This window comes from Pogoniulus pusillus, chromosome 1 (assembly GCF_015220805.1).
Source record: "Pogoniulus pusillus isolate bPogPus1 chromosome 1, bPogPus1.pri, whole genome shotgun sequence".
In the NCBI taxonomy this organism is placed as follows: Eukaryota; Metazoa; Chordata; class Aves; order Piciformes; family Lybiidae; genus Pogoniulus; species Pogoniulus pusillus.
Genome location: NC_087264.1, coordinates 5484621 through 5752094, shown reverse-complemented (window position 1 = coordinate 5752094; position 267474 = coordinate 5484621). Strand labels below are relative to the sequence as shown.

General features: G+C 47.1%; 3 protein-coding genes and 1 long non-coding RNA gene across 10 annotated transcripts; all 4 read right to left on the bottom strand.

The window, feature by feature from the left end:
• Window positions 1-5774: 5774 nt before the first annotated feature.
• Window positions 5775-15621, bottom strand: LOC135182089 (uncharacterized). The gene is made up of 4 exons (XR_010305051.1): window positions 14750-15621; window positions 13306-13428; window positions 7452-7568; window positions 5775-6167 (listed from the first exon to the last, which is right to left on the bottom strand). It is a non-coding gene; the product is annotated as an uncharacterized LOC135182089 (long non-coding RNA).
• A 23353-nt stretch (window positions 15622-38974) lies between these two features.
• Window positions 38975-197849, bottom strand: SYT16 (synaptotagmin 16). Of its 5 annotated transcripts, none has more exons than XM_064155499.1 (7): window positions 197585-197849; window positions 106403-106445; window positions 105028-105645; window positions 69191-69444; window positions 60695-61138; window positions 59456-59645; window positions 38975-39884 (listed from the first exon to the last, which is right to left on the bottom strand). In XM_064155499.1, exons 3-7 carry the CDS (start codon window positions 105572-105574, stop codon window positions 39571-39573), a joined length of 1749 nt encoding a protein of 582 aa, XP_064011569.1. In that variant the 5' UTR covers window positions 105575-105645; window positions 106403-106445; window positions 197585-197849; the 3' UTR covers window positions 38975-39570. The 5 variants fall into 5 exon arrangements, with proteins under 5 accessions (XP_064011569.1, XP_064011656.1, XP_064011482.1 ...); XM_064155586.1 differs by lacking the exon at window positions 197585-197849 and adding an exon at window positions 145045-145346 and having other exon boundaries at window positions 105115-105645; XM_064155412.1 differs by lacking the exon at window positions 197585-197849 and adding an exon at window positions 145045-145345.
• Window positions 197850-205971: 8122 nt separating this feature from the next.
• SNAPC1 (small nuclear RNA activating complex polypeptide 1) lies at window positions 205972-218028 on the bottom strand. Of its 2 annotated transcripts, none has more exons than XM_064155288.1 (10): window positions 217818-218028; window positions 216728-216887; window positions 215753-215893; window positions 214901-215005; window positions 213065-213223; window positions 212177-212251; window positions 211139-211201; window positions 210066-210201; window positions 208602-208682; window positions 205972-206434 (listed from the first exon to the last, which is right to left on the bottom strand). In XM_064155288.1, exons 1-10 carry the CDS (start codon window positions 217943-217945, stop codon window positions 206400-206402), a joined length of 1083 nt encoding a protein of 360 aa, XP_064011358.1. In that variant the 5' UTR covers window positions 217946-218028; the 3' UTR covers window positions 205972-206399. The 2 variants fall into 2 exon arrangements, with proteins under 2 accessions (XP_064011358.1, XP_064011277.1); XM_064155207.1 differs by having other exon boundaries at window positions 208602-208685; window positions 217818-218024.
• A 3317-nt stretch (window positions 218029-221345) lies between these two features.
• HIF1A (hypoxia inducible factor 1 subunit alpha) lies at window positions 221346-265492 on the bottom strand. 2 transcript variants are annotated; one of them, XM_064155000.1, is made up of 15 exons: window positions 265114-265492; window positions 245650-245840; window positions 243546-243691; window positions 243362-243446; window positions 238298-238410; window positions 236837-237039; window positions 234643-234749; window positions 234318-234465; window positions 232415-232635; window positions 231965-232245; window positions 231058-231180; window positions 230441-230835; window positions 229499-229607; window positions 226696-226822; window positions 221346-226531 (listed from the first exon to the last, which is right to left on the bottom strand). In XM_064155000.1, exons 1-15 carry the CDS (start codon window positions 265146-265148, stop codon window positions 226380-226382), a joined length of 2436 nt encoding a protein of 811 aa, XP_064011070.1. In that variant the 5' UTR covers window positions 265149-265492; the 3' UTR covers window positions 221346-226379. The 2 variants fall into 2 exon arrangements, with proteins under 2 accessions (XP_064011070.1, XP_064011150.1); XM_064155080.1 differs by lacking the exon at window positions 265114-265492 and adding an exon at window positions 263984-264173.
• Between the last annotated feature and the right edge of the window lie 1982 nt (window positions 265493-267474).

The window sequence follows — 267474 nt, the reverse complement described above, 5'->3', positions numbered from 1 at the left end:
TTTATTAACACATGCACATCATATGTATATTTAAAATACATGTACATTTTTCTACTAGTCACTTTAGAAAACAACTTCATAAAAACTTTTAATCAGGTCCCAAGTCATTTTAAACATTAAAAAGCCATTTTCTTTTTAAATTATTATAGAACCAGTAGGTATTATCTCAATTAAGTGGTGCATAATCACCATGTATTTACCATAATGCAGGCTCATGCATTTCCATGGAAATAGGTGTTCCCTCTTCTGCTTTGTTAGTCATGTCAAATATCACAGGCTCACAGGATGTTAGAAGTTGGAAGGGACCCAAGGAGATCATTGAGTCCAAACCCCCCTGCCAGAGCAGGACAATACTGTCTAACACAGATCACAGAGGCACACATCCAGACAGGCCTTGAAAGTCTCCAGAGAAGGAGACTCCACAACCTCCCTAGGGAGCCTGTTCCAGTGCTTTTGGACTCCCACAGTAAAGAAGTTCCCCCTTGTGTCGAGGTGGAACCTCTTTTGCTGCAACTTACACCCATTGCTCCTTGTCCTGTCCCAGGGAGCAAGTGATAAGAGCCTGTCCATCCCCTCCCCTCCCCCATCCTGGCCAGCCATCAGATATTTATAAACACTTATCAAATCCCCTCTAAGTCTTCTCTTCTCCAGACTAATCAGCCCCAGGTCCTTCAGCCTCTCTTCATCAGCCATGCCCTCCAGTCCTCTAATCATCCTTGTAGCCCTTCGCTGGATCCAGCAGATCCCTGTCCCTTTTCAACTGGGGAGCCCAAAACTGAGTGCACAGTATTCAAGATGAGGTCTCAGCAGGGCAGAGTAGAAGGGAAGGAGAACCTCCCTTGATCTGCTGGACACACTCTTACTAATGCACCCCAGGGTCTGATTGGCCTTCTTGGCCACAAGGGCACATTGCTGTGCCATGGGGAACTTGTTAGCCACCAGCACCCCCAGGTCCCTCTCCACAGAACTGCTCTCCAGCAGGTCACCTCCCAGTCTCTACTGCTGCAGTTCATTATTCCTCCCCAGATGCAGGACTCTGAACTTGTCCTTGTTGCACTTCATCTGGCTCCTCTGTGCTCAGCTCTCCAGTCTGTCCAGGTCTCACTGGATGGCAGCACAGCCTTCAGCTGTCTCAGCCAAGCCTCCCAGCTTGGTGTCATCAGCAAACTTGCTGAGCAGACACTCTGTGCCCTCATCAATGTCACTGATGAAGATATTGAGCAGGACTGGCCCCAGCACTGATCCCTGGGGGACAGCACTGATCACAGCTCTCCAGCTGGACCTGGTACCAATACACAATGGTATACTTGACAACGCCTGCCCTGTCATTAGATGCAGTTGTGATTCCCTGCTGAGAGCAAGCTGTACAGATGGCCTTGAAAAGATGAAGGCAACTTTTTTGCACAACTTTCTGAGTTCCCCTGAGGGGTTGCCTGGCACAGTAGGGAACCCAGAACCCAGCCATGACAGAAACTGGAGATACAGAGCGGCACGAACAGTGAAGGGAAAAAAGCAATCTGAACAAGAAGAAAGAGGGAACAGCCACATCATCTCTGTGTTCATGGCAAACTGAGGTCAGGGGTCTTGTTTCCCAAAGCCCTGCCAAGTGCCAAACCGGGTCTGTATAGAGCACATGGAATTATCAGCTGCAGACAGTTTGCAGATTTACAGAACATATAGAAAGGCTCATATGAGGATGGGACTTTAAGGCACAATAGTCCATATACTCAACACATTCATTGAAAACAGAAGTTCCATTTACAGTGCAATAGAAATATAGTCAAGAACTCAAGTGGCAGCTGGATAATCACTTGTACTGATAATTAGGTGGCTGAAGGGTGCTCCTGCGGTGCACAGCAGCCCCTGCCCCACACATACCCACAGACATGTTGAGCATCGAGTACACAAGGAGCCTCTCTGGCTTTGGCAGGAGAATCTCTGCATGGAAACTTAGATGATAACTGAAGCATTTACAGGATCAGGGCCCTAATACCTTTGAGGCATCTGCACTAGGTCATGTAGACAGAGATGGTGCCCCACTGACCCAAGCTGCCTCTGGCGTGCGCACGCTTCAGCCCCAGCTCCAGAAGGTGACCCCATGCAGTTACCCACCCACACTGCACCTCCCACAGAGCCACCCCCTTTCTGCATCCAGGATCAGGCTCAGCATTTACAGCCCTAATTCAGGGAAGAGCAGCACCAAGAAGAGTTAACTCAATGAAATGCCAATTACAGTCGAGTGTGCTGCTATTCCCAGACAAAAATTAATTGTCCTAAGCTGGTCATCTAAAAAATGATCAGCTGTCATTACCAAGTCTGTCCTTGTCACCCAGCTCATCTCTGTTCTCTCTGGTGAACAGACTATCTCCAAGGCAACTGAGTCAAAGAGAAGGAAGGACTTTTCTTTACATCCAGTGCAAACATAGCCCATGTGTGGGAGTTTCTAATGCAGTCATAATAGAGTACATATATATATATATGTATGTATATATCACTGAAAGTTGACCACCCACAGACAGATTCACACATCAGAAGCCAGAAGAGCTGAATTGTAGCTACAAGACCCAAAAAAAGAAAAATCACTGTATGTAGCTGTACTAAAATGCTGGTACCTGGTAACTTGGTAACTCAAAGTTAAAATCAGTCTGTAATTCCAAATGTGCCAACTAGTTCAGGAGTAAGTTGCAGTGTTATTGCACCTTTATGCCTCTTTATCAGCCCGTAAAGCTTGGTTTTTAAGCACTGAAGTAGAATATTTCAGACCCACTTTTCAACAGCACAAATCAGCTGTGCAAATCAGAAGGCAGGAAAAACTCGAGCAGATCTAAAACCTTTAGAACTGTGGACTTTGGATTCCATTTTATATCAAAAAGTCAGCCATTAAACCAAAAAAATTTGCCTTCTCAAAAAAATTAATCCATTTTAGCAGATCCTAGAGCATGGAGAAGTGAGAGGGAGAAGGGGGAATCAGACAATGTGTTTTGTTCAAGAAAACAACACATGAGAAGAACGTGAGTAAAATATTGTCCTCTTTTAGTGGTAGCCCAAGGAGTTTTGTTAGCTGATATGGATTTCTGTCTGCTATATCTGTTCAGTTATCATAACATCTTATCAGAGAAACTGATAAAAAGAACACATCTGCCCCTTTCAGCAGGCAAAGATGAATCTGACAGGGGAAATATTTTTTTTTTGGTGGGGTTAAAGGCTTTAATCATCCTGAGCTTTCTCATTCCATTGAAACATTATTAACTCTATGTAAACAAAGCAGTTCTATTTATTCAGAACCATCCTATGAATATAATAAAGTAGATCATTGAGAGAGAGAGAAAAAAAACCCAAACAAACAAAACCCCAAATGTTTTGTCATTTCATGGAGCTGCTAGATCGTTATGCACTCAGGTGAAAATGGAGCCAAGGAAAATAATATGCATAAATCAGATCAATTCAGAGTGGAAAATTACATAGTTTGAAACAAATCAAAAGGCAGGAGGGATTTTCTTTTACCACCTGCCCCTGTCTGTGGTCCTACATCCACATGAAGCATGCAAGTTACAAGTCAAGGCCAAGAGCACTTGAGGGGATGACAGCAGCTCTTACAGCAGCCCACAGCTCATGCAGTAGATGGGGTTTGCTGCCAGTGTTTACTAGTGGCATTAGGGCGTTAATGTCACACCTGAGAATGAACTTGACCTTCATCAGCCAGTCCCTGTCAAGATGGACAGGGCCACTTTTAACTGGAGATTTCCCAAACACCACCAAATGTGAGCATAATCACTTACACAATTTGGGGCTGGTGCAAGCCCAGGGACAGCAGCAATACAACCACCAAGTCAAGCAGCTCTGACAACAACTTACACTGAGCAAAGGTTTAAAGTCACCCTTTTGCAAGAGACAAGTAAATATGTCTCATCTCAAAATGACAACAAAATCCTGAATATTCATCATGCCTAACAGCACCTCCCCAACAGCACTGCCCTGTTTTTCCAGCCTTCCCACAAGATCTGTGCTGTTTATATTCTCCAGTTTGCAGGTTATCCTTGTGTTGCATCAGACTGTTGCCTGCTTAGGTTTTGGTTGTTTTTTTTTTCTCTTCTCATGTAAAAAATATATGTGAATTTCACTGTTCTCTTCTGTTTCCTAAACCAGTACTACCTTCTAACTACTGTTATCAGAGTTAACATTGCTCTTCACAGCTCCTGCCTTTGCCTTTCTGTCTTTTCTCCTGTCTGAGAGCTGCGATGACAAGTGCAACACACACGACTAGGATGCTCTAAGCTGGGTTACAGAAGAAATCCCGCATGAAGCACGTCCCTGGCAAGCAATGGGTTTTGTTCATACTGTATAATGCTTCAGAAATAGCATCAGCCACATCTGCATGAGCAAAGCCTTCCAAAATAAGAAGTGAAGATCTCAGATACAGATCTGCCTCCAGCTGAGTGTGCGCTATTATTTACTTTGCTTTAAAGCTTTAAAGGGGAGGTGGCCAGTGAGGAGGCAGAGACTGTTTCTTCACAGTAAGCCAACAAACCTCTAGGACTTTGTCAGGCTTTGGATCATGTATTTGTTCAGCAATTTCTGGGATGCAAATCACCCAGAGTTGAACTGTGGGTGTACTGCTATTGGCCAGTTTTCAGGCTTGCTAATCACATTTCCCCAAGTTATAGTGCAACCTTTGCTTTTGGCCCCATTGCTGGAGCATCATCTTTTCCCTTATATTTACTCTTTGGTATTTTCATGGCATAGCTTTGGCACCTATAAAACTTGCCAATTATGGTCACCAGTTTGCTGAACATCTCTGTTGTCATAGCTTGTGAAGTATATATTTACATCTTCTATAGTCAGTTCTCAGATTGAAAGTAGGCATTTCACTTAACCTGGAACACTATTACTAATGCTGAGCAGTTTCATCAGGAGGACCTCTGAGGTTTTACTAGCATATGCCAGATACATTCATCCATTCTCTATCAACGAGTGATCATTGTTTTCTTGCCTTTCATATTCCACAGAAAAAGAAATTACTGTCTATTCTCAAAGTGAACCTCTGGTCAAACAGCAAATTAGCATGCAAAGAAGTATCAGAGAGACAGGTAGGGAGAGAATCAAATGAAGTTAAAGAAGCACTGAAGATGGGCTGAAAAAAAAGAAACAATCTTTCCTGTGAGTCATCCTGGTTTCTATTAAAACAGCAAAGTAGACATCAGCTAAGAGATCATATAAGCAAAAGGTGGATGTAATTATTCTTTCAATTAAACAAAAAACCAAACCCTTGCGAATCTCAGTATGGAGCATCTTGTAAGTAGCAAGCCAGTTAAGTCTCTGAAAATCCTAAGCAAAAGGTTGTTTCCTTTGGCACTAACTCCTTCATGCTCAAGGCATTTCTCAAATAAACCTTCTAGCTGTGCCTTTACAGTAAGTAACTTGCATTTCACTCCTCACTGATAGACAACTCTGCTATGTTGGGGCTCCCCTTCTACTGAGGATGGCATCATTTAACTGCAAAGTGATTGGGAACGTCTGTATCTACACACAGATAACTTAAAACAACGTTGCTCACAGTCTCTGTGGGTAAGGACCTCCATATTGCACCAGCTCTGTGTGTAAGCCAAGGTACTTCACAACTGGGATGGGGGTAAGAGCAGGGACTGCAGAGCATTATTCAAAGTACCTTCCACTCAGCTCTGAACGCATCCACCTTTGACCACAAGTATATCTGCACTTAGTGCCTCATCTTAACACCTCAGTAAGCAGTTCAAGCATTCAGAAACAAACATCAGTGGGTCTAACAGCTACTTTTAATTCATTTTATAAATAAGCAACTGAGAATTTTGCTCCAAGTGGCTGCTCGTGTAGCCCATTCCGTAAACGGCGTTCTCTGCAGAGTAAGGCACGATGCGATACGAATGCAGCTCTTCATAATAGAGCGACTGGGAACAGCACTCCTGCACCATAAACTTCAGCCGTTTTCGTGCGTCAGAGTAAGCAGTCCTATAGCACGGAGCCTCCTTAAAGTATTCATAGCTCTCCCTCTCTGTCTCTAGGTGAATCTTCCTCAACAGATTGTTAATTAATACAGACCTTCGGAGATAGGCTTCGGGGTCATCCAGGAAGCGGAGTTTCTGGAGAGAAAGTTTTAGAATACAGGTCCGGTCCTCGGGTAGTATCAGGTGCTGGGGAGTAAAAGGGAAGCAGATGGGTCTTTAGCATCGGCTGATGAAAGCAGGGGAGGATGGGGTATGGAATGAGAGAGAGCTGTTCTCTGTTATGGACACAAATTGGAACACAGGAAATTCCACCTCAACATAAATACCATTATTGATGATCTGGAACAGAGGATTGAGTCCTGCATCAGTAAGTTTGCAGGTGACACCAAGCTAGGAGCAGATGTGGATCTCTTGGAGGGTAGAAGAGCCCTACAGAGGGACTTCGACAGGCTGGATGGGTGAGCAGATGCCAATGGGATGAGATTGAACAAGGTCAAGTGCAGGGTTCTACACTTTGGCCACAACAACCTCAAGCGGCACTACAGGCTGGGGACAGAGTGGCTGAGAGAAGCCAGGCAGAAAGGGACCTGGGGGTACTGATAGATAGTAGCTGAACATGAGCCAGCAGTGTGCCCAGGTGGCCAAGAGAGCCAATGGCATCCTGGCCTGCATCAGGAACAGTATGGCCAGCAGGACAAGGGAGGTTATTCTGCCCCTGTGCTCAGCACTGGTCAGGCCACACCTTGAGTGCTGTGTCCAGTTCTGGGCTCCTCAATGCAAAAGAGGTGCTGAGATACTGGAAGGTGTCCAGAGAAGGGCAGCAAAGCTGGTGAAGGGCCTGGAGCACAGCCCTGTGAGGAGAGGCTGAGGGAGCTGGGGGTGTGCAGTCTGCAGAAGAGGAGGCTCAGGGGTGACCTCATTGCTGTCTACAACTACCTGAAGGGAGGCTGTAGCCAGGTGGGGGTTGGTCTCTTCTGCCAGGCAAGCAGCAAGAGAACAAAGGGGACACAGTCTCAAGTTGTGCCGGGGAAAGCATAGGCTGGATGTTAGGAGGAAGTTGTTGTCAGAGAGAGTGATTGGCATTGGAATGGGCTGCCCAGGGAGATGGTGGAGTCACCATCCCTGGAGGTGTTCATCAAAGCCTGGCTGAGGCACTTAGTGCCATGGTCTGGTTGATTGGCTAGGGCTGGGTGCTAGGTTGGTTTGGATGATCTTGGAGGTCTCTTCCAACCTGGTTGATTCTATGATTCTATGAAGAGAAGCTTCATTACTGTGAGGGTGACAGAGCACTGGAACAGGCTGCCCAGAGAGGCTGTACAATCTCCTCTTGAGACTTTCAAGACCTGTCTGGACACATTCCTGTGTGATCTGCCCTAGGTGGTCTTAATTTGGCAGACAGGTTGCCTCAATGATCTCCAGAAGTCCCTTCCAAGCCCTACCATCCTACAGTTCTATGATTCTGATACTCACTTTTGGACAATACTCATGGTAATCTTGATGTAAATGTTCTTCTTCTGCATATTTTCTCTTAAAGTAGGCTACTTTCGACGTCGTTAATGTCTTTGGTAGGCCCCAATCAGATCAGCTCTGCACAAAACAGGAAGAAAAAAGAAGCTCAGTAACACTCACTGCCACAATGGCTGTAAGACTATGGTTCAGGGTGTGTAGGAAAAGGAAGGGTCCAGAGGTGGGATGCATCCTGGATTGCAGTGAGCCTCAACATGCAGCTCTTCACCCACTGGGAAAGGAATAAAACGGAGAGGCTGGCAAATGTGAAGGCACTTCTGAGCCACTACTTTAAAGCTTGACAGTACAGCAAGCCCTGCTCCAGAGTGACCATCACAGCACTGGGTATATGCTGCCACTTCTGGGCAAGATCTCCAAGTCCTACAAACTGAGTGGTGTACACCTGGAGAGCCACAGCCTCACAGAACAGACAGAGATACCCAAGCCAGGAAGGTCTCCATGCACTGCAGGAAGGACTGGGATGGGGTCACCTACGCGCAGAACAGGGGTCCCTGTGCCATGCTGGGATGTGTGTGGAACGAGGGATGAGGGCTAATTTCCACACATAGGGCACAGAGCTGTGTAGCTTCACTGGAAGACCAATGCAGAGCATATTCACTAGATGGTAGTGTCGTCCCAGAGAAGCAGAAGAGCCCCAGTGTGGTTGGAAGGTAATAGAGCTGGTTTAGTCTCCGGATTGCTTCAGTTATTCAGGGCACAGAGAAGAGTCTTTGGGCTAAAGGAACAGACTAATGGGCTTTTGTCCTGCAACAGGAGCCCAGCGGAGGTCTGCTCGCCTGGAGGAGAACCTTGCAGGGGACCAGGGCTCTCTGTGCACCCCCAGCAGAGCCTGGCTGGCTACTCTGAGCTTGCTCATCTCTGTGGAAAGGTGACATGGTGTTAATTCAGCATCATAACAAGACTCATAACTTTGGTAGTATTGAGTCTGGTGAACATCAGGTACTTGCAAGAGCCAGGGCTGGCTTTCACTTTTCTGTTCACTAGACAATAGGAAGAGGCATGTGCCTGTGTAAATAGCATCATTTCCACCCAGACACTCTCTTTTGTATGACATTGCTGTGGCTTGCCTTTAAATCCACAATTAAAAAACAAACAAACAAAAAAATCCCAACCAAAACAAAGCAAAAAAACTATGCTGACATTTAAAGGCAGTCCAGAGGAAGCATCTGGAGACACAGTTTAGAATAAGACAAAATCAGGTCCTGTGAGACATATCTTCTTCCCTAAATTGAGATCTCCTTATGGTTTGAAACTTAGGTTTCTAAAGAAAAATGAAAAGACCTCGGTTCTAGACATCTTCTTTGCCACTGTAGAAAAGCCAGAAGGTATTGCACAGCCAAAACATGGACCTCATGTCATTGGAAGGGTAGGGCTTAAGGGAGCTCCTTGAGTCTTAGCTGCAGGTGGGCGCGAAGGTACCCACACAGCTATTTCAGGGACTGATACCATCTCTGTTTCACTGGTAGAAAGGAGTAATGTGCTCTCCCTTCCTCCCTCTACATCAAAACCCACAAGAAGGGGCTGAAGGAAAAAAAGTCCTTCACATAAGAGACACTTCTTGTGTTTTTTTCCCTGAATTTCAAGTGTATGACAATGGAGGTTTCCCATAAAGGATGTTACAAATCAGGGCAGGAAACTCTCGAGCGGTAGACTAAAGCCTCACTTGGAGCCAAGACCCCCCCAGCTCTGCTCCAGGATTCGATCCAACATGGATTGCACAGAATAGCAGCATTTCCAAGGAGAGGGACCATTGCTCTTGCAGTGGGACAACATTATGTTTAGTCAGCTGGGCCGCCACATCCACCAGAGATGCTCCTTGCACTGACATCAGCTCTCGAGGGTGAAGGCACAGGTGTGGTCTTCACCATTCTGTTAGCGCTGAGTAGCTGCAAACACTGGTTTAAATTGATACCCAGTAACCTTCACTGCCTTGCAGGTTTCATTCTAGTATCTGAACCCAAACAGCCTGGACATTGACTATGCTGATATTAGGTTCTACTAGGTGAAAACCCCATTGCTGTGTTCTTTGAGCACAATCATAAATGCACCATGGGATGGGAGAATGCTACAATTTTTCTCATACCACTCTGAGAAAGACAAAGGTACAGAAAGATAAAATGACATTCCTGTGGCCAGTGGGCTGTCAGGGCTGGGAAAGAAGCCAAACTCAGTGCACAGGTTAATAAGCCAACCATAAGCCCTTTCTTCTCCTTCAAATCCAGCTTCTGGATGCTAGAATTCAGCCTCTGGTGGGTTTTGGTGAAAAGGTTGCCTGTGCAGCATGAGCAGAAAGTCAGCGTGACTGTAGGGGCAAGACAAACAATCACAGTGTGTAGACCATCACAGCTCAGTCCCTTGGCTCTGCTGCTCCACACAAACCTCTCCTCTGATGCTCCAGGATGCAGACATCCCTCTCTCTGTCCCAGAGATGGAGGGTGTCATGAGGGCATTTAGCATCCCTTGAGCACGAGTGATCCTGGAGACACCAGCAAACAGCAGAGAGCCAGGATAAGGCAATGAGCTCTGGAGTGCTGGAGCCCTGACCCTGGAAAGGAGGAAAGCAGGGAGAGAGGGATGCTTTTTGGCACACGCTGAAGGCTGGGGGCTGCTGCTAGCTGGCAGAACCAGATGGAAAGAACTGTATTTTGCAGAAGAACGCATAAAACCACCCTGTCAGTGGGTTTTTTGAGCATCCAGCTGGCATCTCCTCTCTGAGGTTATGCTCAGCACCAACATGGAAGAAACCCCTTGAGTGCAAAGTAATTGGCTGTATTTAAATTCCTAAAACCCTTGTATCAGACAAAGTGGCACAATCATAGCAACCCACATCACCTGCTTTAGTAGAAGGAAGGGTGAGAGCCAGCAAATGATCACCAAGGGCACACACTGTTGGGGTTAAATGTCTTCCTGCTTGTTAGTGGAAGGCTACTTTGTAAGTATACAGTAGCCCAAGCAGATCAACATGCTCCAGCTCTTATCAAATCCTAATAAATCCAGATTTGCAGAACCCAGAGCACCCAGTTCCCCAGGCCAGCAGCTCTCACAGCTTGTCACAGGTGGTTCAACTTCTCCTCTCTCTCTCTGTGAGGAAAAGGGTGCTGCTTGCACACCTGCAGCAGCAGGAGGCACCGTCCCTTGAGGTCTTCAAGAAAAGACTGGATGGGGCACTCGGTGCCATGGTCTAGTTGACTGGGTAGGGCTGGGTGCTAGGTTGGACTGGATGATGTTGGAGATCTCTTCCAACCTGGTTGATTCTATGATTCTATGACTAGGTAATGAATCAAAGGCAAGCAAGTCCCATTTTAGGGCTGCTCCACCAGGAGCTCAAGTTCTGCACTTGTGTACAGTGTAGCTGCCATTTCACCATCACTCATCCCATCATCATCATCACTGTGATCTTTTATGTCTGTCCACATATCTCTCTACAGATGTAGGGAAGTGGGAACACGATCTGTGCCATTGCACTGTGCCCTCAGCACCAACACTAAAGCCTACAAGGGCACCTCTCTCCCTGCAGGAGGCTTGCAAGGACCAAGCTTTTCTTTACTACTCAGCCTGAAAGTCTGAGCAGACTGGGTCCATGCATGCCCAGGGGCTGCTTGGCTGGGGTTACAGGCACACAAGGCTGTAGTAATGCCGCAGTGAATCAGACCCTTCGTGGCTTGTTTAAATATAAACATACCGAATCAGTGCTTTTTGGGTAGAAGGCTATTCCCTGTGAGCCAAGTGTTTTGACAGCTACAGCAAGGTGGTATGAGTCACTGCCTCTGCCTCAGTCAAGCTCGGAGACAGATACATCTTAATCACATTACTTTTTTTTTCAGTGCTACACCACAAGTCAAGGCACAGGGCCAAATTTCCCCAGAGGGGCTAACCAGCATAGCCCTGAGTCCTGAGCACAAGCTTTGTCCTTCCAGCCCAGATGAGCCTCGGAAGAGCACATTTAGCATCCTGCCAGCGTTCAGCTGCAAGCCCTCTGCTACCCACCGAGGACTGGGTGAATTTGCCACAGCAGGCAGTGATGCCAGGGCTCGGGAAACACAGAGCAAGAGCTGCCTGCAAGCGATAGTCAGTGTTTACATCCCGCCAGTGCCGGTGCCTGCCTGCTCTGCATGCACAGCACATCGGAGCAGAGCAGCTGAAGCTGCCATCAATGCTAATGGAACTTTGAAACATAAATCCCACACGGGGCAGTGAGGGAATAGATGCTCTGTCTCAAGTCTGGATCTCTCAGAGGCAGCTTCACTAAGGCTTTAATTGTACTTTCAGAAGAGCAAAATGTGCTTGTTCCTATTTGTTTCCCCGGGAATAATTGCAGCGCTTTATGGTGTGGCACTCACAGAGTGATTAGGCAGGTTTGGACAGAAGGTTATCTTATCTAAATTGGATTGGAAATAGATTTATAACACGGCAACTTCACAGTTGAACTGCAAATTGCAAGAAATTCTCTTCGTGCGGCCCCTGCCCTTCCTCATCACCCCAGCAACAGGAGCCCCTCTTGGGCATGAATTAGTGCCGGGTGATGGCCACGGGGCTGCGAGCTAGCCCAGACAGGAGGCAACGCAGGGTTTAACAAACGATTGAACAGCCAGGAAAAGAAAGGAAGAAAGAAAGAGAGTAAATAAAGAAAAAGAAACAAACGACCGAGAACAAAGCTTGTGCTTTTCCACCTCAGCCAACAGAGAGCGATTTGCAAAGCCCGTGTTTGCACAGCAGCTCTGCCCCGGAGATCATGCGTGAGACCTTGGGAGCATTCCCACACCTGCCTGTTTCTCCACCTCTCCTACCTTTCCTCGGGATGAAAATCCATCCCTGCCTGCTCAGTGCTGCAGTGAAAGGGGTTGTACGAGCAGGTGCTATTGGCTTGTTGCTGCAGACGTCTGCAGGAGGTAAGCACGGAGGCTCTGGCCAAGGCGGACCTGCGAGGCTGGGCGCGGAAGGGGGTGAGTCGATGTGCTGGTGCCCCGCAGGGTTTCCTCTCGCAAGGTGAGGGAGGATAATCAATATGCAAGATAAAGCTGGCTGAGAAGGAGACCAATTCTGAGTGTCTCTTGCAAGCACAAGTAGAAAACCTGAGGCTTCCGAGCACGCAGAAACTGGCATTTATTATCAGCAGGAGACGTGACTTTGACGCGACAGGATATATCACCATGTCCTTGTGACTGCTGGCAAACTGCAGCGATAAATTCCCCTGCCTCTAACCTTAGCAGCACTCACAATTAGGGAGCTGAAGCCTTTCTCTGATTTCACATGCTACATTGCCGTATTTCCCCTCTTCAGGGACAGGAAAAGCAGCTGGTCCCACTGTGGGATTCCCGATTGATGCTGCAAAGCTACAGACAGATTAACATGTGGACGGAAAACACACGCCAGCCCCAGAAATCCACACAGACTGACGGCAGATCACCGTCCTTCCAGAGTATGGAGCCTTAGTCCTTTCTGAAACAGAGATCTCCCTTTAATTGACCCATGGAAAGGCAGAGACCCACAGCCCTGCTGTAGTACACTGGCTGCAGCTGCCTTTCTTTTAGCTTGCTAATTGCTTTGCACATCTCCCTAACTGCAGGTTCTCCCTGGGCTCACACGCTTGAGGCACAAGCATCTGAACATCTCTCCTGAGTGCATATAGACATGAGACTTAATGACTAAGTAGCTATTCCTGTCTCATGACCCATAGTCCCACTGCTTTCATCAATAGAATAAAATCTCATTTCCAGCTTCACCCCCTTTCGCCACTAATCCATGTCATTTCCCTCACTCAGCCCAGCCAGCTGAAGTCTGCAAACTTGTTACTTACCTGAGGATGCAGAGTCAATCTGCAAAGGGTCTCTCTGGGATGATCTCAGCAGCTCCAGTAAGATTTCCTCCTTGCACGGGCTCAGTGAGCATTTCTGGCAGCACAGCACTGCTGAAGGGTTACCTGTCAGGTGGATCAAGGAGAGACAGGCATGGTTCAGTTGGCAACGTCAGGACATACACCATAAGCAGCTGGACTGTGAGAGAGGAAAGTGCTATTTCAGCAGCCCCCACGGGGCTTAGTAACAGGAAAAACAAGAGTTCTGATGTCACATCCAATTCTCTAACTTCGACCTTGCTTTCTGGACTCCTTCTCAAACACCAGGAAAGTAAAAGTAAACATTAGGAGAAATCACTTTGGTCCCTCAGCAGCTGAGCCATAATCCTCCTGGAGCAAATGCTGCAAAAACCCAGCTCGCTCCTCAAAACAGCCGGAAGTTTCCTGAGCTAGAACAGGATTATTGCCCTGAACACCACTTCTTAAAATGGCACATTATTTTCTCCATTAAGTCTTGTCAGCCTCAGAGGAAAGCTAAAGGGCTACTATTAAACCCACACCGTTATTTTGAGTAGTAGCGTTAATTTCCTACCGTCACACGCGCACGTACGCGCCCACACTGCCTGAAGAGAAACACGGGGCTGGGGAAAGTCCAATTTCCATTTTCACTTAACAGAATTATTAAGTGTGCACGTTTCAGACATTGCCTCACGCACAGTACAGCTCCCAGGCTGCAAGTAGATTCAGCAGCACCCGGCTGATGCTTCCCTTCTGGGATACACACATACACACACAGAGGACTATGTGGCACACCGTAGTAAGAATATTTCCCACCCTGGAGGAAAAGCAATCACAGCTATAGCGTGTGCATAGCCCAGCTCTGCATTTTCACGTGTGTATGCAGAGACACTCACACTTTTTATGATGGTGAATGGAAATAAACAGGTCTAAATCCTGCAAGAGAGACGGCCAAAGGGGGCATGGATGTGTGCGTATTCATGTCTCGCAGCTCTATGGCATCTATATTTAGACAGTTGTCTCATCTCACAGGATGATACTTCACTAACAGGCAATGAAAGAGAAGCTGTGGTTACTTTTCAGAGTTCAGCTCTGAGTGTAAAAATATGAGTCCGGTTAAAATGATCTTTCAAAGGGCAGGACAGAGTCTGTCAGAGCAGCAGGAACTTCTGCCCGCAGCCCGTAGCACTGCAGGACCTTGGTGAGCTTCCCGCTCAGCTCCTTGCCCTCTTCCACCATGCAGCAAACCCAGAGCTCACAAACACATACAAAACTTATCCACGCCAACAGCCACCTGCTAAAGCCGTTTGGGCAGATCCCACTGGCCAAGCCCCATAGCAGCTCACTGCCATGGACAGCCCCCTGGCTAACCCACATGGCTAACCCCATGGCTCACCATCCCCAGCCACCACCAGCTCAAAGCACTCACCCAGCTAGCCCCGGCTCCAGAAGGAGGGCTGCTCCCGTCCTTCCCTCGATGCCTGCTTCTCCTGGAGGAGGTGGAGGAGGTGGTGGAGGAGGAGGCGGTGGAGGTGGCAGCTCGTGTGGGTCCCTGCAGCCACTGAGGAGCGCATCACCTCCCGGCCGCAGCCCGCGGAGGTGGGTGCCCAGATGTTCCCGGCGCGGATTGGTCCAGCGGGAGCAGATGTTGCCTGGTTGCCAGGAGCGTTGCTAGGCGCGTTGCTAGGAGCCGGTGACGCTCTCTCCATCACTTGCGCGACTCGAGGCCGCCGGGAGGGAAGGAGGGAAGAAAGGAAGAAGGAGGAGGAGGTCTCGCCAGCGGGATGCTCCTTGGCGGGACGGGACAGGATGGGCGGGCTGTCGGGCTGAACGAGAAGCAGGAGGATGGAGCAGAGGTCTGGAAAGGTGATGAAGAGCTGCCTGGGCCATCGCGGCAGGCATGGGGGTGTGAAATGCCCGATCTGGTGGTGGTGGGAGCATGAAAGCTCCTGTCAGGACAGGCTGGAGGCTGTGGAGCAGCAGCCGCAGGGAAAGAGCTGAAAGGTATCAAGTGCCTGTTTCAGGGGGAGACTGGGAAACATAAGCAACTTGATCGGGTGACTGAAAGAATTGGAGGAAGCAGTGAGTCCAGTTTGGAACCAGTGGCAGTAAAAGCTGAGAGCAGAGCTCTACTGCTCTCTCTGAGTCCAGATCATCTTCCTTTATGGCTTGTATGCTCCCTCCTTCACCCACACTGTTCTTCCCCTGAGCTTTTGGGATGCTCCACCAGAGTGCCCTGGAGCGTGCCTTGGTGTTTACACTCATGGCTCCAAAGAGGCAGCGCAGCACTCTGAAATCCTGTGGGTAGAATCAGGGACTGCTGCAGGAACAGAAGCAATACAGCAAAGCAGCCCAAACTTCCTCTTTTCCCAGACAAAACAGCAGGTCACTGAGCTCCTGCCCCCCAGACACACAAGAAGATTTTACTGCTGAGCACCCTCTTTAGGGCAATAGGTGAGGTGTCAGACTCAGCCTACCTTCATAACTCAGGGTCAAGCCAGAAAGGCTCTGAAAAAACACTTGAAAGGAGTAAGCAAACTCTCATCAGCATAAGGCAGTAAGCACAAAGAAGGGAAATACCTTTTCCTAACTCTATAGGTAGGTGTTAGCAGGTAGGAAGGTATAAAAAATGAAGAAGATTTTGGTTTAAACTCAGTTTCTCCAGACAGTTATGTGCAAGGGTCTTTCCTGGAAGAAGTCTGCCACTCCCAGACTTGAGAAAAGGGGTTGCACAAGATGAGATTTTTTGGAAAGCCAGTGGCTGCACTGAAGTTTGCAGCATGCCACCATCTTAGACTAGGCTCAACATGGAGCCTGGGCTTTGCTCATCACCTTTCCCCCAGAGAAATCCTCCTTTGACAATAAATTTTCTTCTGTGTCTCCCAGCTGTGTCTATGTCCACAAAAATAATATAGATAACACTGCTGCTCCTGGAAGTCTCATGGTCCTGCCACAGGTAGCCTCATCTGAGCAGTCCTCACTCCAGTCCATGCCCCATTCTACAAATGAATGTGACTCAAAGGCTCGGCCAGTACCAAAACCAAGTCAAGGTGCTATGGAAATATATGCATTTCGGCAGCACCTGAAGCTCCTGGGTTGTCTTATGATCTGAAAGATGAGTGTCCCATGCATACCATATCTGGGCATGCCACTGCTGGTAGGACAACCAGAGGCCCCCTTCAGGTGGCCAAGAGAGCCAATGCATCCTGGCCTGGATCAAGAACAGTGTGGCCAGCAGGACAAGGGAGGTTATTCTGCCCCTGCATTCAGCACTGCTCAGGCCACACCTGAAGTGCTGTGTCCAGTTCTGGGCTCCTCAATTCAAGAGAGATGTTGAGAGACTGGAACATGTCCAGAGAAGAGTTGTGAAGCTGGCAAGGGGTCTGGAGCACAGCCCTGTGAGGAGAGGCTGAGGGAGCTGGGGGTGTGCAGCCTGCAGAAGAGGAGGCTCAGGGCAGACCTCATTGCTGTCTACAACTACCTGAGGGGAGGCTGTAGTCAAATGGCAGTTGGTCACTTCTCCCAGGCATCCAGCAGTAGAACAAGAGGACACAGTCTCAAGTTGTGGTGGGAGAGGTCTAGGCTGGATGTTAGGAGGAAGCTGTTGGCAGAGAGAGTGATTGGCATTGCAAAGGGCTGCCCAGGGAGGTGGTGGAGTCATTGTCTCTGAAGGTGTTCAAGAGAAGACTGGATGAAGCACTTAGTGCCACGGTCTAGTTGACTGGCTAGGGCTGGGTGCTAGGTTGGACAGGGTGATCTTGGAGGTCTCTTCCAACCTTCTTGATTCTATCATTCTATGACTCTCCATCTGTTTGCTCCAGGGTCTCCATGAAGGTTTTGCAGAGCAGCATGCAGAGGCTCTCCTCTCAGCCAGCAGGAATGGAGGCATGGTTCATTTGGCATTCCTGACCTCATCCAAATTTTAACAAACTAAGTTTTGGCAGGCCCAAGTCCCAGCTAACATGCCTCAACCCAGTCACTCCATGGACTTTGAGTCTCTGTACTCGGTGTTCAGTGTGCACGGACAAGTACATGCACACAGGCAGCTTCTTTGGTCTTTGCAGCTTGAGAGAAGATCAGTCTTACTTCAAATTACCTCTGAAGCTCTGCTTCTTTTATTGAGAAGTCAAATGAACTCAAACTAATTTCAGATTTGAATTTTCTAGGACAAAAGGAAGGCACTGGAACTTAATTGATTTTGAGCACCTGCCTTATTATTATGCTGCCAGTAGAGATAGTTCAGGTTGGTGTAATTTTAAATTTGCTGTGAGATGACTCTGACATTTCTCTGCTGCTGAATAGAGGACTTGAGCAATTCTTTAGTTCTTCACAAAGATGTCATAATTAATTCAGTAATATCAGTTCTGTAAGCAGAGGTAGAAAAGGAAGACACAGAAGCACCTACTCTGAAGCTAAGAGATGAATGAATGACAGGCTCCCTTACTCCAGTCTTCCTGAAATTGACTGCCTCTTTTTTCTCTTCTAAACATTCAACACAGTTTCTGCTGCAAAGACACATCTTCCCCTCTCCTGTCAGCACTCAAGCAGGACAATAATTTACAGCCAAAAGGTCAGCTAATCTTTCCCCAGCTGGCTCCAAGAAGCCTTTCCATTCCCTGATCGGCCCAGAGCAAATTATTCTTGCAGTCCAAGTCTAACTGCTTTTCTTTGTCCCTTTTCTGAGGGGGCAGTGAGTTCAGGGAAACAAATCCCCTGCCAGTATAAAACAGCATTGCTATGCTGCCTGAAAGTGACCTCCATCAAGATAAACAGCAGATGCTCCAGGCCAGCCCATCTCATCTCATCTCATCCCATCCCCTTCCTCCTGCCACGAGGGTACGAGAGATCACATCAGTTCTTCTTCTGAAGAGGAGCTTTCCCCTTTAGCAGGAGCACCTGGTTGAGAATCACTGCCCAGCTGATGCTATAACACAATGGAAATTAAACAGAACTGTAGAATGGGACTAAAGTCTCTGTTGATAGTGGCTGGATATTAGGAAGAAGTTCTTCACAGAGAGAGTGATTTCCCATTGGAATGGGCTGCCCAGGGAGGTGGTGGAGGCACCGTCCCTGGGGGTATTCAAGAAAAGCCTGGCTGAGGCACTTAGTGCCATGGTCTAGTTGACTGGGTAGGGCTGGGTGCTAGGTTGGACTGGATGATCTTGGAGGTCTCTTCCAACCTGGTTGATTCTATGATTCTATGATTATTCAAGAAGATAAGACTTTAAATGTGTTCTGTACAAGATAAAACCTGGGCAGGCAGACAATAGAAGAACAGCTTTTTTTCTCTGGTTGTTGTTGGTTTGGGTTTTTTTTTTTTTTGGAGAAGGGGTTGGGGTTTTTTTGGGGGTCTTCTGAAAGCAAGATTGCCAAGAACAGTCAGTGCTATCATGAATACATACTTTTAAATTGCTTAGAGCAATTGGGAATATAACACCACTATACACCACCACCCCCCAAGAACATTAGCATCTACTCAGTGGGATGAGATTGAACAAGGCCAAGTGCAGAGTTCTGCACTTTGGCCACAACAACCCCAAGCAGCACTACAGGCTGGGGACAGAGTGGCTGGGGAGCAGCCAGGAAGAGACCTGGGGGTACTGGTGGATAGTAGGCTGAAGATGAGCCAGCAGTGTGCCCAGGTGGCCAGTAGGACAAGGGAGGTTATTCTGCCCCTGTACTCAGCACTGGTCAGGCCACACCTTGAGTGCTGTGTCCAGTTCTGAGCCCCTCAATTCAAGAGAGATGTTGAGGTGCTGGAAGGTGTCCAGAGAAGGGCAATGAAGCTGATGAGGGGCCTGGAACACAAACCCTATGAGGAGAGGCTGAGGGAGCTGGGGGTGTTTAGCCTGCAGAAGAGAAGGCTCAGGGCTGACCTCATTGCTGTCTACAATTCCCTGAAGGGAGGTTGTAGCCAGGTGGGGGTTGGTCTCTTCTGCCAGGCAAGCAGCAATAGAACAAGGGGACACAGTCTCAAGTTGTGTTGGGGGAGGTCTAGGCTGGATGTTAGGAGGAAGTTGTTGTCAGAGAGAGTGATTGGCATTGGAAGGGGCTGCCCAGGGAGGTGGTGGTGTCCTTGTCCCTGGAGGTGTTGAAGCAAAGCCACTTAGTGCCATGGTCTGGTTGACTGGCTAGGGCTGGGTGCTAGGTTGGCTTAGATGATCTTGGAGGTCTCTTCCAACCTGGTTGATTCTATGATTCTACTTTAACTGCCTCACAGAAGAGAAAAAAAATAATCAGTCCCTTCATTTCAAAGCTGTTATATCTTCTCAAACCCACTGTTAAAGAAAAAAAACCACACCAAATTGAATTCATGCACCCTTCTGAATTTAAGCACCAAACATGTAGAAGATGAGTATCAAAGCAAGCAGTCCTCCCAGGCACAACGTACCTGCACACGTGCTGCATTTCTGAACACAGCAGGCAGAAGATATTGTCAGAAGATAAAAGGTACTTGAAATGTTTAGCATTTGTACCTGAAACACTGAGCAGCTTCAGATGTGAGGAGTTATGTCCTGAGCACATCCAGAGAAGGGCCACAAGGATGAGCAGAGAGCTGGAGCACATCTCATTTGAGGAGAGACTGAGGGAGTTGGGGCTGTTCAGCCTGGAGAGAGGAAGAGTCCAAGGTGACCTTCTTGTGACCTGCCAGTATCTGAAGGGGACCTACAAAAATGCTGGGGAGGGACTTTTTAGGATGTCAGGTAGTGATAGGATTGGGGGAATGAAGCAAAGCTAGAAACAGGTAGATTCAGACTGGATGTTAAGAAAAAGTTCTTCCCCATGAGGCTGGTCAGAGCCTGGAATGGGCTGCCCAGGGAGGTGGTTGAGGCCCCATGGCTGGAGGTGTTTGAGGCCAGGCTGGATGAGGCTGTGGGCAGCCTGCTCTAGGGTAGGGTGTCCCTGGGCATGGCAGGGGAGCTGGAACGAGATGATCCTTGTGGTCCCTTCCAACCCTGGCTTATTCTATGACTTTTATCTCTGGTCTGGCTCACTCAACTGCCTCCAACAGACAAGAACCCTCAAAGACTTTCCCAGATGTTGGCCTGTCACAGCAAATGGAAAGGAGTAGCTCAAGTTTCTGAATCCAGTTCGTGCCTCAGCTGGGCAGCCTCAGAGGGACTGGGTAACTCGGGAGGCTAATCCTGCCTGCATCTGAACTGCAGCCTTTGCATTTCTTCCTAAAGGAGCAGCCCTTTCTGTTCTTCCAGTACTAGAGCTCTAATTTTCTACTCTATCTGTGAATTCCTTGTTCAAGAAGATTTGCCAGTGTTGTAAAATTTGGTGGTTTGTGGGTTTGGGTTTTGTTTTGTTTGGGGTTTTTACCCTTTTTCTTTTTTACATTTCAAAACCTTCCCAAAACATCTCAAACTACTTGGGAAGAGCAGAAGTAATGAAATTCATTTTCCTACATGTCTGTGATCTTTATTCCCTCTCAAGGAACTAGTGATAGCGAGTGAAAAAGTGCACTCAAGTTGTGCCAGGGGACGTTTAGGTTGGCTGATTCTATGATTCTATGATATTAGGAAATAAATATTTACTGAAAGAGTAGTCAGGCATTGGAACAGGCCACCCAGGGAAGTGGTAGAGTCACCATCCCTGGAATCATAGAATCACAGAATCAAGCAGGTTGGAAGAGACCTCCAACATCATCCAGTCCAACCTAGCGCCCAGCCCTATCCAGTCAACCAGACCATGGCACTAAGTGCCTCATCCAGGCTTTGCTTCAACACCTCCAGGGATGGTGACTCCACCACCTCCCTGGGCAGCCCATTCCAATGCCAATCACTCTCTCTGACAACAACTTCCTCCTAACAGCCAGCCTAGACCTTCCCCAACACAACTTGAGACTGTGTCCTCTTGTTCTGGTGCTGGTTGCCTGGCAGAAGAGACCAACCCCCACCTGGCTACAGCCTCCCTTCAGGTAGTTGTAGACAGCAATGAGGTCCCCCCTGAGCCTCCTCTTCTGCAGGCTGCACACCCCCTGCTCCCTCAGCCTCTCCTCATAGGGTTTGTGTTCCAGAAGGTGTTCAAAAGACATTTAGACATGGCCCTCCGGGATGTGATTCAGTGGATGTGGTGGTGATGGGTTGATAGTAGGACTTGATGATCTCAGGGGTCTTTATGACCCTATGATTTCATCCTCCTCCCAAGCATCATCAACTAAGTACTACAACATCCATTTGGACATCTCCAGCTCCACCAGACAGCATAACAGGCACCGCATGCTGTTGCCAGTCTGGAACTGCATGCCATCATGATGGACCAGCTGACCAGTCCTTGCTCATCAAATACTTCTTTCTACTTCTCTGTAAATGATCCTCTTCCAGATGACAACATTTGTAGAAGCATAAATGTCTTTGAGACAGTTACTCTTCTTTCAGATGTGATTGAAATTGGCTAACCCATTCAAAATTATGATGGTAGAAGAGAGACTGGCAAGAAAACAGATGGCAGACAGCTCAGCTTCTTTAGCCTCAGCTGAGCTGCTTGAGAAGTGGGAATGCTTTCACCCTCTCATGAAAAAATTATATCATCCTTCTGTTGAAATAGAAAACTTAGTTTCCTGGCATTAAAAATGTGACTTTTCCAACTGGTCAGGATTAGGATGACATCAGGGATGTCTTGGCAAAACAACACTTGGTGCTTTGCCAAGGAACGAAGCTGCTCTAAGCGTGGAATTAAAATGCAGCTGGAGGCAGAACAGGGTAATCAGAACAATAGAACAGAGTTGAGAGCCCCCAGGGAACGTGGTGAGGCCCACATGTGCTTGTGCTGAGCAGCAGGAGACACAGCAAGAGCAGCACAAGTGGATTGCTAAGCCTGCTGTCGTATCTGCACAGCAGTGCTCTGCTCCAAGCACAGAGAAAGTCCAAGTACTTTACCAGAGATTTTATGGGTGACTTAATTCAGGCCAAGCTGCTCAAACTTTGGCACCAAGACACATGGCTCATTTCCTGCTCTCCCTTAGCTCAACGCCAGCAGGTTCACCATGGCATGTGCTGAGCTTGCACAGGGACACAAGTCCCACCTGGTGGATGAAACGACCCCCATGCTGGTTAGCCCCACACTGGTGGTCAGTCTGAGAAAACTCACCTGCTCTGACAGTGCTGCCAGCTTCTCTGTCACCACTTAGTGGCTGAGGATATTCCCACAAAGGCATTGGGAAGCTGTAGACAGGATGAAGCAAGTGCGGTGTCCCCAGGAGTGCCCTTTGGTAGTTGCTGGTACACCTTGGTACTGAGTTGACGTGGCAGAAATGGGGTGCAGGTGGTAGCTCAGTTGATAGGCAGAGTGAATTTTCAGTGGTTTTCAGAAAAATGCATGGGATGAAACAGTGTTATGAGAAGTCAGGCCAGCAAAGTGTTGCACTTGTTCCAGCTCAAGCCCTGCCACTGCCTTGGCAGGAGAAGTTACCCAAGCTCCCAAATCTCAGAGCAATTTACAGATGGTGATGTGTTCTACATATCCCTCTTCATGTCCAGAAGAGCTGCATCTCACAGAAATCCCCTCAGATTCCTTCTGCAGGCAGCCCTGCTGCCAGGGTCTCAAAAAATGTACAACTACACCAATAACTTCCCACCCCTTTCATAGAATCAACCAGGATGGAAGACACCTCCAAGATCATCCAGTGCAACCTAGCACCCAGCCCTAGCCAGTCAACCACACCATGGCACTAAGTGCCTCAGCCAGTCTATACTGGAAGACCTCCAGGGATGGTGGCTCCATCACCTCCCTGGGCAGCCCATTCCAATGCCAATCACTCTCTCTGACAACAACTTCCTCCTAACATCCAGACTAGACCTCCCCCAGCACAACTTGAGACTGTGTCCCCTTGTTCTGTTGCTGCTTGCCTGGCAGAAGAGACCAACCCCACCTGGCTACAATGTCCCTTCAGGTAGTTGTAGACAGCAATGAGGTCACCTCTGAGCCTCCTCTTCTCCAGGCTGCACTCCCTCAGCCTCTCCTCACAGGGCTGTGCTCCAGGCCCCTCACCAGCTTTCTTGCCCTTCTCTGGACATGTTTCAGTATCTCAACATCTCTGTTGAACTGAGTAGCCCAGAACTGGACACAGCACTCAAGGTGTGACCTGACCAGTGCTGAGCACAGGGGCAGAATAACCTCCCTTGTCCTGCTGGCCACACTGTTCTTGATAAAGGCTAGGATGCCATTGGCTCTGCTGGTCACCTGGGCACGCTTCTGGCTTATACTCAGTCTACTATCTACCAGTACCCCCAGGTCCTTTTCTTCCTGGCTGCTCTCCAGCCACTCTTTCCCCAGCCTTTCCCCTGAGTCTGATCATCCCAGCAATGCTAGTCTTCAGCAAACCCCATTTTTCATCAGCAGTTTGCAGCTCTGTGCTTCTCTGAGCCTCCCAGTGTACCCTATATCCCCACTGTCTTTCGGATGAAGAGCTCTGGGCTGGGTTTTCCATCTACCCAGATGCAGCTCATACCAACCACCGTTGCTGAGGCTTCCAGGGACTGAAGCTACCAACTGTCACCAGAAAAAGAAACTCTATTTCTGGGCTGGTCCTGAAAAGCCAGTCCTGTGAATGCCAGCAGGGATTCGGTTTCTCCTGTCTCTCTCAAAGACAGCACTGCTATTCAGAGAAGAACAAACTACCCCCAGCTCCAAATCACTGATTTGCAAATTGATTTAGCTTCTGTCTTTCCCTGCCTTCGTGTTGGCATGGATTACATCAGCAACCTGCTAGAGATACACCACACACACAAAGATATCGTGGCCAAAGGGACATGGAAGTGTAAGTGGCTAGCAAAGAATGACAACACCACACACACAAAGATATCATGGCCAAAGGGACATGGAAGTGTAAGTGGCTAGCAAAGAATGACAACACCACACACACAAAGATATCATGGCCAAAGGGACATGGAAGTATAAGTGGCTACCAGATAATGACAACACCACACACACAAAGATATCATGGCCAAAGGGACATGGAAGTATAAGTGGCTACCAGATAATGACAACACCACACACACAAAGATATCATGGCCAAAGGGACATGGAAGTATAAATCGTTACCAGATAATGACAACACCACACACACAAAGATATCATGGCCAAAGGGACATGGAAGTATAAATGGCTACCAGATTATGACAACACCACACACACAAAGATATCATGATCAAAAGTACATGGAAGTAAAAATGGCTACCAAAGAGTGACAACACCATGCACACAAAGATATCATGGCCAAAGGGACATGGAAGCATAAGTGGCTACCAGATAATGACAACACCACACACACAAAGATATCATGGCCAAAGGGACATGGAAGTATAAATGGCTACCAGATAATGACAACATCACACACACAAAGATATCATGGCCAAAGGGACATGGAAGCATAAGTGGCTACCAGATAATGACAACACCACACACACAAAGATATCATGGCCAAAGGGACATGGAAGCATAAGTGGCTACCAGATAATGACAACACCACACACACAAAGATATCATGGCCAAAGGGACATGGAAGCATAAGTGGCTACCAGATAATGACAACATCACACACACAAAGATATCATGGCCAAAGGGACATGGAAGCATAAGTGGCTACCAGATAATGACAACACCACACACACAAAGATATCATGAGCAAAGGTACATGGAGGTATAAATGTCTACCAGATAATCACAGAATTTCTCAGATTGAAAAGACCTTCAAGCTCATCCAGTCCAGTCATTAGTTTCACACTGACAAGTCCTTGACTAAACCAAATCCCTCAGCACAACATCTAATCACTATGAATCGCATACCCCACAATGCTGTGGTTATGTGCCTGTCCTCATTTCAGCCCAATTTCAACTCTCCAGCCCAAGGCTTGAACACTCAGCTCTATTTCCAAAGCAAGACACATCTGCCCCAGGACCACCCAGCATGCACAGGAGGCATCTGTAGTGTATGTGGCATGGCCAGAATGCCAGCAAAACTACGTGCATCAACACCAGAGACATGTTGCTGTCATTGACCTCCAGGTACCCTGGAGCAGGTTTTCCACACATCATCCATGAGTGTGGATGAGAAACAATGGTTGGGGAATAACAGAGGGAGAGTGAAGGGCTGCTCCAACCCCAGCCAGGACATAGTACTCAGCACTGGTCAGGCCACACCTTGAGTGCTGTGTCCAGTTCTGGGCTCCTCAATTCAAGAGAGATGTTGAGATGCTGGAACGTGTCCAGAGAAGGGTGACAAGGCTGGTGAAGGACCTGGAACAGAGCCCTGTGAGGAGAGGCTGAGGGAGCTGGGCTTGTTTAGCCTGGAGAAGAGGAGGCTCAGGGCTGACCTCATTGCTGTCTACAACTCCCTGAAGGGAGGCTGTAGCCAGGTGGGGTTGGTCTCTTCTGCCAGGCAAGCAGCAATGGAACAAGGGGACACAGTCTCAAGTTGTGTTGGGGGAGGTCTAGGCTGGATGTTAGGAGGAAGTTCTTCACAGAGAGAGTGATTGGCATTGGAATGGGCTGCCCGGGGAGGAGGTGGTGTCCTTGTCCCTGGAGGTGTTGAAGCAAAGCCTGGCTGAGGCACTTAGTGCCATGGTCTAGTTGACTGGATAGGGCTGGGTGCTAGGTTGGACTGGATGATCTTGGAGGTCTCTTCCAACCTGGTTGATTCTATGATAGATGAGAGATTGGGAAACAGCGGACACCAAATGCACAACCAGTGTTTTTCCTTCCCCACGCAAAGCTGAATGAAAGGCAGTATCCAAGGGTAGGCAGAGACACAGCAAGGTACAGGAACCTCCTCAGTCCCCTAAAGCCCCCAGCATCCTCTTCCCACTACCGCAGGTGCCTTCTGTCCATGTGGATGGACAAGAAGAACAGGCAGGAGGATATTTCTCATTGCTCCTTTATTCATTATGCATAGGACACCTGCATCTATGTTCTGAACAAAACACATCCCCCTCTCCTAGATGCATATTCACTTGATTCTGCCACAACTAAAAGGAAGAAAGGTTGGGTTTGCATGTCTACATGAGCCATCTGCTTCTATTTTATTGATAAAAACCTGTAACAGCAGCGTTCACCCTCACCAAATCAGACTGTTTCTAAGGAGTGGATGGTTGCATATGTGTGTGGATAATTTCAGGCCAGAATTCTGCAGGAGCTGGGTTTAATACTCTTTTTCTTCAGTCAGATATCATCTAGACATTAGTATTCCTAACGCAGCATATAATTAGGGGCAGGCAATATATTGTATGATCACACACGTTAGCACTTAAGGAGAATAAAAAATGGTTCATTGTCAAGTACATGAAAAGCTAAGAATAAACCCAGACCACTCTTCCTGTTGAATACCCAAACATCTTTTCATTGTATTTTTCAGATATTTTTTTTTCTTTCATCACAGTTTTACCCTTCAGATACCTCTTTCAATAGATGCACAACAAGTGAAACGATGCTTGTACCATTCCAGTGGCCTCACGAGTCAATATCATATCACAGAATCATAGAATTAAGCAGGCTGGAAGAGATCTCCAAGGTCATCCTGTTCAACCAAGCACCCAGCCCTCACCAATCAACCAGACCATGGCACTAAGTGCCTCAGCCAGGCTTTGCTTCAACACCTCAAAGGATGGCGACTCCACCACCTCCCTGGGCAGCCCATTCCAATGCCAATCACTCTCTCTGCCAAAAACTTCCTCCTAACATCCAGCCCAAACCTCCCCCAGCACAACTTCAGACTGTATTTTGTAGCTCTTCTTGCCTCTGGCCTCAGAATTGCTGAAGTCATTACTGACTGCATTTGGCTGAATTTACCCATATCCTGTTGCTCACTTTCCTCCCCGAAGCAATGCAGCCAGGGTGCAGTGGCATCAAGCCTGAGCTGAAATCAAGTTTCTCTGCGTGATTCCTGAGCTATAGGTATGCTCAGGGCACAGTTTTGGGGTTATCATAGAATCATAAAATCATCCAGGTTGGAAGAGACCTCCAACATCATCCAGTCCAACCTAGCACCCAGCTCTAGCCAGTCAACCAGACCATGGCACTAAGTGCCTCAGCCAGGCTTTGCTTCAACACCTCCAGGGACGGTGACTCCACCACCTCCCTGGGCAGCCCATTCCAATGCCAATCACTCTCTCTGCCAACAACTTCCTCCTAACATCCAGCCTAGACCTCCTCCAACACAACTTGAGACTGTATCCCCTTGTTCTCTTGCTGCTTGCCTGGCAGAAGAGACCAACCCCATCTGGCTACAGCCTCCCTTCAGGGAGTTGTAGACAGCAATGAGGTCACCCCTGAGCCTCCTCTTCTGCAGGCTGCACACCCCCAGCTCCCTCAATCTCTCCTCATAGGGTTTGTGTTCCAGGCCTTTCACCAGCTTTGTCACCCTTCTCTGCACACTATGGAGGGGCAAATCAAGGCTCTTGAAAAACAAGTTAATGATTTAACTCCTTTCAGGGGTGACTTGCCCTTAAACTTTAAGGTCTAGACGTCTTATCGAAGGAGACCATTTGACTCTGAGAGTACCACAATCAGGGTTGGAAGGGACCACAAAGATCAGCCAGTTCCAACACCCCTGACATGGGTACAGACACTCTACCCTAGGTCAGGCTGGCCACTGCCTCATCCAGCCTGGCCTTAAACACCTCCAGCCATGGGGCCTCATCCACCTCCCTGGGCAACCCATTCCAGCCTCTCACCACTCTCATGCTCAACAACTTCCTCCTCACCTCCACTCTGAATCTCCCCACCTCCAGCTTTGCTCCACTACCCTAGTCCTGTCACTCCCTGACAGCCTCAAAAGTCCCTCCCCAGCTTTTTTGGAGGCCTCCTGCAGATCCTGGAAGGCCACAAGAAGGTCACCTCACATCCTCCTCTTCTCCAGACTGCACAGCCCCAACTCTTTCAGTCTGTCCTCCTAGCAGAGCTGCTGCAGCCCTCTCAGCATCCTCGTGGCCCTTCTCTGGACACACTCCAGCATCTCCACATCCCTTTTGGAATAGGGACTCCAGAACTGGATGCAGTACTCCAGGTGGGGTCTCATCAGAGTGAAGCAGAGGGGGAGAATCACCTCCCTTGACTTGCTGGCCACACTTCTCCTGATGCAGGGTACAGAGAGAGGCACAGGCACATCCCAGCCACTTCATCACCAGTATCCAGCTGTGAGACCACAAAAGTCTGTGCCTGCCAGAAATGGTTTATCCTGCCAATATAGAAAGAAGCAAACACACACTAAAAATAACTTACTATATAGAGTAGATTTAAATCAATATTCAAATATATGCTGAGATGTGCTGCATGCAAATGCCCAGGGGGTCTCTACCACAAAACCATACATAGAATCATAGAATCATAGAATCAACCAGGTTGGAAGAGACCTCCAAGAGCATCCAGGCCAACCTAGCACCCAGCCCTATCCAGTCAACTAGACCATGGCAGTAAGTGCCTCAGACAGGCTTTGCTTCAACACCTCCAGGGACGGTGCCTCCACCACCTCCCTGGGCAGCCCATTCCAATGGGAAATCACTCTCTCTGTGAAGAACTTCTTCCTTACATCCAGCCTATACCTACCCTGGCACAACTTGAGACTGTGTCCCCTTGTTCTATTGCTAGTTGCCTAGGAGAAGAGGTCACCCCCCACCTGGCTACAATGCCCCTTCAGGTAGTTGTAGACAGTAATAAGATCACCCCTGAGCCTCCTCTTCTCCAGGCTAAACAGGCACAGCTCCCTCAACCTCTCCTCATACACACACATATAAATGCCACCCAGTATTTAAAGGCTAAGTCTACCAAATGATTACTCCATTTACTCTTTTTGACAAACAAAACCCTCTGCTGGCAAAAAGTCAATGAAGCTTCAGCTGACAACACAGCTCAGCAAGACAAAAACCACAGCAGTGCCAGCAGAGGACTAAGGGAGAGATGTGGCACTGATTTAACTGGAAAACTTGTGTTTGAGGTGTCACATAATGACAGCAAGAGATTGGAGGGTAGGTTTTCTTCTAAGCACCATGAACATAAAATATTGCTACCAGGCATGGGTAGAGTAGACCTCTATATGCATTAATGAGAGTATGGGAGATGCAATGATGGACACAGCACGAAGAAAAAGCACCTGGAAAGTGTTAACAAGACACACCATGGATGAAGGAAACTAGCAAAATTAAATGATTTTGCCTTGCTGCTAATGAAGAGAGAAATTTGCAGTGTTCCCTGAGAAATGAAGTGAGAGGGATGTATTTGGCACAATCAAATGCCTTGCCTGGAGATTGAGGCTAATTAATTGTTGTGGGACTCGTGAAAGAATTCAGCTTTTGTCTGAATGCCAAGATCTGCTTTTTGTCTCTTGTTACTCAATGAGATCAAGCCACACTGGGTATGGTGTTACAGGCAACAGACACTCCCAGAGTACTTGGTATCTCTTCTGTGGTCATCCATTACAGACAGGAGGAAACTCAAAGAGCCAAGAGGTAATGTTCTCACTTCCTCACACCTGCAGCTCCCCAAGGGACTGAGCTATTTGTTAAACTACTTTTGTTAAGTAAAACCCAAAAATTTGCTTTCCAGTTTTTTATAGAGATGATCAACTAACAGTTCTGAATGGAGCTTCATAGCCCCCATCTGGCTTTTAGGTTGTCTCTTCATTTTCCCACCTCAGCTGCCTAATCCTCACTGGATGCAACAAGGTCACCCTACACTTTTCTGTTGTGCAATTTCATACAGACCACCACAGCTTACCTGCACCACTGCCAAGTACAACTACCTGAAGGGAGGCTGTAGCCAGGTGGGGGGGTGGCCTCTTGTCCCAGGCAACCAGCAGTAGAACAAGGGGACACAGTCTCAAGTTGTGCTGGGTTAGGTCTAGGCTGGATGTTAGGAGGAAGTTCTTCACAGAGAGAGTGATTGGCATTGGAATGGGCTGCCCAGGGAGGTGGTGGAGGCACCATCCCTGGAGGTCTTCCAATAAAAGCCTGGCTGAGGCACTTAGTGCCATGGTGTGGTTGACTGGCTAGGGCTGGGTGCTAGGTTGGCCTGGATGCTCTTGGAGGTCTTTTCCAACCTGGTTGATTCTATGATTCTATGACTTCCTTATGCCTCATGATGGCATCTCATAGGATTCAAATTTTTATGCCCCTGTGATGGGCAATATCCAAATCTCATGCAGACTCCCAATTTAGGAACAAAACGTGTCAACACTGGAATTTAATCTGCCTTCTACAAGTCTTGGGTTTTCCCTCCTCTGTTTAAAAAGACCTCTCTCCCAACAGAGCTGCTCTCAGGCTGTTTGGCTGCACAGCAAGATCTCAAAATTCATCCTAATATGACAAATTCAGGAGCAGAGGTAGGGGAGGAAAATCTCACCTTCAGTCTTATGTTTTAGAGGAGCAACACAGGGAGAGCCCAGATGCCATCCAGAGGGACCTGGACAGGCTGGAGAAGTGGGCACAACCCAACCGCATGAGGTTTGGCTGCACAGTAAGATCTCAAAATTCATCCTAATATGACAAATTCAGGAGCAGAGGTGAGGGAGGAAAAATCTCACCTTCAGTCTTATCTTTTAGGGAAGCAATAGAGGGAGAGCCCAGCCTAAAGCTCTTCTGTTATGCTCTCACTTCTACAGACGGCTTGCGTGGAGAAGGGAGGGATTGTAATGCCAGAGATGAATGGTATCTACCAAGTTCTTTATCCAGGCTACAGTATTGACCTATATCTGCTTCATAAAGGTGAAAGAAAACATGGATAGCTGTGTGGGTTGAGCGGGAACATCTTCCTGCTGCCAGCTGGCAAACAGCTTGGGGATTACAGCATGAGGATTAATAGCCTTTGTCATTTGTAAGTGCAGATGCTAACCTTACTCACATGAAAGACTGATCTTCTTTGGATTCTGTGCTTGTTTGCTGTTCCAGAAAGATGACCTTGGGCTGCTGTGAGAGACAAAATATTTACACATTCACTTCTTCAGGCCTACAGTGCAGGCTGCAGGAAGACAAGAACTCAGTATGCACAAAAGAAAGGAAGAAGAAGGGGGAAAAAAGCAGGAGGCAAAAGCAGGGGACACAGTCTCAAGTTGTGCCAGGGGAGGCATAGGCTGGATGTTAGGAGGAAGTTGTTGGCAGAGAGAGTGATTGGCATTGGAATGGGCTGCCCAGGGAGGTGATGGAGTTGCTGTCCCTGAAGGTGTTGAAGCAAAGACTGGATGAAGCACTTAGTGCCATGGTCTAGTTGACTGGCTAGGGATGGGTGCTAGGTTGGACTGGATGATCTTGGAGGTCTCTTCCAACCTAGTTGGTTCTATGATGCTATGATAACCTCAAAACTGTGCCTTGAGCAGAACTATAGCTCAGGAATCATGCAGAGAAATGGTTTCAGCTCAGTCTTGATGCCACTGCACCCTGGCTGCATTGCTTTGGGGAGAAAAGTGAGCGAACTTCCAGCTCTGCAACAGCACAAGCACACTGGGTGCCTGCCCTCCCCACCAGCTGCCAGGCCACTGCTTAAGGCTTTTAGTTCTTGCATGACAGCTTGTTAAATCTACACCAGATTCAAAAAACCCACAACCCACCCAAACCAGCTAGGCTGAATTACCCTGTACGTCTTTCCAAGCTTTAGGATCTGTCAGCTTCTGGCTGCTTTAACCACAGAAGCAGATCATCTGGGAGCCAGCATCACTGCCTGGGGTATGTGAATGTATTTGCTGGGGTAGCACATGCTGAAGAGAAAAACCTGCCTCATTCAAAGTGTGAGCTCTGCTACAAATCCTGGCTGCTTGCTTCTTGTTTTTTTCCCCTTCAAACCATAGCTGCAAACATCACACTTGGTACATTTGAAATGGAAAGCTGATGCTCCTGCATACTAATTCCTCCAGGCTCTGTTGTCTTTGTACAGAACATCACACTTATGAGAAAAAAAAACACCAGAAAGAAACAAATAGAGAGCAGTTTGTTTCCTCTGTCATTAGCTTGGCCAACACTGAGGTGAACAAGTGTCGCTATTTTGTGATTACTCAAGTGTCACAGCCCAACCACCAAGCTTCAAACCTCACAAGCAGGTTAGAGATCAGAGAGGCAAGGACTTAATAATGAGGATCATAACTTTGAGTTGACCCCTCCAGAAGTCAGCTTCCCTTGAGTCTGGGGGTCATGCAGTAGGGAAGGCTGTGTTCTTTGCTCAGCCTTTCTGTCCACCTTTTGTGCTGCAGGGCAGAAGGCAGCAGAGAGGCAGAGAGATGAAACACAGTGATCATACAGATTAAAGATGATGATAAATATGGGAATGGAAAGAAAGCTCTGCAGACACAGTAGCTCCAAGGTCACTGCCAGCTCTAACTGAAGGAGAAAATGAACTGCCACCAGAGGAAATGCCTGTTTCTCTGCCAAGCTGCCACCTTCAGCTTTCTGTTGGAGAAATGATCAATAGCAGCTGGCACACTTTGGTTTCATGCATCCAGGAACATCTGAAGACACTCATGACTGAAGATCAGTCGACAACATAAAGCACTAAATAACCTCTTGGGATCTTCAGCCACTAAAAATACATCCAAGTATTGTCCATGTGCCCTGGGAGCTGCACAGTCCACATTACCCTGCAAGGGAAATGCAGACAAGCCAGACCAAAAGAAGTAAGCCACAGCAGGGTCTAGGTAATTAAAGGCACTGGTAAAAAAAGGAAACTCAACCAAACCAAACCACATAGCAGATGATCCAGATAAAGCCTTCACAAACGTGCACCAGCAGGCTAAAAGAGGTATTCATTTCTGTGGGCATCAGTTGACAGTCACCATTAATACAGGGAATATAAACATGGTGAGGTAATGCTGTTCTGTTGTCCATACACATTAAAAACACAAAATAAAACAAAAGCAATGAGCCTAGCAGGACAAGGATGTGATGTCTGGAGAGAGCCCAAGGAAGGAAAAGACTGCAGCAAGCCCAACAGCACTCTGTGAGATACAGAGATGTATCCTGAGCACTTGCAAACAAGATGCTGGGCTTAGAATCATAGAATCAATCAGGGACCACAAGGATCATCTAGTTCCAACATCCCTGCCATGCCCAGGGACACCCTTCCCTAGAGCAGGCTGGCCACAGCCTCATCCAGCCTGGCCTTAAACACCTCCAGCCATGGGGCCTCAACTACCTCCCTTGGCAGCCCATTCCAGCCTCTCACCACTCTCATGCTCAACAACTCCTCATCTCCACTCTGAATCTCCCCATCTCCAGCTTTGCTCCATTCCCCCTTGTCCTGTCACTCCCTGACAGCCTCAAAAGTCCCTCCCCAGCTTTTTTTTTGTAAGTCCCCTTCAGATCCTGGAAGGCCACAAGAAGGTCACCTCACAGCCTCCTCTTCTCCAGCCTGCACAGCCCCAGCTCTTTCAGTCTGTGCTCAATCAGAGCTGCTGCAGCCCTCTGAGCCTCCCAGTGGCCCTTCTATGGACACACTCCAGCATCTCCACATCCCTCTTGTAATAGAGCCTCCAGCACTCGATGCAGTACTCCAGGTGGGGTCTCAGCAGAGTGGAGTAGAGGGGGAGAATCACCTCCCTTGACCTGCTGACCACACCTGTCCTGATGCAGCCCAGGCTCTGCTTGGCTTTCTGGGCTACAAGTGCACACTGCTGGCTCCTGTTGAGCTTCTCATCCACCAGCACCCCCAAGTCCCTCTCCTCAGGGCTGCTCTGCAGCCACTCACTGCCCAGCCTGGATTTGTGCTTGAAATTGCCTCGACTCAAATGCAGGACCTTGCACTGGGCTTATGCCAGTGCAGTGAGTTGCAGTGAGTTCCTTCTCACCAGACAGTGCTTTTGGGACTTTTTAAGCTTCTTTTTTTTCACTTCCTCCCCCCCCCCTCAAAATAAGAACATTCAAATAAGCTATATATGCTTTGTGTAGAAGAGGCCAAGGCTGCATTGCAGCCCCTCATTCCCAGGCTGGTGGAATTGTGCCAGTCAAACAACTCCAGCTCTTCTAGGTGCCCTCCACCTGCCCCATCCTCTGCTCTGTGAGGTCTTCCTGTGGGTGACACTGGTGGTCCTTCCTGTATTTGTCCACAGAGGGAACGGTGGTGTGGCACACAGGGGACACTTCTGCCCAGCCCACAGTATCTCTGGACCTCCATGAGAAGTGTTTCAGCATGGTGCACCCTAGGGGTATCCAACAGTGAGTCTGGGACACCTGATTGCCAGAGGAGCACTAGTTGGAGGATTAGGTCTCTGGAGCCAGACTCTGCATAGTGTCTCTGTAGTAACAGAGGTCACCTTTCCCTGCTTGCTACTGCAGGTTGGGCTTTCAGGAAGGGAGAATGTCAACTAACAAGTGACCAGCAACACTTGTTATCACATTGCAGGCTGCTTGGAAAGGCTGGTGGGTGCTGAAACCTCGGTGTAGTGGCTGTTATGGTTGGACTTGATGATCTTAAAGGTCTTTTCCAACCTTAATGATTCTGTGACTCTGATTCTGTGATTCTATAAAGAGATTCCAGTGCTGTCAAAAGGGAATGGATGATATTAAAAACACATGCATATATTAGGAAACCTCCACAGTTTGGATTTGCAAGTACCCAAGAATTCTCAGAACCAGGTCAGCCACTCATTCCTTTTCTGTTTGCTGAACCCTCCATGGCTCCCACAGCTCTTCTCACTACCTGGAGCCCAGAGAAGTGAAGATCAGGCTTGGGCATCAGCAACCATGCAGATGGAGGCAAGTGGAGCACAGGATACCAAGTCTACTGACCATCACCAACTGTGAGCCAAGTATGAGATAAGATTCCCAAGGAGTGGAAATCTTTCTGGACATTTAGTCTTACCATCCACTTTCAAGGGTTTAAAGCAGTGACTGAAAGGGCAGTGGTATTTACTTACAAAAGACCAAGAGCAGAGGCCCAGCCTGTATCAATATTAGCAGTGACTAATTCAGTCTGTCAACGGGAAGAGTTATGGGAGCTCTGGAACATAAGGGAGCTGCTGCAAAGCTTTCATTTCACAGGTGAGTACTGGAAAGAAAAACAAACCACTTAAGCCAACAAAAAAACCAAAATTCACCTAGCAAGCATGAGCACTCCCAGCATTGTGCCCATCTCAAGATTCCTAAATGTCTCCATTGCTTCAGCCAAAATTTCATGAACGTCACAAATGTATTGCTGAAGACATGGATGTGCCAACAGGTTTAGCAGCATCTCCAAAACCCCAGCCACAGAATCACAGAATCAAGCAGGTTGGAAGACACCTCCAAGATCATCCAGGCCAACCTAGCACCCAGTCCTAGCCAGTCAACTAGACCATGGCACTAAGTGCCTCAGCCAGGATTTGCTTCAACATCTCCAGAGGTGGTGACTCCACCACCTCCCTGGGCAGCCCATTCCAATGCCAATCACTCTCTCTGTGAAGAACTTCCTCCTAACATCCAGCCTAGACCTCCCTTGGCACAGTTTGAGACTGTGTCCCCTTGTTCTGTTGCTGGTTGCCTGGGAGAAGAGACCAACCCCACCTGGCTACAACCTCCCTTCAGGGAGTTGTAGACAGCAATGAGGTCAGCCCTGAGCCTCCTCTTCTGCAGGCTGCACACCCCCAGCTCCCTCAGCCTCTCCTCACAGGGCTGTGCTCCAGACCTCTCACCAGCTTTGTTGCCCTTCTCTGGACATGTTCCAGTCTCTCAACATCTCTCTTGAATTGAGGAGCCCAGAACTGGATACAGGACTCAAGGTGTGGCCTGACCAGTGCTGAGTACAGAGGCAAAATAACCTCCCTTGTCCTACTGGCCACACTTTTCCTGACCCAGACCAGGATGCCATTGGCTCTCTCGGCCACCTGGGCACACTGCTGCCTCATCTTCAGCTACTATCCACCAGCACTCCCAGGTCCCTCTCCTCCTGGCTGCTCTGCAGCCACTATCTAACACAGAAACACAGAATGGTTCTGTCATTTCTGTGATCTTTTCCTATTTTTTTTTTTTTGTTTTTCCTAATCACCCTGTTAAAATTTTGGGTTATGTCCAGTTTACTGCTAAAACATATTATCAAATGATCCTTTCCCTTAGGCAGTCATGAAGCATAAGCAACACTTCACAGGTGTAAGATGTTATGAGGAGAATTTCAGTGAGTTTATTACACATGCACACCCAGATAATTAAGTTAATTATAAGCATTTCATTCTATGCTGTTCAGGGGGAGGGGAAATAATCAAATATTGGGAAACACTGAAATCACCAAATACACCTTTTCTGCTTCTTTTCCTATTCTTCTGGTAACCACTCACATGCTCATTTTCTCTCACCCTGCTAACACAACAACATTAACAGTGCAGTTAAAAAAGTAGTTTGCTGTGGTGTACACGGGTTAGATCCTGCTTGGTGACACAAAGCCCCAGTAGTGCAAAGCAGATATTAAGCCAGTTTATCTAGGCAGTGGAGGACAATCCTCCTGCATAGGATACCCACCAGTCCCACTGGAAAAATGATGCTTAGACCTGTAAGTGATGACAGTGTATAAAGACAAGCCCCCTAGAATGATTTGCATCCCCTATACTGCAGGTCCTTCTGCATGCAAATTATTCTGCCTGCCTCATGAGGACAGGCAAAGCCTGTGTCTATGGCATCAAGTGACAGCCTGGTGTGGATCACACCACGGCCCCACAGGTTCTGGCTTTGCCTTGGATGTGATGTAAATCAGCACAGGGTCAAACAGGCAGTGCCAAGGTGTGCACAGCACAGCACTGTTGGAAGGAAGGAGATGGCTGTGAGGCAGTAAGAGGCAGAATTTGGTGCCAGGTCTCAGTAAATGACAAAACCAAAATATGAAGTGATTCAGTACAGACAAACCTTTTCAGCAAAACGTTTCCTGTGTCCTGCTGTCAGCAGCAGGAATGGAGAAATGCCAGCCTTCTCCTAGAGAGCACAGGGAGCAGGAGACTGGGCAGCTGTCAGGGTCTGAAGATCTCAGCACCCTACTGCTGACACATCATCACCACACTACAGGATGAATATCCTCATCTGTGTCACACAGCACCACAGCAGCTAACAAAACCCAAACTTTCAATAGTCATGTAGCAGACTGAGACATGTCCCTTTATCCATCATCTCCATGAGTTCGATCCACAGAGACAGGGGAAAAAGATTAATGTGGAAAATGGCAATATAGTCTAAAGAGTAACCACATTAAAGTGTCAGCACCTCACCCAGCAAGCCTGCTCCTTCTTTGTTTTCAGTGAGAGGCAGGAAGTGCAATGCTCTTCTCTGGTGTTAGTTCAGCAGAGCCAGCAGCCCCTTGTTGAGGATCCCCCAGATCCCACTCCTTGCCTGCAGGAGAGCTTGCCCTGAAGATGAGGTGACATGGTCTGGCATTTCATAGAATCACAGAATCAACCAGGTTGGAAGAGACCTCCAAGATCAGCCAGTCCAACCTAGCACCCAGCCCTAGCCAGTCAACCAGACCATGGCACTAAGTGCCTCAGCCAGGCTTTGCTTCAACACCTCCAGGCACAGAGACTCCACCACCTCCCTGGGCAGCCCATTCCAATGCCAATCACTCTCTCTGTGAAGAAATTCCTCCTAACATCCAGCCTAGACCTCCCCCGGCACAACTTGAGGTTGTGTCCCCTTGTTCTATTGCTGATTACCTGGGAGAAGAGGCCACCTCCCATCTGGCTACAATGTCCCTTCAGGGAGTTGTAGACAGTAACAAGATCACCCCTGAGCCTCCTCTTCTTGGGGATAAACACCCCCAGCTCCCTCAGCCTCTCCTCACAGGGTTTGTGCTCCAGGCCCCTCACCAGCTTTGTTGCCCTTCTCTGGACACCTTCCAGCACCTCAACATCTCTCTTGAATTGAGGAGCCCAGAACTGGACACAGCACTCAAGGTGTGGCCTGACCAATGTTGAGCACAGGGGCAGAATAACCTCCCTTGTCCTACTGGCCCCACTGTTCCTGATCCAGGCCAGGATGCCATTGGCTCTCTTGGCCACCTGGGCACACTGCTGGTTCATCTTCAGCTACTACCTACCAGTACCTCCAGGTCCCTTTCCTCCTGGCTGCTCTCCAGCCACTCAGTCCCCAGCCTGTAGTGCTGCTTGGTGTTGTTGTGGCCAAAGTGCAGAACCCTGCATTTGGCCTTGTTAAACCTCATCCCATTGGCCTCTGCCCACCCATCCAGCCTGTCCAGGTCCCTCTGCAGGGCTCTCCTATCTTCCAATGGATCAACACCTGCTCCTAGCTTGGTGTCATCTTCAAACTTACTGATGCTGGACTCAATTCCCTCGTCCAGGTCATCAGTAAAGATATTGAACAGGACTGGGCCCAGCACTGATCCTTTGGGAACACCACTAGTGACTGCTCAGTCTGTCACAACCTGTCCCCTTTCAGATCCCAAGGAGACAGCACATTTGAAGAAGAGCCCTCAGCAAACTGAGTGGTGTTTAACTGAATGTTAAATGAAAGCAGGGATCTGAAGCCTTCCTGTGTAATGCTCACAGAAATGGACTCACTTCAAAGAAAAAGTTACACATGAGCAAAATGACAATGCAGAAAAGAGTGATTCAGGCACAAAGGTGCAGCCTGTTCTGATCTTTTTTGGTGTTCATGATGACAGAAGCCCTGAACTTCCAGTAAGCACCTAAACATTCATTGTGTGCTTGCAACGTGAAACGGATGCTGGTTATCTCTCATGCAGGCTGCATGGGCAAGGCAGGATAGCAAGTGCAAAGGACACCTTTAATTAAAAACACCAGTAGTGTTTAGTCCCAACAGCAATTGTTAGTAGGAAAGAACAGCAGTAGTGTCTAGGCACTTAGAAGTTGACAGAGAATTCAAGGGTGCTTTCCCATGCTGCCTGAAAAATGTATCATCCAGTTTACAGTGGTATCAAAAGCTTACTTCTAGGACTCAGAAACAGGATAATAAGAGAGGGAGAATGCAATCTGCATGCAGGTTAACCTCCTTGTGTGTCAATAGAAATAAGAGGAGGGGGGTGAGACTTTACCCCAGAAGAAAACAGCATCAAAATCAGTCTGTGATTGATTAAACTTATGGAGAAAAGAGCAAGACAATGACCAAGGAAAGGATTTTGTAGATATTGCCATTGCTTCTCCCTAGGGTTCATGCAGGATGACCTGGAAAGCCAAGAATTGAGCATTCTTTCCAGGCCTTACCACCTTGACACTTGTAAAGTCAGGTTAAAGTGCATGTGACCTGTCAGAGCATGACACTTGCTATGGGATAGCTGATTTCTAACTGAGAACAAGGAAAGGCAGCCCATAGTGCCAGGACCTGCAGGCTGCCCTGGTAACCTCTAGGACTCCAGGAGCGTGTGCCACCTGCAGACCTGTGTCCCCTTTGATTCCTTCATTTCCTGCCAATGACTTTGCTCTTCCTCTCCGCTGCTGTTCTGACCCATAGAAATCCAACCGACCATCTCCTTGCGCTTCATGCTGCGTCTGTTGTATATGGAGATCATTAGTGTGACATCAGAGAGCTGGAAGAGGGCAACCTGGAAGATGAAAGTTTCCTTGTAGACAGGGTTGGGCTGTCCTCGACGGATGGAGGTCTTGCAGCGAGATATCTCTTGACCCCCAGAGTCGAGCAGGCAGAGCTTTCCATAGGTATCTAGAACAAAAAGGGGAATAATGTTTGGCATAAGTGACAGACTCAATGAAAGCCTCAAACATTCATAAAGCACCCCTAGAAACTCCAAGTACAGCCATCTTGTCTGCAACGATTAACAGGTGAGGACTGCACTGCTCTCCTCAGTGAAATCCACAGTATCACAGTATCATCAGGGTTGGAAGAGACCTCACAGATCATCAAGTCCAACCCTTTACCACAGAGCTCAAGGCCAGACCATGGCACCAAGTGCCACGTCCAGTCCTGCCTTGAACAGCTCCAGGGACAGCGACTCCACCACCTCCCCGGGCAGCCCATTCCAGTGTCCAATGACTCTCTCAGGGAAGAACTTTCTCCTCACCTCCAGCCTAAATCTCCCCTGGTGCAGCCTGAGGCTGTGTCCTCTCGTTCTGGTGCTGGCCACCTGAGAGAAGAGAGCAACCTCCTCCTGGCCACAACCTCCCCTCAGGTAGTTGTAGACAGCAATGAGGTCACCCCTGAGCCTCCTCTTCTCCAGGCTAACCAATCCCAGCTCCCTCAGCCTCTCCTCATAGGGCTGTGCTCAAGGCCTCTCCCCAGCCTCGTCGCCCTTCTCTGGACACGCTCAAGCATCTCAATGTCCCTCCTAAACTGGGGGGCCCAGAACTGAACACAGGACTCAAGGTGTGGTCTAACCAGTGCAGAGTACAGGGACAGAATGACCTCCCTGCTCCTGCTGGCCACACCATTCCTGATGCAGGCCAGGATGCCACTGGCTCTCTTGGCCACCTGGGCACACTGCTGGCTCATGTTCAGGTGAGTATCAATCAGCACCCCCAGATCCCTCTCTGTCTGGCTGCTCTCCAGCCACTCCAACCCCAGCCTGTATCTCTGCATGGGATGAGCAGCAGCAGGTGAAAACACCTCTTGGATTTCTTCATATTCATCTAAGGAGAAAAAAGAAGGAAGCAGATGTGTGTTTCAGCACTGCTCTCTTGGGAAGAGCAAGGAAATCTAGTTGCCAAGCCTAGCAAACCTGTCTATGACTAACCAAAACTATGAGCATCTCCATGCATTCTCCATATCAAAAGTGCATCTCCTACCTTCACTTCTCCCTCACAAGCTTCACTGGGGTTGTCTTACAAGAGTTTCCCTTGTCTGCATTACACCATCCTCATAGAATCATAGAATCAACCAGGTTGGAAGAGACCTCCAAGATTATCCAGTCCAACCTAGCACCCAGCTCTATCCAGTCATCCAGACCATGGCACTAAGTGCCTCATCCAGTCTTCCTTTAGAAGAATGCCTCTATGACCAGCTAAGTGAGAAAGAAAACAAAAGGTCCTGTAAAGAGGGAAAGGAACATGCAGAAAAGTTGAAATGGTTTGATCTGACATGATAGTTGCAAGGCTTTTTTCCAAATTCTCATCTTATCCTTTTGGTGAACTCAAGGTCAATTTTATTTGCACTATATGTCATAGAATCATAGAATCAACCAGGTTGGAAGAGACCTCCAAGGTCATCCAGTCCAACCTAGCCCCCAGCTCTTCCAGTCAACTAGACCATGGCACCAATACAAGGAGTAAAAATGCTCAGGAGATAGAAGGAAGGGATGGTCCATGTCAGTGTTCCTGTAAATCCACCCTTAAAATTCTTTCTGCCTCCTTTATTGCCTCACATCTGTTAGGCAGTTGCTAATATGAGGTCTCAGGAGGAGCCCTGTGAGTTCCAACGCTTTGCAGATCCAGATCAGCCTAAGTTTTCAGCTCACTCTGCAAGTAAGGGTAACAGTTCACTTGGCTGGAAAAGTCCCCTCCTAACCCCTTCATAATCTGTGCCTGAGTTTCTGCAAGTGAATATCATTTCAGGATATGCTGAAGATAGGAAGTAAATAACAAGCCTCCTCCTCTTGTCTACAGCATGTCTATCCTCTTCTGTTCCCATTTGATGTGCTACTTTACGCACTTCTCTACCGAGCAACACAAGGTGTGAAATTACACTTCAGGTGTGAAAACACTTGTGTGTGTCTCCAAAGCAGGGCTTTCCACTCCTCTCAAACTGTTCCTCTGGAAAAGCTGTCAGGAGACTGACAATTAAGGAGCAAATTGTGAGCCTGCACAGCTGTACAGATATTGAGTTACTGCAGGGAAAGTTCAGTCCCACCGTTAGCTGGGGGTGCCTGCTTGGCTCCTGCTCTAACACTGGAGATCACAGTATCAGAGTATCACCAAGGTTGGAAGAGACCTCATAGATCATCAAGTCCAACCCTTTACCACAGAGCTCAAGGCTAGACCATGGCACCAAGTACCACGTCCAGTCCTGCCTTGAACAGCCCCAGGGACAGCGACTCCACCACCTCCCCGGGCAGCCCATTCCAGTGTCCAATGACTCTCTCAGGGAAGAACTTTCTCCTCACCTCCAGCCTAAATTTCCCCTGGCCTAGCCTGAGGCTGTGTCCTCTTGTTCTGGTGCTGGCCACCTGAGAGAAGAGAGCAACCTCCTCCTGGCCACAACCACCCTTCAGGTAGCTGTAGACAGCAATGAGATCACCCCTGAGCCTCCTCCTCTCCAGGCTAAACAATGATGAATGATGAAGTAGATCTTTCCAACAGAGACCTACTCACTAGACAGAGCTTTGACATGAGATAGTCTCCCAATTGTATCTGAGAAAGAGAGATGATTAAGGGAATAGAACATCTCTCTTATGAGGAGAGACTGAGGGAGCTGCAGCTCTGCTGCTTGGAGAAGAGGAGACTGAGAGGTGACCTCATCAGTGTTTATAAGTATCTGAAGGGTGAGTGCTAGGAGGCTGCAGCCAGGCTCTGCTTGGTGATGCCTGATGACAAGGTAAGGGGCAATGGGTGGAAACTGAAACACAGGAAGTTTCATTTAAACATGAGGAGGATTTTTTTCCCTGTGAGGGTGACATAACACTGGAACAGGCTGCCCAGGGGGGTTGTGGAGTCTCCCTCTCTGGAGATATTCAAAACCCACCTGGATGTATTCCCGTGTGATCTGCTCTAGGTGATCCTGCTCTGGCAAGGGTGTTGGACTGCATGAGGTTTTGAGGTCACTTCCAGCCCCTGACATTCTGGGACTCTGTGATCTGCTTTATCAAGAGGTGGACTAATTCCCACAGTAATGTTTACTGTTGGTGATGCTGAAAGACTAATATCTTTAACAGCTTCAGATGCATTAGAAATGAAAAACCCAACCGTCCTCACTCTTTCTTCCAGCTGAACTCAAACCATGCAATATAACAACCACACACAATCTCTTACAGTAGAATCATAGAATCAACCAGGTTGGAAGAGACCTCCAACATCATCCAGTTCAACCTAGCACCCAGACCCAGACAATCAACTGCACCATGGCACTAAGTGCCTCAGCCAGGCTTTTCCTGAACACCTCCAGGGACGGTAACTCCACCACCTCCCTGGGCAGCCCATTCCAATGCCAATCACTCTCTCTGACAACAACTTCCTCTAACATCCATCCTAGACCTCTCCTGGCAAAACTTGAGACTGTGTCCCCTTGTTCTCTTGCTGGTTGCCTGGCAGAAGAGACCAAACCCACCTGGCTACAGCCTCCCTTCAGATAGCTGTAGACAGCAATGAGGTCAGCCCTGAGCCTCCTCTTCTCCAGGCTGCACAATCCCTGCTCCCCCAGCCTCTCCTCATAGGATTTGTGCTCCAGGCCCCTCACCAGCTTCTTTGCCCTTCTCTGGACACATTCCAGCACCTCAACATCTCTCTTGAATTGAGGAGCCCAGAACTGGACACAGCACTCAAGGGGTGGCCTGACCAGTGATGAGCACAGGGGCAGAATAACCTCCCTTGTCCTGCTGGCCACACTGTTCCTGATACAGGCCAGGATGCCATTGGCTCTCCTGGCCACCTGGGCACACTGCTGGCTTGTGTTCAGCCTACTATCCACCAGTACCTCCAGGTCCCTTTCTTCCTGGCTGCTTTCTAGCCACTCTGTTCCTAACTTGTAGTGCTGCTTGGGGTTGTTGTGGCCAAAGTGTAGAACCCTGCACTTGGCCTTGTTCAATCTCATCCCATTGGCCTCTGCCCACCCATCCAGCTATTCTAGATCCCTCTGCAGGACTCTTCTATCTTCCAAAGTAGTAGTTGTAGAGTTGTCACTTTACTGTGCACTGACAGACCATAAGAGGACACAGTCTCAAACTGTGCCAGGACAGGTTTAGGCTGGCTGTTAGGATCAAGTTCTACATGGAAAGAGTGATTGCACATTGGAATGGGCTGCCTGGAGAGGTGGTGGAGTCACTATCCCTGGAGGTGTTTGAAAGGAGGCTGGATGAGGCACTTAGAGAGAGTGATTTCCCATTGGAATGGGCTGCCCAGGGAGGTGGTGGAGGCACCGTCCCTGGAGGTCTTCAAGAAAAGACTGGATGAGGCACTTAGTGCCATGGTCTAGTTGAATGGATAGGGCTGGGTGCTAGGTTGGCCTGGATGATCTTGGAGGTCTCTTCTAACCTGGTTGATTCTATGATTCTATCGTTTAGTTAATTAGAAGGGTTAGGTGATAGGTTGGACTCAATGATCCTAGATGGGTTAGGTGATAGGTTGGGCTCAATGATCCTAGAGGTCTTTTCCAACCTGCTTAATTCTGTGATAACATGCACTGAACCATTCCTCACATTGAAGTCCTGACTGCTGGTTTCAGTCTGTAGGGAACTCCCTGGAAACAAGGAGGGAGTAGGAGCTTGATGGATTTTTTTTACTGTACTCACTCTTTTTTGTTTTGTTGTTTGTTTGTTTGTTTGTTTAAGCAAGGAGGAAATTTCAAAAACAATAAAAGCATTCAATCAGGCTGATTACTAAAGATAAACAAGCAGATAATTAGTACAATCCCCTGTTTGGATGTTACATTTTTCCTTTCCTTCCCATTAAAGCCTTACATTTCCCACACAATTTCAGTGCATTTCCCAAATCAATTATCTTTGCAGACGGAAGGCTGAAGGGGCTCATTTCTGCCTAGATACAAGAGAGGTGAGTGCTGACACCTAGGAATTCATGAAGATAAGACCTGTTTGCTCTATTTGTTCCTAATTTTTTCTCTACATGTGTGTTGTTGCATTGCTTTAAAATCAGAGTTAGGGTTGGAAGGGACCACAAGGATCAGCCAGTTCCAACCCCCTTGCCATGGGCAGGGACACCCTACCCTACATCAGGCTGGCCACAGCCTCAGCCAGACTGGCCTTAAGCACCTCCAGCCATGGGGCCTCAACCACCTCCCTGGGCAACCCATTCCAGCCTCTCACCACTCTCATGCTCAACAACTTCCTCCTCACGGCCAGGCTGAACCTACCCACCTCCAGCTTTGCTCCATTCCCCTTAGTCCTGTCACTCCCTGACAGCCTCAGAAGTCCCTCCCCAGCTTTTTTTTTTGTAAGCCCCCTTCAGATACTGGAAGGCTACAAGATAGTCACTTTGCAGCCTCCTCTTCTCCAGACCGAGCAGCTCCAACTCTTTCAGTCTGTGCTCACAGCAGAGCTGCTGCAGCCCTCTGAGCATGCTCATGGCCCTTCTCTGGACATGCACCTCCACATCTCTCTTGGAATAGAGGCTTCCTCAGTACCATCTGAGAGCTGCTTTGCTGAAGGCATTTTTTGGGATCACATCAGGGGCTGGGAATGGTCAACAAGGACAGAGCTGGGGCATGGATCAGCAACAGAAAAATCCTGCCCCTGGATCCCTTGGCAGTTCCTGGGAGTGTTTCTTCAGACACTAAGCCAGGTGATGGGCAGACTGGAGAAGCAGCATACAGCCAAGCCCTGCTGCAAATACCCTCACTACCATCTCACCTGGAGACGTCTCTCTGTGCAACAGAACTAAGAGCAGACAAAGCAGGTTTTTTTAGCTTATCTTCCCATGTTACTTGAAGGAAAGGTCACCCACACACGACTGTATCTCTTTCAAGAAGACAGAGAGGGGATTAAGTTCTAGATTTTCCTCTCAGTAAACCTTCCTATCATCCTTCCTTCTGACTGCTGCCAGTTTTGGTTGCTCATGGGATTCATCACACCGCCATACAGGCAAACTCAAGCAGTCTCCAAAGGAGTCAACTAATTTATTACTGTTGTTGCCAAAGAAGCACATGGCATAATTCAGCAGTGATCTAGTAGGCAATGCTACCATTAGAGATTAATTAGGTTTTAACACCAAAGTGAATGGCAAAGCAAAACCACCTCCAAGGATCATAGAACCAACCAGGTTGGAAGAGATTTCCAACATCATCCAGTCCAACCTAGCACCCAGCCCTAGACAATCAACTAGACCATGGCACTAAGTCCAGCCACAGAGACTCCACCACCTCCCTGGGCAGCCCATTCCAATGCCAATCACTCTCTCTGACAACAACTTCCTCCTAACATCCAGCCTAGACCTCCCCCAACACAACTTGAGACTGTGTCCCCTTGTTCTGTTGCTGGTTGCCTGGCAGAAGGGACCAACCCCACCTGGCTACAGCCTCCCTTCAGGTAGTTGTAGACAGCAATGAGGTCTGCCCTGAGCCTCCTCTTCTGCAGGCTGCACACCTCCCCCAGCTCCCTCAGCCTCTCCTCATAGGGCTGTGCTCCAGGCCCCTCACCAGCTTTGTTGCCCTTCTCTGGACACCTTCCAGCACCTCAACATCTCTCTTGGATTGAGGAGCCCAGAACTGGACACAGCACTCAAGGTGTGGCCTGAGCAGTGCTGAGTACAGGGGAAGAATAACCTCCCTTGTCCTGCTGGCCACACTGCTCCTGATCCAGGCCAGGATGCCATTGGCTCTCTTGGCCACCTGGGCACACTGCTGGCTCATCTTCAGCTACTGTCTACCAGCACCCCCAGGTCCCTTTCTGCCTGGCTGCTCTCAGCCACTCTGTCCCCAGCCTGTAGCACTGCTTGGGGTTGTTGTGGCCAAGGTGCAGAACCCTGCTCTTGGCCTTGTTAAATCTCATCCCCTTGGCCTCTGCCCACCCAGTCAGCCTGGCAAGGTCCCTCTGCAGGGCTCTCCTACCCTCTAACAGGTCCACACCTGCTCCTAGCTTGGTGTCATCTGCAAATTTACTGATGCTGGACTCAATCCCCTCATCCAGATCATCAACAATGATATTGATCAGAACTAGGCCCAACACTGATCCTTGGGGAACCCCACTAGTGACAGCTGCCAATTGGATGTGGCACCATTCACCACCGCTCTCTGGGCCCAGCCTTCCAGCCAGTTCTTGACCCATATCAGAGTGAATCTGTCCAAGCCATGAGCTTCCAGCTTGGCTAGGAGCTTGTTGTGGTGGATGGTGTCAAAGGCTTTGCTGAAGTCCAGGTAGACTACATCCACAGCCTTCCCCACATTCACCAGATAGGTAATCTGGTCATAAAAGGAGATCAGGTTGGTGAGACAGGATGATGTTTCAGGATGTCCCAGTTAATATTCCAGGCAATGAATGGATTGGCTTCTTGTAGACATAAACTCTAGGATGTCACATCCCTGAGTGAGGCATGTATCATATGGATCAAGCCTCCATGCAGGCTGGAAGGAGGCCACACTCAGAGCAAGGCTAATACCAGAAGCCCTGTTCATCCCCATGTAAACACAGGCACAAACCCAATGCAAGTCCCAACTAAATCAGGCTGCTAATTCTTCTCAAATTACTTCCACTGGCTGTATTTTACCAGCCAAAAGAATCGAGCTTGCCTGAACAGAAATAAAAGAGTAGGTGTGGAGAATATATTTAGCATCTGAATTTTGCTTTGCAGCTCTGATATGTATGAGGCTAGGCTGTTATTTTGCTTCACTAACTACACTTAAAGATTTGCCCTTACTGCATCGTGCTTCTTGCACATCTTTTCAAGTGTCTCATCAAGAAACACTTCCTAGTTCCTCTTGTGGTCCAGTCTGGTCCTTCAATATGTGAAGCTCTCCCCTCCAGCTGGCTTTGCCAATGAAAATCCATCCCTGGACAGACGGTGAAATTAGTGGGACCACAGCAAGGACGAACTTGAACATTTACTGAGGAATGTATGTGTGAGAGCATCTATTCATTGTGAAGCCAAACATTTTTCATCTAATTACATGCTCAGCTTCAGTAATGGCCTCATTACTGTGGTATCTCAGCACTCTGCGCCCTTCAGTGTATTTACTTTCACGCCACCTCTGTCAAGCACAAAGGCAGAAGCGAGACTAAGGCTTGAATTCTTTACAATGCCTAAGTGCTCACCTTCCATTTAGGCACCCATCTCACTGACATGAAGAGCAAGACTTAATATCTGGGAGTGTCTGAGACTGCATCTTGCCCATAGCTACAGAAAAGCCTGTGAAAAAAGGCAAGAACAAAGTCTAATTTTGCTCACACCATTTTTAGCACTGCATCCACCAGGACCTCTTTTCCACATAAGCTTTGGAATAAAAAAAAATCTGCATATCATTTTTACTCTAAACTCATCTTTCACCTCTGGTGTGAGTGATTGGAACCACATTCACGTACACGTAAGGTATCGACACCTCTGCATTTAATACCAGAGTGAAAAGCACTAAATCAAGGAACGCTGCAAGAAGCCAGACACATTTTGGGCTGGAGTTGCATAATCTTACACCAGAGGTTTGCCCTAACCTCTTCTCGTGCAGAGTGTTCTGCCTCCATCAGCACTGCCCCAACCATAAAACACCTCTTGAAAGCTCATCTGCAAAGGCAATCAGTTTATCTGCGATTCTGCTAATGACCCATTTCTGTCATCATCCTTCTAAGGGAGCTAACTGATAATGACAACCCAGGGGAATAATCAACTATAATTTATATACCTTCCTCTTTTTGGGGCAGGGACCACTGTGTGCACTCTGCTTTCATTTCCCCTAAGCTCCAACACTATTAATAAAGCTGACCCAGGGACTAAAGCAGTGCAAATACCAAAGTGTCTAACCCCCCTGCTTGTATTTATATCCAGAAAGGAAACAAACAACCAAAGACTCCTGAGCCTTTGGGTCTGCAGGCTGCAGGGTACAAGACAGTGCCGTGTGGACTTCCCCAGCACACTCCAGGCAAGCTAGCTCATTTCCAAAAGCAGCATAACTGTGTCAGCATGCTGCAATCCAGACTAATAACATCTGCAGTAAAATAAAGCCTTGGGCCTAGAGCTTAATTTCACCCAGCTGGCATGCCCACGCTACAAGCCTACATAATAAATGGCAGCATTTCATGGCGAGGCAGCCCCAAAACTTGACTCTGTGCAGTGCAGCTCAATGCGAGGTCTCAGTTTGAGACCCAGAAGGCTGTTGCTCCATTAGTCATGGTTTTACCTCCCCACTAAACCAGCAGTGGGGCAGAAATACTCCAACCCAAGCTTACTGCACCTGGATCAGGAAAAGAGCAGGAAGAAGAATCAGGCCCCTGAGGTTTTTTTTTTTTCTTTAACAGTATCATCAGGGTTGGAAGAGACCTCACAGATCATCAAGTCCAACCCTTTACCACAGAGCTCAAGGCCAGACCATGGCACCAAGTGCCACGTCCAATCCTGCCTTGAACAGCCCCAGGGACGGCGACTCCACCACCTCCCCGGGCAGCCCATTCCAGTGTCCAATGACTCTCTCAGTGAAGAACTTTCTCCTCACCTCCAGCCTAAATTTCCCCTGGCGCAGCCTGAGGCTGTGTCCTCTCGTTCTGGTGCTGGCCACCTGAGAGAAGAGAGCAACCTCCTCCTGGCCACAACCACCCCTCAGGTAGCTGTAGACAGCAATGAGGTCACCCCTGAGCCTCCTCTTCTCCAGGCTAACCAATCCCAGCTCCCTCAGCCTCTCCTCCTAGGGCTGTGCTCAAGGCCTCTCCCCAGCCTCGTCGCCCTTCTCTGGACACGCTCAAGCATCTCAATGTCCCTCCTAAACTGGGGGGCCCAGAACTGAACACAGCACTCAAGGTGTGGTCTAACCAGTGCAGAGTACAGGGGCAGAATGACCTCCCTGCTCCTGCTGACCACACCATTCCTGATGCAGGCCAGGATGCCACTGGCTCTCTTGGCCACCTGGGCACACTGCTGGCTCATGTTCAGGCAGGTATCAATCAGCACCCCCAGATCCCTCTCTGTCTGGCTGCTCTCCAGCCACTCCGACCCCAGCCTGTATCTCTGCATGGGGTTGTTGTGGCCAAAGTGCAGCACCCTGCACTTGGAGCTATTGAACCCCATCCCATTGGACTCTGCCCATCTGTCCAGGTGGTCAAGGTCCCGCTGCAGAGCCCTTCTGCCCTCCAACTCAGTCACATCTGCCCCCAGCTTAGTGTCATCTGCAAACTTGCTGATGACTGACTCGATGCCCTCATCCAGATCATCTATGAAGATGTTAAAGAGGATGGGGCCCAGCACTGATCCCTGAGGGACACCACTAGTGACTGGCCGCCAGCTGGATGTGGCACCATTCACCACCACTCTCTGGGTCCGGCCCTCCAGCCAGTTCCTAACCCAGCACAGAGTGTTGCCATCCAAGCCATGGGCTGACAGCTTAGCCAGCAGTTTGCTGTGGGGGACTGTGTCAAAGGCCTTGCTGAAGTCCAGATAGAGCACATCCACAGGCCTCCCCACATCCACCAAGCGGGTCACCTGATCATAGAAGGAGATCAGGTTAGAAAGGCAGGATCTGCCCTTCCTAAACCCATGCTGGCTGGACCTGAGCCCTTTGCCATCCCTCAGGTGCGCTCTTATCACCCCCAACTTCACATTATGAAAGTCTGAATTAGGCCAGAGAGCCAAGAGCTGACTACTAGGCTGCTGAGGAGCCAATATTTCTTCCTTAATTTCACCAAGTCTGTGCTCCTGGCCCCTCTGCCATGGCTGGCAGCAGTCACACAAGACAGCAGCTGAGATCTGGCAACCTTCATGATATGTGAGTCGTGGGAGCAAAGAGCAGTGATGCCTTTAATTTAAAATGCAGCAGAAAGGTGTGCACTGCTCCATCACATGGCCTGAGGAGAGGGACTTGCAAAGCAACAGGATGCAGAGGGGCAGAAACAAGTCAGGGCTATTTGGAATCATAGAATGAGTCAGGATTGGAAGGGATCTCAAGGATCATGTAGTTCCAAATCCCTCTACCAAAGGCAGAGACACCTTACCTAGGTCAGGCTGGAAGGTCTCTCTGACTCTCCTCCAAAGAACCTTTGAGCTCAGCTCCTTGGTGATCCTCCTCTGCTGCCACAACATCTCATGTCCTCTCCATTTTTAAATGCCATCTCTCACATGGGACACGTGTTGGGCTATGAAGCCAGCTTTCCATCTCACAGCACTCTCCAGAAGAGGTACAGCTTCTGGCCCTGAATGGAATGGGCTGCCCAGGGAGGTAGTGGAGTCACCACCCGTGGACGTGTTCAAGCAAAGACTGGATGAGGCACTTAGTGCCATGGTGCAGTTGACTGGCTAGGGCTGGGTGCTAGGTTGGACTGGATGATCTTGGAGGTCTCTTCCAACCTGGCTGATTCTATGATTCTACAGCTGAAGGCTGTGCTGCCATCCAGAGAGACCTGGACAGACTGGAGAGCTGGGCACAGAGGAACCAAATGAGGTTCAACAAGGACAAGTGCAGAGTCCTGCATCTGGGGAGGAATAACAAACTCCACCAGTACAGGCTAGGAGGTGACTGCTGGAGAGCAGCCCTGTGGAGAGGGACCTGGGGGTGCTGGTGGACAACAAGTTACCCATGACACAGCAATGTGCCCTTGTGGCCAAGAAGGCCAATGGGATCCTGGGGTGTATGAGGAAGAGTGTGTCCAGCAGATCAAGGGAGGTTCTCCTTCCCCTCTACTCTGCCCTGCTGAGACCTCATCTTGAATACTGTGTTCAGTTTTGGGCTCCCCAGTTGAAGAGGGACAGGGATCTACTGGAGAGGGTCCAGCAGAGGGTATGAGGATGATTAGAGGACTGGAGGGCATGGCTGATGAGGAGAGGCTGCAGGACCTGAGGATTTATAGTCTGGAGAAGAGAAGAGGAGATTTAATAAATGTTTATGAATATCTGAGGGCTGGCCAGGAGAGGGGAACAGGCTCTGCTTACTTGCTCCCTGGGCTAGGACAAGGAGCAATGGGTGTAAGTTGCAGCACAGGAGGTTCCACCTCAACACAAGGAGGAACTTCTTTCCTGTAAGGGTCACAGGAACAGGCTCCCCAGAGAGGTTGTGGAGTCTCCTTCTCTGCAGCCTTTCAAGGCTGGATGTGTTCCTCTGTGATCTGTGTTAGTATTGTCCTGCTCTGGCAGGGGGGTTTGGACTGGATGATCTCCTTGGGTCCCTTCCAACCCCTAACATCCTGTGAGCCTGTGAAACAGAGGGAAGCAGAACTGTTCTCACAGTTCACCACACTGGTGTCTATATATTTACATTCAAAGACATTTTTTTTCATTTGCCCTCTGTGTATTTCTGATGTTTAGTTTGTTGTTTTCACTACTTCTGCTGATGTTTGAGTGGATATTTTCCAGAGCTACTTCTTATAAGCCTAATCATTTACAACCAAGCAACTCGGAGTGCACCCACTTTAAGTCTGAATTCCAGTTCTGGCCCCATGCAATACCTGACATTAATCTACACTTGACCTTCCATCTCATTGCCCAGCTGCTCATTATGGAGATATCCTTCTGAGGCTCCTTGCATCTGGCCTCATCCTTACTACCCTGAATGAAACTTTCTCAGCTGGCATTGCTGTAAGTTTATTCCAGTTACATTCAAGAATGGGCAACAAAAAGATGCAGAAGGAGAGGTGGTCTTGTACAAGCTTACTCTGACTGACTGGCAAGTACTTAGCAGCAAGAAGCTGCCCAGCACCACTAATGTTCTGTTACCCAAACTGAATCAGCTCCAGCTAGCTCTGGTACAGGTCCCCCTTACATTACTGACGAGATGGAAGCATGAACTACAACATTTTAGGAGCTCAAGCAAGTTCCCCATTCAGAGCAAGATATGCAGGTTAAAAGTTAATTCTTTTATTCAGCTTCCTGATCTCACTGGGGGTAGTTAAAGAAATTAACCTGATCCTTAGTTCTCCAAGAATGAAACAAGGATAATAACTTTCCGTCCCTCACAAATAAGCTGGTAAAATAAAATCCACCAATGGCTTTCAATCAGTCTGATACCAGAGCAACAGATACCACATAAGGGTCTTAATTTTTCTGTGAGAGCATCTTCTGTACTTTCTGGCACCATCTGCAGCTCAGGTTTTCCAACAAGTCTTTACTCCAAGAATTTCTCCTGTTCCAAATAGAAATCCTGATATCACAGAATCATAGAGTCAGTCAGGGTTGGAAGGGACCACAAGGATCATCTAGTTCCAACCCCCCTGCCATGGGCAGGAACACCCTACCCTAGAGCAAGCTGCCCACAGCCTCATCCAGCCTGGTCTTAAACATCTTCAGCCATGGAATCTCAACCACCTCCCTGGCCAACCCATTCCAGCCTCTCACCACTCTCATGCTCAACAACTTCCTCCTCATGGCCAGGCTGAATCTCCCTAGTCCTCCAGTTTGCTCCATTCTCCCTAGTCCTGTCACTCCTTTATAGCCTCAAAAGTCCCTCCCCAGCTTTCTTGTAGGCCCCCTTTCAGTATCACAGTATCCTCAGGGTTGGAAGAGACCTCACAGATCATCAAGTCCAACCCTTTACCACAGAGCTCAAGGCCAGACCATGGCACCAAGTGCCACGTCCAATCCTGCCTTGAACAGCTCCAGGGACGGCGACTCCACCACCTCCCGGGCAGCCCATTCCAGTGTCCAATGACTCTCTCAGGGAAGAACTTTCTCCTCACCTCAAGCCTAAATCTCCCCTGGCCTAGCCTGAGGCTGTGTCCTCTTGGTCTGGTGCTGGCCACCTGAGAGAAGAGAGCAACCTCCTCCTGGCCACAACCTCCCCTCAGGTAGTTGTAGACAGCAATGAGGTCACCCCTGAGCCTCCTCTTCTCCAGGCTAACCAATCCCAGCTCCCTCAGCCTCTCCTTCAGATACTGGAAGGCCTCCTTGTTCTCTCCCTCCTGTCTCTCCCAACATTCATGCTATTGTATTTGTTTAATGGGGTTAATATGCTCCTGACATAATAACGATCTCGTACCGCTATAATTATTAAGAGTGATTAATTCTGCAGCAGCCAAAAAGCCTGGAGGACTCTCCATAAGCAAAGGAATATCTTTACAATAGTCCTTCTCAAATTGCACTACACAACGATGCAAACTCCAAAAGAAAGGCAGGAGTGGAAAGAGCTGAGGCTGGATTAGAGGAGAGAGAGCTGCACCCAGCAGAGCAGCTGATGAAGGTTAAACATCATGTGGCGAGAGATCATTTCTCTGCTGTGTTTATACACTGACTAGCACAAACGACTGCTGGTCCATCTCTACAATCCCAAGGTACTACTACCATGCACAGAGCATGTAACTGGTTATAAATTTTTAAAGATGTGTCTGCCAAGGGTGTAGGCTCCTCTTGTTACTTTTTTTATAGTAACCATCCTTTAAATGAACGCTCTGGGTTTTGTTCTAGGAAGATAAAATACCATAGACCAAAATATGAACCTCTAGCACAAGGTAATGATTTTCACAAGAAGCAACGAGTGCACAGTACACAAACCATTAGCACTAAAATACCCAGGGTGTCCACAGCTGACAAAAACAGAGATGCTTTTCTGCATGAGGCTTTTTGGCGCACACTTGTAATTTACAGCTCGACGCTGCAGCCATACTCTAGAGTGCTCTTAAGTGCTTTAAGTGATTATGGACATATTTGAGTGATCAAGGATGGTAAGATCAGGCCTATAACTCAACATGTTGCCCAGAATATTACCTAGACATTTTTTCCTGACCAAACCATCCTTAAATCCCATGTGTGACCTGAAGAGAAGACACTGTCTGCAAGAATTAAGTCTCTATAAGCAGTCCAGCTGTTTCCTAACCTATTTATTACCCATGGAAGCACGAAAGACTTTGATCTTTATCTGACTCAGTTTATCTGCATCTTATTTGGCGGGTTTAAGTGAAGGAGAATATGTGCCCATGAAAAACAAAGATATGCACAATTTCCTTTTCCTTAGAATCATAGAATCAACCAGGTTGGAAGAGACCTCCAAGATCATCCAGGCCAACCTAGCACCCAGCCCTAGCCAGTCAACCAGACCATGGCACTAAGTGCCTCAGCCAGGCTTTGCTTGAACATCTCCAGGGACAGCAACTCCACCACCTCCCTGGGCAGCCCATTCCAATGCCAATCACTCTCTCTGCCAACAACTTCCTCCTGACATCCAGCCTAGACCTCCCCCAACACATCTTGAGACTGTGTCCCCTTATTCTGTTGCTGGTTTCCTTCTCCAGAAGACCCTCCAATTTAGCCTCTGCAGTTCCTAACACCTAAAGTTACCAGTGCTCCAATCTAGTTCTTTCTTCTGCACACAGTGAAATCTGCACAAGGAGGGAGCACATACACTGCAGGAGATGCTGATCTCATCAATGTAGGACCCCAGGTGGCACAGAAGAAGGTCAAAGTGGGCAAAAAGCCCATCTGGAGAATTTGCTATTGTGCAAGACTCTCTTTCCATTCCCCATAGCTGCAGCTACCAGCAGCATTCAATATGAAAGCTATTGCGACAGGACCACATATGGGCACTGCAGAGGCTCTGCACATGCAGGGCTGGAAATGGAGATGGATTCTCCCCGTTGACTTCTCTCAGTTTTACCATAAATGGCTGCCCTCAATAGCATTTTGGACTTGGGATTTGAGCATCCCGAAGCGCTATTACATCTGAAATCCCTATGATGCTTTGAAGAAATAAATCACTCCCTCTGAGCTTCCAACAACAGAACCACAGCTAGGACATATTTGAGAAAACACAAGAGCTATTTGCTCACCCTCCAGAAAGGGAGGTAACAGTTTGAGTTTTCACCTGGTGAAAGACTTATCGAACATCTCACTCAGCCACCAGCATGTCTCGGGCGGTAACGATTGGACCTCACAGCACTCCTCTGCGGTGCCTGCAGGAGTTATCAGTGAAATGCTGCTCCAGCATCTGAGACAAGCACTGGGTTTATTCCTTCTTTTTAACTTGTTTTCATTTCTGCTTCACTGGATTTTCCATTTCTCACTACACTACTGGGAACTTTATAGGCGCAGAAGAACAATGCAGAAGAAACAGTCTGACTTGGAACAAAAGCAGCAGAGTGCAGAACAAAAGAAGCAGGTTCAGATTTGCCTATAATCATTTATGAATTTCTATGCTTCACCTAATAGCTGCTCTAACACTGGGAGATACTGGTCTGATATTGCTAAAGCTGATCTGGATACAGGAACAACGCAAAGAAACAACTCCAGACAGTCTTAACAGCAAAAACAAGAGAACAGTGAAGAAAGAAATGCCAGGACTATTAGTTCTGATATTGCTAAAACTGATCTGGATACAGAAACAATGCAAAGAAACAACTTAAGGTAGTCTTAGCAGCAAAAACAGGACAACAGTGAAGAAACAAACGTCAGGACTATTAGTTCAGATGGCAGAAAACGTTGGCTATCTTATCAAACCTATTTAACTCATTTTATCTGAAGCTCTACAAACACAGACATGGAAAATTTGGGCAGAATTTAAAATTGAAATTCCATAAAGAAATGTCTTTTTTTTTTTTTCTTATGTAAAATTCCTGTTCTTATCTCATCACCAAACACTAAATGCTTCTCAGGTTTAATCATAGAATCAGACAGGTTGGAAGAGACCTCCAAGATCATCCAGCCCAACCTAGCATCCAGCCCTAGACAATCAACTAGACCATGGCACTAAGTGCCTCATCCAGGCTTTGCTTGAACACCTGCAGGGACAGTGACTCCACCACCTCCCTGGGCAGCCCATTCCAATGCCAATCACTCTCTCTGGCAACAGCTTCCTCCTAACATCCAGCCTAGACCTGCCCTGGCACAACTTGAGACTGTGTCCCCTTATTCTGTTGCTGATTGTCTGGGAGACCAACCCCCACCTGTAATGTCAGTAGTTTGGTCATGATGTTGCTGGTAGTAAGTGGGAAGGTGATTACTTGAGTCCTATGTAATGAAGAGATTTCACTTATGGGCAAAGAGTGGGTGTTACAGATGCTTGACACAGTCAGATGCACAACAACTTGTGCATGGCCTGATTTAAGAAGAGAAGTGTTGTATAATCCATATCTTAGAGCAGCTAAGAGACAAAACTCTTAACATCACAAGTAGATACATGAAAACATGCAAGGAAACAAAATATCTATCAGCACTACGTTATCTTCATTTCTGAGAATGAAACTTTAGGATCTATCTAGATATTAAGATTTTTTACAGTAACTGTGGTGAGACACTGGAACAAGTTGCCCAGCAACATCATGGATGCTGCCATCCTGGAGGTATTCAAAGACAAGTTGTATGTGGCCTTGAACAACCTGGTCTAGTAGAAGGTGTCCCTGCTCATGCCAAGGAGGGTTGGAACTAGACGATCTTTAAGGTCCCTTCCAACCTGAACCATTCTATGAATCTGTACTGCAGCATATATACAGACACCAGGGAATTGCTTGCATGTGGTAAAACTCTCATCTCAGTCCACCTTTATTTTAAATTACTATAAGAGTCCCAACTTGAAACCTTCTAATAGAATCATAGAATCAGGCAGGGTTGGAAGGGACCACAAGGATCACCTAGTTTTAACCACTCTGACATGAGCAGGGACACCCTACCCTAGAGCAGGCTGGCCACAGCCTCATCGAGCCTGGCCTTAAACACCACCACCCATGGGGCCTCAAGCACCTCCCTGGGCAACCCATTCCAGCCTCTCACCACTCTCATGCTCAACAACTTCCTCTTCATCTCCAGCCTGAGCCTACATATCTCCATCCTTGCACCATTCTCCCTAGTCCTGTCTCTCCCTGACAGCCTCAAAAGTCCCTCCTCAGCTTTTATGTAGCCCCCCTTCAGATCCTGGAAGGCCACAAGAAGGTCACCTCACAGCCTCCTCTTCTCCAGACTGCACAGCCCCAACTCTTTCAGTCTGTCCTCACAGCAGAGCTGCTGCAGCCCTCTGAGCATCCCAGTGGTCCTTCTCTGGACACACTCCAGCATCTCCACATCCCTCTTGCAATAGGGACTCCAGAACTGGATGCAGTACTCCAGGTGGGGTCCCAGCAGAGCGCAGTAGAGGGGGAGAATCATTTCCCTTGCCTTGCTGGCCACATTTCTCCTGCTGCAGCCCAGGCTCTGCTTGGCTTTCTGGGCTGCAAGTGCACACTGCTGGTTCCCATTGAGCTTCTCATCCAGCAGCACCCCTAAGTCTCTCTCCTCAGTGCTGCTCTCCAGACACTCACTGCCCAACCTGGAGTTGTGCTTGGCATTGCCTCAACCCAGATGCATGACCTTGCACTTGGTAACAAAGCATGTACAAACAAGAACATGTCTTCAAGTAGCTTACATTGGAAACTTGGGCTGCTACAGCTAATGCAAAGCTAGCTGGGGTTACTGAAACCGGGTTTGTGTCCTTTGCTGTTTGGCGTTCAATAGCTCCAAGTGCAGGGTCCTGCACTTTGGCCACAACAACCCCAAGCAGAGATACAGGCTGGGGTCAGAGTGGCTGGAGAGCAGCCAGACAGAGAGGGATCTGGGGGTGCTGATTGATACCTGCCTGAACATGAGCCAGCAGTGTGCCCAGGTGGCCAAGAGAGCCAGTGGCATCCTGGCCTGCATCAGGAATGGTGTGGTCAGCAGGAGCAGGGAGGTCATTCTGCCCCTGTACTCTGCACTGGTTAGACCACACCTTGAGTACTGTGTTCAGTTCTGGGCCCCCCAGTTTAGGAGGGACATTGAGATGCTTGAGCGTGTCCAGAGAAGGGCGACGAGGCTGGGGAGAGGCCTTGAGCATAGCCCTATGAGGAGAGGCTGAGGGAGCTGGGATTGGTTAGCCTGGAGAAGAGGAGGCTCAGGGGTGACCTTATTGCTGTCTACAACTACCTGAGGGGTGGTTGTGGCCAGGAGGAGGTTGCTCTCTTCTCTCAGGTGGCCAGCACCAGAACGAGAGGACATAGCCTCAGGCTGCGCCAGGGGAGATTTAGGCTTGAGGTGAGGAGAAAGTTCTTCACTGAGAGAGTCATTGGACACTGGAATGGGCTGCCCGGGGAGGTGGTGGAGTCGCCGTCCCTGGAGCTGTTCAAGGCAGGATTGGACGTGGCACTTGGTGCCGTGGTCTGGCCTTGAGCTCTGTGGTAAAGGGTTGGACTTGATGATCTGTGAGGTCTCTTCCAACCTTGGTGATACTGTGATACAAATAACTCTTTCAGTCAGTCCTCACAGCAGAGCTGTTCCAGCCCTCTGCTCATCCTCATGGCCCTTCTCTGGACACACTCCAGCACATCCACATCCTCCTTGTGATGGGGACTCCAACCATCTTCCTACGACTGCTTCCAACGACACCATAAAAGTTCCCAGCACATCTATTTCAAATACTGCTTTGAATTTTCAGCCAGTAATGCCACATGGAAACCCAGCTCAGAAACGACATCATCAAATAACTTAAAGAAGAAGCAAACAAGCAAACAAAAAGCTAGTTTTGACTCAGTGGGCTTATTGAAAAGCAGTGGAAGTACTTACCAGGTGGCCTATTAACTGCGAGGTTTCGGAAATGGCTGCCTTTGATCATCTCCACTGCCAGCCGCCCTGTAGTGGCATTGTACAACAGTCCCACGAGCAGCTCTGGCACCCCTCCATGTGACAGGGACTGTGCCGAGGAAGCGCTATCGCTGTGAGAGATTGCTGACAGACTGAGCTGAGAGTCTGCACTCTGCAGGGAAAGAGCACTGAAAAGTTTCATCAGGATGTTCACCGCCACCCTCCCGTTAGTTTATACCTTCTAGCCTTGGTTAGTGAGATCTCCCTCAAGAAATGACAATGACTAAGGAGGAATTATGAAGGGGCACCAGAGGAAGCAGAGCATCACTTTCACAAAAACACATCTCTGAACTTTCTCTGTAAAGATGAGGAACTCTGCATAATGTGTTATCACCAGTGTAAATCAAAGCCTCTGAGATAAGCACACATCCTACTACATCAAAAACACTGTACATCTCCTTGACAATGACTTTTGGGTGGAATGCATTTTGCAGTTTGGGTTTTTTTGCCCACATGCTATCTATTTTCTTACTTTCTCTTCTTGCTACCATGATGCTCTCTCTACCCCCTCTTCACAAAGAGTATCATGTTTTATTCATTGCTTGTGCACAGCCTCTCACTGAGCTCTCTGTAGAGAAAGAATCATGACAGAGCTCAACTACACAATTTGATTGGCATAGTCAGAGCTGGATACAACTGCTATGTGCATGGAAAGCTATGAAAAAGTACAGCCAGCTCCTCCTCACATGATCCACCTCTCCACTTCCATCTGCCATGAAAAGCAGCATTACTAAGCACTTCTGGTAATACAGAAAATGCACAACACAGAGATCCATAAGCTAACAGCTAGTGCCAGATGACACAGCTCTTGCACTGGCAGTACCACAGGTCCACAAGAGCTACTGTCCTTGTTGAACTTAAGGTACAAATAGCCTTGATGGTTCCAGGATCAACCTCCTATTTCTGCATGGCACAGCATTCAATGACTTCTGTAGACGTAGTACATCTACATGATACTGTGCAAGCTTGTTAATTAGGCTCAACTTAGTGTATGGAAGACATGCCCCATGCTTCCCCTTACCGCTAACACTTTGAGTGGCAGCAGGATAGATCCACCAGTTGTATCCTAACAGCCCTGAATGAAAGACATCAGGTGCAGCTGGTTCCCATTCACCACATAAACAATTTTTATGGACTCCATATTTCTTTCATCAAACTTACACTCAAGTTACTTCTTGGCTCCAAGACCAGTGTCAACTTTGCTTCCTCTTCCTGGCTGAGGTTGTTTAGGTAGAAAAATTGCTCTCCCATCATCTTCTCTCCAATCATCTTATGCACTGCATAGAGGCGGAAGCGAATGGCATGGCTGCTGAACTCCTCTGGCTCCAGCTTGTTGAAGGTAATTTGATCTTTGAACATGGGGATGGGTCCTCTCTGAACACTTGTTTTACCCCTCTGTTTCTTGCTTGGCATCAGTACTGCATGCACTTGCCAGGTGTTCACGCCACTACGGTCTTTGTCTGGGATATCCCTGGCCTCCAAGACAGTAACTACTAGCTTTTGACTCGAGGCTTTGTAGTTGAAGATGACATCTAGATCACCACATTTGCAAATGGGCTCATGTGCACTATGATGAGCTGGTGTACTGTTCACTTCATTATGTTCCTGCAAAGACAAAGAAGCAAAACCTCCACTGAAGTTCAAATGACTCTGGAACTCCAACCCTCTTTCAAAAGAATTGTTCTCCCTTGTGCTTGTAAATGTAGGCAGCTAAACTGCAAAACAAGGATCCCACTGCTTCTTGAAAGGCCACTGATAGTTAACTGCCCAGTTTTGGATGATATTCAATACACAATCTAGTAAGCAACAGTACTTGTTGTAACATTGGCAACAAAAAGTCTCAACAGCATGTCCTGGCAGGCTAATAGGCCTATTAGATGTCCTGGCTTGCCGCACCCTTCTGCTGATGGGGGAAGCAAGGGCTTGGGCCATTATGTCCCCTCCCAAAGTGATAAACAGGTACCTACAGGTGTTTAGGTACCTGTTGGTGTCTTGCCCAAATAAGGGTGAGCAAGCCCTGGGTTCATCTAATATGGTCAGGTTTGCAGATGCCATTTTGCATGGTGACTCTCTGTGACCAAAGGAGCCTTTGCACTCAGGCAAAGAATATAAATTGAGCTAAGCTGCAAGCAGTTGTGCTGCTTCTGCTTTGCTGCCTCTGTCTCACTGCCCTTGGATAGTGTGTTCTGCTCTGCCTCATGCTTCAGACCAGCTTAGCCCTGACGTTTTGGGCTTCAACTACGTGGAAACTTAACTGCCTCAAGTTTCCCAGGAGAAGGCATTGAAGTGCCTCAAGATGTGGCAAGAAGTGCCACTGACACTGTGCTCTCTGCACATCTGCAAGAGATGCTGCCTGCACCTCTGCAAACCTCTGTGCCAAGAGGAACCAGCATCAGGTCAGAGATAATCTGCCTCTTTCCCAGCACCCTGGGAAGAATCTAGAAACCTTTGAATGGCCAAGCAGTTCCAACCCTGCAACAAAGAAGCCAGGGACTACCTTGACATTTCCACTCCACCACAGTGAGTAGCACAGGCTTTCCCTAGGGCTCCAGGCTACCTATTTGCAAGTGGGGCAAAGCCATTTTGTGGCCAAACCTTTTCCAATTTTCCTGATTTTTCTAAATTATTATATTGCCAATAAGCATCCTAGTGCTTAGGATGCCAATTCACATCCTAGTGTGAATTAGAACCCAAAATTTAACTAATCTGCATATAGCTGTGGGTGGGGCTTTCTGGAAGAGACCTTGACCGCCTGCACAGATGGGCAGAGTCCAATGGGATGGCATTCAATAGCTCCAAGTGCAAGGTGCTGCACTTTGGCCACAACAACCCCATGCAGAGATACAGGCTGGGGTCGGAGTGGCTGGAGAGCAGCCAGAGAGGGATCTGGGGGTGCTGATTGATACCCACCTGAACATGAGCCAGCAGTGTGCCCAGGTGGCCAAGAGAGCCAGTGGCATCCTGGCCTGCATCAGGAATGGTGTGGTCAGCAGGAGCAGGGAGGTCATTCTGCCCCTGCACTGGTTAGACCACACCTTGAGTGCTGTGTTCAGTTCTGGGCCCCCCAGTTTAGGAGGGACATTGAGATGCTTGAGCGTGTCCAGAGAAGGGCGACGAGGCTGGGGAGAGGCCTTGAGCACAGCCCTACGAGGAGAGGCTGAGGGAGCTGGGATTGGTTAGCCTGGAGAAGAGGAGGCTCAGGGGTGACCTTATTGCTGTCTACAACTACCTGAGGGGTGGTTGTGGCCAGGAGGAGGTTGCTCTCTTCTCTCAGGTGGCCAGCACCAGAACGAGAGGACACAGCCTCAGGCTGCGCCAGGGGAGATTTAGGCTCGAGGTGAGGAGAAAGTTCTTCACTGAGAGAGTCATTGGACACTGGAATGGGCTGCCCGGGGAGGTGGTGGAGTCGCCGTCCCTGGAGCTGTTCAAGGCAGGATTGGACGTGGCACTTGGTGCCATGGTCTGGCCTTGAGCTCTGTGGTAAAGGGTTGGACTTGATGATCTGTGAGGTCTCTTCCAACCCTGATGATACTATGAAATAAAATTAACTACCTATTTCGTAATCTTTACCTCATTAATTGCCACAACCAAATGACAGCATTTAAAAGATTTGTGGAAGACTGTTTAGTTGGCAAAAATTCTACACAGGGAAAAACTAACCAAGATGGGGGGGTTAGGGGTTAATTTAGTCCATGCCAATTTTGAGGCATTAATAAAACTATTTTTGTTTCATCTGGTTAAAAAATTAAAAGAAAACAACTAAACAACCTATTATCTTGAATCTACACCATTTTTTTTTCAAGAAGTATTTTCTTTTTTGCATTACCTAAATCAAAAAACTCAGTCAAGCCTGCTACGTTTTTGTTAGATATTTCATTCTACTTAAAATCCAAAAGTGCATCCAGTTCTGGAGCACAAGAGGGATGTGGAGATGCTGGAGTGTGTCCAGAGAAAGGCCACGAGGATGCTCAGAGGGCTGCAGCAGCTCTGCTGTGAGCACAGACTGAAAGAGTTGGGGCTGTGCAGTCTGTAGAAGAGGAGACTCCCAGGTGACCTTCTTGTGGCTTTCCAGGATCTGAAGGGGGCCTACAAAAAAGCTGGGCAGGGACTTTTTAGGCTCTCAGGGAGTGATAGGATTGGGGGGAATGGAGCAAAGCTGGAGGTGGGTAGGTTCACAGTGGACATGAGGAGGAAGTTCTTCAGTGTGAGAGTGGTGAGAGCCTGGAATGGGTTGCCCGGGTAAGTGGCAGAGGCCCCACTGCTGGAGGTGTTTAAGGCCAGGCTGGATGATGCTGTGGGCAGCCTGCTCTAGGGTAGGGTGTCCCTGCCCATGGCAGGGGTGCTGGAACTGAATGACCCTTGTGGTGCCTTCCAACCCTGCCTGATTCTATGATTCTAGATTAAGCACTGTGTTCAATTTCATGGAAAGAAAATGATCATGTCAGAATTCCTTTGCAGCATGTAAATGCCTTCTCTAGATGCTACCCTGTAATGCACTAGTTCTTCTTACAGCAAAAGCAATGAAAATCAAGAACAAAGTCTGATTAGATACACATTGATCCTTTAGGTCCTTTTAAAATATCCCAAGAGAAGCATCTGTTCCTTCTGCTCAGTTTGGATACCACCACATGCAGAATAAAACTTCAAAGTAAACAATCACAACATGTGCAGACCAACTCACACACAATCTTTCACCTACTTCTAATATCATCTTGTTGAAACAAGACATGGATGCTCACCTTGTCTTTTGATGAGTGGGTGTGTGCATTTCTGTTCTAAAGTGCTTTTTTATCTCAGAGCTCGAATGTGCTCTGTGTGACAAAGGGGTTGCTATAGTGATAAATGGTTTGTATTTAAACATGAGTATACACTGTACTAGGGAAAGATTTTCATTTAATAGCCAGAAGGTGAATTAAGGCCTGACACTAGTGGTCTGAGTCACTCTCCTCCTCAAACTTTTAGCTGCTTTCCCATTCCAAGTCACAATTCTTTTCAACATAGGTATCTTATTGTTTAGAGTGCATATAATAGGCCATTGGACTTCTGATGTAATTCCTTTGAGAAGTGTCTAGGGTGTTATGTGTCTCAAATAAGTATCACAGTTTCATCAGGGTTGGAAGAGACCTCACAGATCATCAAGTCCAACCCTTTACCACAGAGCTCAAGGCTAGACCATGGCACCAAGTGCCACGTCCAATCCTGCCTTGAACAGCTCCAGGGACGGCGACTCCTCCACCTCCCCGGGCAGCCCATTCCCAAGCCCAAGTGCTTGGATGAACCTCAGCATTCATATCTACTTCTCCTCAATCTATTTTTCAAGTGTTTAGATTCATCTGTGTCCAGTTCGGGGCTCCTCAATTCAAGAGAGATGTTGAGAGACTGGAACATGCCCAGAGAAGAGTGTCAAAGCTGGTGAGGGGTTTGGAGCACAGCCCTGTGAGGAGAGGCTGAGGGAGCTGGGGGTGTGCAGCCTGCAGAAGAGGAGGCTCAGAGGTGACCTCATTGCTGTCTACAACTACCTGAAGGGAGGCTGTAGCCAGGTGGGGTTGGGCTCTGCTGCCAGGCAAGCAGCAACAGAACAAGGGGATGCAGTCTAGCGTTGTGCTGAGAGAGGTATAAGCTGGATGTTAGGAGAGAGTGATTGCCATTGGAATGGGCTGCCCAGGGAGGTGGTGGAGTTACCATGCCTGGAGGTGTTGAAGCAAAGCCTGGCTGAGGCACTTAGTGCCATGGCCTAGCTGATTGGCTAGGGCTGGGTGACAGGTTAGACTGGATAAGCTTGGAATTCTCTTCCATCCTGGTTGATTCTATGATTCCATCTGCCACGACAAGTAAAGCTCCAGATTTATGTATTTTCAGAGGTATTTAAGATCTGTGCATGTGAATAGCACAGTCCATGTTTGCACACCAGTGCCCTGCTGCCATAGGCCTTGCAGAAGCCATGTCGAAGAGAAAAATTCCCCCTTGGGCAGCGCATGAAATTATCTGGTTGCCCAGAAAAATGCCTTCTGTAAGAGCAGCAGGCTGCAAAGAGAAAAATGCAAGGCAGGCCAGGTTGCCTGGAGAGAATGTGATGTTATGCAAATATTAAGTGCTGCTATATAGCTGTCAAGTTATTTTGGTCTGGTTGATGAAATAATGCTTAAGAAGGAAGCGCAATGGGATTGTGCTTGATTCTTGTTTCCCTCCACATGTTCATCCCATCCCACTTTCATCTGTGCATTTGCTTTGAGGAGATAGAATCAAGGCACATTTAAGAACTGTTCCTAAAGTGTGCAGACAACAGTGCTTGCAGCACAGCTATGCTTTCATCTACATGCCTGAGCTGACAAATGCAAACTCTTTGAATTGTAGAATTAATCAGGTTGGAAGAGACCTCCAAGATCAACCAGTAAACCTAGCACCCAGCCCTAGCCAGTCAACCAGACCATGGCACTAAGTGCTTCAGCCAGACTTTGCTTGAACATCTCCAGAGGTGGTGACTCCACCACCTTCCAGAGCAGCCCATTCCAAAGCCAATCACTCTCTGGGAAGAACTTCTTCCTAACATCCAGCCTAGACCTCCCCCAGCACAACTTGAGACTGTGTCCCCTTGTTCTGATGCTGCTTGCCTGGCAGAAGAGACCAACCCCACCTGGCTACAGCCTCCATTCAGGTAGTTGTAGACAGCAATGAGGCCACCCCTGAGCCTCCTCTTCTCCAGGATGAACACCCCCAGCTCCCTCAGCCTCTCCTCATAGGGCTGTGTTCCAGCCTTCTCACTGCCTTCATCTTGTGCATCATTATAAACCCAGAGGTACAAAGATCCAAGAGGCACTTTCCAGCCCCAGCAGGGCTGAATATCTCATCTTTTGGCAGTGTGTAGGGCAGACTGAAGGTGAGATATCTGTTTCTCTTCTCCCAGGCAACCAGCAACAGAACAAGGGGACAGAGTCTCAAGTTGTGCCAGGGGAAGTATAGGCTGGATGTTAGGAGGAAGTTCTTCACAGAGAGAGTGATTGGCATTGGAATGGGCTGCCCAGGGAGGTGGTGGATTCACCGTTGCTGGAGGTGTTAAAGAAAAGACTGGATAAGGCACTTAGTGCCATGGTCCAGTTGAATGGACAGGGCTGGGTGCTAGGTTGGAGATCTTGGAGGTCTCTTCCAACCTGATTGATTCTATGATTCTAAGACACCCTGATTTGAGGAAATCTCCAATTGTGCCACTACTGTACTTAAAGAAGAAAGGAGAAATGCCAAACTGTGCCAATGAACTTTCTGTGGGAAACCAAGTTTTAAAGAACTCATGGGCTGGCCATTTTAGAGAGCACAGTGCTGCCTAGGACTCATCCCTGTACAGGTTTTCAGACCATAGAGGTAACAGACACTACCACTTTTCTTCAGAAATCATTGCCAGAATTCCCCTCAGCTCTCAGAGTTCAGGTGAGGTGAAGGTATTGGTTATACAGACACTTAAGAGTGGAATCCAAGGAAAGATACTTCATCTGAATTTCTTTCTTTCCCTTTTCCCAGCACAGCTGTTGCAAGGTCAGGCTAAGTACACCGATTGATACCATATGTCTAACCTGGTCATTCAGGCCAGCCAATATCCACTTCACGAGGTCAAATAAGTCCATTTCTTTCAGAGAAACCTGAAAGAGTAGCCAATTATGGACAAGGCTTGAAATGGTACTTGTGGTTCCACTGCAGGGGCATAAAATTATCATTTTTGTCTCTAAAGAGAGGTCCTTTGATTGAAGCATAATAGCACTTGGACATTTTTGGCATGTCAGAACATTTAGTTCCTGCAATAAAGAGTCTTTTATTAATCCACACAATACCTTTGGATGAGAAGCTGCTTGTAAGTAGATAAGCTGGGACTTGGGCATGTCTGCCCCCCGATGCTATAACCATTCTTTGCGTTTTCAAAGTGTAGGTACCAGGAGCAAAATGAGAAATGTACTCTAAAGAAATACAGGAGGACACTGGAGACACTGCAGCACACATGAACCGTGGCAAATGTACCTCAGATATGGAAAGGGAGAAATGTGCTTCAGATGGGCAGACAAACTGCGTGGGCAGAGGCAGAGAGCAAAGAGAGGCCGCGGCTGCCACGGCGCAGAGTTCCCATGCGTGGTGTAGTATTTTGTGGGGCTGGATTGTGCAGCAAACCAAAATGTTGTTCAAAGCATCCCTTAAGACTGGAGCATGTGTACCAAGCAGCTGCTTTCCATCTCTTTAATTGGCTGCAGACAGCACACTCTGAGGAAAGGAAGCTTTTCCTCAAAGCTTTGTTGCTCAGAGTGCGATGGAGGTATTAATTTCCACAGCTGAAGAACAGCCTCTTTTAACTCAGGCAGAGGATGTGACCTTTGTGCTGATCTTTTAATGTCTGTTGCAGGCTGATTTTTTTTTTCAGAAATTTAATCTTGCAGTAAAAGAATAAAGAGAGAAAGGGAAGATGCTAACTCACCAGCTGTTTACAATGCCTTAAACATCTACAATGTATTCTTAAGGCTCCAAAATGAAAATACAGAGGGAAGGGGAAGCAAAGAAGCTTTCATAGAATCATAGAATCAGTCAGGTTGGAAGAGACCTCCAACATCATCCAGTCCAATCTAGCACCCAGCCCCATCCAGTCACCTAGACCATGGCACTAAGTGCCTCAGCCAGGCTTCTCTTGAACACCTCCAGGGACAGCGACTCCACCACCTCCCTGGGCAGCCCATTCCAATGCCAATCACTCTCCCTGACAACAACTTCCTTCTAACATCCAGACTAGACCTCCCCCAATACAACTTGAGACTGTGTCCCATTGTTCTGTTGCTGCTTGCCTGGCAGAAGAGACCAACCTTCACCTGGCTACAGCCTCCCCTCAAGTAGTTGTAGACAGCAGTGAGGTCTGTCCTGAGTTTCCACTTCTGCAGGCTGCACACCCCCAGCTCCCTCAGCCTCTCCTCACAGGGCTGTGCTCCAGGCCCCTCACCAGCTTTGTTGCCCTTCTCTGGACACCTTCCAGCACCTCAACATCTCTCTTGAATTGAGGAGCCCAGAACTGGACACAGTATTCAAGGTTGGCCTGACCAGTGTTGATTACAGGGGCAGAACAACCCTTTGTCCTACTGGCCACAATCTTACTGATCCAGGCCAGGATGCCATTGGGTCTCTTGGCCACCAGGCTCACTTCTTCCTGGAAGGATGCCTGGGATCAATTGGGATCAGCATGATGGCCACTTGGCCAAGTCATGGGCCACCCCCATCAGTTGCCTCCAGCTTTCCAGATGCTTCCCATTGTCTAAGCCATAGAAACCACCTGGAAAAAGAGGCACAGCTCCAACCTAGTGACCGCACACTATGGCCCTAGACACACATGCTGCACAGAGCCAGTAACAGTTCTGGGCCACCACAGAATGCCATTTGTTAAATGATAGCAAGTGCTGTCAGGCAGCAAATGGCCTCACTTTCCATTCAGAGACTGCAAAACAGTAAAACAGCTTCTTTGAGTGAGTGTTAACAGCAAGAGGTAAAATAGCAGGGCAACATAACCAGAGAGGCACATGCTCATGCACACAGGAGTACTGTTACCCTGTGTTGTGCTGATCCACCTTTCACTTCATTTCTCCTCAAACACTTTTTGGCCAGCTTGCATTGTATGTAATAAATGACAATTCACCATACCTCAGGGCTCCAAGCCGAGGAGCTGTCAGTGGCATCATTTAATTCAAATCCCTGGTTGGTAAATGCTGTCTCCTCTTCCAAATGGCCTTCTGCGGCTTGTCGGCTAATGCCATCAGCAGTGTCAGCCTCCATCCTTGCCCCTTTATGCTGCCCAGTGCCCCTACTCTCAGTTGTTCTTGAATCAACAGATACATGGTCATCTTCATGACAGGATGGGTTGTCTTGGTAACTCAGTTGGCTTAGTCCATCCAGATCTAACAGTTTTCAGTAAAAACAGAAAATCATTTCAGAGGTATTAGAATAAATTTCTCCCCCTCTGCCTCACAAAATGTGCCTTTCTCTCCCTTCTTTTATTTCCCCCTCCCCCCTACCCCTCATTCCCAGTGTATGCAAGAGATAATTTCTGAGTGCTGCAGCACTGAACTCACACAACAACAAATCCTATATAAAGCAGCATTTCAGAGAATCACAGGATCAGTCAGGGTTCGAAGGCACCACAAGGAGCATCTAGTTCCAACCCCCCAGCCATGGGCACAGACATCCTCCCCTAGACCAGGCTGCCCACAGCCTCAGCCAGACTGGCCTTAAACACCTCCAGCCATGGGGCCTCAACCACCTCCCTGGGCAACCCAGTCCAGCCTCTCACCACTCTCATGCTCAACAACTTCCTCCTCACATCCAATCTGAATCTCCCCACCTCCAGCTTTGCTCCATTCCCCCCAGTCCTGTCACTCCCTGATAGCCTCAAATGTCCCTCCCCAGCTTTTTTGTAGGCCCCCTTCAGATGCTGGAAGGCCACAAGAAGGTCACCTGGGAGCCTTCTCTTCTCCAGACTGAACAGCCCCAACTCTTTCAGGCTGTGCTCAGAGCAGAGGTATAGCATTTGATGGAGTGGACACAGCTCTTTCTGAACCAGGAAATCAGTTGCCTTTACTTGAACTTAACCAACAAATCCAGTCATCAGTGGAGTGTTTGGGACATTCAAGTGCCTTGGGGCTGCTCTGCAGCCTCAGAGCAATCACTTCCATGAAAACACAGGTCAGACAAATTACAGAAAAGCACTGCAGAGGCTTGATCAACAGCTACCAACATTTTCCTTCTGTGCAGGATGAGGAGGAAAGGACAGAAGTTAGCATTGCCCTCAAGAGGATGATGGTGAGGAAAGAAGTTTTATGGAGACAAGGAGAATGCCACCATGACCCTATCACCCATCTCTGGGAGCCTGGATGTGCATTGTCAGCCTCATACAACAGCTAGGAATATCCACATCTCATGTTTGGAATAATTACTACTCAAGATTGGTCAGGCCACAGCTGAACTATGTCCAGTTCTGGGCTCCTCAATTCAAGAGAGATGTTGAGATACTGGAACATGTCCAGAGAAGGGCAACAAAGCTGGTGAGGGGCCTGGAGCACAGCCCTGTGAGGAGAGGCTGAGGGAGCTGGGGGTGTGCAGCCTGCAGAAGAGGAGGCTCAGGGGTGACCTCATTACTGTCTACAACTCCCTGAAGGGAGGCTGTAGCCAGGTGGGTGTTGGTCTCTTCTCCCAGGCAACCAGCAACAGAACAAAGGGGACACAGTCTCAAGTTGTGTTGGGGAAGGTCTAGGCTGGATGATAGGAGGAAGTTCTTCCCATAGAGAATCATAGAATCAACCAGGTTGGAAGAGACCTCTAAGATCATCCAGTCCAACCTATCACTCAGCTCTGTCTCTAACAGCTCAGGGGTTATGAGAATAAATTCTTCCCCTTTCTTCAACTATGGATAGTCTCACACTTAGCCTCCAAAAACTTCTAAGCATCAGCACTTCAACAGAGACCTCTGAAAGCACCTCACAGCTTTGCAATTATGGTCCTCTTCTGAGATGTGGGAGATGGTCCTTCAGTGGAAAGGAGAGGATCCAAATCTAGATCTCTCAAATTCCAAGTGAGTGCTCTTCTCACTCCTTTCTGAAATGCTAAAACTCCCACTTCTCCTCCTCATCCACCCATCTGGCAGATCTAGCCCTGAAACCTCATTGTCTTGCCTCTGTTCTGAGCTGAAACTCTTGAGTGAGGGTAGAAAGTAATATGATATTTTGCCATTGCTCTCATTCTTCTTCACAAAGTCGAAAAAACAGAAAGTAGTGAAAATAAGAACATAAATATGAAATAAAAGACCAGAAATCCTACAAATTTACAGAGGCTGAATGGGCACAGGCACTCCTTAAGGCATTTAATTAGCAAGCCACCGTCTAATACACATTTTAAACAGTGGGTCATCCATCAAAGCACACAGCACACAGCAGGCTTTCAGAATAAAATGCTCCTGTACTAAGAAATGATCCTCATGCAATTGTCTTGTGGTTTTGACTCCTGCTGGGATAATATCTAGATCAATAACAGAGGAATTTTCCAAATCTACATTAAAGCCATAAAAGGCTATTCATAACAGGAGAACTCCAGAAAGATATTAATAGAGCAAGTCATCTCCTTGAGACTCATGCACAGAATTAATGTCTCAGGAAAGCAAATGTAGTATTCAGGGAACGGAAGGGAAAAAGGTGATTCACCCAAGCCATCCAGTGAAACAGCCTTCTTTAAATTTAAAGTGGTTTGGTAAAAGACAATCACTCAGAAACACCAGTTGTAGAAGATCATTTCAGATAACAGCCCAACTATACAGACTAGAACAACTGCCCAGGGAGTGGTGGAGTCACCGTCCCTGGAGGTGTTCAAGAAAAGCCTGGCTGAGGCACTTAGTGCCATGGTCTAGTTGACTGGCTAGGGCTGGGTGCTAGGTTGGACTGGATGATCTTGGAGGTCTCTTCCAACCTGGTTGATTCTATGATTCTATGAAGTACACCTCTCCAACTACATCCATTCTAACGTTATGCTCATGAAAAAAAAAAGTGGTGAAAATAGAAGTTCTTTGCGTAAAGGAAAAGGTCAGAGCAGTAAAATGCCTGTAATTTACCTGAGACATATTTAAGGAAGAAAATGTCAACTGTCTTGTGAATACCTGACATGAATAAGCATGCATCAGAGGTATCAATTAAGATGGCATTATTTAGCTATCTGAACTTTAATTAGCCCAAAGTCCCTGCAGAACAGTAGCAGCTAACTCCAAACTTAAGGGCAGCCAGTTCTGTACACTAACAGAGCATAGAATCAAACAGGTTGGAAGAGACCTCCAGGATCATCCAGTCCAACCTAGCACCCAGCCCTAGCCAGTCAACCAGACCATGGCACCGAGTGCCTCATCCAGTCTTTTCTTGAATACCTCCAGGGACAGTGACTCCACCACCTCCCTGGGCAGCCCATTCCAATGCCAATCACTCTCTCTGTGAAGAACTTCCTCCTAACATCCAGCCTAGACCTGCCCTGGCACAACTTGAGACTGTGTCCCATTGTTCTATTGCTGGTTGCCTGGCAGAAGAGGCCACCCCCCACCTGGCTACAATGTCCCTTCAGGTAGTTGTAGACAGCAATGAGGTCACCCCTGAGCCTCTTCTTCTCCAGGCTAAACAAGCCCAGCTCCCTCAGCCTCTCCTCATAGGGTTTGTGTTCCAGGCCCTTCCCCAGCTTTGTTGCCCTTCTCTGGACACATTCCAGCACCTCAACATCTCTCTTGAATTGAGCATGGTTGGGGGTTTTCTTCAGTCTTGTCCCCCAAACTTTCTCTGTTGTCTCACACATGTCCACAAGCCAGGGAAGAGGCAAGGACAATACTAGGTGTGGTAGTTTGGAAGTTTGACACACACGCAATTCACCAAACTAACTCAACCAGCTGGAAGCTAAGGAATGAAGCTATGTTTTGCAGAGTAGCATGAATTTACAAGCATATGTACACAATATAACAGGCCACACCTAGAGTGCAAGCTAGGGAGAGAAGTGAGGCAGCCAAAGCCAAAGAGCAACTCTCTTATTTATACTTACGTTCTTGTTTTTATGCATCTCAGCAAGCCTATGAGTGCAGCAGACATCACCACTGTTTCCTTTTCACAGTCTATAATCTAATTCCTCTCACTAAAATATCCCAGGTAGGCTCAAATCAGCACCATATAATCCAGAAGAAAACAGGATTTGATTATGGATCTAGGTACTTCTGCACTTGATAATGTTCTAGCTGTTAGCAGTGATTTTCTAAGTCCCCTTCCCGAAAGACAGTAACAGCATCAGAGCAGAGGGAAATAGGATTTGATTATGGATCTAGGTACTTCTGCACTTGATAATGTTCTACCTACTAGCAGTGATTTTCAAAGTCCCCTTCCTGAAAGGCTGTAACAGCATCAGACCAGAAGGAAATAGGATTTGATTATGGATCTAGGTACATCTGCACTTGATGATGTTCCACTGCTAGCAGTGATTTTCAAAGTCCCCTTCCTGAAAGACTGTAACAGCATCAGACCAGAAAGAAATAGGATTTGATTATGGATCTAGGTACTTCTGGACTTGATAATGTTCTACCTACTAGCAGTGATTTTCAAAGTCCCCTTCCTGAAAGGCTGTAACAGCATCAGACCAGAAGGAAATAGGATTTGGTTATGGATCTAGGTACATCTGCACTTGATGATGTTCCACTGCTAGCAGTGATTTTCAAAGTCCCCTTCCTGAAAGACTGTAACAGCATCAGACCAGAAAGAAATAGGATTTGATTATGGATCTAGGTACTTCTGGACTTGATAATGTTCTAGCTGTTAGCAGTGATTTTCAAAGTCTCCTTCCTGAAACAGCAGCAGAGAAACAAGTTAGTGAGACTTCATACAGCAGTGCTCCTCTTACCTGGCTCTCGCTATAGCCCCAGTTCCAAATCACTCTGCCAGTACTCCAGCACCATGTGCTCCCTTGCACTGAACAAACCAGATGCAGGGAGACTGAGAACTGTTCCTGCCTCTGGTTATTTTGAGATTAGCCATCAAAAACTGCTGAAAAACTTCCTAGAAGAGCCTTGAAGGAACAGAATCATTATCTAATTACAATAAATCTAAACAAAAATGCCTTGTAAATTTTGGGGGTTAAAGAGAAAGGGGATCTTAAATTTCAAGTGACATTATGCAATCAGGCCAAGATTGTTTAATTTACCACATGCTGGGTAATAGCCTGAGAAGCCTCCATGTTTCCAGAACTAAAATAGGCTCTTTATTAACAGGGTGATTTGTGGAGAGGCTGTGGGCAGAGCTGGCATTCAAGCCATTCAGCTCCCCAGAGCACCCTTCAAACATTTCTCTCCTGCAGTGTGCTCTTCTCTTTCCAATCACTATTCAGGTTACTATAAAGATTTTTAACAGGTGAAAAGTTGAAGTTAAATGAGTCTCAAGTGTAGACTGTCACAACATTTATAAGAGAAACAGAGGGTCAAGGAGGAGCTCATGTAAGAATATGATGTGAGAAGACTTTGCCATATGTCAAGGCTGAGAGGGAGAGAAGCTATTCAGGGCCCTCTGAGATGTTCCTCTTCACTGTATGTCTAAGTTTGTTGCAGATTTCTGTTCTTGTAAGAGAAGAAAACCACCAGCTATGAGTACAAGTTCTGTTAAGAGAACATAAGGAGGAAAGAATTCTCAGTATGAGCCTAAAGAAGGTCTGGAAGTGCCATGATTCCAATTTGGACTCAGCACTTTCAAAAAGGTCTTTCATCTCCTATACCCAGAAAGATTCACTGGATCTGTTCAGAGGACACAGTGTTTGATACATCCTCATAGCACAGTGATGGCTTCAGACCCACAAACCTTTCTGTGTTATGGCACCAGCTGGGGGCCATAATGGACACTTACACACATAATGTTCTCAGCTCAGCAACTGGTGGGAGAGGAGGTAAGAGGGTGTGGGATTATCAAGGATTTGCCTCAGCCACTCATTTTTTTCTCCCATTTAAATACCTCATACCAGTAGCTGCAGGTGTGTGCAGCTGTCACTGTAAGATCCACTCCACTTGCCTTGCCACCCTCTCTGCATTTGAAGAAGACCTGACATACACAAAGATAGGGTTCTGTGCCTTTGTTCATAAGGAAGGGTCTAATCTTTGTAAGCAATGAGGCAAAGAGCCTAATGCTTCATCTCATTTCTGAATGGCTACAAGTTGGCCAAAACAACCCCAAGCAGCGCTACAGATTGGGAACAGAGTGGCTGGAGAGCAGCCAGGAGAAAAGGGACCTGGGGGTACTGGTAGATAGTAGCTGAAGATGAGCCAGCAGTGTGCCCAGGTGGTCAAGAGAGCCAATGGCATCCTGGCCTGGATCAGGAACAGTGTAGCCAGTAGGACAAGGGAGGTTCTTCTGCCCATGTACTCAGCACTGATGAGGCCACACCTTGAGTGCTGTGTCCAGTTCTGGGCTCCTCAATTCAAGAGAGATGTTGAGATACTGGAACATGTCCAGAGAAGGGCAACAAAGCTGGTGAGGGTCCTGGAGCACAGCCCTGTGAGGAGAGGCTGAGGGAGCTGGGGGTGTTTTAGGCTGCAGAAGAGGAGGCAGACCTTATTACAACTACCTGAAGGGAGGCTGTAGCCAGGTGGGGGCTGGTCTCTTCTCCCAGGTAACCAGGAACAGAACAAGGGGACACAGTCTCAAGTTGTGCCGGGGGAGGTCTAGGCTGGATGTGAGGAGGAAGTTGTTGCCAGAGAGAGTGATTGGCATTGGAATGGGCTGCCCAGGGAGGTGGTAGAGTCATTGTCCCTGGAGATGTTCAAGAGAAGCCTGGCTGAGGCACTTGGTGCCATGGTCTACTTGATTGGCTAGATCTGGGGGATAGGTTGGCCTGGATGATCTTGGAAGTCTCGTCCAATTTGGTTGATTCTATGATTCTGTCATTCCAACCTGGCTGATTCTATGCTTCTACAATTCAAATCTGCTTGATTCTATGATTTAAACAATATTAATGTTACCTGAAGTTCTTCACAGAGTGATTTGCCTTTGGAATGGGCTGCCCAGGGAGGTGGTAGAGTCATTGTCCCTGGAGACGTTCAAGAAAAGCCTGGATGAGGCATTTAGTGCCATGGTCTAGTTGACTGGATAGGGCTGGGTGATAGGTTAGACTGGATGATCTTTGAGGTCTCTTCCAACCTGGTTAATTCTATGATTCTATGTCATACCAGAAGATGATGTCTATGGAAAGCTATATTTTGAAATGATCACTCTAAGGAAAAGGTGCATTCAAAGCAAGCAATTGTATTTCGGACTTAAAGCATTCCATGGAACTGAAAAAAAAGGCACTTTTACTGTCTACTGCTACCTGAAAGGGCATTGTAGCCAGGTGGGGGGTGGCCTCTTCTGCCAGGTAAACAGCAATAGAACAAGGGGACACAGTCTCAAGTTGTGCCAGGGTAGGTATAGGCTGGATGTTAGGAAGAAGTTCTTCACAGAGAGAGTGATTGGCATTGGAATGGGCTGCCCAGGGAGGTTGTGGAGGCACCGTCCCTGGGGGTCTTCAAGAAAAGCCTGGCTGAGGCACTTAGGGCCATGGTCTAGTTGATTGGTTAGGGCTGGGTGCTAGGTTGGACTGGATGATCTTGGAGGTCTCTTCCAACCTGGTTGATTCTATGATTTACAGATCTCCCCTCTAACGAACTTCTCTAGATTTTAGACTGTGTTCAGGCCAATCTTCTAAGTAGGTGCATTTTAAAACATGTTTCATCTGTTTGTACAAGAGAGCCATTACATTAGTCCATGGAAGATCATAAAATCCTTCCTTTCTGTGCCATCAGTTTTCAGTTTGTGTCATCGCCTGACATTTGGCGTACGCGCTGGCACACGCTGCAGCGGAACTCATTCACTCTCCGCCTTGTGTTGCAAAGCTGTTACAAAAGGAGACATTCAACCGCTGCTAAAAGGCTTGCTAAAGAAACTACTTCAGTGGCACGGATCAAAGATAATTAGAATGAAGTCCTGCAGGCTTCATTCTGGCAAAATTGGCAATAAAAGCCTTGTGGATTAGGAGCCAAAATTCAAAAGCCGTATACAGTTAATGGAAAGACCTTCATGGATTGCAGCAAGGCTTGGATCCAGAGTCTTTCCTCTAAGTGTTTTAGGAATGAGCTGCAGGCAACCAAGAAGGAATTCGAGTTTAGTAAGACAGAAAGCAAGATTCAGCACATGACTTCCACAAAAAGAGAACCTCTCTTGGATAGCAAGTTAACCATGGGCACTAAGTTGACAGGATAGGGCTGGGTGCTAGATTGGACTGGATGATCTTGGAGGCCTCTTCCAACCTGGTTGATTCTATGATTCATGGCACAGCAATGTGCCCTTGTGGCCAAGAAGGCAAATGGGACCCTAGGGTGTATTAGGAAGAGTGCATCCAGCAGATCAAGGGAGGTTCTCCTCCTTCTCTACTCTGTCCTTATGAGACCTCATCGTCAATACTGCATGCAGTTTTGGGCTCCCCAATTTAAGAGGGACAGGGATCTGCTGGAGAGGGTCCAGCAAAGGGCTACAAGGATGATTAGGAGACTGGAGAACATGGATGATGAGGAGAGGCTGAGGGACCTGGGGGTTTTCAGTCTGGAGAAGAGAAGACTGAGAGGAGATTTAATCAATGTTTATAAGTATCTGAGGGCTGGCCAGGAGTAGGGGGACAGGCTCTGCTCACTTGCTCCCTGGGATAGGACAAGGAGCAATGGGTGTAAGTTGCAGCACAAGAGGTTCTGCCGCAACACAAGGGGGAACTTCTTTACTGTAAGGGTCACAGAGCACTGGCACAGGCTGCCCAGAGAGGTTGTGGAGTCTCCTTCTCTGGAGACTTTCAAGGCCTGTATCGACGTGTTCCTGTGTGACCTGATCTAGATTGTGTGGTTCTGCTCTGTCAGGAGTTTTGGACTCGATCTCCTTGGGTCCCTTCCAAGCCCTAACATCCTGTGATCCTCTCCATGTTGAGCCTACAGATATTAGACTCCAACTTCTTTAATCTTGTTTCATGCAAACAACTCCTTTGCATTGAGATACCTCTGCACTCCTTGTGGCCAGAGGGCAAATGGCCAAGTTTGAGTTTATGCTCCACACCTGCAGATGTTGCTTTTTCAGACACTTCTGATCAAAAACTTTGTGAACATGACACAGAGACCTCAAACTGCTTAATCACCTTACGATTGCTGTCTGAAGATGTTATCTGTCCTTCACCTTCCTTTTAACTATTCACTGGAGAAAATCATAACTTGATCTTCAGACAGTCTGCTGCAACTGGTCAAGAAACCAAATGACATGACACATGTCTAGCACTCAGATGGACCTTCTGGGGACAAAAATGGAACCAAGTTTTTAGGGAGGAGTGCAAAATGAACTTGGGAATTGCCTCCTTCCTCAAACCTCTGGAGAGCCTCTATCATGTTCTGTATCAGCAACATTTACATACTACCACACCTCGAGTACTGTGTCCAGTTCTGGGCTCTTCAATTCAAGAGAGATGTTGAGGTGCTGGAATGTGTCCAGAGAAGGGTGACAAAGCTGATGAGGGGCCTGGAACACAAAGCCTATGAGGAGAGGCTGAGGGAGCTGGGGGTGTGCAGCCTAGAGAAGAGGAGGCTCAGGGCAGAGCTCATTGCTGTCTACAACTATCTGAAGGGAGGCTGTGCAAGGTGGGGTTTCATCTCTTCTGCCAGGCAAGCAGCAAGAGAACAAGGGGACACAGTCTCAAGTTGTGCTGGGGGAGGTCTAGGCTGGATGTTAGGAGGAAGTTGTTGTCAGAGAGAGTGATTGGCATTGGAATGGGCTGCCCAGGGAGGTGGTGGAGTCACCGTGCCTGTACGTGTTGAAGCAAAGCCTGGCTGAGGCACTTAGTGCCATGGTCTACTTGACTGGATGGGGCTGGGTGCTAGGTTGCACTGGATGATCCTGGAGGTCTCTTCCAACCTGTCTGATTCTATGATTCTATCAGACCTTGTCCAACTCTGCTTGCTGCCCTATTTATTGGAGGGGGGGGGAAATAGAGGAAGATAATTAAAGTATTTAAGAGAATAGAAGCAAAGTAAGACACGAGAGAACCACTTGCAAAATCATTAGCATGTGCAAAGACAAAATAGTCAGCAAAGGACTTGTACGCTTTTTCAAGCTTCTCTTCTCCTGCAGCTCTGTTGAGGTGGAGAGGGAACTTCTTCTGAGCAGAAAAAGCATCTCAGATGTAACCTGCTCTGGATATTTGTGTCATGAAGACAGAAATAAGTCACGTGGCTCACAGGCACTGCTGACTCCATCTGCTAGCAGCAGAGGAACTCGGGAGACCAATGTAAATTGTGACCTTTAAAAGTGCAGATCCGTATTTGAGCACATCCCGTCGAGTGCCCTTCCCCTCCTGCTACCCACACCTGCTTTGACTATGAGATGACTGGGATTGCTGGGATTGGTTAGCCTGGAGAAGAGGAGGCTCAGGGGTGACCTCATTGCTGTCTACAACTACCTGAGGGGAGGTTGTGGCCAGGAGGAGGTTGCTCTCTTCTCTCAGGTGGCCAGCACCAGAACAAGAGGACACAGCCTCAGGCTGCACCAGGGGAAATTTAGGCTGGAGGTGAGGAGAAAGTTCTTCCCTGAGAGAGTCATTGGACACTGGAATGGGCTGCCCGGGGAGGTGGTGGAGTCGCCGTCCCTGGGGCAGTTCAAGGCAGGATTGGACGTGGCACTTGGTGCCATGGTCTGGCCTTGAGCTCTGTGGTAAAGGGTTGGACTTGGTGATCTGTGAGGTCTCTTCCAACCTTGGTGATACTGTGATACTGTGACTGCACCCTCAATTAGTGCCTGACTATCTGCCAGATGGGGAAAGGAGGGTTCAATACATACTATATGTGCTTGGCCTTGCTCTGTCAGGATAAAATTGCAGAGGCATTTTGCTGACCTCTCAGCCATCAGCACCAAGGCAGCACAACCGCAGGCCTGACGCTGTGCACAGAGAAGGGAGCGGTGTGGACGACAGGCAATCGGTGTGCATGTTTGGGCACACACGTGTGAACAAGCCAGCTGTCAAGTGTGGTCAGACCACTGCTTGCTCTGGAGCAGGGAGTGCATGATACAGTTGCCAAGACTGGCTTTGATAATTGCCATGGCAAACTCGAGCAGCTGAGCAAACGAGCGCTGCAGACAAACAGGTCAAGGGGAGCTTTCCCAGTGACACAGCCTGGCTTGGGAGGGAAAGGAACTTCTACCAGGATCCTGCTTTTTTACATGCTGTGTGGGCTCTATTAAAAATGTGCAGCATAAACTTAATGACAACTGCTGTCACTGCCTCACAAACGTACCTGCTGTGGCACAGAAGACAGCACTCAGACCCCTAGGCAGGGAGGACAGAGCAAGGAAACTGACAGTACTGTAGCAAACTGCCCCCACCAGTAGCCCAGGAGAGGCTGGCTTCTTCCGTGCCACCATGCTGGCAGATTTGACCCTTTGCTCTGGTTTACTGGTTTGACAGGAAGCCTGCTGCTCCTTGTAGAAAACTGCTCTCAGATGGAGAAAAAAAAATTAAGTGCTCCTATTCTGGTAAAAAAAAGTGCTTAGGCATTAGTTTGTAAACTGCCAGTGACCAGGCAGCCTAAAACGTGAGAGTCATTTGTAAGCTGTTAAAAATATGATCTTTCTTCAAGATAACCATAGAATCAAGCAGGTTGGAAGAGACCTCAAACATCATCCAGGCCAAACTAGCACCCAGCCCTAACCAGTCAACCAGACCATGGCACTAAGTGCCTCAGCCAGGCTTTGCTTCAACACCTCCAGGGACAGTGACTCCACCACCTCCCTGGGCAGCCTAGACCTCCCCCAGGACAACTTGAGACTGTGTCCCCTTGTTCTCTAGCTGCTTGCCTGGCAGAAGAGACCAAACCCACCTGCCTGTGACCTGCCTTCAGGCAGTTGTAGACAGCAATGAGCTCAGCCCTGAGCCTCCTCTTCTGCAGGCTGCACACCCCCAGCTCCCTCAGCCTCTCCTCACAGGGCTGTGCTCCAGGCCCCTCACCAGCTTTGTTGCCCTTCTCTGGACACCTTCCAGCACCTCAACATCTCTCTTGAAGTGAGGAGCCCAGAACTGGACACAGCACTCAAGGTGTGGCCTGACCAGTGCTGAGTACAGGGGCAGAATAACCTCCCTTGTCCTGCTGGCCACACTGCTCCTGATGCAGGCCAGGATGCCATTGGCTCTCTTGGCCACCTGGGCACACTGCTGGCTCATCTTCAGCTACTCTCTACCAGCACCCCCAGGTCTTTCTGTGCCTGGCTGCTCTCCAGCCACTCAGTCCCCAGTCTGTAGCTCTGCTTGGGGTTGTTGTGGCCAAAAAACCCATTTCAAGTTGTAAGAAGCCTATGTCCTAAATATGTTATGATCTAATCAAATAATTGAAACACATAAAACTAAACATTCCTTTTCAGCCTTCTGTGTTGTTAATTCACTACTTGCAGCTTGTGCAATCTCTATAAAATTGATTTCCATGCTGCTAAGTTCTATTTATATGTATACATGTGGAGATATTTAAGATAAAAAGTAAAAATTATTTCAGATGAAACAAAAGTCCATCATTCACTCCAACAGCTTGCCAAAGTTAGTGAGTCAAATATCATCTCTAGCAATTTAGCCAAATCTTTCAGTATTTTCTAAAACAACTATAACACTGAAACCTCAAGTTTGTGGCCACAGGGCTATAGACTGCAATAAACCTGCATTAACATCATGTAGAATTGTTGTTATTCAAGAAATTCCACAAAGAACACACACGGATGCAGCACTCCTGGACCTCTCTCTTAAGAGCACTCCTGGGGTGACCTGAATGCTGCTCCCTATAAAACAGAGAAGAGCCTTTTTCATAAAGCTTGAGGTGAGGAGAAAGTTCTGCACTGAGAGAGTCATTGGACACTGGAATGGGCTGCCCGGGGAGGTGGTGGAGTCGCCATCCCTGGAGCTGTTCAAGGCAGGATTGGACGTGGCACTTGGTGCCATGGTCTGGCCTTGAGCTCTGTGGTAAAGGGTTGGACTTGATGATCCCTGAGGTCTCTTCCAACCCTGATGATACTGTGATACTGTGATAAGGCAGAAGGAGAAGAGTAAAGGATGGAGGTGAGGAGTTCAGCCTTCCTTGCTGCATTACTGGCCACTTGACTTTCACTTCAACTTTACCAATCCCTAAAGTGTGACTGCTGTCTACAACTACCTGAAGGGAGGCTGTAGCCAGGTGGGGTTGGTCTCTTCTCCCAGACAACCAGCAAGAGAACAAGGGGACACAGTCTCAAGTTGTGCCAGGGGAGGTCTAGGCTGGATGTTAGGAGGAGGTTGTCGTCAGAGAGAGTGATTGGCATTGGAATGGGCTGCCCAGGGAGGTGGTGGAGTCACTGTCCCTGGAGGTGTTGAAGCAAAGCCTGGCTGAGGCACTTAGTGCCATGGTCTGGTTGACTGGATAGGGCTGGGTGCTAGGTTGGACTGGATGATGTTGGAGGTCTCTTCCAACCTGGTTGATTCTATGATTCTGTTCTGTCATGAGGCTGGATGCTACTCCTTACCAGTTTGGACTCATGCATACTAATTAAATGGTGGCACTGGGGAATCTGTAGTGAACTCTTCATACATCTGCTGCTGAATGTCTGCCTGAGCAGCAGACAGCTCTGTGTCAACTTAGTATCTCTGTATTAATAAAACTAACATTACCCAGGGGAGAGCAAAATGTTTACCACTCAAATATACAAGTGTCCTGATTAAGAAAGGACAAAGGGGAACATTTTCTGTATCACCATGGAAACATAAATAAAGGACCCATAATTACAATCTCAAAGTGGGAAAGATAATGAATACATCTTGAGATCTGCAGATGTTGTGTACCATGTACATATTTCTAGCGACTTCAACTCAACTACTTCTATGCAGCATCTCTTTTACAGATCAACCTCCCAACACTCATAAGGAGATTTGGGATTTTTTGGGTTTGGTTTTGTTGGTGGTTTGGTTTGGGGTTTTTTTAGGCTCCAAGGAACAGTGGGAGAGGAAAAAGTGTGGCCTCTTCTTCTGCAAGATATTTCAAGCTACCACAATTTCAAGCACCCAATCTGTTGCAAAGTTAGCCTACAGGCATCCAAATACACTAAGCTCAAGTCATAGAATCAGTCAGAGCTGGAAGGGAACGCAAGTATCATCTAGTTCAAATCCCCCTGCCATGGGCACAAACACCCTACCCTACATCAGGCTAGCCACAGCCTCATCCAGCCTGGCTTTAAACACCTCCAACCATGGGGCCTCAACCACCTCCCTGGGCAACCCATTCCAGGCTCTCACCACTCTCATGCTCAACAACTTCCTCTTCACATGCATGAAGTAAATAATTCAAGAATTCTCTCTAGTGGTACAGAGTTTAAAGGCTAACTTATTTGCTCAAAGCTTATCCAAGGGAAAAAAAAAAATCACAAAACCCAAATAAAACAGGCAGCATAGGTGTAAAATATAGATATACTCCATGCAGCCTGTCTGCCTGTTTGACAGAAGAGAAAAATAGCCAAACAGCAAACCAAAAACCCAACAAACAACAGGAGTTTCATCTGAACAACAAAAGGCTTCCAAATGTCAAACTTCTGCTTCACCATATATATAATGATGTCTTTATGTGTCCCCTCTCTTCTTAGATTTTGATTCTGCTTCACAGAAGTCAGCAAGAATCATAGAATCAAACAGGTTGGAAGAGACCTCCAACATCATCCAGGCCAACCTAGCACCCAGCCCTAGCCAATCAACCAGACCATGGCACTAAGTGCCTCAGCCAGGCTTTGCTTCAACACCTCCAGGGACAGTGACTCCACCACCTCCCTGGGCAGCCCATTCCAATGCCAATCACTCTCTCTGCCAACAACTTCCACCTAACATCCAGCCTAGACCTGCCCTGGCACAACTTGAGGTTGTGTCCCCTTGTTCTATTGCTGGTTGCCTGGCAGAAGAGACCAACTCCCACCTGGCTGCAGCATCCCCTCAGGTAGTTGTAGGCAGCAGTGAGATCCCCCCTGAGCCTCCTCTTCTCCAGGCTGCACAATCCCAGCTCCCTCAGCCTCTCCTAACAGGGCTGTGCTCCAGGCCCTTCACCAGCCTTGGTGCCCTTCTCTGGACACATTCTAGTCTCTCAACATATCTCTGGAATTGAGGGGCCCAGAACTGGACACAGCACTCAAGGCGTGGCCTGACCAGTACTGACTACAGGGACAGAATAACCTCCCTTGTCCTACTGGCCACACTGTTCCTGAGCCAGGCCAGGATGCCATTGGCTCTCTTGGCCACCTGGGCATACTGCTGGCTCATCTTCAGCCTACTATCTACCAATACCTCTAGGTCCCTTTCTTCCTGGCTGCTCTCCAACCAGAGTTTCAATGGGAGCATCATAGAATCAACCAGGTTGGAAGAGACCTCCAAGATCATCCAGTCCAGCCTACCACTCAGCCCTATCCATTGTATCCATGTACCTCTCACCCAGCCCTATCCATAGAACCAAAGACAAATACCAGTACATCTATGCATAATGCATACACTCAGAGGATCCCAGGAGTGTTCTGTGCCATGTTCTTTGCCGTAAATAGAAGCAGTCACATAGGCCTGGGCTTAAAATTTTCATGATCAGGATGACATAGAGAATCAGCAATCTTCAACAGCTCCTAATTCAGCAAAACACAGAACTGCACACAGAAAGACGATGGCTTTTCTTTCAGAAAAATTGAAAGGTTTGATGCAAACAAAAGGCTTTGTTGAAGCTTTGCAGAAGAAAGGAGGAACATTTTGCAGAGGGAACATACAGCAACACAGGTGAAGTTGCTACTGCCAATTCCTGGGTAACTACAGCTCTAATCTGCATGCTCTGTTGTCAGTCTGGAGCCACCTTCTTCACAGGCTCACAGGATGTTAGGGGTTGGAAGGAACCCAAGGAGATCATCCAGTCCAAACCCTCTGCCAGAGCAGGACAATACTGTCTAACACAGATCACAGAGGAACACATCCAGACAGGCCTTGAAAGGCTCCAGAGAAGGAGACTCCACAACCTCTCTGGGCAGCCTGTGCCAGTGCTCTGGGACCCTTACAGGAAAGAAGTTCCCCCTTGTGTTGCCGCGGAACCTCCTGTGCTGCAACTTACACCCATTGCTCCTTGTCCTATCCCAGGGAGCAGTGAGCAGAGCCTTTTCCCCCACTCCTGGTCAGCCTTCAGATACTTATAAACATTTATCAAATCTCTTCTAAGTCTTCTCTTCTCCAGACTAAACAGCCCCAGGTCCCTCAGCCTCTCCTCTTAGGCCATACCCTCCAGTCCCCTTATCATCCTTGTAGCTCTCTGCTGGACCCTCTCCAGCAGATCCCTGTCCCTCTTCAACTGGGGAGCCCAAAACTGAGTGCACTATTCAAGATGAGGTCTCAGCAGGGCAGAGTAGAGTGGAAGGAGAACCTCCCTTGATCTGCTGGACACACTCTTCCTCATACACCCCAGGATCCCATTGGTCTTCTTGGCCACAAGGGCACATTGCTGTGCTATGGTTAATTTGTTATCCACCAGCATTCCCAGGTCCCTCTCCACAGGGCTGCTCTCCAGCAGATCACCTCCCAGCCTGGACTGGTGCAGTTTGTTATTCCTCCCCAGATGCAGGACTCTGCACTTGTCCTTGTTGCACTTCATCTGGCTCCTCTGTGCCCAGCTCTCCAGTCTGTCCAGGTTTCTCTGGATGGCAGCACAGCCTTCAGCTGTCTCAGCCAAGCCTCCCAGCTTGGTGTCATCAGCACTCTTGCTGAGCAGATACTCTGTGCCCTCATCAATGTCACTGATGAAGATGTTGGACAGGACTGGCCCCAGCACTGTTCCCTGGGGGACACCACTTGTCACAGCTCTCCAGCTGGACCTGGCACCATTGATCACCACCCTCTGAACTCTATCTTGCAACCACTTCCTAACCCACCTCTTGCTCTTGCTGTTAACCATTTGAACTGGGAATTCAAAGAGAAGTACAAAATAACACAACTACCTGATTTACAGGCTTGACTAAGGCAGAGAGCACTCCATAGCTTCACTTGTGCTCAAAACTATTTGGAGATACAATCTGATCACTAAAAAGCCTTCTTTTTGTAAAACCAAGTCCAAACCATCCCCCTAGAGTTTGAATGTGTTTAAAACTGACATCAATCACTATGAAACAGTAAATGTCTCTACATGTATCATTATGGACAAGGAGACTGTGCACAGTCACCATGCACCACTGACTGGCAGCAACTGATTGTTTACTGACCAATAGAAGGCAGACTTCAACTGGGCTTTCTCCTTGCACCCACAGCTGTGTGCTTTTGTTCCTTTCTGGTAGGTATACCCACCAGGGAATTATTTGGGAATGATTAAAGGTAAGGCCCACCACTCTTTGCTGAGTGTCAAGTGACAGTGTCTTGCTTTTGCAACAGGTCTCTCTCTACCTTTTCATCAATGAGAGAGTCATTGGACACTGGAATGGGCTGCCCGGGGAGGTGGTGGAGTCGCCGTCCCTGGAGCTGTTCAAGGCAGGATTGGACGTGGCACTTGGTGCCATGGTCTGGCCTTGAGCTCTGTGGTAAAGGGTTGGACTTGATGATCTATGAGGTCTCTTCCAACCTTGTTGATATTGTGATACTGTCCTCAGCCCACGATCAAACCAGCTGGGAAGCTCTCAGAGGCAAACACATTTGGGTGTCTGCATGCAGCGCAGGCAGAGAGAATCACAACTTGGCAGCTTTCATACTCAGGGATATTTCTAACAAAAAGAGAAGTTGGAGGTGGGGGGAACCCAAAAAGCCAGACAGCAATCAGAAACAAGACATTATTTGGCTCTGACCATCAAGCAGCTCTACAGCCAAACAATACAGCAGTCAGAGCAATAAAGTCTAATTTTCCACACCGCTGCGCAAAGAAATAGAGAACTGCCTACAGAAAACAGCATGAAAATCAACATACCTTGCTGGTGCTTGCTTCCTCCTAGCAAAGTTGGGGTTTAAAAATAGGAATATGGGGTGTAGCTTCCAACTAACTCTCATTTTGCTGCCTAAGGCTCTTCCATAGCTGGAGGAAATGGCAGCCAAGAAGGAGAAGCAGTCTTCCCTTCTTCACTATTTCTCCTGGGTAAATAGTGATAGAAGAAGAGGGAATGGCCTCGAGCTGTGACTGAGTGGGTTTAGACTGGACATTAGGAAACAATTTTTTTCTCAGCAAGAGTGGTCAGGAATTGGAATCTGCTGCCCAAAGAAGTGGTGGAGTCACCGACCTGAATGTGTTTAAAAGTTGTTCTGAATGTGGTACTTGAGGATATGCTTTAAGGATAAACTTTGTAGAGTAGGGATAAGGGTTGGACTTGATGATCCTGAGGGTCTTTCCAACCAGAAAGTTTCTGTGATTCCCTGGTTTCCCCAATCTTCTTCTTTACATTTTACATGTGGAGTAAACACAAATCAGGCTTCCCTTGTGCTACTGAGTCTTTCTAGCATCGGTGTATGATCTGTGTAGAAGCAGTAGAGAAAGAGATGACACATTGCAGGAGAAACTGCAAAGTTTCCTGATAGGTTGCTTGAAGCAAACATGCAGCTGCAGAGGAAAACCACCTCCTGTTTGCAGATGCTGTGTCTACACTGGGGACACCTCATGGCACAGGTGTAGCTGTGTATGATGCGAGACGTGGGACCGTAAGTGCTCCTGGACTCAACCTACACAAGCTGCTAGATCCCAATGGCCAATGAATTAGAAAACACTGTTCTTCCCTCACAACAAAGTAACTTTCCCTTTATGGGCATTATGTTTGTGATGGTTTTCCTAGCAGCTTTCATACCACAATATGCTGAATTCCTGCAGGTTAGAATCATAGAACAGAGTCAGTCAGTCAGGGTTGGAAGGGACCACAAGGAGCATCTAGTTCCAACCCATTGCCACGGGCACGGACATCCTCCCCTAGATCAGGCTGGCCACAGCCTCATCCAGCCTGGCTTTAAACACCTCCAGCCATGGGGCCTCAACCACCTCCCTGGGCAACCCATTCCAGGCTCTCACCACTCTCATGCTCAACAACTTCCTCTTCACATCCAATCTGAATCTCCCCACCTCCAGCTTTGCTCCATTCCCCCTAGTCCTGTCACTCCCTAATAGTCTAAAAAGTCCCTCCCCAACTTTTTTGAAGGCCCCCTTTAGATAGTGGAAGGCCACAAGAAGGTCACAATGAAGTCCCACAGCAATTGCCTCATCTGGTACCTTGCTCAGCTCAGACAGACACCAGGTCTCCTAACACAAAGGAAACACTTTGTAAGCTCTCTCCACCACACTGAAGGGAGTTCCTCTGAATTATTACCAGCTTCTTCCAGAAAGCAGGCTTGAACCTAGCAGAAACGAAGCTGGCCAAGGAACGCTCAGGGAACCCAGGACACTAACTCTTGCTTCTCTTTAAGGTGATTTCACTACACCAAGCTCACAACCTTCCAGACCCAGCATACCCACGTCAATTACACACCATTCATAGCACTCCAGCTGTAACCATTAGTTTCACACCCACAAGCCTTTGTCTACTGATTAATGGGGTGGAAATCAACTCCCTCACTGTGCTGGTTTGAGGCTAATTGAATATTTTACTGAGAGAAATTAAATCCTTAGCTGTGAGAAGGAGAAAAACCCCACAACAGTAGCCTATATCACCCATTCTTCTGCTGAGAAATGCAACTAGTCAAAACATAGATAAGACACTCATTGCTCACACACTGCTCATCTCAGTTCTGCTACTTCTTTCTGGTGGTCTGGTTTCTGTGGTTGCCTCTGCCTTAACTGTGATCTGACCTAACCCTTTTTCCCCAACCTCCTTGTTGTTTTTTTGACAGCTCACCTCAGATCTCCAGATTTATCATGTGAGATATACATAGGTTGATCTGGTTATTTCTGAAGGGAGGGAAAAGGGGGAGGGTGGGGTGAAGGAAGTTTGGGTCAGGAGCCCTCCTGGCACTCTGATTGTTCTGGGAGGAGTATTGTGTTCATAGAATCATAGAATCAACCAGGTTGGAAGAGACCTCCAACATCATCCAGTCCAACCTAGCACCCAGCCCTATCCAGTCAACCAGACCATGGCACTAAGTGCCTCAGCCAGGCTTTGCTTCAACACCTCCAGGCACGGTGACTCCACCACCTCCCTGGGCACCCCATTCCAATGCCAATCACTCTCTCTACCAACAACTTCCTCCTAACATCCAGCCCATACTTTCCCTGGCACGACTTGAGACTGTGTGCCCTTGTTCTCTTGCTGCTTGCCTGGCAGAAGAGGCCACCCCCCACCTGGTTACAATGTTCCTTCAGGGAGTTGTAGACAGCAATGAGGTCAGCCCTGAGCCTCCTCTTCTCCATGCTAAACACCCCCAGCTCCCTCAGCCTCTCCTCATAGGGTTTGTGTTCCAGGCCCCTCACCAGCTTTGTTGCCCTTCTCTGGACACATTCCAGCACCTCAAAACCTGTCTTGAATTGAGGAGCCCAGAACTGGACACAGTTTCTGTATTACTTTTAACTTGTATATAGCTGTATATATTTGTGTGTGTATATATATATATATATATATATATATGCTTGTAAATTGTGCTAAGCTAAGTAAATATAGCTTCATTCTTTAACTTCCAGCCTGCTGAGTCTAGTCTGGATGATTTCATTGTGTGTGGCGGGTGGGTACCTCCCAAACCATCAGCTCTCTCACAGATATTTGTTTGGGGTTGCTACTGATAACAAGTGCATTGCAACAAGGCAGATATTTATTTTCCCACTGATTCTTCTAATTGAAACTTTCTGTTTGCTACCAGAAGCTTGATTCACCACAGCCCTCCTTTAACACTGCTGTAGCACTGCCGTTTCCATGGCACTCCTGGGAAAATCACAGACTTCAGCAGCAGCAGTGGGTGAGGATGTGGTACAACAAGACTCACACATTCAGGACCAAAGCTGCCAGCCAAAAGGGATAATTTTTTCCTTCTCTTCCCCTCTTCCACTCATTTCAGCTCTATCAAGCATGTAGCCTACACATCTAATGCAAAAGTGATAAGGAAGGTGGTGATAACTCTCAGCTGGAGCAATGGTGTGCCTGGGGACTCTTTAGCCTGGAGAAGAGGAGACTGAGAGGTGACCTCATCAGGGTTTATAAATATGTGCAGGGTGAGTGCCAGGAGGATGGAGCCAGGCTCTGCTTGGTGATGTCCAATGACAGGAGAAGGGGGAATGAGTGGAAGTTGAGGCATAGGAAGTTTCATTTAAACATGAGGAGGAACTTTTTCCCTGTGAGAGTTCCAGAACACTGGAACAGGCTGCCCAGAGGGGTTGCAGAGTCTCCCTCTCTGAAGATATTCAAAACCCACCTGGACGTGTTCCTCTGTGATCTGCTACAGGTGATCCTGCTCTGACAGGAGGTTGAACTAGGTGAGCTTTCGAGGTCCCTTCCAGCCCCTGACATTCTATGATGCCAGCTATGGAAAGTAGCACAACTGTGTGATTGGGGAAGGACAATATATCTCAGCTGCAGCTGCACAAAAACTGCAACCTCAAGCCTAAGAGTTTTATAGGTACATTATTTATGACAATAAGTTTAGCCCCCAAAACTGACTCTGCAACAGGAAGCTTCAGCAAACCTCAGAGCTCTCCTCATGCCATAGAAGTATAAAACCATAGAACTGTTGAGGCTGGAAGAGACTTTTGAGATCATCAAGTGCAACTGCTTGCAGTCCCACCACTACTCCTGAACTTTTTCTCCAGCATCACCACTCTCATACTCTTTGCTGTAAAATACTCCTACACAGACTATGCTGCTATGTATCAACTGTGTGTGCTTGAATCTCTGAACCTGAAGAGAGAAACATCTCCAAGCACCCAGCTTGCCTAGGCAAGTAGCCACACTTGTGCCCAGTGCAATGAGTCTTCCCAGGGATATTTCATCTCATGTCAATACTGAGCTCTCTAAGACAGGGAAGCACCCACCTGAACATCAGGGAACTTGTAGGTTGGGTGCTGAAGCCAAGGGAACACCAGATATTTTTATAGTCATTAGAAGGGATTTTCTACAGATTTTGCTGTGGTCTAGAATTCAACCTAAGTCATTCACTTTGGTCTGCAAACAAATACTGATGAAGCCTCCCTAACTCAGTTTGAGGAACTGCAAGAGAGCCACACAAAGAGCAACTGCAGAGATAAAGCCCAACCACACTTCTCTCGTTACCTGGAAGACCCACACAGCCCAACCATGCCATTTACTGCTCACAACACTGCACATTTTTTTCTCTATGATTGCAATCTCCTCTTCTCTTTTAGAGCAGTCATAGAACCATAGAATCAGCCAGGTTGGAAGAGACCTCCAAGATCATCCAGCCCAACCTAGCACCCAGCCCTAGACAATCAACCAGACCATGGCACTAAGTGCCACAGCCAGGCTTTGCTTCAACACCTCCAGGGACAGCGACTCCACCACCTCCCTGGGCAGCCCATTCCAATGCCAATCACTCTCTCTGACAACAACTTCCTTCTAATATCCAGTCTAAACCTCCCCTGGCACAACTTGAGACTGTGTCTCCTTATTCTGATGCTGATTGCTTGGGAAAAGAGACCAGTCTTTCTCCTTGGTTACTAAAACTGCTTCAGGAGTCTGTGAGGCTACTAAAAATGATGTCTCTCACCAACATGTCATTACAGCAGCTAAAAATGAGCAGGACACAATGAAGTCATATCTACATCCCTGTCTGGTAAGAGATGAGAACCAATAGCATCTCACTTTCTGGCAGAGTGATCTCACCTCATCTAAGCTTACATCATTGGTTTTATTTTTGCTGTTAAGCAATGCATCAAGGATAGGAGGAAACAGAGATAGATTATCCATGCATCCTAAAGTCCTAATGGTCTCTTCCTCCCACCTATCATTGGGGTTTTTTTATCAAGTTGTTAAATGGAATAAGAGAATCATTAAGGTTGGAAAACACCTCTAAGGTCAGCAGGTCTGACTGCCAAATGCATCACTATATAGGAGTTTTAAGTGTAATTCTGCCTCCTCTACCCTCCCTTCTTCCCATCCCATCCTCTGTATGCACAGAGAAACAAGCCAGACACAGAATCCATGGCATGAGGTCTCACAGGACCTCACAGGATGTTAGGGGTTGGAAGGAACCCAAGGAGACCATTGAGTCCAGTCTCCCGGCTGGGGCAGGACAATACTAACACAGATCACAGAGGAACACATCCAGACAGGCCTTGAAAGGCTCCAGAGAAGGAGACTCCACAATCTCTATGGGCAGCCTGTGCCAGTGCTCTGGGACCCTTACAGGAAAGAAATTCCCCCTTGTGTTGAGATGGAACCTCCTGTGCTGCAGCTTACATCCATTGCTCCTTGTCCTATCCCAGGGAGCAGTGAGCACAGCCTGTCCCCCCCACTCCTGGCCAGCCCTCAGATACTCATAAACATTTATCAAATCCCCTCTCAGTCTTCTCTTTTCCAGACCAAAAAGCTCCAGGTCCCTCAGCCTCTCCTCACAAGGCAGCCCTCCAGTCCCCTAATCATCCTTGTAGCCCTCCACTGAACCCTCTCCAGCAGATCCCTGTCCCTCTTAAACTGGGGAGCCCAAATCTGAACGCAGTATTCAAGACAAAGTCTCAGCAGGGCAGAGTAGAGGGGGAGGAGAACCTCCCTTGATCTGTTCTCCAGAGATGCTTTTCCTGGAGGAGCTCTTCACTACAAAATTTGATGTGGGTTTTTTTCCCCCAAGAGGCATTTGGTAGGTCAAATCTTACTAAGTGGTATTTTTGAAGCAATAAATGAGTTGCACCTTAAGTTGCACCTTGCAAATAAGTACCCTTCTGCTGGGCTAGCAAGCCAAGACAACAGCACCTGCAACTGAAAACAAACCAAAACAAACAAAGACCTCCAAACCACAAGAACCATCAACCCAACCAAGACTACAGAAATCAGGAAACCACAACCAAAAAGCCAAAAGGCCAAAAGTACTACTGTTTGTATCAGCACACAGAAATACTATGTCCCAGCTCTGCACAGTAGGCTGCTAGTATGCCTGCACGTAACCTCCATCGCAACGCAATGAGATCATTCACACCTGCCTTGCTTGTAGTAGGAGAAGGAAGGTGAGGAGGCAGAGTTTCTAAGAGAGAGGCAGCACTTCCCAGATGCTGCCAAGATGCTGTTTATTGGTAAATGAAGCCTCTTGAGTCCTAAACAACCTTCCCAGAGGAAGACAGAGTCGCAAATGCCATATGGGGAGTGGGAAGAGGATGCCACTTAGCAAAAGTGGATCAGAGAATACATGCATGCACACGCTCACACACACAGCTTGTTCTGGAACTGCACTGAATGGCAAAATCCTCCTCTCAAATACATTTCCCATACAGGTTATGCAACCTTCAAAGTGGCAAGAGCAGATGACTAGTATTCCTGAACAGAGTATCCTTCTTGGGGTCCCACGGGGAGCTAGGCACAAAGAAACTCTGCTCACCAGGCAAGGAACTTAGTGAAAACCCAGACCACCAATCCACAGTGCACTTACAAAGATACTGTATCTGAAAGCACCAAATGACAATGTACAGCAGTGTTGACAGGCCTCATACAGAGTCCACAAAGGTAGCACCTTTGAAAAGTCATGCTTTGAACCACTCTTTGGATTTATTCCCACAGCTGTAAAGCTGACACACCTCCATCCATTCTCCTCTCAGTGCTATAGCATACTCTCATCACCACTTACTTCTGGCATCCTGGATGAAGACACCTTATCACAGAATTAACCAGGTTGGAAGAGATCTCCAAGGCCATCCAGTCCAACTTAGCACCCAGACCCAGACAATCAACTGCACCATGGCACTAAGTGCCTCAGCCAGGCTTTGCTTCAACACCTCCAGCCACAGAGACTCCATCACCTCCCTGGGCAGCCCATTCCAACTCCAATCACTCTCTCTGGCAGGAATTTCCTCCTAACATCCAGCCTAGACCTCCACCAACACAACTTGAGATTGTGTCCCCTTGTTCTATTGCTGCTTGCCTGGCAGAAGAGACCAATCCCCACCTGGCTACAGCCTCCCTTCAGGTAGTTGCAGACAGCAATGAGCTCTGCCCTGAGCCTCCTCTTCTGCAGGCTGCACACCCCCAGCTCCCTCAGCCTCTCCTCACAGGGCTGTGCTCCAGGTCCCTCACCAGCTTCATTGCCCCTCGCTGGACAAGTTCCAGCATCTCAACATCTCTCTTGAATTGAGGGGCCCAGATTTGGACACAGCACTCAAGGCATGGCCTGAGCAGTGCTTCGAAAACACTGAACTGCAAGGCTGTGTTTTAAACATAAAGAGGAACATGGTATTACTTTTACAAGGACAGAAGTCTGTGCACAAACATTGAGTGGTTCTGAATTGCCCAAAGAGAGTACAATCAATGCAAGGTCACATCTGCACTTCATTTCAGAGAGCTGTGGACTTGTACTGCAGTGTTTCAAGGCCAGACGTATATCCCCAGTCACATTAACACTTTCTCCCACTCAAGCAGCCAGGAGTATTTTCTGTGAAGTGCTTTCATCCACTGCCTGCCTTTCCTTTCCTTTACTCAGTCCTAGTGCTGCTATTGTTTCAGTGTAGCCTCTTTAAATGTCCTACTCTGAGTACAGGCACTGATTTTTACCATGATACACTCAGGCTAGAGCATTGTCTGGTTCCACAGGTAAGAATCATAGAATAAACCAGGTTGGAAGAGACCTCCAACATCATCCAGTCCAACCTAGCACCCAGCCCTAAACAATCAACTAGACCATGGCACTAAGTGCCTCAGCCAGGCTTTGCTTCAACACCTCCAGGGATGGTGACTCCACCACCTCCCTGGGCAGCCCATTCCAATGCCAATCACTCTCTCTGACAACAACTTCCTCCTAACATCCAGTCTAGACCTCCTCTGGCACAGCTTGAGACTGTGTCCCCCTGTTCTGTTGCTGGTTGTCTGGGAGAAGAGACCAACTCCCACCTGGCTACAGCCTCCCTTCAGGGAGTTGTAGGCAGCAATGAGCTCTGCCCTGAGCCTCCTCTTCTCCAGCCTAAACAACTCCAGCTCCCTCAGCCTCTCCTCACAGGGTTTGTGTCCCAGACCCCTCACCAGCCTCGTCACCCTTCTCTGGACACGCTCCAGCACCTCAACATCTCTCTCGAATTGAGTAGCCCAGAACTGGACACAGCACTGTGAAAATTCATAAACACTCAAGATTTTCACATGCAAACTGGCCATCGATCTATTTTAGTCTCAGGTTCTCTTTCACACAAGCAGCACCTTTTTGTTATGGCTATATTTTCCTATAAGGGTTTATAGGATCTAATGAAAACTCGCTGCTTGCCTAGGAACTCCTCTGGCTGGATTGAAGGGTCATTTACCAAGGTCAGCAGTGCTCATGTGCAGCAGAAAGAATAATTTCCTCTACTACAGCAATTATTGGCAAAAATCAATGTCTCCTGCTAAGCTGGAGGCCAAGGTAAGTAAATGCAATAGTTCTTTCTGGTTTTAAAAGCTCCCAGAGCTCAGTTGTGTGCCTCCCCTTATGCACGTATTGAGGACAACTCTCTAGCCATCTAGACAAGACTCCTATTAGGATGCCTGTGCTAGTTTGAAGCTAGCTAGAATGTTTTGGTGAGAAGGATTAGATCACAGGCTGTGAAAGAGAAACAATGGTGATGTCTACTTCACTCATAGGCTTGCTAAGAGATATAAGAACAAGAGTATAAACATAGGTAAGGCATTTGGGCACTGCCTGAGCTCTGGGCTGCATTTTTCTCTCTAACTTCACCCTCCATCTCTCTGATTAATCCACCTGCTTCCAAACCCACCTGGCTGACCCTCTATTCTTCCTGGGGCACAAGGCAATGCCTGGGGTAAGATTGAGGGGTGGGAGAAGGTGGAAGGGCAGTTGGGAGCCCCTCCTGGGGACTCTGGTTTCTGGGAGGGGAGTTGTGTTTCTGTATTACCTTTTACCTTGTCTATTTCTGTCTATACCTGTATATACTATAAATATCTGCTTGTATATTGAGCTAAGCTGTAAATATAAGCTTCATTCAATTTCCAGAGCTGGCTGAGTCTAGTCTGGGTGATTTCCAAAGTGTGTGTGGGGGGCATGGAACACCCAAACCACTACACTGTCAAATATCCTAGCACTACGTGGTCAAAAATTGTATTAGTGCAGCTGAAATGCAATCTGCAACTAGCATTGATGGGGAAAAGAAAGGTCTTCAAAGACTTGCAGTTTAAATGTAGCATCCACCTGTAAGGTACACCAGCTGTTAGGAACAGTGTCAGATACCTCAGGAGACTCTTCCACCACAGAACTCACTGCTCACAACCAGTTCAGCTGTGATTCAGGAGACTCACCTCTCCTGGTGTGTCTGTACCCATGCCTTTTCAAAGCAACATCTGCTGAAACTGCTTAGCAGTTACTTCAAGCATATGTTTGCAAAGAACATGGGGATAAAGTCATTGCATTCACAGAACAATTATTGCTACTCTTTACCTTTTTTAATGTTTCTTCTTTTTTTTTTTTCCCCCTCTGTAGATTCAGACTGGGAAGCAGAGGGATAGAATCATAGAATCAACCAGATTGGAAGAGACCTCCAATATCATCCAGTCCAACCTAGCACCCAGCCCTAGCCAGTCAACCAGACCATGGCACTAAGTGCCTCAGCCAGGCTTTGCTTCAACATCTCCAGGGATGGTGACTCCACCACCTCCCTGGGCAGCCCATTCCAATGCCAATCACTCTCTCTGCCAACAACTTTCTCCTAACATCCAGCCTAGACTTTCCCTAATACAACTTGAGACTGTGTCCCCTTGTTCTGTTGCTGGTTGCCTGGCAGAAGAGACCAACCCTCACCTGGCTACAGCCTCCCTTCAGGTAGCTGTAGGCAGCAATGAGGTCAGCCCTGAGCCTCCTCTTCTCCAGGCTGCACACCCCCAGCTCCCTCAGCCTCTCCTCATAGGGTTTGTGTTCCAGGCCTTTCACCAGCTTCATTGCCTTTCTCTGGACACATTCCAGCACCTCAACATCTCTCTTGGATTACCCCTCTGCTTGCAGTGCACTGCTTTTAGAAGTGGCTTGTTGCTCCACTGTTTTTTTCAGTTAAGCCAAATGTGCAATGATGGATTTGGCAGCCACATTCTTGCCAACCACCCCCAGTCAGCTGAGCAGCGGTATCTTAGCTGCAGAGGGTGGATGCAAACACTGCTCTCCCCATTCTGTGATGGCAGGCAGTTTCACTGTCAGAAACACTGAGGTCAGATGATGAAGGAGGGTCTCAAGGAAGCTGTCAAAGCAAGTTCAGCTGCATTTCCAATTTTTATAGCTACATGATGCGCAAATAGTGGCAGGGATCTGTATGTGTGGAAGGGTCAGTCTTCTATCATTAGCCTCTTACAGCAATCATCTGGCATGGCAGTAGTTCCTGCTAAACTACCTTCTCCTTTTAAAAATGTGGACCAAAAGCATCCAAAGGGAAAAAAAATCCCCCCTGATTTTGTTTGAAACCTTGGCACAATGTTACCAGCATCATCCAAGAGCAGACCAGGACTCAGTAGTAACCAAACCTACGCCCTGATAATTAGCCTCATAGTATCTAAAAGATGTTTGGCTTAAGAACCCAAGAATTTCATTGCTTAAACACATTATTAGATCACTTAGCCTAGAAAATATTTTTAGTAATGGCTGCTATGTTTTATGAACTCAGAAAAGCTACTCTGGGAACTAGGAAACATTTCCTAGGAGGCAGAAATATGATCAAAACTATATTTGATAAGAAAGAGAAGGGGTGGAGATAGCTTTTAACTATGATTTTATTTCATTTCATGTCAGAAGTGTGCTCCAAATTTAAGAGAGGGTAATAACTATTGGGCTTTCGTTTGTATCTTTTTAAAACAAGATGATTCTCAGTCCTGTTCAATATGTTTATTGATGATCTGGACAAGGATATTGAGTCCAGCATCAGTAAGTTTGCAGATAATACCAAGTTGGGAGCAGCTGTGCAGCTGTTAGAGGGTAGGAGAGCCCTGCAGAGGGACCTAGACAGGCTGGATGACTGGACAGAGGCCAATGGGATGAGATTGAACAAGGCTAAGTGCAAAGTTCTGCACTTTGGCCACAATGACTCCAAGGAGTGCTACAGGTTGGGAACAGAGTGGCTGGAGAGCAGCCAGGAGGAAAGGGACCTTGGGGTGCTGGTAGAGAGCAGATGAAGATGAGCCAGTAGTGTGCCCAGGTGGCCAGGACAGCCAATGGCATCACGGCCTGGATCAGGAACAGTGTGGCCAGTAGGATGAGGGAGGTTATTCCTCCCCTGTACTCAACACTGGTCAGGCCACACCTTGAGTGCTGTGCCCAGCTTTGGGCCACTCAATTCAAGAGAGATGTTGAGGTGCTGGAACATGTCCAGAGAAGGGCAACGAAGCTGGTGAGGGGCCTGGAGCACAGCCCTGTGAGGAGAGGCTGAGGGAGCTGGGGGTGTTTAGGCTGGAGAAGAGGAGGCTCAGGGGTGACTTCATTGCTGTCTACAACTCCCTGAAGGGAGGCTGTAGCCAGGTGGGGTTGGTCTCTTCTGCCAGGCAAGCAGCAAGAGAACAAGGGGACGCAGTTTCAAGTTGTGCTGGGGGAGGTCTAGGCTGGATGTTAGGAGGAAATTCCTGCCAGAGAGAGTGATTGGTGTTGGAATGGGTTGCCCAGGGAGGTGGTGGAGTCTCTATGTCTGGAGGTGTTGAAGCAAAGCCTGGCTGAGGCACTTAGTGCCATGGTCTAGTTGATTGTCTAGGGCTGGGTGCTAGGTTGGCCTGGATGACCTTGGAGGTCTCTTCCAACCTGCTTGATTCTATGCTTCTTCTAGGATTGATGAGGTTTTTTTACCCCTAAACCAAAGAAACCACAATATTGGAATGACCTTGTAATTGGCTTCTGGGGCTCTTCAATCACCAGTGACTGCTGAATAAAGCATATCTATTTTCTTTGTCGCATTACTATTGGCAACCAGGTCTTCAGTAAATGCCCAGATATATTTCCATAGCAACAAAAAGCATTAAGCATTGCTAGTGTTTTGTGCCAATTTAGCTTTAAAATATTCTATTGTGGAGAGAAATATGGTACATTAAGTGAAATAAAGTCAAGATGCTATGTCCTGAAAAGAATGCAAGGATAAACAGGAAACATACTTTAAAGAAATAGGAGGGGGGGGGGGAGAGGGAGGCCAAATGGAAGGAAAAATGTTCAAAGCTAATATTGATGCTACTGAATGTCTTTACTGAATCTCAGCAAGTCCATAGGCTCACTTACATTGTCACTTAGGGTTAGGTACAAAGCTAACAGAAATAAGGATACCTCAAACATCTTCTCTTGATCATTTTAATCCCTGCCTGAGACTTTAAGTTGCCAGATTATCATAAGCCCTCTGCATGTCTAGGTTCCTGCATCAGGAAGAGTGTGGCCAGTAGGACAAGGGAGGTTATTCTTCCCCTGTACTCAGCACTGGTCAGGCCACACCTTGAGTACTGTGTCCAGTTCTGGGCCCCTCAATTCAAGAGAGATGTTGAGGTGCTGGAACATGTCCAGAGAAGGGCAACAAAGCTGGTGAGGGGCCTGGAGCACAAATCCTATGAGGAGAGGCTGAGGGAGCTGGGCCTGTTTAGCCTGGAGAAGAGGAGGCTCAGGGGTGATCTTATTACTGTCTACAACTACCTGAAGGGGCATTGTAGCCAGGTAGGGGGTGGCCTCTTCTGCCAGGCAACCAGCAATAGAACAAGGGGACACAGTCTCAAGTTGTGCCAGGGTAGGTCTAGGCTGGATGTTAGGAAGAAGTTCTTCACAGAGAGAGTGATTTCCCATTGGAATGGGCTGCCCAGGGAGGTGGTGGAGGCACCGTCCCTGGGGGTGTTGAAGCAAAGCCTGGCTGAGGCACTTAGTGCCATGGTCTGGTTGATTGGATGGGGCTGGGTGATAGGTTGGCCTGGATGATCTTGGAGGTCTCTTCCAACCTGGTTGATTCTATGATTCTATACTCTTGATGTTAGAGGATGAATCTAAAGGCAAAAGAGGAAATAAAGGGTTGAGAAATGAAATAGAAATAGCATGTGTGTGTTTTGGAAGTAGAGGGTCACTTCGAAGAGTAAAACGAATTCTTCCACATCAAAGCTCTTGTGGGAGACATTTTCAAATCACAGTTCAGCACTTTCTCTCCTATTGTACAACTTGGATAGTTCTGCAAAAAAAAAGGAAGGCTTCAGCTCCCAGCCCTCTAATTCTCAAATACCCAACTTTTATGACTGTTGAGTCTTGAGACCATTGGATGATCCTGGCCCTTTGTACAGTGCATTGCAGAGATAAAAAGTTTAAAAAGACTATTTGAGAGCATCAGGACTGACATTTCCTCTGGTGTATAAAGCTATGCAATGCTCTCTAAAGTGCTTTGTTTGGAAGTACAGAGCTCTAGGCAGCAGCAATGTAGGCACTGGGGAGTTTACATAAGGCCAGCTTCTCAGTCCACAATGACTCCAACAGGTTATTGAGAAAGAAAGCCAAATAAATTTTAAGATAGCCCAACAGCAATTTGATCAGTACCTGCTCTCAGCTGAGAGAGAGGGTCAGAGTGGTCCTCTCCTTTAGCTGCAGTGATGGTTACTCTGGCATCTGTCACTTTATGTGTCCATCAGCAGGAAAATTCATCTGGTCCACAACACATCTTAAGGACCTGTGGCGGAAGGTCCAAATCATACCTAGAATACATACCCATGACATGCCCTAAACACCTACCTGACTGCTCACCTTGGAACCCCACCCCTCCTCCTTCTTCCCAGGTGGAAGAAGCATGGGAAAGCAGACAAAAGCCTTGATGCCTCTCAGTCTACCACAGACACCATATTTGGCCTTGTTTTGCAGCTTGCTTTGTCTTTGGTAAACACAAGCCATGGATGCCAGGTATGTGCAGCTCCCTTTTCTGGTGGAATGACTTAGGATTGGTTCTAGGGGTGGTTTTCTCTCTTGCTATTGCTCAACAGATAAAAACATGCTTAGTTATTCCACTTTTTTGGTGAAATCATCGAATCATAGAATCAACCAGGTTGGAAGAGATCTCCAAGATCATCCAGTCCAACCTAGCATCCAGCCCTACCCAGTCAACTAGACCATGGCACTAAGTGCCTCATCCAGTTGGTTCTAGTGGTGGTTTTATCTGCTGCCATTGGTCAAAGACACTCATCAAAATGCTTACAAACCTAGCAAACGTGTTGGTTTGCTGCTGCCTTTGTTTTGTTCTCTACCTGTTTGCCTTGCATGCCTTTATGTGCCACCACACTTTGCACCACATGTAGCTGAGGACTTTGCCTCCCCCACGAACAGCAGCACTGACCCTGCCTGTCTGCTGCACTGAGCCAAGGGGCTGAAACGGCTTGCCCCAGGCTGGGATACAGCTGCCCACTTGAGCTCAGCCAAACCTGAGTCCATTTGACTCTGGCCAAGTCTAGGCAAAGACATAGGTGCTGGAACATATCCAGAGAAGGGTGACATAGCTGGTGAAAGGCCTGGAGCACAGCCCTGTGAGGAGAGGCTGAGGGAGCTGGGGGTGTGCAGCCTGGAGAAGAGGAGGCTCAGGGCAGACCTCATTGCTGTCTACAACTCCCTGAAGGGAGGCTGTAGCCAGGTGGGGGTTGGTCTCTTCTGCCAGGCAACCAGCAACAGAACAAGGGGACAGAGTCTCAAGTTGTGGCAGGGGAGGTCTAGGCTGGATGTTAGGAGGAAGTTGTTGTCAGAGAGAGTGATTGGCATTGGAATGGGCTGCCCAGGGAGGTGGTGGAGGCACTGTCCCTGGAGATGTTGAAGCAAAGCCTGGCTGAGGCACTTAGTGCCATGGTCTGGTTGATTGTCTAGGGCTGGGTGCTAGGTTGGACTGGATGATGTTGGATGTCTCTTCCAACCTGGTTGATTCTATGATAGCAATGGCCTTGCAACAAGTTGCAACACTGGGACCTGCTAGCTGACCACTCCAGCCCAAGGGATGACTCCTGTGCTATAGGCAGCATCCCATCAGACTGCTCCAGCCTGCAAACCTGGAATGTCCTTCACCCAGGTGGCTGACCACTCCAATGACCTCCTGAGAGCCACAGAGGTCTTGTCTCATGTCTGTGGACCTTCTCAGACATCTTGCTCAACCTGAGCTAGGCGAGCAGCAAAACCCCCCTGCACCATCACCATGTGGAAGGCCACAATGGCACTGGGACTATATTTTCTCTCACTTATCCTTCTACATGCACTTTTGGATTACAAATATTGAGACTCTGCCCAGTGAGTAAGTCTCTCTTCTGAAGTTTGTGATAGTTTCTCTTTAACCTTTAAGTGGCACTTTGTGCTGCAAGACTCTCCAGTTGCTTAAACTTTCTAAAGCCTTTCCTACATCATGTGAATTTAATCTGACTGTATAGATACAGTCTGCAAAATGAGTTTTACCAACCCCATAATAGAATCTGTCTGTGCTAACTGTAAATAAGTTTGGGGACATTTTCTTTATATATTTAATAAACTCCTTGATCTCTTTTGTATCTGCCTCATTACAATTCACTTCTAACCCAGATTCAAATCCCTCCTTAACAGAACTCTCTTTCTCAGATGTCCCTGCACACAGAACTGTAGGTGAAAACCTGCTCTGACAAGGGCAGCAGCCCATTCCTGGCCCTAATTCTCCTGAGAGCTCACCACTATTTCTTTCATCCACTGTCAGCAATAGGACAAAGATTTGGACACCACCACTGGAATAATATGTTCAGCACATGGCTGTTCCCCAACTTACTCTGATGAGCCCCAGGATTTGCCATGAATGACCCTGACAGTCCTTCTTGGGGGTACAGACTCTGCAGCAGACAAGGTTCTGCCCTGGATAGCACCTGTCCAGGAGGATCCATGATGCCAGCACTCCTCAGAAGGTCACTGCATGCCCTGCTCAATAGCATCTATGCACACACTGGACACGTGGTCTAAGCACACACACAGTAAATCCAGCTCTGCAACATTGACCTAGAATCATAGTATCAACCACATTGGAAGGAACCTCCAAGGTCATCCAGTCCAACCTAGCACCCAGCCCTAAACAACCAACTAGACCATGGCACTAAATGCCTCAGCCAGGCTTTGCTTCAACACCTTCAGCCACAGAGACTCCACCACCTCCCTGGGCAGCCCATTCCAATGCCAATCACTCTCTCTGACAACAACTTCCTCCTAACATCCAGCCTGGACCTCCCCCAGCACGACTTGAGACTGTGTCCCCTTCTTCTCTTGCTGCTTGCCCAGCAGAAGAGACCAACCCCACCTGGCTACAGCCTCCCTTCAGGTAGTTGTAGACAGCAATGAGGTCTGCCCTGAGCCTCCTCTTCTCCAGGCTGCACACCCCCAGCAACCTCATCCTCTGAACATCCTAATCCTTGCCCTGGTGCTCATGAACCAACCCTGAGTACTCGATATCCCATAGGCAATACAGAGGGTACCAGAAGGTGTGGGACCTGTACGGCTTAGAAGTTATGCTCCAAGAGATACAGCTCTGGGGTGCTTAACCTGAGAACAGGCAATCACTCATTTGGAATGTGAAACAAGCAGGTCCTAGTTTGCAAAACAGAATGGCTAGACCAAAAGCTTTTGAATTATTTACTCCCTGACCATAACAGTGTGAGGAATAGTAATAAAGAGCTAATTTTAGCATCCATTGATGATCACCATCAAGGTTTATGTCCCTTCAGTCAATACTCCTATTAAATATGAAAACAAACAGGCTGATCTTCTGCAGTCTGCAGAAAGGCTAAATATGTAAGACTTCCCTAGAAGCCAAGAGTGATGCAAAGCTCTTGGTCGTTGTAAACCAGTCATATTCAACAGTATCTGCTGCCTCCTTCAAAAAACAGTGTTTAGGTATTTGAAGCCAAATTCTTGATAAGTCTCAAGTAATTAATCAATACCACACTGCAGACCCACTCCTCCCATTCCTATCCTTCCCTCTCCCCCTTCCTAGGATGTTCATGAAGAGCAGCTTTAGAACATCCAGGGATGGTGTCAGCAGGACTGCAGCTTTCCCACTTGTGGTCAGGACATACACCCCCACGTGTGACCCAGGTCACTTCCAACCACATTTACAGCAATATTTAGTGAGTACAAGTCACAGGGTTGAAATTCAGTCCTGAACACAATCTCCTGAAAGCTGTTCATGTCACTTAGTGATCAGAAGTCATAGTTAGGCCTATTTAAAACTGAAAATATCTCCTTCTCATAATCTCCTGCCTGCTGTCCTCTTCAGTCTTATTTGAAAAGCCTGTGGAGGCGGTGGGAGGGGAAGAAAGCGATTTGGGAGCCTTTCATCCATAAAATCATGAGATATGGCTGGCTTTTTAGTACAGCATTTCACAGCACATGGCACAGTAACATCTTGAGATTCCTGGCACAAAGAAAGAAGGTTTGAGATTATATATATATATATATATATATATATCTCTTTAATAGCAATGACGCAAAGGCAGACGCTTCTCAAAGCAAGGACTGGAGGCTGAACACTCCCTTTGAAGGGTCCTGCTACCAGAAACAAAATATTGGGGGCGGGGGGGGAGGGTTAGAGGAGAGCAAAACAAACTCCTTGCTACAGCAACAGGGCCCCACTGTCTTCTAATACACTGCCTTTCACCCTGGAGATTTTCACGTAGTTGAATGAGATTAGTCTCACAAATGAGAGCAGAATTGGAAATAGAAGAGGAAAGGTTAGACTTTTCTTTGGGATTTGGGGAGTTTTGTATCCAATGTGGAAAACAAAGACAACCTAATACATAATGAGCAGATTACCTACCAAATCAACATCAGAAAAGAGAGGTCTGGGCATAGAAAATCTACTGTCAAGGTGCATGCCAGCTGCTTACCTGTAAAACTGGCCTTGCCGTTACTTTTTAAGGAGCCATGCCAGCTGAGGTTGAGCTCATGACCTCCCATCCTTATAGAGGGCTCACCTTCTTCCTCAGCAACGGGAGGAAGTTGATCAAGCAGCTGGAGATCTTCATTCATCCAGTAGGACTCATCAGCTGTCACAGACCTGGTGCTTTTGACAGGCTGGTCTGGTAACCCATTGATATTTTCAAGCCTTTTTTGCCTCTGCGGACTCACGTCAGAGCCACAAAGGAGGTCTTCTGATGCAAGATTAGGACCCTCATTGTGACCACTAGGATACAAATATTCCGCATCCCAGAGGTCCAGGTGTTGTTCATCATCTGATTCCACAGAATAATTCTCATAAACTCCTCCATTGTTCTCCAAGTCTTGATGCTTTTCCTCTTCTGGCTTACGACCCACTCCACTCAAGTTCAGCAGTGAAGCAGATATAGAGTCTCCTGCTTGTTGGATAGCTTCGTATATTTGAGACATCCAAGAAGACAGTGGCTGAAGGAAATTCTGAGCAGCCTCAGAAGCCATGGTTAACACTGTGCCAGTATATGGTGATCAGTTGTGCAGCTTTGCCAGCATGTCACTTACAATTCAGGGAGCTACAGAATAAACACCGTAAGAGAATACTGTAAATTGCTTGTCCATCAACACCTGTCGACACACTCTCTGCATGAATGTCTAGAACTGAGAGGAGAAATGGAAGAAGTACTTCTACCCATGGAGAGTATCACTAGAAATCCAGAAATCCTGGAGTGCCTCATCCAGTTCTGGAGCCCACATTACAAAAGGGATGTGGAGATGCTGGAGTGTGTCCAGAGAAGAGCCACGAGGATGCTCAGAGGGCTGCAGCAGCTCTGCTGTGAGCACAGACTGAAAGAGTTGGGGCTGTTCAGCCTGAAGAAGAGGAGGCATCAAAGTGACCTTCTTGTGGCCTTCCAGGATCTGAAGGGGGCCTACAAAAAATCTGGGGAGAGACTTTTTAGGCTCTCAGGGAGTGACAGGACTAAGGGGAATAGAGCAAAGCTGGAGATGGGGAGATTCAGAGTGGAGGTGAGGAGGAAGTTGTTGAGCATGAGAGTGGTGAGAGGCTGGACTGGGTTGCCCAGGGAGGTGGTTGAGGCCCCATGGCTGGAGATGTTTAAGTCCAGGCTGGCTGAGGCTGTGGCCAGCCTGCTCTAGGGTAGGGTGTCCCTGGCCATAGCAGGGGAGTTGGAACTAGCTGATCCTTGTGGACTGATTCTATGATTCTAAATGATGGGCAAGTGACAAATATTCCTGCAGAGGTCTGCAAAGCTTTAATTCAACTGCTAAAACTCATATAAAAATAACAAGCACAGAACATGAGAACAGAAATACCTTTCCTGAAGTGCACACGTTCTGGTTACCATTTTCAACAGACCTGGTGAAGAAAAGAAAGGACAAAATAACTTGCATTCAGACATCTCAAACAATCTTTTGGCCTTGACTTCCACCACAGGCTTAGCATGGGCATGTCTGGATGGGAAAACTGAAGGGTGAAGAACATGGGGAGCAGGGAGGTCATTCTGCCCCTGTACTCTGCACTGGTTAGACCACACCTTGAGTCCTGTGTTCAGTTCTGGGCCCCCCAGTTTAGGAGGGACATTGAGATGCTTGAGTGTGTCCAGAGAAGGGCGACGAGGCTGGGGAGAGGCCTTGAGCACAGCCCTACGAGGAGAGGCTGAGGGAGCTGGGATTGGTTAGCCTGGAGAAGAGGAGGCTCAGGGGTGACCTTATTGCTGTCTACAACTACCTGAGGGGAGGTTGTGGCCAGGAGGAGGTTGCTCTCTTCTCTCAGGTGGCCAGCACCAGAACGAGAGGATACAGCCTCAGGCTGTGCCAGGGGAGATTCAGGCTGGAGGTGAGGAGAAAGTTCTTCACTGAGAGAGTCATTGGACACTGGAATGGGCTGCCCGGGGAGGTGGTGGAGTCGCCGTCCCTGGAGCTGTTCAAGGCAGGACTGGACGTGGCACTTGGTGCCATGGTCTGGCCTTGAGCTCTGTGGTAAAGGGTTGGACTTGATGATCTGTGAGGTCTCTTCCAACCTTGGTGATACTGTGATACTGTAATTAAGTTTTGATTGATTGAAGTGTCAGGCCAAAAGCATACAGAACCAACCCATGGTAGACAGCTAACTCAAATGCTTTGCCCCAGAAAGGTTCTGATGAAGCACTCTGCCCACAGAGTAAAACAACCTAGAGGTGTTCTGCCTTTCATGGAAATGGAAAGGAGAAAAATGCTGGAGGTGGAATATTGCAAGTATGAAGTTAGTGGGAACAGAAGCAGGTTAACCAAAGGACTGATGTCTTGTTGATAGGTCATGCCTTCTCAAAGTTCATCTAAGCACTAAATAAAAGAACAACTTGTAGAAAGTTAAGGCACCTTTTTGCCTGATCCACTTCTTCCCACATCATCAGAACACAGATAAACTTTTAGGAATTCTGTGTTAGGAAGAGTGTGTCCAGCAGATCAAGGGAGGTTCTCCTCCCCCTCTACTCTGACCTCATCTTCAATACTGTGTTCAGTTTTGGACTCCCCAGTTGAAGAGGGACAGGGATCTGCTGGAGAGGGTTCAGTGGAGGGCTACGAGGATGATTAGGGGGCTGGAGGGCATGGATAATGAGGAGAGGCTGAGGGACCTGGGGCTGCTTAGTCTGAAGAAAAGAAGACTGAGAGGGGATTTGATAAATGTTTATAAGTATCTGAAGGCTGGCCAGGAGCTGGAGGACAGGCTCTGCTCACTTGCTCCCTGGGATAGGACAAGGAGCAATGGGTGTGAGTTGCAGCAAAAGAGGCTCAACACAAGGGGGAACTTCTTTAATGTAAGGGTCCCAGAGCACTGGAACAGGCTCCCCAGAGAGGTTGTGGAGTGTCCTTCTCTGGAGACTTTCCAGGCCTGTTTGGATGTGTTCCTCTGTGATGTGCGTTCATAGAATCATAGAATCAACCAGGTTGGAAGAGACCTCCAAGATCATCCAGTCCAACCTATCACCCAGCCCTAACCAATCAACTAGACCATGGCACTAAGTGCCTCATCCAGTCTTTTCTTGAAGACCCCCAGGGATGGTGCCTCCACCACCTCCCTGGGCAGCCCATTCCATAGATAGCATTGTCCTGCTCTGGCAGGGGGTTGGACTCCATGATCTCCTTGGGTCCCTTCCAACCCCTAACATCCTGTGAGCCTGTCAATGCAGATAGGACTATGGGTTTAGAAAGAAAAAACAAATAAATAGGTGTACATTTTAGGCTGAAAGACAACTGAAAAGAAGAAAAAAAATCTTCAAAATTTCCTATCAGTGTCTCCCTGAATTTAGAGTTCTAGGAGAAATCAAACTACAAAAGGATAAGTAAATATATGTCCGATGAGGACAGACTGAAAGAGTTGGGGCTGTTGAGTCTGGAGAAGAGGAGGCTCCCAGGTGACCTTCTTGTGGCCTTCCAGCATCTGAAGGGGGCCTACAAAAAAGCTGGGGAAGGACATTTTAGGCTACAAAGGAGTTACAGGACTAGGGGGAATGGAGAAAAGGCCAGGCTGGATGAGGCTGTGGGCAGCCTGATCTAGTGTAGGGGGTCCCTGGCCATGGCAGGGGCGATGGAACTAGATGATCCTTGTGGTCCCTTCCAATCCTGACTGTTTCTATATATTATATAAGCATCAAGAAAATCAGCTCAGCAGCACTATGTGTTACCTTGTGAATTGGTCTCCAGAGACATGTAGTGGGAATGGCAGTGTTCTGGATTTTTAAATGGAGAATAGAATCATAGAGTCATAGAATCAACCAGGTTGGAAGAGACCTCCAACATCATCCAGGCCAACCTAGCACCCAGCCCTAAACAATCAACTAGACCATATCACTAAATACCTCAGCCAGGCTTTTCTTGAAGACCCCCAGGGACGGTGACTCCACCACCTCCCTGGGCAGCCTATTCCAATGCCAATCACTCTCTCTGCCAACAACTTCTTCCTAACATCCAGCCTAGTCCTCCCCTGGCACAACTTGATTCCACCTTGCTTGGTGAGCAGCTTTTTCACAGATGAGATCAGTGACTTCAGAAGTTTTACCTTCTGAAATACCTGCCCACTGATGTACTACGCTGCAAAGAGTTCCAACAACTTTATCATCAGCTTCAGTATGTAATAGGATTATAGCCCCAACAAGGGCAGGAAGTGAATGTAGGTTACCAAATCCATTTTAAAAGCTGGTGGCTGTTTCAAACTCTCTGGGCATGGGGCACATGCTGATCCAGTATTCACTCATCAATTGCTGGCCTCTGGCTCAGCCTTCGAGACCCATGAAACGCTCTCTGCCACACATTAAATCTTTGGCAAAGAATAGCGTCATGGCAGTAACCTCCCAAGTGAGCTGTGTCCTTTACTGTGTCCATTTCCCAACCCTGCCCTTGGCAAAGCCTCTAAGCTTCAGGCAGCTTAGCTTTACATAAACCTGAAGTGATTACAAACTCCAGACAAGACATTTGTGGCATAACACAGATTGACTACTGGTAAGTCACAGTGCTGATGTAGTCACTAGGAGGAGATGGTACTTGTCACAGCAGGATTCTCCCTGCCATGGAAGGAGATAAATTTGGGTGGGCAAGTACTGGATAACAGGTTTATTTTTAACCTGTCATTTATTTACAGGCAACAGCAAATGAATCTCTGATTTGTGATGAAAGGAGGACTTCCTAATGCTCTACCTCTGCCTCAGCAGCAAGATACTTGACAGCAGCAGCCCTTGGAGGGATGCAAGCATCCAGCAGTGACAGCTCCTGGATATGCAGATAAAACACTTGGGTGCAGAAATTGAGTGCTGATTTATTCTAAATATCAACAGAACATAGAACTTGTGATATTTGCATAAGGAATAATTAGCTCCTGTTATTAGATTTCAGAGACAACTCCCAACTGCTCCAACAGAGCCACCCCACTTCTCCCAGATGCTGTGGCTGACTGATCCATGGCTCAGGCAAGCACCACAGTCCCACACAAAAGAATCCAAATTAAGGAGTTTGCTATCTGTGAGAGTCTAGACCATCTCTTTCCCTTGTTCATCAACAAAGATAAAGATTACCATTGTCTCTCCCTAGTCAACAAAGATCTGGTCTCTCCCTTGTAAATCAACAAAGCTGAAGATTGCCTTTGTTAACTTCCCGGGTTCAGAATAGGTGCTTGGCCAAAAGCTCAGGGATGCAAATCAACAGACAGTGCTTTGTAGAAGTTCCTGGACCTCAGCCTGACTTGAATGCCCAGGATAAGATCATAGATCATAGAATCAACCAGGTTGGAAGAGACCTCCAAGAGCATCCAGGCCAACCTAGCACCCAGCCCTAACCAATCAACCAGACCATGGCACTAAGTGCCTCATTCAGTCTTTTCTTGAAGACCCCCAGGGACGGTGCCTCCACCACCTCCTTGGGCAGCCCATTCCAATGCCAATCACTCTCTCTGTGAAGAACTTCTTCCTAACATCCAGCCTATACCTACCCTGGCTGCGTCCCCTTGTTCTATTGCTGGTTACCTGGGAGAAGAGGCCACCCCCCACCTGGCTACAATGCCCTTGGATGTGCACTTCTTCTCCAGCTACCCCGAAGAAAAAAGGCTTCTGTGTATTCAGGGTATGCACAGGTAAGCAGAGCAGGGAGGGGGCGGGGGTGGGGTTCCAGGAAAATAAAAACATAGAATCAAACAGGTTGGAAGATACCTCCAAGATCAACCAGGCCAACCTAGCACCCAGCCCTGGCCAGTCAACCAGACCATGGCACTAAGTGCCTCAGCCAGGCTTTGCTTCAACACCTCCAGGGATGGTGACTCCACCACCTTCCCTGGGCAGCCAATTCCAATGCCAATCATTCTCTCTGTCAAGAACTTCCTCCTAACATCCAGCCTAGACCTCCCCTGCCACAACTTGAGACTGTGTCCCCTTGTTCTCTTGCTGGTTGCCTGGCAGAAGAGACCAACCTTCACCCGGCTACAGCCTCCCTTCAGGGAGTTGTAGACAGCAATGAGATCACCCTGTTTTTATAATTCCTGACAATTCCACATGAGTTTTCTGCCTCCACAACACTGCAGAATGCCTATAGGCAAGAGCATACCTGGAGGTGTTTAAAGGGAGACTGGATGGGGCACTTGATGCCATGGGTTGGTTGATTGGAAGGTGTTGGGTGATGGTTTGGATTCAGTGATCTTGAAGGTCCTTTCCAACCTGGTTAATTCTGTGATTCTGTGATTTCCAGGGTGCATGACTCTGTTTAGCCATTGCTTAGCTTCTCCTCCCATCTTCTCCTTCTTACTGAAGACTCTGCAGTAAGTGACACGCTGAACAACTGGAGTTCAACTGAAATATAAATTGCTTATTTGGTCTTGCAGCAGATGGATAAAGTACGTAACAAGCTGCAGACAAGTTTAGGCAGGCAACGTTCTTCTACACAGTCAACAGAGAACCAAAAATGGCTTGAGCTCTGTTACAAGCTTGCTGTTTCCCCAGGAGCTCTCTCCTGTAATTAGCAATCCCTGCTCTAATGGGCTGTTTATGATACATTTCACAACATGGCCTTTTCAGCAGCAAGGGTTTTCACTTTTGAATGCTCTAACAACATTGACTTGCATTAGAAAAAAAAATGAACTGAGAAGAGAATTTAAAGTGTGTGGGAAAGAAAAATCCTTTTATAGGGTCATAGAATCAACCAGGCTGGAAGAGGCCTCCAACGTCATCCAGGCCAACCCATTATCCAGCCCTATCCAATCAACCAGACCATGGCACTAAGTGCCTCAGCCAGGCTTTTCCTGAACACCTCCAGGCACAGTGACTCCACCACCTCCCTGGGCAGCCCATTCCAATGCCAATCACTCTCTCTGACAACAACTTCCTAACAACATCCAGCCTAGACCCCACCCTGGCACAACTTGAGACTGTGTCCCCTTGTTCTGCTGCTGCTTTCCTGGCAGAAGAGACCAATCCCCACCTAGCTACAACCTCCCTTCAGGTTGTTGTGGACAGCAATGAGGTCACCCCAGAGCCTCCTAAACACCCCCAGCTCCCTCAGCCTCTCCTCAAAGTGGTTGTGCTCCAGGCCCCTCACCAGCTTTGTCACCCTTCCCTGGACATGTTCCAGTGTCTCAACATCTCTCTTGAATTGAGGAGCCCAGAACTGGACACAGCACTCAAGGTGTGGCCTGAGCAGTGTTGAGTACAGGGGAAGAATAACCTCCCTTGTCCTTCTGGCCACACTGCTCCTGATGCAGGCCAGGATGCCATTGGCTCTCTTGGAGTAGTAGTAAGATTCTTACTAAACTCATTCATTAAAAAAAAAGGAGGAAAAAACAGCTGACCAAATTCACTTCAAGTTCATAGAATCCAACCTTGTCTGATTGTATGATTCTATGTAGATGCAATCTCTACACGGCAATTAATCAAAGGTTAGCAAGAGGTAAGGAACAGCTGTTTAAAATAATAAGAACAGCAATAGTAGCCATGGTGGTGGGGGCTGGTCTCTTCTCCCAGGCAAGCAGCAACAGACAAGGGCAACAAAGCTGGTGAGGGGCCTGGAGCACAGCCCTGTGAGGAGAGGCTGAGGGAGCTGGGGGTGTGCAGCCTGCAGAAGAGAAGGCTCAGAGGTGACCTCATTGCTATCTACAGCTACCTGAAGGGACATTGTAGCCAGGTGGGAGTTGGTCTCTTCTCCCAGACAACCAGCAATAGAACAAGGGGACACAGTCTCAAGTTGTGCCAGGAGAGGTCTAGGCTGGATGTTAGGAGGAAGTTGTTGTCAGAGAGAGTGATTGGCATTGGAATGGGCTGCCCAGGGAGGTGGTGGAGTCACCGTCCCTGGAGATGCTGAAGCAAAGCCTGGCTGAGGCACTTAGTGCAATGGTCTAGTTGATTGGACAGGGCTGAGTGCTAGGTTGGACTGAATGATCTTGGAGATCTCTTCCAACCTGATTGATTCTATGATTCCATATTCTAAAACTAACAGCTCCCTGGAGCTGTTCAAGGCAGGACTGGACGTGGCACTTGGTGCCATGGTCTAGCCTTGAGCTCTGTAGTAAAGGGTTGGACTTGATGATCTGTGAGGTCTCTTCCAACCCTGATAATACTGTGATACTGTGATACTGTAAACATGAGAATTTTAACACCAAATTGCCTGCTTAACTCAGGGTTGGTTTTTTATCTTCTTGGAAAATCAGATAGCTAAAAGGATCAGTATTAAGTCTCTCACAGAAACCATCATAGCCTTTACTACAATCTACATTTCCTTGTCTTGATAGGATCATTATTCCTGAGTAGCATTCCCATTGAGAGGTGCAATTACTGGAGGGCTAAAAAAAGACAGTTATTAGCAGAATTTCGAGCACTGCCACAATGCAGAGCTCTGTAATACTAGCAAAGTGTCTTTCAGTCTTCTTCACAGGCAGCCTCCTAAAAAATTGCCATCAGGTGTGCATTTCTCACAGTGATTTCCCTTACTCAAGCTGTTGCAGAGCAAAGGCACAAAGGCACCCCCACCTGGCTACAGCATTCCTTCAGGGAAGTTGTAGACAGCAATGAGGTCATCCCTGAGCTTCCTCATCTCCAGGCTAAAGAATCCCAGCTCCCTCAGATCCTCCTTACAGGGCTGTGCTCCAGGCTTCTGGGCTCCTCAATTCAGGAGAGATGTTGAGGTGCTGGAACATGTCCAGAGAAGGGTGACAGAGCTGGTGAGGGGCCTGGAACACAAATCCTATGGGGAGAGGCTGAGGGAGCTGGGGGTGTGCAGCCTGCAGAAGAGGAGGCTCAGGGCAGACCTCATTGCTGTCTACAACTACCTGAAGGGAGGTTGTAGCCAGGTGGGGTTGGTCTCTTCTGCCAGGGAACCAGCAACAGAACAAGCGGACACAGTCTCAAGCTGTGGCAGGGGAGGTCTAGGCTGGATGTTAGGAGGAAGTTGTTGGCAAAGTGATTGGCATTGGAATGGGCTGCCCAGGGAGGTGGTGGAGTCACCATCCCTGGAGGTGTTGAAGCAAAGCCTGGCTGAGGCACTTAGTGCCATGGTCTAGATGACTGGACAGGGCTGGGAGACAGGTTGGCCTGGATGATCTTGCAGGTCTCTTTCAACCTGGCTGATTCTATGCTTCTCATCAGTTTCAATGCCCTTCTCTGATGATGAAACTGTACTCCCATTTAAAGGTGCCCCCGTGCCAAAGCAGCCTGTGCACTTGTTCAGTTGCATTGGAGCCTCTTACAGAGGCATTGAGAGGAAAGTTAACAGACAGTACCCAAAGCTGACATTGATAGTGAACATCACTGCTGACCAAGCTTCCCTAAGGTAAGACAAAACAGAAATATAGAACATTTTGGTACCTTCTTGGCCTAAAAAGAGAAGATAGAGGCACTTTCCAAATGATTATTTCCTCTGCAATACTAGTTTTCATCAGAAACTCCTTGTCACTCAAAGAAGATCTAATGGCTTATGCCAGTGAATTAACAGACATCTCATTGGAAACATTCATGGGTGACAAATCAACACAGCAATAAACATTGGTCCTGCAAGCCTCAGAAAGGAGAAAGTGAAAACAAAGATGAGATCAGACAGACAGCAATGCACCCTGCTGCATGGGGTTTAGCCTAAGCAGAGGAGGCCTGCAGACTTATTTCTCACTCTCAAACCAGCTCATGTCTTTGCAGGCAGCTCTCTATTAGTGATGCTGGGCCAAATTAGTTGTAGCAACTGATACCCAAATGATGGAAGTGGTTTTGATCAGGGTTCTCTTCTCATCCAATTCATTTGTTGTATACTCACCTTTTGCCAAAAATAATGGCAACAATAAATGATCCTCAGAGTTTCAGTGGGATAAGAAGGAAGAGGAAAGGCATAAGGGAAAAAAATATGTAAATGTGACATTAATTATTCTAAACTGTGGAGTCTTTTTCAAGGATCAGTGCTGGGCCCAGTCCTGTTTAAGATCTTTATTGATCATCTGAATGAGAGAATTGAGTCCAGCATCAGTAAGTTTGCAGATGACACCAAGCTAGGAGCAGCTGTGGATCTGTTGAAGGGTAGGAGAGCCCTGCAGAGGGACCTGGACAGGCTGGATGGGTGGGCACAGGCCAATGGGATGAGATTGAACAAGGCCAAGGGCAGGGTTCTGCACTTTGGCCACAACAACCCCAAGCAGTGCTACAGGCTGGGGACAGAGTGGCTGAGAGCAGCCAGGAGGAAAGGGACCTGAGGGTACTGGTGGATAGTAGGCTGAAGATGAGCCAGCAGTATGCCCAGGTGGCCAGGAGAGCCAATGGAATCCTGGCCTGCATCAGGAGCAGAGTGGCCAGTAGGACCAGGGAGGTTATTCTTCTATGATTCTATAAAGAACCCAGGTCTCTCCACTGATATTCAGGAAAGAAAAAGTGCTCCTGGGAAGACCAGCATCTAAATATTATGCTCAGAAGCTTTACCAGCAAAAGGGCTGAGGAGCTGATGGCAATTTCCTATCCTGATCACTTTACACCTTTCTTTTGGCTTAGATTATAAACCAGCCTGAACTCAGAATTGTGTTTGTACCCTGTAAGACAAGTGCACTCACAGAAATGAAATCTGACTGCACAGATACTATTGCCACTAAAACTGCTAACAGAAAACCTGAGGGATAAAATAGAAACACCTTCCTTGACCATAACATTTGACCTGGATATGCTGGAAAGATGCTGGGCCCCATCCTCTTTAACATCTTCATAGATGATCTGGATGAGGGCATGGAGTCAGTCCTCAGCAAGTTTGCAGATGACACTAAGCTTGGGGCAGATGTGGCTGGGTTGGAGGGCAGAAGGGCTCTGCAGCGGGACCTTGACCGCCTGGACAGATGGGCAGAGGCCAATGGGATGGGGTTCAATAGCTCCAAGTGCAGGGTGCTGCACTTTGGCCACAACAACCCCATGCAGAGATACAGGCTGGGGTCGGAGTGGCTGGAGAGCAGCCAGACAGAGAGGGATCTGGGGGTGGCTGTGCCAGGGTAAATTTAGGCTGGGGGTAAGGAGAAAGTTCTTCACTGAGAGAGTCATTGGACACTGGAATGGGCTGCCCAGGGAGGTGGTGGAGTCGCCGTCCCTGGAGCTGTACAAGGCAGGATTGGACGTGGCACTTGGTGCCATGGTCTGGCCTTGAGCTCTGTGGTAAAGGGTTGGACTTGATGATCTGTGAGGTCTCTTCCAACTCTGATGATACTGTGATACTGTGTGACACTCATGCTAAGTCCAAAGTCACTGCACTGAGGCCAGTGACATCCTCCAAATTAAATTAAGAGCCTTTGCTTTTAAAGAGCCACTTGTCACTGTAGGCACTAAACAGTTCTGTGCCAAGTGGTAGCACAAAAAAAAACCCCCAACTATGACTAACTTTAAATTATTTATACTTCTCCAACTAAGGGTTACAAAGACAGCATAAAGAAAGTCACAGATCATAAGCGTAGTAGAAAAGTGGTGTTAGGTAGTGGCAACTGTGCTTTTTGGTGGTAGAAGAGTGAGAAAGATCTGTAATTACTGGATTAGCAGAATGAAAGAAGAAACCTGCAGTCAGAAATTACAGCACATTCTGTAATCGAGCTGCTGTGTCGGCTTGCATGAAGACAGAGGAGCCAGAGGAAAATCACAGGTTCAAAAGGCTGGAGAAACATCAACTTACACCACTCCAACCCACCCACCTGCACTGTAAGGCTGCTGCAGAGAGCAAACCCAACAGACCAAGTTTCCACTCTGCCTGTTAATCATGCTACCCAGGCTGCAGAACTGAACAAGGCAAGGTCAATCAGAGCAATTACTTGCATGGAAATTAGCAGTGGGAGAGCACGTCTAGCTGTTTAACACAATGAAGATATTTTAGACACACTCTGAGGAGTCAACCAATTATGTTGCTCCCTCTTCCCCCCCTCCACACTCCATCACTACAGAGCTCATAGAAAGTGCTGTGTGGATCACCACTGAGCAGTGCAGGCAGTGCTGTTTGGGAACCACAGCCCTGAGAGGCAATTGCAGTGCATGATTGTCCACTTCTGGTTATCCAGACACATGGTTATGCCTATAGCTTTCACCTCCATTCACTCCTGCTCAGTTAACCACCAGCCCAGCCAGACATGCTGGGAAAAACAGACCTAGTTCCAAATTATTTAATAGAACTCAGAGCCATAGATCTGAGCAGGCAGTTGCCTTTACCAACTTAGCAACAGCTCCCTCAACTACTCTTATCCTTCATTTAATTCAACCTCATTACAAACCAGGCTCTCCAGTGTATAGGACAGGTATCAGTGGCAACAGTCACACTGTTCTGTGCCCAGACACGTTTTTCTTACAAGCTCTTACACAAGCAACTCAGGGCAAAAAAAAGGCAATTGAGAAGAGTAAGTTCATTTGGGTACTGACAAACTTCCCTTTGAAGAGCTCCTCTCTACCCTGCCACCGGCTGGGCAATGGCCCTAACACCAGAGCTCAGCTCTGTACCTCAGCAGCATAGACTAGAATCATAGAATCAGGCAGGGTTGGAAGGGACCACAAGGATCAGCCAACTCCCCTGCCATGGCCAGGGACACCCTACCCTAAAGCAGGCTGGCCACAGCCCCATCCAGTCTGGCCTTAAACACCTCCAGCCATGGGGCCTCAACCACTTCCCTGGGCAACCCAGTCCAGCCTCTCACCACTCTCATGCTCAACAACTTCATCCCCACCTCCAGGCTGAACCTACCCACCTCCAGCTTTGCTCCATTCTCCCCAGTCCTGTCACTCCCTGAGAGTCTAAAAAGTCCCTCTCCAGCTTTCATGGAGGCCACTTCAGATACTGAAAGGCCACAGAAGGTCACTTGAGAACCTCCTATTCCCCAGACTCAACAGCCCCAACTCTTTTTGTCTGTCCTCATGGCAGAGCTGCTGCAGCCCTCTGAGCATCCTCATAGCCCTTCTCTGGACATGGTCCAGCATCTCCACATCTCTCTTGCAATGTGGGCTCCAGAACTGGATGCAGTAGGCCAGGTGGGGTCTCAGCAGAGCAGAGGGGGAGAATCACCTCCCTCACCCTGCTGGCCACACTTCTGCTGCAGCCCAGGATCTGGTTGGCCCTCCAGGCTGCAACCCTGGTCTCATTTTCAATCTGCACCTCGCTGAGGACAATGGAGCTACTGGACACTCAGCATGAGGGTGACAGAGACCAACCACCACTGCAGTTCTTTGGAGAGGACGTTCCTGGGCTTTCCACAACTTCCCATGCTGTAGGAGGAAGCCATTCTACTGTGCATGCCAGACCAGTATGGTCATGCTCACCCACATAACTTATTTCTAACCATGAAGCTCAGCCTCTGCCAGCATGTGACAGTCCCAAACTCTGCACATGATGGGTCCCTACTGCCAGCTGGGCCCAGGACTGCCCTGACAAAGCAAGGTTGACATCCAAGCAGAGCTGCTAACACTCCTGCCTTTGTTGAGTGTTATAGGTGTTGATGCTTCCCTTAAAGTCTCAGCTACAGAAGATGAGTGGTTTATGTAAGAACTGCATCTCTGCTTATTTATTTTAAGTGCGGTGCTACCCCAGAGGCCAAAGTGGTGGCAGGGCAGAACAGCTTGAAAACATGAACTGAAAGTGCTCTCAAGGCTGAGAAGACAGAAGGGAAACATGGAAGGAAATATTTCTTCAAACTCCACAATGTTTAAGTTGACTTCACATATCAGGAATACCTCCTTTATATCACAACAAGTGTTCAAAGTCAAGACACAACTGGAATGTGTTTGAATAAAGCACTGCCAGGAAACTACAGTTTCTTCCCTGGTTTTGGGTTACATCTTTACAGAATGATTACAGTACACAACAAAAAGATTCCTTTTGCTTTTTGAGTCACAGAACTGAAGCACACAGCTCTTGACACAAACGTTTGTCCAGCACAGTCACACATTGTGAGAGACTAACTCTTGCCTCTTCTCCTCTAGACCAAGACCCAAGTTTCTGTGAAGTTCAATTCACCCACAACATTTTGCAGCTTAGGGCTCAGCAGCACTATAAACACAGTACATAGGAGCATTATCAACAACATATCTTAATTCACAGAGTCACAGAAAGATAAAATCAACCAGGCTGGAAGAGACCTCCAAGGTCATCCAGTCCAACCTAGCACCCAGCCCTAGGACAATCAACCAGACCATTGAGCCTTTTCTTGAACACCTCCAGGCACAGTGACTCCGCCACCTCCCTGGGCAGCCCATTCCAATGCCAATCACTCTCTCTGACAACAACTTCCTAACAACATCCAGCCTAGACCCCACCCTGCCACAACTTGAGACTGTGTCCCCTTCTTCTCTTGCTGCTTGCCTGGCAAAGAGACCAACCCCACCTGGCTACAGCCTCCCTTCAGGGAGTTGTAGACAGCAATAAGATCACCCCTGAGCCTCCTCTTCTGCAGGCTGCACACCCCCAGCTCCCTCAGCCTCTCCTCACAGGGCTGTGCTCCAGGCCCCTCACCAGCTTTGTTGCCCTCCTGTGGACACCTTCCAGCACCTCAACATTTCTCTTGAATTGAGGAGCCCAGAACTGGACACAGCACTCAAGGTGTGGCCTGAGCAGTGCTGAGTACAGGGGCAGAATAACCTCCCTTGTCCTACTGGCCACACTGTTCCTGATGCAAGCCAGGATGTCATTGGCTCTGCTGCCCACCTGCGCACACTGCTGCCTCATCTTCAGATACTATCCACCAGTGCCCCCAGGTCCCTTTCTACCTGGCTGCTCTCAGCCACTCTGTCCCCAGCCTGTAGCGCTGCTTGGGGTTGTTGTGGCCAAAGTGCAGAACCCTGCACTTGGCCTACTTCAATCTCACCCCATTGGCCTCTGCCCACCCATCCAGCCTGCCAAGGTCCCTCTGCAGGGCTCTCCTGCCCTCTAACAGCTCCACACCTGCTCCTAGATTGGTGTCATCTGCAAACTTACAGATGATGGACTCCATCCACTCACCCACATCATCAGTAAACATATTGAACAGGACTGGGCCCATTCACAAAAACAAAAAGCGACACCAAACCATCACAGCATCAAAAAGTCCCACATGGGACTGCACTGACACCTGTCAGGCCTGTGTCCAAGGAAAAGCTCTCCTTTCTTGCACAGGCAGATGCTCTAAGGGGAAATTTCACTCACATACACACATACAGTCTCAAGTTGTGCCGGGGGAGGTCTAGGCTGGATGTTAGGAGGAAGTTGTTGTCAGAGAGAGTGATTGGCATTGGAATGGGCTGCCCAGGGAGGTGGTGGAGGCACTGTCCCTGGAGGGGTTCAAGAAAAGACTGAATGAGGCACTTGGTGCCATGGTCTGGTTGACTGGATAGGGCTGGGTGCTAGGTTGGACTGGATGATCTTGGAGGTCTCTTCCAACCTATGGTTGATTCTATGGTTCTATTATATCCTCCCAGCACCTGAAATGTCACTGGTGAGGAAACATTTCAGCTACCTCCATTAAGACAAAAGGTGTGGTGTTTAATTTGTCACTTGCTAAAGAATTCTACACATGACTTACATTGCTCTACCTTGATTCCGGCAGCTCATGACTGGACTGCTTCATGCCACTTTCTGCACATGATTATGGATAGTAATCTTGATACACATGAAGAGAAGACTCAGGGGTGACCTCATTGCTGTCTACAACTACCTGAAGGGAGGCTGTAGCCAGGTGGAGTTGGTCTCATCTCCCAGGCAAGCAGCAATAGAACAAGGGGACACAGTCTCAAGTTGTGGCAGGGGAGGTCTAGGCTGGATGTTAGGAGGAAGTTGTTGTCAGAGAGAGTGATTGGCATTGGAATGGGCTGCCCAGGGAGGTGGTGGAGTCACTGTGCCTTGAGGTGTTGAAGCAAAGCCTGGCTGAGGCACATAGTGCCATGGTCTAGTTGGTTGGCCAGGGCTGGATGCTAGGTTGGCCTGGATGATCCTGGAGGTCTCTTCCAACCTGGTAGATTCTATGAAGCTAACTCTATGATACCCTCCTATTAGCTATGCCTTTACCAGCTTCTCTATCAAGCTTTACAGACCTGCTCTGAGCTCTCCTTTGCAGTGCCAATTCCATCCTAAATTCAAGCTGGCTCTGTCCAGCTGAGTTCCAGCACCTGCAGTGAATGGACTCCTGCAGCTGAGTGAGAGGCAATCATGGCAGTACATTCTTGCCCAAAAGATGGACTCATGGCTAAAGTCAATGAGGCAGCCAGCCAAGAAAAGGATCCACAAAAGCCTCTAGTATCAAAACTGTTATCCATTACATCCCAGTAACTAAAAGCCTTTGTCCTGGAGTCCCCTGAAAAGTCTTCAATTAATTCTTCATTTTCACTATGATTTCTTATCTGGTTCTTGTCATAAGGACACAAACTGTGCAATTAAAATCAAATTAGGAACAAATTAGCCAGGTGCATCCTAGAGCCATGATGATGGAAACACCTACTTTGTTCTGCCAATTGCCTCACTCTGAGGTCAGGCTTTACACAGACAACCAAAACAACAACAAAGACTTTGATGCTTTATGTCACATTTTCTGAATATCAGCCTTTGCACTCATGAAGTCCAAAACAGGCACATTTGATTATCATAGAATCAACCACGTAGGAAGAGATCTCCAAGATCATCCAGTCCAACCTAGCACCCAGACCTGTCCAATCAACTAGACCATGGCACTAAGTGCCATTCTATGATCATATTCTCTGAACAACACTTACATTGTGTCTAAGCAATCTAAGTCAGCAGAGATAAGTGAAAACCACAGGCTCCAGCCTTACATTTGTTTATATTTGTTATACCATTCTCTAAGGTCACACCAACCTTCTATTTTATCTCAACTCAGCACTTATTGAGCTCATACACTTTCACTAGTCCATGGCTTATGTTCCAGTGTATAATATTCAGGCATTTCTATAGAATCACTACAATTAATATCACTATTGCCAACACATGTTCCAGTATCTCAACATCTGTCTTGAATTGAGAAGACCAGAACTAGACACACAACTCGACGTGTGGCCTGATCAATGATGACTACAGTTCTGTGTCCAGTTCTGGGCTCCTCAATTCAAGAGAGATGTTGAGATGCTGAAAGGTGTCCAGAGAAGGGCAACAAGGCTGGTCAGAGGCCTGGAGCACAAACCCTAGGAGGAGAGGCTGAGGGAGCTGGGGGTGTGCAGCCTGCAGAAGAGGAGGCTCAGGGCTGATCTCATTGCTGTCTACAACTCCCTGAAGGGAGGCTGTAGCCAGGTGGGGTTGGTCTCCTCTGCCAGGCAAGCAGCAAGAGAACAAGGGGACAGAGTCTCAAGTTGTGCCAGGAGAAGTATAGGCGGGATGTTAGGAGGAAGTTGTTGTCAGAGAGAGTGATTGGCATTGGAATGGGCTGCCCAGGGAGGTGGTGGAGTCACTGTCCCTGGAGGTGTTGAAGCAAAGCCTGGCTGAGGCACTTAGTGCCATGGTCTAGTTGACTGGCTAGGGCTGAGTGCTAGGTTGGACTAGATGATGTTGGAAGTATCTTCCAACCTGTCTGATTCTATGATTTGCCATATGACATCCTGTGTCAGCCCAGGGTTTAATCTATTCTCTCATGCTGCTGTCCTTTAAAAGCGTTAGCATTTCACACATGCATATTCAGTCTGTCATTGCCTATTCATTGATCTGGACTCAAAATCAGGGAATGGGGGGACATGGGCAGCTCTCAGTGTGACTGTTCCCTGGTTTTACTGAGGTAACAGCATCGTGCCAGCTCTCCTGGAATTCTGGAAGAGAACTGATGCAATGTTCTCATATTCATGGTCAAGGAGGGAAATGTTGTTGTGCTGAGTGCAAGCCCATGACTTTCTAAGTTACTAAAGATTTCTTTAAGGTTTCTGACAGTGACAGCTACTGGACTAACATGACCATGCCTGGTGAGTTCAAGGTTGAACATGGAAGACCCCATCAGAGTGCCATTTTTCATCTCTCTTACTGATGGGATAAATGTGGCTTGCACTCAACAGTAAATACTTTGTTAGTTCTGGAAGAAATCATTGTACAAACAGAAATTAGGAAGCAGTCACCACATGATTTAACAGGGGGACCCAGGCTGGCATTTTCTGAACATGCAGATGCTCCTGTTCTCTTGTGAGCGTTCCCCTCAGCTGGTGTCATGTAGCATGGGGAGAAGAGAAGGAATCAAAAAACAAATCTAGGCACTGCTTGCTGAGAGACAACTCTTGAGTTTCTCTATCATAAGACCAGGGCATGACCTTTATAGACAGCAATTTGTATGGGAGAGGGGGAAAATTAAAAGGGGTGGAGGAGCCCTTAAATGCCTGCATTGGCATCCTTACTTATTTAGCCTTTTAGAGAGGATGGCAGTTGACAGATCTGGCACTATGATGATACATGGTTATCTTCCTTCCCTGTCTCAAAATACTGCATTAGCGATACCATGGCAACAAAGAAGTAGTCTTTAAGGAAAACGATTTAGGAAAAAAACAAGAAGAGGAGAGGAAAAAAAAGCGTGACTTCAGTGTTCAAGAAAGGTGGCAGACTGACAGCCCCACTCTTCTCTTCCTAACAGCAAGGCAGTGGCGGTGTCAGCTGTGACAGAATGTATCCGATATGAACTCTGTGCGGCACTGCGACTGAAAACAAGCCTGGGACAGGATCAAAGACAAACCTACTACAGCATGAGCACGCTGAGAATCTCCTGACAAAAGGTGCTATTGTTTATAGAATTAACCAGGTTGGAAGAGAACTCCAACATCATCCAGGCCAACCTAGCACCCAGCCCTAGCCAGTCAACCAGACCATGGCACTAAGTGCCTCAGCCAGGCTTTGCTTCAACACCTCCAGGGACAGTGACTCCACCACCTCCCTGGGCAGCCCATTCCAATGCCAATCACTCTCTCTGGGAAGAACTTCCTCCTAACATCCAGCCTATACTTCCCCTGGCACAACTTGAGACTGCATCCCCTTGTTCTCTTGCTGCTTGCCTGGCAGAAGAGACCAACCCCACCTGGCTACAGCCTCCCTTCAGGGAGTTGTAGACAGCAACGAGGTCACCCCTGATCCTTCTCTTCTCCAGGCTGCACACCCCCAGCTCCTCCAGCCTCTCCTCCTAGGCTTTGTGTTCCAGGCCTCTCAGCAGCTTTGTTGCCCTCTCTGGACACTTTGGACAGTTCTGTTTAAATTGTAACTATTTCTAAGAAATATATGATCACAAATACACTTTCCTAGACTCAAGTTGCATCCTTGTTTAGAATGGGATTTGTTTAGGGTCCTTGTTTAGGATGCAGAGCATGGGGACAGTGAGAGAAACCAGCTGACACTTGCACTGTGGTAGGTTTTCAGGAGCTCAGGCAGTTAAAGGCGACAAGGAAGAGGCAATTTCAAGTCTTTGTAGTGTTTGACACAGACTTGCATTTGAGTACAGGTCTTGTACAGGCTGAATGCTAGAAGGAAGTTTTTGACAGAGGAACTGATTTGCCATTGGAATGGGCTTCCCAAGCAGGTGATGGAGTCGTTGTCCATGGAAGTGCTCAAGCAAAGCCTGGATGAGGCACTCTGCACCATAGTCTAGTTGATTGGACAGGGCTGAGCAATAGGTTGGACTGGATGAGCTTGGGGGTCTCTTCCAACCTGTTTGATGCTATGATTCTATAGTCTGGGCTGTTGGCAAGTGCTGGTGGCTAGGTTGGACTGGAAGAGCTTGCAGGTCTCTTCCAACCTGGTTGATTCTATGATTCTACAATTGGCTTTTCTCTCATTTGATCCAGTTGAGACTGTATAGATAGATTTTTCTTGCTTTCCTACATCTTGGGTGAAAACTTTGACCACCAAGTTAATCCCCTCACTGCTTTGCACAATGGCTGTTCTGACAATGGAAAATAGCAGGCACACCTGAGAATTTGAGCACTGCTTGGAGATTGGTGTGAATGTTGAGACAGAGATGAAATTGCATGAGTGTTAGGGTTTCTGTGGATGAGGAAGGTAATTTTCTGCCTGGTTCTAATTTTTCTTCACTGATCTGGAGGAGGACTGAGACAAACAGTTGTGAAGGCTGTGATTTTGACTTTATTCCAGCTTCTAGCTCAAGTCTAAGAACAATCCTAGCAAGGACCAATATTGGTGCAGGAAGACCAAGACCTGGATGGGTACCACAATGTAAGTTCCTTGTGCTTGTCCCTGTTTAACCTCTTCAGCCTTGACCTGAAGGAGACTAGTTTCAGTTTGTGCAGGGCAATTCAAGTGTTGTGCTGCTCAAATTCTCAGTCTCCCTGGCCCTGTTAACTTCAATGAATTTTAAGTACCATGCTGAATTGGAGCCTTTTCTAGGATTACTACTGCAACTGGCAATTAGTCTCTGAATCACCCTTTGGAGGTCTTGATTGTTAATTGAGTCACCTCCATTAGGCAGTTTGAATGCTCCCTTGCCCCTTAGGACACTCTTTCTCCTCTTCCCTGACATGAGCAGCTTTTCAGGAGGTTGTGCTCAGGACTGAATTTCAGCCATGTGTCTCGTACTCATTAAATACTAAATATTAACTCAGCATTGCCAGAAGGTGTCAGGCACCCCTACTGGATTGCATCCCTAAGAAGAATTAAGCTTTAAGGTAAGAATTCCAGCCCTGTGTTTTTTCAGGTGACCTGAGCTAACTGAGAAGATGCCTAGAGGTCCATGGCTGTTGTGGAGACATCTCCAGGAAGGTGCTGTAGGTCTTCTATTTCAGATCCTCAGCCTTAGAGTGAAACATGAAGAGCTTGTGTAGATGGATGAGACTTTTCTGGATTGTTCTTTTGGGTCTAACTTCTATCATTTTGGGCTCTGTCTGTACCAGGGTTTTCATTCTGTGGAGCGGTTGTGCTATTGTTTCCCTGCCTCATAAATTTGCTGGTGGGGGATAAAGATAGAATCACAGAATTTCTTAGATTGGAAAAGACCTTCAAGATCATCAAGTCTGATCATAAGTTTCACACTGACAAGTCCTTGACTAAACCAAATCCCTCAGCAGAACATCTAATCACTATGAATCACTATGGTTGGAAAGGACCACCAGGATCATCCAGTCCAACCTTCATCCCAGCATCTTTCATCACTAGACCATAGCCTCAAGCACCACATCCACTCTCCTTTCAAACACCTCCAGGGATGGCAACACCACCTCCCTGGGCAGCCTGTTCCAGTGCCTGACCACCTGCTCAGTAAAAAACTTCCTCCAAACATCCAACCTAAACCTCCCCTGATGCAACTTGAGGCCATAATAATGCCTGCAAGGTGTTTAGGTACTATAGTTCTGCGGGTTGTGGGAGAAAGGGAGATGAAAATGCTGTACTGTCTCTGAGACCTCTGAAATTTCATGCCTATGTCATACCATAAAAGCAGCTTAAATCTTTAAAGGTGACCTGCAAATACAGCAGCATCAGCTATGAATTGGCTCATTCTTCCATGCTATGATCAGTCAAATGTTGCAGTCAAAGTTAATAGAAGTATTGTCAGGTCAAAAGTACCTTTCAGTCCTTCGTGGTCTTTCTATAAAAGGACTGGAGAAGTTCCTCATTCTTGCTGTTAATCAGCACATAAAAATAAAGTGTGTGAAACTGAACCTTGATGCAGGGCAAGTCCTCCTGCCTTGGGTGGGAATTTCACCCTTCTGCTTCTGTGCTGAATGTGCTCTCATTTAGTTTCTGATAATGTATTTGTGGATCACCTTGAGGAGAAGAGGAGGAGTTATACAACTGTTCCCTCACAGGGCTGTTAAGAAGGGTCGGCCTTTGTCTCCTTTGAAAGAGATATCAGGAGAGAACTGCAAGCCTGTGAAAACACACATTTATTTCTGAAGTGTTTGTGTATTGTGTGTGTGCTGCACATGAATAGAATTGCCACCTGTCCGAGGCTGATAACGATGATCTGGGGAGCAGTGGTCGTGCACTCCTTATTCTAGCCGTTTGATGCACAAAAAAAATCAGTGCCTACAGCTTCCCTTGCTCTGAATTTATGACATCTTGCACAGAATGAGTTGCTTTGCCCTTTGTGCCACTTTCTGAGCTTGCATAGATACAGACTCACTAGAGGTTTTCCTATAATAGAAACAGTGCTAGTGGTGGCTCATGGAAACATTTACCTTTTTCATAGCATCAGCCAGGTTGGAAGAGACCTCCAAGCTCAGCCAGTCCAACCTAGCACCCAGCCCTGGTCAATCAACCAGACCATGGCACTAAGTGCCTCAGCCAGGCTTTGCTTCAACACCTCCAGCCACAGAGACTCCACCACCTCCCTGGGCAGCCCATTCCAATGCCAATCACTCCCTCTGGGAAGAGCTTCCTCCTAACATCCAGCCCAGACCTCCCCTGGCACAACTTGAGACTGTGTCCCCTTGTTCTGCTGCTGCTTGCCTGGCAGAAGAGACCAACCCCCACCTGGCTACAGCCTCCCTTCAGGGGGTTGTAGACAGTGATGAGGTCTGCTCTGAGTGTCCTCCTCTCCAGGCTAAACCATTCCAGCTCCCTCAGCCTCTCCTCATAGGCCTTGTGTTCCAGATCTCTCACCAGCTTCGTCACCCTTCTCTGGACACTTTCTAGTATTTCAACATCTCTCTTGAATGAGTTATCCAATTCCTTTACAAATTCACAAGTGGCTCTGTTATCCTTTATGATCTTGTCCTCATCTTGTGAGTGGGAAGGCTGACAAGATTTTAATACCCACATGCTTTGGGCACTGAGTAGAATCATAGAATCAAGCAGGTTGGAAGAGACCTCCAAGATCATCCAGTCCAACCTAGCACTCAGCCCTAGCCAGTCAGCCAGACCATGGCACTAAGTGCCTTATCCAGCCTTTTCTTGAAGACCTCCAGGGACGGTGCCTCCACCACCTCCCTGGGCAGCCCATTCCAATGCCAATCACTCTCTCTGGGAAGAGAGGAAGCAGCTGAGAAACCTTCTTGCTCTTTCCATTGCACCTAGCAGATAATTGTCCTGACAGTGGGGCTGCTGTCATCATTTCACCCTGCATAATTTTCCTTCCATGGCTGCTGAGCTTCACTAAGCACAAGATTTGTTACAGAGGCACTCCTGTGCTTTGCTGTGCTGTGACACTGCCTGTAGGGATGAGGATATGGAAGGATGCAAGTAGGTGGAAACTTTCTAATACATCATAATAGTAATAATAGTAATAATAATGTGCACTTCTACTGCCTTGAAGCTTTTGCTAGAACTTCTGCCCACGCATCAGCCTACTTGGTGCACAATGCAGTGTGCACACTAGACAATTAGTGGTTGATAATGAAAAATGTCATGGGAACCAGCAGGAAAATCATAGCTTACGCCAGATATATAATGAAATGCAATTAGCACAGACAGTAAAACAGACAATTTATAGGGTTTTTGGTAATTAAAAAGTACCAGTAAACATTCCTTTTGCAGGAAGCTTGGCATCAAATGAATTTAAAGAGCTGTTGTCTGGAATAGGATTTCATGCAAAATGTAACCCTTACAAAGCTGAATGGATTAAGGTTTTGCTAATTGTGGACTCTCACAAGCCAACCTATTGAGGCATTTCTTGCATTCATTTTTTCTGGTCCTGGTCACAGAAACACAGAATCTCAAAATTTCTTAGATTGGAAAAGACCTTCAAGATCATTGAGCCCAATCATTAGTTTCACACTGACAAGTCCTTGACTGAACCAAATCCCTCAGCACAACATCTAATCACTTTGAATCGCTATGATTAGAAAGGACCACCAGGATCAGTCAGTCCAGCATCCTTAATCTGGTCTGTCTGGAGGGGCCAAGTCTGTGACCAAAATTGCTGAGGAACCTGCTACAAGCCAAATACCCAGACAGATTTTGTAGGTGTAACAGTGTGGCAAATACCCCCCTTCTTCCAGACACACTCTCCTCCGAAGTCATTTTGTAGTGTGGAGGTAGCTTTGAAGGAGAGGTCAGAGCAGGAACGACATTACAATGTCTTGTGTTCCCAGAGTCCTCTGTCTTATGTCTTCTATTGATGTTTCTTCCATCCCTGATCTCCTTTTTCCTAGCTTGGGGCCCTTCACACTCCACCTCGTTTGCTCACCTCGCGGTGTACACAAGGAGCGAGCGCAGCTTTGAGTCCCTCAACTTGCCAGCAATGCAGACACCGTTTCTTGGCTTGTGCTCTTACCTGGGGCAACAGAACGTGTGGACTTACTGGTAACCACACAAAAGAACTCGAGATCTGACTGCAGTTGCAAGGCTGCCATCTCACTGCAATTACAGAGCCACGGTGGGACAGCTCGAACGACTGGAATGTGGTAATAGATGACTGTGTACTTTTAAGGACTGACAAGGCACTGGAGTTGCTCTCTATGTCAGTAAGCAACTAGAAAGCACTAAGCTTAACCCAGGGGGAGATGATGAAGGCATTGAAAGCTCATGGGTAAGAGTCAAGGGACATGCAAACATGAATGATATGGTTGTGGGTGTTTACTATAGGCCACCAAAACAAGTAGCTGTTGATGAGGCTTTCTACAGGCAACTGGAAGTAGCCTCAAGATCAAGTGCTCTGGTGCTTGTGCATGACTTCAATCACTCTGATATTACTTGGAAAGACCACACAGTCCAAAACTTTCCTGCAGTGCATTGAGGACAACTTTCTCCTGCAGGTAGTTGAAGAATGAACAAGGAGAAGGCAATGCTGGACATTGTATTAACAATCAATGAAGGACTAGTCAGAGATGTTAAGGCTGGGGGTAACCACACAGTATCACCAAGGTTGGAAGAGGCCTCACAGACCATCAAGTCCAACCCTTTACCACAGAGCTCAAGGCTAGACCATGGCACCAAGTGCCACGTCCAATCCTGCCTTGAACAGCTCCAGGGACGGCGACTCCACCACCTCCCCGGGCAGCCCATTCCAGTGTCCAATGACTCTCTCAGTGAAGAACTTTCTCCTCACCTCCAGCCTAAATCTCCCCTGGCGCAGCCTGAGGCTGTGTCCTCTCGTTCTGGTGCTGGCCACCTGAGAGAAGAGAGCAACCTCCTCCTGGCCACAACCTCCCCTCAGGTAGTTGTAGACAGCAATGAGGTCACCCCTGAGCCTCCTCTTCTCCAGGCTAACCAATCCCAGCTCCCTCAGCCTCTCCTCGTAGGGCTGTGCTCAAGGCCTCTCCCCAGCCTCCTCGCCCTTCTCTGGACACGCTCAAGCATCTCAATGTCCCTCCTAAACTGGGGGGCCCAGAACTGAACACAGTACTCAAGGTGTAGTGACCATGACATGCTAGAGTTTAGTGTTAACAGACAAAAAGCAGGGTGATAAGTAGAATTTCAACCCTGGATTTTAAGAGGGCTAACTTTGCCCTCTTCAAAACTCTACTTAGAAGTATCCAGTGGGCTAGGGCTCTAGAAGGAAGTGGGACCCAAGAGAGCTGGTTAATATTCAAACATTCTCCAAGCTCAAGAATAATGTATTCCCTTGAAAACAAACCAACCAACCAACAAAAACAAACAGAAAAGAGAGGCAGAAGATCTGCATGCATAAACAAGGAGCTCTTGTAAAAACTCAAGAAGAAAAAGGAAGCTTACAATACGTGGCAAAAGAAATCTGGTCAATTGGGAGGATTACAGAAACACTGCCAAAGAACACAGAAATGTTATGAAAAAGGCCAAGGGCCTCTTGGAACTAAATACTGCCAGGAAGGTGAAAGAGAACAAGGAGAGCTTTTTCAAATATACCCATAACAAAAGGAAAATCAAGGAACAGGTGAGTCCACTGCTAAATGAGATGGGGGATATGGTAACTGAAGATGAATCATAGAATCAACCAGGTTGGAAGAGACCTCCAAGATCATCCAGTCCAACCTAGCACCCAGCCCTATCCAGTCATCTAGACCATGGCACTAAGTGCCTCAGCCAGGCTTTTCTTGAACACCCCCAGGGACGGTGCCTCCACCACCTCCCTGGGCAGCCCATTCCAATGCCAATCACTCTCTCTGTGAAGAACTTCTTCCTAACATCCAGCCTATACCTACCCTGGCACAACCTGAGACTGTGTCCCCTTGTTCTACTGCTGCTTGCCTGGGAGAAGAGGCCACCCCCTACCTGGCTACAATGCCCCTTCAGGTAGTTGTAGACAGTAATAAGATCACCCCTGAGCCTCCTCTTCTCCAGGCTAAACAATCCCAGCTCCCTCAACCTCTCCTCATAGGATTTGTGCTCCAGGCCCCTCACCAGCTTTGTTGCCCTTCTCTGGACACCTTCCAGCACCTCAACATCTCTCTTGAATTGAGGGGCCCAGAACTGGACACAGTACTCAAAGAAGAAATGGCAGAGTTGCTGAATGCCTTCCTTGCCTCATTCTTTATTCCTAAGACTAGCCCTCAGGAACCTCAGTCTCTGGAAGCGAGAGAGCAGAACTGGAGAGAAGAGGACACTCCATTAGTCAGTCAGGACTGGGTTAGAGATCACTTGTACAAGCTGAAAGCACAAATCCATAAGCCCCAGTGGGTTGCACTCATGTGTGCTGAGAGCACTGGCTGATATTACTGCAGAACCTCCCTCCCTCATTTTGAAAGGTCATGGAGAACAGGTGAGGAGCCTGATGACTGGAAGAGAGCAAAAGTGACTCCAGTCTCAAAAAAGGCAAGAAGGAAGACTCAGGTAACTACAGACCATTCAGCCTCACCTCCATCCCTGGAAAGGAGATCAAACAGCTCATTATTACACTTTGGCCACAACAACCCCAAGCAGCATTATAGGCTGGGGACAGAGTAGCTGGAGAGCAGCCAGGCAAAAAGGGACCTGGTGGTACTGGTAGAGAGTAGCTGAACATGAGGCAACAGGGTGCCCAGGTGACCAAGAAAGCCAATGGCATCCTGACCTGGATCAGGAACTGTGTGGCCAGTAGGACAAGGGAGGTTATTCTTCCCCTGTACTCAGCACTGGTCAGGTCACACCTTGAGGACTCTGTCCATTTCTGGGCTCCTCAGTCCTGCACCACTACAATACTACTATCTGCTTCCTCTGTAGGCTGCCTAGAAGACAGATTGGTGTGCAATAATCACAGAATCAAACAGGATGGAAGAGACCTCCAAGAGCATCCACTCCAACCTAGCACCCAGCCCTAGCCAATCAACCAGACCATGGCACTAAGTGCCTCAGCCAGGCTTTGCTTCAACACCTCCAGGGACAAGGACACCACCACCTCCCTGGGCAGCCTATTCCAGTGCCAATCACTCTCTCCGACAACAACTTCCTCCTAACATCCAACCTAGACCTCCCCCAACACAACTTGAGACTTGTTCTGTTGCTGGTTGCCTTGCAGAAGAGATCAACCCCACCTGGCTACAACCTCCCTTCAGGTAGTTGTAGACAGCAATGACGTCAGCCCTGAGCCTCCTCTTCTCCAGCCTAAACACCCCCAGCTCCCTCAGCCTCTCCTCACAGGGCTGTGCTCCAGGCCCCTCACCAGCTTTGTTGCCCTTCTCTGGACACCTTCCAGTATCTCAAGATCTCTCTTGAACTGAGGAGCCCAGAACTGGACACAGCACTCAAGGTGTGGCCTGACCAGTGCTGAGTACAGGGGCAGAATAACCTCCCTTGTCCTACTGGCCACACTGTTCCTGATGCAGGCCAGGATGCCATTGGCTCTCTTGGCCACACTGCTGAGTCATCTTCAGCTACTACCTATCAGCACCGCCAGGTCCCTTCCTGACTGCTCTCAGCCACTCTGTCTCCAGCCTGTACTGCTGCTTGGAGTTGTGGCCAAAGCATAGAACCCTGCACTTGGCCTTGTTCAGTCTCATCCCACTGGCCTCTGCCCACCCATCCAGCCTGTCCAGGTCCCTCTGCAGGGCTCTCCTACCCTCCAACAGGTTGACACCTGCTCCTAGCTTAATGTCATCTGCAAACAATGCTGCTGTGCAAGTTCGAGATCCCTTATAGCAAGAGGAGAGCAGATGAAAAATAGTCTCCAAACTTTCTTTCAGGATACTTGCTCTAGTCAAGATTCTGCTCTTTCTTCTAGGATTTTGCAAGGTACCATGCAAGCCTGCTGGAGAAAGGGGCACAGAGGATTTCTGCAGCTGGGGGCCATGTATGTGTTGGACAGTCTGTGTTAAAAAATATTGGTGACCTGCTTGTGTCCTGTCCAAGATGGGGATATCTTGGTACCTCTTGGAGCTGAGATCTTTATCAAAGGGTTTAATAAATACTAACACTGGTGTCCTGCAGCCCCTTTTTGATGAAATCACTCACACAGAGCCTTCAAAACAGGACTGTCAGTTTGCTACATACCTGCCTCACCTACAAACATGCATGCATGAGGGCTTGTGCATACATAGGTGTGCACACACACCCTTCTGTGCCAAGATGTGATCAACCCTCATGCTGTACATATAAAAGCAGAGCATAATAGTTCTTCTTGCTTATGCTGATCTCAACAAAAGAACTGATGGGACCCAGCCAGGCTGTCATGTATATTCTGAGGTTATGACTACTTTGATTTATACTTGGCTCCTGTGGCCACTTAATGGTGACTTCAGCAGCCAAAAATAGCCAGAGCAGATACATCACTTGGCCACCTTCGTGTCTTCAGCCTGGCTCCCTGTTTTGAACTGTGAAAGGAAGATAGGACTGCTCCCTGTGTGCCAAATTATCCAGAGAAGTTGTGGCACCAGATTTCAGTAAGGCTGACAGGGAGACTCTCTGCCTTCATAGAATCATAGAATCAACCAGGTTGGAAGAGACCTCCAACATCATCCAGGCCAACCTAGCACCCAGCCCTGCCCAATCAACTAGACCATGGCACTAAGTGCCTCAGCCAGGCTTTGCTTCAACACCTCCAGCCACAGAGACTCCATCACCTCCCTGGGCAGCCCATTCCAATGCCAATCACTCTCTCTGACAACAACTTCCTCCTAACATCCAGCCTAGACCTCCCAGCACAACTTGATATTGTGTCCCCTTGTTCTGTTGCTGCTTGCCTTGCAGAAGAGACCAATCCCCACCTGGCTACAGCCTCCCTTCAGGTAGTTGTAGACAGCAATGAGGTCACCCCTGAGCCTCCTCTTCTGCAGGCTGCACACCCCCAGCTCCCTCAGCCTCTCCTCATAGGGTTTGTGCTCCAGGCCCCTCACCAGCCTTGTCGCCCTCCTCTGGACACCTTCCAGCACCTCATCATGGACCCTCCCTAGTGCTGGTATGGCACAAGGTGGACACAGAAAATAGTTTCCAGAGAATGAAATTATGCCTATGCATAAGAGAGCAATGGAAGTGTAGTCTTGATCTTGTTGCCATTTAAGATGCTGTAATTTGGTGCATTTTTCTCTTTCTTCCTTGGGCTGCAGTGAGCAAGGTCAGAGCCACTTCCAAAGTTTGTGCAACTCATATTCCTTTGGGTTCAGTCTCAAACACTCATCTGTTTTCCACGAGGGCGGCTGCTATGCATTGGTGATTTATTCATTCTCCCCAACCGAGGCACACTGGCTTGGATTAATTTGTTGGGTTTTTTAATTCCCTCAACTCCAGTCCTACAGCCTACTATCAAGGCTGTAACTGGAGAGAGCGTAGCTCTTCTAGCCCAAGTCTTTCGCTGAGTCAAGGCTTGTGATTTCCCATTGGGGTGTTTGACAGGCAGGGCTGGCTCTGTTTACATCCCTTCCCCCTGCTCAGCTCATCTGCAAGCTGCAGCTTTGCAATCATAGGCATCCCTGGTGTGCCACTGATGCTGCTGATGTTTCATTTTTATGAGCTCTTTGACTTGAACAAATGAACTTCACCCTGTCCTGGTGAAGTAATTACCAGAATAACAAGCCTTTTTTCCCCCTCTTTTTTAACTTGCTTCCTAAATGTTTTCTGCAGATGGCACTTGACTGTTTTTGACGTGTGTGCCCTTGCCATCCACATCAGATGATGTATGCAGTGTTTGTCCCTTGGTTTGGCATTTTGATATGTGTGAGAGAGGTGAAATAGCTTTAAAAGCTTTTTTTGCTGGCGCCTGTGGTTTGTTGCAGACTCAGTGGCACAGGGAGAATGTGATAAATTGAAAGAAGGCTACTTCTCCACAGTTCAACATAGTGATGTTGATGGCTAGGACCAAGCCACCAAGCTGGTGCAGAGCCAGGGGGATCATCACATCTGGCCAAATTTGACACGAGAAGAGCTAAACTAATTACCTAAGCTGGAGGCTGGTCTTGAGCAGCAAATAATAATTGTGTGGTCCAGTAATACAATTCTTACTTAAGGGGAAAGGAATAGTTGAATGAGGATCATAGGCTACACATTAACCTGGTTCTTAGTAAATGTAATGAGATGTTGAGGTGCTGGAAGGTGTCCAGAGAAGGGCAACAAAGCTGGTGAGGGGCCTGGAACATAAACCCTGTGAGGAGAGGCTGAGGGAGCTGGGGGTGTTTAGCCTGGAGAAGAGGAGGCTCAGGACTGACCTCATTGCTGTCTACAACTACCTGAAGGGAGGCTGTAGCCAGGTGGGGGGTGGCCTCTTCTCCCAGGTAACCAGCAATAGAACAAGGGGACACAGTCTCAAGTTGTGCTGGGGGAAAGTTCAGACTGCATGTTAGGAAGAAGTTGTTGGCAGGGAGAGTGATTGGCATTGGAATGGGCTGCCCAGGGAGGTGGTGGAGTCACCATCCCTGGAGGTGTTGAAGCAAAGCCTGGCTGAGGCACTTAGTGCCATGGTCTGGTTGATTGGATAGGTCTGGGTGCTAGGTTGGACTAGATGATGTTGGAGGTCTCTTCCAACCTGGTTGATTCTAACATTCTAACAGTAATGAAGTTATGAGTACAATTAAAGCATAATCTGGGGAAACACAGAGTATGCAGCACAGCCCAAGACTGTCTCATGAAGCTGGTGGAATGCTGCACTGACATGAAAGTTTACTAAAATCATTTAGCAGTTCCTATTGTGACAGAAATTAAGACCTTAATCAGAACTGAGATGTAATGTAGCACCTTGTCAATGCCCTCAGAGGACTGGCCCAACTACCAATTTATGCAAGTCCAGGCTCTGATGAAGGCAGGAGAATACTGAAGAGGTGATTGGGTACAATCAGCATGCCTTCATCAAGGACAAATCTGGTGGTGGCCTTCTATGAACAGGTCAAAACATTCATAGATGAGGCACAAGAAACCGATGTCCTTTACCTAGACCTGAGCAAGGCCTTTGACACTGTCCAGCACCACATCCTGGTCCCCAAGCTGGTGACACATGGGTTTGATGAATAAAGAACTGGCTTGATGGCCTCACCCTAAGAGTAGCTGTCAATGGATCCATGTCCAAGTGGAGGCCAGTGACAAGTGGAGTCCCTCAGGGATCAGTCTCTGGACCAGTCTGGATGAAGTACTTCAGCTGGGGTCTCACCAGAGTGGAGCAGAGGGGGAGAATCATCTCCCTCCACTTGCTGGCCATACTTCTCCTGGTGCAGCCCAGGCTCTGGTTTAGCCTTCCAGGCTGCAAGTGAACACTGCTGGCTCATGATGAGCCTCTTGTCCACCAGCACCCCCAAGTCCCTCTCCTCAGGGCTGCTCTCCAGCCACTCACTGCCCACCCTGGATTTGTGCTTGGCATTGCCTCGACCCAGCTGCAGGACCTTGCACTTGGTCTTGTTGAACCTCCTGAGGTTGGCTTGTGCCCACCTCTGCAGCCTGTCCAGGTCCCTCTGGATGGATCCCTTCCCTCTAACCTGTCTGCTGCACCACACAGCTTGGTGTTGTCAGCAAACTTGCTGAGAGTGCACTCAATGCCTCTGTCCATGGCACCCACAAAGATGTTGAACAAGACTCAGCAGTAATCAGTCAAGAAGAGGCCTCAGAAGCCTCCCAATTAAAAGTTCTGCTTCTCAACGGTTCAGTCTTAAAGCTTATTGTAGAAGGGCACAGTCGTGAAGCATGGAGCCTCTAGAGGGATTTTTTTCTTGTATATTTTGCTTCTTACACTGAGTGCAGCTCAGCTGTTGCAGAGATACAGGCTAGGGTCGGAGTGGCTGGAGAGCAGCCAGACAGAGAGGGATCTGGGGGTGCTGATTGATACCTGCCTGAACATGAGCCAGCAGTGTGCCCAGGTGGCCAAGAGAGCCAGTGGCATCCTGGCCTGCATCAGGAATGGTGTGGTCAGCAGGAGCAGGGAGGTCATTCTGCCCCTGTACTCTGCACTGGTTAGACCACATCTTGAGTACTGTGTTCAGTTCTGGGCCCCCCAGTTTAAAAGGGACGTTGAGATGCTTGAGTGTGTCCAGAGAAGGGTGACGAGGCTGGGGAAAGGCCTTGAGCATAGCCCTACAAGGAGAGGCTGAGGGAGCTGGGATTGGTTAGCCTGGAGAAGAGGAGGCTCAGGGGAGACCTTATTGCTGTCTACAACTACCTGAGGGGTGGTTGTGGCCAGGAGGAGGTTGCTCTCTTCTCTCAGGTGGCCAGCACCAGAACGAGAGGACACAGCCTCAGGCTGCACCAGGGGAGATTTAGGCTGGAGGTGAGGAGAAAGTTCTTCACTGAGAGAGTCATTGGACACTGGAATGGGCTGCCTGGGGAGGTGGTGGAGTCGCTGTCCCTGGAGCTGTTCAAGGCAGGATTGGACGTGGCACTTGGTGCCATGGTCTGGCCTTGAGCTCTGTGGTAAAGGGTTGGACTTGATGATCTGTGAGGTCTCTTCCAACCCTGATGATACTGTGATACTGTGATCTTGTCATGCCTCCTGAGTCCAGGATTTAAGGCCAATGGGATCCTGGGATGCATTAGGATAAATGTGTGCAGCAGACCAAGGGAGGTTCTCCTTCCACTCTACTCTGCCCTGCTGAGACCTCATCTTGAATACTGTGTTCAGTTTTGGGCTCCCCAGTTGAAGAGGGACAGGGATCTGCTAGAGAGGATCCAGCAGAGAGCTACAAGGATGATAAGGGGATGGAGGGCATGGCTTATGAGGAGAGGCTGAGGAACCTGGGGCTGTTTAGTTTGGAGAAGAGAAGACTGAGAGGGGATTTGATAAATGTTTATAAGTAGCTGAAGGCTGCCAGGAGTGGGGGACAGGCTCTGCTCACTGCTCCCTGGGATAGGACGAGGAGCAATGGGTGTAAGTTGCAACAAAAGAGGTTCTGCCTCAACATAAGGGAGAACTTCTTTACTGTAAGGGTCACAGAGCACTGGAACAGGCTCCCCAGAGAAGTTGTGGAGTCTCCTTCTCTGGAGACTTTCAAGGCCTGTCTGGATGTGTTCCTGTGTGATCTGTGCTAGATTGTGTGGTCCTGCTCTGGTAAGGAGGTTGGACTTGATGATCTCCTTGGGTCCCTCCCAACCCCTAACATCCTACGAGCCTGTGACAGTCAAAGGCTGGGAAGAGAACAGAACTCTCTGCCTCTTGCTAAATGCATTTCCTGAGCCAGCCACCAAAAAGTTAAAAGCACAAACAGTAACAATGTGACACCTTATAAACATTAAAGTAAAAGACATATATTGGAGTTTTTAATAACTTTCCTTCACTAATATTATTTTTAAGTCTTTCTTCCCTTCTCTTTGCCTCCCATCAAGTGGTGCAAAGAGGTGGCTTTTAGGATGACACATCTCCCAGGAGCGTGTGGGTGTGGGTATTCTATGGAGCTGTCACAGGCTATCATGTAAACATGTATTTGCAATGCTTTTTAAAATGGGAATTATTAATAAACAGGCTGGCTTGCTTCCTTGCTTATTTCTTTTTCTCTCCCCCCCCCCCCCCCCCTTTTTGTATGTGTGTTTTGTTCCATCCAAGTTTTGAAGGACAAAAAAATTGCTTCCCAACTGACAACCCTCGATGGCAATTTTCATTTCAGACTACATCTTAACGTGGCCGAGTAATAAACTTTGAAAAGATGGGTTTATAATGGAAACACTAATTCAACTTTAACTACAGCTGTGGAGCACAAGCAAAATACCACCCGCACTAATGAGGTGCTACATCTGATAACGGCAGAGGAATGTGTTGTCATGGTTAATTACAATGGAAGCTGGAGCCTGCTTTCCAACCCCTCCCCCCCCCCCCATTCAAACCAAACCAGCTTGGAGAGCTGGAGCTAAGAGCTTGTTAAAAATATCTCCTCTATATTTAGTTTAAATTTCACCAGAACACTTGGATATTTGTAAGCCCCATACACAGGGGCACTTGATGAGTTTCCATCTTCTGAGTAGCAAAAAAGTAGGGATGATGTAATGGCATGAAAATTTGGACAAGCTGAATTTGTCGAGGCTTCTGCAACAGAGGTAATCACAGAATCAGGCAGGGTTGGAAGGGACCACAAGGGTCATCTTGTTCCAACCCCCCTATAGAATCATTCAGGTTGGAAGAGACCTCCAAGGTCATCCAAGCCAATCTAGCACCCAGCGCTGCCCAATCAACTAGACCATGGCACTAAGTGCCTCAGCCAGGCTTTGCTTCAACACTTCCAGGGGCAGCAACTCCACCACCTCCCTGGGCAGCCCATTCCAATGCCAATCACTCTCTCTGACAACAACTTCCTCCTAACATCCAGCCTAGACCTCCCCCAGCACATGTCATGGACAGGGACACCCTAGCCTAGATCAGGGTAATGGAGAGGAACAGAAGAAACAGGGACAAAGTCAAACTGGAAGGACCTCTGGTATGGGTCAGCAGTGTGCCCAGGTGGGCAAGAGAGCCAATGGCATCCTGGCCTGCATCAGGAACAGTGTGGCCAGTAGGACAAGGGAGGTTATTCTCCCCCTGTACTCAGCACTGCTCAGGCCACACCTTGAGTGCTGTGTCCAGTTCTGGGCTCCTCAATTCAAGAGAGATGTTGAGGTGCTGGAACATGTACAGAGAAGGGCAACAAAGCTGGTGAGGGGCCTGGAGCACAGCCCTGTGAGGAGAGGCTGAGGGAGCTGGGGGTGTGCAGCCTGCAGAAGAGGAGGCTCAGGGCAGAGCTCATTGCTGTCTACAACTGCCTGAAGGCAGGTCACAGGCAGGTGGGTTTGGTCTCTTCTCCCAGGCAAGCAGCTAGAGAACAAGGGGACACAGTCTCAAGTTGTGCTGGGGGAGGTCTAGGCTGGATGTTAGGAGGAAGTTAGTGGCAGAGAGAGTGATTGGCATTGGAATGGGCTGCCCAGGGAGGTGGTGGAGTCGCTGTCCCTGGAGGTGTTGAAGCAAAGCCTGGCTGAGGCACTTAGTGCCATGGTCTAGTTGACTGGATAGGGCTGGGTGCTAGGTTGGACTTGGCAGTCTCTTCCAATCTCTTTGATTCTATGAATAATGCAGCTGTGAGCACAGAGTTCACTACCAAAAAAAAACCCAAACAAACCCAAGTATTTAACATTTTGAAGAGAACAGAAAGAGTAGGAGAAGAAAGGAGAATCTCAGTTGCTGCTTCTCTCTTACTTGGGGGGATAACAAAGAATAAGTTGTCTCCATTGAAAACTGAAGTGCTCTCACCTCTTCCAAGAGGAATCTAATGGGGATCTTTATGCACTCACATACTTATTTTTCTCATCCATAAAACTTTGTTCTTAGTTTCAGTGCTCTGACCCAAGGCAGAATGACTCACAACACCACAAGGCTGGACAGCAGCTTTTTTTTTTCCTTAGTCCTAAATAAACCCTACTCCATCAATTGACCAAGGACGACACTGCAGTAAACCTCTCACTGAAGGCTGTGCGTTGCCTTGGCAACCTGTCTGATCTCCATTGCTCCAGGGACTGGAAATGTGCTGCCAACAGGAGATTTCAGCTAATCAAACCAAATCTCTTAATCCTTAGATGATTTCCCATCTGCAGAGAGCAGGCCTTGTGCCCACACAAAGCAGGGCACCCCTTGAACACAGCCCTGGCTCCTCCTCAACCCGTCGTTTTTTGGCTCCTTGTAGGCAACAGTTATCTTCTGACAGCTACAGCAAAGAGATGAAGGACAGCAGGAGGCCACTGTGTGCTTGCTATCTTCATGGCAGCTTCACACCTGCACTCAGCACATGCCTAGCAGGCTGCAGAGAGAACAGGCAGCAAAGAGGTTGGCTGCCCACTGAGTGCTGCCTGCAGGCAGCAGAACCTTCACAGGATTTATTCCTCTACCCCTGACCTTTGCAAGAAAAGCAATTTTTCCAATATTGGGAACATACACTCCCTGCTGCTCTGGTGCTACGTTTTGAGTCTTCTCAGGCCACACTGTTTCATTTCCAGCCCCCATTTTAAACACACACAAGTCACAGCAGTGACAAATTGCTGAGCAAAAAGAAAAAGTGGGACAACCATGTATGTCTTGACCTTCCTAGACTGGGGACTGCTGTCAAACTGCAGTGGAGAACACATGCCTTATTCTAAAACTTCTAATTGGCACTGCTGAAAGGGCAGCTTTGGTGGCTAAATTTATCTTGAAGTCACAACCAGTAATTGATTTGTTGGTATAGTTTTTTCTTCTTAGAGACAAGCCTAATCTTTCTACAGCTCCACTAAAGGTTTCCAGCCCCTGCACTTATAATCAGAGAATCAACCAGGTTGGAAGAGACCTCCAACATCATCCAGTCCAACCTAGCACCCAGCCCTAGCCAGTCAACTAGACCATGGCACTAAAGTGCTTCATCCAGTCTTTGCTTGAACACCTCCAGCAATGGCAACTCCACCATGTCCCTGGGCAGCCCATTCCAATGGCAAATCACTCAACAAAGCAGCCTGTTGGCACGAAAACACTTCCCATGACTCCAGCATAACTGCCTGGACTTGCAATGTTACCTCAGTACACTTAAAGATATGCACCAAGAATCAATTCTTTTTCTTGTGTCCTAAGTTAGGAAGTGGGGGGAAAGGATGAGAAAGCAATTTCTCCAAGTATTTAAGGTCAAGACCTTAAAAAAGGAGTTGTGTGCTTGAAGGTTCGTGTCGTTTTCCATCCCCACTTCAACTCCAGGTTAATGCTCTAATCACCTGAATGCCTCCTCCCCACAAACTGGGGTGTATTGGGAAGAGTGTGTCCAGCAGATCAAGGGAGGTTCTCCTCCCCCTCTACTCTGTCCTGCTGAGACCTCATCTTGAATGCTGTGCTCAGTTTTGGGTTCCTCAGTTTAAGAGGGTCAGGGATCTGATAGAGAGAGTCCAGCAGAGAGCTACAAGGATGATTAGGGGACAGGAGGGCTGCCTTATGTGGAGAGGCTGAGGGACCTGGGGCTGTTTAGTCTGGAGAAGAGAAGACTTAGAGGGGATTTGATAAATGTTTACAAGCATCTGCAGGCTGACCAGGGGTGGTGGTGGGAGTGGACAGGCTCTGCTCACTTGCTCCCTGGGATAGGACAAGGAGCAATGGGTGTAACATGCAGTACAAGAGGTTCCGTCTCAACACAAGGGGGAACTTCTTGACTATAAGGGTCCCAGAGCACTGGAACAGGCTGCCCAGAGAGGCTGTGGGGTCTCCTTCTCTGGAGCCTTTCAAGGCTTGTCTGGATGTGTTCCTCGGTGCTCTGTATTAGATAGCATTGTCCTGCTCTGGCAGGGGGGATGGACTCAATGGTATCCTTGGGTCCCTTCCAACCCCTAACATCCTGTGAAAGACAGGTGGTAAGCCTGGCATTTAGCACAACCAAGAGGCCACAATAAGAGGTACAAACAGCAGATGAATTTTCTACAGTCACACTGTTGCTAAAACAAGAAATTCTGTTTGATGCTGATGAGAGTCACATCCATGAAGTCACCAAGAACCATTTAACAACCCTCAGCGCTCTATCACTTCAGATCACCTGACAATGACCTTTCCAGGCAACTGCCAAAGTGAATCAGAGAATCTGAACAGCAGATTCAACTGTGGCACTCTGGCACTCCTTGCTCTCCTGGGTCATTCTTTACTGCATCTCAGAGCACACCAACCCAACCACTCTCTGAATCTAAAAGCCATAGGCCCTACACTGAGTTTCATTCCACACACATTGTTTGCTGCCAGATTAACTGACTGCATTTCCACAATCTGGTCAGACCACATCTTGAGTGCTGTGTCCAGTTCTGGGCTCCTCAATTCAAGAGAGATGTTGAGATACTGCAACATGTCCAGAGAAGGGCAAAGAAGCTGGTGAGAGGCCTCAGCACAGCCCTGTGAGGAGAGGCTGAGGGAGCTGGGGGTGTGCAGCCTGGAGGAGGCTCAGGGCTGACCTCATTGCTGTCTACAACTACCTCAAGGGAGGCTGTAGCCAGGTGGGGGGTGGCCTCTTCTCCCAGGCAAGCAGCAACAGAACAAGGGGACACAGTCTCAAGTTGTGTTGGGGGAGGCATAAGCTGGATGTTAGGAGGAAGTTGTTGGCAGAGAGAGTGATTGGCATTGGAATGGGCTGCTCAGGGAGGTGGTGGAGTCACTGTCCCTGGAGGTGTTGAAGCAAAGCCTGGCTGAGGCACTTAGTGCCATGGTCTAGTTGATTGTCTAGGGCTGGGTGCTAGGTTGGACTGGATGATCTTCGAGATCTCTTCCAACCTGGTTGATTCTACAATTCTGTGAATTGGTGCAGAGCACCCTCAGATGTCTTTTTTGGGGGTCCTAGTATGAAGGATGCCTGCACAGGAGATGCTGTCCCACCAAGTGGCTCCCTGGCACCTGGGCTAGCTACCAAGCTCAGGCTCCATCTCTTGAGGAACAGGATGAAGGAATTGATGTTTTTTAAGTGGAAGGCTCATAAAGCAGGGTGTGGTTTCAAAGAAAGGGCACATTGTGGAAGAGTTCTATGCCTCAGGTATCGACCAAGTGACCTACGCCCTGGGAAAGTATGTTCTAACAATAACAGAAGCCATTAAAGCAAATGCTTGGGGAAAAAGGTGCCAGTGGTTATTAGAGTCAGATATTTAGTAGAGTGGAGAGCTTAGCAAGTACTGCCACCTTCTACCATGTCAGCCTGGGAAAATAGCTGGCTTCCTACAAGTGCTGTTTGAGCCTTATCCTTTCCTATATCATGCCTTCTTTCTATTCCAGACACTCCACAGCCTTGCTCAATCTCAATTCAGCAGACTGCATCAAAGACAGACCCTGGGAGTTACGCCCAAAATAACTGTCTCTACAGGGCATGGAAAATCAAACACATGGAAATCAAAAGCAGAGTTCTTACAAAGCTAATGGGGAGCAGGAATGATCTCAGAGAGAATAAATGTTGGTGATGCAAGACATTCATCCATAATTCCTTTGAAAAAGCAATGTGCAGGGCAGGATCCTGGCACTATGAAACCTGGCCCCCCTCTAGATGAAAGCAGCCACAATGCTGCCTCATTGGACTCATTTGCATTAAGAAGTTTCAAAGCATCTGCCCAGAGTTTCTTTCAAGCAAAATCTGTGATGTAGGACAAATCTCAGAGAGAAATGGAAAGCTATGCCATTACAGAGCATGAAGAGAAAGGGGGATGGAGACAGGGGTGATTGTTATCCCAAACAAATGCAATGTAGAGAGACTAAAATAGATTCCACAGATACCAAGGCCCTCTGCAGTTCTGATGCTTCAATTCAGCCCACGTGTGCAGACATCCACACACGCTTCTGCAAAGCACTAGATTTAAAGGCCCACAAGAATAAAGTGCAACATGTTCCCTGGATGTTTTCAGACACGCTGAGCCAAGCTACAGAGTCTATTTGCTCCTCTATTTGCATCCCTTCAAGTTATTTTCTCCTGCTGCCATCACTCTACACTTAGGTCCTTTTCTTAACCTACCTCGCTCACAAATACTTGCAAGTGTCCATGGCTTCCCTTGCACAGTGATCAGGTGTGCTCCCTGCTAAACCAGAATGCAAATGTTCTGCACTTGTCTCACTCATTATGGATCTAGATTTATAGTCTTACTACTGCCTTAGAGTAAAATCTGAAGCGACAGCAGCACAGTGTCAAAGCAGAAAACAGAAGAAAAGTCTAACTCCTATTTCATTACTCACAATTTCCAATACCTGTACTTCCACAAAAGCAAATCAAGGATGCAAATCTAAAGTAGCAAATGTTTCCAGTACTTGGATTTGCTTTTCACACTGTAATTGTCACTGAAGTCACAAACTAGGAAAGCTATCTTCTCACCAAGAAACAGCCACAGACGGTTCAAAACATGAGACTTACCTTAATAGAGGTCACATAAAGCAGCAAGACAAGTCAAACCAGCAAAGGAATTTCCCAAGAACACTGTTCTCACAACTAACACATTTCAAAGCTCTCTCTCTGGGATGGGTTGCTAAATCCTCAGGATCTGCGGTGCTCACGCAGCTGGGCAGAGCTGAAGAAAAGCACAGTCCTGAGTTTCAAAAGCAGGAGTGGTGCTCATGCTCTTTTCCCTGCATATGCTTGTTGATTTAATGGCCCAAGGAAGGAGGAAGGCTGCTGGTTAGTAAACATGTGACAGCCATCAAAGGAATGCTAGCCAGAGAAATGAGATAAAGCAGCCTGGGCTGCTTCTGATTGGGTTTGTTTAAAATCCACAGCCTCACCTGTAGATTTCCTACTCCCCTCTCACCTTAGGAGCATTAACTCTTTAATTGAACCATTATCTTGTTGACAAAATTGCCTAACAAAAATACCATTCATTTAGCATGAAACTGTAGGTGATTTTTCTCTCTCGTACAGATATAATTTATTAGCTTAAATTCACATTCTGATCATAAGTATTTTGGATCTACTTCAGAAATGTTCCTTTTTTATCCTGGATTCCCACAGATTCGCAGTGAACAAGTAAAATAAGCATCACAGCAGGCATTTGGTCTAAAACAAAGTGTCTCCTCCCTAGGGAGCAGCCTACCTTTTGTGCCTGCCAGGCCTCAGCAAGTCATTACCTCACTGAACATCTCTGCCCACCCTCTGGTTGGGCTCTGCTACATTGCTACAGGCTGCCAGGCTGGAAGAGCAAAGCTGCACCAGCAGCTCTGCACTTGCTGATGGGATTTGTATAGAGCAAGGTAAAGAGTGTTCTTAGAGCAAAATGTGTGAGCACAGGGAGGGGGAAAAAGGCATTCTGGTGATCTTGTTTGTAAAAGCTGATGCCTGGCAGATCCTTAAAGAGTAGTCCAGACTGGCATCTTCAGAATAAAAGCTACTTAGAGCTCAAGAGGGAGAAAAAAAGTCCTTACTGAGCAGACATCCAGGCCCTTGACTTCAGTGAGCCTTGCTGCATCAGACTCTTTATGGATCAGGCAACTGGAGAGAGTGTCTGGTTCCCTGGGCTGTGTGATGGCTGCAGGCAAAGGGCACAGGATGGGCAGAGCTCTGGTGAAGAGGCCACTGCTTGGACACATGCCTTTTGACAGGGTTCCTTCCAAACTCAGAGCCTCTCCCTGTCTCTGTGATGCCAACATCAGGCATGGCTGAGTGATCACACTGATAAGCCCTATGAGGTCCCAGAGGAGAAGGTGGTGGCTGTGGCACTGTGCTAAAGATACACAAGGGTGCAGCAGAGCAACAAGGGAAACACAAAGTCTAGTTATGTCACACTAATCACTGAAGCAACTGATTGAGCAAGTTTCATCCATTGCCCGGGAGATTTGCCTCATCTGCTAAGCCAGTGGGAAATTTCCTCACTCATTCAGAATTCAGCACATATCCCTTAAACATCTGCTGAGATCAGCTATGAGGAAGGATTCTGGGCAGTTCAGCACTATGAAAATAAATGTCCAAGTAAGAGCTTCAGAAGGGATGCAGTGAAATGAGCTGCCACAGAGGAAGGTCTCAGCATCATAGAATCAACCAGGTTGGAAGAGACCTCCACGATCATCCAGTCCAACCTAGCACCCAGCCCTAGACAATCAACTAGATATGGGGTCCTCAGACTCCAGCCTGTGAGCCAGATACATCCCCCCAGGGCTCTCAATCTGGCCCATTGGTATTTACAGAACCTCCCTGCCAGGGGTTGGGGGTGAAACCAAGCAGCCACTTCCTGCCACCTCCTCCACTCACCTCCTCCCAAGCACCTGCCGGGACTGGGCTGGAACCAAACTATAGTCCAGCCCCAGACAAACTATAGTCCAGCCCCTAACAGTGTCTGAGGGACAGGGACCAGCCCCCTGTTTAATAAGTTTGAGGACCCCTGAACTACACCATGGCACTAAGTGCCTCATCCAGGCTTGGCTTCAACACCTCCAGGGACAGTGACTCCACCACCTCCCTGGGCAGCCCATTCCAATGCCAATCACTCTCTCTGACAACAACTTCCTCCTAACATCCAGCCTAGACCTCCCCTGCCACAACTTCACACTGTGTCCCCTTATTCTGTTGCTGGTTGCCTGGCAGAAGAGACCAACCCCACCTCGCTACAACCTCCCTTCAGGTAGCCAGCAATGAGGTCTGCCCTGAGCCTCCTCTCCTCCAGGCTGCACATCCCCAGCTCCCTCAGCCTCTCCTCCCAGGGCTGTGTTGCAGGCCTCTCAGATTCAGCACAGTTTACTCACCACCCAGGAGAACCATCCTCCACTCATGCCACTGCCACTGAGTTAGCCTTAAATCAGAGAAGTCACTTCCTCCAGACTTCTCCTGCTACTCCCTTACTTTTGGACTCTTCCATTCATAACTTTCACTGTAGCACCTATGATCCCTCCTGTGTTAATATGATGTTTATTCACTTTTATTCATTTCTTTCCCAGAATTCTTCAGCACTGTCACATTTGTGAAGGAGAGTAAGAAACCAAGAAACCATTTCCTTCTTCCACTCCTGACTCCCATGCATTTTCCTTCACTCCCACATTAAGTTCTTACTCTAAAATTTACTCTTAAATCCATCATTTATGAAGTTGCAATAGAAAAAGTAGTCATAGAATCATAAAATCAGTCAGGGTTGGAAGGGATCACAAGGATTGTCTAATTCCAACCCCCCTGCCATGGCCAGGGACACCCTACCCTAGATCATAGAATAGAATCATAGAATCAGACAGGGTTGGAAGGGACCACAAGGATCATCTAGTTCCAACCCCCCATCCATGGGCACAGACACCCTACCTTATATCATAGAATAGAATCATAGAATCATAGAATCATACAATCATAGAATCAGTCAGGGTTGGAAGGGACCACAAGGATTCCAGTTCTGGGCCCCTCAATTCAAGAGAGATGTTGAGGTGCTGGAGCATGTCCAGAGAAGGACAACAAAGCTGGTGAAGGGCCTGGAACACAAACCCTATGAGGAGATTCTGAGGGAGCTGGGGGTGTGCAGCCTGGAGGAGGCTCAGGGGTGACCTCATTGCTGTCTACAGCTACCTGAAGGGAGGCTGTAGCCAGATGGGGTTGGTCTCTTCTGCCAGGCAACCAGCAATAGAACAAGGGGATACAGTCTCAAGTTGTGCCAGGGGAGGTCTAGGCTGGATGTTAGGAGGAAGCTGTTGTCAGAGAGAGTGATTGGCATTGGAATGGGCTGCCCAGGGAGGTGGTGGAGTCACTGTCCCTGGAGGTGTTCAAGAAAAGCCTGGCTGAGTCACTTAGTGCCATGGTCTGGTTGATTGTCTAGGGCTGGGTGCTAGGTTGGACTGGATGATGTTGGAGGTCTCTTCTAACCTGGTTGATTCTATGATCATCTAGTTACAAACCCCCTGCCATGGGCACAGACACCCTACCCTAGATCATAGAATAGACTCATAGAATCATAAAATCATAGAATCAGTCAGGGTTGGAAGGGATCACAAGGACTGTCTAATTCCATCCCCCCTGCCATGGCCAGGGACACCCTACCCTAGATGATACAATCATAGAATCAGTCAGGGTTGGAAGAGATAACAAGAATCATCTAGTTCCAACCCCCCCTTGCCATGGGGAGGGACACCCTACCCTAGATCAGGCTGCCCACAGCTTCATCCAGCCTGGCCTTAAACACTTCCAGACATGGAGCCTCAACCACCTCCCTGGGCAACCCATTCCAGGCTCTCACCACTCTCATGGTCCAGAAAGAATGCCACAACAATATTAGAAGAATAAACTCTCATTCTTGTCAACCCTACTGCCCCTTTTTTTTCTGTTGGGCTTAGGTTTGGGTTTGTTTTCTTCCAGAACCACTATGCTAAAAGAGCTGGAGTGCAATTGACAGAAACCCAAAAGCATTTTCAGTTTCCACTGTTATTTGTCAACCATCAGCTAAAGCACAAAATTATTCCCTTTATGTTCTGCTAAATGTCAAACCTGGACAATGTCTTTCAGATAAAGCTTTACACTATTATTTTAAAGATCAAATATCTTTTCACCTGGGAGCCACAGCACATCTGGTTCCCCCAGCAACACGATGTCCTTCCAGCTCAGCTGAGCAGCAAGATCCCTTTCAGGTGTCCACCACCAAAGTGGTGCCCTGCTCAGCCACGCTCTCCTTCAAAGCTCCACTGAAAACCTTTTGCTGAGGCACCTCAGAGAATTCCTCATAAACTGATTACTAATCCTTCTTTTTCAAGGTGCACCAGGGAGGGGGTGTTTCATCTCAGCTTTGCACTGATCTCGATTTGTCCTTTTACTTTAAAGCCATGCAAAGTTCCTCGCTGCCACACTTTGCCTCCCTGCAAGCTGCAGCTTGCCATGCTGCAGAGCGTTGTCCAGGCCCTCTCTGATCTGATGTGGAGCATAAGACATGTTGCTCTGTACAAGCCTGAAGCCAAATTAGGCCAGCACTTTCCCTGTAGCCACCACTCCACTAGGGAATGTTAACTTGCCCTGTAATTACTTCATTAATTCAGCTCACTATGTGCTCTGGTGAGACCCCATCTGGAGTACTGTGTCCAGTTCTGGAGCCCCCATTACAAGAGGGACGTGGAGATGCTGGAGAGTGTCCAGAGCAGGTCCAGGAGGATGCTCAGAGGGCTGCAGCAGCTCTGCTGTGAGCACAGACTGAAAGAGTTGGGGCTGTGCAGTCTGCAGAAAGCTCCAAGGTGACCTTCTTGTGGCCTTCCAGAATCTGAAGGGGGCCTCCAAAAAAGCTGGGGAGGGACTTTTCAGGATATCAGGGAGTGACAGGACTAGGGGGGAATAGAGCAAAGCTGGGGATGGGTAAGTTCAGGCTGGCCGTGAGGAGGAAGTTGTTGAGCATGAGAGTGGTGAGAGGCTGGAATGGGTTGCCCAAGGAGGTGGTTGAGGCCCCATGGCTGGAGGTGTTTAAGGCCAGGCTGGATGAGGCTCTGGCCAGCCTGATCTAAGGTAGGGTGTCCCTGCCCATGGCCAGGGGTTGGAATTAGATGATCTTTGGGGTCCGTTCCAACCCTGACTGATTGTAAAGCTACCCGACAGGGCAACACCTGCACTGACCCAGACCAGCTCTCAAGCGGTGAGGGAAGGGATGAGAGAAAGCTCTGCATATCATGGGAGAAGGACAAATCCAGGGTTTCCTGAGATTCCAGCTCCTGTTGCCAGCTGCCCTCACAGCTCCTCACTCATCTCTAAACCCCAGATTGCCACATACCTTGCTGAGGCGTGAAGAACTCATGAAGACTCGGACATTCTGAGCACTACTGGGCCTCAGAGTAACCCAGTTATGTCAAGAGTCTTTGCTCTGGCACAGGCATTTCATTCCTTCATAGAACAGCAACCATGAGATACCTTCCATGACACCCCAAGGAACTCACACAGCAGCAACAGAGAATCAAACAATCAACCAGGTTGAAAGAGACATCCAAGATCATCCAGGCCAACCGAGCACCCAGCCCTAGACAATCAACCAGACCATGGCACTAAGTGCCTCAGCCAGGCTTGGCTTCAACACTTCCAGCCACAGAGACTCCACCACCTCCCTGGGCAGCCCATTCCAATGCCAATCACTCTCTCTGACAACAACTTCTTCCTCCTAACATCCAGCCTAGACCTCCCCCAGCACAACTTGAGACTGTGTCCCCTTGTTCTCTTGCTGGTTGCCTGGCAGAAGAGACCAACCCCCACCTGGCTACAGCCTCCCTTCAGGTAGTTGCAGACAGCAGTGAGGTCTGCCCTGAGCCTCCTCTTCTCCAGCCTAAACACCCCCAGCTCCCTCAGCCTCTCCTCACAGGGCTGTGCTCCAGGACCCTCACCAGCTTCGTTGCCCTTCTCTGGACACCTTCCAGCATCTCCACATCTCTCTTGAATTGAGGAGCCCAGAACTGGACTGAGTCCTCAAGGTGTGGCCTGACCAGTGCTGAGTACAGGAGCAGAATAATCTCCCTTGTCCTACTGGCCACACTGTTCCTGATGCAGGCCAGGATGCCATTAGCTCTCTGGGCCACCTATGCACACTGCTGGCTCATGTTCAGCTGCTCTCTACCAGTACCCCCAGGTCCCTTTTTGCCTGACTGCTCTTCAGCCACAACGGTTCTCAAAACCTTTCAGTAACTCTGAAGAGCCACTCAAAGTCACAAGGAAATGTGCATGCCCCAGATTATGCAGGGAATCCACATTTTCTACAGATCAACTACACTTCCAGAGTATGTCAAACTCTGCCTGAATGCAATGCAGTTATCTACCAGCAAGGAAAAGGAAAAACATAGAGTTAAAAGACAGCCACATGAATAACAGTGCAGGCAAAACCTAGAGAATGGATTCACCATGAGTAAAACAGGGTTTGAATAATAGTCCAGCCTGGAGGGCAAAAAAACCTTGTGCTTTTAGTGGCAGGAGTATCACAGAATCATAGAATTAACTAGATTGGAAGAGACCTCCAAGATCATCCAGTCCAACCTAGCACCCAGCCCTAGACAATCAACCAGACCATGGCACTAAGTGCCTCAGCCAGTCTTTTCTCGAAGACCCCCAGGGACAGTGCCTCCATCACCTCCCTGGGCAGCCCATTCCAATGCCAATCACTCTCTCTGACAACAACTTCCTCCTAACATCCAGTCTATACTTCCCCCACCACAGCTTGAGACTGTGTCCCCTTGTTCTCTTGATGGTTGCCTGGCAGAAGAGACCAACCCCACCTGGCGACAGCCTCCCTTCAGGGAGTTGTAATAAGGTCTGCCCTGAGCCTTCTCTTCTCCAGGCTGCACACCCCCAGCTCCCTCAGCCTCTCCTCATAGGGTTTGTGTTCCAGGCCTTTCACCAGCTTTGTTCACAGAAATGACCAAAGAATACCCAAAAGTCATGAAGAAAAAGCTAAGCCAAGCAGGCAGCCTCTATAATGCACAACAGAGATCAGTGTGTCTGGGCCCCATTTGTCAATCAGCTGTGAAGAAGTTAGAGGAGGGTCTCCAGAGTTTAGGATGGCAGAGAGATGAAGCAGAAGAAAATTGTTGTGCATGAAGTGGCAGCCTCTACAATTGCCTGTGGCAATTTCTTCAAGTAAGAGCATTCATTATCAATGGTAAAGCAGAAATTTGAAAGCTTGTTACCTGAAAGGGAATAGATATGATTTTTTCCTGGGGCATCATAGCAAAACTCACTATCCACAAAATCACAGACTCACAGAATTTCTTAGATTGGAAAAGACCTTCAAGATCATTGAGTCCAAGCATTAGTTTCACACTGACAAGTCCTTGACTGAACCAAAGCCCTCAGCACAACATCTAATCACTATGGATTGCTAGGGTTGGAAAGGACCACCAGGATCAGCCAGGCCAACCTTCATCCCAGCATCCTTACCACAAGACCATAGCCTCAAGCGCCACATCCACTCTCCTTTTAAACACCTGTGATGGTTTGGGTGTTCCCCACCCCCCCACACTTTGGAAATCACCCAGACTAGACTCAGCCAGCTCTGGAAATTGAATGAAGCTTATATTTACAGCTAGCACAATATACAAGCAGATAGTTACAGTATATACAGTTATAGACAGAAATAGACAAGGTAAAAGGTAATACAGAAACACAACAGCCCTCCCAGAAACCTGAGTCCCCAGGAGGGGCTCCCAACCACCCTTCCACCTTCTCCCCCCCTCTCAACCTTACCCCAGTCCCAAGGAAGAATGGAGGTTTGGCCAGGGGGTTAGGAAGCAAAGTGGACTTATCAGAGAAAGCGGAGGGTGAGGTTAGAGAGAGAGATGCAGCTCAGAGCTCCCCAGCAGGAGAAATGCTTTATCTACATTTTGATTCTTGTTCTTATACATCTCAGCAATCCTATGAGGGAAACAGACAACACCATTGTATTCCTTTCACAGCCTGTAATCTAGTTCTTCTCACCCAAACATTCTAGCCAGCTCCAAACTAGCACAACACCTCCAGGGATGGTGACTCCGCCACCTCCCTGGGCAGCCTGTTCCAGCACCTGACCACCTGCTCAGGAAAGAACTTCCTCCCAACATACAACCTAAACCTCCCCTGTTGCAACTTGAGGCCATTTCCTCTTATCCTATCATTAGTAATTTGGAAGAAGAGACCAGCTCCAGCCTCACTACAACCTCCTTTTAGGTAGTTGTAGAGGGCAACAAGGTCTCCTCTCAGCCTCCTCTTCTCCAGACTAAACACCCCCAGCTCCCTCAGCTGCTCCTCATAGGTCATGTTTGCCAGACCTCTCCCCAGCCTTATCACCCTTCTCTGCACCCACTCCAGCACCTCAGTGTCCCTCCTATACTGTGGTGACCAAAACTGGCCACAGTACTTGAGGTGTGGTCTCATGAGTGCTGAGTACAGGGCCATGATCACCTCCATAGATGAAGGACAGTCTGCTTACCATTTCCCTGCAGAAAAATGAAGGCAGAAGGGGGCTCAGAGGACCACCTGGGAGCTTGCACACAAGCCTGTCTGAAAAAAAAACCCAACAAAATTTAAAATCACCTTCTTGTCACTCTGGTCAATGATGTCAGCAGGGCTTTGCTCCTTTGAAGACAGTGCCACAGGCTCCAACTGAATCCTTTCCCTACTCTTTGCTTTAGCCCCAGCACAGACCACGCTAACATGAACTGGCTGTGCAGCAACACTAAGTGCTTGCACACATTTATTCTGCTTTGCTGACTCTGAAGTATCTGAAGGGGGCTACAAAAATGCTGGGGAGGGACTTTTTATGATACAAAGTAGTGACAGGACCAGGGGGAATGGAGCAAAGATGGAGGTGGGGAGATTGACATTGTAGCCAGGTGGGGTTGCCCTCTTCTGCCAGGCAAGCAGCAACAGAACAAGGGGACACAGTCTCAAGTTGTGCTGGGGAGGTCTAGGCTGGATGTTAGGAGGAAGTTGTCGGCAGAGAGAGTGATTGGCATTGGAATGGGCTGCCCAGGGAGGTGGTGGAGTCTCTGTGCCTGTTGAAGCAAAGCCTGGCTGAGGCACTTAGTGCCATGGTCTGGTTGACTGGCTAGGGCTGGGTGCTAGGTTGGCCTGGATGATCTTGGAGGTCTCTTCCAACCTGGTTGATTCTGTGATTCTATGATTGAGACATGAGGAGGAAGGTCTTCTAACATGAGAATGGTGAGAGCCTGGAATGGGTTGCCCAGGGAGGTGCTTGAGCCCCATTTCTGGAGGTCTTAAATGCCAAGTTTGATAAGGCTGTGGGCAGCCTGCTCTGGGGTAGGGTGTCCCTGCCCATGGCAGGGGGGTTGAAACTGGATGATCCTTGTGGTCCCTTCCAACTCTGACTGATTCTATTACTCTAATTTTACCTTATTTTCACAGTACATCTTCAATTTTAAACTCCTCCTAGGTGGCAGTTAACATCACTGAGTGATAATATATTAACTACTGCAGCTTGGTAAATGAAAACCTTAGCTCAAAAGTCAAGTTCTAGGTTTCAGCAGTGTCAAATGTTAACTGTGGAAGTGAAATGAATGGAAATTAAGACCTCTGAATAAAGCTACTCTTAAAGCCTAAAGAAAAGTTTAGATCCTATTGCTCAAGCAGACAGTTTTCAAGGTATTTTATTTCAGAGATGGCAGATTTCAGCTCAGTTTTAATAGTGAGCTAAAACTATGGAATGTTATTAAAGTATCTACAGAACTTGGTTTTTAAATTCCCACTTCAGGTTGCTAAGTAAAGTAACTTCTATTGTATTTCAGAGGCTCCAATAATTAAGTTCATAGTAAATCCACAGAACTCAATAGAATTAACTGGCTATAAATCTCAGAGCATAAAACCAGTTTGTGAAGGAATTCCCAGCCTTTCTGCATGGTGCCAGCCATTGATAGGGCTGATTAGTCACTCATGGATTAATTGCCTGCTGTGTAGAAGACAGGGTCAATCCACTCAATTCAGTGAAGGTCTGGTGGAGATCAGAAATGTAAATCAAAACCTACAGGAAAAGCTTCAGCACAAGATGAGGATGAACCAGCAGCCTTCCTTCCCTGTCAGGACACCTTTGGGAGTGCACCAGCAGCCTTCCTTCCCTGCCAGGACACCTTTGGGAGTGCACCAGCAGCCTTCCTTCCCTGCCAGGACACCTTAGGGAATGCACCAGCAGCCTTCCTTCCCTGTCAGGACACCTTAGGGAATGCACCATCAGCCTTCCTTCCCTGCCAGGACACCTTTGGGAGTGCACCAGCAGCCTTCCTTCCCTGCCAGCACACCTTTGGGAATGCACCAGCAGCCACCCTTCCCTGCCAGGACACCTTTGGGAGTGCACCAGCAGCCACCCTTCCCTGCCAGGACACCTTTAGGAGTGCACCAGCAGCCTTCCTCCCCTGCCAGCACACCTTTGGGAGTGCACCAGCAGCCTTCCTTCCCTGCCAGGACACCTTTGGGAGTGCACCAGCAGCCTTCCTTCCCTGCCAGGACACCTTTGGGAATGCACCAGCAGCTTTCTTTCCCTGCCAGGACACCTTTGGGAATGCACCAGCAGCCTCCCTTCCCTGCCAGCACACCTTTGGGAGTGCACCAGCATCCTTCCTTCCCTGCCAGGACACCTTAGGGAATGCACCAGCAGCCTCCCTTCCCTGCCAGGACACCTTTGGGAATGCACCAGCAGCCTTCCTTCCCTGCCAGGACACCTTTGGGAGTGCACCAGCAGCCTTCTTCCCTGCCAGGACACCTTAGGGAGTGCACCAGCAGCCTTCCTTCCCTGCCAGGACACCTTTGGGAATGCACCAGCAGCTTTCTTTCCCTGCCAGGACACCTTTGGGAATGCACCAGCAGCCTCCCTTCCCTGCCAGCACACCTTTGGGAGTGCACCAGCATCCTTCCTTCCCTGCCAGGACACCTTAGGGAGTGCACCAGCAGCCACCCTTCCCTGCCAGGACACCTTTGGGAGTGCACCAGCAGCCTTCCTTCCCTGCCAGGACACCTTTGGGAGTGCAGCAGTCAGAACTCATAAAAAGGGACAATACAGTGTCCCTGCTACCTCTCTCTCTTGCATCTTGCTCCTTGCTCCTATCCTGCCACCCCTTACCACCCACCTGCTGCTCCTAGCCACTTCCAGCCGCTTTTGGGGACCACTGCTGCTGCATGACTCCAGCCCATGGCACCAGCCCAGGGAACTGACCAAGGCACTCCCAGCCAGCTGCTGCTCCAGCCGCTGCTCCCAGCCTTGACTGTGCCCGTGGAAGCTCCAGGCAGTGCGCCCCAATAACCCCTGAATTATTCAAACCCATGATATTTGGGACCATCAGAACTGACTCCAGCCAGTGAGTAACTGAGAGCATAAACTCTCAATAGCTTACCAGTTGCACTTTCATGCCACAGACTCTCTTCCTAAATCCTTTCAAACCTCTGCTAAATTCCCAATTTGCTGTCCATAGACATTCTGCAATATAATCTCGGAACCACATACAAAGAACTTGTGTGGGGTAGCTGTAAATAAGTGTGGGGAGGGAGATTCCTTGTGTATACAATATTAAATTATTTAAACCCTTTTAAAATTCAGCCTCATATTTCATTCCCCCCAAAGCCCAGACAAAGCCCTCCACGACAGTGGTGGAGTTGCTGTCCCTGGAGGTGTTGGAGAAAAGCCTGGCTGAGGCACTTAGTGCCATGGTCTAGTTGACTGAACTGGGTTGGGTGCTATACTGGACTGGATGATGTTGGAGGTCTCTTCCAATCTGCTTGATTCAATGATTCTGTGATGATCCCAGTTTAGAGGCATTTGTCATCAGCCATACCCAACTCTAGAAACATCCACACTGTTGACCTATACAGGACCTCTTCTAGGTTTGCTGGTTTTGGAACCAAGAGGGCCAAAACTACACACAGTACTCAAACTCCAGGTTTACACCATGGTGTAATGCATTTCCTACAATAAAGGACAGTTTGTTTACAGGAGCAAGCAATTCTTTGTCTTTGCAGACAAAAAGATGTGTGCCAAGGAGTGCAGAGACGTGGGCTGCACCCAACACAGCCCCACCTCTCAATGGACATGCCCCATGCTGCTGCTGAAGAGGGACTCACACAGTGGGAACACAACAAGATAAGGCTCAAGGAAAGAAAAAGCTCTGTGGGAAGGTGGAACTCCCCAAATGTCCAGAGAAGGGCAACAAAGCTGGTGAAGGGCCTGGAGCACAAATCCTATGAGGAGAGGTTGAGGGAGCTGGGGGTGTTTAGCCTGGAGAAGAGGAGGCTCAGGGGTGATCTTATTACTGTCTACAACTACCTGAAGGGACATTGTAGCCAGGTGGGGGGTGGCCTCTTCTCCCAGGCAACCAGCAATAGAACAAGGGGACAGAGTCTCAAGTTGTGACAGGGCAGGTATAGGCTGGATATTAGGAAGAAGTTCTTCACAGAGAGAGTGATTGGCATTGGAATGGGCTGCCCAGGGAGGTGGTGGAGGCACCGTCCCTGGGGGTCTTCAAGAAAAGACTGGATGAGGCACTTAGTGCCATGGTCTGGTTGATTGGATAGGGCTGGGTGATAGGTTGGACTCGATGATCTTGGAGGTCTCTTCCAACCTGGTTGATTCTATGATTCTATGAAATACAAGGAGCAGGAGAACATCAGAGCAAGTGAGGCCAGTAAGGAAACAGCATAACATGTTAAGATAGCATGGTCTGAGATTAGCTCAAAACCAAGCAGATTGTGACAGTGACCAGAGGACTGCAGAAGACTGGGTGTGTAGAGAGAAAATGGGAATGATTTAATCCTACAGTTACCCCACACAGACTGGGAAACTATCTTGACAAGGTGATGAAAAGACTATTTTTAGACATTATAAATAACTAGTTTAAAATCTGTAATAGAAAAGCAGCAAGTCCCTGGTGACACAGGAGAACAGCTATTCTTCAACACCCCACAGAAGGAAAAAAGCCCACAGAAATCTAAGCAATAAGCTTGGATTTGAAAGAAGGAGAACTACATAAAAATCACTGTAGCAGTAAAAAAGAAATAGCTAGAAAAGGTGAAGATAACTCCAGGAGATGAAGTACAGGTACCATAGGAAAATATCAGGATGCTTTTAGCAATTCAAAATACTTTGAAAGGACTCAAAAAATCAATTTGTTGCTCAGGGCTGCACAGCAGACTGAGGCAATTGCTGGCAGTAAAGACAAAAAGGACAAAAAGAATATCCTTCAGAATATGAATAGCATGTTCAGAGGAGGAGAAGAAAACAAAATAACTTGTCAAAGGATCATAGAATGAACCAGATTGGAAGAGACCTCCAACATCATCCAATCCAACCTAGCACCCAGCCCTAGCCAGTCAACCAGACCATGGCACTAAGTGCCTCAGCCAGGCTTTGCTTGAACACCTCCAGGGACAGAGACTCCACCACCTCCCTGGGCAGCCCATTCCAATGCCAATCACTCTCTCTGACAACAACTTCCTCCTAACATCCAGCCTAGACTTCCCACAGTGCAACTTGAGACTGTGTCCCCTTGTTCTATTGATGGTTGCCTGGCAGAAGAGACCAACCCCACCTGGCTACAGCCTCTCTTCAGGGAGTTGCAGACAGCAATGAGGTCACCCCTGAGCCTCCTCTTCTGCAGGCTGCACACCCCCAGCTCCCTCAGCCTCTCCTCACAGGGCTGTGCTCCAGGACCCTCACCAGCTTTGGCGCCCTCCTGTGGACACCTTCCAGCATCTCAACATCTCTCTTGAATTGAGGGGCCCAGAATTGGACACAGCACTCAAGCTGTGGCCTGAGCAGTGCTGAGTACAGGGGCAGAATAACCTCCCTTGTCCTGCTGGCCACACTGTTCCTGAGCCAGCCCAGGATGCCATTGGCTCTCTTGGCCACCTGGGCACACTGCTGCCTCATCTTCAGCTACTCTCTACCAGTACCCTCAGGTCCCTTTCTGCCTGGCTGCTCTCCAGCCACTCAGTCCCCAGCCTGTAGTGCTGCTTGGGGTTGTTGTGGCCAAAGTGCAGAACCCTGCACTTGGCCTTGTTCAATCTCATCCCATTGGCCTCTGCCCACCCATCCAGCCTGTCCAGGTCCCTCTGCAGGGCTCTCCTATCCTCCAACAGCTCCACAGCTGTTCCTAGCTTGGTGTCATTTGCAAACTTACTGATGCTGGACTCAATCCCCTGCTCCAGATCATCACTGAAGATATTGACCAGGACTGTACCCAGCACTGATCCTTGGGGCACACCACTAGTGCCTGCTTCCAACTGGATGTGGCACCATTCACCACCACTCTCTGGTCCCAGCCCTCCAGCCAGTTCTTGACCCACATCAGAATGAATCTGTCCAAGCCAGAAGCTGCCAGCTTGACCAGGAGCTTCTTGTGGCTGACAGTGCCAAAGGCTTTGCTGGAGTCCAGGTAGATTCCATCCACAGTTGTGAACCTGTGAGCTTCTAGCTGTCTACAACTACCTGAGGGGTGGTTGTAGCCAGGAGGAGGTTGCTCTCTTCTCTCAGGTGGCCAGCACCAGAACAAGAGGACACAGCCTCAGGCTACGCCAGGGGAGATTTAGGCTGGAGGTGAGGAGAAAGTTCTTCACTGAGAGAGTCATTGGACACTGGAATGGGCTGCCCGGGGAGGTGGTGGAGTCGCCGTCCCTGGAGCTGTTCAAGGCAGGACTGGACGTGGCACTTGGTGCCATGGTCTGGCCTTGAGCTCTGTGGTAAAGGGTTGGACTTGATGGTCTATGAGGTCTCTTCTGACCTTGGTGATACTGTGAACTAGTGAATAAGACCACAAAACCAGTATTGCCACTACAAATCCACACTGCACTCCCTTTCTTCACCACAGCACAGATGTCTTGAAAGATTATAATAGAAGCATACTGAGACAGGCAACTTGGATAATGAGGGGTCTGAGATAGCTTCTACTCGAGGGATAAGCAGACTTATTTCAGAGAGAGAGGCAATCATGGGATCAGGGCAGAGATGGAAGGGTAATAAAATGGTAAGTGGTATGGAAGTGGTGAATAAAGAACCAAATTTAACTACTCCTTTCCAGAAAATAACTGGAGGGCCCACAACAGGTATCAGGTACAAAACATAATGCTTCATAATTATAATGTTCAGTGCAACACAAGCCTAGGAAACTCAGTCCTGCAGGATGCTGCAGAGGCTGGAAGCATAAATGGGTTCAAAAAGCAGACAATTAAAGTATGGGTTCATTGTGGGCTACTAAAAACCACACTGAAATCTGTGGGTTAAAAGGCCCCAAACTGCTGACTGACAAAAGCTGTGAACACATAGGAAAACTGTTCTTAATATCCTCAGGTGCTTACTACCAGCCAACACCTGAGATCTTTGCTTTGACACAGCTCAACCTTTACTCTGGCAGGGCACCACAGATCCCTTTTGGGAGGTTTACTCTGGCAGGGCACCACAGATTCCTTTTTTTGGGAAGTTTAACATTCAAAACTACTTTTATACTTGAAAGTAATCTGAACCCATAAGATTGCAAGCTGTTAACAAAAGACAAATTAGCTGCTCTGTTTGTAGCTTTCACTCAGCCAATCAAATAACCTGCTCTAGTAACTTTACCTGTCATACAAACCTTTTTGATTAGTTTGCTTCAAGCTCAGGGGCAGCACTCGCAGCAGAAATGGTATTTGAAGGCTAGTTCATGCTGCTAATCACCTGGCAACTCACAGGGTACCACTCCAGCCCAAGTGACACCAGTCAATACCAGCCCCTTGGTCCAGCAAGGAAGCTGTATGGAAGTAACACGGATATTGCATAAGCCCAGGTTCCCCCTAAACCCACAGGAAGCATTTATCTGGAGCCTTATCTTTACCCAATCCAATCCAATCCAAAGGGATAGGATTTTACAAGGCCAAGTGCAGGGTTCTACACTTGAGCCACAACAACCCCAAGCAGCACTACAGGTTGGGGACAGAGTGGTTGGAGAGCAGCCAGCAGGAAAGGGACCTGGGGGTACTGGTAGAGAGTAGCTGAAGATGAGCCAGCAGTGTGCCCAGGTGGGCAGCAGAGCCAATGGCATCCTGGCCTGCATCAGGAACAGTGTGGCCAGCAGGACAAGGGAGGTTCTTCTGCCCCTGTACTCAGCACTGCTCAGGCCACCCCTTGAGTGCTGTGTCCAGTTCTGGGCCCCTCAATCCAAGAGAGATGTTGAGGTGCTGGAAGGTGTCCAGAGAAGGGCAACAAAGCTGGTGAGGGGCCTGGAACACAGCCCTGTGAGGAGAGGCTGAGGGAGCTGGGGGTGTGCAGCCTGGAGAAGAGGAGGCTCAGGGCAGACCTCATTGCTGTCTACAACTCCCTGAAGGGAGGCTGTAGCCAGGTGGGGTTGGGCTCTGCTGCCAGGCAAGCAGCAAGAGAACAAGGGGACAGAGTCTCAAGTTGTGTTGGGGAAGGTCTAGGCTGGATGTTAGGAGGAAGTTGTTGGCAGAGAGAGTGATTGGCATTGGAATGGGCTGCCCAGGGTGGTGGTGGAGTCTCTGTCCCTGAGGTGTTGAAGCAAAGCCTGGCTGAGGCACTTAGTGCCATGGTCTAGTTGATGGGACAGGCTGTGTGCTAGGTTGGACTTGATGATCTTGGAGGCCTCTTCCAACCTGGTTGATTCTATGATTCTATGATTTTATAAGGCTCGTTTTACTAAGGTGCTCTCAATTCATGGCAAGCAGCACAGGAAAAGGACACTGCTCTGGTAATGAATCCTCTACCAGACCATGATCTCCTCCAGCCTAGGGTCTCCTCCATCACAAGGATAAACACTTACAAGAAGTAGTTCTCCTGGCCAGGTAAGGTCATCCCAGCAATAGTAAAGCAGCATCCTTATTTCAGCCTCAGCCATGTGCACACAATCAGTGTGATACCCAAGGGACAGATAGTCTCAAGGATGGGCTCTGCTTCTTGCTGGAGAAGTCTAGGAGCCAGTGCACAGAGCACCAGCCCAGCTGTGCACAAGTGGCTGCTACTTGCCTAATGGGCAAGAAAAGCAGCGAAACTTTAGTCCACCTGAGGCAGAAACCAATCCAAGAGCAAGCATTAATTTTGGGGAGAGGGCAGATTGAAAAACATCCAATTATTTTTGGAATGAAAAACGCTCAACTTGGAAAGGAAGTCTTCACATCAGTCTAGATTACCTTGACCTCTCTGGCAGTTTTCACACAGCCAAGCAAGGGAAAAAAAAGAAAAGGAGAGATGAGGAGGGGGAAGAGATATAGAGGGAACAAGGGAGAGAAAGTAGAAAAGGAAAAAGCAATCAGAAACGTTCCACTCCCACCCCCAACTGGGTGACAACAGTTCAGCTTCTACCTTTGAAATTCGCCCAGAAAAATGACAGTAGCTTTTTATTTATCTTCCTGTTTGACACTGCCAAGCTCAGCTGCCAGGAAATCAGTTTTGAATAAAAATGTTTTGACCAGCTTTGCCTGAAACACTCAATTAGTGGTGAAGGACAGAGCGGGAGCAGGGAAGGGGAAAAGACAAGAGGCCAGCAGCTGAGCAGCGAAGCCAGAGTGACATGAGTTGGCAGCACCCAGGCCACCAAGCACCTGACAAACCTGTGTTCCAGTCTCTTATCTCAGTAAGGCTTTTCTTTTGAGGGATGCCCTGTACCACCTTCTCCAGAGAACCTCATAAGGCTGCCTAGGTCACTCAGATACTGGGAGAGGCCTCTCAGGTGCTTGGATCTAGCAATGGGAATGGCTGGTACCGAAAACACATCAGAAGGCTCTTTAGGAACCAGTCACCACAATGACAATCACCAAGCTGAGTTACTCTGACTCCAGCTATAGTTGGTATGCCAGGTTTCTTTCAGAGCTCAGATTCACACTCTTCCCTTCTTTTCCTCTTCTCTCTTTCATGAATATAGCACATCTCTCTGGTATCTCCAGCTTAATGCTCTGTTAGTTGGCTGGCTGACAGCTCTCAGAAAAGCATGTCTTTCCACTTTCAGTTCTGTTTAATCTTGCACAGAGAAGGTGTATTGCTTAAGTAACTTTTCCTACCCCTTCTTTTCTGCAGGAAGGAAAAAAAAAAAGAGGGAAAGTTTGAAAAAAAAAAAAAAAAAAAAAGGATGACAGCAAATGTTTTAACCTAAAAGGGAGCAATTTGCATGCAAATTAGACTTTTCAGGTGCCACAGAAGATGTGAGGGCCCTGCCAATCTGAAGGGGAAGAAATAAAGAGAAGAGTGAATTTTACACAAACACTGTCAAGTGATAAACCTGCAACTTTTAGTTTCTTCCCCAGGGCAAATTGTCCTTGAGAAAGAATCTCTCCTGTGCTACCTACATATTTATTTTGATACTCATTGACGCTACCATTGTGACACAAAGAAACTGTTTCTCCTTTTATTTATACGCCTCCTCAAAGTCCCTTGCATGCAGCCCTACGAATGTAGTCAATATGTGAGTAGGTGCAGCTGGATGTAAACCCAAGAGGGAAGCAGTTTCCTTACCAAACTCGATGAGAAAATGAGTTATACAATCAATAAAGCAGCACCACTCTGTAGAGGAGGAGAGAATTATATTATGTACTAAATAGCACCCAGGCATTATCACCAATAAATCATGGTGCTATGGGAGTTAGCAGAGACTCAAGAGGGGAGGTAAAGCTACTGAGAACAGAGGAGCCACAGGGAAAGCAGCAGCCTGCCACCAGCACTGTAGCTCAAGCAGTTCCTCCCAACAGTATTTTGCTCAACAGTTATCATTTCTTACACAGATAGAATCATAGAATCAAGCAGGTTGGAAGAGACCTCCAAGATCATCCAGTCCAACCTAGCACCCAGCCCTATCCAATCAACTAGACCATGGCACCAAGTGCCTCAGCCAGGCTTTTCTTGAACACCCCCAGGGACGGTGCCTCCACCACCTCCCTGGGCAGCCCATTCCAATGCCAATCACTCTCTCTGTGAAGAACTTCTTCCTAACATCCAGCATAGACCTGCCCCAGCACAACTTGAGACTGTGTCCCCTTGTTCTGTTGCTGGTTGCCTGGGAGAAGAGGCCACCCCCCACCTGGCTACAGCCTCCCTTCAGGGAGTTGTAGACAGTAATAAGATCACCCCTGAACCTCCTCTTCTCCAGGCTGCACACCCCCAGCTCCCTCAAACCTCTCCTCATAGGATTTGTGCTCCAGGCCCCTCACCAGCTTTGTTGCCCTTCTCTGGACATGTTCCAGCACCTCAACATCTTTCTTGAATTGAGGGGCCCAGAACTGGACTGGATGATGCTCCAAAGCTGGTATTCCTGGTAGAGAGTAAGGTTATTTGCACCTCTCACAAACAGACCTTTCAGACAATGATTCCTGTAGACATTTATGTTCTTCTGGCAGCACAGAGGTAGTGCTTTGGAAAGCTGAATGCACCAAGCCCTGTGGCAGGCAATGCCACAGCACTCCATGTGTAGGACCACGGCACCACAGCACAAAGCAGCAACACAGCGATTCAAACCACAGAATCATAGAATCAACCAGGTTGGAAGAGACATCCAAGATCATGCAGTCCAAGAACTGCCTGGATGCATTTAAGTGTGGCCTGCTCTAGGTGATCCTGCTCTGGCAGGGGGGCTGGACCAGGTGATCTCAGTGACATGGACAGAGGAATCGAGTGCACCCTTAGCAAGTTTGCAGATGGCACCATAGTGTGTGCTGCAGTTGACTTGCTAGAGGGCAGAAATGCCATCCAGAGGGACCCAGACAGGCTGGAGAGGTGGACTCAGGCCAACCTCATGACATGCAACAAGGCCAAGTGTAAGATCCTGCACTTGGGTTGGCACAATCCCAAGCACAGCTGCAGGCTGGGTGGCAAATGTCTGAGAGCAGCCCTGAGGAAAAGGACCTGGGGGTCTGGGGTGATGAAAAGCTCAACATGAGCCAGCAGTGTGAGTGCAGCCCAGACAGCAAACTGTGTGCTGGGCTGCAGCAAGAGCAGTGTGGCCAGCAGGGCAAGGGAGGGGATTCTGCCCCTTTACTCTGCTCTTGTCAGACCTCACCTGGAGTCCTGTGTGCAGTTCTGGAGCCTCCAACACAAGAGAACATTTTGAGGAGACCTTATAGTGGCCTTCCAGTGGGGGGGTCCTAAAGGAAGGCTAGGGTGTGACAATATACAAGGTCTTGTAATGGCAGGATAAGGGGTAATGGGTTGAAACTTGAAGAGGGGAGATTCAAACTAGATGTTAGGAAGAAGTTCTTTACAGTGAGGGTGGCAAAACACTGGAACAGGTTGTCCAGGGAGGTTGTGGTTGCTCCCTTCCTGGAGGTGTTCAGGGCCAGATTGGATGATGCCTTGAGCAACCTGTTCTAGTGGGAGGTGTCCCTGCCTATGGCAGGGGGTTGGAAGTGGATGATCCTTGAGGTCCCTTCCAACCTAACACCATAGAATCATAGAATCAACCACGTTGGTTGATCGTCCAGTCCAACCTATCACCCAGCCCTAGGCAATCAACTAGACCACAGCACTAAATGCCTCAGCCAGGCTTTGCTTCAACACCTCCAGGGATGGTGCCTCCACCACCTCCCTGGGCAGCCCATTCCAATGCCAATCTCTCTCTCTGCCAACAACTTCCAGCCTAGACCTCCCTTGGCACAACTTGAGACTGTGTCCCCTTGTTCTCTTGCTGGTTGCCTTCTATGATCATATGAGCTTTTGAGGTCACTCCAGATGCTGACATTCTATGATTATATGATCTGTCAAGGTCATTTCCAGCCACTGACATTCTATGCTTCTATGATCTGTCAAGATCACTTCCAGCTACTGACATTCTGTGCTTCTATGATCTGTTTAGGCCACCTCCAGCCACAGACATTCAATGATTCTATGATCTATCGAGGTCATTTCCAGCCACTGGAATCTATGATTCTATGACCTGTCAAGATCACTTCCAGCTACTGACATTCTGTGCTTCTATGCTTCTATGATCTGTTTAGGTCACCTCCAGCCACAGACATTCAATGATTCTATGATCTATCGAGGTCATTTCCAGCCACTGGAATCTATGATTCTATGATCTGTCAAGATCACTTCCAGCTACTGACATTCTGTGCTTCTATGCTTCTATGATCTGTTTAGGTCACCTCCAGCCACAGACATTCAATGATTCTATGATCTGTCAAGATCACCTCCAGCCACTGACATTCTATGATTCTATGATCTGTCAAGATCACTTCCAGCTACTGACATTCTGTGCTTCTATGCTTCTATGATCTGTTTAGGTCACCTCCAGTCACAGACATTCTATGCTTCTATGGATCCTTGATCTTTTGTGGTCATTTCCAGCCACTGACATTCTATGCTTCTATAATTCTATGATCTTTTGAGGTCACTTCCAGCCTCTGACATGCTATGATTCTATGATCTGTTGAGGTCACTTCCAGCCTCTGACATGCTATGATTCTATGATCTGTCAAGATCACTTCCAGCCACTGACATTCTTTGCTTCTATGCTTCTATGATCTGTTTAGGTCACCTCCCGCCACAGACATTCTATTCTTCAATGAATCCATGATCTGTTGAGGTCAATTCCAGCCTCTGACATGCTATGATTCTATGATCTGTCAAGATCACTTCCAGCCACTGACATTCTTTGCTTCTATGCTTCTACGATCTGTTTAGGTCACCTCCCGCCACAGACATTCTATTCTTCAATGAATCCATGATCTGTTGAGGTCAACTCCAGCCTCTGACATGCTATGATTCTATGATCTGTCAAGATCACTTCCAGCCACTAACATTTTGTGCTTCTATGATCTGTTTAGGTCGCCTCCAGCCACAGACATTCTATGCTTCTATGATCTGTTGAGGTCACTTCCAGCCTCTGACATGCTATGCTTCTATGTGCTGCACACAAGTTTTGCAAGTATCTGCATTTCTCCCTTCTCCCTCCCCACTCCTGGTACGCTAGTACAATTTACCACTCCTGTTCTTCCAAAAGTGTAACACCCTCTCTAAAATAGAAGAGGGCTGTGTGACATACCTAAAACAGTGAAATGCATCAGAGCAATTAGCAGTTCTGATGCTTTTATGGCTCTGATTGGAGTGCTGAGCTGAAGTGAAAAGCCAGTTCTCCCCTGGCAAACCACAGCAGCTCCGCACACGGGCTCCATCTGCCGGCACATGGCTCTCTGGGCTCCCCCAGCACATAGTAAACTGAAACAAAACCTACACAGCCATCAATTACATTTTTCTTCTCGCAGCCTATGAATTTCAATAAATACACCATCTGTTCATCTTCTGTGGGGGAGTTCAGTCATCTTCTTGGCAGCAATATTATTCTAGGGCAATTACCTGTGTCTTTATCACCTATCATTGTGCTTCATCATCTTTTCATCATGTGTAAAAAGCAACCGCTTTATTACTACGGTTTCTGTAGGCAGCCAGGTCCTGTTAGTTACCATGGAGATGATCTGTCAAAAGAAGTCTGCATTTAAAGAAGCAAAAGCTGAGAAAAGGAGGAGGAGAGAAGCACAAAGGGCCTGAAATGAACTTGTTTCTCCAAGTCAGAGTTTAAACACAGAAGGCACATCTCAGGCAGCAACGCTGAGATGCCACTAACAGCCTAGTTAGGAATCCATCAAACTGCCAATAGTGAGGATGAGTCAATGACTCACAAGCATTGCAATCCTCCCAGAGGTCAAAGACTCAGCTTTAATCCCTCAACTGAGCCCCACGACCTGCTCCTAGGAAGGGCAATTTCTTATTACTATAAATCAGAAGATAAATTAGGGGGAGGGAGGACAGGCAGGAACCAGGCAGCCACAGCAGTTTTCCCTTCCCTGGCGGCCACTAGCAAGACAGTGAATGTTACATCAGCCACACTGCAGTTTATACTCATTCCTTAAAAACTCTTTGAGTTAGTCCCTTTCTTCCCCAACTTCACTCTCTCTGTGCTCCACTTTCTCTCATCCCTTCCATGGATGCTCTGCTCTGTTGCCCCTAAGATGCACTCTGCTCTCCTCTTTCCATAAAAGATACACACACCTGTAGCTGTTCTACCTCTCTGGAGAATCTGTACTATGAGAAGAGGCTGAGGGAGCTGGGGGTGTGCAGCCTGCAGAAGAGGAGGCTCAGGGCAGACCTCATTGCTGTCTACAACTCCCTGAAGGGAGGCTGTAGCCAGATCAGGGTTGATCTCTTCTGCCAGGCAAGCAGCAACAGAACAAGGGGACAAAGCCTCAAGTTGTGTTGATGGAGGTCTAGGCTGGATGTTAGGAGGAAGTTGTTGCCAGAGAGAGTGATTGGCATTGGGATGGGCTGCCCAGGGAGGTGGTGGAGTCGCCATCCCTGAAGGTGTTGAAGCAAAGCCTGGCTGAGGCATTTAGTGCCATGGTCTGGTTGACTGGACAGGGCTGGGTGCTAGGTTGGACTGCATGATCTTGGATGTCTCTTCCAACCTGTTTGATTCTATGATTCTCTCTTTCCAAATTCCTATAGATTTCAAGAGCAGCTGTCAGTGCCAACTATTTACAGATGCCTCACCCACCCACACAACCCCCTGCCTTCACTTCATGAAATCCTGTTTTCCTCTTCTTATTTTTTCATCTCCTCCAGCCTTCCAGCTCCCATCCTTCCAAGCTGTAATTTCTCTCCTGTTACTGCAGGAAAAATATTAGCAAAGTACAAAGGACTTGCTGATGCTCTCTGTTTCTAGGATGCGTCATTAGCAGCCTTGAGCTGAAACATGCTGGGCTGCAAACTGCTTTGGTTCAATTCATCTCTGTATCTCTGGGGAAAAAAAAGCAATCTCAGAGCTATCCAATTTGTTTAATATCAAGCACACATGCACTGAGTTTTAATGATCTGGATTGTCATTCTGAATGACAACAGTACCACAAGTGACCACTTGTTCTCTATGTTCACAGCTACCTTCCTTCCACAGTAGAATCATAGAATCAGCCAGGGTTGGAAGGGACCACAAGGATCAGCTGGTTCCAACACCCCTGCCATGGCCAGGGACACCCTACCCTAGAGCAGGCTGGCCACAGCCTCATCCACCATGGCCTGAAACACCTCCAGGGATGAGGCCTCAACCACCTCCTTGGGCAACTCATTCCAGCCTCTCACCACTCTCATGCTCAACAACTTCCTCCTCACCTCCAGGCTGAACCTACCCATCTCCATCCTTGCTCCACTTCCCCCCAGTCCTGTCACTCCCTGACAGCCTCAAAAGTCCCTCCCCAGCTTTTTTGGAGGTTCCCTTCAGATCCTGGAAGGCCACAAGAAGGTCACCTGGGAGCCTCCTCTTCTCCAGACTCAAAAGCCCCAACTCTTTCAGTCTGTCCTCACAGCAGAGCTGCTGCAGCCCTCTGAGCATCCTCCTGGCCCTTCTCTGGACATGCTCAAGCATCTCCACATCCTTCCTGAAATGTGGGCTCCAGAACTGGATGCAGTACTCCAGTTGGGGTCTCAGCAGAGTGCAGTAGAGGGGAGAATCACCTCCCTCCACCTGCTGGCCAAATTTCTCCTGATGCAGCCTAGGATCTGGTTGGTCCTCTGGGCTGCAAGGGCACACTGCCAGCTCATGTTGAGCTTTTCATCCAGCAGCACCCCCATGTCCCTCTCCTCAGGGCTGCTCTCCAGTAGAATTACTCCAATCTTGCACATCATAAAATGATAATTAGGGAAGCAGAAAACACTTTCTAGAAGTTCCCCAGGCTTAAAAGCACTTTCACTTCTGTCTGTCCACCTGAGACATACTCAACGTACTCCATTTCCACTCAGTGCTAAGTGCCCACACTTCCCATGGGATTCTACGTTAGGAGGCTGAGTTTAAAGAGCATCAAATTTAGGTACTGCAAATGAGACAGACTTCTAGAAATCTGGGAGTATGCAACTATCAGGGTATTAAAAAAAGGCACTGCAGCAGAAATAGTGCTTGAGTGCAGCAGTGAAAAATTCCAGGACTTAAATTCTGAGAGAATAAGGAGGGAACACAAAATTGGAGAAGGGATAAATTGGAGAAGGGATTAGAGTAAAACAACAAGCTGGAAAGAAGAGAGGGTGATGGAAACTCAAAAATAATCCCCTCAAGGATATATCAGGAAAGCACAACCCTGAGAGCTCAAAGCAGAAATCTCAAGGATGGAATTAAAAATAACCAAACCTGGAAAAAAAAAAAGCAACATTTTCCTGAGGCAATAACAAGCCAAACAAGAACATTCACATTCTGGGCTACTCTGAAAGTTTAGCATGGAGCAGAAGTTCTTTCCCAGCTGTCCCCTTAGCAGAAGTCCTACTGAAGTCCTGCTGGAATGTGTCCAGAGAAGGGCAACAAAGCTGGTGAGGGGCCTGGAACACAAACCCTATGAGGAGAGGCTGAGGGAGCTGGGGGTGTGCAGCCTGCAGAAGAGGAGGCTCAGGGCAGACCTCATTGCTGTCTACAACTACCTGAAGGGAGGCTGTAGCCAGGTGGGGTTGGTCTCTTCTGCCAGGCAAGCAGCAACAGAACAAGGGGACACAGTCTCAAGTTGTGCTGGGGGAGGTCTAGGCTGGATGTTAGGAGGAAGTTGTTGTCAGAGAGAGTGATTGGCATTGGAATGGGCTGCCCAGGGAGGTGGTGGAGGCACTGTGCCCGGAGATGTTGAAGCAAAGCCTGGCTGAGGCACTTAGTGCCATGGTCTAGTTGATTGGGCAGGGCTGGGTGCTAGGTTGGCCTGGATGATGTTGGAGGTCTCTTCCAACCTGGTTGACTCTATGATTCTATGAAAGACCAAAAACACAGATAGATCAGATGCTACAACAGCTTCAGCTGCTGAGGAAATGGCACCCACGCACCCTTTAAAGGTGTGGCTTCTGTGTTTCCTCTTTCTCTCTGTAGACACCTTTCACAGTCAGGTTGAGCTATCAGCTTCCACATGGTGCTTTACCTTGTACAAGACAGGCCCAGGGAGAGTCACATTGCTGCTCTTTAGCATGGCTGGTTGCTGCACAGATTGGATGTAGATGGAAAAGTGCCCAGGCCCAAAAACTGCTTTCCAGAATCCTGGGCCAACTTGAGCTGCCACTTGCTAGGCATGCTGTAAAAACTTCTGCTTCTGCTAACCTCATTTCCTCCAGCCAAGCATTCCAGACAGGCTTATTGGATGCTGACTCCCTTCACAGGATCTCTGTGCCCTTCCAAGACAGATGCCCTCAACCAGCAGCATCTGCGTTGCCTCTGCCACTGGCAGTGCTGGCAATCAGCCGGGGCAGATGCTGATCCTGCTGGCCACTGACAGCTCTCAAGGAAGATCCAGGAGAGTTGTTCCAACAGAAGAGTTGTTCCAGGAGAGTTGTTCCAACAGGGAATGTTGCCTGCCCTGCCTGCTTCTACTGGGGCTGCTTGGGCTGCTCTGCCTGGGGCAGCAGGACATCTTAGTGCATGCCACCACACACAGTCCACCACTAGGACATGCATAGCAAGGTCCTTGTCTGTCACTCCAATTTTCCCCAGCCCTCAGTAGCTTTGTAAAAATTACTACTTCTGCTCATTCTGTGGCTTGAACAGATGATTCCAGTCACTGCTGTGCACTTGCACAGCAATCTGCCCTCTGTAGAGACCTTCCAAGGGAATGCAGGGGAGGGATAATGGAAAGCACTATGGGGCTTTTGAGTTGTCTCAGTCTGGCCATCCACAGCTTGCAAAAGACAGGAGTGAGCAGCAGGTGGTGATGGCCAGGCAAGAGCAAAGCAGAGTGCAGGATAAAGCAGTGCTACAGACTGGAGACAGAGTGGCTGGAGAGCAGCCAGGCAGAGAGGGACCTGCTGATTCTGGTAGAGAGCAGTTGAACATGAGCCAGCAGTGTGCCCAGATGGGCAGGGGAGCCAATAGCATCTCCATCAGGAACAGTGTGGTCAGCAGGACAAGGGAGGTTATTCTGCCCCTGTACTCAGCACTGCTCAGGCCACACCTTGAGTGATGTGTCCAGTTCTGGACTCCTCCATTCAAGAGAGATGTTGAGATACTGGAATGTGTCCAGAGAAGGGCAACGAAGCTGGTGAGGGGCCTGAAACACAACCCTGTGAGGAGAGACTGAGGGAGCTGGGGGTGTGCAGCCTGCAGAAGAGGAGGCTCAGGGCAGACCTCATTGCTGTCTACAACTCCCTGAAGGGAGGCTGTAGCCAGGTGGGGTTGATCTCTTCTGCCAGGCAAGCAGCACCAGAACAAGGGGACACAGTCTCAGGTTGTAGTGGGGTAGGTCTGGGTTGGATGTTAGGAGGAAGTTGTTGTCAGAGAGAGTGATTGGCATTGGAATGGGCTGCCCAGGGAGGAGGTGGAGTCGCTGTGCCTGGAGGTGTTGAAGAAAAGCCTGGCTGAGGCACTTACTGCCATGGTCTAGTTGATTGGCCAGGGCTGGGTGCTAGGTTGGACTGGATGATTCCATGATTCTATGATAAAGAAATATTTTTTCTTTTCTTTGGAGAAAATAAAATCTGTTCAAGCCAACCCAACACATAAAATGCAGCACTCCAAAAAACCGCTTCCAAAAAACAGCCAAAGCATCCATCAGGAATGGACTTTCCAGTTCCCTTGCAGGGCAGAGAGGGGGGTACCAACATGTCCCTTTTTGCTCCCTTCTAGAGCCAAAAGCATCTTTCCCTACTGGCACTCAAGAGCTGCTGCAGGACAAGGCTCAGCAGGTCTGTACCTTCCCAGAGGAGCTGCCACATCCAGGCAGAGTCCACATCACTTCTGCTGAGGATCTGTGCCTGGGCAGAGGGAAGAATGTATCTGTTCATCCCTCAGCATCATCACACACATCATTCCTAACAGTCAGCATGACCTTGCAGCTGTGTGCAAAGCATCACCTTCCCAGGCTTGAACTGGCTTGCATGATCATCCTTTGGCATGGTGATTAACATGTGGACTCAGCACAGATATTCACAAGTTGAGCTGGCACTTGGCAATGCAAGTGTAAAACAAGCAATGGCTAGACAGAGCAGGCTGGGATAACACATGGCATGCCAGATGCTCATCCAGCACAAGGTCACTACTGCTCAAATTTACTTCACCAGTGGCAATTGCATTGTCAGACCACCTGAACTGTGCCTTGAACTGTCTTAAATGCATTGAACTCAGTGATCCAGCATCACTTTTCATCAAATCATAAGGTAGAGAGAGCAATGGGAAAAATACAGGAAGAGGAACAGCAATAAAGAGGGAGAAAAATAGACTGATTCACTCAACAAAATGCATCATCAACTCTGTTCAGAACTGCTTTTTGCCAAAGAACCAAATGGAAGGCAACCTTGCATGTTCCATGGTTTTCCAGGTATAAACAAGTAACCATAGCTTGTCTGCAGGAGTAATCCAGAAACCAGAGCTCCCACAGCACTACAGGCAGCCCTTCTCCACCTGGAGAACAGACTGGATGAGGAACTTAGTGCCATGGTCTAGTTGATTGGCTAGGGCTAGGTTGGACTGGATGATCTTGGAGGTCTCTTCCAACCTAGTTGACTCTATGATTCTAGTGACAAACAGGCAGCCAAAAAGGCTGCAGGCAAAGGGGAGGCAGCCTGCCTTCTCATGGACAGACTTACTTCATTGATCTGCAGTTCTGTGACAAATGAACCCAATTTTGATAAAATAGTAACTTCCAGCACATTAGCACTTTCAAGATGTCAATGAAGCTGAGATACCACAGTTCAGGGTGCAACATGGAGTGCCCTTACAGCATCTTTTTCTGATTGTGCCCAGAAGTTTTTCAGGCACAGTGGAAAAGGGGTATAGAATCATAGAATCAACCAGGTTGGAAGAGACCTCCAACATCATCCAGGCCAACCTAGCACCCAGTCCTAGCCAGTCAACCAGACCATGGCACTAAGTGCCTCAGCCAGGCTTTGCTTCAACACCTCCAGGGACAGCGACTCCACCACCTCCCTGGGCAGCCCATTCCAATGCCAATCACTCTCTCTGGCAGCAACTTCCTCCTAACATCCAGCATAGACCTCCCCCACCACAACTTGTTCTGTTGCTGCTTGCCTGGCAGAAGAGATCAACTCCCACCTGGCTACAGCCTCCCTTCAGGGAGTTGTAGACAGCAATGAGCTCTGCCCTGAGCCTCCTCTTCTCCAGCCTAAACACCCCCAGCTCCCTCAGCCTCTCCTCATAGGGTTTGTGTTCCAGGCCCCTCACCAGCTTTGTTGCCCTTCTCTGGACACGTTCCAGTATCTCAACACCTCTCTGGAATTGAGGAGCCCAGAACTGGGCACAGTAAAACACAGCCCACTCACCAGCATTGGTGGCAGAGATGGAAACCAGAACCTAATACCCAAAATGCCAATCTGAAAGATGAAGTTAATGAATAGGTATCACTAACACTTTTAACCCCATAATACACAGCCATAAAGAAAGCAATCCACATTTCTGGGAGCAAAGCAGTGTTAATTATTTCAGCTCATGGCATGTTTCTAGCCTCAGTTCAGCAGCAGCCTCGACTTGAACCTTAAAAACTTCACACTAAATGTATTCCTGGCCTCATCCTAGGGCAGCAGTTTACTGGCAGTGGTAAAGTGTACAGTCAGCACCACCCACACCAGTCTGCCTGGCAAAGGAGCTGGGCTGGACTGGATTCAAAGGCAGCTCACAGCTGGGGAGATGAGACACAAATCATTAATTCTGACACAGGTTGGTGGAAAAACAGGAGCTCCCTCAGAGCTTCTGGGGAAAAAGGTCAGAAGACCTCAGATCACATCCCCTGTTGTTCTTGTGTCACTTTGGGAATGCACATGCTATGCTTTTTGAGTTTCTCTGTATATATTACAGATTTATTGGCTGTTATACAGGCTTTTTACAGCTGTTTCATTAAAGACAAATTAAAGCAGGCAGCCAAAGTCAAACTAGAACTTTGCAGAGGCAGAAAGTCCTGAGCAAACAGTTTTTACTGCTTAGTATAGGTTTGAGGAAGACAGAAGGAGATACTAGATCTAGATGACATTTTACCTTGTGTCTGCAGGTAGCCACATGCAATCATAAGGCAAACTCTTGAAAATACACTGACAATTTCCTTCAGATGATTTTCTGTCCTTGTTACTTAGAGATATTTCAAGAAGAGAGCAAAACATTGTGCTGTCATTTGCTAAGATTGATGCACAGTCAGCAGAGTACTTTGGTGACATTGTGTTCCCTTCATATAAATGCAAACACACATCTGACTTCCAGCTACACGGACCAGCAATCCACTTACACACTTCATTACATAGCACCCTGCAGCACTCAAATCCAGGATCCTTCCTCCCTAAGTTGGCAATTTTTCTTCTGCTTTAAAGCCCAAACTCAAGCTGAGATTCTCAGACAAGGGGTTACATGTACTCAGGAAGCTCAAAGCATTCATCCTCTCCAAGGAACAGCTCATTACACAAGTTTATTCCAGCACCAAAAAGAAGTTAGGGATGTCCTTATGAGCCAATGGCATCCTGGCCTGGATCAGGAGCAGTGTGGCCAGTAGGACAAGGGAGGTTATTCTGCCCCTGTACTCAGCACTGCTCAGGCCACACCTTGAGTGCTGTGTCCAGTTCTGGGCTCTTCAATTCAAGAGAGATGTTGAGATGCTGGAAGGTGTCCAGAGAAGGGCAATGAAGCTGGTGAGGAGCCTGGAGCATAGTCCTGGGAGGAGAGGCTGAGGGAGCTGGGGGTGTGCAGCCTGGAGAAGAGGAGGCTCAGGGCAGACCTCATTGCTGTCTGCAACTCCCTGAAGGGAGGCTGTAGCCAGCTGGAGGTTGGTCTCTTCTGCCAGGCAAGCAGCAAGAGAATAGGGGGACAAAGCCTCAAGTTGTGCTGGGGGAGGTCTAGGCTGGATGTTAGGAGGAAGAAGTTGTTGTCAGAGAGAGTGATTGGCATTGGAATGGGCTGCCCAGGGAGGTGGTGGAGTCTCTGTCCCTGGAGGTGTTGAAGCAAAGCCTGGCTGAGGCACTTAGTGCCATGGTCTGGTTGAGTGGCTAGTGCTGGGTGCTAGTTTGGACTGGATGATCTTGGAGCTCTCTTCCAACCTGGTTGATTCTATGATTCTATGATCTCTGCACCCATTAGATAAAATGCTTAAAAGGCAGCAAGAAAACCTATCAGGGGTAAGTTAGACACAGTTCTTCTGAATGTGGAGTGAGAAAACAGAACTGTGGTCCTTTCCAACTTTGTTTTCTATGATTATCTGTGCTCCTCAGATACCCTCCTGCTGATCAGTATACAAACACAGTCAAAACAGGATTTGATTCCTATTTTGTTCAAGCTGGGGAGCTTCCACACAAAACAATTATGTCTCTGTTTTGCTTCGGGTCCTAAACATCCAAACAAACAGAAAAGACTACAAAAGTAATCACAACTAAACACAGCAGTGAGCAACCCTGCAACAGGTGAGTCAGTATTAAAATCCATCAGGCAGAGAAACACGACTCTTAAATTTATGGCTTGGTTTCAGGAGTTGGGAAGAGTCTCTTCATTTCCTGTACCTCTTGAGTATTTACTATGTATGCTATGAGCTAAGTCTTCCAGAGTTATTTTATTGTCATGTTCTAAGCACTTCTGCATTGTAAATCATTGATTTTTATCTCTTTCTCCCAATCAATGCAAAGATATTTATGCTGAACACATAAAAGCTCCTGACACTATAGAAAAAAAACCACAATTACACCCTGCAAGATGCTTGGGTTTGGTGGTTGACATCACAGAATTATCCATTACACTCTGTACATGCCTGCCATTTACAGGAAAGCAGTGTGACCTTGCCTGCCTGCACTTTGCACCTCCTCAACCTGGTGAAGCAACATGTCTGGACCTTGCAGCAGAGACAGCTCTGCCTGCCTCAGAGAGAACCTGAACTGCTAATTGTGAAAGCTAGGAAAAATCATCACAGCAGAAGCAGCTCTCATATCAGTCCTCCTCCTGTGCTCCTACCAGACTTGATTTGCTGTCAGAGACAAGATGTTAGCTAGACAGATCTTTCTTCTAACTGCTGCAGTCATGCTCCTCTCAACAGCCCCAAGGGTAGACTGCAAAACTTCATTATCTCACCCTGTTTGCAGTGCTCCAAGGATGGGCCTTGCATCTACTGCCTGTCAGTGTGCCAGGCTGGTCCTTCTGTCTATTCCTGCTAGCAAAGACTATATTTAAACTGCAGGGCTGACACACTGAGGCACCTGCAAACTCCTGGTAAAGTAATTCTCCAGAGCACACCATGGAGGCACCGTCCCTGGGGGTCTTCAAGAAAAGACTGGATGAGGCACTTGGTGCCATGGTCTAGTTGATTGGATAGGGCTGGGTGCTAGGTTGGACTGGATGATCTTGGAGGTCTCTTCCAGCCTGGTTGATTCTATGATTCTATGATTCTATGATCCCTTTGTGCCTGGCCACCCTAGTTCCCTTCTGAATGATGCTGCACCCTTCCCAGATGCAACTGGAACACTGGGCAAAAAAATACAGGGCATACTTGGATGGCTCCCTCACTCCATGCAACTGGCAAGACAGGTTCCCAGGATGAGCCAGGAACCAGCTCTTTTATCTTGGCAAATTTGCAACAGACCTGTCAAGTCTGAGTGGTTCATGTTCCTGACGCCCACCAGTCCTGTCTTGCACTTCTTCAAGCAGCAGCAATTTACACCTTCCTAGCAAAGCATGGATGAGTCTGTGCTCCCTGGAAAGAACCCACCAAAGGACCTCCCGGGAGATGCACTCTCTCAGCCTCAGCATCACACTCTCTCTCCCCACTATATCACCAGCTCAGCCATGAAAAGAAGGTTTCTGCCATGCTGTGACAGATATATGGATGTGTCCCACCATCACACATCAGAGAGTGTTTCACTCCACCCTAAATTAGGCAGCAGTTGAAGAAGACCACGCAGAAAGCATGCTGTACTTTCCCTGCCACATCTGTCAACTAAGTCTTTCTGTTTCCAATGAAGTCAGAGCTGTGGTGACCACATTAGATTCAGCCTGGAAGTCATGAACACACCTTAATGAAAGTATATAAAGAGAGAATATTGAACACCCAATGCTCATCGTTTTCTCTGCTGTTTGCAAGAGTAACAATGACAAAAGCATTGACACCAGCAGAAGCTTGAGGGCCCAGATTGTGCTAGTTTGAGACTAGTTGGAATATTTTCATAGAGTCATAGAATCAATCAGGTTGGAAGAGACCTCCAAGATCATCCAGTCCAACCTAGCACCCAGCCCTGACCAATCAACCAGACCATGGCACTAAGTGCCTCAGCCAGGCTTTTTTTATAGGCTGTGAAAAGGAGAAAATGGTGATGTCTGCTTCACTCATAGGCTTGCTGAGATGTATACAAACAAGAACACAAAATATAGATAAGGCAGTGCCTCTCTGTTGCAGCTGGTGCCTGTACTTTTCCCCCTATCCTGCTTTCTGGGTAACTAACCCTTCTGCTTTCTAATCCCCCTGATCGATCCTCCAAACTCACCTTGCACATAAGTCTGGAAGAACATAGAGGGGTGGGAAGAAGGTGGAAGGATAGTTGGGAGTCCCTCCTGGGACCCAGGTTTCTGGGAAGCCTGTTGTGTTTCTGTATCACAGGATGTTAGGGGTTGGAAGGGACCCAAGGAGATCATCCAGTCCAAACCCCCCTGCCAGAGCAGGACAATCACAGATCACAGAGGAACACATCCAGACAGGCCTGGAAAGTCTCCAGAGAAGGAGACTCCACAACCTCTCTGGGCAGCCTGTGCCAGTGCTCTGGGACCCTCACAGTAAAGAAGTTCCCCCCTGTGTTGAGCTGGAACCTCTTGTGCTGCAACTTAGGCCTATTGCTCCTTGTCCTATCCCAGGGAGCAGTGAGCAGAGCCTGTCCCACCCCTCCTGGCAGCCCTCAGATACTTATAACCATTTATCAAATCCCCTCTCAGTCTTCTCTTCTCCAGACTAAGCAGCCCCAGGTACCTCAGCCTCTCCTCATCAGCCATGCCTTCCTGTCCCCTCATCATCCTTGTAGCCCTCTGCTGGACCCTCTCCAGCAGATCCCTGTCCCTCTTCAACTGGGGAGCCCAAAACTGAACACAGCACTCAAGATGAGTACTTTTTAACTTGTCTATGTCTGTCTGTAGCTGTAGATATTGTAAATATCTGCTTGTACATTGTGCTAAGCTGTAAATATAAAGCTTCATTTCTTAATTTCCATCTCAGCTGAGTCTAGTCTGGGTGATTTCATAGAGTGGGGGGGCAGGTAACACCCAAACCATCACAGTCATCAAGCTTAATTCTCTAAGACTCTGCCTGGCCCAGATGAGCAAGACAGAAGTATCTCTCATTAGTAGAACAATTATCTTTTTTTGTCCAGTAGATATAAGTACCAGATGCTGCATGGGAAATTTATTCATTCATAGCCAAACTGCTCATACTGGATCTATTTTAAGGCTTTAAACTTTCCCCTAGAGGGAGTTGGAGTTTTCAATCTCCTCTCAAAACAGGCAGAACTCAGCCAGGTTCACTGCAGATCAACTCCATTAACATAAGACCAAATTACTCTGGGGGGAAAGGACAATAAAAGGGCCTCACCATGTTTTAAAACTGACAGCTACACTCTGAATCTCAAATTTTAAGGGGGAAAAGAAAAATTTTCCCTCCCCCACCATTTTTCACTCACTGATGAACACCTGCAGCATCAGGCAGGCAAAAGGAGCAGTGTCAGAATGCCAAGCACACACTGAGGGTAGAATCATAGAATCAACTGGGTTGGAAGAGACCTCCAAGGTCATCCAATACAACCTAGCACCCAGCCCTAGCCAGTCAACTAGATCATAGAATCATAGAATCAAGCAGGTTGGAAGAGATCTCCAACATCATCCAGTCCAACCTAGCACCCAGCCCTAGCCAGTCAACCAGACCATGACATTAAGTGCCTCAGCCAGGCTTTGCTTCAACACCTCCAGGCACAGTGACTCCACTACCTCCCTGGGCAGCCCATTCCAATGCCAAGCACTCTCTCTGACAACAACTTCCTCCTAACATCCAGCCTAGACCTCCCCCAACACAACTTGAGACTGTGTCCCCTTGTTCTGTTGCTGCTTGTCTGGCAGAAAAGACCAACCCCACCTGGCTACAGCCTCCCTTCAGGTAGCTGTAGACAGCAATGAGGTCACCCCTGAGCCTCCTCCAGGCTGCACACCCCCAGCCTCTCCTTGTGCACACATGTGCCTGGATGTGAACTTCTCCAAAAGGAAATGGAGGCATCTGAGAGTTATTCTCTAATTTAGCTCACAGCAAGCAACTGCTCAGATTTTGAGAGGTTCCACAGGTCTTGAGCACCACAAGATCTGAATTTGGGTTCACTTTGCAGAGACACCGAAAGTCACAGGCTGCAGATGTGAACTCCCTCATAAAGCAGAAATCCATGCCAAACACTCGTTAGACAATCAGCCAGCTGCACACAAAAAGTTTATTGAGTAGCAAGGAGTAGCTACCAACTCCTTCTGACAGCATAAGCAGCCTCTAGGTTGTGGCTCAACATCCTTAAGAGCAGCTTGACATATGGAATCAACACCCTGTCAGTTTGAGTGCAGCCTTGTAATGTTATCTGCAGATGTGTATGTATGGCACATCCAGGCTCCTACCAAAAATTAATTTGAAACCTCCCAGCACAGAGAAACTTTGCTTCAAGCTGTGCTCTGCTGACACAATGATTTATTGATTTTTCTCTGCACAATAAAAACAGAGAGCACTCCCAGTCAGAGGATGTGTTACACTAGGAAATTGTCCTAGAGGAGAGGGGGGAAGCAACGTGAAATCAAATAGCTCTTGGTTGGACTCTGTGAGATGCACAGGAAGGATGAGCTTGGGTTTGTTTGCTTCCTTAAATCATCCACAAATATCCTATAGGTTTTCAAGAGATGAAAATGTTCTCAACATGAGTATGGCCAGGCTAATGCTTGAAGTTCTTCTGAAAAGAAATGGACAGGGCTGGGTGCTAGGTTGGACTGGATGATCTTGGAGGTCTCTTCCAACCTGGTTGATTCTATGATTCTATGAAATAGAATCAGTCAGGGTTGGGAGGGACCACAAGGATCAGCCAGTTTCAACACCCCTGCCATGCCCAGGGCAACCCAGTCCAGCCTCTCACCACTCTCATGATGAACAACTTCCCCCTCATGTCCAGTCTGAATATTCCCACCTCCAGCTTTGCTCCATTCCCCCCAGTCCTGTCACTCCCTGACAGCCTCAAAAGTCCCTCCCCAGCTTTTTTGGAGGCTCCCTTCAGAAGGCCACAGGAAGGTCACCTGGGAGCCTTCTCTTCTCCAGACTGCACAGCCCCAACTCTTTCAGTCTGTGCTCACAGCAGAGCTGCTGCAGCCCTCTAAGCATCCTCCTGGCCCTTCTCTGGACTCACTCCAGCATCTCCACATCCCATTTGTAATAGGGGCTCCAGAACTGGATGCAGTACTCCAGCTGGGGTCTCCCCAGACCGGAGCAGAGGGGGAGAATCACCTCCCTCACCCTGCTGCTCACGCTTCTCCCGATGCAGCCCAGGCTCTGGGGCCATCAAGACTTCTTGGTACGGAAATTTTCCTTCATCAAAGCTTTCTGTGAAACAAAGATTTCTACCTAATACTATAGTATTTGAAAGTATTTTAAGCAATCATCCTGCAGAGCAAGACTGCTGTGAAAAAGCCTGCAGGTGCTACTGTCAGAGGGATGCTGCACTGCCCTCTAGAGTCTTCGTCACTTTCTCATCCCAGCATCTAGACGCAGACTCCTATAAAACCAGCTCTACAGACCAGAGAGTGCAGTGCTGTTACCAGGTATGAACCATGAACAGCAATTAAGACAAGAGGTCAGATCTCAGACTCCACAAGTAGCTCTCCGTGTTATTTTGGATAACGTTTTCCCCCCGCCCCTCCCCTCCCTCCTTTTATTTGTATTTAGAAATACATATCTATAAAATAAGGTTTGGCATTTTGGGGAAAGACTTTCAAATCAGTATCTCTATATCCTACACAAATGAAGATGTCAATAAAGGTAAAAAAACAAATGTTGTGTTTGTTGTTTACTCTACTTGCTCCCTTCCCCAAAGTCATCACTACTCTGATAACTGAGATCACTGGTCAAAGAAACTAGCAAAGAAAGAAAATTCATCATAGAATCACCCAGGTTGAAAGAGACCTCCAACATCATCCAGTCCAACCTAGCACCCAGCCTTATCCAGTCAACCAGACCATGGCACTAAGTGCCTCAGCCAGGCTTTGCTTCAACACTTCCAGCCACAGAGACTCCACCACCTCCCTGGGCAGCCCATTCCAATGCCAATCACTCTCTCTGACAACAACTTCCTCCTAACATCCAGCCTAGACCTCCCCCAACACAACTTAAGACTATGTCCCCTTGTTCTCTTGCTGCTTGCCTGGCAGAAGAGACCAACCCCACCTGGCTACAGCCTCCCTTCAGGGAGTTGCAGACAGCAATGAGCTCTGCCCCGAGCCTCCTCTTCTGCAGGCTGCACACCCCCAGCTCCCTCAGCCTCTCCTCACAGGGCTGTGCTCCAGGCCTCTCACCAGCTTTGGCGCCCTCCTGTGGACACCTTCCAGCACCTCAACATCTCTCTTGAATTGAGGAGCCCAGAACTGGACACAGTACTCAAGGTGTGGCCTGACCAGTGCTGAGTACAGGGGCAGAATAACCTCCCTTGTCCTACTGGCCACACTGTTCCTGATGCAGCCCAGGGTGCCATTGGCTCTCTTGCCCACCTGGGCACACTGCTGGCTCATGTTCAGCTCCTCTCTACCAGTACCCCCAGGTCCCTTTCTGCCTGGCTGCTCTCCAGCCACTCTGTCCCCAGCCTGTAGCTCTGCTTGGGGTTGTTGTGGCCAAAGTGCAGAGCCCTGCAGTTGGCCTTGTTAAATCTCATCCCATTGGATTCTGCCCACCCATGCAGCCTGCCAAGGTCCCTCTGCAGGGCTCTCCCACCCTCCAACAGCTCCACACCTGCTCCTAGCTTGGTGTCATCTGCAAACTTTGTCCCTACCAGTTATGCACCTGAGCAGCCTACAGACTGTCCCAACAGGTATCACCTGTTTTTCTGTTTTGAAAGACATTCTTCATACTTGAATAGTGCTCAAAGGCTATAGCTGATTTCAGAATTCCCTGACAAGTTCCCAGTAAGAGATGGCTTACACCTTAAACATCACTTTGAGCCTAAAGGAACAAAAAGGGGATGAAGTTAGGACAGAATCCATTTTGCTTCGTTTGTCTCTATCCACATCAAATTGCACAAGCACTGTGGGGGCTGCTTAATTTCCAAAGTGCAATAGTTCCATGCCTGAGGGTGCACACACACTAAGCATCCTTGAAAGAACAGAAGCTGAGCCAGCCTCCTGCTGCCCATTATCAGTTGACCTGCTGACCTTGTCAGCATCACAGCAGTTACTCTGAGTTCAGAGCTAGAAAACAAGGTCTCAGCCTCATGAAGCCTCCTGGGAGAAAGGAGGGAGGAGTAAAGCACTCTGGGGAAGTGGAGAAAATAACAACAAACCACACAAACCCCCCCATACTGCTCAGCTTCTAAAGACATGCTGCAAATCACAAAACCAGGACTATCAGGACCCCTCTCAAAGAGCCTGAAGTTTATAGTAAGTCTTTTGCAGCCATGGGAAATGAAGCATTGCTGCAGGATGGGCAGTGTCCAGGACAACATCCAACTGCTGGGTGGCACTGGGAACATCAAGGACTGCATTTTGTGCATGCCATTCCTAGGCACAGAGGATAAGGGCACAAAACACAGCTCTTAGACTTTATCTAGCTACGTGCCAGCATCTGAAGGAGCTCTGAGCTCTCCAAGAGACATTCACTTCAGGACATCATTTGTTAGCTGTGGTGCTGTTAAACTGCTGTCAGCCTCAGTGACCTCCAAGATCACCCAGTCCAACCTAGCACTCAGCCCTGGCCAATCAACTAAACCATGGCACTAAGTGCCTCAGCCAGGCTTTGCTTGAACACCTCCAGGGTGGATGCTCAGAGGGCTGCAGCAGCTCTGCTGCGAGCACAGACTGAAAGAGTTGGGGCTGTTCAGTCTGGAAAAGAGGAGGCTCCCAGGTGACCTTCTTGTGGCCTTCCAGTATCTGAAGGGGGCCTACCAAAAAGCTGGGGAAGGATTTTTTAGGCTGTCAGGATATCAGGGAGTGACAGGACTAGGGGGAATGGAGCAAAGCTGGAGGTGGGGAGATTGAGACTGGATGTGAAGAGGAAACTGTTGAGCATGAGAGTGGTGAGAGGCTGGAATGGGTTGCCCAGGGAGGTGGTTGAGGCCCCATGGCTGGAGGTGTTTAAGGCCAGGCTGGATGAGGCTGTGGCCAGCCTGCTTTAGGGTAGGGTGTTCCTGGGCATGGCAGGGGTGTTGGAAGTAGATGATCCTTGTCTCTTCCAACCCTGTCATTCTATGATTCTAAACACTGAGGTGCTGTTACCCCCACCCAAGACAAAGCTGGAAAGATTCTGAGCAGGCCAAATGTACATCACATTGGATCACACTCAATTAACTTAATCAAGTATTTCTCTAATGAAAACATACATTTCTGGGCTGGTAGCTTCTGACTCAACTACAGCTCATTCATTGGACCTGGACAAGCTGGACAGATGGATGCAGTCCAACACCATGAGTTTTAAGAAGGTCAAATGCAGAGTTCTGCACTTTGGCCATAACAACCCCATGCAGTGCTACAGACTTGGCTCAGAGTGACTCGAGAGCAGCCAGGCAGAGAGGTACTGGTCAACTGGTATATGGTCAATAGGAGACCGAAGATGAGCCAGCAGTGTGCCCAAGTGGCCAAGAAGGGCAATGGCATCCTGGCCTGTATCAGAAATAGTGTGCTCAGGAGGACCAGGGAAGTCATTCTGGGCTCCTCAATTCAAGAATGATGTTGAAGTGCTTGAATGTGTCCAGAGAAGGGCCCCAAGGCTGGTGAGGGTGCTGGAGCACAGCCCTACGAGGAGAGACTGAGGGAGATAGGGGTGTTCATCCTGGAGAAAAGAAGGCTCAGGGGAGACCTCATTGCTGTCTACAACTACCTGAAAGGAGGTTGTAGCCAGGTGAGGGTTGGTCTCTTCTCTGAAGCACCCAGTGACAGAAGAGGACACAGTTCAAACTGCACCAGGGCAGGCTTAGGCTGGACATTAGGAAGAAATTCTTCATGGAAAGAGTGATTGGCATTGGAATGGGATGCCCAGAGAGGTGGTGGAGTCACCCTCCCTGGAGGTATTTAAAAGGTTTAGTTAATTAGAAAGCTTAGGTGATAGGTTGGGCTCAATGATTCTAGAGGTCTTCTCCAATCTGGTTAATTCTGTGATTCTGTGAATGTTAAGGAAAAAAAAATCATTCAAAAAACCATCTGTCCTCTTTAAGTAAGAAACTATTTTTGCCTGCATGATGAGTCCAAACCATTATAAAACACGTGGAGTGGGGAATCTAAATGAAGAATAAAAAGAGAGGGAAAGACAGCTGCTACCTTCTGCTTGTCACAGTAAAGCATGTGACAGGTCTTATACTCTTCACCTAACTATGCATCAAATAGCCTATTGCCATCCCATTATCTGAAGCTACACAGTACACACTACAGGGAGGCATGGGGATTAGAGTACAAAAAGTGAGATGTAGTCAATGAAGAGAGAGAGAGTAGGAGAGCCCTGCAGAGGGACCTTGCCAGGCTGGATGGGTGGGCAGAGGCCAATGGGATGAGATTTAACAAGGCCAAGCGCAGGGTTCTGCACTTGAGCCACAACAACCCCAAGCAGAGCTATAGGCTGGGGACAGAGTGGCTGAGAGCAGCCAGGAGGAAAGGGACCTGGGGGTACTGGTAGAGAGTAGCTGAACATGAGCCAGCAGTGGGCCCAGATGGCCAAGAGAGCCAATGGCATCCTGGCCTGCATCAGGAGCAGTGTGGCCAGTAGGACAAGGGAGGTTATTCTGCCCCTGTACTCAGCACTGCTCAGGCCACACCTTGAGTGCTGTGTCCAGTTCTGGGCTCCTCAATTCAAGAGAGATGTTGAGATACTGGAACGTGTCCAGAGAAGGGCAACAAAGCTGGTGAGGGGCCTGGAACACAAACCCTATGAAGAGAGGCTGAGGGAGCTGGGGGTGTGCAGCCTGCAGAAGAGGAGGCTCAGGGCAGAGCTCATTGCTGTCTACAACTACCTGAAGGGAGGCTGTAGCCAGGTGGGGGTTGGCCTCTTCTCCCAGGCAACCAGCAATAGAACAAGGGGACACAGTCTCAAGTTGTGCCAGGGTAGGTCTAGGCTGGATGTTAGGAGGAAATTGTTGGCAGAGAGAGTGATTGGCATTGGAATGGGCTGCCCAGGGAGGTGGTGGAGGCACCGTCCCTGGAGGTCTTCAAGAAAAGGCTGGATAAGGCACTTGGTGCCATGGTCTGGCTGACTGGCAAGGGCTGGGTGCTAGGTTGGACTGGATGCTCTTGGAGGTCTCTTCCAACCTGGGTGATTCTATGATTCTATGAATATTTGCATATCAGAATCAAATGCCACCAGAATCCTACAGTTGAAGTTCTCAGAAGAGTTGATTCTCAAAGGAATCAGTGACAGTGTCCCACACAATTGCTATTTTTAGGTGCCAAATTCAAAGCTGCAGTCCTCAAAACCAACAGTCAGATGACATCTAATCCTAGGGGATCTGACATCTTTTGCATTACAATTCCCTGGGCACCCACTTGCTCATGGAAATCATGACAGCATTAGCCAAATCAGCAGAACTATCTCATACCTAATCCTTCCTATAACAGCAACTTGTGCCTACACCTCCTGATGAGTTCATCCATTACCAAAGAGATGAAGCACTATATAAAATCAAGTGGGCAGCACCTTCCCTCCTGCAGCCATATAGCTATGGCTACAAAACAGGACAGCACTTCGTGCAAGGCAATGTTTTTCAACCCCCATCATCCACACTGCCCAAGCCTGTAGCTCCCAGCACACCCTGCTGAAGCTGCTCCATTTGAACACTTAATGGGGCAGGGAAAAGCCATTCTGCAGTAGTGAGGGAGTTACCCAACACATGGCAGTCCTGACTTGCTGCTTACGCTCCAGTAGTTGCTGATCATAGAATCACCCAGGTTGGAAGAGACCTCCAAGATCATCCAGTCCAACCTAACTTCCACCTGGCTACAGCCTGCCTTCATGTAGTTGTAGACAGCAATGAGGTCACCCCTGAGCTTCCTCTTCTCCAGCCTAAACACCCCCAGCTCCCTCAGCCTCTCCTCACAGGGCTGTGCTCCAGGTCCCTCACCAGCTTTGTTGCCTTTCTCTGCACACGTTCCAGCACCTCAACATCTCTCTTGAATTAAGGAGCCCAGAACTGGACACAACACTCAAAGTGTGGCCTGACCAGTGCTGAGTGCAGGGGAAGAAGAACCTCCCTTGTCCTGCTGGCCACACTGTTCCTGATGCAGGCCAGGATGCCATTGGCTCTCCTGCCCACCTGGGCACACTGCTGGCTCATGTTCAGCTACTCACTACCAGTACCCCCAGGTCCCTCTCTGCCTGGCTGCTCTCCAGCCACTCTGTCCCCAGCCTGTAGCGCTGCTTGGGGTTGTTGTGGCCAAAGTGTAGAACCCTGCTCAGCACTGAGAACACAGGCTCTTCAGGCTGCTCTCATGGCTAAGAATGGCTATGCAGCAGCCTGAGGACTCCTTTTACCAGTCTCAGAAAGGGGCACATCTCCGCACTGTTCTGCCCCATATTTCACATTGACTGACTTAAAGGATTTAACACCCAGGCCAATGGCCATAGGGTTTCCCACAGAAACACCTGGCTGACCACTGAATCACAGAATGGTTTAGGTTGGAAGGGTCCTTTCTAGCCCTAGCAATCCATAGTGATTAGATGTTGTGCTGAGGGATTTGGTTCAGTCAAGGACTTGTCAGTGTGAAACTCATGATTGGACTCGATGAGCTTGAAGGTCTTTTCCAATCTAAGCAATTCTGTGATTCTGTGAATTACAAGATGTTTTAAGCATAAAAAAAATATCTCCCTGACTTGTGGGGCTAGCTGGAGTTTCAGACAGTATTTGTTTACAGTCATTGTAAGAAGTTGAGTACATACACATCCGATAGATGTTGATAACTGTATTCTCCCCTGGCTGGGAATTCATCTCCCAAAACTACATGAATAACAGTCAGTGCAAAGTCTGAGTGCCTAAGTAGAAACTGACCTCACCAGTGTGAAGAGTTAATGTTTTCTCAGCCTCAAGACAGATGAGACTCAAGCCCTTGAATAATTGATCAAGCTTCCTCAGCACACAATCAGAGCAATCGGCAATAGCTCATAAGGTCTCCTCAATGACTACTTAACTCCATCCATGATGATGCCAATGTAAGGCATATAAGAGGCTCTTTCACAAAATAAAGCTGCTTGATGTTTTCAGATACCCCCCCCCCCCATCATTATGACTACTCCTGTTTACATAAGAGTTGTCTCTACAGCTGAGCAGCACCAGGGAAGGACCTAGCCAGGCCAGATGGTACACACTTGCTTCCCACTGCACAGGAATAAAAAGAGCACTTCAAGAAAGCAACACACAATAAACACTACAGACTACTGCAGATGAGTCCCTCAGGAAGTGCAGGCATCATTAGTTTGAGCAAAGGCAAGCCACAGTACTTCGTTTTACAAACTCTGGTGTGGCTCACAGAGCAATCATTGCTGCAGTACTTCCAGCACCGACCCCAGCACATTCACACACCACCACATTCACAAGACATCCTCCTTAATTGCCTGTCTGCACTGAACAAGGCCAATTCAATGTGACCTAAGCATAATAAATCAGTGCTACAGCCATTACCAGCAAGACTCTCTGGACAGATTTGATTTAAGATATCCTACATGCTCAAAAATGTTTGGGTTTGTACCTCACTTGTGTCTTAGAATCATAGAATCAAATAGGTTGGAAGAGACCTCTAAGACCATGCAGTCTAACCTATCCCCCAGCCCTAGCCAGTCAACTAGACCATGGCACTGAGTGCCTCAGCCAGTCTTTTCTTGAAGACCTCAAGGCACAGTGACTCCACCACCTCCCTGGGCAGCCCATTCCAATGCAAATCACTCTCTCTGCCAACAACTTCCTCTTGACAATCAGCCTGAATCTCCCCTGGCACAACTTGAGACTCCGTCCCCTTGTTCTGTTGCTGGTTGCCTGGGAGAAAAGACCAACCCCACCAGACTACAGCCTCTTTTCAGGCAGTTGTAGACAGCAAAATCTTCAAATCCCAAGACATATTTTTAGAAAGCCTGGCCCTAGGGTCCACAAGCCCAGAAGACCTTTAGCTTTTATACTGTCAAAGAAAAAAAAGCTGCCTAAGCCTTTTCAACTGCACCCCAGTTCCACACCTTGAGTGCTGTGTCCAGTTCTGGGCTCCGCAATTCAAGAAGGATGTTGAGGTGCTGGAACATGTCCAGAGAAGGGCAACAAAGCTGGTGAGGGGCCTGGAGCACAAATCCTATGAGGAGAGGTTTGAGGGAGCTGGGCCTGTTTAGCCTGGAGAAGAGGAGACTCAGGGGTGATCTTATTACTGCCTACAACTACCTGAAAGGGCATTGTAACCAGGTGGGGGGTGGCCTCTTCTCCCAGGCAACCAGCAATAGAACAAGGGGACACAGTCTCAAGTTGTGCCAGGGTAGGTCTAGGCTGGATATTAGGAAGAAGTTCTTCACAGAGAGAGTGATTGGCATTGGAATGGGCTGCCCAGGGAGGTGGTGGAGGCACCGTCCCTGGGGGTGTTCAAGAAAAGACTGGATGAGGCACTTAGTGCCATGGTCTAGTTGATTGGATAGGGCAGGGTGATAGGTTGGACTGGATGCTCTTGGAGGTCTCTTCCAACCTGGTTGATTCTATGATTCTATGATTCAGCTGAAGCACTCTCCATCCTCTCCTCTCAGGCACATAAAGTTGTGGTCTCTGCAAAAATTACTGTCCTAAACAAATTCTCCTCAGAGGCAGTTATCTCTTGGAGAATAAACCCTACTGTGCTACTTTGAAGCTAGCTAGAATGTTTTGATGAGAAGAGATAGATCACAGGCTGTGAAAGGGAAAGAAAGCTGATGTCTACTTCACTCATAGGCTTGCTGAGATGTATAAGAACAAGAATATAAACATAGATAATAGAGTCACTGTCTGGGCTTTGGGGCTGCACTTCTCTCTGTCTAATCTAACCTGCCATCTGTGTGACTAAATCCATCTGCTTCCTAACCCCTCTGGCCAATCCTCCAATCTTCCTGGGGCATAAGGCAAAGTCCTGGGTAATATAGAGGGGTGGGAAGAAGGTGGAAGGGTGGTTGGGAGCCCCTCCTGGGGACTCAGGTTTCTGGGAGGGCTGCTGTGTGTCTGTATTACCTTTTACCTTGTCTATTGCTGTCTATAACTGTATAGACTGTAACTATCTGCTTGTATATTGTGCTGAACTGTAAATATAAGCTTCATTCAATTTCCAGAGCTGGCTGAGTCTAGTCTGGGTGATTTTACAAAGTGTGTGGGGGTGGGTAACACCCAAACCATCACACCTACTTGATTTAAAATAGACAGGAAACAGATTTTAAATGCTCTCCAATTCCTGGTGGCTAAAAAGTTACCCATGGCACAGCAATGTGCCCTTGTGGCCAAGAAAGCCAATGGGATCCTGGGGTGTGTTGGGAAGAGTGTGTCCAGCAGATCAAGGGAGGTTCTCCTTCCCCTCTACCCTGTCCTGGTGAGACCTCATATTGAATACTGTTCAGTTTCAGGCTCCTCAGTTTAACAGGGGCAGGGATCTGCTGGAGAGAGTCCAGCAGAGGACCACGAGGATGATTAGGGGGCTGGAGGGCATGGCTGATGAGGAGAGGCTGAGGGACCTGGGGCTGTTTAGTCTGGAGAAGAGAAGACTGAGAGGGGATTTGATAAATGGTTAAAAGTACCTGAGGGCTGGCCAGGAGTGAAGGGACAGGCTCTGCTCACTTGCTCCCTGGGATAGGACAAGGAGCAATAGGTGTAAATTGCAGCATGAGAGGTTTCCCCTCAACACAAGGCTTTACTGTAAGGGTCTGAGCACACTGGAACAGGCTTCCCAGGGAGGTTGTGGAGTCTCCTTCTCTGGAGACTTTCCAGGCCTGTCTGGATGTGTTCCTCTGTGATCTGTATTAGATAGTATTGTCCTGCTCTGGCAGGGGGTTGGACTTTATGATCTCCTTGGGTCCCTTCCAACCCCTAACATCCTGTGAGCCTGTGAATTTGATTTGGGAAGCTGTCTTGAAGCCTGGCTACGTCTTTGAATGTTTTCTCCTGGGGACAGGTGCATAAGCACAAACAGAAGCTCTCCATAAAAGTAACTGTTCCACCTCTTAGGAAAGAGCATAGAACTGCAACCACTATTTTCCACAAAGCAGGCACTTTTCCAATTTCCTTTCAACACAGCCAGATGTGATGCAGGTCTATTATTAGCAAAAATTTAAGCAATGCAATGCCAAAATGAAACAGGAGAGGTAACAAACAGATAATAATTATCAAAAACTGCTCTGATGATTTCCCAGTAGCAGTTTTTTCACATGCACCAGCATAGCAGTACTCCAAAAAGCCTTCCACACTAGAGATGCTGAGGGAGCTAGGGGTGGGCAGCCTGCAGAAGAGGAGGCTCAGGGGTGACCTCATTGTTGCCTACAACTACCTGAAGGGAGGCTGTAGCCAGGTGGGGTTGGTCTCTTCTACCAGGCAACCAGCAAGAGAACAAGGGGACACAGTCTCAAGTTGTGCCGGGGTAGGTATAGGCTGGATGTTGTTAGGAAGTTGTTGTCAGAGAGAGTGATTGGCATTGGAATGGGCTGCCCAGGGAGGTGGTGGAGTCGCTGTGCCTGGAGGTGTTGAAGCAGAGCCTGGCTGAGGCACTTAGTGCCATGGTCTGGTTGATTGGCTAGGACAAGAGAGGAGGAGGCTCCACCACTCCCCTAGGCAGCCTGTTCCAGTGTTATCATAGGATCATAGCATGTTAGGGGTTGGAAGTGTAGCTGTTACTAATCAAAATCCCTTGGATTAAGGAGGCTTCATTCTGCTCCCTATCTCATCTTCATCTTCCATCTCAGAGGGCTGAGGAGAATAACTGGTCTTAGTCTTGAAAACTAAGGCAAAGAAGGAATTAACTGCCTCAGCCAATTCCTCATCATTGGTCACTGTATCTACCCTCACATTTTAGTCTCTTAGTCCTCCTTTTGTGGTTAACGTATTATAAAACATTCCTTATTGTCTTCTCTGGCAGTAGCTAAGTCAAGGTCTCATTGGGCTTTGGCCCTTCTAATTTTCTCTGTGCATAAACTCACAAGAGCCTTGTAGTCCTCCTGAGCTGCCCACCCACTTCTTCCAAAGGTCACTGACTCTCTTCTTCCTGAGTACAAGCCACAGGTCTCTGCTCAGCCAGGATGGTCTTCTTCATCTCCAGCTTGTCTTTCAGCACATGGGGATGGGCTGTTCTGTGTCTTTAATGCCACTGGCACATGCAAATGACCCACAGTTCTTCTCAGCACTTACATGAATTGCGTCCCAGCTGTACTCATTTCAAATTGGGTTAAAGCCAAAGCTACTGGAGACCAAACCTCCCTCACTTTCGATCCTTCAGCCAGCAGGAACAATGAAAATCAGAGCTGACTGCTGTAACACGGATCTCTGATTGTTTCAACTCAGCACCACCTCTCCTGGCAGCCCAGAATCACAAAGGGAGGGAGACTCTCTCACTATTAATCCTTTCTCTGAGGACCAGCTCTGATACAAGGAGAGAAGTTGACATTACTTAAGCTATCAGGATGCCCTTGCTCCTCCCAGAACTTCATTTCTGCCAATGGTGCTGCTGCTCCATGCAAATACACATTAAGGCTGACATCTGCTGAGGTGTCTGGCTGGATACAAACAGAACAATCCAGATTTGCATACTTCAATAAAAATCATAGTTTGTATCTGAGTGGTCTTTAAGTACATAAAGTCCAAGGAATGATAACTTATTCATGCTAATATTAGGCTTTCCTCTGGTCTTTTTTTGCTTCAGCTTATTACTTCTCTCTCAGAACCTATAGTGATTTTCACAGTGACACTGATGAGGAAATAACTGTTAGGTGTTGCAAACCACCAAATAACACAAGCACACAGGGAGCCTTGAAAGCAGGACACCCCAGAGCATGTATCTCAGCTCTACAAACAAGATAACTAAGGCAGATGATATAAAGCAAGGCAGGAAAAAGGTAGATTTGCAGATCTGGACTAACACACAAAGCAGCAGACCAGACATGGCGCCAAATCAACTCAGATGAGTTTAGCAGGGTTTATTAGTTTGAGTCTTGCTGTGGCACCAGTGAGAGGTGGTGGCAGCCTCATAGGACAGCAACACGTGTAAGGAACCACAGGGAACAGCAACCAATAAAGCACAAATATTTCCAACTTCCCAAGGCAAAGTTCAGCTAAAAGCAGAAATGGGAAATGATGATGCACAGCAAAGTCTCAGCAGCTAACCTTAAGATGATGCATTGGCAGTCTGAGTGCCCAGGTCTGATCTCAGACCTGCCACTCGTGAAATGAAGTATCATTAAAAGCTCTTCTCACCTCTGCTATGATCCCAGGCTCAGAGAGCCTCTCCACGCAGCTGATGCAAGTGCCTTATACACTCAAAACTGACAGCACAGTGTTGGGATGGTAGGAGCTCAGCTGTTTCCCACTAGATCCCCATCAAGTACCTCAGCCCAAAGACTGCTACTAGAAGAATCAGAATCAACCAGGTTGGAAGAGACCTCCAACATCATCCAGTCCAACCTAGCACCCAGCCCCAGCCAACCAACTAGACCATGACACTAAGTGCTTCAGCCAGGCTTTGCTTCAACACCTCCAGGGACGGTGACTCCACCACCTCCCTGGGCAGCCCATTCCAATGCCAATCACTCTCTCTGACAACAACTTCCTCCTAACATCCAGCCTAGACCTCCCCTGGCACAGCTTGAGACTCTGTCCCCTTGTTCTACTGCTACATTAAACAAATGATACCTGCTGTATGTATTTGGAGGAGACAGTTTTTCCTTGATTAAGGAACAAAGCAGTAACTCTGCTGACTTTTTGGTATGAAGAACACCTGACTAAATATTGTATCCCTTGCATATTTACACAGCAAGAACTGTAATGAGAAGCCAAGCCACAACATTTTTATTCACTTATAAAATGTTATAAGACACAAACTAGTGATAATTCAATTACATAGTAAGCACAGTCAGCACCTTGGATCTCAGGTGCAAGCTCAGAGCACACTGTCTGTATCTACAGTCTTGGTCCAAAATCTGTAATATGCAGAATGCATCATGTTGCATTTGCAGACTGGACATGAGGAGGAAGTTCTTCATCATGACAGTGGTGAGACCCTGGAATGGATTGCCCAGGGAGGGGGTTGTTGTGGTAGCCCTGATAGGCCCAAAATAGGCTTACACTTGTCCTGCCATGCCTAGGCATGCTTTTCTGCTCCACCAGAGAGGCAAGTGCAGGAAACAGACACAAAAGAACCTGGAGCCACTGAGCCTGGCCTGCGCAGGGTCCTGTGGTGTAAGGTACACACACTTAGCTTGTGCCTGCCTAGTGCAAGGCTGTGCTTGTCCCAGACCAGGGAAAAGTGAGCCTGTGGCTTTGCCTAGTATGGTAAGGTTTGGCTAACTGCCATCCTGACTGGCATCCTGTATCCAAAGGGCAATCTATCTCGGCCCACAATGATAAAAGGAGATATGCAGGTGAACAACCTGCTTTTGCTCCCCTGCTTTTGCTTCCCTGCTCTGTGCCTGCTCTCTCTGCTGTGCCCAGCCCTGATGCTGCTGCACACTGCCTCATTGCTTGCCTGCTAAACTCCACTGCTGCCAGTTACCAGGAGCAGACCCTGGATGCCTGCACATGATCAGCCTGTGTGGCCAGCGTGACATCGTGCTGAGACTGCACCACATCTGCCTCTGCACCTGAAGGTGCTGCCTAGAATCCCTGGACACATACACAGATCATCCAGAAGAAGCCAGGAGACAAGGGCAGAGACTGTCTGCATCCTGTCCCCAGGAGCTGGGAAGATGCAAGCCTCAATGTCCAACAAGACAGAGGCCCCTGAAAGCCTTTGGGCACTGTCTGGGCTGTGGCTGGCCCCCACGAGGGTAATAATTTGTGAGTAAATGCTTAAATGCCTCTCTGTAATTCTCTACTGCCTTCTGCCATAGAGCAGGAAGAGCTCCTTGAGCCCAGCTACAAGGCAAGCAGCATATTGACCACAGGAACCTTCTCTTCCAGTTCAAGTAATGTTTATGTATTTTGCTGGTTATTGCTAGATCTGAATAGAATAGAATGCTCCATAGAATGTTTCCATGACTGTGTAAGAACCCAAATGTTATTAAAATTAGTGGTGGGAGGTGGGAAGAGTTCTAAGTATCAAAATTAATGAACAATATTAATTTTGGAAAAAGATCATCTTGCATCAATTAATTTCCCTTCCACAACCGTGGTTGAGGCCCCATCCCTGGAGGTGTTTAAGGCCAGGCTGGATGAGGCTGTGGGCAGCCTGCTCTAGGGTAGGGTGTCCCTGCCCATGGCAGGGGGGTTGGAACTAGATGATCCTTATGGTCACTTCCAACCCTGACTGATTCTATGATTCTATTCTATTCTAGGATTCTAATTTGAGTATCTAACTAATAAAAGAACAGACTCTGCTAGGTAGAAACATTTTATAACTTGGAACAAATGAGGTCAGTTTGTGTTTCTCCTAAGGCCACCTTGAAACAGCAAGTGGCACCACGTCACATCAGCCTGGGCGTTGCCTGCAATGACCCTTCCTTATGTACACAACCTCGAAAGAAAACTAGGTACAGTAAAGACAAATTTAAATCACCAAACGGCAAAAGGAAGAGAGAAATGAGAATCCTTATTAAGCTCAGTCTTTCCAAAAAGCCCAATTCCAGGATTTTGTTCCTATGTGACTGTGGCACTTCCCTCTGCCCTCCTGGCATCTCTCAAAGGCTCCCACGATCATTTTCACAGTATCACAGTATCACCGAGGTTGGAAGAGACCTCACAGATCATCAAGTCCAACCCTTTACCACACAGCTCAAGGCTAGACCATGGCACCAAGTGCCATGTCCAACCTTGCCTTGAACAGCTCCAGGGACGGCGACTCCACCACCTCCCCGGGCAGCCCATTCCAGTGTCCAATGACTCTCTCAGTGAAGAACTTTCTCCTCACCTCCAGCCTAAATCTCCCCTGGCACAGCCTGAGGCTGTGTCCTCTCGTTCTGGTGCTGGCCACCTGAGAGAAGAGAGCAACCTCCTCCTGGCCACAACCTCCCCTCAGGTAGTTGTAGACAGCAATAAGGTCACCCCTGAGCCTCCTCTTCTATCCAAACCTTTTTCTTCTGGCAAAAGACAAAACCAAGCCAACCTATCGATCTTTACTAAGCGTTGGTGTCTCTGCAGTAAGTCAGCAGGAGCCTGTCAGGGCTGTGGCTAACAGTAGCCGCTCAGGTTTTAACTTCCTTGTGCTGTGATCCAAAATATTAAGGGAAATCTCCAAGCAGCAGCACCACTGCTACGGCCAAGACCTAAGCCAGGGTGGTTCGTGTCACTGGGCAAGAACCTAATCAATCAAAACTGGAAAGCAGTGAATCCTAAAATCATGTGTGTTAGCATCATGGCCAGAAACCCCAACAACTCCCATTTTCTCAGGCATTGCTGAGTCCCCAGTCATTCCAGTGACAGCTGGGCTTCATTGGTAGCTAAAAAAGCAGGCGTTCCTATTACTCGATTCCCCCTAAAATTCATGTCTGTGCACACAGAGACACAGGCTGGCATGCGCATGCCTGTCTTCTGCCGTGTGGAGGGGCAGAGGCGACACGCACCAGCAGCGCCAGCTGCACCACCACCCTCGGTGTGACCCCAGCGGATGAGAAGGGTGCACCGCAGCCAGGCCTCCCTGCGGAAGACAGAGCTGCCACAGACCTCCTCAGCCCGACTCGCCGCCGAAGGGCCTCGCTGGTGCCAGGTGGAGGAGCGCCGAAGCGGGACTCGCTTTCTCCCCGCCGTGCCCGTCCCTCGCAGACCGCGCCCCTCTCCCCGCGAATCCGCTGGGCAGGGGGAAAGCCCTGCGCCCTCGGCGCCCCGCTGCCCTCTGCTCAGCCCGGCAGGGGGAAAGCCCTGCGCCCTCGGCGCCCCGCTGCCCTCTGCTCAGCCGGGCAGGGGGAAAGCCCTGCGCCCTCGGCGCCCCGCTGCCCTCTGCTCAGCCCGGCAGGGGGAAAGCCCTGCGCCCTCGGCGCCCCGCTGCCCTCTGCTCAGCCCGGCAGGGGGAAAGCCCTGCGCCCTCGGCGCCCCGCTGCCCTCTGCTCAGCCCGGCAGGGGGAAAGCCCTGCGCCCTCGGCGCCCCGCTGCCCTCTGCTCAGCCCGGCAGGTGGAAAGCCCTGCGCCCTCGGCGCCCCGCTGCCCTCTGCTCAGCCCGGCAGGTGGAAAGCCCCTCGCCCTCCCGGCCCACCGGGGAAGGGCGCGCCCGGCGGCAGGTGCCTGAGCCCCCTCCCCAAGGAGTCCGCCCCCGCCCCGGGAGCCGCCCGCACTCACCCTCCGTCGCCATGGCCGCGGCGCTCGCTGCCCGATGGCGGCCGCGACGCCCCGCTGCAGCGGTGAGGCGAGCAGGCTGCCCGGGCCGCAGCCGCCGGGGGGAGCGGGTGAGGTGACCCGCACGGCGCCTCCCCGCCGAGGCGCGGGGAAGCCGGGCGAGGTGGTGGGGCTCCCCCGGGGCTGCGGGAAGGAGCGGCGCTGCCTTCTCCCTGCGGCGGTGCCGCCCCTGAGGCAGCCCCGGGTGCGGGGAGCCGTTCCCCGGGCGGGCTGGGGGTCGGGCAGGGGGAAAGCGCGAGTGGCTGCAGCTGCGCGGCCCCGCCGCCCAGGTGCACCGATGAGGCTTGTGCACGGCACAGGTGGGACTCTGAAATGTCATTGAAACAGCTCTCTTTGGAAGGTAAGCAGCTCCACCCCATCTGCCACAATGTTGTGTCACCTCCTCACGAGTCCTTAGGTCTTCCTTGACCTGCTGCGAGCACAAGTAAAGCATACAGCCAACTGCCCCCTCACTCAGGCGGACTTTATCGACACACACCCTGTGTCAAAAACTGACCCGGAGGCACAGCAGGTTGCACTGCACCAATCTCTTGAGATTTAAATGCCACCATGCTTTTCATCACACATACAGAACTCTATTCCCCCTCTCTGATGACCTGATGACTGGTCCCTTATGCCCATATCCAGGTTAACATTTCTAGACTTAAAGAGGAAGCAGTTTGGTGTCCACTACAGAAAGCTTAAGCTGTTGCAACAGTATTTTGCTTTTCATGTTTCTATCATAGCCAAATGATAGTGTAGCATAGAGAAGATTGGCCCAAGTCCTGAACTGCTAGGAGCAAGAGAAGGTTTTAGAAGAGACTGGATGAGGCACTTGGTGCCATGGTCTAGTTGACTGTCTAGGGCTGGGGGATAGGTTGGACTGGATGCTGCTGGAGGTCTCTTCCAACTTGGTTGATTCTATGATTCTATGATTTCTCAACAGCTTGCAGCTCACAAAACTCTTGCAGTCCTCATATCCAAATATTGGGTTGCAAACAGATGGAGAAGGGAAGCAATTCCATTCCCAGGCTTAATTTGACTTGAAGACAAAGTGTAAAGAAGATAGATCTGTGTAGTACCTTTGAATGGGCAACTTCAGGAAAAGGAAGCACTCCAGAAAAGAAGGGATGAAGTAGCTAGGGTTGTTTAGCCTGGAGAAGAGGAGGCTCAGGGCAGACCTCATTGCTGTCTACAACTACCTGAAGGGACATTGTGGCCAGGTGGGGGTAGGCCTCTTCTCCCAGGCAACCAGCAATAGAACAAGGGGACACAGTCTCAAGTTGTGCTGGGGGAGGTCTAGGCTGGATGTTAGGAGGAAGTTGTTGGCAGAGAGAGTGATTGGCATTGGAATGGGCTGCCCAGGGAGGTGGTGGAGTCACTGTGCCTGGAGGTGTTGAAGCAAAGCCTGGCTGAGGCACTTAGTGCCATGGTCTAGTTGACTGGATAGAGCTGGGTGCTAGGTTGGACTGGATGATCTTGGAGGTCTCTTGCAACCTGGTTGATTCTATGATCTGTGTAATTTGAAGAACTTGCTATGCATGTGTGATGCAAAAACTTCAACTCTCTGCATAGGATCCATATAGACTAGAAGGAACTTTGATCTGTGCTCTCACCTATTTCCTGTCTCTAAAACAGGATCGGGTCTGCTTCAGACAACCACAACATTATGAATATTGAACTCTTACAGCAAAAGTGATTCTGACGTTTGCTGTAAGGCCAAACTGGTAACTGCAGAAATCCACATTGCTGCAAGTTGTACAGCTCCACCTCAGCAAACATGGAGAACAATTAAGCACCCTTTGCATATACATATATTGCAATAAAGCTGTACAGACCATCACTGGGACTGTTATTCTCAAACCCTTGCTTTTCCAGACAAAACTCTCCTGCAACCTGTTTTCCTTTTGTTGCCCCTTTTTTTGGTAAGGATTCTGTAATTATTCTACCGGTGATGTCTTCTTCCTTCTCAAACTGCACACAACACAGATCACCACTGCCATCTATGGCATTTGGAACTCTTCATATCACCCCCATATTGTTAATCCACCTTTGGGGTGAGGACTTAAAAAACATCCAGTCTGAGAATAACTGCTTGCAAAAGCAATCCCAAGCTGGTATTTTTAGTTAATCTTTCCTTCCAGGTGCAGCCTTTTGCACCTACTTTTACTTAGAAACATATAATCAACCAGGTTGGAAGAGACCTCCAAGAGCATCCAGTCCAAACTAGCACCCAGCCCTGTCCAGTCAACCAGACCATGGCACTAAGTGCCTCAGCCAGGCTTTGCTTCAACACCTCCAGGGACGGTGCCTCCACTACCTCCCTGGGCAGCCCATTCCAATGCCAATCACTCTCTCTGGGAAGAACTTCTTCCTAACATGCAGCCTGTACTTCCCCAACACAACTTGAGACTGTGTCTTCTTGTTCTCTTGCTGCTTGCCTGGGAGAAGAGACCAACCCTTACCTGGCTACAGCCTCCCTTCAGGCACTTGATTAGACCTTAGTAATTTCTCGCATTGTAAGAGTAAAAATAGTGGAGAAAGACTTCCATGTAAACACTTCCTCAGCTGAGGTCACCTATAACTGTTTTAAGTCAACCCTGCTTTTCATCACCCACATTATACCTGAGAACATTGCACAGCACCAGTTTGAACTTCCCCTTTGAAAATTCTTGGTGGGAACTACTGTTTGAATGCCATTCTTCAGTCAGTTGTCTCCACGCCTTAGAGGAACATGGTTTGGCCGAAACTGCTGCAACATATTTACACTAACTGTAACATCCAGAAACATGTTAACCCATTGCCTCATTTCTGTCCTCAAGTCAGCTGGAAGTCAGACCAGGGTTACAGAGATGAAAGGTTTTTTTCAGCCTTTTACTACTGGCTTAGCTGAGGCTACAACCAGGAGAGAAGTTAGATCTGTTCTAACCCAAACCAGGACACAACTAGTTCTGTTCATTGATTTTACTTTTCATCTGTGACAGCACTTTCTGAAGTTAACATTTTCACAGTACCTGCTTCTGGTAGTGGTAATGCTCAATGTTTCTAGATAGCAGTAAGGGTTGGTGTGAAGACCATGATCACTGCTAAACCTTGTGTACAATGCTGGGGTGGCCATAAGTGAAAGGCCACATGTGCAGAGAGAAGCAGGCAGGACAAGTGACTCCAAACTGATCAACAAGAGATTCTATTCCACACATGTCATATTTTATATGAAGCTGAAGGTTCACAGGAGCAAAGCTCTCTTCTTCAATGGCCAGTGCTTGAGAACGACTCTGCTTTTCTGTCTTTGACCCCAGCCCATGTGTTTCTGAATTCAGTTCCAGAATCCAGTTCCTGTCTGCCACTGAGTCCTCTCTGGAATTTCCCCCAGCATCACAATGGCCCATTGACATCAAGATGGTTAGATAAAAAAGCCAATATAGAAGCCATTTGTATACATTTGTAATCCTTTCTGTTGCAACTGTTTTGGTTTTAGTTTCCTATCCCTGGCTCTCCCTCCCTTATTCCCTTTGGGGATAGGCATTAATAAGAGAGCATCTGTCATTGATTCAGTGGCTGGCCAAGCCCTGACCCTTGACAACTAGAAAACAATTTTTTTGGAAGTCTGGATTTACTGTTGTTGGCAGAAGTGGGAGGGTAGGTTGTTTGCTTTTTTATAATGACAGCTGCTTGCTTCAAGAAAGTATTTTAGGAAGTCCCTCTCCTGGTTTTAGAGGCCTGTAACTGGCTGCAGAAAGGGATTTTTCATTTTTCCAAAACAATTATGCTGGCATTCTGAAACTCTTACAGCTGGTTCTGAACTCACAGGATTACTGTTTTGAAGTATTACCATTGCACAGTCATAAAATCTTAGTGTCGTGGAATGAGTCAGGGTTGGAAGAGACCACAAGGATCATCCAGTTCCAACCCCCCTGCCATGGGCATGGACACCCAACCCTAGAGCAGGCTGGCCACAGCCTCATCCAGCCTGGCCTTAAACATCTGCAGGGACAGAGCTTCCACCACATCCCTGGGCAACCTGTTCCAGGCTCTCACCACTCTCATGCTCAACAATTTCCTCCTCACATCCAGCCTGAACCTACCCATCCCCAGCTTTGCTCCATTCCCCCTAGTCCTGTCATTCCCTGATGTCCTGAAAAATCCTTCGCCAGCTTTTTTGGAGGCCCCCTTCAGATACTGGAAGGCCACAAGAAGGTCACCTCAGAGCCTCCTCTTCTCCAGACTGAACAACCCCAACTCTTTCAGTCTGTGCTCACAGCAGAGCTGCTGCAGCCCTCTGAGCATCCTCATGCCCCTTCTCTGGACACGCTCCAGCACATCCACATCTTTCTTGTAATGGGGGCTCCAGTCAGCAGTTGTAAGTCTATCCTTTAGCATAACTTCCATCTACATGGTTTTATTAAAAAAAAAAAAAAAAAAACAAACCACAGAAAATTCCAGTTGGTAAAGCCCCTCAGGAACACCAAGTCCAACCAATAACCCTACTCAACAAGGCTCACTGTAAACTGTGTACCCAAGCACCATATCCAAATGATTTTTTAACACATCCAGGTTTGGTGACTCAATCATACAATCAACCAGGTTGGATGAGACCTCCAAGATCATCCAGTCCAACCTAGCACCCAGCCCTGTCCAATCAACTAGACCATGGCACTAAGTGCCTCAGCCAGGCTTTGCTTCAACACCTCCAGGGACGGCGACCCCACTGCCTCCCTGGGCAGCCCATTCCAAAGGCAAATCAGTCTCTCTGTGAAGAACTTCCTCCTAATATCCAGGAGCTCCTCAATAGATTTATTCTCCAGGTCCTCCACCAGCTTTGCTGCCCTCCTCTGCACTCACTCCAGCACCTCAACATTCATTTTGTAATGAGGTGCCCAAAACTTGAAGTGTGGCCTCTCCAGAGCAGAACAGAAGGGGACAACCTCCTCCCTACTCCTGCTGGAAAACAAAGAACACTTGATTTCCCAGTTACAGTACTAAAAATAACTGCCAGTTGAATGCAGCCATCTTCAAGTCTAGTGAAGCCTTTCCATGCCCCCAAGGGTGATTTGTCAACCACTTTCAGATGTGTATGCAGGACAGACTCATGTCACCAAGTACCTACAATTCTGATAAATTTTTGCATTCAGCACTTGGGATGGCTCAAAGATACATGCAGAGGCAAACAAGATTATCACCTTATGAGAAAGTGATACTGCAGGAAACAGTATTAAACATATCCCTTAAAGGTGTTAGACTTATGCTATAACCATAATTTAGCTGAAAGTAGCCTGTGGAGTAAATTAAAAATAACCTTTTGTAGCTACGTGGAATCTTTAGTTTTCTTGAGAAAGATACCTGCAAGCAGAAGGAAACAGAAAACAAAGGAAGTAATTTTGAAGTCTCCCTTCAAGGGAAGAACCAATACTATGTGGCTGAAGACCCAGAAAGACCTCAGTACCTAGTAGCATGTGCTAGTTTGAATGTTTTGGTGAGAAGAACTAGATTACAGGCTGTGAAAGGAAAACAATAGTGATGTCTACTTCCCTCATAGGCTAGCTGAGATGTATAAGAACAAGAAATAAAAACATAGATAATCACTTCTGCTGCTGGCAAGCTTGAGGCTCCATCTCTCTTCTAACCTCACCCTCCATTTCTATTCTAATCCACTTTGCTTCCTAACCCCCTGGCTGAACCTCCATTCTTCCTTGGGACTGGGGTAAGGTTAAGAGGGGTGGTTGAAGTCCCTCCTGGGGACTCAGGTTTCTGGGAGGGCTGTTGTGTGTCTATTACCTTTTACTTTGTATATTTCTGTATTTAAGTGTATGTACTGTAAATACCTGCTTATATATTGTGCTAGCTGTAAATATACACTTCATTCATATTTCTAGAGCCAGCTGAGTCTAGTCTGGGTGATTTTCAAGGTGTGGAGGGGGCAGGTAACATGCAAACCATCACAAGCAGCAGAAGAGGATTGTTGGTTTCATTCTTTAATGACTTCTTAAGTGAAGAAATCCATAAGAAATGATGGATTTGAAGCTGTAGTCCCAGTATGTGCTAAGAAGAACTCTCCTTCTTCACTTACAACTTCTAGGCATCCAGGGATTTCCCAAGAAGAGATTTAAGTGCTCCACTGCACCTCATCTCCGAATTGGTGGTCTCCTACTACACCTTACTAATAAGCCTCCCCTGCAGTAAGATATCCAAAGCAGTAACTGAAATAAGATGGTATTACCAACACAACCTCATCTGCATTAAGGTGAAAAGAAAAATATACTGACCAAAGATGTCTGATTAAGTTTTCCTTTATGTCTCTTATCTGCTTGCTGAAAACGAGGACCAGAAATTCAGAGAGGCAGAAAGAGTTTGTGCTGGCAAGAGAAAAGCACCATCACTATTGTCAGAAAACCCAAAACTAAACTGTACAAAGGTTTTAGAGGTATAGTTTTGAAATTATATGGGAAAAGGAATAGAGAACATAGAGTGTAGAAACCTAGTTAAATCATTAACTGTGTGAGCACTGGTATAAAGCCTCATCAATCAGATAAACACAAAGGAGGTGGGCTAAGCTTCAGAGGGTCTTGAAACACTCTCATGGAGAAGACTACTGTATTCAAAGATGGGAACATTAGAGATTCCAGCCAAGAATGTGACCCACAACTGATGCCAGGTAAACGAAAGGTAGAGAGGTCAGACTGAGGAGGATGTCAGCCTTCCTCCCAAAGACCTCAAAAGGCGACCACCAAGTGGCAATGAGCATGCAAAAGAGGTGGATATTATGGAAGTGAGTCCCTTGAACTGATTGTAATGACTCCACCTATTCCCAGAACTAACTGTAATAACCCTACCCCTGTAATAAATATGTATGATTTTGTAGTGTAAATATTTCACCTGAAGAAGGTGAAGTGCAAGGGCTCTGGAGGAGGACCTCCCCTTGTCACCCAGCACTGCATAAACATTTCTTTCCTGGTAACACTCTGCGTGTTGTGAGGTCTCATTTTCCATACATCAGTAACTACAGATCAGTCTTTTTAAACAAACCACATCCAAGGCATGCTCTATCCACAGACTAAGCCAAATGACCTTCAGACCAGAAGCACAGTGGAAGAGTGAACATTAAGCCAGGAAAAAGAGGTAGAAAGTACAAGCATATGTGATAACTCTCACTGTATTTTACCACTATAGATTTTTTTTCCTGTATTAAAGTATTATTATTCTGTACCATTTAAATCCAGACTAATAATGACTTTTGGATTAGGATGTGAAGATTTCAATTATTCAACCCAATATTCAATTGTTCAGTTTACTGTATAGTGAATTTCTTGGCTTCTTTCCCCATTAACAAGGTTGAAGGTATCACTGATGCTTAATTATTAGGTTTTCCAGTGTTTAGCCCATTTATCTTTTTGGCTCATTTCCCCTTACTAACCAATCCACTTAATACAGGCCCCTTCTGTAGCAAATTCATTTGTATTTCCACTTAATATTTTTCCCCTTAGGAAAAGGCATTTCAATTCCTTTAGCTTGTGAGAGTCATACTACAAAGCTTCTTAGTAATCCCTTTAGTTTAGGTCTCTTTTGCATTCAAAATCTTTCACATTTTTATATTTCTTGTCAGAGAGGACAGCTCAACTCCTTTGGCTTTTCCAGAGTGGTGAGAGCCTGGAATGGGTTGCCCAGGGAGGTGGTTGAGGCCCCATCCCTGCAGGTATTTAAAGCCAGGCTGGATGAGACTGTGGCCAGCCTGATCTAGGGTAAGGTGTGTATGCCCATGGCAGGGGAATTGGAATTAGATGATCCTTGTGGTCCCTTCCAACCCTGACTGACTCTATGATTCTATTCTATGATTTTATAGTGTGGCTATAATCAGCTGGAGAAATACCAAGGAGAGTAACTATCCACATTCTCCTTGAACAGCTGTGATCAGATTGGTTTAAATTCACAGCCTTTCAAGGATGACCTAAATTTTAGAGCTCGTTATTGTTACTTGTTACATTGTTATTGTTTCTTGTTACAGAAATTCTCTGTCTTAACATTCTCAGCCTATTAACTTCTGCAGTACTGTTGCCTAGCAATCATTTTCCCATCCTCTACCTGTATCTCAGTACTGAGCTTCATGAATATTTCCTCACCCTCTTCCTCCACTGCTTCCCAATTTATAAACATCATTTTGAATTCAAGGTGTCCCTTGCACAGCTTGGGGGCACCTGCAGAATTCATAAACAAACTTTACATGTCTTTGACTAAAGAGTGATCTAGATCTTCTGAAAACAAAGTACAAGAGGTTTACCACCAAGTTCATTTGGCATACCTCTGAGATTAAACCACGATAAACATTGCTTAAGTTACACATTATAAAATGGAGCAAATAAACTGTAAAAAACAATTTATTATACTGATTTTTAACAGTCAATAACCTTAGTTTTATACTAAGAAATAAAAGGTTACAAACACATCTCAAGCAGACAAGTACTGTGTAGCTGTCCTTTTAAGTCTCAGTTAAAACCTTCACACAGGTCAACACGAGTTCCAAATGGTAACCCACATTGTACAAGACACACAACATGGAACCATCTTCTCTTCTCACTTCAAACAGGCCACAGTAACTTGTCTCCACAAGAAGTATTCATGAGGTGCTGTACCATGAGACAGCTAAGGAATACCAGTCATTACCAGTACTCCAGCATCACCTGTAATTCTGGTCCCAGACACTTCTTGTTGCACACTCAATGCACTTTGTATTACCTCCAACATTTTATCATTGGAACTAATGTTAGTGCTTCTCTGACTGGATCCTTTAACATCTTCTTTTGCTCTTGGGGATAGATACTTCTGAAAGGAAATAAAGATATTTTTGTGACAAGCTTTTCAATGTATCATCCCTCATGGGTATGATTAAAGTAGAATTAATTCTGCCCAGCAAAGGAAATTAATTAGATGAGCTATCAAGATACCCTCCCAATTCCTCTCCCCGTGGTATTAAATGTGAAAAAAATAAAATCTCTCTAGACATCTACAACATACTATCATTCAAAACATCAACTACAATTCCACTGATGGAGAAAATAATGTACTTCAGAAGTTAAAGATGTTCATGAGGACCAGAAAAGGTCTCAAGACTTCATTGTGAATTCTGCAAGTCAAATACTCACAAAATCCAGCACAAAAATACCTGAAGAGGTTGCTTATGGATATATTAATACTTCAGAATTTGCTGGCAAATATTCTCAATTTAGAAAGAAACTTTTTCCTCACAATAACTTGAAGGAAGAGTAAGCTAAATAAATACATCATAGACTGGTCCAGGCCAGGTCTAGGGACCTCTAGAGGTCATCTAGTCTGGCCCCCTTGCAGTCAGCAGGGACAGCCCCAGTAGCCTCACTTTGAATGTCTCCAGTGAAGGGGCCTCAACCACCTCCCTGGGCAACTTGTTCCAGTGCTTCACCACCCTCATAGCAAAGAACTTGTTCCTAACATCCAATCTAAATTTACTCTTCTCAAGCTTGAACCCTTTGCCCCTTGTCCTGTCACTGCAGGCCTTTGCAAACAGTTTCTCTCCATCCTTCCTATAGGCCCCCTTGAGGTACTGGAAGGCTGCTATGAGGTCCCCTCAGAGCCTCCTCCTCTCCAGAATGAACACAGCCAGCTCCCTCAGCCTGTCCTCATGATGCACCATTGTGCCTTGAATCTGACCCTTTAAAATTGAATGAATTTACACTGTCTACAACTAAGGTGAACAGAGAATGTAGTCTTGTTCCAGTACTGTAAGATGCTCTGTTGCTTTTCAAAAGAGCAAATATGTGCATGCTGCCTCACTGCAAATGTATTGTAACTGTTTTTACACTCCCTTGTATGTAACAGGATATCTCATACAATTTTAGATAGTAAATTATCTCCAAAAGATATAATCCTCACACTCCTATATGTCAATAAAGCTTTCCAGAAGTTGTACTTAACCCTTTGCTCCCTCTTAAACAAGCTAACTAAAGCCTACTCTTTCAGGTTAAGAACCAGTACATCCGGTCTATCAAGTCTGGTTTTGGCTACATAAGCAAGACCCAGCAGTGTCAGAATAGCAAGGTCAGTGGAAACCAGACCTTTGGCTAGCCAGCTGCTCTCCCAGAAGCACTACTCGTGTTTGAGACATGGCAATAAGGCAGTACCCTGGGCTCTTCCCACAGCACTACAGAATAAGGTACCTCAAGATAAAAAGGATGCAGTTTTCTTTTGTATAATCTCTGTTCCATGATGTGTATGCTCTCCTCAAGCAATATACTGACAGCAGACCTTGCAGCTTCTCAGTTGTGAAGCAACTCAAGATCCTCTAATATCTCTCTTTGTACTACATAGACCTAATGCCTCTGCAGAGCAGCTCCACCAGTAGCTTTGAGAAACCTTACCATAGCTTCCAAGTAAAAATTACATTTCCAGTAATACAAGTGACAGTGAAGTCACTCCCTCTGCTGCTGCAGTTACCAGAATCCTAGCCCAACTGTCAGAGAAAGTCTAATACAACAGAAGATGCTCTGGATGCATCTGCATTGGAACTCAGTCCCTGAAGCCTGCCCAGCTGAAACTAAGGTTTGAAGGAAGACTTATATGTCCCCTCATTTCCACTACGGTGAAAGAAACAAGGGCTATTCTGACCTCAAGCACAGGTTAAGTTCCCAGAGCTACTAGAACAGCTATCTTGTCTGTGTGGGAGAATGACCCAAAAGAGCATGTTTCCCTACACTCTTCAAGCTAGATTTGCATCACAGAAGTCTACCTTCAACTAAACCTATTTTAACTCTGAAGACACACTACTGAAATCTGTGTACAAAAACATGACTCAGAAGGATTTTGCAAGTCTCAAATCAAAGCTTCAATTTTCATGCAATAATTTAGCCTTTTCAAGGCAACAGCACATGGCCTAAAGTATCATCTTCAGGTTCAGAAAACTGCAGCATAGTAGAGCTACTAAAGAGCTAGCCACCAGTTTGTTAGAATTTCACTGTACCTTCTTCATCTGAGGTTTCCTCTTTGATAACAGGCATTCCAATATGCCGAGTAACAGCTTCCTTTGGCATTTGCATTTCACCTGCTGACAGATTTTCAGGAAAAAAAAATCACTTTTTTATTTGCTGCTTCTGCATGTCAGGTCCAGCAGTTTAGATTGTTTGCTTGCCGCTTTCTTGGCTTTCTAGTCAAAGGCAACAGAGAAGCACCTACCTTTCAAAGTACTTCCATATGGCCCACTTAAGAAACCTTCAATACCAGTTCATACTACAAGTTTAAAGCATATGCTAGACACCACAAGTTTAAAGCACCAACTCAGTCCAGAGATGCCCTTATTCTTTTATTCAGAAATGCACCTATTCCTCTTAAATATTCCATCTTCTGTTTTAAAGTGAAGCAAAAAGACTGGATGAGGCACTTAGTGCCATGGTCTAATTGACTGGATAGGGCTGAGTGATAGGCTGGACTGGATGTCTTTCAACCTGGTTGATTCTATGATTCTAATTTTCTTAGTAGCTTTTTTCTAGCAGAAGCTAAGGAAGTCAGAAAACTACAAGTTTAGAACCTCAAAATTGAATCCCTGAAGTTCATTCAAAACTATTTTGCTGCTCAATCTCCTTTAAATTAAAAGAACAGCAAAGCAACTAGCAATTTAGGTACTGCATATCAGAAAGATGATTTCCTTAAGAAAATTAATTCCCTATGTTTTCAGAAATAGAAGACAGAGATCTAAAGAAAGTTTGGAAAACAAAGAAAAAATGCATAAGCAGGGATGTGCAAATACCTAGAAAGTAAAAGTGCTCTAATTCAGATTACATAAATGCTATGAAAGTAAAATAAACCAATCAATGATCAGTTCAGGTATGCCAAACATAATCATCCACAGAAAGGATCTCTCCAACTGAAACTTGAAATATTTAATTTCCTTCTCATCTAGAAAAGTAACCTCACACCAGGTCATATCTCATGTCAAAATCAGTCTGTCTTCAAGTTCTAAGATTTAATCTCTTTTAGAGTGTATTAACATGAATGTTGATGCCATACAACAAGAATCTGTATAAATGGCTAATCCCTTAGAATCATAGAATCAACCAGGTTGGAAGAGACCTCCAACATCATCCAGGCCAACCTAGCACCCAGCCCTAGCCAGTCAACTAGACCATGGCACCGAGTGCCTCAGCCAGGCTTTGCTTCAACACCTCCAGGGACGGTGCCCCCACCACCTCCCTGGGCAGCCCATTCCAATGGGAAATCACTCTCTCTGTGAAGAACTTCCTCCTAACATCCAGCCTATACTTTCCCCAGCACAACTTGAGACTGTGTCCCCTTGTTCTATTGCTGCTTGCCTGGGAGAAGAGGCCACCCCCCACCTGGCTACAACGTCCCTTCAGGTAGTTGTAGACAGCAATGAGGTTGTTAGTCTCAGCATCATACCCTCAACAGATTTCACAAAAAAATGAAATACCTTTCATCTGCAAAGAATCTCTTCTTGTTGGCTGTGGTCTCTTCTTTCTTCTACTTCTGTTTGGAGATTTCCCAGAATTCAATCCTGATTCAGAGGAATCTAACTTTACTTGACGATGTCTTCTGGATTTGGAAGCCTAGAATGCAAACATACCTATGAATGACACAAAAAAGCTAAACTTCTACAGCTAAACTTTCACAAGACAGCAAGGATCAAAGCATTAATTTCCACGCTGGGGTGGAGAAGGGATGGAAAGGGAGGGAGGATTACACAAGTTACTATTCTTCACTTTTAATTGGACAAAGTGCCTTTTTTATGATTTAATGGGTGTTATCAGTTGAGATTCTGTTAACAAAACACTAATTTACTTCAAAACCACTGGTAGTTATCAACCTACATCACATTGTGCACCACTGTCTGCAAAGGAAAGGAACACTTCTGAAAAGTGCTGCACCATAAAGTCTCCTTACTGCCATATTTTGCTTAAGTGCCTAGGAAACATTATCACTGCACGTTCGAAAGTCAGGACTGCTATGCACTCCAGAGCTCCATTTCATTTAATAATGCATTTTTCAATAAGAGCTTAAAAAAATTGAAGTTCCAATGCTTCTCACTGGCCTGCTATAAAAAAAAGACAGATTAAAAATATTTTTTAATTAGCAAGCTTTGGAAGAAGGTTTCCAAGAACTTCCAACTGAATTTAAAGAGAATTCCATTTTCTCGAGCGTCTCCAGAGATTCCAACATGTAGGTTTCAAGGAATTTGAACAATTAAACTCACAAGTATTTTTATTCCAGCCATTTAAAATGCCATCTACTTCAACAGAGCACTAAAAGATACCTTGTAAAGTAAAATCCCCCAAGCACAGACCATATCTGCACCCTTTCCATAAACCTAACAACAGTAAGAGCTTTGTGTCTACCTTACTTGTTAGAAAAACTGAACCATTTAAAGGTTGAATTATAGAGTGAAATTTTAACTCATTCCTTTCTGACCCAGTATTTGCATTAAATTGGTACTCAAAACTGTTCTTTAAAAGTAAATACAACTCCATTACCAAATTTTACACCTACCTCAGCAACTGCAGAGTAAGACTTGTATTTGATTCTAGCCAATGCATTTGCTCTTTCAGAGCCCTGCAAAGAAACAAGAGATCAGTCAGAGAAAGCTTTCATACTCTATTTCATGCTCTATTACATTTCAGTATTGAAATGAAATCTCATTAGACCATCACTTGAACAGTATCTCACTGCAGCTATAATTCTATAATTAGTTCTATATAATTAGAATGCTACTGAACTGTTGTGGTTTTTTTTTAGTTCAAATTTCATTAAAAAGGCAGAGCACCATTTTGGTTGCCTTCACTATGATAAAGCCCAGGAGAATAAAATAAAATCATAGAATCAGCCAGGTTGGAAGACACCTCCAAGATCATCCAGGCCAACCTAGCACCCAGCCCTGGCCAAGCAACTAGACCATGGCACTAAGTGCCTCAGCCAGGCTTTGCTTCAACACCTCCAGGGACGGTGACTCCACCACCTCCCTGGGCAGCCCATTCCAATGCCAATCACTCTCTCTGACAACAACTTCCTCCTAACATCCAGCATAGACCTCCCCTGGCACAGCTTGAGACTCTGTCCCCTTTTTCCATTGCTGCTTGCCTGGCAGAAGAGACCAACCCCCACCTGGCTACAGCCTCCCTTCAGGGAGTTGTAGACAGAAATTTCACATCTGAAATTTCACATTCTACTCAAATTCAAAGCTGAAATAAGCAAGTCAGTACAACATGAGATAATTTTGTAGCATTAAAAAACCCATTTAGCTTAAACTCCAGAATAAACCATAAAAGACTTCGGCCAAGAAAATACATCTCCTTTCCCTCCTTACATGAAAGAGACCTTTTATTGCAAGCACCTAAGAAACTGAATGCTCACAGCTTACAAAAAGACAATGCAATTTACAAACAAAACCACAAGAAAAACCAGCTAGCCCCACTAGTCTCGAATGAACTTTGACACTCTCAAGCTTTGACATACATTGCTTAGCATGCGATTTGAAGGCAAAAAAAGATCTGGCCTGTGCCGTGTAGCAAATGACTTCATTTTTATTACCTCTGATTCTAGCAAAGTTTCTTCCTTCTTTTTAGTTGATATTTCACCAGTTTCTTTAACATTTCGGAATAATTTCTGGGGGAAAGAAAGGTAAAATTAAGTGTTTGTCACTTAAGTGTTAAAACTCAAAAATGAAACAAGTATTTATCCACACGCTAGTTTTATTCTTCAATCAAGGAAAGGCCATGGTGTAAGACTGATGAAGAAGTGTTATAGAAGTATTTCATATGGTCACTCTAATACTGCCTGTAAGTCACATCTTCCAGGGCTTACCTCTCAGTAATCATTTATGTTATCATAGAGGCACTACTACATAAAGGTCCAGCTCTTTTCCCCATATACCATAGTTCTGCCAGAGGTTTTGCTCATTCAGTAACTTCACTGAATGACAAGTGTCGATGTGCTTGAAAAACCTTTGCTCAGTGAAACTCCTTTCAGGCTGCTACTGGCACAGTTAATGAGAACTGCTCCCCAGGAAGGGAATGTTTGAGTAAGTCCTGCTTTGGTTGGAGTTTCAAGAGCCTCACAGAAGCTGTTCAGTGTGAATGCTGTGCATGGAGCATCCTGCCTCAGACTAGATTGTGGCTTTGACAGACAGCTCTGGAACTGCCTGCAGTTGTTTGTTCCTTCACACTTAGTGTGGTGCTGGAGTCTGATCCTGCACTGCTTGATACCTTTGGGCTCCTTTCCTCAGCCAATCCAGTGGTTTGCATTGGGTTTCGGTGCCAACAAGATCAAATATTCCACCACTGCACTCTCCCCAGCAGTTAAGAGTTCCTTCTGCTGAAGTCTGAGACTTACAAAGTACATTCGGGGTAATGACACTAAGGCAGTCGTTGCATGCTCACACAACCTGTTAAATTGCTCAAGGTGGTTGATATCACCTACCAGTCTGTTCTGCTGCCACTCCTGATGTTCCAATGTTATGTCTTTAAGATTAACTACAAATTCGTCTTTTATCAAGCTCAGTGCCTTGTCTGGCTGGGATTTGTCAGCTGAAATGACACACTTCATTTTCTGATAATGTTCATGAATATTCATTAGTTCCTGAAAGAAAAAGTAGTACAAAATCCAGCAGCAAAGCATTATTAGTCTTCAATGAACAAACCTAGGGTTATACAGACCATACCAAGGAGATCATGGAACTAGCATGAGTGTTAGAAACTGATTCTGTTTAGATGAGCTCCGTTTCAGGGAGCCTAACAATACTGCTACCTAGCACTGTCCCATCAGTTCACCAAACAGGCAAAAGAAGAAAGAGAATCTTGCAGTACTTAAACTAAGAAGGAAGTCTCAGTGATACTACAGATCAGGCTTTGGAAGTCTCTTTCTACTATGGTAGCTTGTTTTCATCTCTTTAGAGAAAGCACTTCTTCCTCTTGAAGGAAGCATGTCTTCTCACTGTGCCATTCCACAGGTCACTGAATTTTGTATCACTATAGTCAACCTTACTGATCTCTGCTAGCAACAACTGGGAAAACCTGTAAACAATGACCTACTGCTGAGTCATAATAAGCAATGCAAGAGCCTATGAGCATACAGCAACAGAATGAGGCAGAATGGTTTTAAACTACAGTAGGGTAGATTTAAGCTGGGGATTAGGAGGAAATTCTTACAATGAAGGTAGTGAAATATTGTAATAGGTTGCCCAGAGAGGTGGTACAGACCCCATCCCTGAAAACATTCACAGTCAAAATTTATGGGCCCTTGAGCAAGCTTAGATAGTCAAAGATAGTTAAAAGAGCCACAAAGGTGCTTAGAGGGTTGGAGCATCTCTGCTGTGAGGACAGGCTACAAGAGTTGGGGCTCTTCAGCCTACAGAAGAGAAGGCTTCAAAGAGACCTTATAGTGGCATTCCAGCATTTGAAGGGGACCTACAGGAAGGCTGGGGAGGGACTATTTACAAGGTCTTGTAATGACAGGACAAGGGGCAATGGGTTGAAGAGGGGAGATTTAAACTAGATGTTAGGAAGAAGTTCTTTACAGTGAGGGTGGTTAAACACTGGCACAGGTTGCCCAGGGAGGTTGTGGATGCTCCCTCTCTGGAAGTGTTCAAGGGCAATTGGATAAGGCCTTGAGCAACCTGTTCTAGCACGAGGTGTCCCTGTCTATGGCAGGGGGTTGGAACTGGATAATCCTTGAGGTCCCTTCCAACCTAAACCATCCTATAACTCTATGATTCTGTGTCCCTGCTCACTGCTGGAGTCTGGACAAGACAACCTTTGAGGGTGCCTTCCAACCTGATGCATTGTGTAATTCTATACCCAGCTTGCACTACTCCATTTTTAATAAAATGTATTAAACAAACAAGTATTAAAAAGGAGAAATAAAAGTTAGAAATAAACAAATTCACATTACCAAGCCTCCAGCTGCAACCTGCTGACATATCAGAATAAACAAGCTTCCCCTCACCCACCATTTTCTGGTTTTTTTGTGCCTAAGTGACAATTAAACATATATACCCTTCTCCTTTTACATCATATTGAGGCAAACCCACAAAACATTAGGGCACATTTTAGTGTTTAAAGAGGCCACAATTCTTCCAAAACAAATACCATGTTTCCCAGTGTTCAGTAGAATTGTTGGCACAGATGTGCTTTCCATAAGATGATGTACCAAGGACAAGACTGCCAATTAGACAAGTTACAGCTCTTGGACAACAGAAGAAGAAAAAAAACTAAACAAAACCCTAGTGATTAATCTGTATCTTAAAAATTACTGTACCTCCAATACATCATTGGTGATGAGGCTGTTCACTCTATTATTTGGGTCCTTAAATTCTTCCTTAAATTGCTTTTCCTCGATTTTCTTCTTAGTTCGGTAGTTTAACTGAAGCAAAAGAAAATGTTTTGTAACCTAAAAGCAAACTTTAAGTGGCATCTTCGCCTTGAAAACTCCTACTGCATATTCAATCATCAAGAGATGCTCAAAACTCACAATGATAAACTCATTTCATCAACAATAGCATGCAACTTTACTGTCAAGTGCTCAGCACCATCGATTCTCAAAAATTATCCCCTAGTTATGAACAAATTCAGCCTCCAGATTCAAAAGTTTGCTATTCCCACAAATTAGAAGACATCTCAAAAACAGTGAGAACATTAGATACTGAGACTATTTTCATAGAATCATAGAATCAACCAGGTTGGAAGAGACCTCCAACATCATCCAATACAACCTAGCACCCAGCCCTAGTCAATCAACTAGATCATGGTACTAAGTCACCTCCAGGGATGGTGACTCCACCACCTCCCTGGGCAGCCCATTCCAATGCCAGTCATTCTCTCTGCCAACAACTTCCTCCTAACATCCAGCCTATACTTCCCCCACCACAACCTGAGACTGTGTCCCCTTGTTCTCTTGCTGGTTGCCTGGCAGAAGAGACCAATCCCCACCTGGCTACAACCTCCCTTCAAATGAGAAGCACGCTACATACAATCCTCTATGCTGTATATCAGATACATAACTACCTAAAGCATTTCCACACAGCTCCAAAGCTGAACTAAGTACAAGAGAGCTGCTGAACTGTCAGTGGTATTTCACTAAAAATGCTAAGTCACTGATGTGATGACTCACCAGCTTTGGCATTGCTGTGAAATGGAATGCTCTGGCGAGTCGCAGCGTCCTAAAGATGTATGCTGCATCATAATGCTGGGAGTCTATCAGATCCTGTTGAAATCTCTGGATTTCAGGCCAATCCTTGAGTGCAATTCTGATCTGCAACAAACCAGCTGTATGTTGAAATATGCAGATTGATATGGCAACACATAGAAGTTAATTCAGCTGAATACCGTGATCATGCCATATTATGTGCTGTACTTGGGTGTCAAGGGTGTAACATGCCACATGATTACAGAACTACAGAAAGCATCCTACTATAACATTTGTTACTGCCTTCAACATTTTATGCAAGACTATACTGATGTGTTAAATATTCTCACTGCACTTGCTTTAACAGCATTATGGAACACAAGCCCTTTGATCTAGCTCTTCACATTACGAGATGCTTGAAACAACACATACTCAGGAGACTCACTCACCAGGTGATAAGAAATAATAACTCATACCATGATGTGCTGTCAGTGAAATGTTCACAGAAGTATCTCTATCTTCTTGCTTTTACTTTTCATCCATGTTCTCTGCTTACTTCATTTTCTCTCTACCCTTCTGAAGGTCAGGTTAGACAGGACTCGTGAGCAACCTCATCTAGTTAAAGATGTTCCTGCTCACTATATTGGGTTGAGCTATACAACCACTAAAGATCCCTTCAAGCTCACAGCATTCTGTGAGTCTATACTTAAATTACCTTATTTCATAACCCCTGGACACTCTAATAGCTGCTATATAGTAGCGCATTTAAAATTCCCTAAAATAGTTTCCATTAAAGGTATTGACTGCTTTGAAGTTAAGATATGAGATGGAACAGCATCATTGTAGCAACTTTTCAGCTTCTTATTTGGAAGAATCTGTGCAAACTGTGCAATACAAAGAGATACACCATGTACACCATCCACCTGCTATGTCCTGAGAATAAAACTGAAGAGCTGTTACCTTTTGCTTTGGCTGGCAAAGCTGTGTATTATAGAGCCCATATAAAAGGTACAGAGCACCAACTCGAATCTGGAAAGCGTATGGGGGCAAGAAGTACTGCTGTGCCAGCTCTAAAGTCATCTTTGTGAGCTTATTCCTCTCCAAAGCTCTTATTCTACCACTAAAGGAAACAGAAACAAAGCATGTTAAAATCAGAAACTGAAAATGCAGGCTTTAGAAAATATATCATTCAGAGATATGTTTTGATTCTTAAAACTTTAAGACTCTAGTTCTGGGAAGCCTTCAATGACAGCCAGACCCTAAGTTCTCATCACAGGATATGAGGAGTTGGAAAGGACCCAAGGAGATCATCGAGTCCAACTCCTCTGCCAGAGCAGGACCACACAACCTAGCACAGATCAGAGGCACACACCCAGACAGGCCTGGAAAGTCTCCAGAGAAGGAGACCCCGCGACCTCTATGGGGAGCCTGTGCCAGTGCTTTCAGACCCTTACAGTAAAGAAGCTCCCCCTTGTGTTGAGGTGGAACCTCTTGTGCTGCAATTTACACACCCATTGCTCCTTGTCCTATCCCAGGGAGCAGTGAGCAGAGCCTGTCCCTCCACTCCTGGCCAGCCCTCAGATACTTATAAACGTTTGTCAAATCTCCTCTAAGTCTTCTCTTCTCCAGACTGAAGTCCCAAGTCTCTCAGCCTCTCCTCATCAGCCATGCCCTCTAGTTCCCTAAATCATCCTCGTGGCCCTCTCCAGCGGATCCCTGTCCCTCTTAAACTGCGGAACCCAAAACTCAACACAGTAGTCAAGATGAGATCTCACCTCAGCCAGGCAAACCTTTTCAAAAGCTACGCCTAAAGAGGCCTCACTAACCAACCCCCTTATGGGTCCCCACACTACCCCTGCACTAGCAGCGTAGAGCTTTGGGAAGCGGAAAACAGGGACTGCCTGAAACCAGGACACATGCAAAGGGAGGCCAGCCGGACCCGCTGCCTTTCACGATGCTGCCGCCGAGGGCTGCTCGCAGCAGACAGGCGTCTGGAGCGGCGGCCCGGTAAGGAAGGCGGCTGGGCCGCCACGGCTGCTCGCTCACTCACTAGAAAATGGTGTGAAAGCGGCGCTCCCGCCACATCTCGGCGAAACGCTCGAAGCGGACGGTGTCGGCCTCCTGGAAGGCGCCGAGCAGCTCCTCGCAGTCCTCCTGCAGCCCCGGGACCGAACGCATCACGCCACAGCTCCACACCGTGCGCAGTTTCCCTTCCGATACCCTCAGACCGCCTGCGCAGCCTCCCCGCGCATGCGCCGCCCGCCGCCGGGAGGTGCAACTGGGGCTGCTGCGGGGCAGCGGAGCTGCTCTTGCCGTTCGGTTAGGGATGGAGTGGCGGGAGGGCGTTCCGCCTGCTGCGGAGGCCGTTGCTTCTCCCACTGTGCAGGATGAGTCTAGTTCACAGACACAGAGCCCCTGTCGGGCAGCGCGCCCCTCAGCCAGCCGCAGGGAGCAGCTGGGGAGTGTCCCGTTAGGGTGGGGGGCAGAGGGATTTGGGCGGGAAAGAGCGGCCGGGGAGCCGGCCGGGCAGCCGCCGCCATGCGGAGGCTAGAAAATCCGTTGGAGTTTCGCCGTTCCCCGCCCGTGTCCCCGCAGAAGCCCCACAGTGAGCGCAGGGACCGGGGGGGTCGTCTGAGGGAAAGAGGTCTCGGCAGCGCCGCGCTGCGCCCGCGCTTCGCCGCCGTGCAAACGTGACTCGCCGCCACGCTCCCGGCCAGTCGTGCCCTGCCAAGAGTTACTGCCGGTGTCCCCGGCGCTGCGTGCCCCGCTGCCGAGGGTCGGCTCAGCGGCTGCCCCTCACCCACAGCAAGGCCGGCCGGAGGGGCTTGGCGGCTGAGGGAAGTCCTGTTTCCGCCTAAGCGAGCGCGGCGCGCAAGGATCAGCAGGCGGCCGCCCCCTTTGAGCTCAGGGCGGCGTGCCGCCCGCTCCCCGCATGCACGGACACACGTAGGCGGCCGAGGCGAAGCCCGAGCGGGCGGGGAGGGGGCCGCGGCTGCTGAGCCGCACGTACAGGGTGGGTGGGCGCGGCCTCGCCGGCGGCAGAGAACCGGGCGGTGGGGGTTCAACAGCCCCGCGCACGTCTGGGCGAGCAGCTGCCGAGGCGGCGAGGGGAGAGGAGCGCTGGTGCCGGACAGCTCCATGCCCCAGTGAGTACGGACCTGCGACACCGGGGTAGGCGGGCGCGCAGCAAACTCCGGCTCGGGGCTGCAGTTTGTTGGAGGTAGTCGGTTTTAGTGCTGTCAGCCCCGCGAAGCCCAGGAGCCCTCCGGCAGCTCCCTGGGGAGTTTAGGTGACGGGGTTCTGTTTTCAGGGTTGTTGCCTCAGGAATCCTCCGCTGGCAGCTGTCTGGGCTTGGTCAGGGCCGGGCTGCGGGCAGCCTGCGGTCTTGTGGGAACGGGGCTCGGCAGCAGCAGCACCTGCGCTGCAGAGGGAATCCCCAAGCGTCCGAGCGCTTCTGCATCCCAAAGGGGAAAGGGGTTCTGCTTGTGGGGAGGCCTCCTCTGCGCTGAGGAAACCTTAACGGATGGAAAACGGTAGGAAAAAATAGGGAAAGGGCATAGAACGGTGCGTTGCATACTGCCTTCGGGACATGTAAACCCGCAGGAGTTGCGCGCTGTGACCAGGTTAACAGTTCGCGTTTCACATTCTCAGATGATTAATTGTAAAGTCTGCTGACTGGTACCGCGATGCTCTCCGTTCTTAACATCAACTGATTGATCCAAAGGTAGATCCTTCAAGCTAAGCGCTTCCACCTGTCAGCGCCTATAGTGATAGCAGCTTCCACAATGCTTCAGGCATAAAAGCATCTTTCCAGGTTTCCCAAAGGTTGTTGGAATCTAACCTCTAGCAGCCTTTATTTGTGATGAGTAGGAAATGAGTGGCCAACAGCAGCTGTTGTCTTTAAGCACCACTGATTGTCACTGTCACTTGATTGCAGGAGCAGAAGCATTTACCAGGGCTGTTAGATATGAACTGGACAGGTACTGGCAGCTGCAGGGGGACAGTTGCACCTGCTGGCGTTTGGCTTATTTTTTCCCCCTGAAAAGACCTTTTCATCTATCATTTGGACTCATGTTCAGAGACATCGGGCAGTGACCCCCGTTCATACACTACGTGATCCTGTCTTCAACAGATTTTGAAACAGAATACCAGTGCTCTTGGGAAAACAGTTAAGAGTGCACTCCTCCCCACAACAGACTGGAGGATTCAAAGCACAAAGGAAGTTAATAATTGACACATCATGGAGTGAGTTCATCCTTACTTACAGGTCACACCAAGCCCTATATAGTTACAGGCTCTGGAGTGATGACAAATTTGTAAAGCTTGAGTGTGTTTTCTGACTGTTGTATTTTTAAGGGTGCAGTGATTTCTGTGTTTTCTCAGAGATGGTACTTCAAGAAATGCTAGGTGGAATTTTTTTTCTTCTTTCAAGGGTGCATGCTACATTTTGTGTAATATAATGCAAGATGTAGTGAGGATGAGGCTGCTGTGCCCATCTGTCAATGCGTGCTAGGTCTTTCCACGCAGGATCTCTTTGCGGAGTTCCCCCTCTGTGATTTAATAAACTGCTTTCCAAACTAAAAAGTCAGAAATAACCCCCCAGATTTGAAATGTAATTAAGAGGATGTAAAGAGCATGGTGGTTACTCCCATGCTCTTTATAACTCCCAAACAAAACGATGAAGTCCTCTTTACCCTACTAATTCCTAGTCGTAGCTTTAGTAGCCGTTCAACCTGCATGGATGTAAGTAACAGGGTGTTCTCTTAGCACACATGGCACAAGATAACTACTTTTGTTTTTAAAGGCACTTAACACATTTTCAAACTGAACACATGAAAACTGGCCATGTTAGTGGGTTTCCATGAAAATAAACCATGGCTCTATTTTATTAAATAGCATACTCAAAGTTCTGTATGTACAGACCTATTTGGAGTACCAAATAACAGGATCATACTCTACTGTGGCAACTCTCACATGTGCCTTCTGCTTTCAGACTTCCCCAACCAAGACAAAACATCACAAAAAATTTAATCTGTGCAATAGGAAGCAGTCTTGGTTTAACAGGACAGCGAGTCATGAGTTCTTGTCAAGTTATTTGCATGTAATAAGAAAAACTGAAGTTGCCTCGAGACCTCATTGGATTGAAAGTAGTTTTTGTTACTCAGTGTTCTTGATGTGACTACTCAAAGAGGTTGCATCAATGTTCTCTGCCCCTCTGGCTCCCTATCTGTTGCTTTCTTCTTTGTTTAGCTTCCCACAAGAAAACATGCAGCATCCCTCAAATCTGAGTTGCTAAATATGTGCTTAACCTCTTTTGTTTGTGTGTGTAGTCTACTTAGTTCAGGTGGGATAACCATTCCGTTTCATGTCAGCAGGACACAGCTGTAAGGTCACACAATTTATTTACAAACTAAGACCACTAGTATGCCTAGCTCCTGATTTTAGTGGTAGGAAAGTCAGACCTCAAACACGGCACAGCCATTGTTTAGTTCACTTCGAAAAGTGGTTTTACCATCTGCTGTCTCCATCTTTTAGAACAGGGATAATGGCTGAACAGAAAGATCACAGATGTCACAAATTAGAAACAAACCCTCTCTTTTATTGAATTTTGTACTGTTACACAATCAAAAAGAAATACAGTCACAAGTATGTCAAAGTGTTTCAAGAGAAATATCAATTGCAATACGTTGTACTTGGTTCCAAAAAAGAATTCCATTAAAATATACCACTTCTTCATGAGAGAATACTGCTATTATTCACAAAATCTACCAGACTGTATACAGCCAGTAGCAAACTCTTAACTTTTTGGTAACTTGGCAAGCCTTGCTCAAGGTAAACAGGGAAGCAGAAGGAAAATGACAAGTCATTTCTAGAACTTGGATCAGAATCACAACTCTCCGGGATGGAGCTTTCCAGGGAGTCAAGTGCCTAATTGCTATTTTTAAGGGTAGCTGGTTACCCAACTTGAAAATTCCTATGAAAATCATCTTCCTACCAAGTACTTCTGGCCTGTAAAGTGTTCATGCTGGACAATTATAGTTTGAATAGCATGCCTAAGTGCAGTGACATTTGAGTGAGATGTGTGTTCTGTTCAGCAGCAGCTAATCAGGAGAGACAGGAACAGATGGTTGACCTGGGGCATGTGGAGCCTGGTTAACAGTGCTCAGGGACTCGCATCTCCCAGCTTCCACAACACTGTTCAAAGGAAATGGTTCATTCAGCAGTGTAACAGGGGAGCAAGCTTGCCAACAGATACTGGTGCGGCAGCTCACATTCCTGCCTTTAGCTACCATTGTGCAGCTCTTTCATTAAACAGCTTTTTAAATAGTGAACAGTTACTATTAAGTAATTGTTCAATATGTAAGCCTGTAATCATCAGGCTTTTCTGATCCTACGGTTATTTCAGTGGAAGCAGAGCTGATCAATGAATCCAAAATAAGCTTTGAAAGTCTTTTAATTGTTGTGTGAAGTTTAAAGTGTTCTCTGACCTTACTCTCCCATTCTTTAATTCAGTAATCACTCAGGGAGAGTTTCATGGCTGTGCACAGGAAAGGAAACTTAACAGTAAAGTATTCCAGTTTCACTCTAAGGTCTTCAAAGGTCAAAACAGTCTAAGCTTAGTTCACCATGTGGGAAGAAGTTGTGTTAGAAACGTGTACTTGGGCCTCTGGGCTACCTTAGTTTACTCACTGTATTACACCTGAGATCAAGTTCCTGGACAGTAGACTTAAGTGATTTGTTGGCAGCTACAGCTGAAGTTATCTGTAACTATTTCTCAGATAAAAGAATGCTGTTGTCATAAATACTAGTTTTTAAAGATTCCTTTGCCTTCCACTGTGGTTGATAAAACAACCTACTAGACTGCATACGTTTATGAAAAAAAAAACCAATTTATTACTGTTAGCACAGCCATGAAGGCATGGTTTGACTCCTGATGTGGTCACAGTCACCTCCTAGAAGATAACTTTGTTACTCTCCTCAGTTTATCACTTCCACATCATCAAGCATGGTTTTTGGGTATGCATAAGGAAAGGGGAGTGTGTTCTTTACTACTGGTGAAGAACAAACGCTCTAACGTAGCGCCTTAACATTTTAAAAGCTAACAGGTCAGCTACTTCTTTTAAAGAAGAAAAAAAATCTTCTTCACACTTACTAAGACCTTTTAGAAAAGAATGTATTCTAGAAGCTTGTCTCCAAAATATGTTTAGAATAGAGCTGGGGTATTGTTAGTGGAAGGAAAAACAAAGACACCAACACACACCAGCACAACCAAAAACACACGCACAGCCTCAGCCGAAAAGCAGCAGCTGAGTTATGTACTTCTAGGCTTTGAAAACTCCCACGTGCATTTAGCAAAGCTCTTTCAGGGACAGGGCAATTACTGGTCCTTTTCCATGCATTCTTCAGCATCCCTAGGAGGTTTGGGAGGCAGAGGGCTGGGGGTTGGATTTATTTTGTTTTGTTTTCCCCTAAACAAATGACAGCTACTGCAGTTCATTCAATTAACTGCTTCATTCAGTGACTTTTACCAGGACAGGAAAAAAAAAAGTTTTGTTAAACCATAAAATAAAAAATGTAAGAGTCAGGAAGATTTAGATGAAATTACTTAAATCCACAGCTGCTGTCATTATCATTAAGACCAGAGATTACTCCAGCAAGCTCATAACCGTAAGTCATGCGAGTCACTTAAGTCTTCCTTCTCTTTTTAACATGATTTTTCTCAATGAAAATTCACATCCCTCTTGAAAGTACACTGACGAGGAACTGAGAGCTCCAAACAGATCAGAGTCCTCTAAAATAAGGTCTAGGTTAGCAGAACAATTGGCACGAAGCTTCTCTCAGGAGATGAAAAAGGATAACTCACCAGGCAAGCTCAGAGCTTGCTGAGGCACAAAGAAAAAGCAGAACCTACTTGTACCTTTCACATGTCGGCAAGGCTCTCCTCACTGTCTTGCAGAAGCATCGTGTCAATCCATGCAGGGCTAAATATAAGGGATGGCCCTAACAGCTGGTGCTTTACCTAAACCTTCACCAACCTTACTATTAAACCTTCTGTCTGCTGACAGAGGTGGCCTTGAAAGAATGCAACCCAAGAGACCACACACAGTAGGTATGCAGTAGCTCTGCCAGAGAACTTGATTAGCTTCGTACACTGCATTCAAAAGCCTGCATTAAAATAGTTAATAGTGTAGTTTAGTAGCAGGTGTATGTATTAAAAACGTTCTCTGCATAAAGCTTCACCTGTACACTTTCTCCTCTTTGTGCAACTTTTACTCAACCTTTTAAGTATGCAACTATCTTCCACTACCAGTGGCTTGGTTTTTTTTTCAGTTGGTAGCTAGTAGACTCCATTTAGTTTGATACAGTGCTTGTGAATACAGTGAATTGATACAGTGAATTCAGTAATGGTCATTTTGGACAGCAGGTTAAGCTTATATTGATTTCAAAAGACCAAAGAGCTGAGTGAAACCAATTCTTGTGACACTTCATGTTTGATTTCTTACGCTGAGTCATAAAAATGGTTTAGGCTAGAAAAGACCTACAAGACATTCTGACATGCTATGATTAAGCCAAACCACTGACCTAACACTACCAAGTCTGCTGCTAAACCATGCTGCTTAGCACCACATCTACATGTCTTTTTGAATACCTCTAGGACTGATTTAACCACCCACCTTGGGCAGCCTGTTCCAGTGCCTGATAAGCATTTCAGTACAGTTTTTCCTAAAATCCACATTAAGATCTTCTTTTAAAGCGTTTTGAAGAATGCACAAAATACTTTGGCCATGTTTACATATTACAGGGTTGTACCTCAGTATGACAGCAAAATGAAAGAAGTAAAAGCTACTGAGTCAACTGCACAAGAATGCAGAAACAAATTTTATCATCAAGTACCAGCTTAAATTTCTAATTGTGCAGTTTTGAGATAGAAATCCATCTTTAACTGATCACGCCTGTGAATTTACTTTCTCCTGCTTTCCAGTATTACCTTGATAAAGCTTCCAGAGATAAGCCTTTAAGCTGTTCCTAGGAAGAATCCTTCCACTCTGATGTAACATAAACAGAGTCTCCTCACTTTCAAGTTTGCTAACTGGTGTGAGAATAGATTGAAGAAGTTTAACATCTTTGGCGAGCGGTAGTACGACACTGTCTAGGAGACTTCAGTACTGGATAGGCTCAAAGAAGTAACACAGAGATGTTACAATCAAAATAAGGAAGCAGTGATTTCCAATCAACTCTAAGTTAAAAAGGGAACACTGATGAACAATAACCACTAACAAAAATATAAATTATCTCATTTCTCTCAGATAACACACTCCCCAAGGGGGCCTGGTCCACATATAGTTTATTGATGTAAGAAAACAATACAGTTAGTGTTAGATCCAACCACAAAGAGCAAAAGAATGAGTGGATGAAGGTTTTGTACAGTACATATAGGAAAGGAAGATGTTTGTGACAACTATATATTTCTAAATAAAAAGGTTTCTAAATATATCCAAGTTATGGAAATCTACATGAAAACATATGGATGTTAATAGCAACAAGGTGCATAAACCCAAAACATCAAAATATTGAGCAACTCAATGATGTACTAGATAAAACTTTGCTAACAATGCAAGATGTTTTACAATCTGCTTGAAATATCACCTCTACCACACAGGGTAAGCTGAACATTTAGATTTAAGTTTCATACACAATATTAGCATTTACTTCAACAACTACAGGCAGGGAATTTTCTTTTTAAGCTGGCAAAGTGACTACTTTAAGAACATCAAACTCTCTCTAAATTGAGACTGTATCCAAATAAAATGCTGCTAGCCCTTTCCAGATAAAGCCTTTTCCTTTGACTACCCACACTCATTTAAGTCAAAAGCATAAGACAGCATTTAAGAACAATTTATATTACAACGTGAATAATGACATAATCCAGGTTTAAACATGATTTCATAGGCAAACAAAAGAAGATTCTTCTTTAAAAACTAGGGTTTTTTTTTTTCTTTTATAAATGCAGAATATATTGCATGAGGAACTGCTGGTATTTATTTTTCTTTAAGAAAATATATTGTGCGATTGTGGCTACAATGCACTGCTGCAAAGCATCGTTGTTTCTTATAAAAACTATTAAAAACAAACCCAAACCAACTTCTTTGAACACAAAGAGAGCACAAGTCTTCCAACTCCCTAGGAAAAGCAGGATAGAAGTGCTGCCAGTTTCTCCCGTGGTGATATTTTACTCATGACAAGTTTTGGTGACCAACTCCCCAGCCAAAAAATAAATATTTTCTTGTGGGTTTTTTTTTTTCCTCCTTTTTTTTTTTTTAAAATCAGGTGCATATTTCAAAGCTGCTATTGCAAGTGTGTTTTAAATGTAATGGACTTAAAAGTGTATCTACCAAAGAATTATAAAAATGAGCTATAGTTTGAGTTATTGTTACAGAAAGAACATATTAAAAAGACCGTCAAAATAAGTAGAAAGGGGATCAAAACTGAACTAACTGAATTAGTGCAGTACTGTAGCCAGGCTTCTAAAATCAGATATAGAAAATATAAATAGACTGCTTTAGGTGATGATTCACCAGTGTCCAAAAAAAGGAACAAATATTGTGAAAGCTCAGTTAACTTGATCCAGAGCTCTGAGCAGTTCTTCACCCTGTAGCAGGTTTCTGTTGCCTTGTATGGGAGCATTTACTTCGCAATCATAACTCGTGAGCTGGGGTAATCCACTTTCATCCATCGACTGCCCTAGAAGTTTACTTGCTATGTCTAAAAAGAGGGAGGGGAAGGAGAAAAAGTGCACTTTATTCACCACAATCAACCTTACCTCCCTTTAGGAGGTTTTGGAGGAAACTGGATACGTTTTTGTCATTTGTTCCTCTTTCACACAGTCTCTCTCCACCCACCTCTAGCTATTAAAAGGTGATACTAACCAGTCGATAGTAGAATGATTGTCTTCTGCTCCACTCCACTATGACCATTTGTTTTGCATCCTTTTACACGTTTCCAAGCAAGTGTCGCATTTCCTCCACGGTCACCTGTCTGCTGGAACAAAGACCCCTAGAAAGAAATAAAAGAAAGCCTTCTTATTGAATAAAGCATCTTTCTGGCTCTTCCAAACCAGCAGTTCTTGTCACTAATCACTAGCGTAGGCATCGTTACAATTTGAAATGGACTTCGTTCAGAACTTGGGAACAAACTTATTTCCAAGTGCACTGGCCTTGAAAATGATTGAAAAGGAAAGTGAAAGAAAGATTTCAGGACCTTACATCCCTTACAGAAAATAGTTACTAAATTCTGGTTATCATCAGTTACCAGTCTCATGATTAGCACGTAGCTGTACACATACACACCCACTTAATTACTACTGCTCTTCAGTGAGTAAGCATCAGGTTTTCACTGAAGTCTCTAATGGTTTTCTGCACTGGAATTAAGAGTGTAGACAGGAGATTCAGGAACCTTGAGAGGTCGATTCTATCTAAATTTAAGATGTAAATTCTGCTTGCTCTCTGGTTATTGCCACCAAGCCATCTGACTCAAGTCCTAAGCCATTCTATTGCAGATACAGCTCCTTAGCATATTGTTTTGACAGCAGTATAGAAGATACGGAGATTAGAAAGCTTTTAAGAGCTCCATATAATTAGGATAAGTAGGAAGAAGCTGGCACTGGAACAGATGAGATAGCAGGGGAAAACCACCATCTTAGCATCAAGATTGCTAGCAAAAGTAGTTGAACCTGCAAAGTTTTGTCCTGTTAGTAGTAGTGACTGCTGCAGCAAGAGGAAAAGGCATTTCAGAGCACTGTCATCATCCTGAACACTTGAAGAACATAGGTTTTCAGATTACAAAATACCCATGCAAGTCAAAAGGGCAGTTGTATAATAGAACAACTCCAACTTAGAAGTTGCTTTACATAGTAAGGCCAGTCACCTATGCTGTTGCTGGTTTGCATCTTTCACTGTGCATGCAGTACATCCCTTTGTACTAAGAAAGATAACAGCTCCTGTCTCAATTTCATAATGTTAATAAAACACATGTTGCCCTTCTCCAGTTTTCTAGAAAACAGGAGAACTGAAGTAGTATTTTAGTCTTCACTTATTTTCACTCTTTGCAAAATAAGTCCTGCTTCGTACAGCTAAGAAGTTGAGGCACATTTTTGCACAATCTCAGGGCTGGGTGATGGGTTGGACTGGATGATCTTGGAGGTCTCTTCCAACCTGGTTGATTGTATGAATTTAAATAAGCCTGGGTTAACAGCATTTTTCTTTCATGCATGGCAAGGCCTTGTGAAGAAGGAAGCCAAACAAAAGCACTTGCTTGAACTAATGTCTGTAAGAGTTGGAAAATTCAGCTTCTGTCTGTGCAGATACCATCAGACTGTTTAGAATACTTTTGTCAAGTAGAGCAAAAAGAAGGTTGTTTGGCAAAGGGTGATGTTTGAGCCTATAGGCATTAGAAAGACACTAGGCATAGAAGCTCGAACACCATTACAGCAGTTAATACAGAACTGCTTGCGTTCTGTGCATCTAATGACATCCCATGGTATTCAGAATACTTTATCAGCAGCACTATCTGACAGCTGCAGCACCATCACCTGAGAAAAAGGCAAGGGAAGACAGTAAAGTTCCTGGCAGAGCTATGAATTCTTGCAGGGCTACTGGAAGCCACAGAACATCATGCATGAAAGTGCAAAGCATTTAGCAAATGGAAACGATGGCATAAGTATGATTATTTATTTTAAATGAAGTGTGCTTGCCTCATAGGGGAAAAAAAATGGACATGTAAAGCTTTTTCAGCCTTTCTAGAGGACAGCAATGTTAAACACAATGATTTGTCTCATGCCCAAACCAGAATACTAATGGAGGAATAACTAATTCATAGTTCAGAAGGAAAATAATCCTGCACTGGAAGGCACGATGGGCTATCTCCTAGGGGTAATCATCCACTACAGAATCAGTCTCAAAGGCTACATTGCAAGAGAGGAGCTAGAAATTAACTGGACAAAAGAGAAGGGGAGATTTGCAAAGAAGGCAAGAGTAATGGCAAAGCTCAGGATTTCAAAGAACTGACAGTAAGAGGCAAAGGTTAAGGAGGGAAAATACCCTTGCAGAAAGTAACAAGCTGAATAGCCTCAGTTCAGTGACTAAACTAAAAACTTGCTTTTCAACAGCTAGGGCAGATGAGGATGAGCTACTCAATCACACACACTAATACTAGACAGCGTGCACAAAATTCAAGTGGTAAGAATATACTTTTGCTAGGTTGTATGAATTTTATTCCTTTATGGTTCAAATGGTCTTATCTGATCCAATAAAGGAATTTCAGAGCCAATGAAGAAATGAAAGTATAGAAAGAAGCATAAACATACTATATCCAGTACTGACAAAGACAAAAATTGAGTTTAAATTCAAAAGCAAAATAAAAGTGGCAGTTATAAATCTAATGTCCTACATTTATGACTATCCCAATGAAGAATGCACATGTTCACAAGAGTACCTTCTAGCTAAACATAAAATGTGCTTGGGTATAGAGAGCAACTTTGAAAGAGCTAACAGTGAAAGAACTGAAATTGAGAGTATCTGCACATCTGTGGGAATTTCACTGTGGAATAATTCTCTCTAATCCTAAGATTCCAGTGTATGCAAAACAGCTAAACTCAGGAATCTGGCCCGGTGTCTCGTTTCAGAAATCACAAGGTTAAAAGTGAATATTTTAAAATGGTAAAACAAAACTCACAATTCCAACTGCCTGAAAAAGTGAACCATCATGTTCCATTTTTCGTTTTCTCTGAGCATTATGCAAAGCTAGCATCTTTGGATTTAGTTCTTCATCCAGTGCAGTAGATCTAAGGAAAATTGATTCAGGCTGTTAAGACGTTTCTACTATCCTCAAGCCACTCTTCTTTTGTGGACACTTACATGCAATATCACAGAGCTGCAATTATGATCTATGCTACTTTTCTTTCACAACTGATGCAGTTCAACAATCATTGTCTACGAGCATAGCACATGACAGCTTTTAATATCTTGCTGTGAAGCTCAGAATGAGTTACAACAACAATTTTTAAGGTCTGCAGACAAAAAGGCATGAAAGATCAGCAATTCACTTTCAACAAAGAGAGAAGGGAACGGTGAGAAAAACAGTCTGAATATTTCTAGGTAGAAATAATCTTTTATGTCTCAAAAGGCTAATGATTGACTTTGTGCAGCTTTCTGTCATGATAAGTATTTACTACCTATGCCACAGCCCATTATTACAAAACAGGGCTCATTTTAATAGCAATAAACAGAGAGACTGTAGTTGCCTCTTACCTCGTAACTAATTAAGCAAGAAAAAGAACACAGAACTACTGTGCAGGTATAACTACTTGTAAATGGTCTACTGCATTCTTTTAGAAAGGCTTCATGTTAGATACAAGGGCAGAACAAAGTTTACAGACAGTCTGCATACAGTAACTGCCTATTACTTAAGATGTTTATGTAACAGCTACTGTGAAATTAACTTTATGGAAGCTTACTGTGAAAAACAAACACGAAAAAACACTGATCTTATTTGAAACAGCCAAATTAAAGTGTAGCAATTTTTCACCTGAAGTAGAAAGCTGAAGACAAGTACTTAAGTGTATTAAATCTAATTTTCTGAACAGATACTAAAACTTAGGCTGAACTTTTGAAATACCTTTTATTCAGAGTGACTGTTAGCAAACTGGGTGCTCCTAGACAAGACTTTTCTGTCTGATCCAGTGTTCCTTTTGCTGCTCTGACTGGAGAAGCAGTTCGACTCCTGTTCCCACTGTAAGGTGACGCTGGGGCACTACTCGTTTCATTGACTACGTGAACAGGAGATGAAGGAACAATTAGAGTCTTCACGTCCTCCACTTGTTCTGTGTCTGGCTTTATTTCATCAGCAGTACTTGATGGTGTCTGAGTCTGCTGAAATATGGTAATGGTGGTTGCACTCTGGGAGCTGGAAGAACTGCTTTCCAGCGGAGAGAGCTGATCAAAGGATCGCAACTGGAAGTCATCATCCATTGGGATGTAAGGAGCCAACATTTCCAAATCTAAATCAGTTTCCTGGAAAAGAGGTTAAAATGATAAAAAAGTAAGAACATCTAGGCTACAACTTCACTATTTCAGGGAGGGTTTTTCTTTTATCAATCCTTACAATGTATTTTTGTAATTTATGTTAATAAAAATAGTACATAGAAGAGGAAGGAGCTTCCTGAAGACATTCCAAGAGAAAGAGAAGCACAGTGAGACTAAATGTGAAGATAGAAATAAGTTAACATACATTACCTGAGTAGAAAATGGATTTTTTGCTTCTGTATCTATTGCAAACAGTTTCTCCACTAATTCCAGTTTGAATTCATTAGCCATATCATTATCCACATCAAAGCAGTAGTCGTTGGGACTACTGGGCTGTGGAAACATCAAGAGCAGTGTTAAGTTTCTGTCACTGCATCATTTTGCATTGTGTCTACAGGTTTTCTGAAAAACATTCTGAGTAAAAGCTAATTCCAAGCTATAGGTGCACAAAATTAAAATGGGAAAGGAAAACACATTCGTATTTAGCCCACTGGGGAAGCACCCAGTTTATTGGACCTCTGCAGTGATTTATGGCAACTAATTTGCTGTTTAGAAGTTGTCTCTGAACGATTCTTTTCTGAAAAGACCAATCCCAAGCTCTTCTCATTTCTGTCAAGTAGCATTTACAGGACTAGATTCAATGAGGGACTTTTCAGGCTATCAGGGAGTGACAGGACTAGGGAGAATGGAGCAAAGCTGGAGATAGGCAGGTTCAGGCTGGACGTGAGGAAGAAGTTCTTCACCACAAGAGTGGTGAGAGCCTGGAATGGGTTGCCCAAGGAGGTGGTTGAGGCTCCACCCCTGGAGGTGTTTAAGGCCAGGCTGGATGGGTCTCTGGCCAGCCTGATCTAAGGTAGGGTGTCCCTGCCCATGGCAGGGGGGTTGGAACTAGATGACCATTGTGATCCCTTCCAACCCTGCCTGATTCTATGAAAAGAGAATTCTCAGGATGAAAGTTTATCTTTTTCCTCAGCTCAGGACCTGAGCTTAAGTAAGTCACAACACAGAAATCATTTTCAATTCCTGTCTCGGCTGCATCCGTAACCAGATTTGCTCCACAAGCCCCAACAGCAGCACAGACATTTTAATGACAGCATATCCAAATTACATAACTAACCTCAGGTGAACTTTGGCTGGTGCTTGCATCAGAAGGGCTGGTTGGTTGCTCTTGCACCTGAGGCATGGTAAAAGAAAGTTCGAGTGGCTCTGTGTTTGGCTCCAGCTTTGATACAACTTCTCTATTGAGTGCGGGATCAGCATTGCTACGAAGTGGCTTTGTAGTTTCAGAGGCAGGTAGTGGGGACATTGCCATATTTATATTCTGCAATTTCTCACTGGATGAGGGGAGCATTACATCATTATACAAAGGAACTTCATCACATTGTTGTTCATCAGACTCTATAAAAATTAAAAGAAATCATCAACCTAAGTAACAATACTCTGCGTGTCTACGGACCTCATTAAATTTCAACAGCACACTTCACTGTTAGAGTGGGAGGTTACTTTTCAAAGTGTAAACTACTAACTTTACTGATTAGCAGGCTTTGCAATTTCAATGCTCACCCACCATTACTGCTGAAATCTAGAGAGATAATTGTGTCTCCTGCAGCTGGGGCCAGCACTGTTAAAGCATCTGGTTCCTGTTTAAGTTTTTCAAATAGGCTGTTGGTATCATCCAGGTCATCTTTGCCAAAGATTTTGGTCATTTTCATATCAGGAGACTCCACTGGTTTCAGCATGCACTCAGTTTGTCCAAGGGAAAAAATTAAGTCCTTCTGAACAATTCCACTGTCAGACAGAGAGGAAGATGACTGTCAAATAACAGCTAGAAGGAATAAATTCAGGCTTAGCAGTTTTCTAAGTTGAAAAAAAATAATGAAAATGAAGACAAACAAACAAACAACACAAAAACCCCAACCTCAACAAACCAAATAACCCAAAACTACCACACCCCCACTATTTTATCAGGATAGGAACTTAGTTTTTTTTCCCCCTTATTCATTCTTCCTCAAATTTAAGAAGCAATGCAGCACCAGTTGTGGTGCCATTAAAAAAACATTGAGAACAATGTTAAGAACAAGCACTGCCCCAACCAACCAGCACTGCCCCCAACCAACCAGCACTGCCCCCAACCAACCAGCACTGCCCCCAACCAACCAGCACTGCCCCCACCAGAAGCCCATGCTTTTCTGACAGCATTGAAAAACTAATCAAGAAGTTATTTCCTAGAGCACTTTGTTCTAAATGGATGTGTAGTATGTTGATAGAGCACTGGAACCAGCTGCCCAGGGAGGCTGTGGAGTCTCCCTCTCTAGAAGGAGCTAAGCTGAGGTGGTGTGGTCTGGGCAATGGAGTAGTGAGGTGGATTGGGAACTGGTTAAAGGAAAGAAGACAGAGGGGAGCTTTTTAGCTTGGAGAGGAGACGACTAAGGGGTGACTTCATTCATGTCTATAGATACGTAAGAGGTGAGTGCCAGAAGGATGGAGCCAGCATCTTCTCGATGCCTAGTGACAGGACAAGGGGCAATGGGTGGAAGCTGAGGCACAGGAGGTTCTATATGAACCTGAGGAAGAATTTTTTTCACTGTGAGGGTGACAGAGCACTGGAACAAGCTGCCCAGGGAGGCAAGCTGCCCAGGGAAGTTGTGGAGTCTCCTTCTCTGGCAGTACTCAAGAACTGTCTGGATGCGTTCCAGCGTGATCTGCTCTAGGTGATCCTGCTCTGGCAGGGGGCTGGACTAGATGATCAAGAAAAGCCTGGCTGAGGCACTTAGTGCCATGGTCTAGTTGACTGGATAGGGCTGGGTGCTGGGTTGGACTGGATGATCTTGGAGGTCTCTTCCAACCTGGTTAATTCTATGATCTTTCGAGGTCCCTTTCAGCCTCTGACATTCTATGATTGGTACTGGTTCATTCACTGGAATTTTTCCAAACTAACCAAGGGCTACTGTACAATTGCAGCAAAACCCAGTCAAGGAGTCTACCTTAAGTTTACAATTAAAAGAGGGGTTCTAAGGAAGGAAAAAAAACATAAATGGGATTAAGAAAGACACCATTACTATTGCTCTGACTCCATGACTAGAAGTTATTAGTGAAATTAACTGCTCCAGACTTCAAAGATCAGCAAACTGTCTGAAGTACACACAAATTCTCAAATGCTCCCATTATGGTAGGCCCTACACTCATTTGCCTGTAGAGTTCTTCATTACATCAATAAAAGTTGGCTTTAAATACAATTCCTAATCCTAAACTTCACATCATTCTAAGCAAAATTTAACTGGTAGGATCTGGATCATAACATATTAGTTGGACTAGATGACTTTTAAAGGTCCCTTTCAACCCAATGCATTCTCTGGTTCTATGAACAGGGGATCACACTCAGAAAGTTGAACAAAGCTGCAATGCCACTAGAATCTGCCTTTGTCTTCAATAAAAATGATGCCAAAGAGCAGCAACATCATACAACTTACCTCAACACGTAGTTCACACATACTATGCACTGTGGCTGAGAATTCTTAGTGTTGTATATAACAGTTGCTTGAGTTTCAACCCAGACATAGCCACCTTGTTTAGCAAGCATTCTGTACTGTCCTGTTGTCACCTGCCCTTTTGTGAACACTAAAAGCAGAAAGGACAACCAGTTTTAACTACAGGCAATAAAAATGAGACCACATCAGACAAGTATCGCCTGCAGATTCATATCTGCAGCTGGAAGTTCTGCTGCTGCTTTCCTTCGTTGTTCTATCTCATCTCTTGCAGTTGGAGGGCTTTAAATACATTTTTTTTTCAACTTACTGTCATGGTGTGTTTTGGTCAGATGGTCAGAATCCAGTGCATGATAGTACTCATAAATAGAGCGACCCAGGAGTTCCTCTGGCTCATACCCCATCAACTCTGTAATTCTTTAAAACAAGGGGGAAAAATGCTAAGTAAAAGCAGACACAAACTAGCACAAATAACCACAGCATTTGGATGCTTGCACATCTAGGAAAGTCTTTAAAGTCACTTCCAGACACATTTACAGCAAATCTGCTTTACTGGGATTTTTCTGCCAGGCAACCAGCAACAGGACAAGGGGACACAGTCTCAAGTTGTGCTGGGGGAGGTCTAGGCTGGATGTTAGGAGGAAGTTGTTGTCAGAGAGAGTGATTGGCATTGGAATGGGCTGCCCAAGGAGGTGGTGGAGTCGCTGTCCCTGGAGGTGTTCAAAAAGAGTTTGGATGAGGCACTTAATGTCATGGTCTGGTTGACTGGATAAGGCTGGGTGCTAGGTTGGACTGGATGATGTTGGAGGTCTCTTCCAACCCGGTTCGTTCTAGGATTCTATGATTTTGATGCTTCTTTAAAAGAAGAATTTCAGCAGATATAAATATTCAGTGAAAAGTAAACTCTAACAATTCAAGGCCTATGGTAGTCAGGATTCAGCAAATCCCTGCTTTTTAAACATTTTCTTTTTTCCTTAAAGGTAGACCAGCTACTTATGCACTGACACCCCCAACTTAGTCAAACAGGAGAATAAAATTAAGGCATGCTTCAATACTTTTAAACCTGCAACTAGGAGAAATAAAGAATCAGATTTATTCTTTCCATTCAATCCCTCTCAGCTTTTAAAGAAAACAGTCTTTTCTTCAGCCCTTAGAGGGCAGTGCTAACCAGAGGAACACGTTTTGCTCTATTCTGTATGCAGAATGTGACCAAATAAGTATCTTCTATGTGACAACATCAGTCTAGAGAGGTAGGTAGTGCAGAGGACAGAAAATAGCCTGCACTGACAGCTGTTTGCACTTAACTGCAGCATTTACTGCAGCATTAACTGCAGGTGGGTAGATTCAGACTGGATGTGAGGAGGAAGTTGTTCAGCATGAGAGTGGTGAGAGCCTGGAATGGGTTGCCCAGGGAGGTGGTTGAGGCCAGGCTGGATGAGGCTCTGGCCATCCTGCTCTAGGATAGGGTGTCTGTGCCCATGACAGGGGGGTTGGAACTAGATGATCCTTGTGGTCCCTTCCAACCCTGAGTCTATGATTCTATGATTTAATTAGAATTTTGGGGGGTTTATAAAGAAAAGGAAGCAGACAGTAACAAATAATACCCAAAGCCAAAAGAAAGGGGCAAACAAAAAAAGAAACAACAACCAATCAACCCCAAAACAAAACAAAACACCCAAACCAAAACCACCAAACCCACCACAAAAAGCTCCTAAGCAAAAAGGACAAAACAACCTTCAAACAACTCAGGATAATGATTTCTTTCACTTCTGTTTTTCAACTTTGGAAAGCTATGTTTCCAGAGGGTAGTAAGAGCAGTGTCATGTATTTGAGTACCTAGACAATTTGTACCAGAACACAAACTCTCATTCTCAATAGCAGATAAATTGCATTAGAAGTACAGTTGGACTTTTTGGTTCATGGACTGGAGAAAGCAGGCATTGATCTCCTGAAGAAGGGAGAGGGGGGGGAAATGGTTGCAATGAAATGCTTCTGACAAGTATTACACATGCTTTCTCTACAGTCTCTAAAAGGCACCACCATCTTTGACAAATTCAAACAACTGAAGGTGTTCAAGCATTGTGCGGACCTAGAGCTTAGAGACATGGTTTAGTGTTGACCCTTCAGTGCTGGATTGAGGATTGGACTAGATGATCTTGGAGGTCTCTTCCAACCAGATATATTGTGTGTGTGTGTGACTTCATTTCCCTCAGTACCTGGCAGAATCCTCCATTTCAACTTCATCACTGCCACTACATTAGAGACCAGTCTGAACAGGCAGTTAACTGCAGGCAAAGGATTTATTCCAAACTAATAAACCTGCATCCTCCTAGGCATGGTGATCAGTTAGTAAGAGCCAAAAGTATCCCACTGATCCACTGTGCAGATGAATCAGGGTAATGAGTTAAGAATATGTAAGTGTATCAGGCCAGCACTAGCTGACATGTTCCAACCCTACAAATCCTTCACCCAAGTTCTTTTCTGAAGCACAAAATATGTATTACCTTTCATCGCAATAGGAAAACTTCATATCAAGACTGTGACGACTGAGGAATGTTTTACTGTCCAAAGGGACCTCAATGTTGGATGGATGAGGAATAGGTTCACAGATCAACACCAGACACGTCATGGGAGGCTTTTTGTAGCCGCAGTGAGTTTGATTGCCGCACGTGTCGTACACACGGATGTGGCCAGTGCAGTGGAGTACCTACGGCAAAGTTGTATTTTAAACAGAGACTGGGTTCTTGTCTGTCACACAACACATTGCCAGTGGCACACCCAGACCAAAGTCCTCCCCCTCCCCACCCTTTGATGTGATAGCAACAGGAAGGCAGCGCTGCTTCCAGGTAGATGGCTAAAGGAGAGTAGCAGTTCTCATGCTACATATGCTGCAATGAGTAGACAGGCTGCCAACTCTTCCCTCTTGGGTGCTGGCTGAAGTAACATGCTGGCTGCATCTCTGTGAAGCTCCTCCAGAGTTACATTAGTGATGACACCGATAAGCAATTGCCTCAGCAAAGGTATCTTACTATCTAAATTTAAAAGTTAGGGTAATACTAGCAACCTCCATTTTAGGAGAGTGATTGGCATTGGAATGGGCTGCCCAGGGAGGTGGTGGAGTCACCGTCCCTGGAGGTGTTGAAGCAAAGCCTGGCTGAGGCACTTAGTGCCATGGTCTGGTTGATCAGACAGGGCTGGGTGCTAGGTTGGACTGGATGATCTTGGAGGTCTCTTCCAACCTGGTTGATTCTGTGACTCTAAGTTTTCTGCAGAAGTGATGTTAGAGATCAAATACATTCCTCAAGAGACAAGAAGCTTTGCATTTTGTGGTGTTGGTCGAGTTGTTTTGTTCTGTTTTTTAAACCACTCTGAAGTAGGAATTGTTCACCACAGCAAAGAAGCTTTTTGATCCAGAATGACAAACTTACAACTGAGAGCCATAATACTACTCAGTACAGTAAAAAGTTACTTTTTGTCCAGAGTAGAAAATGCATTCACTGCAGAAAGTTATCAGGCTGCACTTTTTGTTCCAACTTTTACAAAAGGGATAGCCAGCAGCTTCAGAATGAATGGTACTGAAGTCCTTCAGAGAGACCTCAACTGTCACATTTACAGTGACAAATCAAAAGAAATCAGGTGTCAGCACAAGTGGTACCAAGAATTGTTTTTTCCTCAGAGAAGGCTTTATGCAAACAGATTTAGTAATTATAATTTCTAGCAAATAAGTGACCTCTAATTGAAAAGAGAAAATTCATTAAGTGTTTTGAGAAACTAATTTTAAAACCTTGTTTCAGTAACCTCTGTTATGTACTCAGCATTAAAATTCAGCATACTGAAGCACAATCAATTAAGTACTTAGGGAAACTCAAGCTTGTTGCATTAAGTAAAAATGTTGAAATACAGTCTTGTGACATTGAAACAGGAGGCTGCCAAACCAGATACAAACATTCCTTTGCATTAGTTACCTTCCATGTAGCAGATTTTATGTTCACTGTTCTCCCCCTGCTAGTCAGTGTGCACTTCATTCGGAGGAAAAAGCTGCGCTCTGTGTTCTGCTCTTTGCCCTTTTTCACAGGACCTAGGCAAGATAAACAGGAAAGCAATTTTTAAGCTCTCAGATCGTTTTCAAAAAGCAATTAAAAAAAACCCAGTTGAAGAACTCTAAGACTGGAGGAAGACCCCCAGAATAAAAAGACTGATAAGCCTAATAGCACTTTAGTGATAGCACCTTTCAGAATGAGTTCTACTGTGAGGCAGGCAAAAACTTGAAGTTTGGGTGTTCTAAGATCAGTATCACATTTGTAAGGCAACTCCACACTCCTAGATTCAGGGAAAAAGGAGTGGGGATAAAGTGATAAAAAATGTAATGGAATTGGAAATTTTTGACAGAAGACAAGGAAAGCAAGAGCAGAATGAGAAGCTGTGGAGTTGGTGTGCTAGTCTGAGCCTAGCTGGGATATACTAGTGAGAAGAATTAGATGATAGGCTGTGAAAAGGAGACAGTGGTGATGGCTACTGCACTCAAAGGCTTGCTGAGATGGATAAGAGCAAGCATAAGCAGAATGAGAAGCTGTGGAGTTGGTGTGCTAGTTTGAGCCCAGCTGGGATATACTGGTGAGAAGAATTAGATGATAGGCTGTGAAAAGGAGACAATGCAGATGTCTGCTGCACTCACAGGCTTGCTGAGATGTATAAGAACAAGGATACAAACACAGATTACAGAGTCTCTCTCTGGCTTTTGGGGCTGCATGAACTTCTCTCTCCCTGACTTCCTGCCTGACTAATCCTTATGCTTCCTAACCCCCCTGGCCAACCCTCCAAACTCACCTTGAATGTAAGGCAAAACCTGGGGTAAGGTAGAGGGGTGGGGAGAAGGTGGAAGGGTGGTTGAGAACCCCTTCTGGGGACTCTGGTTTCTGTAGTACTTTTTAACTTGTCTATTTCTGTATATACTGTAAATATCTGCTTGTATATTGGGCTAAGCTGTAACCATAGCTTCATTCTTTCAATTTCCAGCTCGGCTGAGTCTAGTCTGGGTGATTTTCTTAAGTGTGGACAGGATGGGTAACACCCAAACCATCACAGTTGGTTTCCACTGAAATGCATCAGTTACTCACTGCTCAGAGGCCTGCAGCTCTTCAGGACCACAGTATCTTAAGTTTTTCAGCTTAGAATCAACAACTCAGCTGTTCACATCCATCCAAATATTTCCACAGTCATTTACAATTTTAAATGGGTACCGAGTTTTTAAATACATATTAGCAGGGGAAGATCTGATCTTGGATCTGTGTGGGATTTAGATGGTCATGGCAAGTTTTGTTCTTCACATGGATCTCAAGAAATGAGCCCTGTTAGCCATAGCAATAAAAGTATCTTCATGAAACAAAAGATCCTCAAGTTGCAATTGACCTCCCATGTCAGGGCTGGGCTACTAGCATCTAGTCCTTGGGAAAGGGTTGTTTGGAGGTGGTGCTTAGGGATATGGTTTAAGGTGAATTTTGTAGAGTACAGGTTGGACTTGGTGACCCTGAGGTTTTTTCCAACCTGGATGTTTCTGTGATTCAGTTTTGGGAGGGAGGGGGAAGTAAAGAAATTCTAGTAGAAATGTTAGAGGAATTGGGTTTTTTCTATCTTTACTTGCTAACAGCAGGCTTTAAGTTGAGATTTTTGCCTTCACATGGGAGAACCTTTCAGAGTTGACTACTAGCTCAGCTGTGCTGGGCAAAGGAATGGCAAGCTGATCCTATCAGGAGAGCTACAAGCAGCTCACTGTGTGTGCAAGGAGGAAATGAAGCACCTAGAGTAAGTAGCAGTGGAAGAGCAAGTTTGCCAAAGTGTGCTGAGGAGTGAGGACCAAAAACTGGCAGAGGGTGGAAGCTTCCAGCATATAATCTTACTCCTGATAAATGTGTATGCAGTCATTTGCTCTCACCCTCCACAAACAATAGTAGCTATGACATTCTTCATGGTGGCTTGCACTGCAGCTACTAGTTTGACAAAGATCATTAGAAATGCATGAAAGGCCCTCTGCTATATTGTCTATTGCTTCTAGCAGAGGCAAAGACTAAGGGGTTTATGCCACACCAAAATATCCTCAACAAAGGAATGGGTGGGGGAGGGGAAGAAAATAAAGCAGAGTTCCTAGAAGTACCCAAAGCATATCTATTTCAGTAGATTTTGGAACGAGTTAAAGCAATCTAGAAATGAATACTTGAAGAGCACACAATGTTACCAAGTCCTGATGCTTAAGGTTCTGCTTTAAAAAGCAGCTGTAAAAGATGGAGCAACTTTCTCAAGCCTGGTTCAGCACTGGACATTATTTTTACAGCCACCAGCTTTGAACACTTAAAATGCAACTTCATAAAAACCAGCAGGCAGTTCAGATCCTGCCAGTCACAATCTGCACCTGTGCAAGCCCAAAGGGGAGCATTTAATACTCAATTCAGTAATTTCACTGATGTAAGAGCTGCAGTAGAACCTAACCTGGGAGCACTAATAACTATACAAATGTACTCTTATTACTGTCATTTAGACTTTTGTCTTCCAACTTCAGCTGAAAACCAGATTTTGTAATAATGCTTTTCAGACATCTTATTTCAGGCTGGTCAACTTAAGGCTCCCCAGAGTTAGTTTGCATGAAACTCAGCAACATAACACCAGCTTTTTGACACTGCTTTAGAGTGAAGCTGTTGCCCCACCCCAAAAGCACTGCTGTATTCCAGTATGGGCTAGGGGAAGGTCTAACCTAGCCTTAGGAGCAACACAACACCAGTTTTTTGACACTGCTTTAGAGTGAAGCTGTTGCCTCAGCCCAAAAGCACTGCTGTATTCCAGTATGGGCTAGGGGAAGGTCTAACTTAGCCTTAGGAGCAACACAACACCAGCTTTTTGACACTGCTTTAGAGTGAAGCTGTTGCCTCAGCCCAAAAGCACTGCTGTATTCCAGTATGGGCTAGGGGAAGGTCTAACTTAGCCTTAGGAGCAACACAACACCAGCTTTTTGACACTGCTTTAGAGTGAAGCTGTTGCCTCAGCCCAAAAGCACTGCTCTATTCCAGTATGGGCTAGGGGAAGGTCTAACTTAGCCTTAGGAATAAAACTCAACACTGAGGGCAGACAACTATAGAAAATGCTTACAAAATCAAAATTGTGGCTCTTAATGCTGTGATATCTTATCAGGTCCTCTCCACTGAATTAAACAGAAGACTTCTGATTTTGTGATGGTTTGGGTGTTACCCCTCCACACACACACTTTTGGAAGTCACCCAGACTAGACTCAGCAGGCTCTGGAAATTGAATGAAGCTTATTATTTACAGCTTAGCACAATATACAAGCAGATAGTTACAGTATATACAGTTATAGACAAAAATAGACAAGATAAAAGGTAATACAGAAACACAACAGCCCTTCCACAAACCAGAGTCCCCAGGAGGGCTCTCAACCACCCCTTCACCTTCCCCCTACCCCTCTCAACCTTACCCCAGTCCCAAGGAAGAATGGAGGTTCAGCCAGGGGGTTAGGAAGCAAAGTGGGTTAGTCAAAAAAATGGAGGGCGAGGATAGAGAGCAAGATGCACCTCAGAGCTCACCAGCAGCAGAGGAGAATATTGGTTACCTATGTTTTTATTTCTTGTTCTTATACATCTCAGCAAGCCTATGAGGGAAGTAGACATCACCACTGTTTTCCTTTCACAGCCTGTAATCTAATTCTTCTCACCAAAACATTCTAGCTAGCTTCAAACTAGCACAGATTTACAGTACTACATGAAAGCAGAGGTGAAGCTAGGATATTTATCACTACCTATATTATGATACAACTCTTTTTTTTATTAAGTAGGAATTACAGAGGTTGGACTTCAGACTTTTCACAACTGTGTAAAGTAGATCTGTTGGGAGGTATCCAGACTGCCAAGTCTTCATAGCCATTAACAAATCTTTGCAAGATATAAAAGCAGTAATTCAAGGACACTTGTTAAATGCAAAAGCAGAGAGATGTGAACACAGCATTCTGCTCCCTCAGATGGAGGAGAGTTTGGAATCTGTGAAAAGACAGCAATTTCATGCACCAGTTAAAGTGCAGAGCAACATCAATCCCAAAGCCCTTTTTGGGGTTGTCCAAGTACTCTCTGTTTAGTTTTCCTGTGTCCTAAAGATAGTAGCTTTGCTGTGTCTTAAAAGTCAATGACCACAGATTTGAGGAAGAAAGCATTTGCTTTTAAGTTGCCTTCTAAAGGCAAACCCCGGCCAAGACAAGTGCACCAGTGGCCCTGTAAAGGCAAACCCAGGCCAAGACAAGTGCACCAGTGGCCCTGTAAAAGCAAACCCAAACCAAGACAAGTGCACCAGTGGCCCTGTAAAGGCAAACCCAGACCAAGACAAGTGCACCAGTGGCCCTGTAAAAGCAAACCCAAACCAAGACAAGTGCACCAGTGGCCCTGTAAAGGCAAACCCAGACCAAGACAAGTGCACCAGTGGCCCTGTAAAGGCAAACCCAGACCAAGACAAGTGCACCAGTTGCCCTGTAAAGGCAAACCCAGACCAAGACAAGTGCACCAGTGGCCCTGTAAAAGCAAACTCAAACCAAGAGAAGTGCACCAGTGGCCCTGTAAAGGCAAACCCAGACCAAGACAAGTGCACCAGTTGCCCTCTAAAGGCAAACCTAGACCAAGTGCACCACTTCTCTCTCCATATTCATCTCTAGCAATGGCTTAAGAGCATTCTCATTCAACCTACCTCTAATTTTATTCCTGTAAGCATGCTAATCCTTTCAGCCCTCAATAACTCCTTTCTATGCACCAATTTTGCTATAGGTTAGAGAACTAACAAAGCCTTATCTCTCCTACAGTCAGAGTATTGCCGAAACATTCTGGTTATTTCTGTTGTTAGTATCTCTGAACAAGGTTTATTTTGTGATGTAAGCAGCAAAACATATTAGTTTGTTCTCTCAACATCATTTTCTGGCAGATACCCAACTGTATTACTGCTAGGAACTATCCATAAGTCAATGAAAGTCCTATTTTTCTCCTCACCATTTCTGTGTGTAAGCATTTCTCTCAGCTCTTCGTGGTCGCATGGATGAGTGAAATCAAACACGCTGTGCCCCGTCAATTCAAACTGTGGGAAATAAGAGGTACAGGAGTGTCTAACTTCATGTATAAAAATGGAACAGCTTTTACAGATCTGAAAGAGGCTTAGGAAATGTCAGTGTTTCACCTGAGTGAGTCCCATACACTTGTTCACGTTTTCAGACATGTAAATCATGTCCCCATCTTCAGACAGAACCATAACGAATCCATCCAGAGCTTTCAAGTAGAAACAGTTCAGTTCCTTCTCCATTTTGGCTTCTGTCTCCAGCTCACCTAAAAGGAGCCACATATTTTCATTTAAGTAAACATCAGCCATTCTTCACTTACCAGCAGGAATGACTTCCAGCACCAAGCTGCAAGGAATCAGTCTTGCAGGACTGTTCAAGGCCACTATAACTCACTTAGATAAGCAAGCAATTTAATTCTTCAAGCTTTTAGAATGGTATCACAAATCACAGCAACAGCAGCAAAAAAAAAAACAAATCAGTGAGGTTAACCCTCTCTGCTTTTATGCATAAACCATCCACCCTCAGGGAAAGTCTACATGGTAAAAACATGACCATTTACTCTCAAAAAGGCATTAGAAACCCTTCTTAGGGGATTCTTAGAAGACACTTTAGAGTACAGCTACCAAAGTTACTCCTCCATATGGTGTAAGTAGGTATGCAGGAGTACAAATTGATTGGCTAGGGTTGGGTGATAGGTAGGACTGGATGATCTTGGAGGTCTCTTCCAACCTGGTTGATTTTATGATTCTATCTACCTTCAGGGAAAGTCTACATGGCAAAAACATGACCATTTAATCTCAAAAAGGTATTACAAACCCTTCTTAGGGGATTCCTAGGAGACATTTTAGAGTTCAGCTACCAAGGTTACTCCTCCATATGGTGTAAGTAGGCATGCAGGAGTACAAACTGATTGGCTAGGGCTGGGTGCTAGGTTGAACTGGATGACCTTGGAGGTCTCTTCCAACCTGGTTGATTCTGTGAAATAGCTGATATAGCATCTATGGCATGCCACACAGAGGTTCATAAGTGAGGTACTCCTGTAATTGTATGAGTAGACATGACTGCAAACAGTTAAGTTCACCTTCAGTAGAGTATAAATGACCTCCCAAAAAAAGAAATTCTTGCAGTTTCCATTAAGGCAAAACATCTTTACCTAAGTCAGCCCTGCACCAACCACCTACAGTTTAGTAGAGCACAGTTATAGCAACCAAATCCAAATGACAGAAATTAACTTTGGGAGAAGGGTTACATAGCTGAAACTGAAAATGGCACTAAGTCTGTGCTGAGTCAACTAGGATCACCAGAACAGAAAGAGAAAAACAAAGTCCACTGAACAGTAGCCATATTTTTCTTGTGCCATCACCAATTGCCTATTTCTCCTGTAAGGTGTTCCACTTTGCCATAGAAAGGATGCAGCTATTCATGTATTTAACTGCTGACAGGTTTGAGAAACCACAGAATCATAGAATCAGTCAGGGTTGGAAGGGACCACTAAGGATCATCTAGTTCCAACCCCCCTGTCATGGGCAGGGACACCCTACCCTAGAGCAGGCTGCCCACAGCCTCATTCAGCCTGGCCACAACCACCTTCCTGGGCAACCCAATCCAGCCTCTCACCACTCTCATGGTGAAGAACTTCCTCCTGATGTCCAGTCTCAATCTCCCCACCTCCAGCTTTGCTCCATTCCCCCTAGTCCTGTCACTACCTGATAGTCTAAAAAGTCCCTCCCCAGGACCCCTTCAGATACTGGAAGGCCACAAGAAGGTCACCTGGGAGCCTCCTCTTCTCCAGACTGAACAGCCCCAACTCTTTCAGTCTGTCCTCACAGCAGAGCTGCTGCAGCCCTCTGATCATCCCAGCAGCCCTTCTCTAGACATGCTCCAGCATCTCCACATCCCTCTTGGAATAGGGGCTCCAGGACTGGATGGAGTACTCCAGGTGGGGTCTCACCAGAGCACAGTAGAGGGGGAGAATTGCCTCCCTCACTCTGCTGCCCATGCTTCTCCTGCTGCAGCCCAGAATCCAGCTGGCCCTCCAGGCTGCAAGTGCACACTGCTGGCTCATGTTGAGCTTCTCATCCAGCTGCACCCCCAAGTCCCTCTCCTCAGGGCTGCTCTCCAGCCACTCACTGCCCAGCCTGGATTTGTGCTTGGGATTGCAATAGCTTCCTCCTCAGCATGCTGCCTGCCCCGTTTCCAGATGCTGCTCCGTTGTTCACTTACCAGCATCCAGCAGCTTTCTCATGCGCAAGTAGCTGATGGTCAGCCTCATAATGGATGCCTTGTCCAGGTGTGCGCTGACAGTGTGGGGCAGGGGCAGCTGATGAGCCAGCTCATAGAACACTTCTGACTCCTTGCTCCTTCGGCACCGTGCTGCATCTCTTGACTTCTCTTTTCTGCGTTCCGAGCTAATCCTAGAGAAACAAAGTTTGGGCTTAACACAGGAAGCAGAGATATCTGTGCAAGTCTATTTTGAAACTAAGCTACCCAGCAGCTAATTAACCAGTTATCAAAGCTGAATGATTTTAAAACCTCTGTTTCAAAGTGTAAATGTAATTCTGTGGAGAGAGTTCTGTTGTGCTTGGGCTCTGCCAGAACTTAATTCAAGCCAAATGAAGTCTTTCAACAAGATCAGTTCTTCAGACATCTGCATACTCAGAACTGTTCCCAAAGTGTTTGTCTTGTACTTTGACTGCTGCCTCTCTAACCTACAAATACTATTTCCTCCTTTTCCCCTAAGTCCTTAAGTCCAGTCAAAATGCTACAACATCCAGCTTGATGCTCCATTAGTATTATGTACAATCTCCAATCCTTACCATCCTTACAAAGCCCACCCAATGGGTCAGAGAAGCAAGGATATCAATTTAGCATGAAGAGTCCTCCTTTTCAAGTGATTCACAAAGTCCCTCCCTATCTCTCTTTTTCCAATATAGCCCCTTCAAAGTCTCCCCTATAGCTGTTAAGTTGCTGCCTTATCCTTCCACTGCCTGTGTTATATTTATCTTCCCAGGACACAAGAAGTAAAGGGTAGCTAACCAAAAGCGAGTACCAAACAACCAAAACTCTTCATTAGCCAGCAACATGATTCCATAGGCACCCACAGAGGTTCACATTTGTCTCATGATCTGCCATGTGAGGTTTCAACTAAGCATTTTGAGATGTGAGCTCCAAATTTTTCTTCCATTTGAACAAGAGTTCAATGCTGCTGTGATCTCCAATGGATTATGCCACTGCAGCTAATGTGCTTTTCTGTCTACATGCATGATAGAAAAGGATACAGCATTATTACCCATTTTCCTTTTCATAACATCTATGTCCACTGAAGGCACCCTTACCTTCATCTTGCACACCCCCGAGATCACAGAATCAACCAGGTTGGAAGAGACCTCCAACATCATCCAGGCCAACCTAGCACCCAGCCCTAGCCAGTCAAGCAGACCATGGCACTAAGTGCCTCAGCCAGGCTTTGCTTCAACACCTCCAGGGACAGCAACTCCACCACCTCTCTGGGCAGCCCCTTCCAATGCCAATGACTCTCTCTGACAACAACTTCCTCCTAACATCCAGCACAGACCTCCCCCACCACACCTTGAGACTGTGTCCCCTTGTTCTGTTGCTGCTTGCCTGGCAGAAGAGACCAACCCCCACCTGGCTACAGCCTCCCTTCAGGGAGTTGTAGACAGCAATGAGGTCTGCCCTGAGCCTCCTCTTCTCCAGGCTAAACACCTCCAGCTCCCTCAGCCTCTCCTCACAGGGCTGTGCTCCAGGCCCCTCACCAGCTTTGTTGCCTTTCTCTGGACACCTTCCAGCACCTCAACATCTCTCTTGAATTGAGGAGCCCAGAACTGGACACAGCACTCAAGGTGTGGCCTGAGCAGTGCTAAGTACAGGGGAAGAATAACCTCCCTTGTCCTACTGGCCACACTGCTCCTGATGCAGGCCAGGATGCCATTGGCTCTCTTGGCCACCTGGGCACACTGCTGGCTCATTTTCATCTTCAGCTACTATCTATCAGCACCCCCAGGTCCCTTTCTTCCTGGCTGCTCTCAGCCACTCTGTCCCCAGCCTGTAGCGATGCTCGAGGTCGTTGTGGCCAAAGTGTAGAACCCTGCACTTGGCCTTGTTCAATCTCATCCCATTGGCCTCTGCCCACCCATCCAGCCTGTCCAGGTCCCTCTGCAGGGCTCTCCTACCCTCCAACAGCTCCACACCTGCTCCTAGATTAGTGCCATCTGCAAACTTACTGATGCTGGACTCAATCCCCTCATCCAGATCATCTATAACAATTCTGAACAGGACTGGACCCAGCACTTCCTGATACAAAAGGAAGTTGCACTATATCTGTAAGATCCCATTTTTTGCCACTGACTTACATGAAAGCTGTAAAAGAAACACATGCCTGCAAACACTGCTTTTACAATTCAAAGCTGTATGCCTTTCAATGTTATCTTAAAGAGATGAAGTGCCACTAGTTGAGAAATACAGAAAACAAACCACTGCATCATTTGCTACCAACAGTTCAGGAATTACTTTATTTCAAATTTCACTAGACTTAGAAAGTCACAAACTGCCACTGCTGAGTCTGCCCATCTGTGCAAAGGCTCTTTTTAATTAGCACACATCTTGTGAGAGGGACCACAAATGATAGAGGAAAGTGATTAGCAAGCTGATGTTGCCTAGGAAATAATGAACCAGATTCCATGTAAGCAGTCAGATGCTGACCCAAAAGAATACTTTTTCAGTCGTTCACAATAGTGAAAAACCTGATTAGTTTGTACAGAAACACACAAGAGACAATACTATTAACACTGGAAGCAAGAATGCCTTTAAACACAAAAGAAGTTTGGTAAGATGATTTGTAAGCCATCAGAATCTCTTCTAAGGTTACCTTCATTTTATTCCAGCTTCATAAAAGCATATGGCAAGCCATCCATGCCCAACCACACCATTCTCTCCTCCTACTCCCTGCCACTGCCAGCAGAAGGAAGCACTACAGGCTTGATTTTCAGACTCATAAGTTTATTTTTAAGCTGGTGAGAGGCCTGGAACACAAACTCTATGAGGAGAAGCTGAGGGAGCTGTGGGTGTGCAGCCTGGAGAAGAGGAGGCTCAGGGGTGGCCTCATTGCTGTCTACAACTACCTGAAGGGAGGCTGTAGCCAGGTGGGGTTGGTCTGTTCTGGCAAGCAAGCAGCAACAGAACAAGGGGACACAGTCTCAAGATGTGCCAGGGGAGGCATAGGCTGGATGTTAGGAAGTTCTTCCCAGAGAGAGTGATTGGCATTGGAATGGGCTGCCCAGGGAGGTGGTGGAGGCACCGTCCCTGGGGGTCTTCAAGAAAAGACTGGATGAGGCACTTAGTGCCATGGTCTAGTTGAATATCTAGGGCTGGGTGCTAGGTTGGACTGGAAGATCTTGGAGGTCTCTTCCAACCTGGCTGATTCTCTGATTCTAAGAGATAAGGAAAGGATTGTGCTTTCTCCCTTGATGGCTACATCAGGCTACTAGATCACAGAAACATCATTTCTATGTAATAATAAATCCACAAAACATAATGGACATCTTTGGAAAACTAATTTATATGCAGGACCCCAGACATACAATAGTTCTATAGGTTTCTGTGAATAGAAGTACATGTTCCTCCAAAAGGTAGCCTAAAATATCTGATATTTCCTGTCATGCAGATTTCTTCACATTCAATTTGCTCATGAGATGTTCCTGTTCTAGCTTTGGATACCTTGTTCTGAGAAGCTTGAGGGTCCCAAAACACAGCCATTACAAAAATCTGACCTTTAACAATACCAACAGAAAATATTTGGCTACATAACATCATTAACATTTTTACTGAAGACAGGCCACTTTGACTAAGGGTGGAAGTGAAAGAAGATCTGTATTCTCTTTTTTCTCTTTCTTGGACCACAGATTTCACTGACAAAATGTAACACCAGTAATTATGCTGCCTGAGAATCATAGAATCAGCCAGGTTACAAGAGACCTCCAACATCATCCAGGCCAACCTAGCACCCAGCCCTGTCCAGTCAACCAGGCCATGGCACTAAGCACCTCAGCCAGGCATTTATTCAACACCTCCGGGGACAGTTGACTCCACCACCTCCCTGAGCAGCCCATTCCAATGCCAATCACTCTCTGGCAAGAACTTCTTCCTAACATCCAGCCTATATTTCTCCCAGCACAACTTGAGACTGTGTCCCCTTGTTCTATTGCTGCTTGCCTGGCAGAAGAGACCAACCCCACCTGGCTACAGCCTCCCTTCAGGTAGCTGAAGACAGCAATGAGGTCAGCCCTGAGACTCCTCCTCTCCAGGCTCCCTCAGCCTCTCCTCACAGGGCTGTGCTCCAGGCCCCTCACCAGCTTTGTTGCCTTTCTCTGGACATCTTCCAGTATCTCAACATCTCTCTTGAATTGAGGAACCCAGAACAGGACACAGCACTCAAGGTGTGGCCTGACCAGTGCTGAGTACAGGGGAAGAATAACCTCCCTTGTCCTGCTGGCCACACTGCTCCTGATCCAGGCCAGGATGCCATTGGCTTTCCTGGCCCGCTGGGCACACTGCTGGCTCATCTTCAGCTACTATCTACCAGTATCCCCAGCTGGGTACTAGCTTCTCTCTGGCTTCTCTCCAGCCACTCTGTCCCCAGCCTGTAGTGCTGCTAGATTCACCTTTATAGCTCTGTTTTCTCTTTGTTAACTACTCATTGAAGACTCCTTCACCTGCAGAACATTCATTCTACAGAGAAACCCAAAGGACAACTACTGCAAGTAATTGGCTTCCATCTGCCTAGATGCCTGCAGTTTTGTCACAGCTTCCTTTCCAACTGCAGGCACTTCTAAGTTAAAATATTCATGCTTTAACAACAATGCTGTGCACTTCAAGCCTGCAAGCTTGTCAGGCTTGTGTGAATCACAAAGGGCACATAGAGCAGGACAAAGCAAGAGAAGAAAACAGATGTCCACCTCAAGTTGTCATTTGAGCTCTTTCCCTTCTTGAAAGGATAATGTTTCTAGATTTTTGCCTGGTTTTAGCACACTTAGCAGCAAACTTCCACATGCATAGTTCAAAACTTCTCACAACCATTGCATTAGTAATTACCAACTGCAACACAGCTCACATCAACCTCAGAGTGCTTCTGTTAAAAATTAATCCCAGAGTATGGGAATCGAGTGCTGCCTGCTGGAGCACTGCCTGACCGATGGACATAGCTCAATGGAAAGAGCAACGCTGGCTGGCACCTACTGGTGCTGTTCAAGCAGCAGTCTCCTCTCCCTCTTACTAGGTATTTCCTTTCTAGAAAAGGCTACTGCTATAGATAGGTATTTAAACTGTGTGTACAGCACAACAGTTTGCTATTTTTAGCTGCTGTTTCAAACTAAGCTGTAACCCATCTGAGTAAAACCCAGCAATTTAAATAGGAAGATTAACCACCAGCTTCAAAGATCATTTCTTTAATGGATCAAATTAATAGGGAAAAGGTCTTTCACAAATGAGGTTTAATTACCAAGTGAAGTCAGAGTTGCCTCAACATTGGATGCCATCAGATTTTAAAAAAAAGGGGGGGAGGCAAAAAAAATCCTTTACTGTTGCAACTGCACTAAGCTTTGTGACTTAGAGTTGCATAAAGTAAATGAAAAAAACCACACCATCAGCATGTGGAGCTGCCCACAAATTTCTGTGTAGTCAATTAAAGGATGTTAAAATTCCTCTAAAGTGAGCTCTCTCTCACAACTGGGGGGGGAAAATTAAAACAGGAAAGTCGAGGAAGAGGACTGTGGGAGGAAGGGAGATGTGAACCACCACAAAATCAGCTTAAATAAACTACCATTTAGAGAGATTTGTGCAACTGCCCCTGTGGAAAAGTCATGGTTGCTGTCTACAGCCACCTGAAGGGAGGCTGTAGCCAGGTGGGGGTTGGTCTCTTCTGCCAGGCAAGCTGCAACAGAACAAGGGGACACAGACTCAAGTTGTGGTGAGGGAGGTCTAGGCTGGATGTTAGGAGGAAGTTCTTCACAGATGGGGCCTGAGAATCGTACAATCAGCCAGGCTGCAAGAGATCTCCAAGATCAGCCAGTCCAACCTATCCCCCAGCCCTATCCAGTCAACTAGACCATGGCACCAAGTGCCTCATCCAGTCTTTTCTTGAGCACCTCCAGGGAAGGCCACTACAAGGTCTTGAAGCCTTCTCTTTTCTAGGCTAAAGACCCCATCTCTTGTAGCCTGTGCTGATAGCAGGGAGCAGGCAATTGCCTAAATAGCACCCACAGTTATCTCCTTGAGCATAAAACTGATCAATGGCCATATTTGAAGTTGCCTTTTTCCTGCTTATCTACCATTGGCAAAAAAATAAAACCCACCTGGATAACACCATCAGTGATTAATTTCAATTAAAAATAACTAGATTAAAAATGGTCAGTGGACAGATCATAAACATGTAGCATCACAACCATCTCTTCCTAGCTTTTTTAATCACCACTCAGTGTTTTACCCTGTCTAGACTCTATTACATTAATACAAAAAATCAGGGGCTTTCCTGTCTGTTGTTTTACTGCTGTTACCTGTTTTCTAGCCTTTCTCCTATCCTAACTTACTGTTTCTCTGATCAGGCAGATTTTGCCCTCTAAGCAATTTTGAGTCCCACATAAAATAGCTGTTGTGAATCTATGAATCTAGGCTCATCTTTGATCCAGGTTTTGAGAACATTCTACTTGACAGCCTCTGTGAGCAATTCACTGTTTTCTCCTTAGAAGTGTTCTCTACAATCATGTGGGTTTGTATTTGTCATGGTATCTGGTCTTAAACAGTTTCATAGAAGTACACCATGAGGAAATAATATAATGCCAACCAATAATGTCTCTAAAATCTGGTAAAATATCATTAGTGAACTTTAGTTTGTAGTTCTGCCATTAATTCCCACCATCTGCCCATACAGGACTCACAACCAGTACTTCAATGTTAGACAGAACTCCCTCTCAGACTGAGGAAACAACTGTGGCAAATACCTGGCTTAGGAATGGACTCACAAAGACCACATTTGTTATAACTTAGCTTCAATTTTTCCACATGAAGCTAAAAAAAGGATGTAGCTGTTACAATACAATAATACATCAACAGTATACATCATAAGCAGGGAACCTGAGTGCTTGTCCAAGTCTAGTTAGATGCTTGAAGGAGATGCTCTATGATAATTATGATATTGGAACTTAGCAGACCTGTAAGTGGGCTCATATTTCAGTTTTCAGGTTGAAATCATTCCTGTTTGGTACAAAATTTGGTTGTCTTTGCATTTCTAGCCTAAATGAGTTATTTTTGCCAGGACAGCTGTATGGGACCAAGGTGCAACTCCCAGTTTGCAGCCATACTCCAACAGAACACCTCAGTCTCGTTACACCAATGTAACCAGCTGTGTTCAGTGGGATCACCAGAAGGGCTCAGCCCAAGGCATGCTCATGCTACCTGCTGCTTCCACACACAGAACAGCACAACAAGAAAGTATCAGCCATATACAAGCTCACTTAAAAGAGATTGGCTGCCAAGGAGTGTGATAGGGCACAGCTTTGCTCTTTCATAGAATCAACCAGGTTGGAAGAGATCTCCAAAATCATCCAGCCCAACCTATCACCCAGTCAACTAGATCATGGCACTAAGTGCCTCAGCCAGGTTTTTCGATGGTGCTGGATATGCAGACGTTTTCTCTTCACTGGTAGATCTTTATTTTGTCCTGAGCTGCTAGCCATGATACTTACTAATTATCCTTCCACAGAACCAAGTCACAGACAAGCCCAGCACCTAAGCACAAAGAAAACTAAAACAATCTAAATCAACTTCCCTAAAGACAACTTTGTACAAAAAATGGGTTTATAATGTAAAAAGAATACTGCTGAAATTGTTATTTAAATATATGGTGAGCTAATGATGCAACTATTCCCATCCACAAACCACCCACTCAAATCCTCCTAGAAAAACCCCACCCAAACCTCCACAGTCTCCTCTCATCTCCCACACAGCATAGATAGAGAATATGTCAGTTAGCCCCCTTATCACAGAACCTTAGAGGTCAGAAGGGACCTTCAGAGATCAAGTCCAACCTCCCTGCCAAGTAAGATCACCTAAGGCAGTTCACACAAGGGTTTTGAAAGTCTCCAGGGAAGGAGACTCCACCTCTTTGGGCAGCCTGTTCCAGTGCTCTGTCACCCTCACTGTGAAGAAGTTTCTCCTCATGTTGAGGTGAGATCTTCTATGTTCCAGTTTGTAGACACTGCTCCTTGTCTTAATTGGACCACCAAAAAGAGATTGGCCCTGTCGACTTGACATCCACTCCTCAGATATTTGTACACCAATGTCCTCTGTCTTCTCTGCTCCAGTCTAAATAGCTCCAGGTTTCTCAGTCTCTCTTTGTAGGGGAGATGCTCAAGTCCCCCAGTCATCCTCATGGCTCTCTGCTGGACTTTTTCCTCTTTTCTTATCTCCTTATACTTACTAATTGATGTTGATCAACTAGAGGCACGAGAGCTGCAGTGTTAACACCTTCACATCCTGAGACAGTCCCGCACAAATACTGTCCAGAGTCACAGGCAGCCCCAATGGCTCCATTCCCTCTCACCTCCCAGCCCAGTAGTAACACACTTGTCTGGCCTGACCAGCAGCCTGGAGTGTTCATTGCTCAGCAGGCAAACCACACAACAGGTTAAGTAGGGGCACCTGTGTCCACCACCATCACAGAAGGAACTCCAATCTGTTCTTTAAAGCTGAGAAAACCCAGGCAAAGCAGTGGGCTGGAAAGGGGCCACTGGACCAGTTCCAGCTTATGAAGCTACTCACTTCAGGTATCCAAACACTCTTCCCAGTGGTGGGGGGGGGAAGACATTTCAAAGACTGCACTCCCAAACACTCATTGCAGAGTCTGAATTTTCAGGTGAAGAGGCAGGCGTCCCAGGAACTGTAATACATCCCCAAATTCTCCTCAAGTTTTACTTGCCCAAACTGGTCAGGAGTGATGCTTCTTCCTTTTACAGCTGCTTTACAGAATTACTGCAATCTCTCAGCTACCAGTTCACAATGAACTCAGTGTTACAGCTTTGCCTCTTCTCGCTGTCACACGATTTTAAAGTACTATTGGGTTTTGTCGTTATGGCAAATTCTATTCACCAATTCTCCTTGTTTTACAGTCTGTGTAGAGAGTTGTGAGGAAAATGCCAACAAAACAAGCAAAAAAACCCCAAACCTCCCACACAAACCTCATGTGTAATCACAAGCATGTGATTTTCTAGAAGAAAGTCTTGCTCATTATGAATTAATGAACATCACAGCACAGTAACTCGACTCAGGAAAGTAAGTCAGAGATTCCTTACATACAGAAAGATTTAGAAGAGGTTTAGCTGCAGAAACAAGCGTAACATCCAAGCAGAGAACATAATTTTCTTTACATGAGTGTAGTTAATTTGACTACCACCAGTAAAACAAACTAGCAAGCAGTTCAGACTGAGTTAGCTGCAGCAGCACAAACACTGAAACCCACTGCCGTTTGCAAAACAATAGTGAAAGAAGCAGCAAGAAGAAAGTCCACTGGAATAAGCATTAACTTACAAAGTAAAATCTTACTATTCAGACCAAGAAGTCTGTTTGAGATAGTGATTTGCCATTGGAATGGGCTGCCCAGGGAGGTGGTGGAGTCACCATCCCTGGAAGTGTTCAAGAAAAGACTGGATGAGGCACTTAGTGAAATGGTCTAGTTGACAAAAAAAGCTGGGGAGGGGCTTTTTAGGCTCTCAGGGAGTGACAGCACTGGGGGGAATGGAGCAAAGCTGGAGGTGGGGAGGTTCAAACTGTACATGAGGAGGAAGTTCTTGAGCATGAGAGTGGTGAGAGCCTGGAATAGGTTGCCCAGAAAGGTGGTTGAGGCCCCATGGCTGGAGGTGTTTAAGGCCAGGCTGCTTGGTGCCATGGTCTAGTTGATTAGATAGGGCTAGGTGATAGGTTGGACTGGATGATCTTGGAGGTCTCTTCCAACCTGGTTGATCCTGTGATTCTATACAGACAGGTAAAGCACATCAGAACCAGCAGCAAAGCCTCAAACTCCTGAAACCAACACAGGACCACACTACCAAGACTGTCACTTGGATTTAGCTGTCAACTGACCTGAAACCCCAACTGCCTCTTCACTTAGGAAGTATGACTAAGAAAGTAAAACCTTCCAAAATTAGTATTTCTAATTCAAAATGTGGTGAAGTGTTTCTGCTGCATCTTGTTACACAATGGAACCCACTGATATTTTACCTTTGCATAGTAATTTACTGGTTTAAAATAACCACATGCATACAGTAGCTGTTTGTAAGAAAACTCTGGGTTTGTTTTTTTTCCAACTATGTTATTTGGCTTCTCCCTACAATACAGCTTTTTTTTTTCCCCAGCTGTGCTCTGTCCTTAAGGATGAAAGCTGCATGGCAGTTAAATTAAGTTTATTATGACAAAACACCCACAGTTACTCAACAGAGAGCTGGACATGAGCTTGACAGAACAAGCCTCTAAGAGCTCTTCTCATTTCAGCCCTCCTGCTTTTGTTTCTACCAAACTCACCCAAAGACATGCCAAATATATGCCCAAGACAGCTGTCAGGCTCTCAGTTAACAATGTTTTAGCTAAGAACTGGTCTATCTTCAGACAAATACAGACTCTTGATGAAGTCATTTCAGTGTAAATCATGGCTTTATAATTTGTGTCATTGTATGCAAGTTTTCCAGACTGGAGGCTGGATGTATTCCCTCACTGTTCCCATCCAAGTCTTCTCTTCAATTCATGTTCCTCAACTGCTTTTAATTAACAGGGCATTTTGTGATCAAAGAACTAAAGAAATCCAGAACAGAAGTAAGAGAGATAAAATTTTATTTTTCTTTATGAATAAGGACCAAACAGATCCATTAAGTAGTCAAAAAAAACAACAACAACTAAACCAAAACAAAAAAACAATGCTTAGAACAATAGCCAGGGCAAAAAGCCTTCAGCAATATCAGCTCAGCATCCAGTAGATTAAGGATGTACAAGGAAAAAGTCCTTGATGAAGGCCTGAGCATCAAATATTCCTGTACTTAGCTAAACTGTGTAGAGCTTCTCATTTCTTTGGCTTAGTAGAGGCTGCAGCCTTCATATTTGATGTGGATTACTTCGTTGAAGCATAGTCCCATCTCTTCCAATGGGCGTGAAGAAGCACAATGAGGTAAGCCTCCAGTAACACCTTTTCTAGGGTAACAGTCTATTGATCAAGCTGGAACAGGCTGCCCAGGGAGGTGGTGGAGTCGCCATCCCTGGAGGTGGTTAAAAGGAAAGTGGATGTGGTGCTCAAGGCTATGGTCTAGTGATGAAGGATGCTGGGATGAAGGTGGGACTGGATGATCCTGGTGGTCCTTTCCAACCATAGCGATTAGATGTTGTGCTGAGGGATCTGGTTTAGTCAAGGACTTGTCAGTGTGAAACTAATGATTGGACATGATGAGCTTGAAGGTCTTTTCCAATCTAAGAAATTCTGTGATTCTGTGATCATTCTCACTTGGAGCAGCATGAAATTTCACAAAAAAAAAAAAAACCCCAAACAAACAAAAACCCAAAAGCCAACCCACAACAGAAACCTTAGCCTCAAATTCTTTTGTATCTTGAAATGCAAGAATTTTCTTAAAGTATCACCAGTCTGCTTTGTGCTTAGGATTGCCAGTGGAATGATTTATTGTGGTAAGCAACATGGCTCATCTTCTTCTGGTAATATTTCCAGGATTATTCCAAAGTGAACTGAAAAGGTTAAGTTACCTGGCAAAACCTTCCACTGCTGTAAATGTAACAGAACAGCTAGGTGCTGGTTTATTTTCCTCAATGTTTCACTTTAACCTCATTGTTTATTTTAATGCAGTGAGTTACAGGGTCTGTTGTGACATTTTTCCTGACAATGAATATCACACTGAATGAAAAAGCAGCATGGGGTCTCTCCTGTACTCAGCACTGCTCAGGCCACACCTTGAGTACTGTGTCCAGTTCTGGGCCCCTCAATTCAAGAGAGATGTTGAGATACTGGAAGGTGTCCAGAGAAGGGCGACAAAGCTGGTGAGGGGCCTGGAACACAAACACTATGAGGAGAAGCTGAGGGAGCTGGGGGTGTTTAGCCTAGAGAAGAGAAGGCTCAGGGGTGACCTCATTGCTGTCTACAACTACCTGAAGGGAGGCTGTAGCCAGGTGGGGTTGGTCTCTTCTCCCAGGCAACCAGCAATAGAACAAGGGGACACAGTCTCAAGTTGTGCCGGGGAAAGTACAGGCTGGATGTTAGGAGGAAGTTCTTCACAGAAAGAGTGATTGGCATTGGAATGGGCTGCCCAGGGAGGTGGAGTCACTGTCCCTGGAGGTGTTGAAGCAAAGCCTGGCTGAGGCACTTAGTGCCATGGTCTAGTTGACTGGATAGGGCTGGGGGATAGGTTGGACTGGATGATCTTGGAGGTCTCTTCCAACCTGGTTGATTCCATAATTCTAACAAACACAAAGTTTATTATCTACTGGATATCTTTCAGGAATAACCAACAGGTCATCTGGAGGCATCAGCTCTTCAGTGCCAAAGGAGCCATTGCAAATGTCTTGGTTACTAAAATATCTCAGCATTTTGAAAGGTGACAGTTGTACAAGGCTTGATACTATCAGGCTTCAACAGAAAGAAATGATGGATTATGTGTACCATGAAGCTCCTCTTTATCAGTGCACTTACTCCCAGATCTTGGACCAATCCCTAGGCTGGTATTAAAAGGCATAGCTTCAACTGAGGCTGTGGCTTCACATCAAAGAGCTCTGAAGTGTTTGTCACCTACATAAACTGTGCTTAAAATATATATAGGCATGTAGTCACTTGATTTCTAGTTTCTAATAGTTTCAGAACCTAATTTTCATAGAGACTTTTATTCTAAGCTAAACAACAGATGTCAATAGAAGAAAACCTTCATATCCAGTGGTTAATTTGGAAACCTGTATCTTTCCTGAACTTTCAGCCATTACTCAAAGGTAAAAGGGCTTACCTTCTCTTCTGGGCCATCTCTGTGGTTCCTAATGTCATACACCCCACACACACACACTCATTCCCCCTCAGGCCTTTCCCATTTTTGAGCAGTAGTCAGTGGAAAAGTCATACTGCTACATGCTCTTCTGCCAGCTCTAATACAAAGGAGGTTTCTTAAGAGGCTCAAAAAGCTCTAACTTTATTGAATCCAAAAGAGAAAGGGCTGTTATAACATGAAAAGATGATTAAGGTCCAAGTTCTTTCCATGAATTGCATAGGTGGTTTTTTTGAGGCAAGTAAACACCTGCCTATATAACAGTCTATGTGAAGATAAAAGCAGTATTTCAGGTGATGACTTGTGATCTCGAACATTCCTTCTTTTTGGACATCACTTTGCAATAAAACGGGTTACTGCACCTTCTTGTTAATGTTCTTGCAAGATTTGGTTTTGTTTTGAAGCTGTTTGTTGCGGGGTTTGTTTTGTTTTGTTTTAAGAATGCATCCTGTAATAGGATTGGTATTTGCATCTCCTTGAAAGAGCAGTATCATCAGGAAAATCTAGATGCTCTTGTACACCACCACTGAACCATGCCGTACTTCCCTCCTGGGTTTACTTAACAATGCACACTTCACAATCACAGAAGAATTATTTTGTTGGCACATCATAATACCAAGCTCTTCAAGAATAAATTGATGTAACACTGCCAAATTCCCTCCTGCAGTACAAATGAAAGCCCACACCTTAGAAATTAGCAGTTTCTCTGATTCAATAACCCCTTTAACACCAAAAATCTCAAGCACACCTACCTGAGGTTCAGCCTTCCAACATAAATTGGTGCTGTATTACTACTGGACACCATGAACTCTTAAGAATTCAATCATAGGAAGAGACCTCCAAGATCATCCAGTCCGATCCATCAGCCAGCCCTAGCCAATTAACTAGACCATGGCACTAAGTGCCTCAGCCAGGCTTTGCTTCAACACCTCCAGGGATGGAGACTCCACCACCTCCCTGGGCAGCCCATTCCAATGCCAATCACTCTCTCTATCAAGAACTAACTCCTAACATCCAGCCTAGACCTCCCCCAGCACAACTTGAGACTGTGTCCCCTTCTTCTCTTGCTGCTGCTACCAGGCTCAGCAAGAGTCTTGAAGGCTTTCAGGTCAGAAACACACCAAAAAGTGAGCACAGACTCTGAAGAACTTCAGAAGGGTTTGGGCTTACACTGCAGCACTGTGACATTCATTCACATTATTAATATTTGACTTCCCCCCCTCACTTCACTCACCAGCAATACCGTGGGAACAACCCTATAATTCAAGGATAGGATGGAAGAAAGATCTATGGTTGCTTTCATAAGGTGCAGTAAAGGAGACAAGGACACAGAGTAATTGCATGCTGCCTGAATTCTTACATGTGAGAGCAGGATAGTCTTCTCTGCCCTCTCTTCCAGAGGCAGTAAAACACAGCAAGCATTTGTTTGGCAGCTTCTCCCTGCTTGCAAAAAAAAGGTACTTTACCATGATCTTCACCTAACCTAAATAAGCCCTTGATGGACATTTCTGAGAAGAGAGAAACCAAACAGAAAATGGAAATGTCAATTAAAGAAGTGAATAAAATGGATTATCCACTTCACACCTCCACCTTTAAACCAATAGTTTCCTTAATCACCAGACTAAGTTGCTGATAACAGTAGCAGCTACATTTGTTCCTCCCTAGAAAGGAAAAGCATTTCTACAGAATGCAAAGTTGCTGAAAGAAATTGAAAGTGCTTGAAACAAAAACCTCTTACCACCCATCACCCTGTTACAGACCACCTGACAACCTGAACCATCTGATCATCTCTACACTAGACCTCTCTAAGTGGACACCAGTGGCTGGTATTTGAGGCATGCCGTCCAAGAGACTCAGACTGCAGACTGGAGACACTATGTTTTAAAAGGGCAAAGCAAGCATGACTGTAAACAAAACCAGAAATCCCTCCCACTGCTTCCACTGCTGTACTGCCAAATACTCAGACCTTCACAGATTAAAGGAAACCAAATTACCAACAGAGCAAAATTATGGAGAATATCTGCAGTAGGCAAATCCTCCACGACTGTTCCTTCATTTTCATTGCCTTATTTATAACAAGGAGGAAGGGGCAGTGCAACTATGCTGTTGCCTTCAGCTTTAGCAAGCACTGGAAAGTAATTTCTGACCACTTCTACTGAAGGAATCATAGAATCAGTCAGGGTCGGAAGGGGCCACAAGGATCATCTAGTTTCAACCCCCCTGGACACCCTACTCTAGATCAGCCTGGCCACAGCCTCATCCAGCCTGGCCTTAAACACCTCCAGCCATGGGGCCCCAACCACCTCCCTGGGCAACCCAGTCCAGCCTCTCACCACTCTCATGCTTGACAACTTCCTTGTCACCTTCACTCTGAATCTCCCCACCTCCAGCTTTGCTCCATTCCCCCTAGTCCTGTCACTCCCTGAGAGCCTAAAAAGTCCTTCCCCAGCATTTTTTTAGGCCTCCTTCAACAGAATCACAGAATCAGAAATTCAAAACTGTTTCATGGAGTTCCTGTTCCACAGGAATTCAAAACTGTTTCATGTTCGAGGAAACGGCAAAGAACAGACAACACATGCACTGCCACCAGGTAAGCCCCATGGCAAGGCACACAAGCCAGAAAGAGCCAGAAAACAGAACCCCCACCATTCTGAAAGACAGAAACAACTGCCCTACCCATACCTGTGGGGAGACTTCACAGGAGATCTACTGAAAGATTTCTCCTCTTCTCACAACAGGTAGAGCAGTACAGTTAGAGTACACACAAAAGGGTTTTGTATTCACTTTCAGACTCTGGTAACGGTGGCTCAATTCCACCGGCACTGAAAGAAATTAACAGACAAAAAACAAGGGCATGTACAACCCTAAAGACCTCACACAAGAAAGAAAGGCCAGCAGTCAACCCTGCCCCTCAGAATCAGCAGCACAGGACCCAAGCTTCTCAGATTTTTGAGCTGGACCACGGTGGCAGAGATCCAGCTGCAAAACCTTGGTCTTTCAAATCATCCCCTAAGACATTAGGTGTTAAGTTTTGATTCCCAACCCCGAGAAATTAGAAAGCTGAACTTTCTCTGCAAGGTACTAAAGCCATCTTTACGACTAAGGACAAGCATTGATGAAATCTTAAATCCTTCCACTTCCCATGCTCATTTAACACCCATACCATTAAAATGGATATTTTGTGCTACGAGAATCTAAAACAATCCAAGATTCTCTTCCCCCCCCCCCCAGTGTATCTACCAGCTGCAAGCCACCACCAATGTACCTAAATGGCTCATTTAGAATCATGGAATCAACCAGGTTGGAAGAGACCTCCAAGCTCACCCAGTCCAACCTAGCACCCAGCTCTATCCAGTCAACCAGACCATGGCACTAAGTGCCTCAGCCAGGCTTTACTTCAACACCTCCAGGGACGGCAACTCCACCACCTCCCTGGGCAGCCCATTCCAATGCCAATCACTCTCTCTGGCAATAACTTCCTCCTGACATCCAGCCTAGACCTCCCCCACCACAACTTAGAATCACAGAATCAAACAGGTTGGAAGAGACCTCCAAGATCATCCAGGCCAACCTATCCCCCAGCCCTGTCCAGTCAACTAGACCAGGGCACTTTTCTTAAAGACCCAACTGACTGTTAAAGAAAGAAAAAATCCACCTACTTTTACTAAGAAACTGTCTGAAGCAGTAGAAGAAACAGAAGGAAATGAACTTAAACTTGAGGGCCATGTTTCTGGCTCACAGCCTTTGACTGTTGCTTGGTATAACTTGAGACTGTGTCCCCTTGTTCTGTTGCTGCTTGCCTAGCATTTACTTGTAATAGTGCAAGAATGACCCTACTGATAGTAAAACCTCACGACACAGACCTGGGCTAATCCTTTCCATAGCATCAGCCATCCACACACCAGAGTTTACAATAATAATGAGAAAAATCAGCATATTTCTCATCAAAATCCCTAACTCTGAATCAAATAAGAGTTGCAAGGCAAACAAAGCTGGCAACAACACTGCTTTTCCCGCTCCATGCACCAAGATAAACTCACTCCTTGTGCTCCTGGGTTTTCCCTGGTGTGCTACGTGGAAGTGATATGAGTACTGAAGAATAGCTAAAACCAAGATAACTCAATACCTAATCATGTTGCTGATGCTTGGTTTTCTCCCTGTATATGAGAAGCTTGGGACTACATCATAAAATGGATTTAACAAATCAGTAAATTAATCCACACATTCAGTTAGTTACTATTATGACTAAATTTCCCTTATGTAAGGCTGGAACACATAGTCAAATTCCATCATTTCTGCATCTAACAGCACATAATTAAGCAAACAATAAGCCTCACTTTAACAATCAAGAGGCAAACACAAGCACAGGGAGTCAAGGACTAAAAAGATCTTAACACGTGCCAAACTGATATATATAATCAGCTTCGCCACTTTAGAACAAGACTGTAAGGTCTTCTCCCTTAAAGGTATTCTGAACATGGGCACTGTCAAACCTAAACCCTTCTAAAATAACCCACGCTCTTGAGAAATGCTTGAGATGTTCACAGAGCTCTCTGGCTAGCTCATATCCTTCCTTTTTTTTTTCCCCCACTTAGCCATCTTTGCTCAACTGCACATTCGCAGCCCCCAGGATGAGCATACCAGAGACAGAGTTTTGTGGTTTTGATTAAAATCCTGCAAGAGAAGTAACCTGAATATTCCTCACTGCTTTATAAGAAATAGTCCCAACTTTGAACTCAGTCTACAGGAAACAGAAAACATCAAATTCTCTGTCTTAAGCCTTGCCTTTAGGAAGGAAGGATAAGCTTTGCATACTGATTCTTACATTCTGAAGAAAGCAGATTACATCCAGGATAAGGAAATTGCAAAAAGAAAAAAACCAGAAGTACCCAAGTGGGTCAGAATGGTAAGTAAAAAATAACAAATGCTCAAGGGCAAACGAAAAGATCAAACCAAACAAAAGCCAGCAACAGAGAACTGAAGTCTCGAAACCACTTTACAGATCTGCCACTAAATTAGGGCAGCAGAGCAAAGCGCAGAACACTCATTTCTGCTGCAACGCTTTCTCCCAGGCTTCTCAACAGCCATTAGGCTTTGAGTATTAAAAAAAATCCAAAGGTTACAAACTCAGTGCCACCCGCAGGTGCCCCACTGTATGGGTTTCACTAAACTGAAAGCTGCTTCTCCCCTGCTCTACTCCCTGCGCTGCAGGAGCAACCCCAAACTACCACCGAGAAGATCCTGTCCCGGAGGTGCAGCGCTGCCTGCCCACAGCCAAGCACTCCGCGCTCCCAGCTCAGCACAATGCTCACCATCCATTTTAAACGCCAGCTCCCCTCCTTCCTTAACGCAACTTAGGCGCTTTTCATACGTACTGCTTTTAACCTACTCCGATGACCTTTTGATACAAGGAGCGGAGCAAACCCGGCGCAATTAAAACTAAAAGGTAAGAAAATCCCCAAACCAACATTAAAAGGAAGGTATCCACATCGGTCTCAACAAACGGCGTCTTCTGCAGATGGCGATCACGAGAATTAATCCGTCCACAAAGCACGCCGGCGAAGCACCAGCGGACAAATCTGGTCACCCGAACACTCCGACTCCCTAAACTTCAACGCCTAACAAAGGCTTTTTAAGGCTTTTATTTCTCCCCCCCCCCCCCCCCCCCCCCCTCCTAATTTGAGCTAACAATCCTTAGTGAATTATTCATACTCAACTCACATTGTCCAGCCGCCATCCTTCCCTCCAGCCCTACCCCCCAAGCCTCTCTCCCCCGGCTCCGTGGGTTTTGGGTCTTCTATAAGCTTAATATTTGCAGATTCCAAAGCGGCCCTTTCCTGGGCAGAGCCCGAACACCACAGGCTGGGTGACTGTCAGCAATGAAGCACAACCAACTCCCACCCGCTCATTTTCAGAGGCAAAGGGGGCTCCCGGGTTGCTTCCTGCACCCCGGCACCGCTGCAACTCGGCCGAGGCGAGGCGCTTCCCCCATCCCCTCCGTTTTCCCCGGCCCCTCACGACCTCCGCGGACACCACCGGGCCCCGCCGACAGCCCCTGGCCCTGTTCGGTTGTCTCGCCTTCGGTGCACAGGCGGCCTAGGCGCCGGCTGCAAGAGCAGGGAGCGCAGCGGAGCCCACGCACGCCCCACGGCAGCGTTCTCCCCCTCCCCGTGGAGCCGAGCTCCACACCAGGCCGGGCCGACAGGACACCTCCCGCCACGGGAGAGGCACCGCACCGCAGTCACCCTCCGGCGGCCGCCGGATCCCGGCCCGCTCCCCCCGCCGACAAAATGGCGACGTGGACGGCGCGGAAAGAGAAGGCGGAATGAAAGAGCGCAGCGTTCCGCGGGCTGCGGGAGCGCGGGGAGGGAAGAGGAGCGACAGAAAACGGGGAGGGGGCGGCGGTTAACAAAGCGGGGGGCGGCGGTGTGCCCAAGGGACGGCGCCAGCATCACCGGGGCCGGGGAAGGGGGGTGGGGGGAGGCTTGGTGGGAGGGAGGCGGCCCCCGGGCCGGGCGGCGAGCGGGGGGCGGGCAGCGCACGACCGGCGCGGGCCGAGCACCCAGCACCGCGGACGGGCGGCGTCGGCTGGCGGTACCTCTTCTTGTCGGTGACGCCTCCGGGGCTCTCCATGGTGGCGGGCTGGCTGCTCCTCTTCCCGCCGGCTCGCTGAATGCGAAACGGGCACCTCCAATGGCCGCCACGGGGCGCGGGGAGATGGCGGCGCGGCCGTGAAGGGGCCGGGTCTGGGGCCGCGCGGGCTCACAGCATCGGGGCAAGCTGCGGGGAGGTGCGGGCGGCGAAGGGCGCTGCGACGGTGGGCGGCGCGGGGCCGGGCGCGGAGGAGGAGGAGGAGGCGGTGGCGAGGGCGGGTGCGGCCGGCCCGGGCCCTGCGCTGCGCCAGTAAGGAGCGGCGGCGCGGCCCGGCCCCTCGACCGTCGGGGTCAGCTGAGCGCTCAGCTGGGAGGGAGGCGTCCGGGGTCTCACGTGTGTCGTTGTGTGCGGGGCGGGCCCGCCGGCGGCACCGGGCCCGGGCCGAGCACCCCCAGAGTGCTAGTAAGCGGCCAGCAGTGGTAGACTCTACTGATCCAGGGCCTTCTGGTTTCACGGCAAGCACCGTCGGTGAGGGTTGTTAATGGTTTCATAGACCTAAAAGCAGGTCATTTCCAGTTTAAAGAATTAAAAACCTCATATTAATTAAAAGGCACAGACGACCGCATCGCCGGGCGGGCCAGAGGGACAATGCGCGGGTAATTAAGCACATCCACAGCAAGTTCTACAGCTTCGAACGCCCCAACACCCAAAGGCCGAGCCGAGGGGCTAGACGGGGGCTGCACGGGAGCACCACGTCCCGCGCAGCCTTCCCTCCCACCCAGGCAGGCCCGAATCCCGCCGGACAAGCACTGGTTCAGGCTCTCTGCCTTCAGCATCGCCGTCTCCACCGTAACAGAGAGTGTCGGTCCCTTGCCGTGACCCGGGGAGCGGCGTCTGGCACTAGGACCTGCGCGTCTCCGCGGCGGCGTTGCCCCACTCTGCCCCTGCTCCGCCCGCGGCCGCCGGGGGGCGCTGGAGTAGCCGTGCGGCGGGGCCGGCCACGTCGGGCTGCGGCTGCTGGCTGTGGGCTGGGACAGGGTCTCCGGCACCTCCCGAGAGTCCAGCGCCGGGCGCCGCTCACCGGCGGGGTCCGGGAGGCTGGTGGGCAAAGGGCTGAACGTGAGTCAGAGGGCCAGCTATATCCTAGGCTGCGTCAAAAGCTGCACGGCCAGCAGATCGAGGGAGGGGATTCTCCCCCTTAACTCTGCCCCGGTGAGACCCCTACCTGCAGTGCTGGGTCCATCTCTGAGTCCTCAGTGCAGGAGAAACATGGACCTGTTGGTGCAGGTTCAGAGGAAGACATGAAAACGGTATACAGGCTAAGAGAGTTGAGATCGTACAGCCTAGAGAAGAGAAGGCTCCAAGAGAGAGGCGTAAAGAGAGGAAAATTAAGACCAGAACCCACACATTCAAAGTCAATGGCTCCACTGTGGCACTAGCTGTGTACTCTTAGCCCATGTGTGTCTGTGCATGGTGGAGAGCCAGAAAAGCCACAGATCCAGGTGGAAGGATTCCACAGAGCTCAGAGGTTCCCTTACATCTTGTAAGCTTCCTCTGGCAAGGACTTTGAGTGACCATATAGAGCTGAAACTTACAAGAGTAAGAAACCCCTGGAGGGCAAAGTGATTTTGGTTTAGTACTGCACCTTCCAAACCCCTCTGTGGTGGGTTCTGAATCTTCAAGTAATGAGCAGCCACTTTAACATACAACCATGAGTATTTTGGTGTAAGGGAGGTTTCTCTCTTCTGAAGAAAAAGCAGTGACCATGACATTTAATAGAAATCTCAAGAAGTTGCTGCATGAAATGGATTGCTTCTGCCCCATAGCAGGTACACAAAAGAGGCACAGGTGCTGCAGTCTCCTCTTATTCCTTTAAGGTTTCTCATCCAAATACTGACAAAGCCCAGCTTTATTTAGCTTATAAGATGTGACAACATGATAGCCCACAGCATTGTGGCTGTAGACTACTGATATTTCTGTTGTTCTGTGCTCACTTGAGCCTCCAGAAGATAACTAATCGAAGCAAAACTCAAACTTGAGTGTCATGCATAGCTATCAAGAAGCCTCACACAAGAGGTCATGGACAACTTTTATCTTTCAGACTGAGGGATGGGCAGTTCAAACACAGGAAGAAATTCATTCATGCACAGCAGCCATGCACTCTTCTGCTATAGTCATAGAATCACTGTAACAGCCTCTAAGGAGCTGCTGTGGTGAAGTGGAGAGATCTCCTGGCAGATGTTGAAACGGCATACCCAGCTCAGTGCCACTTTCCCTATCAGAGCACCCACCATGAGGAACACATCAGAAGAGTGGAGAAGTGGTGCTGCCAGTATTGCTTCCTGTGCCTTAAAGGAGGCCAGTA

What these genes read in the sequence shown, in the direction of transcription:
- SYT16 (XM_064155499.1), bottom strand. Translation starts at nt 105,574, where the DNA reads ATGGCTTCTGAGGCTGCTCAGAATTTCCTTCAGCCACTGTCTTCTTGG. An exon ending in CGGCAAGGCCAGTTTTACAG is followed by an intron (nt 69,445 to 105,027) that starts GTAAGCAGCTGG and finishes GAAAACTGTTAG; the next exon opens with ATCTGGATGGACTAAGCCAA. An exon ending in AGCCAAGAAGTAACTTGAGT is followed by an intron (nt 59,646 to 60,694) that starts GTAAGTTTGATG and finishes CTTTCCCTGCAG; the next exon opens with AGTGCAGACTCTCAGCTCAG.
- SNAPC1 (XM_064155207.1), bottom strand. Translation starts at nt 217,945, where the DNA reads ATGCGTTCGGTCCCGGGGCTGCAGGAGGACTGCGAGGAGCTGCTCGGC. An exon ending in TCACAGCAATGCCAAAGCTG is followed by an intron (nt 215,006 to 215,752) that starts GTGAGTCATCAC and finishes CTTTTGCTTCAG; the next exon opens with TTAAACTACCGAACTAAGAA. An exon ending in AGTGGCAGCAGAACAGACTG is followed by an intron (nt 212,252 to 213,064) that starts GTAGGTGATATC and finishes TCTTTCCCCCAG; the next exon opens with AAATTATTCCGAAATGTTAA.
- HIF1A (XM_064155000.1), bottom strand. Translation starts at nt 265,148, where the DNA reads ATGGAGAGCCCCGGAGGCGTCACCGACAAGAAGAG. An exon ending in TGTGTGAACTACGTGTTGAG is followed by an intron (nt 232,636 to 234,317) that starts GTAAGTTGTATG and finishes TCTGTCTGACAG; the next exon opens with TGGAATTGTTCAGAAGGACT. An exon ending in AATCATTCTACTATCGACTG is followed by an intron (nt 226,532 to 226,695) that starts GTTAGTATCACC and finishes CCCTCTTTTTAG; the next exon opens with ACATAGCAAGTAAACTTCTA.